This window comes from Gigantopelta aegis, chromosome 4 (genome assembly GCF_016097555.1).
Source record: "Gigantopelta aegis isolate Gae_Host chromosome 4, Gae_host_genome, whole genome shotgun sequence".
NCBI classification, from domain to species: Eukaryota; Metazoa; Mollusca; class Gastropoda; order Neomphalida; family Peltospiridae; genus Gigantopelta; species Gigantopelta aegis.
The window spans coordinates 7,547,065-7,835,422 of record NC_054702.1 but is presented as its reverse complement, the minus strand read 5'-3'; the positions used below and the strand labels follow the sequence as shown (position 1 = coordinate 7,835,422).

At 37.5% G+C, this 288,358-nt stretch overlaps 6 protein-coding genes across 11 annotated transcripts in view; 3 read left to right on the top strand and 3 right to left on the bottom strand.

Annotated features, from left to right (window-relative positions):
• The window catches only part of LOC121369901, a 14,470-nt gene extending 4,429 nt beyond the window's left edge, over window positions 1-10,041 (top strand). The window contains exon 2 of the mRNA XM_041494981.1: window positions 6,058-10,041. Coding sequence (XP_041350915.1) covers window positions 6,234-8,477 — 2,244 coding nt within the window. The 5' untranslated portion in view covers window positions 6,058-6,233 and the 3' untranslated portion in view covers window positions 8,478-10,041. The remainder of the gene's footprint in view (window positions 1-6,057) is intronic.
• A 12,040-nt stretch (window positions 10,042-22,081) lies between these two features.
• LOC121372604 (arrestin domain-containing protein 2-like) lies at window positions 22,082-109,643 on the bottom strand. 3 transcript variants are annotated; one of them, XM_041499016.1, is made up of 8 exons: window positions 109,574-109,643; window positions 87,677-87,813; window positions 52,593-52,703; window positions 45,231-45,457; window positions 43,124-43,306; window positions 42,138-42,320; window positions 41,613-41,873; window positions 22,082-25,856 (listed from the first exon to the last, which is right to left on the bottom strand). In XM_041499016.1, exons 2-7 carry the CDS (start codon window positions 87,795-87,797, stop codon window positions 41,622-41,624), a joined length of 1,077 nt encoding a protein of 358 aa, XP_041354950.1. In that variant the 5' UTR covers window positions 87,798-87,813; window positions 109,574-109,643; the 3' UTR covers window positions 22,082-25,856; window positions 41,613-41,621. The 3 variants fall into 3 exon arrangements, with proteins under 3 accessions (XP_041354950.1, XP_041354951.1, XP_041354953.1); XM_041499017.1 differs by having other exon boundaries at window positions 109,545-109,611; XM_041499019.1 differs by lacking the exon at window positions 109,574-109,643 and adding an exon at window positions 99,930-100,052.
• Window positions 109,644-112,314: 2,671 nt separating this feature from the next.
• LOC121372603 lies at window positions 112,315-128,434 on the bottom strand. 2 transcript variants are annotated; one of them, XR_005957956.1, is made up of 7 exons: window positions 128,332-128,434; window positions 124,689-124,952; window positions 120,664-120,888; window positions 119,566-119,790; window positions 117,833-117,901; window positions 113,311-117,364; window positions 112,315-113,193 (listed from the first exon to the last, which is right to left on the bottom strand). XR_005957956.1 is itself a non-coding variant. In XM_041499015.1 (6 exons), exons 1-6 carry the CDS (start codon window positions 128,390-128,392, stop codon window positions 117,177-117,179), a joined length of 1,032 nt encoding a protein of 343 aa, XP_041354949.1. In that variant the 5' UTR covers window positions 128,393-128,434; the 3' UTR covers window positions 112,315-117,176. The 2 variants fall into 2 exon arrangements, 1 of the variants encoding a protein (XP_041354949.1); XM_041499015.1 differs by having other exon boundaries at window positions 112,315-117,364.
• Window positions 128,435-131,581: 3,147 nt separating this feature from the next.
• Window positions 131,582-146,335, top strand: LOC121371971 (beta-1,4-N-acetylgalactosaminyltransferase bre-4-like). 3 transcript variants are annotated; one of them, XR_005957870.1, is made up of 9 exons: window positions 131,582-131,773; window positions 136,984-137,381; window positions 138,581-138,813; window positions 139,376-139,563; window positions 139,954-140,076; window positions 141,567-141,662; window positions 142,979-143,117; window positions 143,713-143,933; window positions 145,951-146,335. XR_005957870.1 is itself a non-coding variant. In XM_041498200.1 (8 exons), the coding sequence occupies exons 2-8, from the start codon at window positions 137,120-137,122 to the stop codon at window positions 143,746-143,748; spliced, it is 1,077 nt and encodes a 358-aa protein (XP_041354134.1). In that variant the 5' UTR covers window positions 131,582-131,773; window positions 136,984-137,119; the 3' UTR covers window positions 143,749-146,335. The 3 variants fall into 3 exon arrangements, 2 of the variants coding, with proteins under 2 accessions (XP_041354134.1, XP_041354136.1); XM_041498200.1 differs by having other exon boundaries at window positions 143,713-146,335; XM_041498202.1 differs by lacking the exons at window positions 143,713-143,933; window positions 145,951-146,335 and having other exon boundaries at window positions 141,567-141,671; window positions 142,979-143,030.
• A 9,947-nt stretch (window positions 146,336-156,282) lies between these two features.
• On the bottom strand, window positions 156,283-157,289 carry LOC121372262 (extensin-like). The gene is made up of 2 exons (XM_041498553.1): window positions 157,282-157,289; window positions 156,283-156,643 (listed from the first exon to the last, which is right to left on the bottom strand). The coding sequence occupies exons 1-2, from the start codon at window positions 157,287-157,289 to the stop codon at window positions 156,283-156,285; spliced, it is 369 nt and encodes a 122-aa protein (XP_041354487.1).
• Window positions 157,290-165,155: 7,866 nt separating this feature from the next.
• Window positions 165,156-284,963, top strand: LOC121372601 (small subunit processome component 20 homolog). The gene is made up of 64 exons (XM_041499014.1): window positions 165,156-165,287; window positions 168,547-168,627; window positions 168,987-169,053; window positions 172,510-172,571; window positions 172,915-172,985; window positions 173,522-173,716; window positions 175,565-175,649; window positions 180,263-180,322; window positions 187,471-187,548; window positions 189,102-189,263; window positions 190,055-190,210; window positions 190,421-190,555; window positions 190,971-191,048; window positions 192,257-192,432; window positions 192,960-193,091; window positions 194,281-194,369; window positions 195,511-195,616; window positions 196,060-196,210; window positions 196,752-196,817; window positions 199,086-199,235; window positions 202,951-203,107; window positions 203,546-203,789; window positions 204,225-204,401; window positions 204,951-205,041; window positions 206,498-206,583; window positions 206,991-207,116; window positions 208,106-208,272; window positions 208,838-208,916; window positions 209,709-209,904; window positions 211,116-211,193; window positions 211,670-211,749; window positions 212,148-212,380; window positions 213,949-214,096; window positions 215,640-215,730; window positions 216,418-216,491; window positions 217,078-217,147; window positions 217,328-217,381; window positions 218,396-218,551; window positions 219,130-219,285; window positions 219,940-220,077; window positions 224,471-224,742; window positions 226,476-226,582; window positions 226,823-227,043; window positions 227,442-227,581; window positions 228,382-228,538; window positions 230,001-230,099; window positions 230,644-230,811; window positions 231,845-232,011; window positions 232,769-232,913; window positions 233,218-233,334; window positions 234,008-234,178; window positions 234,996-235,127; window positions 235,616-235,726; window positions 249,961-250,110; window positions 251,157-251,276; window positions 251,789-251,851; window positions 261,393-261,530; window positions 262,494-262,626; window positions 262,823-262,989; window positions 266,333-266,404; window positions 267,870-268,055; window positions 275,545-275,665; window positions 282,741-282,886; window positions 284,307-284,963. Exons 1-64 carry the CDS (start codon window positions 165,246-165,248, stop codon window positions 284,457-284,459), a joined length of 8,199 nt encoding a protein of 2,732 aa, XP_041354948.1. The 5' UTR covers window positions 165,156-165,245; the 3' UTR covers window positions 284,460-284,963.
• The last annotated feature ends 3,395 nt before the right edge of the window (window positions 284,964-288,358 follow it).

Here is a 288,358-nt window from a genome sequence, read left to right as displayed (position 1 = left end):
GTTACCGTGGAATTGCCCATCAGCAGAATTAGCCTATATGATGGCAGCAGGTTTCTCCATCTTTCTCTCTTGACAAAGTGTCAAAATTACCATATATATATATATATACATGTTACACACAAAAGAGTCGCAGTTTAAAATGTGCTTAGGTGTTGTTAAATACATATTCTTTTTCTTTCCTTTGTTGTAGAAACTTTATATCAAAAACTGTTTAGTTTATCAGGGGTAGGAAATTAGCTCTGACAGCACAGAGCATATTTGCCTCAGGTACAGTAGGTTGCAGCATCAATTGCTCTAGGTTGTCCCCATCTCAACCTGTTCCATATGACTGGTGCATCAAAGACTGGTATGTACTGTTCCATCTATGGAAAAGTGGATATAAAAGATTCCTTGCTGCTCTATCATTAGCTGTAGTCCAGTGCTTATGATTTGAAAATAGATAGTGAGCAATAAGCTGCTCTCTTGAAATTATGTAGAACTTGTTTTCAGTGTCAAATTCACAGTATTTTTGAGTAAAATACAAAATGTAAATTATCAATGTTAGCATTTGATGAAGAAAGCTATTTTTTTTTTGCTCATGCAGGTTTTGTTTTTCACAAACACATGTGAGAGAACAATTACTGACCTCAAACCATAAGGACTGTATATTTTATAATGTATGGAGTGCCTGTTGACCGATTCATTAACATTATATTTTAATTTAAATAAATATTGACTGCCAGGTAAACCAAACCATAAAGACTGCCTATGTGGCAGGGGGCAGCAGCTAGTTACCTATCTCGTTCTCTCAACAGTGTTGATATAACAATATTTTAGACACCAAATACAGGAATAGCCATAATTCAAAATGTGCTGGGGTGTCATTAAATAAACATACAGGGCATAAAATTATAATTTTTCAGACGACTGATATGTCGTTCATGTGGTTTTAGTGTTTATATGAACAATTTTCTTCACTAGTTCAGATACAAATAAAAAATTTAATGGGCCACCGGCAGGCCTTCTAGAATACGGTGGCCCGATGCCCAAGGTCAGTGTTTTTTGGATTTGGGCCAGTAAAGGTTACTTTGTGCAATCCCGATGGCAAGTGGTAAAAATAAATTTAAAAAAATCTACAACGCTACCTCCTACGATCATACAAAAAGAAAAGAAACATCTACAAGTCGCTTCTTTCGATTTGCAATCACATGCACTATTTCACTAACAGTAATCTCTGACCCATCCATGACATCAGTATACCTACTGATATAACTTTATTAAAGTTATAAAGTGTAAACATTGGAAAACAAAAGTTCATTGTTTTTCAGCCATTTTGTTTTTTACACTGGAATCCAAAGATTTGTTACTCTAATACTAATAACATGCAAAACGGTAACCAGTCTTTTATTAGTTTTAAAGGTTGCATGTCACTATTTATCCAGCAATCACTGTACATACATTGTCAAGATATGATGACTAGATAAATCTCTATATTTTCCGTCACTGACCAAAAATATAGGTCACATGATATAAGCCTGACTCGACTCAAGTATTTCAGAGTAGATTTTCAATAAACATACTCTTTAAATCATTTGTAAAGACAAATAACTTTTAGTTTGCGATAACAGTACAGAACTTGTATATTTATTTATGAATTGGATTTTGAAACATTTTTATTAATGTGACAGAATGTAGCTAGCGTCTTACAAATAATGATGTCATGTATCTTGTATGACGTCATACGGCAAAAGCTTTTCTAGGTTGACAATACTCGATTTGATAAGCCTTAAACTGCAATACATAAAGGTTCTTAATTGGGTTTTTTCTCGTGGTGTTTTTGAGGGGGTGGGTGGGGGGTGAGTTCCCATTCATAAGTAAATAATGCTGTTAATTATAATATCTCATTAAATGGATTATTTTTTTATAACTTAGGTGGTTTTAGTGGAAAAAATTATTTAAAAATTTTAATAGTTATGGTAACTTTATTCTAAACTGATGAAAATTATTTGCATATTTTTCTAAACAAACCATAAAGCATGGCCAATGAGCCTGTCTGTTGTGTAAATTGACAAATTGATTAAACATGATCTCAGTATGAAAAATGGACATTAAAAAGTTAATTATTTGAATTTACATTTTTTTTGTTTTATCAACAGTTAAAATTGGGCAAGTGAATTTTTCACTATGGCCAGTGAATTTTCAAATCCACTGGCCCTGTGGCAAGTGAATTTTAAAAATATTCTAGAACCCCTGCGTCCAACGGTAATCAAACGAGAATCTAATATGAACGATTTTCGTAGCTTTTCTCCATCAAATTTCCTATCATATATACAAAAGAAAAAATGTATGCTAGGACCATCTTGTAAGCTGCCATTTACATTTCAGCACTCTGTCCCATCGGCAGTTTTACAGGGGAGTACTTTTTGGCACCAAACAATAGTCTGAATGAAACAGTAATAGACAGGGATTTCCCGGAACTTAATGGTTGTGCCTACTGTATAACAGCAGTGCCGACTTTGTGTCGACTGCGATGCTGATTTCAAATGGATACATTGTATCTTTCTTACACCGGCAATATTATTTTCTTCCAAAAACAGTGATAAAATTAGCCAACACCTCTTTTTAGATGTTGTGACGAACGATTACAGCTTTTACACAAACAATCCATTGTTTATGTTGATATTGGTGTTGCATAACCGACAGACGAATGACAAAATCACTCATGCCAAATTTTATGAACTGCATATGAATTACTTTCCTTTCTTTTCTGTCAGATGTTGATGATGCGAAATATGACAAACACATCTCACAATCACAGTTGGTTATCATGCCTGCACACAATAACACAGACCTGTTGTTGCCAGAACAATGAGTAAATTAGTATTGCTTGTGCAGCAGTTATAACCTGACAATCGCGGTGGACTTACTGACACCTGATTCACCTTGTATGCTTTGACCTACTGTCTTGTTGTTACACTCCAGCCTGTTGTATTTTGTCATCTGTGATATCATGAACTTACATATGTAACACAAACACGAACATGTGATCATTAAAATATATTAAATACTGACTGGATGACGCTCATAGTTGCAGTTGCAGTGGTCAATTATGCTCAGCTTGTTGTTCACAGCAGATGGGTATGTGTTGACAGAATATTTAACTGTATATCCTGACTAGAGTTGATAATCAATTAGCTTGATAATGTGGACATGAGATGTTTCATGCCCAAGCTCTCGCCAAATTCACCAATTGCATATTTGAAAAAAAATTGGCAAATGTTTAGTTGCTAATACAAATGTAATAATTATAATGAACTTAACAGTGTGGAAAATGGACATGGTAATCTAAAGGCATACTAATCCAGTATTAGGTAGTCGGCGAACAGTTAAACATAAATTTCTCAACTACATGAATAGTACATATATAGGCTTAACAAATTGGGATTTTTGCTGTTTAAAATGTTTATAAATATTAAAATAAATAAATGTATAAGATTTTTATTATTCAGTATACATTTTTGATAGTTTGTAAATAATTGTCTTCATTATTTTTAGCTTAGAACTGTTTACCCCCACTTAGCTGAGATGAGCTTGCATTTGACACCATGGTTATTCGGGGGATGCCTGCCACGTGACTAATATATAATACATCATATATCTGTGCTCCAGATCACTGTTATTTTTTCTGAATTATGGACAGTCTCCATAATTCAATTATTCTTACAAAATATCATTAATAAATGGCTTATGTAGATTTTTGAATAAAGTACTTTTAAGGACAACTCAAATGTAATATATTTGTTCAGATAATACTTAGTTGGGCCATTAAATAGGTCAGTGTGTCTTTTAGTTCACATTAATTAAATATGTTTATGTATTTAAAGCATGATTGAGTCATGTTAACCAGTCACTTAATTTGGAGGTGAGTAGACTACACTGACTGGGTCAAGATGACCAACCACTGGGGTGAGTTACATGTAGTATGGATGAATCATTTTTAGAACAAGTTAACCTGTCTCCTCTGTGCATCGTACAGTTTTGAAACCTCACTAAACAGCTGGATATTGATAGGCAACAACGAAATAACCATGTAATCTTGAATAGTTTGGATACAATAATGCCAAAGACAAATGTGTGAGTTAAATTTAGCAGATAGTTTTGAAGCGAAGGAGTGTGTGCTGTTTGTAGCTACAATAAAATGTTCGCACGGTACATGGTTACATACCTGATGCTGATGTTTTGACAGACTGTTTGCACTGTCACATTTAATAAACATGTTCGCACGGTACATGGTTACATACCCGATGCTGATGTTTTGACAGACTGTTTGAACTGTCACATTTAATAAACATGTTCGCACGGTACATGGTTACATACCCGATGCTGATGTTTTGACAGACTGTTTGCACTGTCACATTTAATAAACATGTTCGCACGGTACATGGTTACATACCCGATGCTGATGTTTTGACAGACTGTTTGCACTGTCACATTTAATAAACATGTGTTATGTGTATATTTCACAGTTCACAATATGACACAGGTATGTGGTTGAAAGATAGTTTGTATGTACTAAAATAAATGGATATATAGTCTATAGGGCATACATGAATACATCAGTGTTCTCCAACCCCAGTAAGCGGCTTGTACACCCGCCAAGCTGAGAATTTGTGCCGCCAAGCTGAAGATTTTCGCAGACGGGTCTGCCAAGCTGATAAAAAATGCCGCCAAGTCGAAAATCAGTCCGCTATGATGAAAAAAACTTCCGTCAGTTCTATTCACCTATCGCTATAATTAGCCTGTACTTGGAGTATATAATAATAATATTCTAATTCAACACATTTGTAAGAACGAATCTGATTGGATCCCTGCTGAAAATTTCAGGCGGTAAAATCACCGATATACCGGTCGCAAAATGTCCACGTGTCGAACAAAATTAAAACCAGGCCTCCCCAATATCCAGCAGTGATGTCATGTCATGTCGTAGGGTTTTACGTGCACATTCAGAACAAGCTGTTGTAGCGCACGCCTGTCGTGGGCACAAGAGCCGGCCTTGGCCGGCTCCTCCGTCCATGACAGGAAACAGCAGTGATAAAGCGGGAGTCGTTAATACAAGCGGCACATCTCAGCGGTGCAACGTAGATTGTCTCTCAACAGCTTGGCTACTCTAATCCAATCAGGAAGCGGTAATTTTTGACAGACAGCCGCCCGTCACTTCATCATTGGCAATTTGCATATTATGATTTTTAGTAAATCTTAGTCCTTGCGAGTAATTGACATGGGTCCGGGCAAATTTCATGCAGAGGAATTGTCTATTGCTGGCTGTTGGCATGTTGAAAACCATAAATCGAGAATAATATTTTATGCAATGAAAGACGGCAAAATACTATCCCCAGATGCCAGAAAATCGCATCTATATGAGCTTTTATTTTTAAAAATTTCCGGGTGAGATTAGCCCACTGGCCGCACACATTTAGGCCTATGATCATCTAGGCCCTACTACTTCAGCGTGACCGGTGCCGGTGCGGCAGATCATGAGATAGATTACGGTTAACTTTATTTAAATCAACTATTAAATGCCAGAAAAAAAACACCTTTTGTGACTTAAGATTTAAAAAATTTTCCAGTGCAAGAGGGGACGAACCCCTCACGAGCTTCGGCCACTCGTTTGTGTAAGGCCTCACATGTCCGCCAACCTGGTAGCATAAAAGTTGGAGAACACTGATACATGTTGCAATTTTAGAATTTACCACTATGCAGAAACAATCTAATATTTTTTTTTTTATAAATGGATGTGTTAAACATATTTTATAGATTAGTATTAATGTGCCCTGGACTAAATATTATAGTTTAATACTTTTGATTTAGAAAGATTTAACAAAGCCTTCAGTTTTACAGTGTTTTAGACAATTTTGTGATTGGTCTGGTTTGTATGATTATTTTGAAATACATATGTTAAGTTGCTCGTTTATTTGTCATTTGAAATAACTATAACCAAAAACGACATCATGATTATAGAATTTGTAGTCTACACTTCCTTGTGCTAATAATAATAATAATTACTTGGTTTTTTTTCAGGTTGTGGTCTGGCTGCCTGTATGATTTGTTGGTGAAACGCAGGAAGTAAATGTCCATTCTGGGATTCCGAATAAAGAAGAGACATGGCTCTCCTAAGCTGCACAGCAGTGAAAGAAGAGACATGGCTCTGATAAGCTGCACAGCAGTGAAAGAAGTGACACTTTTAAGAATGGTACATGTATAAGATAACATACAGAAGGATGAGCTCGTTTTGGGAATTTATCTGCAATTATTGCTACTCCATCTACAAACAAATACAAGGAAAATGGCCCATCAATGCTCTGCGTGGACCACATCTGAAACCAGCATCTGAAGAAACGACAACAGTTCTGAAGAAGATTCTTCAGATCCTGATCAAGGAAGTGTCGGCCACGTCCGATGATGTGTGTTCTCTGCTGGATAGCCTCCCAGACCAGGAGGATCTCCTACAGGTGGTCGATGACATCCAAGGCTACGACATCCTGCAGCTTGCAGTCATCCGGGGCTGGAAGGATGTTGTGTATCTGCTGCTGAAGAAGCAGTGCAGTCCAGACGGTTACCGGTGCAGTCCTCCTGTGCATCTAGCGGCCTTCACAGGCAGGGCAGACATCCTCAAGCTGTTGCTGAGCTCTGGGGCAGGGAACAATTCCTCGTGTGGGATGTGTTTCCCACAGTACCACCTGGCTCTGTCTTACAAGACCTCTCTTCTGGGATTCAATAAATATCCGGTGTTCCGTTGCCATAGTAACTCTCTCAGTCCAGTGAAATGTGCCGTTATTGAAAATAAGGCCGAATGTCTTGATGTGTTACTGGAGTCTTTACCAGACAAGATCAAAGCCAAAGGCAATTTTCTGCCAACTCTACTTCATTATGCCTGTCTAAACGGTGCCACATCTTGTATTGAATATTTCGTGAAGAGGTATCCTGGGTATGTGGACTGGTTTAATGATGAGGGTGAAACTCCTCTCCTTTCGGCTGTTCCTTGGGGTAGAGAGAGTGTCACAATTCTAGTCGACAGTGGTGCTGATGTGCGGATCGTCTCGAAGAAGCTCCACGAGACTGCACTGCACCGTCTGTACAGAAGGAACATTGATGGGCTGTTCTCCATCTTCGACACAACGAAGTACCTTCTCACCACCGGGATTGAACAGCAGATAAACGCTTACACGACTCTTGGAGAGACTCCACTTCACATGATCATCTCCCATGTCTCGTACACAGGGGGCCACTTTGCCGACCCAAACCAGCGTAAGGTCGCGAGGAGTCATCTCCAGGAGGACTACCAGCAGCAAGTGCTGGACACAATGAAGCTGCTGATGGAGTTCAACGCTGACCACACCCTGCTCAATGCGTACGGTCTGCAGCCTCTCAGCAGGATGCTGCACATTGCCCTGAAGGCCTGCAACGTGGACAATCCATGTCCCTGTGTGCAGACGTCCATCTTCACGTACCTCATCAAGGACTACAAGAACGACTACTCTGCCCTCTGTCAGGCCATGGAGGTGCTGCTGTCTCACGGTGCCAACCCAAACTTCCAGTGCCAGCTGGGTCACAGTCCGGTGGTTATTCTACTCCTGTGTCTTATTTATGACGATGTGTACTGTCTCTGTGAGCAATCCATGCATGTTGTGCAGGCCTTTGAGACTCTGCTGAAGCATGGTGCTACATTGAACTTTGTCACAGGCAACCAGGGCACGTGTGCAACTCTTTTGGCCATGATGTGTAAACGGTACTTTAGTATTAATCTCGAAGAAGATGAAGAAGAAGAAGGAAGCCTCTTGAGTCATGGCGGCAGTTTTAAAACCAACATCAAAATGAAGTTTGCCGAGCTGGCAAATGAAGTCGTCACCAAGTTTCTGCAGTATGGCTTGAATGCCAACCACACCAGTTCCAAAACCTGTCAGTACCCTAAAGGCGGTAAAGGGAATGCCTTGATAGACTTTGTCAAACTCACCGAGTTCTGTCAGTCATCGAAAGATCTGAACGTGATTCACCTGTGGCTGAGGACACTGCTTCAGTGGGGGGCGAACCCCAACATCTCGCCGTACCCATCGGAGCCGATCATCTGCCACTGCCAGAGTTCTATCTTCCTGAAGAAGCAGGACACCCAGGCGATGAGCCACTACATCCACGATATCAAGGAGCGGGATTCCTTCTTCAAGGACGGGTGGGCGGGGGAGATGCTCATGCTGTTCTACAACTCCATGGACCACCAGACTCTCTTCGAGTGCCTCAGCGCAGCCAAGACCAGCGCTCAGATCTATCACGGAGACTCAGGCAGCATGGATATCTTGGACCTGATTAATGAGTTATCAGAGAACCCCAGAAGTCTTAAGCAGATTGCACGAGTTGCGATTTATCAGTCAATAGAGCGAAACTGCTCACGGGTACATTCCCTGCCTATTCCAGATTCTCTGAAGAGATACTTGTGTTTTGAGTAACATGCTCAGTCAAAGAAACTCTTGAAAAGAAAACAACTATTTATTTGTGATTTTGTTTCCAGTTTGTGGTTGGTATTTCAGATTCTGTGTGCCATCAGAATTGAATTTTTGGTGTGAAATATTGCATTTGGACACATGACACTATTTAAATACATTTAATTCTCACATTCGACAGTATATATTCATAAAATAAATTTGGTATGGTCTAAATTATGTGTACCAGAAAGTTTTAGAAAGCTTGTTACAACTGTTAAAATATGTCACATATTTTTTTAATTATTCAACATCTATCAGCACAGTGTGCAATCCTGATTGTCACGATTGATAGTCTTTATGATAACATTGTCCTGTTTTACTGTCACATGTCACAGTTGATGGTCTTTATGATAACATTGTACTGTTTTACTGTCACATATCACAATTGATGGTCTTTATGATAGCATTGTACTGTTTTACTGTCACATGTTCACATTCCTTGTGTGTGTGATGTCAACAGTAGTATGATTTGAGTGTTAATGTCCTACATACATTGTGTCAGAAGTATTCTAATCAAGACAAGAATGCCATTCAAAATGTACAATGAATATGCTTAATAATAATCAACTTTAGAAGCAGCTAAATGTGTACTGTCTCTGTGAGCAATCCATGCATGTTGTGCAGGCCTTTGAGACTGCTGAAGCATGGTGCTACATTGAACGTTGTATGTACGGTATGTACGGAATATACGGTATATTGAGATTTATTTATTTTCACGGATAATAGTATAAATGTATCCATGTTTGTCTCAAGTCTTCCACATTATTATTAGTCTAATTAAGAGTGTAATTTTGCTTTTCAATTTCTAATATTTGACAAGCAGAGATTTCTTCCCAACTTCACAAAAATGAATTTCGAGCCCTGCTGATCTAAATGGATTTCATATCGTGTCTTCCAGACATTGAGTTTGGCACTACACTACATGACATAACAAGAAAATTAAGCATCCACCTACAGTTAGGTTTCTTAAAGTGTGTAATTACCTCAGCTAAGCACTAGTACAGTAATAATTAACCACAAGTTCATAGGACACTTAAATTCAATGATCCTAGTTTTTAGGCAGTGTTACATGTGAAATCCTTTATTTTTGTGGGCTTAAATTTTCATGATTTTGCCCCCAAAAAAGAACAACCTCAACCCCACGTTTCATTGGGTACTTAAATCTCATCAAAAAAGGTAGTACAGCTATCATAAATTATATGTATGCATGTGTTATAATACCACTGTGTTCTCAAGATTGATTTTATAAAAAAAAAAAAAAAAGGTATGCACCGTAAAAGCTAGGGTCAGTGACTTTAATTTGTGGTTTATCCAACTGCTTTTACACTGCTCATCACAACATCTTGTCATTCAGTGAAGTAGGACTGAAACCTGGCCTGGTGCTTTTACAGTTGGTACACTCGAGACTCTTAATAGAGTCTGAGACACTAATGTCATGACAACACCATACAAATTGCATGCGTGTGATGTCATTTGAGATTGAGTCTGGACTCTTAAACGTTTTAACCGGCCTCGATGGCGTCATGGTTAGGCCATCGGTCTACAGGCTGGTAAGTACTGGGTTCGGATCCCAGTCGAGGCATGGGATTTGTAATCCAGATGCCGACTCCAAAACCTGAGTGAGTGCTCCGCAAGGCTCAATGGGTAGGTGTTACACTTGCACCGACCAGTGATCCATAACTGGTTCAACAAAGGCCATGGTTTGTGCTATCCTGCCTGTGGGAAGCGAAAATAAAAGATCCCTTGCTGCCTGTCGTAAAAGAGTAGCCTATGTGGTGACAGCGGATTTCCTCTAAAAAAAACCTGTCAGAATGACCATACGTCCAATAGCGGATGATAAGATAAAAAATCTATGTGCTCTAGTGGCGTCATTAAATAAAACTTACTTTACTAAACGTTTTATAAGTACGGGCCCATTAGTTAGTTTGTGTCCTAAGGGAACATGTGAATTGCCGTGTAACTATTGACTCTCGTGCACTGTTTATATTTTATTTTATTTTCAGTCTCGTGCCACTGCTATGTTAACAGAGATAATACAGTGCATTTTTAAGGTTAAAAAAAATGTTCACCTGCAAATGTGAACACATCAAATTTTGAACTTAATTTATTTTTAAATGGGCCATAGCTTTCAGTGCTAATGGTCAACCTACAATGTATGCTGAAAATCTGCTTGTTATTTCATCATATAATGGGATTAGCATAGTTATATATTTCATATTACTCTGCAGGGTATTTTGAAGCATTAATTTTCACCTTTATATCATACATCTTAAAGAAAATTAATTGAGATGTAAGACCTTGAAGTATATTTTGTGTAAGATATTATGGTGTTGACAATCATTACTATGACATTGCACTGCCAGAACTTTACCTGCCTGTTAAATATATTTATATTTTCTTATCTCATATTTATCTGTATGTATTGTCCATTGAGTTAGAGTATGTTTAAATATTAACTAAATCTGGAAATTGTTTTTAGCCCTGCCAGTATTTGAACTTTATAGTGAAATAATCTGGTATACATTTATATTCAAACAGTAATTACATTATTGATTTATTGGTTTTAAAATGAGTTTGTTAATGTGATTCAAAATCATGTACATCACAGTTATAATGTGTTGTGATTACCATCACAATTATGTGTTGTGATTACCATCACAATTATAATGTGTTGTGAGTTTGAAGCCAATTGATTGTTGAACAGCTATTACATGAATGCAATGTATTTTCTTGTTTAGAATATTGGTATCTATATTTTCAGTGTGTTCCTAGTCTTTATAATGTTTGTAGTAATCTAAAATAGAATTTTATCTCCCAATAATTTGGTACGTACACGGGCTTTCTGCCAGAACATAATTTGAGGGTATGTAATAAAAACAAAACAGATCGTAAGTGCCCTACTAGCCCCTAATAGGTAGTTACGGGTTTGAAATGTTTTCAATTTAGACACTGCATTTCATGTACTTAAACAATTTTTTAAAAAGCCGTTCTCTTACCGTACTATTTTTTTAAAGATTAAACAAATATATCCATTAATTTTCAAGATTTTAGGGTACATAGTTCTACCTCTTTTACCTTCTGGCAGAAACATTTGTACAATTTTGTTTTCATTAGGAACTAAAAAGAAGTTTAAGCTATTAGGATAATCAGGAAAAACACTGCATGTAGAGACACGGATGCTCTAACCAAGGAACTAGTGTGATTTTAATTTTTAGTTTTTTTTTTTTATTCTGTTAGTCAGAAACATCTTACATTGGAAACAAACTCAGGAGACTCTTTTTACACATTCATAATCTTGTGGCCAGTATTGGAAATATACTCTTACATTTTACTGCTACACACCAGGGGTGGGGAAAAGCCCTTTTCTCCCGGTCTGGGACCGATTCTCGATCTCTGAGACCGAAATTATTTTGTAAAAACGTGTGTTTGCCGGTCCCACTTTTGTCATTCTTGTCGGTCCGAACCACCTGTCCATTTCAATTATTGGAACAAATTCTTATCCGTCAAGTGGACCGGCCTGCCCAGACATCGGTATCTCATGCATGATTTAAAATAATAAATAAATAGTGGTCAGTATAGCTTGTGTTTCAGACGTCTGTGATTTTAAAGTCTGCCTAAGTATATATCGTCAGTCACTGAAGTTGGACCTACAGTAGTGTCAATCCACAGCCACTAGGCTAGACATTAATTTTGTCAAAGTTGCTGAGCCAGTCAAGAGATAAAACAGATGTTAACAATAACACCATTCTTGGTGAGAGAGCCATCAAGGTATTACACTCCAATTAAAACAAAGGACCCAGAGTTTGCAACTGGTTACAATCAACACCTGTCAACACCGATTGACAATTTTATTTTTCCCCACCCCTGCTACACACCATGAATTGATTTTGTCATTATTTGCACAAATTTGACCACAAACGATTGATTTTATTTGAATATATTTTTTTTCTCGTGAAATACAATGTAGTGTAAATAGTGTTGTTACATTCATGACATGATAATGTGTTCTTCCAGAAATCTGGTCTCTATGCAGATGTTCTCTATTTCCATAGCAGCTAGGTTCAGTTGTGTGTCAGTATGTGTCTTACTTAAAGGCAGGGTCAACTTAAACAAGAGCCTTATGTGTTGGAAAGATGCATACCCGGACCACCAACACATACTGATACTTTAACAAATGAAAAACGCGTAATTTTAGAGTTAATAAAAAAACCATGATTATTCCTGCTAACTGGGGGCAGCCATTTTGTTTTGTTTTTGTGACGTCTGGTGGGATAGCTTGGGGCGAAGTGATGTCTGCTCCTGACCATCTCCTGTATGTACAGTGTAAACAAAAGCAGTAATTTTCGACGAGGCGCTTCTCTTTGATCAACCTGACTTGTAAAACAGCATAAATGACTTAATAATATAATAAACTATTTAACTAAATATATTTCAAGTTGCATTAACGGAACAAAATGGGGTTATAGTATTTTTCTCTACTAAATAATCCAAAGGAAAAACGTACACTATTAGGCCTATTGATATGCTACGTTGGAGCAAAAACGACAACCCACGATACCCAAGTGATAATTTTCTTTTCTTTGGGACTACGTAATTGGTCAGTTCTGTGGTTTTAGATGGAATAGTCTACTTAATCAATAGTTTTACAGAACTATTTACAGTAATAAACCATGTCCATTACAATTTTAGGGGCGACAGGTAATATTCCACAATACCGGTATGTATTTTTGTGTCTAGACAGCATCAATTAATTGGCTCGTCTGGTTACCAATAAAATAGACACCTGCCAATCAGGAATCACAGGTAGAAGTAACTAACAGCATAGACCAATTAACTAAGAAAACACTCCGTGTATCATTTCAGTACGTAGGTTAATGCATGGGCAAAACATTGTTAATTGTTTCGACTTGTTGTGTAGCCACTTTGCCAATGGTATTTTATTTTGTATTGAAAAATAATATATATAGTGCTGGATATACTTATCGCTGGCTTACTGGGATGTGTATTATTACAGAACATTGCAATGCATGACTATTTATTATCCCGCAAAACCCAGGTAGATTGTGTTTCTCTAGTTCTAAGGCTCATTCCTGACGTTACGCGTTAAGTATTACGTAACCAACAGCTCGCCAGAGGGCGTACTCACTGAGATGGTACAAAATGACTGCGCCTGTTATATATAATAGCCGTCACATTTAACCGTTTTATTAATTAACTATACGATTATACGTGTTGATATTAAGCAATAATGTGCATTATATATAGTTTAATATGCATACCAGGCCAAATGCCTTAATTGTCCTCTCCTTTAAAGACTAGATGGTTGACGATGTAAATTAGTTTCATTGTTATATGCCACTAAGGTGTAAACATACTGTCCTGCTTAGCTATCTGGGTCATTAGTGATTATTGAGATATTAAATGAAGTGGTTTACCGGAAATTTTGTTGCTTAGCCTCAAAATGGGTTGTACGTTTCTGTTCTCAAAGGCCTAGGTAGCATATGCTATATCCTTTGAAATACCTGTTGAGCCCAGTGAGTTCGGTGAAATGAATTGAACCTGTGACCTATCACACCTCAGGCATGTGTTCTTACTCCAAATTTGTGACCAGCCATGTTACTGTATGCATGAATCTTCAGACATTTGAAAATATTATTTTCATACAGTGAGTTTAATTAGTGAGTTCCTGAGGTTTATTTTCTGTTTGTTGTTGTGGCTGGAACCAACATGATCATTTTTGAAATTAAAACAGTAAACTGTGAACTAAAGTGGTTTTCTTTGTTGTTTAATTGAGTGATCTAGAACCATAAGAACTTGTCAAACCAGACAAGTCAACTGAAAATTACAAAATGTTTACAAAAGGATAATGCTTTCCTGAATTTAACGGACAGCTCTGACAGTTTTGCTGTCTAATGATAGACTATTTAAATAAACCGACCCTAGGTTTTAAACACTAAGGCATAATTTTCCCCTACTCTAGTTTCAACCCATAATAATGAATATTAAATTTGGTTAATTTAAACAAGAGTCTGTGACATTGAAATACTCTTAAAAAAATAAACTAAAACTCTGTAACAGTTACTTCTCAGACGCATGTGCATTTTTAAAAATATGAAAAATGCTTTTTGTGGTATTAAAAACACCAAGATAACCAAAAACACTTCGGTTGTATGGAAATGGATAATCTAAACAATAAAATATAAGTAATGTTTGATTTCAGTGACCATAAACGGCTCTAATAGAGAAAAATATGCCTTAGTGTTTAAAAACTAGGGTATGTCCCTTTAAGATTTAAATATTGCTGAACTTTTTTTAAAAGTAACATATTTATCATAGGACAAGTAAAAATGGAGAGACAAGAACCTATTGAGAGTAATGAAGGGCCCTGTCAGGCCACACTGCACCATAAAGTACTGTCGGGTGTATGGGGAAATAGCACACACAATATCCTTAGCCGATATGTATAGCATGTTTCTTCTCTATATCTAAAGCAAGTGTTGTAGTTACTAAGAGCAACTGTAGTTTAAAAATGGGTTTAGTGTTGAACTTTCCATTTCATTCTGCAAATTTGTTGATTTGAATTGTAAATGTTTAACCACTTATCTTCTTAAACTCTGGTCCAGCAGTTTACAGACTATTATCTTTAGTGTTAATCTTTGATGTGAATAAAACTGTTTATTGTTTAAGTATGACCTTAACCTAGTTAAATCTGTAGCATATCAGTTGTTGACTCTAAATGTTGGTCCAGTTCGCATTGCCCCTTATCTTACCATAAATATTAGAAGATTAAAGATATCAGTTCATAGGAGCTCTGCACACTAGTTTTGAAGATAGGTAAAGTTTTATCTCATAAGTATATTTAAAACTAGGCAAACAAGATGAAACTAGATTTTCATCCCTATCTGCCATGAGAATAAAGACCTGCCTTTTTTTTTCAAATTGGTAAAACAGGTTTTTTTTTTTTTTTAATCCTTTTTTTCTATGCTTAATGTGCGATACTTCTAATTTGCTAAAAACAAATTTAAATAAAAAATAAAATTTCACACCCCTAGTGTATAATTTAGAAATTTTGTTTTAATCTAGCATTTAATTTATAATGGTCCGAGGTGTCTACTGTACAATTGTTTCATTTTGGTCTAGAAAGGAACCTGCAAGTACTGCTACCACATGCTACTGCTACTAAATTCATGTATGCTGAAACCATATGCTACTCCTACCAAATGTACTGCCACCATAAGGTACACCTACCAGATATACTAACAGTATCAGATATACTGCCACTACCGGTATATGCTACTTGTACTAATTATGCTGCCACCATAATGTTACTTCTAGTGAACAGCGGTAAGGATGTTTCATGTAAAAGTTCCTGTAGACAGGGGTGCACATACCACAATTTTAACGAGTCGATTTGGTGGTATTCTTCACCCTGTAATCATTTTACGGTTTTCACCATGTTGAAGGGAGGATACTGCAATGCATGCACAGTGTGTGCAAGTTACTTCCCTTGCTCTTCACAGTTAAATATTCAGTTACATATTTTTATTTGGGACCTGATGAATATTGTATGCATAATACCCATCTTGGTACATTACAGATACATGATTATGCTAAATGGGCATTTATAAAAGTCAAGGTAAAGTCTCTGCCATCTTTCAGGGGCCTAATTCACAAAGCTCTCGTAATCAACATTGAATTGTCCTTGGAAATTTTTTGCACCGATTTACAAAAAGGGCAAAGTTTAGTGAATCTGGCCCCAAAAGTTAAGAAATAATACCATTAAATATAAGGAAAAGAATGTTTAACAACACTGTATAGTATGAACGATTCTATGGAATGGTTCATATAAAAAGATTCCTTGCTGCCGTTGAAGAGTAGCCCTTGGAGTGGTGTCAGTGTGATCTTTAACTACATCTCCGATATAATATAACCATAAATACAAATGTTGAGTGTCGTTAAAAAACCCATATCTTTTCTTTTTTTTAAACTTGCAATAATGTCTGTAGACCTGGAGTTGTGCAGAGGCCATTTTACAATGTTTAGTGTTGGCCTGACAGTTTTAAAGGTGACTTAACACATTAAATTGCTGAATGAAAACTTTGTTTCATGTGTAAACATGTCTTTCACTTCATTAATGTGTAACCGGACTCGGTGGCGTCGTGGTAGGCCATTGGTCTACAGGCTGGTAGGTACTGGGTTCGGATCCCAGTCGAGGCATGGGATTTTTAATCCAGATACTGACTCCAACCCCAGAGCGAGGGCTCTGCAAGGCTCAATGGGTAGGTGTAAACCACTTGCAATGACCAGTGATCCATAACTGGTTCAACAAAGGCCATGGTTTGTGCTATCCTGCCTGTGGGAAGCGCAAATAAAAGATCCCTTGCTGCTAATCGGAAGAGTAGCCCATGTAGTGGCGACAGCAGGTTTCCTCTCAAAATCTGTGTGGTCCTTAACCATATGTCTGACGCCATATAACCGTAAAAAATAATGTGTTAAGTGCATCGTTAAATAAAACATTTCTTTCATTAATGCGTAAATACATTCTAGGTAGGCTGAATAAATCTAATAAATAATTAGAACACAATATCTATATACTTCTGTGTTTATTGACAATATACCAATAAAATAGGTTTACTATTTTGTTTTATGATAAATGATCACATTGAAAATACATTGTAAACAATGAATACAGACATTTAACAAACTGACAGTCTCAACTTGCTTCTACTGCAACATATTTATACACAGATAACATCAATGTAAGTACACATAGGGCAAAAACGTTTGTCGGGGTAAAATGTAGAGTCAAGTTTTAACAACAAATCTGTGTTGTTTACAAAAGAACAATGCATCTTATGTGGTTATATTCAATACCCTATGCTGCCAGTGAACTTCAAAATGTCTGTTGTTCAAATACTGTCATTTAAGTACACGCCTGTTTTGTTTAAAACTGTAGATTCTAGTTACAAAGCTATGTCCCATATATACCTTTTTTGTTTGACATACAATTAATTTTGAATGTCTACAAAGAATAGGACTTGAAACACGCTGGTCTTGCCAAAAGTAATTTAAGCAAAATGTATGTAATGTGTAAGCTAGTCAGGTGATGGGTGGGTTTTGGGGGTCAAAACCCCTCCATGCTCGAGCAACTTTTCTTTTTCCACAATATATTTTTTGGAGGAACATAACTTTGGTCGCCACAGTGTAAACCCCCTGCTGCAATTCCTGCACACACACCTGGTAGTATATGGTCAGATATCTTAATAACTAAACATATTACTCTCTGCCAAATACATGTAACTAGGATCAGTGACGTTAAAGATTAAAACGTTGATTATATATCCTATACCATCAAAATATTTCCAAATTTGATCAAGATACTGTCGTTACGTTAACTTTCATTCCTGTTGGGTTTTTTGTTTATATAAATATTGAAGATTTGTACTAGACCATTATACTCATATATTAATTATGTAATTTGTCAAACAGAAACTTTAGCCAGTGAAGACCTACCAGGTAACACATGCATATTGACTTCAGCAGGACATATGTATATACTGGCTAGAGTTTCACAAATTAAAATAACCAATATACATATGAAATGGAAAGGAAAAGTTTAAGTTCTCTTAGAAAAACATGTTAGTTGCAGTAATATTGCATATATCCTGCTTGGTCTACTGTCAGGAAAACATATAATAAATATACCCTGATTACATGAATAATACACAAGTTCTGAAATACGCTACATTAAAATGACCATAGAAAATCCTCATGGTTGAAAAATGTACAAGACTGGTCTTATAGTTCTTTTAAAATAAAAATGTCACTCATTTTTACCTTTATTCAAATATCGATTTCTGTTTACAAGTGAAAAATAACGTACATGTACTGGGGCAGCACAGTATGAAAAATAGTAATACAGCTCGAGGTTGCCAGACTCTCCTTTCAAATTCACCTGTGAAGGGCATTTTCACAGATACAAATATATAACTCCCTAAAAAGAAGAAAAAAGTGGTACGGCCATGGTGTACAATCACGTTCATATATTCTACAACAAATTAACCAACATCGTAATACCACACAATGATTCTGCTGAATTAAATGTCTGGTCTTCTGTAAACTGGTTTAATGTTTTTGAAACAATTCAATTAAAAAACCCACCAATGAACAAAAAACAAATATGTGTTGAAAACTTATTTAGTTGTATATAAAAGTGAAATAATAATTAAGTCATTTTACAAAAAGGTAGCTTGATATAACAACCTGACAATGATCTGAGAAGTGGTGAGAAACAGACCTATACATGTATATCTAAAAACCCAAACAAGAGCCAAATGCAAAATTAACATCACTAGAATAATAATGCATATTTCTTTCCTTCCAGCTTGAGAAGATCTAAAACAAAAAATAAAAAAATAAAAAATTACCCCAGGAAAGAAACTTATTGCCCATATATAGTTCTTCTGTCTGTCCTATATAAAATCAATGTCAAAACCTTTACAATTATGTGGTTCTTGATCAGGTCTGCGAGACTGGACTTTATTCCCATGGCATTCACAGGTCTGAACCTTCTGTACAGATCCAATACACACCAACCTAATGAGCATAACTATGCTATTTTTAAATTCTTGTTATATATGCTAATCAATATGGTGGAATCAAACAATATTTAGAGAAGAAAAATCTGATTTATCTATTCATAACAGATTAGAGTCACTTACCCTAGATTCTAAGAAAGTACTTTTTGAATTACTGCAAAACAAGGACAAGCAGAAACACATCGAACTGATAATTTATAAATTATGAATTTATGAATTATCACCAACAGAAAATAATTTTGTAAAAACACCATTGTACTAGCAAGATTTTTGAATTCAGGTGAGAAAACTACATGCCCGATTCCAAACTTTATTCCAACTGTCTAGAATGAAATGTTTAAGCAATAAATCTGTAATTAAGAGCTATTTCCTACTTTCAGATTAAAATATCAGATTCTCAAATCGACATCAACAGAATTATTATACACTAAAATGATGATTGATTTTCCTAAATTGATACCAAAATCTTTAGTCTATGATATTGAATGGTCATCTCCCAAAAACAGTGGTTATAGTAAAATTTCAAACTGGTGCAATATATTAAACAGCCATATTCATACACAGTGGTTTCTGGTTTTTAATTTAAAACTAATATATTAAATAGTCATTTCATAAAAAGTGGTTTTTTGTTTTTAATTTCAAATGGTAGTCTGATGGATCAAATGGTCATCTTTATAAACAGTGGTTCTAAGATTTTAATTTAAATTCCAGCTTTTATACAATCGAGGTACAAACTATCTGGCCCATCTGTCCATGACAAGGTTAATGGTGGTTCAGCGGTTTCTTGGAATAAAGTGATGTTTCAACTGTCCAGTTAATTCATATTTTTCAAACTGAATCAGTGTCTGTGTACCAGATACTGTTGTGATTGAAATGTGTGGGATGCCACTAAACTTAGCATAATTTGGGTGCGCAACTAAAGCATAGTGAAGGCACTTCCTGTTGTATCTGAACTAAAAAACTTTGGCTCCTAATTTCTACAATTAATTCTAATGGTGAGGTATTTATATCTACTGTGTTCATATTGATTGAAATGTTGCATGTAACAACTTTACAGCCATACATCACCATTGTCGTCTATGGTATTTAATTTGGTGGCATGCACCCTATAAGCAAGTTAATAAGGAAGACATGTTTTCAAGAATCACTATACAAGATCTCTAAATAAATGTCTTCATTTGAATATTTACACCACCAACACCAATATGTTATTACCAAAACAGAGCTGTGTTCCCACTGGCAATAATGTGGCTCTTTATTTGTTATTTTGGAATATAAATTGCAATCATATTCCTGATTAATGTCAAGTTTATCTAGTTTTATGCATCTGGAATGAACCAAAATGGGAAGCAATTTTGTGTTACCATGGCAATTAATTCAAGAAAACATAAAAATGTTTCTCTGCTTAAATGAGAAACAGTTATTTGCAACAGGAGTCAAAGAAGTCGCATATCAATTCTATAATAGAAAGAATATGAAAGCAAAACGACATACACAATCTGACTTGACCATACATAACAAACATACTACAATTCTTGTTTTTAATATCATAGTTCAGTTCTTACATCATCATATTTACACAGATATTGTAAACCAAAACTTAGGGCTGTTCCTGATCACATGGGGGTGGGGTGAGGTGGAGCAGCACTATAATTATTATTTATACCTGGTCAGTCTGACATTTTCCATACATGGTTTGTCAAATGCCATGCAAATCGATGCAGTAGATTCGAAACCAGCCAACTAACACTTGAGACCGAATTTATGATTTTTTCTTAGATGCTGATGTATTAAAGGGACATACCCTATTTTTAAGCTGTGAAAATTAACACTACCGGGTAAGTTTAGTTAATCTACAAACCTGTAACACATTTGGATCAAGTTACAAATGAGTGAAACATGAGTCTGTGACTTTGAAATGGTAAAATACTCCCTAAAAATAGACTATAACTCTAACTCCATAACTGTTATTTCTCAGATGCAGGTGCGTTTTTAAAAATATGAGAAATGGATTTTGTGATATTAAAAACCAGGATGACCAAAAACACTTTGAATGTATGGAAATTGATAATGTGAACAATAAAATGTAAGTAAAGTATGATTTATGTTATCAAAAACGGTTATAATAGTAAAAAAATGCGTAATAGTGGTTAAAAACTAGGGTATGTCCCTTTAAGCGTTGTAAATGTATGTAAGACATAAACAAGCTTTTTAAATTCGGCCCTTAGTGTTTTTAAATTTCATAACATTTTATTTTGTGAGTGTATTAAAAAAAACTGCCTCCCCTCCCACCCCCACCCCAATGAGATCCTATTCAGAACAGCCCTTATGATAATTCATATTAGAAACAATATCAGACAAAACATAACAATAACCAAATACGTCACAGGATCAAAAATATTTGTTTTTCTATTGTTCACTACAAACATCAACATTTGCATGCTGGGCATGGATACAACAATGTAATATTGAGTTAGTGTTAGTCTCGGACTTAGCAATGTTGTTCACAACTCCTTCTCTGAAAGACGTATGCATCTTAACCTTGCCTGAAATACTGCCAAGGAGATTAAAATACATAATGGTACAGGGTTATTTATGTACAAGACGAAATACATATCTGCATCAAACAAGAAAAATACATCTAATGTAACAAGTTTTTAAAGTTTAACAACACCACTGGAGCACACTGATTAATTAATCATCGGCTATTGGATGTTAAAGGCATACTGTCACAGATTTAAGGACTTATTTCTCTAAAAATGGATAATAAATAGAAATTACAGTAATTGTTGGAAACTAAATCTAGCTATTGCATCACCTTAACTGAACCATGATGGAGTGAAATCCATGTCAACCCTCTCAGCAATTTTAGTTTTTGAATTATGGACCATTGCCATAATTCAATTATTTTTACAAAATGTCATTAATAAATGGAGTATGGTGGTTATGAAGATGGTTGAATAAAGTACATTTAGGGACAAATCAAATTATTTTTGCTCAGGTAATACTTTGTTAGACCATTAAATAGGTCAGTGGTCTGTAACAATATGCCTTTAAACATTTGGTACATCTGACACACATACAGATACAGATAATCATAGAGTGTGGTTTAACAAAGAGGCAGGCTTTAACGCCCCAAAATGATTAGCACTTTGATGAATTACATATAAAAATCTGTAGTTGAACATATCTAAAAAAAAAAAATTAGGCTCCATAAAAAGTTGTAATTATTTGACTACAATGTTATTCAGGTTGTGAATTTAGAAGGATTCTGTGCTTTTGCAAATCCCAGAATTACGGTTGCAAGTGTAAAGTTATGAGATGGCAACCCAAAATATGTAGATTGTGTACCGCATTTTTATGATTCTGGCAGAATTCTTTAAAAAAACATTCAATGCCTGATACTATTATACTAGTTTTATACTGTCATGAAAATAATTAAAAGTTTGATTTTTATTAATCAGACTTTTTTTTTTTTTAAATGTTATTTTATGTCTACATTTAGAAATTTAAAATAAAAAGTTAAAAGTTAAAGTTTGTTTTGTTTAGCAACACCACTAGAGCACATGATTTATTAATCATCGGCTACTGGATGTCAAACATTTGTGGCTTAATGGATCATAAAACTTGAAACAAGTTTAAGGTACAAAACTTTTGAAGTTAAGTATAACATGTAAGTAAAAAATTCAAAAGGAATATAGTATTTGAGGTAGTTCTATTGGTTTACTTTTAATTGAAGATATCATTCAAATTGATTCAAAACTGTATTATATGTATTTAAAAAACACAAATCTGTTTAAAAGTTTCTATGGTTTTAGTAATGAGTGAAAAAAGTAGTTCCACACACCTACATATATAACAATAATATGTATATATATACACACACGCACACACACAGACACACATACACATATATACACTTACACACACACATATACATATACATATAGGCTAAAACATCTTGCAAATGCATGTACAAATTATATACACAGAAACAACTGAGGTAAAAGGCATGTGTTTAGCAAACGATCAAAGCACTGATTACATGTACAGTTTTTAAGAGAGAGAGAGAGAGAGAGAGAGAGAGAGAGAGAGAGAGAGAGAGAGAGAGAGAGAGAGAGAGAGAGAGAGAGAGAGAGTTTTAGGAGAGAAGGAGAGAGCAAGAGAGTGGGCACTAAAACAATCTCATAAGATGTAAGTACATACATATCTACACATAATACAAGTAATCCTCTTTTATCAATGTTAAATAATCCTCTTTTATCAATGTTTCTCAAATCTGCCAGGAACAGAAACTGGAACAGGTACAGAACCAAGTTACACCACAATTCAAAAGGAAGTTCATTCTACTCACAATATCTTGACAACCATAACAAGTAAGAATATATAGTAAATATTGTAGTCTGTGTCTTTCCATAACAGTAGCAGTGTAATTTTGACAAAACTAAAAGATAACAAGTAATTTAATTTGAATAATTTGGATGAAAATAATAAAATGATAACAAATGGAATGACAATGTATGAAAATGCTAGGATAATAGAAACATAAAATTTTCAGTTGTGTTAAGAAACTAAAAAAAAAGCAAACACAAAAAATGTTTCTGTTAATGTGAAAAATTCTGTTCAATAAAACATTTTGTTCATGGAAGTGCAACAATGACTAGTGCTAGGTCAAGGCAGTACATGTATATGTACTTGATGGTTATAAAATTTGTTCATTCTAAAAATATTTTTTTTAAAGAGCTAAAAAAGAGCAAAAGTGAAGAAAAAAAGGTATTTGTTGAATCCAGTTCAAACACTGACAGACTAGCCATCTTTTGTAGAACCCTTTCTGAAATGAACTGAACAATCTAGCACTCAATGAGGGTCTGCAGTCATGTCAGTCAGGAAATATTTTATTAAAATTGTTCATCCATGTAGCCCAAGTCACCCCAAGACCCAGAATACTGTCTGTCCAATAAGGTCAGAACCCCAATTTCACCATGGACCATATAGACAGTCCACAGATAGATTCCAGAACCACAGTATCACCATGAACCACACAGACAGTCCATTGATAGAGTTCAGAACCCCATTGTCACCATGAACCATATAGACAGTCCATTCATAGACCCCACAAAAAAACCCCATGTCACCGTCAACCAAATAGACAGTCCATTCATAGAGCCAAGAACCCCAATGTCACCATGAACCATGTAGACAGTCCATTGATAGGGCCCAGAACCCCATTGTCACCATGAACCATACAGACAGTCCATTCATAGCGCCCAAAACCCCAATGTCACCGTCAACCAAATAGACAGTTCATTCATAGAGCCCAGAACCCCAATGTCACTGTCAACCAAATAGACAGTCCATTCATAGAGTCCAGAACCCCAATGTCACCATGAACCATATAGACAGTCCATTCATAGAGCCCAGAACCCCAATGTCACTGTCAACCAAATAGACAGTCCATTGATAGAGCCCAGAACCCCCATTTCACCACGAACCACAGAGACAGTCCACTCATGGAGTCCAGAAGTGTAATGTCTCTCTTAACCATATGTTAGTAGATCCATAGAGTTCAAAATCCCAATGTCTCCTTGAAAAACATGGTTAGTCAATCCATGGGGTCCAGAACCCCAATGTTACCGTGAACCACACGGTTAGTCGATCTGTAGAGCCCAGAACCACAAAGTCTTCTTGAACCATTTGTAAGGATAGTCCTTTCATGGGGCCCAATACACTAATGTTACCTTGAAAAACATGGTTAATTGATCTATGGGGTCCAGAACTCCAATATCACATTGAACCATCTACAAGGTTAGTCCATTCATGGGGCCCAAAACACTAATGTTACCTTGAAAAACATGGTTAATTGATCTATGGGGTCCAGAACTCCAATATCACATTGAACCATCTACAAGGTTAGTCCATTCATGGGGCCCAAAACACTAATGTTACCTTGAAAAACATGGTTAATTGATCTATGGGGTCCAGAACTCCAATATCACATTGAACCATCTACAAGGTTAGTCCATTCATGGGGCCCAAAACACTAATGTTACCTTGAAAAACATGGTTAATTGATCTATGGGGTCCAGAACTCCAATATCACATTGAACCATCTACAAGGTTAGTCCATTCATGGGGCCCAAAACACTAATGTTACCTTGAAAAACATGGTTAATTGATCTATGGGGTCCAGAACTCCAATGACTCCTTGAACCATCTATAAGGTTAGTCCATCCATACGACCCAGAACCCCAATGTCACTTTACAGCCTAACCACGGAAGGGATCATTGGGCAGACAGGTGTGGCTGCATTACATGTTCATATAGTTTATACATTTAAAGTAGTTCAGGCTATGGCATGAAAAAGAAAAATATTATATTTCTATTTAAGCCAGCTACCCAAGAACTAAATGAAGATTGATTAAAAGAAACACAAACCGTACACCTAAAATGTGCAGACAAATGAAAGGTCCAACAGCATGTATTAAAAGCGAAGACTAGCACTAAGCTGAAAGTGAAATAAATGTCTTCTTTTTCATGTAACTATTGCTAGCTGCTGATTTAACGATTGTGACAATAATATGAAAGTCTGCAGACTCTTTCAGTAGCAGCTGCCAATGCTCCTGGTAAAATTGTACTGGTGTGAGTAGGTGTGAGCAAATCCGAGAGCCAGTCACCATGGTTGAACCACGTGATGAAACTGTTTGAGGCTGTTAGGTCACAGGAATGGTTTGATTTAATCCACTGACTGAAAAAAAGAAGAAGAAAAGAAGAAGAAAAAAAGAGATTAAAATAGACATATAAACCATGACTAAATTAAAATTTAAAAATAAATCTCAAAGCATACAAACCTTGATGAATATGCAATGATTATCATCAATTTAACAATGATCAAAAACACAATAATAATACAGATGTACACTGTACTACATGCAGGGCTTATTCTTCAATGGGACCGGCCTCGGTGGCATCGTGGCAGGCCATCGGTCTACAGGCTGGTAGGTACTGGGTTCGGATCCCAGTCGAGGCATGGGATTTTTAATCCAGATACCGACTCCAAACCCTGAGTGAGTGCTCCGCAAGGCTCAATGGGTAGGTGTAAACCACTTGCACCGACCAGTGATCCATAACTGGTTCAACAAAGGCCATGGTTTGTGCTATCCTGCTCGTGGGAAGCGCAAATAAAAGATCCCTTGCTGCCTGTCGTAAAGAAGAGTAGCCTATGTGGCGACAGCGGGTTTCCTCTAAAAACAGTGTCAGAATGACCATATGTTTGACGTCCAATAGCCGATGATAAGATTAAAAATCAATGTGCTCTAATGGCGTCGTTAAATAAAACAAACAAACTTTTTCCTTCAATGGGAATCTGTGAATCTGATTCCTGTAAATGAAAATCATGTGAATCAAATTAAGATTCCTGTAACAATAACCTAACACAAAAATCCACCAAGCATTTAATCCAACATTTATTGTAGAAACAATCTACCAAGTATTGAGCACAACATCCATTTAATACGAAACAACATCTATTAGACACTATCATTTTCATGTCCAGATAATTAAAATTCTGAATAAAAAAAAGATCCTGATGTATTTCTGTGATAAAGCTGCTAGAATCCAAATAGATTCTGGCAGAATTAACCCAAAATGAGGTCTTTATACAGATGAATAAATTGCCAAATGGATGAACACACTAAGAATTATGCCCATTATTTTCAGAGTGGAACTTAGTTCTTTCATGCTTAAAATAAATTTTATATTAATATATAAAAAAAAACCCATTAAATTTGTCAGTAAAACTATCTTAAAATCTCAATCTTTTGCTTAAAAACTTTCTTTTGTTTTAATGTGTTGTCTAATTTCCTAAAGAATCCTATTTATCACATTTCCCCAAAGCAAGTCAAGTCAAAATTAGGTAGATGGCCACACATAACAAAGAGATGAGATGATTAAACTTGTTTTCTGTAGTTGACATCTCCTCAAGTCTGCTCTGCTCATGACCGACTTTCTACGAGGAAGAATGTAGCTCAGCGGTACATGCGTGAATGCCTGAGGTGCAAAGGCTGGTGGGATCAATTCCTCTTGGTGAACTCATTGGGGGTTTTTGGTATCTCACATCTCAACCAGTGGTCCATAACTGATCTACCAAGACAATGGTAGGCCTATGTGCTATCCTGTATGCTTGAAAGTGCATATAAAAGATCACCTTCTGCGTTTTGGCAAGAGCAGCCTATAGCTATATAGCAGGAATAGGTTTTCTCTTGTTCTTTAGATCATGTAACGTCAAAATAACAATAATTATGTTAGACACACACCAAAAAGCTGTATAGCCGATTGTTTTTGTGTGCTGGGGTGTCATTAAACATGCCTTCATTCCAAAATGCTGTAGTTAAACCAGTATTCCTTTCATTTCCACTACACAGTATTATTCAATACAAACTTGTAAAGCGAGTTTACCACATTATTCTTGACAAAGGATAAGCTGTTCTAGAATTAATCACATGGGGGGGGGGGGGGGGGGGGGGGCGCCATAATTAAATTATTATTTTATGTCTAGTAGGACAATACATCCATGGTTTAAATAAAATTGTATTTTGTCGTTGGGTGAATATTTAAAAACACTGTACCCGACCCCCACAAGTGTTCAATTTAGAACTGCTCTAAATATTCTTTGGTACCTGGTCTACTATAGTATGTACAGGAATACAATCAAGCATCCCCTGCAACATAGTGTTTTCCACACTTCGCTACACATAGCTACTGTGTCTGTTACTACTGTTCCACTATATATGTGTTATTTCTACTGGCTGGCCTACTTCATGACCTAGTGCTGAAAGAATGACACATTTATACTTTGAGCATATTTGTGTTTAGGCTCAACAGTTGCCAAACCATAACAATATTAGTGAAAACTGGGTTACAAGGTCAACATTAACACCTACTCAGATCACCTTATGGTATAGTGATAACTGGCTATCTCCAAACACTGCAGCTATTAACTAAATCAAATCATTTCACAGATGACAACGTAGTTTATACATAACTGTATGTAAAAATTACTTTCAATATATTAGCCATCATGAAAATTAGCATTAGTTTAACAATAAGGAAGCCTATAAAACATCATTAAAACAACCCTACACTTCATGGACAATTAACATCTTGGAAAATTGAGAAACAAAATTTAAAATAAAAAGTTTAAAACTTTATGAACATTGATGTTTTTAAATCTGTAAGCTGCCATTTATAAAGACTATGTCAATAAAAAGAATGTAAAATGAAGAGAAAAAAAAAAGGAAATAAATATTTAGTTTAATTAATGGCCATTAATCTAGGAATGAATGAATGAATGAATACATAGGCTATTGGGTATCAAAGGTAAATACCTAACTAAAGCACTTGACATTAATCCAGGAGAACAGTTCTATTTATATAACTTTTGATATCGCTCTTTGATTTAAACTCTGGGCAATGACTGTGAAACAATGGTAATTGGAACATACATGTATGATCTAAACAAGAGAGAAGAAACCAGTTTCCACATAGCCTAATTTTATTCAGCAAGAACTCTTTTACAAGCAATCTCAAAGAACACTACACAAGATTTAATAATAAAATGATAAGTAAGAACTAAATTGGATATTATTTTATGCAAACCTATCAATGACTGATTAATATAAATTAAAATGTACATTATGCTTTGAGGTACTAAATCTGCTACTTTATGTTAAAAAGGTTGGCAGTGTATATAGACTGAGTTCTACATTTTAAAACCTTTAATTTTAAATAACTGTAAAAAATAACATTAAGGTTCACACATTTTGGAAACACACCTCAGCTATCTAGGATGGTTGACCAAGACATTGCAGCTTTTAAAGGAGAGTGTGAGACAAGTTGGTGTAATTGCCACACCCCTCCCCAATGAGCCATCAAAACTCATTCTGGGAGTAGATACTGAGATGGGAACCCAGTACCTACTAGTCTTAAGGCCAATGACTTAATTAACAACATGTACTATATACACCACTGAGGTGGCTTGTAAAGCTGTTTTAACGAGAAAGAAGTCTTATAGTGTTCAGAATAAACACATTTACTATAGGGTGTATACTACCAAATCAAATCCCATAGACCACAATAGTAACATATGTGGCTAAAACTCCTATCTGCAGCGTATCAATCAACATATACACCAATGATATAAATACTACCACCCCTCACTCTTAAAGTGTCACGCTGCTCATTTCAGAAATAACGGGTAGCGTCTATGACTACCCTAGTTCCGCACAAAATTTGAGTACTGTTTGGTTTTTTACAGGTACCCCATACATGTTTCAAGCACAAGGCTACTTGACACAGTGGTACTAGATGAAATAAAATTGCAAATTTTTTTTGCCCACATGAAACTATTTCTTTTGTACAGTCAACACACTCACATTTATCACCAATTACATGACTTGTGGTGTTAACTTCTCTATCAAAAGTTGGGTGCACCTCGAACTTTGATCCAGCCGGAAGTTATGTGGTTTATAGTACTACCTATAATGACCGTGACACATATTGGTTTCAAATCAAGAGTTTTCATCAAGTCCTAAGCAGAAACTAGTTTAATGTTCAAAGAAGGTAAACAATTCAATTTGAAAATGTCATGCTTACTTTTATATGTTATTACAATTCAACCAATCAACCATGCATTCAATCTGAGTATCTTTGAACTTTGTACACTTTGAAGTTTTACAACTTTTGATTTACCATAAAAAGAGAGGGAGTAAAGCCACATCTGAAATAATCCAAAAGGAGCTACCCTTTCAAGATTTAATTAAAAATAGAATAAACTGCAGCAAAAGAAGTCAGCTTGAACTGTGTTAAACCACCAGTAATGAAGCAACAGTTATTCCAAGAAAACTTTCTCCAGATCCACAAGTGAATGAACAGTCATGTGATGGATAAGAGTCTAATTAACTGACTGCCATATCAACGTGAAGTAATATGAGTGCAGAACTCCCAACAGAAACTAAATAATCACCCTTCTTGTGTGTCCAGGAGGAGTCAGTAAATGCACTTCTTATTGAGCCATGCTATTACTGATCCTTCTTTAAACTGCTCAAGTAAATTGCTTTAATATTTGTTCTTCAAAATTCTCCTGAAGTAAATTGCTTTAATATTTGTTCTTCACACTTCTGCAGAAGTGAATCAGAATGCTGTGTCTAGTCTCCATGAAACAAATGGAATGCATCATGCAAGTGTCATCAGATTAAGATTGCAGCATCAACACAGTTTTCCTCGACTGTAAACATTATTATAAAGCCTCTCTTTACATATGTATAAAGAAGAAAAGGAAAATCGATTTTTGTCTTAAAAGTTGCATTTGCAAAGTTATAATGAAACTAAAAAGCCTCTTTTAAATAATGTATTAATTGTATTTGTAATATTAAACATAAAAAAGGTCAGAAAGAAAGAAAATTGCAACAAAAAACAATGTTTTAATATCTTTCAAAGATTAATTCTATGAAAATTATAAAATGTGATATGAAAACAAATACCTTAATAAATGTAGGAATATTTTCTTCTATAGTGTGTTTATGTACAATAGCAATCACTCTTTTGTCACATGCCAAAGTCAATTATTTTTTAGAAATAATGCTTACATCAGAATATTGAAATAAGCATTCACCAAAACTGTCAATATTCTGCTACACTATAACATTCAAAAGATAAAAAAGTTGTCACTTATAAAAAGAAAACAATTGCAGGTGCATGTGGCTGTAATTTAGAAACAAGTCTCAAGCTTCAAACCTTAAAAAGACATAAGAATATTTTCTTTCACAGCACGTTTAAGATATTAGCTAATATCTAGAATTGGATCAGAAGGACCAATTACTGAAACATAATACCAATTCATCTGAAGTCCAAAACCATTAATAATCTATTCTATAAATGAACTGATGACATAAGCTGTCAGATTTCAGGGAGCACAATGTGTTTGTGACCACACATTTTCACACTGGTATCCATGCCACTGTATGAAAAAATGCCACTGTAGGCTCAAGACTAAAAACTGAATTGTTCATTAATATTTAAGATTAACCTATTTTAGTAAATTAAATTGATTTCTGAATTGGTTAAACAGTGCATAGGCTGTTTGAAGTTAAATGTTTATTTTTTATTTTACAGTACATGATTGATTCAATGAATGAATGAATGAATGAATAAATGTTCTTCAGGAACCCCAGCACAAAAATACACCAGCAAACATAAATATAAGAATGATTTGATAATCAACTATTCAAAACTTAAAATTAAAACACAGTGTAAAGAGCTTTGCAAAAATACAAATATCACAGTTACACAGTGTGCTTAAAATTATGAATAAAATTCAACATCTTGTTAAAAAATTCAAAATAAGTTCAGGGTGGAATCAAAATGATTCCATGAAATATTGTCTACTAAATATATGGTTACACATACAATTACATGAAATATTTCTGATTTTGTTGTACAAGTCATTAAACTACTATATTATTTTAACACATACAACACTTGTGTAATCCCACTACCAAACACAACACAAACATAATAATATTTATTACCTATGAGGTACAGCATAACGAGGGTCATATTTATCGTACGATTTCCCTCGTATGTCATAACTAAATCGTATGTCCTCCTGACATTGTCGTTTAACGATTGGCTGTTGTAAGAGTACATTTCTTTCTGATTGGCTGACACGACATTCCACAGATACTACTTTCTTCATTAATACATTATTATTTCGAGTATAAGCTGATCACATGCCGTAATGACAAATACGTGTTTTTAATTAATTTAATAAAAATTAATTCATAATAAATGTAGCATATCTTACCGTAATTTCACTTGAAAGCCATATTTAGTAAAAGGTACAACATTTTAATCACAAGATTTTCTTCAAACACATTCAGGTGCGTTTATAATGTTTCAAAAAAAAAAATTCAATAGCAATTTTGCACTGGAATTTTTCCAGCATTCTTAAAACGGAAACATCATGTACCCAATTTATAGTTATTGTAAGGAGATGCAAAGTGACGTCATTGGAATACTGACGTCATTCAAATTCAAAACCAATTATTTCAATTACTGAGTATTTGTTTGCTTTTTAGTATACACATACTTTACAATTTACAGCTGTTGATACATGTGTACTCTTTACTTATGGGCGTATAAATATCACGTAACTTTAGAACAGGTTGTGATTTAGTTTTCAAGACATCAATGAACAAACATTACTCCACCGTTAAGGAAACGTTAGTTTGTAAACAATGACTGGAATGTTCATTTAGCAAGACAGTTCTATGGTAATAAACAGAATATTACATTCGTGTCCATGATAGACGATGTTTATGACACTCGTGCCTAAATTATCGCATTTCCCTCGCTCTCGCTCGGGAAATATGATAATTTAGGCACTCGTGTCGTAAACGTCGTCTGTCATGGACACGAATATAATATCCTCTGTATACTTCTTTGACAGCACAGCTTTGTATTCGAAAGAAACAAATTACACTGCTTGGCTATACAAGTACATGCATCATTGAAGTACAGACAAAAATAAAATGTTCCACCATCATCAAAAGAGAAAAAAAGATAAAAATAATTTAACAACAAAAGGAACAGAATGATCAACGATTCCATTATGTGAACATTTACCTTTGAGATGATGTCAACGTACTTCTTTGATTTGATTTCAGTTGAAATTCTTGGAAATTATAGTATCCTAATTTGTTATTTTAAAGGTCCCACCACACACTTCTGAGTGAGACTTCATTCATCACGGTCCACTATAGTTCCTAATTGTGACATATGCTGTGGTTCACATATTCACCTCTACAAATTGGGTAAGAATTAAAACAATTTGTATGTTTAATTGTAAGCCTTATGGCTGCATTTTGCCCATGTTATTTTGTAATATAATAATAATAATAATAATAATAAATTCTTTATTTAGTGAGGGTTACACAGTTAGCAAAAGCTAATCTTCCCTGAGGCCCTCAGATACAAACAATACAAAATTACAATACATACATTTATGAACAAATAGAAAATACATATATGGCAATAAACATATGTACATTGACATTTCATTGACTTTTTGGGACATGAGTGTATAGCGGAAGAGACTATTGTTAAATCCCTAAAAACCAAACCCTCAGTAAACTGGAATTGCCTCAAAACCAGTCATTTTTCACAGTCCCTTTTTAAATATGAGTAGAGGACAGAACCTCTCTGATAAATAGGGTCCTCCTCAAAAACAGACATTTTTCACAGTCCCTTTTTAAATATGAGTAGAGAACAGAACCTCTCTGATAAACAAAGAAAGAAAGAAATGTTTTATTTAACGATGCACTCAACACATTTTATTTACGGTTATATGGCGTCAGGCATATGGTTAAGGACCACACATATTTTGAGAGGAAACCTGCTGTCGCCACTACATGGGCTACTCTTCTTTCCGATTAACAGCAAGGGATCTTTTATTTGCGCTTCCCACAGGCAGGATAGCACAAACCATGACCTTTGTTGAACCAGTTATGGATCACTGGTCGGTGCAAGTAGTTTACACCTACCGATGGAGCCTTGTGGAGCACTCACTCAGGGTTTGGAGTTGGTATCTGGATTTAAAATCCCATGCCTCAACTGGGATCGGAACCCAGTACCTACCAGCCTGTAGACCGATGGCCTAACCACGACGCCACCGAGGCCGGTCTCTGATAAACAGGATCCTCCTCAAAACCAGACATTTTTCAGTCCCTTTTTAAATATGAGTAGAGAACAGAACCTCTCTGATAAACAGGGTCCTCCTTAAAACCAGACTTTTTCCCTTGAGGGTTCTGTTTAGAGAAGTTTCACTGTATTTGATTTTACCACCAAAGTCGCCAAAGAAACTGATGAAGCCATACAATTCAATTAAAGAATTGGAACTGAATTACAAAAAAAAAAAAGAGAATGTTTATCTGCAATATATCTTGCAAAACAAATCGCATTATTACAAATGAAACATAATTTAATTAACCCTTAATTTAACCTCAGCTGAATATGATGAAAATTCAACTGACCTACAAGTACATAACCTACAGGATATAGAGTTAATAAAGACACTGCAAATCAGCTATGGTAGTGATGTTCACACAACAAAGCTTTCACCATTAGCCGAAGATGATTCGTTACACGCATTAATGTAAGTACAAGTGAAGCATGGCGCTCACAATTACACAACGAGAAGCACCTGTACACAGATGAGAAGCACGTGCTAGACAATAAAAAACTCACTAAACTTCATTAACAATGCACCGAGAATACAGGTCAAACACAAACGGAGAAAACTTGTGTGGACTACTTCTATAATGCAGGGAACATTTTGTTTTCATTGCAATTCAATCGCTATGCACATTTCAAAGATTTCTACACAATTCTAAACTTTTAAAAGTAGTTGCTACCCAATTTTCAACTGATCTCCAAATGACGTTAATAAAAATTTATATACCAAAATCTTCCCAATAATAATGTGCACTAATAACTATAACCTGATGCAATGACCCACATAATATATATATTTACTTAATAAATGTATTACAGACCAGGCATAAAACATCTTTTGGTCTGTTCAATGCATGTCACAACATCAACAAAAAGACCACTTCATTTTCTTGCCAACAGATTTTACATTGTACATTTTGCTTAGTTTATTTATCTTAATCATAACAAAATATATTATTATAATAACATGATATCTATTTGACAGAACAATTGAAACAAATAAACCTTATACATATATTCCCACCATACTATCACAAGATAAGATTATATTCATAACTACAAAATTAGCATCGTTACACATAAAAACCTTGTACACATACACAAATATAAGCTGGAATGTAAAGTGTATAACTAACAAAATGGTGGTACCAACTATATTAACGACTACAAATAAACAACTCTACAGCATTTATACCCCACTAAACACCAATCCTCCAAGCAATTTCATTAAGCTTCTTTTTTTTGGGGTAGTTTTTTACTCTTTTTTTTTTTAGGAATCTCAATTAGCCAAAAATAAGACACTTCCACCCATAGGACTCGATTAAGTATTTTGTCAGACAAAATGAAGTGGCACTGTTAACACACTTGGTATGGAGTGAAATATTAGTCTGTTTTCAAGTATGCTCATGAACGTGATGTCAGACGTGCAAGTCTTCATGGGCAAGTTAAAATGGAAGTAGCTTCACTTAATTTTGTAATCAATAGAAGCACTTGACAAAATGGGATTACGAAGCAGTTAATTCCGTCTCAAGTACCTGATAACCATCAGTGTCATCACTGAATTTAAATGAGAAACTTTTAATCGGCAGACTGAGCTAACAAATTGACTACCATGGCGCAGAATGCAGGTTTGTGCCCCCCCCCCCGCCCCACCCCCCATTGAGGATTAAAATGGATGTGGGTTTTTTTGTCCAACTCTGTATAAATGAAGAACAAAAATCTGGCTTGTGTCCCCCCCAACTACAGATAGTGCCTCCTCTACTCCAGATTTTGTTCCCACAAGCCTAGTTACCGATTTTCAAAGCTATTTTAGTGTTATGATATTTTAAAACCATTGTAAGCTATGACGTCACTATAATACGAACCATGATTGAAAATATGCGCCCTAGAATGGATACCATCCAAATATCTGGCTTGTGCCCCACTAGAGACTGTGCCCCCCTCTTCACTATATATTGTGCACCCCCTTCTTCACTAGATAGTGTGCACCCCCTTCTTCACTAGATAGTGTTCACCCCCTCGTCACTAGATATTGTGCACCCCCTCGTCACTAGATATTGTGCACCCCCTTCTTCACTAGATATTGTGCACCCCCTCTTCACTAGATATTGTGCACCCCCTCTTCACTAGATATTGTGCCGCCAACTCCAAAGTTTGATCCTACAGGCCTGGCTACAGATTTTTGAAGCTATCTTAGTGTTACAATATTATACAACCATGGTAGGCTTTGATGTCATAGTTTCAAAAATATGGGCCCTGGAATGAATACCATCCAAATATCTAATGTCATCAGTTTGATCTTTATAACACTAAAGACTAAAAATTGCAAGCTGCACAGAGAGGAAAGGGTAAAATTAAGTAAAAAAATCTGCAAATCTGGTGATAAATTAGTAAATGTATCTTTGCCAAATCAACATACAGTAATTACAGTACCTCAGATTTTAATATCTTCAGAAAACAGACTTTTAATTTATCATAAAAGGTGCCAACTTTATTCTAATCACAACAAATGCTGGTAGTATTAAACCAAATAACTTCTGGCTGGGTCAAAGTTCGAGGTGCACCAAACTTTTGATAGAGAAGTGAACACCACAAGTCCTGTGATTGGTTATCAATGTGAGTTTGTTGGTTGTAAAAAATAATAGTTTCATCTGGGTAAAAAAAAAATGCAATTTTATTTCATCTAGTACCAATGTGTCGAGTAGCCTTGTGCTTGAAACATGTACGGGGTACCTGTAAAAAAAAAGTACTCAAATTTTGTGCGTAACTAGGGTAGTCATAGACGCTACCCATTATCTCAGAAACGAGCAGCTTGACCCCCATTTTTTTCTGATTCACTTTAAGTGTAAGGGGTGGTAGTATTTATATCCGTGGCGTTTATGTCGGTTGATACGTTGCAGGTAGGAGTTTTAGTCACATATGTTACTATTGTCGTCTATGGGATTTGATTTGGTAGTATACACCCTGCTAGTACAATTACCTTTATTATCAAGTTCCAGGCCCATAGCCAGGATTTTTTTTTTGGGGGGGGGGGGGGGGGGGGTTCGTTTAGGCTTATAGTGAGACACAAAGTGCCTCACACAAGGGCGTCCGAGTTGCTTAGGGGGGTCCGGGGGCATATTGGAGGAAAAAAAAGCCACTGGTAGGGCAGGGGGTCTATGGGCCTGAGCTATGGCTATGGGCCTAAGTCCACAGAAATAAATATGTTCAAAGATGATGAAATATGCATACAAATCAAACTACCTGTATATGTTGAAGGAAACAAGTTTCTAAAAATTAGAACAGGTACCTTTAATTGCCGATAGATTTAAGCAGCATTAACATACACAGTTACCAGTTACCACTGTGCAAAAACATTCAATATTGTATCACCTGCTCAATAGATATATTACCAAAACTACATAACTTAAATTCACTGTAAACTTTAATATTGTCCATCTTACAGTGACATAAAAAAAATAGCTCTGTATTGTATTTTAATTGGAAGCTATATATGAAAAAAACATCTCACTAAAATATATGAGCAAGATTTTATTGACCTTTAGTTCATGAACTTTATGAGTTCCAACTCTTATCATGGATGTAGTTTCAAACTAAACCAGTGCAAACTACTGACCTTTGGGCAATAGGCAGAATCAGCTCCTAACAATACAATACAAACATGACCAATGGCCAGATAATTTGCTGAGAGGATTTACTCAAAGCCCTTCAACAATCAAGCAGTGTAATGAATTTCCTGTTTGAAAATATTTTTATTTTTAAACATATACTGAAAAAAATAGACAATTCTGACTAGTTTTATTTGTTATTACATACCTATTCAATCTTACTATAGTGATAAAGGCCTGTTGTAATAAATTTATTCTGTATCGCACATATGTGCAATCTGGACCGGAACTTTTAAATGGGGAATTCCCTTTTCCTTTTTACAGCAGTTTGTGCCTTTTAGACCCCTATTTACTTACGTCATATATGATTTACAAATGACGTCATATTGTATTTGAAACATTACACAAGGCTGCCGCACAGTATGATTCTTAACGTTAAATGAATCCATGAAAGGAGTTTTGATCATAGATTTAACAAAGTGTTGTTATGGCGTTAAATTAAAAACTGTTTTTGTAAAACATAAAAGAAGGTATGTAATAAATACAGAACTTCACATACGTTGTTTTCGCTTCCTATTTATTGCACTCGTTTATTTTGTGAAAGAACATACCACTCGACCGCTACGCAGTCTCATGGTATATATTCTTGCACAAAATAAACGAGTGCAATAAAAAGGAAGCGAAAACAACGTATGTGAAGTTCTGTATATTTACAGACTAATATTAAAATAGAATCATTAACTACTACAACAGTCCGTTAGCTGATTCATTATCAATGTCACGAAACAATTTGTTATTTGACCATCATAAAGGATGTGTTGTACTGCCCTGTGCTAGTTTTGATTTAGTGAACTAGTCTATGAGTGACAGTCCTCTTTGAGCAGTGCAGGAAGGATGACTTGTAAAGGATTTGCCCAGAAGTAGTTGCTCTAAAAACAAGGCACTAGATAGAGATACGTGGAATCAACCACTAATTTGCCTTGTGCCCATTTGACTCTGCATTTTGCAGAGATACAGTTTTGATCACGGATAACAATTTAGTCATTTAGATTCCTTAAATAAATAATCATATTTTGTCAGATATAGCGCTGCTTTGTTTTTTCATCTCTCTCTAGACTTTTTTCTCTCTGTCTCTACCTCTCTCTGTCTCTTTCTCTGTGTATCTGCTTCAGTCTTTCTGTGTGTCTGTCCCTTCCCTGTTCCCTTTATTTTATATGCAGTTTCACAATAAAATAACAAAGACTAAAAGTTTTACATGGATATCAAAATGAACATCAGCAATGACTTTGAAGCCAGCTCCAAAAAGTCTCATTACTCTTCAACAGGCCGGCAGTTCGAAACAGCCAGCTTTGCTAAATCTGTTTTAATATGGATCCCCAAGAAAGATTGATGTCTAGTTAACTCTCTGGAGGAAAGTTTCATTACAACACTTCGCCAGCTGACTGTGTTTATGACAGTTTAATTCCCCTCTCAAAAGATCACAAAATTAACTCTGGCTCGTATAATAGCCTTGGTGTCACATTGGGGAGATGCTCACGTTTGATGGTAACCTATCAGCAAGACATTTGAAACTATGGGTTGTCAGTGATGAAGGGTAATCACAAACGAAATGTTTATAATTTTATATCAGGCTAACTGGCCCATAGCACATGATTATAGTGGTGTAGAAAAACCCACTTTATTATACAAAAACCATAAACATTGTCAGGAACAATATGAGACTGAAAATTGCTTCATTTAAATTTTGCAAGTTTATAATTTAATATCAGTCTAACTTAAACCATAACAACTGACTGCAGCAGTGTAAATTAATATTTAATTATACAAAAAAGTAGTACAGTTTGTCAGGAAATTGTCAAGACAAAAATTGCTTCAATCATTGCTTTATATTTCTACAGATTTGAAAAATTTAATAACTATCTTAACAACTCTTTTGCCTAAAGTGTCTGCTGCATACCATTGCTATTTTACAAATATGAATGACATGTTTTCATATATCAGGTCGCCTGAAAAAAAGTAAGGGGACTAACTTTTATATTCCACACCCATTGCTATACAGATATATTGTATTTGCCATCTTCAGTTAAAAGTTTATGCCCATAGGTCAAATACTGTTAAAGTAGTAACAAATTCAATATTGTAAGTGAAAAAATATGATGTTAAACAGGAAGGCAACAAGTGCATTTAGCATTGCACTGCTTTTACTTACAATTTAGAATCTGTTGCTGAAGGTGACAAGTATCCATATAGAAATAGGTGTGACATATCAAAGCTACAGACCCCATATTTTTTTAAAAATACAATTCCATATTCAGTAGGGTTATAATTTTTGGGGGCCACCCGATATAATCAGAGACTGACATACATTCCGAAACCCATCTGATGAACACTGTACTAAGAAAATAGCTACTTCATTAGATTACTCAATATTTGCCACACATTATGCCAATAATATTGTTGCCACAGTAAACAGGATGGCCTGGATGAGAAAACCAATGGGTCCACTGAAGGCAATTGATCCTCCGACTCACTGCACCTCTAACACTGAGCTACATGTACACCACACTTTGACAACAAACAGAACAAATACAAACAGTGAGACACATTTGTTTGTAAAGATCCAATTTAAAGAAAAAGCTAACATCCAAATTTGATTTAGGTAAACTTCATCAAACAAATTCATTCCTGTGTTAAGAACAATCTATGGGAGTCTCAAGCTGCGGCCTCTTAATAAAGGTGGTTGTTTAATACAGGTGACCTCTGAACAGAAGGTTGCTTAAAACAAATAGCCTCTTAATACAGATGACTGCTTAATACAGAGGGCCATTTAAGCAGGTTTCATGATTTATAAAGATATGAAACAAGAATTCTGCAAAATTAAATGTCTTGCCAACCATAAAATGTTTAGAGCTCTGTGATGAACATCCATAGGTGCAACTTCAAACCAAGTTTCACTGACCAAGGACTTATGATTTGTGAAAACCTGATCTAAAATTGAAATTTTAATGCACTGTTGAAAAGGTAATAGCTATATCTCGCTTTTTTATTTTGTAAAAGCAAGATAAAAACAACATGAAAATCTCAAATGCAAACAACTATTTATACGGATCACTTAGAAATAAGAGGTGTCTTACACAGAAGACCATTTGCGCCTTTTGAACACTCTATTTGTGTATGACACATGCTGACACCTTCTATACCGGAAACTCCACATTCATACAGAACTGACAAAATTCAATAAATTTCTAGTAGTACACAACCACAATCAGTTGCTCAACCCATCATAACATATAAGGAGAACACCAATCTTTCAAAGAAGAGGTCTTCACCCAGAAGACTGCTGTGACCGTTACTCCATTATCAGAAGTGATTCTCAATTGCTGCTAATACAGTTCAATCAATCAGACAATCACACAGAGTGTGAAAGGAAAACAAGACTATCTTCGAGAACATGTACATAAAATAATCATATGGGATATATGAGTTCAGCCAACAGAGCAAGAAAATGCTTGTTGCCTTGTTTATGTGCTTCACATTATTAAATTGAATGATCACATCGGGAACTCATCAAATCGTTTGGAACCACTAGCCTTGCTCACTGATGCTGAACAGAGGCTTAGGGCAATGAATACAATGTTATCACAGGAACTGCTACTCTAAACTCGACACCAGTGCCACCCCTAAAATACTTGTCACTTTAATTTATTACTATATCCCGATCTTTGGTGCTCTGAAGGCAACTATAATACATTGTGGTGTGAGAAGAAAGATGTTTGCTTTGTTTAACGACACCACTAGAGTACATTGATTAATTAATCAGCAGCTATTGAATGTCAAAGATTTGGTAATTCTGACTCGTAGTCATCAGAGGAAATCACTACATTTTCCGAATGCAGCAAGGGATATTTTATATGCACTTTCCCAGAGACAGGAAAGGACATACTTTGACCAGTTGTGGAGCACTGGTTTGGAATGAGCAAAAACCCCAATCAGGTGAATGGATTCACCGAGGTGGTTCGATCCTGCGATGCAAGCACCTCAGGCAAGCGCTCAACCGACTGAGCTAAATCCTGCCCCCGATATATTTGATAAGAAGATCTACCCACCATTAAATGTCAGGGAATATCATCGTCTTCCTCCCAGGGGGGTGCTGTGGGCAGCATGCTGTGTAGGGACATGTCGGTCAGGCAAAGCTGGTCACTTGATGCACTGTCACTGAAGAACGGGAAGGGGAAGCTACCCTCACAAGGGGAGATAAGTGGGTGGCATGTCACACGGTGCTGACTGTCCTGCAGTGGAACTGTTCCGATGACGATGTCGACAGGAAGTTTGACCTTTCTTGCAATACCAGCTGGCTTTATACACAACTGAAAAATAATAACATACTAGAAATGGTCTGAAAAATACAAAGTCACCTATTACAGTCTTTGATAATGGAGCACTGATAATACCATTTAACTGAAGAAATTTTATCTTATGATCGATTTCACCTCAAATGACATACTTGACTAGTGTAACAATGTAAAGAGACATAACCTCAATAGAATACTGCACGTCTATGATCTTGTAACCTCTCAGATGAGACTGGGGTACAGTGGGAATACTGAGGAATACTAAGGAAGACCACTAACCTCAATAGAATACTGAACGTCTATGATCTTGCATCCTCTCAGATGAGAAGGCGGTACAGTGGGAATACTGAGGAGTTCTCTCTGCCAGGTCTGCTTGGCACACGGAGCAATGCTTCCTTTGTGTATGGTCACGAGGACGGTGGTCTCAGAAAACCTCCCTCGATACGAGTAGTAAGTCACATTCTGAAACAACACAGTCGTATTACACCTGGTTTACAGTACTCTACATTCTAAAACACAACAGTCGTATTACACCTGGCTTACACTTATGGTACTCTACACACAAATTAGAATGACATGGACAATCTGGAACAATTTGCAAGGACTTGTAAAGTAGCGGTTGAATTTATAAAGCTTTGTCTTACAATGCTTAGAAAACTGAGTTTAAGAGAAAAAAAGGCTGCTTATATCGGTCTTAGATGTTTATTGTGACCTTTTCATCAAAGATCAAGGATAGAAACAGTTTTTAGATAGTGCAAGAATAAAATTATAATAAAATCCCAAAACGACTTATGAGTGTCATCTACATAATCATTCACAACTAATGGTTTCTTAGACGAGTAATTTTTAAGATAATATGACCGACATATTTTAAGAGGAGTTGAGATGTTGTCTATTACTTCTGCATTAGTTAAGATGTTCAGTCTAGGTTTTATCCATAAGTCAATGATGATTGTTGCCATATATTGGTAAAATAGTAGCTAACCAATGTGGATGGTTTTTTTGTAATCAAAATTCTTTGACTGAATACTTAAGATGCCATATATCTACAAGTATCTTTACTTTTCAATAATTGGAGTTAATATATTTATGGGTAACAGCATTACAAATTACAAATCTGTCCATGGACCACAAACCATATGTTAAGATCTCATTAAGCTATTACGCACAGTTTAATGTTTAAGTCATGCACATGAAAACTAAAACCATCATTGCTGGACTTTCAAAAGCTTTATTGTGGTAAGGGATACACGTTATGCACATACTTGAATGAGAGAAACCCGTGACCATGCAATCCGTCTGGTGCTAAGGTTCTTGATTTCCGCCCACACTGGTATGGCTTCCTTCAACGCATAGCCCTTTCGGTCCAGTTTCACGATGGCAGTTACTGTGCCTGCCAAACAGCACCAAGACCCAATAGCTTCAAATGTGTCGTTCTCCACAGGAAGCTAAAACAAATCATTCTTAATGTTTATGATGTCTCAGATTAAGAATCTTAGCTGGAGTTGCCAATATCTATAGTTACATGTAGGTAACCACAGAACAGTACTAGCCCAGTACTAGCTGTAGTGGCTAAGCCATCAGACTGAGATTAATAAGTACTGGGGTTTTATTCAAATAATAACTTTTAACAGCTCAATGAGGAAGTTTATAGGACTGTCCTGGACATACAACCCACTAGTTGAAGTGTGTGTATCTAAGACAGCATGCTTTAACCTCATTTGAAGTTATAGTTTGTTTTTGTTTGATGACACCACTAGAGCACATTGATTTATTAATCATAGGCTATTGGATATCAAACATGGTAATTTTGACTCGTAGTCATCAGAGGAAACCTAAATTTTTCCAAAAGAAACAAGGAATCTTTTATATGAACCTTTCCACAGACAGAAAGGCACATACCACAGCCTTTGACCAGTTGTGGTGCACTGGCTGGAACAAGAAAAAATCCAATTAGCTAAATGGATCCATCGAGGTGGTTCGATCCTGCGACGCAGGCACTTCAAGCGAACACTCAACCGACTTGAGCTAAATCCCGTCCCACTAACCTCAGTTGAAGTTACAATGAAATGAAACACACCTGAGACAATTAAGTGCATAGTGTACTATTAAGCTACATCCTGCCACAGTATTATCCTGACATTCGCATCCTAAACGTATAAACATGAATTAGAACAGGATGAGAATGTCACAACAGTACTAGTAATTAATACATTATTAATTAATACAAGAGATACATTGTTATACATATGTATAATCTTTCTATTAAATCAAGATGTGTTTTCTCATATTTATAATTAAAGTCAGGTTCTGTTTTACATCAGTTTTAGTTATTACGGAAAAAGAGGTCGACAAAGTTTTAAACATACGAGTGCTGTAAACAAACTAAATCCAGTAGAATCATTTATTAATGCCAAGTTGTAATTTGTCTCAGAGAGAGAGAGAAAGTGGTACATGAGAGGTTACCTAGTTAACTCATTCTAAAATATATGTGGGGTTACCAAGTTAACTCATTCTAATATATGAGAGGTTACCAAGTTAACTAATTCCAACAAAGTGCTGTTCTAAATTTAAAATTAAAAAATAACTTAAGATGTGAAGACGCATTAGAACTACTTAATATGTGGCCTTGAGAATTAATGAGAGAATGCTTTGCCACAGAGGTTTGTTAAATGTATTGTGTGACAGCTGTAAATCAAAATGATTGATGATGGTCCAGTTTGTTGTTTTTATCAATCTATCACATGTCAACTGATGATAAACATAAATACGGCTTCAGTTAGCATTTTATGCATTATTTCAACATAATATACTCATGTCCAAAAAACCTACTTTACATACATAAAATTTTAATAATTTGATAAATAGTGTTGCTTATCAAAACGAAAGAAGTTAGAAACCACCTTACAAACACTTTGCATGTATCACAAAGTGGATTGTGACATTTAGATGTTGAACTCCATGATACTTTCATATCCTACTGTACTGTTTGTTGGTTTTCTATAACACAATTTCAAGCCTTGTAAAGTTTCTTTTGGTGATTAGTATATACATTGGAATCTTAAATATTGATAGAAAGAAATAAGGGAGCACATGGTATCCCAGACCAAAGTTAATTCACTATTAAAGTAGTTATGACTGTCTACAATACAGAGATGGAAAACATCAGCTGAAACCATGAAACCATACCATAAGTTTGAACAAAGAATATGAATTTTTTATGGCAAACACAGAAAACCCCTAATCATTGTACAGATGATTAAAAATCTGGAATTCCAGATAAATCGGAAAACTTTTCATCTGTGATTGTAGCACATATGAGTCTTTGACAAGTCTATGATGGAGATAAAACAAAATAATGTAACTACTTACTGCAGAGTCTGGTTCCGAGTTCAGATCAAGTGCACCAATCACTGCAAACTTGCTGGCTCGCTCATGATGAGGCCCTCCGGGGGAATATATTGTCATTCGGACAAAGTACCTCAGGCGACCGTGTTTGCCTTTGAAAGATGAAGGTAGTTTTTGTGGAAGAACAAATTCAAATGGAAAGTAGTGAGATCCGGGATGTAGCAAGCCTTCGTCGTTAATCTCCTTCTCACCTGAAAATCAACATCATACATCCATTAAGCTTCATATAGACATGGTGTGGTGCAAGGTGCAGTCCAACTCTTGCATCTGATGTCTGTGCATTTGTATTTTGGACATATATATATATATATATACATATACAATTAAAATCACTGCGGCTGGCTGCATGCGTTTAGTAAACACAGGCATCCAGTCTAGATGTTCTCACTGAAACTAATGGATTTCCACTTTTTGTTTAGCCAGACTGCACGCATGCGCCACATCCAGTCTGTATCAGCCTTTAGACTGCACGCATGCGCCACATCCAGTCTGTACGAGCCTTTAGACTGCACGCACGCGCCACATCCAGTCTGTACGAGCCTTTAGACTGCACGCACGCGCCACATCCAGTCTGTACGAGCCTTTAGACTGCACGCACGCGCCACTTCCAGTCTATACGAGCCTTTAGACTGCATGCATGTGCCACATCCAGTCTATACGAACCGTTACCCTAAAAAGTACGGTATACTATGCTCAGTCAAAGATAAAGTATTTAAAAGTATCAGCCCTAAAAAGGATGGTATACTATGCTCAGTCAAAGATAAAGTATTTAAAAGTATCAGCCCTAAAAAGGATGGTATACTATGCTCAGTCAAAGATAAAGTATTTACAAGTATCAGCCCTAAAAAGGATGGTATACTATGCTCAGTCAAAGATAAAGTATTTAAAAGTATCAGCCCTAAAAAGGATGGTATACTATGCTCAGTCAAAGATAAAGTATTTACAAGTATCAGCCCTAAAAAGGATGGTATACTATGCTCAGTCAAAGATAAAGTATTTAAAAGTATCAGCCCTAAAAAAGATGGTATACTATGCTCAGTCAAAGATAAAGTATTTACAAGTATCAGCCCTAAGAAGGATGGTATACTATGCTCAGTCAAAGATAAAGTATTTACAAGTATCAGCCCTAAAAAGGATGGTATACTATGCTCAGTCAAAGATAAAGTTTGTTTTGTTTAACGACACCACCAGAACATATTGATTAATTAATAATTGGTTATTGGATGTCAAACATTTGGTAATTCTCACATATAGTCTTACAGAGGAAACCCACTATATTTTTCCATTAATAGCAAAGGATTTTTTATATGCAGACAGGACAGCACATACCACAGCCTTTGATATACCAGGTGTGGGGCAAACGTTTGGATGGGCAATGGTTTGGATGGTCAGAGAATAGGTACACTGAGGTGATTCGATCCTACGATGCAAGCACCTCAGTCAAATTAGATCCCGCCCCTACCTAGTCAAACACATGCCTGTCTCAGGGCTGCCACAATAGTCCACCCACACATCTACTCTTCCCTATCTTCCATCCACAACAGTCCATCTACACATCTACTCTTCCCTATCTTCCATCCACAATAGTCCACCTACACATCTACTCTTCCCTATCTTCCATCCACAATAGTCCACCTACACATCTACACTTCCCTATCTTCCATCCACAATAGTCCACCTACACATCTACTCTTCCCTATCTTCCATCCACAATAGTCCATCACATATCTACTCTTCCTTATCTTCCATCCACAATAGTCCACCTACACATCTACTCTTCCCTATCTTCCATCCACAATAGTCCATCACATATCTACTCTTCCCTATCTTCCATCCACAATAGTCCACCTACACATCTACTCTTCCCTATCTTCCATCCACAATAGTCCATCACATATCTACTCTTCCTTATCTTCCATCCACAATAGTCCATCACATATCTACTCTTCCCTATCTTCCATCCACAATAGTCCACCTACACATCTACTCTTCCCTATCTTCCATCCACAATAGTCCACCTACACATCTACTCTTCCCTATCTTCCATCCACAATAGTCCACCTACACATCTACTCTTCCCTATCTTCCATCCACAATAGTCCACCTACACATCTACTCTTCCCTATCTTCCATCCACAATAATCCATCACATATCTACTCTTCCTTATCTTCCATCCACAATAGTCCATCACATATCTACTCTTCCCTATCTTCCATCCACAATAGTCCACCTACACATCTACTCTTCCCTATCTTCCAGCACAATAGTCCACCTACACATCTACTCTTCCCTATCTTCCATCCACAATAGTCCATCACATATCTACTCTTCCTTATCTTCCACCCACAATAGTCCACCTACACATCTACTCTGTCCTATCTTCCATCCACAATAGTCCACCTACACATCTACTCTTCCCTATCTTCCATCCACAATAGTCCACCTACACATCTACTCTTCCCTATCTTCCAGCCAAATAGTCCACCTACATATCTACTCTTCCATATCTTCCATCCACAACAGTCCACCTACACATCTACTCTTCCCTATCTTCCACCCACAATAGTCCACCTACACATCTCCTCCTCCCTATCTTCCACCCACAATGGTCCACCTACACATCTACTCTTCCTATCTTCCATCCACAATAGTCCACCTACACATCTACTCTTCCCTATCTTCCACCCACAATAGTCCACCTACACATCTACTCTTCCCTATCTTCCATCCACAATAATCCACCTACACATCTACTCTTCCCTATCTTCCATCCACAATAATCCACCTACACATCTACTCTTCCCTATCTTCCAGCCACACTAGTCCACCTACACATCTACTCTTCCCTATTTTCCATCCACAATAATCCATCACATATCTACTCTCCACTATCTGCCATCCACAATAGTCCACCTACACATCTACTCTTCCCTATCTTCCATCCACAATAGTCCACCTACACATCTACTCTTCCCTATCTTCCATCCACAATAGTCCATCACATATCTACTCTTCCTTATCTTCCATCCACAATAGTCCACCTACATATCTACCCTTCTCTATCTTCCATCCACAATAGTCCACCTACACATCTACTCTTCCCTATCTTCCATCCACAATAATCCATCACATATCTACTCTTCCCTATCTTCCATCCACAATAGTCCACCTACATATCTACCCTTCTCTATCTTCCATCCACAATAGTCGACCTACACATCTACTCTTCCCTATCTTCCATCCACAATAGTCCATCACATATCTACTCTTCCCTATCTTCCATCCACAATAGTCCACCTACACATCTACTCTTCCCTATCTTCCATCCACAATAATCCATCACATATCTACTCTCCACTATCTTCCACCCACAATAGTCCACCTACACATCTACTCTTCCCTATCTTCCATCCACAATAATCCACCTACACATCTACTCTTCCCTATCTTCCATCCACAATAATCCACCTACACATCTACTCTTCCCTATCTTCCAGCCACACTAGTCCACCTACACATCTACTCTTCCCTATTTTCCATCCACAATAATCCATCACATATCTACTCTCCACTATCTGCCATCCACAATAGTCCACCTACACATCTACTCTTCCCTATCTTTCATCCACAATAGTCCACCTACACATCTGCTCTTCCCTATCTTCCATCCATAATAGTCCACCTACACATCTTTCTCCCCTATCTTCCTGCGACAATAATCCACCACATCTACCTTTTCCTATCTTTCTGCAACAATAGTCCACCACCATATCTACTCTTCCCTATCTTCCATCCACAATAGTCCACCTACATATCTACCCTTCTCTATCTTCCTGCGACAATAATCCACCACCATATCTACCTTTCCCTATCTTTCTGCAACAATAGTCCAACACCATATCTACCCTCCCATATCTTCATGCAACAATAGTCCAACACCATATCTACCCTCCTGTATCTTCATACAACAATAGGCCACCACCATATCTACACTCTCCTATCTTCCTGCAACAACAATCCACCACCATATCTACCCTCCCCTATCTTCCTGCAACAACAGTCCACCACCATATTTACCCTCTCGTATTTTCATGCAACAATAGTCCACCAACATATCTACCCTCCTACCCTCCCCTATCTTCCTTCTTGCATCAAAATTGTATGGAATAGATCTGTCTGCCGCCAGATAAGAAATATATTCGTAAAAGTCCATGAATTTCATCCTAATCTGTAAGTTTCTTTCCAATTGAATCAGTTTGATTTAATGCTCACTGGCTGTTATATGTTCTGTCTTGCTTAATGGACTAAGAAAAAAGATGTCTTGAAGCTTCACGACTGAGAAGCAAAGTTTTCCTCTTCTCCACGATAAATGTCATCTAATAACTGATGATAAGGATTCCATTTACAGTAAACTGTGATTACAAGTCCATTAACTTATTTTATATGCCATTCCAGCCAAGTAATAAAATGAAATCCATTAGAAGTACATCACACCAATGTCATATGGGATGAACCCAAACTGTGCTAAAAAATATATACAGCAAAACCTTCTAAACCAGACACCCACAGGACCAAGAAAAAGGTCTGGTTTTATGGTGTATTCAACCCTTATATTACAGAACTGAAGGAAGGAATGCTTTATTTATAACTGTGTTTCGTTGTTAACTATAAGGATTTATCACCAAATTTTTGTGATAAATCCTTATAGTTAACAACGAAACAGTGATATTATCCCTATTCTAATACTACACCTATTAGGAGTATCTGTAAGACATTTTATTGTGTTTTTATTAAAGAAATCCAACAAATATAAAACAATTAATTATCTATTCTCCATACTTACAATAGTCAATAAAAATGCTTGTAGTAAGTAAAAGAATGACGTAATATGTTTTTTCGTTCTCTTCACATGACGTCACTGACTTAGGAGCGAACCAAATGGCAAATTTATCAGCATTGTAGTCTGTCTTTTGAACATGATTTATTGTAATACAGGGTACACTAAAAGAAATATTTTTGTTGGCTGTTAATTTCTGCTGCAAGACATAAGGACTCTACATTTGTGAGCAGTGTTTCAACCTCATATTGAATTATTTTGAGGAATGTTGATGTTGATGGGGTAGGTCTACAAGTTTATAAATTGCTAACATATTTTCACTAAAAGTTTATATAAATACATAAAATAATATGCATTTACTAAATGGCAAGTATTGTTTTCAAAGGTTTTTCAGAATTGTGTGATATTTTAAAGCAGTTAATGTTTAACATTGCGTTTAAAAAATCAAGTCATTTCTATCTTGTCTTCTTTATCAATTTTATTGTCACAAAAAGTATGTTTTAAACAAAAATAAGGAACTTCAGATTGTGATATAATTATTACTGATGAACCTGCTTGCACTCTTTTGAGAACACAAACTAGAAGAGCAGACCACACGACACATGCTGGTGACTGCTGCGATCGATCAGTGACCGGACCTTACTTGGGGTGGGTAGGTGCACGTTCACTGCTGCTAACGAAGTGTTAAAAGTTACAATGGCACAACATAATAACAAAATAGTAACAATAACATAATTTTCATCTAAAGTTAGTAATTTTTTTGAAAATTATTTATATTGGCGTTTAAATATAATGGAAGACGCAGAATTAATATACCAATGAAAACACCACATATGAGGCTAAGTGACAGTATACTGGACGAGTTCTCGGAATTTTGTTATTGGGATAAATCCTGGTTGCCCATGACAGCGTATTTATCATGGAAATTAACCAATGGAAAAAAGGCTTATATGAAAGTTGTATTAGAATTAATGATGCATTCAAAACATTTTAATTATGTTTGTGTGATATCGGGCATTTGGCTAAGGACCACACAGCTAATTAAAGAGGAAACCTGCTGCCTCCATGCAATGATATATTATAGTGTTTGACACAGACACCAGTGTTACCTAGTTCCTATCACTGGCACTGACTTTGTTGCTGTTAATTATTGTGACATTTACATGCGAACACTGTCCTAATTGTGATTGGTTTTGACAGTCAGTGATTGATGTCTCACCATAGTTTGTTCTTGACTCTTCCATTAATGAATTAGTAGGTGTAAGCATTCTTTGTAGACGTTTGTTTTGTTAGCTTGTTTCTTGCATCATTGAAATATACACCATTACGTTGGTGAGGTATTTCTAATGCCATGGATTTCAGTTATGTATCTAAAGTTTCCTTGTAGTTTTAAATATAATGCTTAGCATCAACATTTACCAAATAATTGGTATTGGGGGAATCAGGTAGCACGGTACTCTACCAAAACTACATAGCTTACACACTGACACTGATTGATTGAGCATGGCGGTGGAGTACGGACACACCAATCCCTCATTCCAGTACAATTCTCAAGTACTGAGGAAGTGAGATTTAAACAAACAGGATTCGGTACGTGTAGGTATCAGCTGCCTCTAGCAGCCGAGATCCCACACACACATGTCCAATCAATGGGTTAACCGTGATAAATGCACATGGTAACAATGATAAATAGTTTTATCAGTGCATCCAGCCAAGATTACGAATCTAGATCTGGCAAGATAACAGCATTTCAAAGGATTTACAAACACACGTGTCTCATCGTATTTTCAAAAAGTCAAGTTGAAACATTCTTGCTGAACAGTGAATTTATACTAACTCTTTAATACTACTCATACAAAATGTTAATTCATATATCATATTTAAGGTTATGAATACAGAAAGATCAATCATATTTCTTTCATGAAGTACAGAACATATATTTTATCTTTGCCAAAAACATATAAATTATTATATCTAATTTAAGCATGAACTATTTTCATTGCAAAAATAATGTTAACATTGTTAGAAGGCATCCAGTATTTAGGCCTTTAAAGATGTATATATACAAATTATTGCAATTAATTAAAATTGCTCATTTTCACTTTGATAAAGAAGCTCCTATATAATCCACAAGATTTGAACCTCTGTCATTTCATACCTATAAAATATATAATCAAGTGAGTTTTTTCTCCACTCTTTGAAATATATTATATAATTCATTAATAAATTCATTACACACGAGATATATGATTATTCATCTTTTATAGGGATAAAATCTATTTTGTGTGAATCATGTATGTGCGTGTATATGAATCATGTGTATGTGTGTGTGTGTACATGCGCGCGCATGCATGTTTGCATGCATGTATTTGAGTATAGTGTAATTATGTAGGGTGAGGTGATGTGCATGTACCACACTACTTGTGTTTTCGCCCTGTAAAAGTTCACAGCACCACGCAAGCCTGGACTACTACTATGTTAAACAGACCTTTTATTGGAAGCACTGTGGTATAATTGAAGACCTCTTCATCAGAAGCTTGGATGTCACTTGAGGTCATCCACTCCACTTTAGCTTCTCCTATGGCTTCCAAACACACACCTAAAACAAAACAGTACTAACAGTTACCAATGATTCAATGAATGAATGAATGAATGTTTAACGACACCCCAGAATGAAAAATACATCGGCTACTGGGTGTTAAACTATGCTAAATGCCAGTTACAAAAAGTCAATTATGGTATTATCGCTATACTAATAAGACTCAAAAGGGAAATATATACATGCATGAGAATAACATATTGCACAAGAGAAAATCCCCTCTCCTTGTTATAAGTTTAAGGCACTCACACATTGCAAGATTCAGGCTTCTAGTTACATACCCCATACTGGAAAAACTTAAAAAGGTTTTTTTGTCAATACTTCCAGTTTGGCTTGCGTAAAAAGAAAAGAAAAACTGCTTTTGAACACATTGGACAAGAATGAATGAACGAATCAATGAATGAATGGGTTTTTAACCACACCCAAGCACAAAAATAGACAAAGGCATTGGACAAGATATTAGTAAAACAGTCTCACCATAGTGAAAAACGTTGTCTGCTCATGGAATTTGAAATAGTTATTTCTGGATTTTTTTATTTTTTTTATCTTACACACATACAAAACACATCAACAACTACCGGTAGTAGAGACACATCAACAAAAGATTAACTGACACTAGAGTAGAATATTGGGGCAGGATGTAGCCAAGTGGTAAAGTGCTTGCCTGATGTGCAGTCGGTTTGGGATCGATCCCTGTCGGCGGGCCCATTGGGCCATTTCTCGTTTCAGCCACTGCACCACAACTGGTATATCAAAAGCTGTGGCATGTGCTATCCTGTCTGTGGGATCGTGTATATAAAAGATCCCTTGCAACTAATGGAAACATGCAGCAGGTTTCCTCTCTAAGACTATATGTCAGAATAACCAAATGTTTGACATCCAATAGCTGATTAATAATCAATGTTTACTTGTGTTGTCGTTAAACAAAACAAATGGGTTTTTTAGTAGAATAAAAAAATATAATTTCAAACTCTATGAGGAGACAACATTCTTCACTAAGGGTTTTATTGACCAATATTTTTACACTTTGCACATAATTTTATTAAAAAATATTTAACTTTTATTATTTCCAAGAGAGATTTCCTTTTCTTTGTTTGTGAAGCCAAACTGGAACAAAAACACTAGAACATCAGCTGTATGTGGTATGGTTAATTTAACAAAATAAGTTAAGTTACATGTTCTCATTTCCATAGGTTTGATTTCAATAACAGCTTTGTGTGAAAAGCATAATAAACTGCCTTTTAAGCAACAAGCCTCTTCATACATGCAGGATACAAACTAAAGTAGTGTCGGAAATAGAATACAAATTGTTTTCGTCAATTATTTCTTTCATATTAAACTGACAAATAAATATTTTGTAAAAATCTATTTAATGATACTCTACCTAATTTAGCATTACCTTATTTGGGTTCTCATTGATGTACAAGGTAGTGTTTACTCTTGTAATTAAAATAAAGATGTCAGTAAACAGGAGATTTGTGACCTTTATTGGAACAGACTATAACACATTTTGGTCGATATGTGTCAATTTCATTTACCATTAAACAAACTTTTAATTGAAAACTGCAAGTTAACTGATTATTTTGAATTGCAGAATAAATGATTAATTATAACCGGCATATTTAGTGAACATAAATTCAATATTAGTACATTAGAAATTTACACAATCTTGCAACCATTTAAAGGTGCTCTATCAGAAGATATGTGTGAGCATCTGTTTGTGATAAAGATTCTCCAATAAAAACATATTTTCTACTAGTAGATCAAATTATTTCCTATAATCATTTATGGGCATATAGTTAAGGGTGTAGTCTTTAAATGTTTAATTTAAGCAAAATTTAATAAAAACATGATTTGCAATAGCTGTCATTATGCAACTTTGAGATAGCATCTTTAATACCAGTATAATAGATCACAAACACAAAATGGTTCTTGACAGTTTTGCTCAAAAGTTACTTATGAATGTCTACATATATTTTTTTTTGGAGAGGAATAGGGTTAAACCATAATCAGAAATGGTCCCTCACATATTGTAACAGCAATGAAATTGACACATATCGACCAAAATGTGTTATAGTCTGTTCCAATAAAGAGCACAAATCACTTGTTTACTGACATCTTTCTTTTAATTTCAAGAGTAAACACCACCTTGTGCATCAATGAGAGCCAAAACAAGTAAATGCTAAATTAGGTAGACTATCCTTAAATAGATATTTACAAAATATTTACTTGTCTATTTAATATGTAAGAAATAATCAACGAAAATCATTTTTATTTTATTTCCGACAGTACTTTAGTTTATGTTATACCTTTTGTTAAATTACATCACTGCTACAGTAACACAAATGGCAAATGAAAAGTTAATAAACACTAAAAGAACAGGGTTTTTATTTTACTTTTTTGTTGTTGTTTTTCTAAATTTATAAAACAATTATTTACCAGAATTTTCGAAATATTTTTCAAAATATAAGAACTTTGATTTTGAAAATCTTTTAATATATATTTTTTTGGGTCCCAATACACGTACATCGAGTTATATATACTGTACATGTATGTCAGTTTTTATGTATATAATATATCAAAATATCAAGTATGAAGATTTATGCAATCAATGCCAGGCAGAAGAATACATATGTACATCAAGTATGTGTATCACAATACAGTCCAACCTGCTCAAACAGACAACTCTACTAAGCAGCCACCTGTCTTAAGCTATTCTTCCAAATTACAAATTAAAAATAATACCAGCTGACCTGTATTTGCCAGGCAGCTTCTAGATGCTGCATATTTTAACAAATCAAATGTAGTACAGTACATTGAAATAAACTAGTTAATGATGTAGGATATCGGCTTTGTCCTATGAAGGTAAGAATGAGAAATTCTGCAAGGCTTGCAGAGTGGAATTTTCTATTTGGCCTGAACAGGATAAAGCTGACATCCTATGACATTAACAAGTTATTATTTTTATCCTGTAATCCAACAAAAATTATGGGGGAAGACTAAAAAAAATTATATTTCACCTACATTGTATAATGAACTTGAAGTCAAATTAATGATTTTGTAATGTATCTATGCATGTGATGACAAGAGTCATAATCTGCTAGTATATGGTTACCATTCTGCTTTAATTGGTCATCATAATCAGCCAAATTAATGATTTTATAATGTATCTATGCATGTGATGACAAGAGTCATAATCTGCTAGTATATGGTTACCATTCTGCTTTAATTGGTCATCATAATCAGCCAAATTAATGATTTTATAATGTATCTATGCATGTGATGACAAGAGTCATAATCTGCTAGTATATGGTTACCATTCTGCTTTAATTGGTCATCATAATCAGCCAAATTAATGATTTTATAATGTATCTATGCATGTGATGACAAGAGTCATAATCTGCTAGTATATGGTTACCATTCTGCTTTAATTGGTCATCATAATCAGCCAAATTAATGATTTTATAATGTATCTATGCATGTGATGACAAGAGTCATAATCTGCTAGTATATGGTTACCATTCTGCTTTAATTGGTCATCATAATCAGCCAAATTAATGATTTTATAATGTATCTATGCATGTGATGACAAGAGTCATAATCTGCTAGTATATGGTTACCATTCTGCTTTAATTGGTCATCATAATCAGCCAAATTAATGATTTTATAATGTATCTATGCATGTGATGACAAGAGTCATAATCTGCTAGTATATGGTTACCATTCTGCTTTAATTGGTCATCATAATCGGCCAAAAGAAACAGGAAGGAAGGAAATGTTTTATTTAATGACACACTTAACACATTTTATTTATGGTTATATGGAGTTGAACATATGGTTAAGGAGCACACAGATATTGAGAGAGGAAACCTGCTGTCACTACTTCATGGGCTACTCTTTTTGACAGAATAGCACATACCATGGCCTTTGATATATGAGTCGTGGCGCACTGGCTGGAACGAAAAATAGCCCAATGGGCCCACCAATGAGGATTGATCCCAAACCGACCACGCATCAAGGGAGCGCTTTACAACTGGGCTATGCCAACAGAAACAGTGATTGCAGGATAAAAACTGATAAACAACTTCTTTTATTTTTGAGGCCACATTACTGTTCTCCAAATAAAATATGTAATGCCAACTGACCTGTCTTACACATGTATTAAGCTGTACCCCATATTAAGAGTCCACTCCAGATCCATATGCTAAAAACCTGATCTGTGGTTAGCTGTTAGTGAGAGAGAAGTTGGTACCAGGATGTGAACCCAGTTACAGTACCAAACAGTTTTTATATGATGGCTTAACCAGTTCACCACCAAAGCTGGAGACCTATATTAGGGGGTGGGGTGTAGCTTAGTAACAGAAAGCTTATCGGAGATGTGATGGATTGATCGCTCTTGCTGGACTTTGCTTGGTTGTAAGGTGTAACTCGTGTGGCAGAAGCAGGGGTAAGTTCAGCCAGTCATTTGTCGCTAACACTTTGCAAACCGGTTTTTATGGTACACATTTAAACCAAGTGACCCCTTCAAGGAACCAGTGAAAATAGTTTGCAACTGTACATCAGGTTTTCTCTCTTTCTATCTCTATATTTGTCAAAATAACCATACAATGGACACCTGTATTGTACATGATTCTGATGGACAGATATGTGTCAGACACTAGATACAATGTAGATGAATTCAAATGGGGAAATATCACTCCGGTTTCACTGTGTTGGGTATTGTACAGGTTTCTGATGGACAGACACTAGATACAATGTAGATGAATTCAAATGGGGAAATATCACTCCGGTTTCACTATGTTGGGTATTGTACATGATTCTGATGGACAGACCTGTGTCAGACACTAGATACAATGTAGATGAATTCAAATGGGGAAATATCACTCCGGTTTCACTGTGTTCACTACTGTACATACATGATTCTGATGGACAAACATGTGTCAGACACTAGATACAATGTAGATGAATTAAAATGGGGAAATATCACTCCGGTTTCACTATGTTGGGTATTGTACATGATTCTGATGGACAGACCTGTGTCAGACACTAGATACAATGTAGATGAATTCAAATGGGGAAATATCACTCCGGTTTCACTGTGTTCACTACTGTACATACATGATTCTGATGGACAAACATGTGTCAGACACTAGATACAATGTAGATGAATTCAAATGGGGAAATATCACTCAGGCAGGTTTCCGTGAAGAATGGCAGGAGAATTCCTCACCAGTCATCACTGAGAGAAAATACAGGAGAATTCAGTTATTCATAGAACTCATGTGTTCACAGTAAGAGCTGGAATGGCATAGCAAAACACAATCACTTTCACAGTGTATATACACAAACACATATAACACTAAAGGTTTTCAAGAAAAGAAAATGTCAGCAGTGTTCTATGATTTCTTCTTTTTTTATTATTATTTTATTTTTTAATCTTTTAATCTACACTGTTGTTGTCAAGACATTAATGTTTTGTCTTCTTTTGGCATTCATTGCAGGAGACACATCAGTTACTCAATCATTATTGATTTTAAAAATATCAATGCAAATGAAGTTGGTATTATCACACAGAACCAAAATAACAAAACTACGAACATCTCCAATTGGATTTTATCCAGTCAAACAAGACAAAGTCCATTTATAGTAAATTAAACAATGTCGTGACATTACTAGATACAAGATCAATACAAACATGTATACCGTACAAGGAAATAAAACATATATGACATTTTTTAAACCTGTAAATTACAAATGTCTTCTCATATTTAGCCTCTGTTTTTCAATTAACAGGTACTAATGAACTACACGAACAGAAGACAATTACGCAGCCCGTGTGGGATTGACAAGATGTATCTATTTACATAGAGAGTAGCACGTTCTTCAGTGTCAGTTATAGACTAACAAATTGATTCACCTATTTACACACATTTCTAGATTGGAGAGATGCTGTAAGTCCACTGTTCATTTTGAGTAAAGCCTGTGTATGAAATCCAGTGAACATTTTGGTTAATGCCTGTTCAATCCACTTTATATTTTAAGTAATGCTTCTACAGTCCACTGTACATGTTGGCTACTAGTAATGCCTATTCAGCCCACTGTACATTTTGAGTAAACCTGTATAATTCAATCAACATTTTTGGTTAATGCCTAAACAGTCTACTGTACATTTTAGGTAATGCCTGTACAGTCCACTGTACATTTAGAGTATGCCTGTTCAATCCACTGTACATTTTGAGTAATGGCTGTACAGTCCATTGTAAATTTTGACTACTAGTAATGCCTGTTCAATCCACTGTACATTTTGAGTAATACCTGTATAATCCACTGTACATTTTGGTTAATGCCTAAACAGTCTATTGTACATTTTAGGTAATGCCTGTACAGTCCACTGTGCATTTTGAGTAATACCTGTACAGTCCACTGTACATTTTGATTAATGCCTAAACAGTCTACTATACATTTTAGGTAATGCTTGTACAGTCAACTGTACATTTTGAGTAATGCCTGTTCAACCCACTGTGAATTTTGAGTAATGCCTGTACAGTCCACTGTACATTTTGACTACTAGTAAGGGCATGTTCAATCATCTGTACATTTTGTGTAATACCTGTATAATCCACTGTACATTTTTAGCAATGCGTGAACAGTCAACTGCAAATTTTGAGTAATGCCTGTTACATTAGTTTTAATTATTCCTGTACAGTTGGTCAACTACATTTTTAGTAAATTAATGCCTATATACTGTCCACTGTACATTTTAGTAATGTCAGAATATTGTTAATTATTCCTGTACATTCCTTTGTACATTAAAGTTTAGTAATGCCTGTACACAACCCACTGTAAATCTTAAATTACCCTGTACAGTCCATGGAACATTCTTACAAACGACTTAAGCATTATTAAAGGGACATTCCTGAGTTTGCTGCACTGACAGAGACTTTTTAACGATTGTAATTACATATCAAATATATTTTAAAGCATAACATATTAGTGGCTTATATTAAACGTGTTTCTGATCGTTCTAATATTTGTACTAGGTTAAATTTCATTTTATTTCCTAAAATATATTTTTTGGGTACATACAAAATTATTTGAAGACAAAATCCAGTTTGGGATTCTTACAAATATTAAGATGACCAGAAACACATTGAATATACAGACACTGGTATTCTAAACAAGAAAATGTATTTAATATGTAACTTTAATTATAAAAATATTTTATTAGTCGGAAACATCTTACAATGCAGCAAACTCAGGAATGTCTCTTTAATGTAAATTATTCACCTCTATATAATGCTCTAAATAAATACAACAAAACAAATCAGAAAGATATTTTTTCTTTTCACCCCACCCATCTTTTTTTCTTCACAATGAAACAGATGATGAATAACAAGGAAATAGGCAGACATTCCAGGACATATTGTAAACACTCACTTGTAACTGTTGATTTCTTTAAATATATTTCATAATAATTAATGTTCTTGACCCACTAGTAATTCATAAACAAGTACCTGGAATAGCTTACATCTCTGTTACACATAAAGCTTGTTATGTGGGTTAATGCAGTTAATATCTAATAAAAAATCTGTATTCCATTTTCAAAATGTTATTCCAGAAAGTTTGAAACACCTGCAAACAATCTTCTATTGCAGTTACTGATACCTGCACTGGTGTAGGAAGTGTGTGTGTGTGTGTGTGTGTGTGTGTGTGTGTGGGGGGGGGGAAACGATGGTTTTTATATATTTATACATGTATTTATATATGTGTAGTGTGCCCCCCCCCCCCCCCCCCCCAAACACACACACACTTTTTAGCACCTTCCTATGCCTGTAACCTGAATCTTCTTCTGGACTCAAATGTTTTTAAAATATGTTTAAATGCAGATATTAAACAGTTATGTACTAACATCTGTAAACTCTTCTTGACCAAAATGTTTTTAAAATATGGTTAAATGCAGATATTAGACAGTTATGTACTAACATCTGTAAACCCTTCTTGACCAAAATGTTTTTAAAATATGGTTAAATGCAGATATTAGACAGTTATGTACTAACATCTGTAAACCCTTCTTGACCAAAATGTTTTTAAAATATGGTTAAATGCAGATATTAGACAGTTATGTACTAACATCTGTAAACTCTTCTTGACCTAAATGTTTTTAAAATATGGTTAAATGCAGATATTAGACAGTTATGTACTAACATCTGTAAACTCTTCTTGACCTAAATGATTTTAAAATATGGTTAAATGCAGATATTAGACAGTTATGTACTAACATCTGTAAACCCTTCTTGACCAAAATGTTTTTAAAATATGGTTAAATGCAGATATTAGACAGTTATGTACTAACATCTGTAAACTCTTCTTGACCTAAATGTTTTTAAAATATGGTTAAATGCAGATATTAGACAGTTATGTACTAACATCTGTAAACTCTTCTTGACCTAAATGTTTTTACCAGACATATTTACTTTTTAATGTACTGATACCTATATATGCTTCTCGACCAAAATGTTTTTAAAATATGGTTAAATGCAGATATTAGACAGTTATGTACTAACATCTGTAAACTCTTCTTGACCTAAATGTTTTTAAAATATAGTTTTGCAGGTAACAGAGACTTTTTATGTATACCTATATATTCTTCTTGACCTAAATGTTTTTACTTATATGTAGGTACCAGACATATTTACTTTTTATGTACTGATACCTATGCATGTGTATATGCTTCTCGACCTAAATGTTTTTAAAATATGTTTGCCGTATGTAGGCACTAGACATATTTACTTTTTAATGTACTAATACCTGTTTATGCTTCTCAACCTAAATGTTTTTAAAATATGGTTATGTAGGTACTAGACATATTTACTTTTTAATGTACTGATACCTGTATATGTTTCTCGACCTAAATGTTTTAAAAATATGGTTATGTAGGTACTAGACATATTTACTTTTTAATGTTCTGACACCTGTATATTCTTCTTGACGTAAATGTTTTTAAAATATGGCACTAGACATACACAATGTTAATATGATTATATATCAATCCACAAAAAGTAAACCATTCTGAAGCCAAGCATAACGAAATCAGCCAAAGATAAAAAGAAAAGGTTAATGGTGTTAGGAAAGGCAATGTGCTTAACGAAGAGGAACCCGATAAATAGGGCAGTGGAAATAGTCGTGGAATGCTTTTCTTGGATCAAAGATCACAGCATCTGGCTGTGGAGGTGCACCATGTTCTACGGTAATGGGAGTTCGGGTAAAGTTAGACGAACCAGACATACTGTGAGGCGATCTTTGAATAGCCATGTTGTGGAAATATTAGCTTAACTAACACTGCTGATTTTCCCCTTGCTACTTTAAAGTAAGCTTCACTTACGTTTCAGGTCGCATCAAGCAACCTTGCAATGTTTTCTCAAGACTAAAAATACCATTTGTGTAACTACATATTATAGGAGATAAAATAATCAAAGATTTGGTTCCCCACAGGAAAGCGAGTATAATCACAGGAGATGTAATGAAAGACAAGTGGGGGTTTTCTTCTTATATATAACTATCAGACAGGAAAATCACTTGATAACTTTTTACCTCTGTAGCAAGACACCCAAAATTAACACAGAAAGAATACTCCCCATAGCTTTGACATTTCGATTATCTCTTTAATGTATAGGTCTTAAGAGTCTTCACAATCTAGCAATATAAACTGCAAGAATGCAGGTCTTAAAAAATACCTGTGTAATTAACACATTAAAAACAAAAGGTACTTTTAAAAAATGTATTCAATCAAAACACTTCTTTACGCAAAATATCACTTACGGTAGTTATCAGTTTCTAGTACTTGCCTGAAGTGTGATGGGCCACAAGATTGATAGCCTTTGGTGGACCTGAGGTGGGTTTTTTTTATGTACACATGATGGCCATGGCATGTGCTGTCTTGTATATTAGATAAAAGGATGCAATACTAATCACTAAGAGTATAGCCTATGTGGCATCAGTGAATTTGTTCTCTATCTAGGTCATGTTTAGCAATAATTAGACAACAAACTTTGTTTTGTTTAACAATATGATTAGAGCACATTGATTAATTAATCATCACCTATTTGATGTTAAGCATTTGTTAATCCTGAAACATAGTCTTCAGATGAAACCCACAGCATTCTTCCATTAGAAAAGCATGGGGTCTTTTATATGTACTTTCCTGGATAGCACATGCTACAGCCTTTGATGTACCAGTTGTGTAGCACTTGTTGGGGCAGGGTAAAACAAAATCAGAAAATGGGTCTACTGTGGGGTTCAATCTTGAGATGAAAGCACTTCAGGCGAGGGCTCTACCGACTGAGCTAGCTCCTGCCTTGGGAGTGGCTGTCCTCCTATTGATGAGGCATGAGACAGAGATTCATGGTTCATGGAATCAACCACTAGTTTGCCAAATACCCATTCGACTCTGCATTGTGCAGAGATACGGTCTTGATCACAGAAAAAGAAAAGAAATGTTTTATTTAATGACGCACTCAACACATTTTATTTTCGGTTATATGGCATCAGACATATGGTTAAAACCCACACAGATATTGAGAAAGGAAACCCGCTGCCGCCACTTCACAGGCTACTCTTTTCGATTAGCAGCAAGGGATCTTTTATATGCACCATCCCACAGAGAGGGTAGTACATACCACAGCCTTCGATATACCAGTCGTGGTGCACTGGCTGGAACGAGAAATAACCAAATGGGCCCACGGACTGGGATCGATCCCACACCGACCGTGCATCGAGCTAGTGGGCTACGTCCCGCCCGTCTTGATCACAACTAACATTTTTGTTTTCAGATCTATTAGACACGAGGAGCCAAATTAATAAAGCTCCCTTAATTAAGCCCAGTTTTTCAACACTCAGGCGTATGTTTTACTATTAGAGCCGTTATTGATAACTGAAATCATAATTTACTTATTGTTTAAATTATCCATTTCTGTACATTCAAAGTGTTTTTGGTCATCCTGGTTTTTAATATCACAAAATGATTTCTCATATTTTTAAAAATGCACATGCGTCTGAGAAGTAACAGTTATGAAGTCGAGGTTTAGTCTATTTTTAGAGGGTATTTCATCATTTCAAAAGTCACAGACTAATGTTTCACTCCATTGTAACTTTATCCAAATGTGTTACAGGTTTGTAGATTAACTAAACTTACCTAGTGTGCATTTTCATGGGCTGAAACAAGGATCTGTCCCTTTAAGGAACATTGTATTGTTCTTGCAATCCTTTCTGTATTGCACTGTTAGATCACAGTTATGAGAGTTTAGTGAATTAGGCTTAGACACACGATTATTAGACATTGAACACATGTAGCTATAGTATAAAATGTGCTGAAGGGTTGTTAAACAAATGCTTCTTCATTTTAAAATCTTGCAAACAAATTAATAATTTTTAGATGTCAGTCACAGAGAGCAAAATTCTAAATTTCAGAAAAATCTGTCAACTAGTAATCAGAATTATATATATATAGTCCACATAATTGTTTTCTCCAGTCTTTAAGTGCACAGTGTAAATTAATATTATTTCTTTTTCTGTTCTAACAAATTAACAATGTTACTAACTGCAGACAACACATTAGAATTGGCAGACAGCTTTAATATTTATTATTTATGTACCGGTACTTGTATCCAAATCTAAGAATGACTTAAGAAAGAGAGAGATAGTGATGGAAGCAAAGGGTTTTGTAAGTACATCTAAAGTTAAAGCTAAACAATAAAATTTAATTAGTGCAATAAACAGACAGGGCAAGAGATTTATTAACTACAAATTATAACATAATATACAAGTTCCTGTCTAAAGTAAAATATTGTTGGTTTAATTAAGTTATGTTTAGAACTTATGAAGTCAAACTAAAAGAAGTACTAACAGCTGTCAGCTTATGGGAATGATCATAGAGCCAATGCTAACATACATTAAGCTAGCTTCAGAAGTAACAATCTGAGGTGCTTTTGCTGACCACACTTTACAGTTTACAGACATTAAACAAGCAGGAATGGTTACCATATTGTTGTCTAAAATTTTCTCATCTTAGCCTTCAGCCATAATTGCCTTGCAATGAAGTAGAAATTGCATGAATAGATGAATTTCATTATTTTAAAATACATGTACTGGTATTCATATAGCCAAGGTTCTGCATACTGTTTTCCCTGTTAAGTCTATTCAATCGCTGCCTATAGGGATTATGTATTATGATTGAAAACCTTGCTGCATTCAGATTGCCGTGAGATGTGTTATCAATTGAAGCTTTGTCAATGCTGCCTATTACGAAAGTTGTTTTAGCATAGAAAACAAACAGCACTTGTCTGTTGTTTGGACAATATTTGCCTGACAAAACTAGTGGGTAATAACAGGCAATTGTCCAATTTCACTGCTGTCAGCCTAAGTCAATACACAAACCTGACAATGTGCTACTAATTGAATTAACAAGCTAAGTGATCTTGGGGATTATATATTGATCTACAGAAGTTAAGAACTTGATGGCTTGTCAAACAAGTTAAATGGCATCAGTGTCTGAAAGACACACACTCCAAATAGCAAAGTTCTTCAAAACAAACAACCAAAGTTCATGTATATGAAACATATAAGTGTATGCAATTCTTCATATCTTGCCAATTAAACCACTATAATCTGATAGATTGCTCAAACTCTTATTAAGATATCTACATTCCACGAACACTGATTGTCAATCTGTTTTAAAACTCAATGATGTCACTACTCTGTCTTTATGTCTTTGACAATCACACTATATACCTTTAAATTTTCAGGATGTTAATGGTGTCAAACGGAGATTGATGAATCGGGATAAAAAAATAAAAGTAACAGTACAAAATATAAGAAACATTTGGATAAGAAACATTCAGATAAATTCATCTAATTGGTTAATACCTTTGACAGATGTGCACAAATTAAGTTTCACTCATGTCTTCTCTCAGAAGTTAACAAGCACAGTGACCTTGAAAATGTCATATTGATTTATACAAACTTAATTAGGCAACAAGGAGGATGGGTTGTCAAATAAGTGATACGGCATCAATGTCTGCAAGACAGAATGCAAAACAGATGTTTTTTTCAAAACAACTAATACAAATAATTTTACTAAAACAACACAATTTACATGAGTGATGTGGAATTCTTGCAGCAATTCTGTTATTAACAATAGATTAAAAAATTATTGCAACAATCATGTTATTAACAACAGATTACAATCTATGTAGGATACATGTTTCAAACACCGACTTTGTACTGCAAGTCATAAACTATTCATAGATCTTGGATGTCATAAGAAGGTATAAACAAATATTGGTTCAAAACTAAATATTTTAACTAACAGTTAAAAAGATTAGCAAAAAATAATTGCGACGATTAAAACAACCTTCAAGTGTAATAAGATATTCACAACTCTCTAGACTTGTGTTGTTGTTTGTTCTATAAATATAACTAAAAATGGTGAGATTAATTACTCGTCTTAAGTTTGACTTAAATCCAAAGCAAGACCTTTTTTGCAGAATATGATCAGGATATTAAAAAATTGTAATTAATCTTAATTGAAGATGCCTGTACAGATTAGTCACTGCTTAGATCATTATGCAGACACTGAAGTAACAGAACTTCCTACTTATTGAAAGTTGTATTTGATTACGGCATGTGAAAAAAATAGCACCATTTTTGACCACCTGCATTCAACAATCCCCTATCTTAAAGGAGACCGGACACCAAACCATATATACGGCGTAATGAATTTGTTTGCCGTCATAAACCACAACAAGCAACTAATGCACTCCCCTTATTGACCAAGTTGAGCGTGCCAATCATGGTTGGGGTTTTTTTCACCGATCTCCGATGTTTGCCAGAAACTGTCGACAATTGATGAGCTAGACCCGTGACGTCATCGATGAGAGGAAAACTAAAGAAAATACCAAGCAGCATGGACAAACTTAGCGATTCCAGTGACAAAGAATTGTGTCCAGCTTGTGCTAATGGCATCAAACTTTGTGAGCTTTTTTTTTTTTATCACATTAATTTTTGCCATTGTAACCAAAATCTGATGCAGAGTTTAGACCCGGTCCGTCAATGCCCCCCCCCCCCCCCCCCACCTCCCACAGTTGTTCCTACGGGCCTGTAAAAACTAAATATATTCAAAGGAGTATATTGGGTGGTTATAGGTTTGAAATGTTTTTTTATTGAACATTTTATTTCATGCACTTTTACAAATTCTAAACAGCAATTATGTTGCTATAATCTATCGAAAAAATAAAACATTATATATATACATTAATTTCTGAGATTTTTTAGTATATACATACATACCTTCTGGCAGAAACACAGGGTAGGTATTAAAATAATTATTTGGTGAAGAGTCTTTTTAATATGACATACACAAAGCATTGAAAAGTACAATTTTATTATGCTTTATTAATCGACATTAGCTTTAAAACTAATTAACCATCATTCTTTATGGCCAGAGTACATATGTTGTTCCTGCCAGTGTTAGCATTTTAATTTTAATGACAATATACTAAATGACGATAAACATTGTTAACTAACATAATAATTCACGTTTTGAAGGTGTTTTGTTACGAGGTTAACATCCCAACTAGATCAAGAGACGTTAGTATGGAGTCGTTATGGGCTGTCGGTGAACATTAATTTGGTAATTATAGGTAAATAAATGTGAAGATTAAATATCCGTATGTGAACAAATTGCAATACCTTTATTTAATGTATATCTTAAGTACATACTTGTTTTAATTTTCACATTGTAAATGTATCATAACCTGCTGTATTTAGTTGGTGTAAAGCCCGTTCGACGACAATAATGCGTCCATGTTTTAAAACAATTTTTTTTTTTTTTAAATCGAAACCATGATGTTGGCCGTTTCTTGGGATGCATTGCTGTTACTGTTGCAGTTAAACACTGCGCAGTTAACCATCATATAATTAAATTTCCGATAAACCTGGAGACAAAAAAAAGAAAAAAAGATGACGACTAAAAGGCACAACCAAAGAGTCAACACGTGCACCGGTATTGCTTGGTAACTCTCACTGATGACCGGCCTCGGTGGCGTCGTGGCAGGCCATCGGTCTACAGGCTGGTTGGTACTGGGTTCAGATCCCAGTCGAGGCATGGGATTTTTAATCCAGATACCGACTCCAGATACTGAGTGAGTGCTCCGCAAGGCTCAATGGGTAGGTGTAAACCATTTGCACTGACCAGTGATCCATAACTGGTTCAACAAAGGCCATGGTTTGTGCTAGCCTGCCTGTGGGAAGCGCAAATAAAAGATCCCTTGCTGCCAATCGGAAGAGTAGCCCATGTAATGGCGACAGCGGGTTTCCTCTCAAAAATCTATGTGGTCCTTAACCATATGTCTGACGCCATATAACCGTAAATAAAATGTGTTGAATGCGTCGTTAAATAAAACATTTCTTTCTTTCTCACCGATGACATATTGCCTCGCTTTCGTTCAGATCTATGCATAATCCCGCCCACTTCTGTTTTTACCCCAAACCTAAGATGGGCAGCTGACCAGTGCCTCGCAGCGAGCCAGGCGTTATAGTAATGCAGTTTTTGACGCTAACTTAATTCATTACACACTACATGCCTTTTGGTGTCCGGTCTCCTTTAAGAGGTTACAATAATACAGTTCCAAATCAACTATACACCATTCCAGCCTATACAAATGTATTTGTTGGCAATATCATTTTAGAAAGAAGTTTAAATTTGCAAATAACAAAAATACACTATCTTCTAGTGGATTTATCAGAATAGAAAAAAAGTTAGCTTTTACTGTATAAATTTTGCTGTTTTATTTATCAATTTTTCGTAAGTAGGGACAAAGACCAAGAACAGACATCAAGTGTCAGGTTTTTGATACTCAAAGTTTAAAAAAAAGTTAATGTGGTTTGTTTAATGACACCCCTAGAGCACATTGATTTATTGGCTATAATTTGGTAATCCTGATATACAGTCATTAGAGGAAACCAGCAACATTTTTTTCATTGGCAGCAAGTGATCTTTCCAAAGAAAGGACAGCAAATACTGTTTATTAGTCATGGGGGACTGGTTGGGATGGGAAAACCCCTAGACAATGGGTCCATTGAACAGGTTTGGTACTGCGATCAAAGCACCTCAGGTGAGGGCACTACCGACTGATGGGAAATGGCAATGATATTTAATAGATTTTAAAACTACAGATCCCTTTGAAGGATGTCAAAAATGTAAAAGTTACTATGAGCTTCTCATCAAACAACGAAGATGGAAATAGTTTTGGGGTAGCACTATAGAAGTTGAATTCTATAAAAAATCGTGAGAATTTTCATCTCTGTGGGTGGTTGTTTAATTAAATATAGGTTTAACCATTCATTCAAATACATCATTTTATTCTGCCTTAATTACATGTAGTTTTAACATATAACCTGTACTAGTATTTTGTTCATAATAAGTTCATGTATAAATGAAAGTCAATGATGGCTAAAATAAAAAATTCCTCATTTGCTTCATAAAATAATATTTTAAAGTAAATGGCACATTATTTTTATTATGCTGTCACTGGGTAATAATAGTTTTCTTTTCTTTTTCAATATATATTCTTCCAGTGTATGATTGTAGTATTAAATGCAACATGATGTATCAGTTTTGCTGCTAGTGTCTAATAGAGACAGCCCATGTAGATTGAACTGACGGAGTATGCAGCACCTATCATGTAACAGGTGTTTGCAGTCAGTTTTTTAACTAAAGAAAATAGTCTAACAGCTTGTTGTTTCAGCTGATTGTAGATTTCCTCAGCAATAGAATGAAGAAAAAATACACACACACTTTAAAAAAATGTTGGTACAAGTATTACAACATAGAAACACTAAATAACACACACAGACACAGACACAGACACACACACACACACACACACACACACACACACACACACACACTTTTTTTCTATATAAAATAAAAATTAACATGCATTTATATGGAAATGTTCTTTATATAAAATAAAAATTAACATGCATTTATATGGAAATGTTCTTTATATTAAGAAATATTAGCCAAATTTACAAAAGGCAAAATAAACGCATCATAAATGGTTAAACAGGCACATCTGTTTAGATTTGTATTTATTGGGTATGAAGCCAAAACAAGGGTGTGAAAAGTGACTGTCATTGATCTTAAGACTTGAATCTTCAATGACATCACACACATACAATTTGTATGACACTGCCATGGAGTTAAAGTATCAGACTCTATTAGAGTCTTGAGTCTAGACCTTAACTTTCATAAGCACCAGGCCAGATAGCTGATGTGTGCCCAGGGCAGCATGCTTGAACCTTATTTGAATATAAGCTGCTTGTTTCTCTGTTATGTTCAATAAACACAAAAATAGTATCAGAAACATGATTTGTATCTTTACCTTTGAAGCATGAAATCAATGTTTGTGTTCTTTATTTAGGAATAATTTGCTGTCGGTGAAGTCAGCTAGTGATCTGACGTGGAGCTGATCTATTGTGTAGAACCAGATTTCACTAATGGGATCACTTTGACATTATCTTTAAATATTTCACTCACAAATCAATAGGTCTCACATTACAGAGGGATGCGATACCCATTGGAAAATAAAAGCTGACACGATCTTTAAAAAGCTGAAATCTCTGTACAATACCTGCGTAAAGATCATTGTTTGAGCATTTTAGATCAAATCCAACCTATTTTTGGAAAATTATTTTATGTAAAAAAGTTTTTATTTTATTTTATTTTAAGCAAACTATGGGTGAAAGTGATGTACATTATATGGAATTGTACAAAAATAAACTTGATTTAATTCAAGCTGAAATCTCTATACAATACCTGAAAAAAGTAATTTTTTAGCATTTTAGATTAAAGCTATTTTGAGACAATAGAGGTATTTCGCATTCCTATTGCGCATGCGCACGAAGAGTAACATCCCTTGACAAAATAGACTGAAACTAGTCTATTTACAAATTGGGGGGCATGACAGACAGGTTGTTATGGGTGACTTGAGTAGCTTCGTAGGAGACTTTTAAACTTTGGCAACTAACATGTACATATTTTGAATTAGATGGTATAATGGCCGTAGAAAACGGTCCGCTGAAATTTACAGCGGAATGGTTCAAATTAAAGGGACATTCCTGAGTTTGCTGCATTGTAAGATGTTTCCGACTAATAAAATATTTCTACGATTAAATTTACATATTAAATATATTTTCTTGTTTAGAATACCAGTGTCTGTATATTCAATGTGTTTCTGATCGTCTTAATATTTGTAAGAAGCCCAGACTGGATTTTGTCTTCAAATAACTTCATACATAAGAAAAAACTATATTTTAGGAAATAAGATGAAATTTAACATAGTACAAATATCAGAAACACGTTTAATATACAGCCACTGATATTTTATGCAGAAAAATATATTTGATATGTAATTACAATCATTAAAAAGTCTCTGTTAGTCGATAACATCTTAAAAATTGCAGCAAACTCGGGAATGTCCCTTTAAAAAGCAGTGCAACAACTTGGACAAAGTCTCTGCGACTCGTACCCGAGGGTTTTGATAACGCCAGATTAAAAGACTATCTCGTAAAAAGTATAAACAAAACAGTTGACAGATTCCATAGGTTATGGCATCGACAGGTTATGGCATCGATCGATATATATACTTGAGAGAGAGAGAGAGAGAGAGAGAGAGAGAGAGAGAGAGAGAGAGAGAGAGAGAGAGTATATACACACACACACACACACACACACATACATATATACACACACATTCAAACCTGTCTTAAGCGGCCACACAAGGGAGTAGATAAACATGGCCGATTAAGACAGGTGGCCGCTGAGTACAGGTTGCCACATATATAGTCTTTAAAACATTTTTTGTTGTTTCTTGTTTTACCGTCTGAAGCACAAATCCGTTAATTAGCAGTACATAGTTGACTATAAATCAACTTTTGACATGTTGTCTCCTTCAGAAATAATGCAAACAGAATATATTAAATTAACCGTTCTCCACAATTTTGTTTTCTTTTTCCATTTAATTATTTAATTCCGACTTCATGCGATGTATTGTTATAGTAAGTGAATCTACAAATGTCAAGCGTAGCCTGCCCAGAGGCAATTAGATGCATGTCAGATTGATACTTCCTTAATTGATACACAGTGGAGATGTCGGGACTGAATGGGTACTAGTATTCCTGAAGGTGTGAAGATCAGTTATTTGCTGCACCTTATCGCTGTTGTTAAAATATCCCTTTTATATAAGAGTAAAACTTTACTGTGGCCGCTTAATGCAGGTATTTTAGCGATTTGGGATCCAATTTAGGTGGCCGCTGGCCGCGTTAGACAGGTGACCGCTTATTACAGGTGCATTTACATTATAAATCTTTTGGGAGGAAAAAAGTGGCCGCTGAAGGCAGGTGACCGCTGAGTACAGGTGGCCGCTAGGACAGGTTTGACTATATATATATATATATATATATATATATATATATATATATATATATATATATATATATATCAGAAGGTGTTTTGTTGCATTTTTCTTAGTGTCTATCTAATTGGGAAAAGTTAAAAAAAGGAATTGATTTTATGCTGTTACATGTATATCCATAAAGTGGGAATTTTAAAAAAGGGGGATTTGAGGGGAGGGGGGGGGGGTTGAAGGTAGGTGCCGTTCTGTTTACCCATACACACATTTTTATACAGTGTCAACATGAACGCATTGGGTATTATACAAAATATATTTATTTTCTTTACTGTTAATGTGTTTTCCACCATATCTAAGTATATAAAATACTAGACGGACCTGTGTAGGAACGTCCTGTACACAGCCGTCATCACTCTATATATATTCATATATCATTATTATTATTATTATTATTATTTAAGGAGTGTCTGTTATTTCTTTTACGTTCATCGGGGTATGAACAAAATAAATCATCCGTAAATTGTGTGAATCGGCGAAGCCGTTCTCACATAAGTTTGCGGATGATTTTTTTGTTCATACCTAGATGAACGTAAAAGTAATAACAGACAATACTTATAATTAAATTTGAAACACACTGAGAAATAATAACATTAAAAGTTCATATATATATATATATTGTTGAGTATTGTCCGAAATATACATATATTTTCTGTATATACAAAATATATATTTATTTATTTTATTTACTGTTTACTACCATATCTAAGTAGAGAATACTAGACCGCCCTGTATAGGAATGTTCTGTACATAGCTGTCCTGACTACATATATTTTTTATATATTTACACACGCCACGTTATATATTTTATTGAGTATAATTCGAAATATACATATATTTTCTTTATATACAAAATATATATTTATTTTCTTTACTGTTAATATGTTTTCCACCATATCTAAGTATACTAGACCGCCCTGTGTAGGAACGTCCTGTACAGAACCGGTAAGGTTTTGGTCCCTTATGCGTTCACTGGCTTCCCTCCTACAAAATATACCGAACAAACCCTCGTACTTAGAGTAACATTAAAATCGTTTTCTACGTGAAACGATTACCCACAAACGTTTCCGATATCCATTGGCTGGATATCGATGGAAGGATAACGAATTTCCCGGACATATGCAATTGGAACAGTTAATAATTGAACAATGGTCGTGGCCTCCCATTGCTTTTGCCCCCCAATTTGCAGATAGGTCTATTTTGGCGAGATCTCGCTAAATCTCGCGGTTTGCGTCCTCGAATAACTCCGCAACGGGCACATGCGCAGTGGAATGAGAAAGAGGTCTATTATTTTATGCCAAAAATAGCTGAAATCAGTTTTTAAAAAGCTGAAAAATAACATCCTTGAGAACACCATGGGTGATGTACATGTATAAAAATAAACAAAACTTTACCGAGAAGAAGAAGAAAGGAAGAAAGAAAGGAATATTTGTTTGGCAACTTCTCAGCACATTTTAAACCAGTTATTTGGTGTCTACACTTGATCAAGAGAGGAAACCTGTCGCTGCCTCACAGGCTTTTCTTCTGCCACATAGGCAGCTCCTACTGAAAAGGCAGCAAGAGGTCTTTCATATACACTTTCCAATACACAGGACATTACATAACATTTGATGTACTAGGGATGGAAAAAACAGGACTCCAGTTGTGACTAATATATTGATCCTGCAAGCCATCACACTTCAGTCGCGTGCTCGACAACTCTGAGAAGAGGTGAGAATGCATCACTTTACAAGGCATGAAAATACATAAACGTTTGTTTTGTTTAGCAAAACCTCTAGAGCTATTGGATATCAAACATTTGATAATGTTGAAATATAATCTTAGAAGAAACCCACTATATTTTTTCATTAATATCAAGAGATTTTTTATATGCACATCCCATAAACAGGACAACACATACCATTGCCTTCGATATACCAGATGTGAAGCATTGGTTGAGATGGTGAGTGGGGAGGAATACAATCAGTTCTATCATACAACCAAAGCACCTCGGGCAGACACTCTACTGATTAAACTAAACACCACCTGTGTGCATGAAGATACGGGTATACTATCTAAAACAAAATGTCTTTGGGCTGGTATGTCAGAGGGTTTCTTCTCTCAATTCTCCATACCAAGTTTAAAAAATAACAAGTACTGAGGTGCTACTAAATGAACTTTTGCTTGCCGTGATGCAAAATATTCTGAATGACACTGTATTTGTCTGATAGTACATCTCACTAGAAACAAGGCTATAACTAACGTCTTTAAATTCAGAGAAAAATCAAAGAAGAATTTTGACTGATGCTGAAACATTTTAATATTCTTATAGTGAAACCCCTCAAAACAATCTCTTTTTAAATATTAGTACAAAACAGAACCTCTTTAACTTGGATACCCCAAAACAGATGTTTTGTTTGGTTCCACAGGTGTCCAGCTTAGAAATGTTTCACTGTAATAAAACATTATAGAAATGTTTTTTTTTTATATATATAATTTCAGTTTGGTTTAATATAACAAAAAAAGTAAAATTGTTTTGGAAATAACAAAAAAATTACCTATTTTTGTGTCTAATTTAGAAAACAATCGGCTCAGAAATAAATAACTTGTAGTAAATTCCACAGTATGAAAAAAGGCACTGCCTGTGGGAAGAATTTTAAGTGTATATTAACAGGATTTGAACATACAATTTGTAACACTGGTATGAATAGGTTACTATGCCCCTTACCACTTATTGCTTATATACCCTGATATATAGTGTCTGCTGGAAACATGTCATTTACAAAATTGTATTTCTCCTGGGACAAATAATTGGCAGTCTGCATTATGCCCCAGGCAATATTCAAAGCATGAAACGTCAATGTTAGTGTACATCCACAGACATATTGCCACTGGCTGTAGAGCTGGTCATACACAGAATACATTAGTTTAAAGAGATTTTAATCAGCTGTATTTCCATTCCAAAAGGCATATACAGTCTGCAGGCAAGAAATTTAGCAGGATTCCTTGCTTCCGTGAATTTCACAATTTGAGACAGAATCCCAAAATATCTGTATTACATAATATTTACAATTTCAGTGAAATTTTAAGGGTTTTTTTCTCGAAAATTCAATGCAACCTAGTCAGTGTATTCAGATTAAAGAAGAGGACAACACTATAACACATATATATTACATAATTTTTACAATTCCAGTGGAATCTTAATTTTCCCCCACCATTTAATAAGTAATATAGTCCATGGAGGATGCAAAATTCTCTGTGTATATTCAAATTAAAAAAAATGACAGGACTAACACTGACCAGTCTCGGTGGCGCAGTGGTTAAGCCATCGGACTACAGGCTACAGGTGTCGCAGCCCGGTACTGGCTCCAAACCAAGAGCGAGTTCTTAAGGGCTCATTGGGTAAGTGTAAGGCCACTACACCCTCTTCTCTCTCACTAACCACTAACCAACTAACAACTAACTCAGTGTCCTGGACAGACAGACCAGATTGCTGAGGTATGTGCCCAGGATGGTGTGCTTGTACCTTAATTGGATATAAGCATGAAAATAAGTTGAAATGAAAGGACTAACACCATATAATGATATATATGTGCCACGTTCACCATTCACAGATTCAGGGGCAGGGACATAAAAACCACATGTAGTCCTGATGGAATGAGTTATATCCACACATACACATTCTAAGCATACTCTTTAGCCAGTGGGAGGAAACATTTTGGTGGGTGACATTTCTGCTAATTATTAGTGTTATTAGTGAGGTATGTTCCCAACACTGTTTAAGGTGGTTCTCCTCCTGCCAGCTGCTTTCTTGGTAAACACAAGACCGGGCATCAATGAACCACCTTGACTAGAACCAGCTGGTGTATTCTGAGTCTGCATCATGGTGCTGCTGGACCGACAGCTGCTGCTGGTGATCTTTAGCCCACATTCTTTTCCTGGGTTAACATCTGAGATATGAGAGAAATGCTTGCTTATAGTGACACCCTAGCACATTTTAAATCGACAGCTATTTAGGAGATAACCATATGAAGTTTTAAGATTTGTGGGTAGTATTATTGTCTATTTGATGCCCACATGTGTTTAATTTTTTACCTCGGGACATTTGCGGACATCACTGTAAACTGAAATATTTTCCCCTGAAACCAACTAAATGTCTTATATATTTTTATTTTTTTTAGAAAAACCCTAATTAAAATCTAATTGTAGACTCTTGAACAGTTAACTTTGCCTGTTCCACTTTCTAAAGTCATCAATTTTTAAGGTGTTGATCCCCGAAAACAATATAATTAAACAACCACATTACAGAACAAAAGATCAGTTAACAATAGGTATCCACAACACAAACATTTATATTTAAAGCATGCATATGCACAGGGGACATTCACAGAAATATTCCCATGTCAAATTTAACTAGTTACTAAGTGGCTGTCTCTGAGAACATTTGTGGGGGAAATATAGAATTGCTGCAAAATACTATCTGTAATGGCATATTATATTAATAAACACAGAGCACCGAAAAAGCACACCCATTCCATAGACGTGCGTGTATTCAGGTGTCCTCAAATAGAGAGGTTTACAAGATAAACTCCTGTAATTTGGTGAAAAGGCAGATATATTGGTTTATCATGCAACCATGCATAGTTCATGTGACCCTGTAACACCTATCTGATAAATTGAAGTGTTATCATGCCACTGTCTGATAACACCTTTGCTAACATGATAACTTTAGCAACCGGCCTTGGTAGCGTCGTGGCAGGCCATCGGTCTACAGGCTGGTAGGTACTGGGTTCGGATCCCAGTCGAGGCATGGGATTTTTAATCCAGATACCGACTCCAGATACTGAGTGAGTGCTCCGCAAGGCTCAATGGGTAGGTGTAAACCATTTGCACTGACCAGTGATCCATAACTGGTTCAACAAAGACCATGGTTTGTGCTAGCCTGCCTGTGAGCACAAATAAAAAATCCCTTGCTGCCAATCGGAAGAGTAGCCCATGTAGTGGCGACAGCGGGTTTCCTCTCAAAATCTGTGTGGTCCGTAACCATATGTCTGACGCCATATAACCGTAAATAAAATGTGTTGAGTGCGTCGTTAAATAAAACACTTCTTTCTTTTTGATAACTTTAGCATTGCTTCATGTATGTGTTATCAGGTCACTGAGGACAATGACAGACACTTGGGTCACCCTTGTTTTGGCTTTTATTTTTGTACATAATAAACATAAGATATCTTACTATAATTTCACTTCGTGGCCATATTTCGTAAATCATACAAATCTTTTAAAATTACATTATTTTTATGATTGCCAGATCAAGTCCATATATAGAATGCCAACTTCTCTGTGAACTGAGATTAAAGAGATGGACAGGACTAACACTATGAATATGCCACCTTCACCATTCTGGGAAAGGGACATAAAAACCACATGTAGTACCAGCAGATGAGTTATACCCACATACAGATCTTTCTAAACATATTATTTAGCCAGTAGAAGGAAACATGGTTAGATACAGTAGTGGTCTTCAAAATAAAAAAATTCAATAGCAATATTGCATTATAAGTTTTTCAGCATTAATTTACATCACATCAGTAATTAGTTACAATTTAAAGGAATTTTAAGACATGAACTTTGTACCTTTAATGCTCGTTCCAGCCAGTGCACCACGACTGGTATATCAAAGGCCGTGGTATGTGCTAACCTGCCTGATCCCTTGCTACTAATGGAAAAATGTAGCAGGTTTCCTCTCTAAGACTATATGTCCAAATTGCCAAATGTTGACATCCAATAGCCGATGATTAATAAATCAATGTACTCTAGTGGTTTTGGTAAACAAAACAAACCTTTTTTTGTACCTTTAATGGGAAAAAGATGTGACCCCCCCCCCCCCCCCCCCCACCCTCCAATAATATTTAGGATGTCTCTCTCATACGATCAATACTGGAACAGCCTTGACTAACACAAAATGCAGTTTGCCAGTTTGAATGTAGACCTAGCAGTAAATCATTTTATTACTGCATTCAAGCAGGGTGAGGTTTAGGCTCATGACTCATCAGGTGTGCATGGCCCAGTATAAAAAATAGAAGAAAAAGAAAGATCTCCAGTGTAAAGAGTATGGAAGCCAGAGAGGTAAGATGACTAGCGAGTGTTCTGTTCCAGAACTCCCAGTCACAAAGAGATAAACAGTTTATGAAGTCTTCCTTCTTCATCAAAGCAAATTGTCTGCTAACTGAAAGCAATGTAAATTTGTGTGATTACTGTCTACTTTTGTTGATTTTTACCGGCTCTCTTAAAGTTTTAGAGCCATTTTTTTTCTTCTATGACAATGATGTGTTTTGTTAATCAGTGATGCAATAAATGTTAGGAAAGAGCTATTAAATGTCAGCGTATTTGAAATTAAAATGTTTAATAGATGAAGACATTAATTGCCCACCCCCTCCCACCAAAAGAACCAATACCTCCACAAAACGAATCAGGAAACATTTTGTTCAGTATTGTGTCATAATTAACAATTTTGGAGATTCTTACATAAATTTGTACGGTTAAATACTGGTAAATCACAATTTAGAAAAATAAAGTTCCCTGAGGTACCAGTAAGGAACATACACATTAGTACATATTAACTGTTCACAGGACACAGATACATACACTCAAAACAGTCGGTGGGCACATTGGGCTATTTCTTGTTCCAGCCAGATGGTGCATATAAAAGATCCCTTGCTACTAATGGAAAATTTTGTGGATTTCCCACCTGAGACTATATGGTATGTCAAAATGACCAAATGTTTGACATCCAATAGCTGATGATTAAAAAATTAATGTGCTCTAGTGATGCCGTTTAATAAAACAAACTTTAAAAAAACAAATTTCATTAGCTACATATAAACTTTACCAGTGAAATTCACAAATAATAATTATATTAAATAAAATAACTGTAGAGACACAATATATATTAACGTAACACTAAAATAAAATCTGAAGAGTAATTAATTAATTGTAGGGTGGGACGCAGCCCAGTAGTAAAGCTCTTGCTTGATGCATGGTCAGTTTTGGATCGATCCCCGTCAGTGGGCCCATTGGGCAATGTCACGTTCCAGCCAGTGCACCACAACTGGCTGTGGTATGTGCTATCCTGTCTGTAGAATGGTGCATATAAAAGATTCCTTGCTACTAATGGGAAAATGTAGCAGGTTTCCTCTTAAGACAATATGTCAAAATTACCAAATGTTTGACATGCCAATTTGCCAATGATTAATAATCAATGTGCTCTAGTGGTGTCATTAAACAAAACAAAACTTTAATTTTTAATTTAATTGCACACGGGCTGAATTGTTTGTAAAAACCCCCAAAGCTAAACGTCTACACCCATATAACCTCCTCTCCCTCCTACCTGAACAATTAAAACCCTATAGATGTTAGTAATATATACCTAATGGAAGCTCAATTTATTTGGAGAGAAAAAAGCTACTGTAAAAGTATGCTATTTGCAAGAGTATTGCTATCAGGGTAACAGTGTTATTAGGAATACCTAGAATAGAACAAATCCATAGTGGTTATGTTAGCGCTGGGTAGTTACATCAATTTCTGTAGCGCCTAGTTTGCTTTGCAACCAACTGCAAATAGAATGGGCAACAAACCATGCATTGCAGCTCACCGACACAAAGAAAAAATACAACTGGATAAATATTTTTAAAATGAACTTGAAGCCAGTGGTCCTAATGGAATTCTTGACTAATTTAATATGATTCCCACTCAAGTCATCATGTGACAATGTGCAGAATCCATAGATAATAAATTCCTGTGGACTAAAAGCATGCACTGCAATAAAATAAGACATCGCCGATGACTTGGAACATCAGTTGTTATCAAGAAAATATCACTCTGCATGGCTAAATTTAAAGCCCAATATCTGGTATAACCGAATTACATGTATGCACATACAATGTATTCATGTTCTTTGTACCATAAGCTTCGTTTCGCTACCAAGATTATCATTATCAATGGATCTTGAACATTTGGCAACATGTAGAAAACAAATAATGTCAGAAGTTCAGAATACTAGCTTCTTAGAAATCTTATTTTTTAAATATTTTTTTTAAAATTACAATATCTTGTATTCTAGCATTATTGTTTTTAAACATTAATTAACAGATGAAATGCTGGGCTTTATGATCAACAAAATAATACTGACAGCTTTTTATGAGAAACTGTAACAAAATGCACCAGTGATGTGTCTGCCTTTAGCATGTGATAAACTCTGGCCAATCAGAAAAATGGTTTCATTGGACCTCTGTAACAAAGCAATGTCTCACTTATGATCTGCAGTTAGCCGAGGATTTTATGTGATAATGGAAAGAAGTCCACAGCATCAGAAAAAGGATTTAAAAATTGTAATTTTATTTACAGACCATTAAGAAATCTGATCTATCCTATAAACCCTGGGTTCCATCACTGGTAAAATTTTTAGGAATGGAAAATTACTCACACACTCCCCTAGACAGAAGACATGTTTTCTTAAGAAATTAAAATATCACAGTTCCAGTATTTCCAAATGGAATGTCACACAACCACATTACTATGACTTGTTTTTCTAAATACAGTCTTTGCCATGAGCAAAATCAAGGAGAACTGAAGATCACTCTTCTGTAATGATGCCAGGCGAGCAGTCACATAAGTCAATCAATTTGCCTCTCTCCTAAAACTTTCCTGGTGAGTATGGAGTGGAGCCAGAGTGATCACTCTCCTTTCCTGGCAAAGACTGAAAATATACATGTTGTGTGCATGGAACTTTCAAACAGATGTTTGGTGGACTTACACAGGCCTCTGTGGTGTAACGATTAAGCCATCAGACTTGAGGCTGATAAGTACTGGGTTTGCCTCCCGGTACCGGCTACCACCCAGAACAAGTTTAATGACTCAGTGGGTAGGTGTAAGGCCTAACAACTAACCACTAACATGCAGACAGTCCAGATAGATGAAGTGTATGCCCAGGACAGTGTGTTTGAACCTTAATTGAACATTAGAATGAAAAGTTGAAATGATATGAAAATGGTGGACTTACTGCTGTGATAACCCACACTACAAATCATTCAAGTATGCTCTCTGTGGGCACCAACACTGGCTTTATTTTATGAATGATTGGCTTATTTACTATTTTAGCTGATTACACCAACTGATCTTATTGACTGAAGCGACCTCTAAATTGCTAATTAGTTCTTTGAAGCAAAAACAACTAAGCAAGTAGGTGAAGACCACTAAGTAATTGCCAACGAAAAGCTACTTTGAACTTTTAATGAACAGCTCTTTCTACAAGTCCTAAACTCATTCACCAGACGAGAATAAACCAGTGTCAAACACCTTGTTTGTATCTTAATAAATACAAATTATTATAGTTATACACAAGCTGAATTATACTCTGATGTACAACAACAGTTGTCAAATCGGTAATACTGAAACTAAGATATCCAACAGTGAAATGCTTCATATGGGACAGATGGAAAATGCGTTAGAACCAGAATGGAAAAACCATGATGGCTCACATATTAATAATCCACATTAAGTACTGGACAGTTGTTTAAAAAGTGGGTAGGAAGTAATATCTTGTTTTCCATAACAATTTGTAACACATTCTTTAACTTGACTCCCTGTAGAGAGTACTGCATGCAAGTAAATAAATACTGAACATATTAATTTCCACAACAGCTTAATTAAGTTTCATTTGTCTAAAATTTGTAGTTTGTGAAAAACTATAAGCTAAATGCAATAGGTCATGGACAATTAACAAAGGTATAAGAAGGAAGGAAGGAATTTCTTTTCTAAATGTATACACGACACATTTTTATTTTTGGTTATATGGCATTAGACATATGGCTAAGGACCACACAGATAATGAGAGGAAACCCACTGCAGCCACACAATGGGCTACTCTTTCCGATTAGCAGCAAGAGATCTTTTATATGCATCATATAAGACAGACAGGATAGGACATCACAAAAAATAGCCCAATGGGTCCGCTAACAGTGATCGATCCTAGACTGACCACACATCAGGAAAGAGCTTTACCACTGGGGTAACTCCCAGATAACACCATTTTCTCTCAGCAAAATGCCATCCGCTAGCCACCCATGGCCCGCCTTTGGCAAGAGCACGGGATTTATTGATCATCATGCGCCATCTACTGACTTCTTTGAGAAACACGTGCATGCCTTCTTGGTGTATTCAAAAGAGGCGGTGGTTTGTTTTGCCATATTATCTTTATTTCACCATTTGTTGCTATCAAGTAAGTATTTTCATGTCACAAATTGTTGAAGAGATTGTTTGTTGTATAAAAATATGTATATAATGATATAAAAACTGTCATAATTGCCACATGATATTCTCCTACCGGCCTCGGTGGCGTCGTGGCAGGCCATCGGTCTACAGGCTGGTAGGTACTGGGTTCGGATCCCAGTCAAGGCATGGGATTTTTAATTCAGATACCGACTCCAAACCCTGAGTGAGTGCTCCGCAAGGCTCAATGGGTAGGTGTAAACAACTTGCACCGACCAGTGATACATAACTGGTTCAACAAAGGCCATGGTTTGTGCTATCCTGCCTGTGGGAAGCGCAAATAAAAGATCCCTTGCTGCTAATCGGAAAGAGTAGCTCATGTAGTGGCGACAGTGGGTTTCCTCTCAAAATCTGTGTGATCCTTAACCAATGATATAACCATAAATAAAATATGTTGAGTGCGTCGATAAATAAAACATTTTTTTCTTTCTGATATTCTCCACAATCATTTTGCTCAAGATTTGTGGCAACTTGTCCACTGTTGGCCTGTCATCAAGCCAATATTGGCAAAGGGTTGACAACGTAATTTGGTTAATAATGATGAAACATTCATATTTCTCCTTTTACAGGCTAATTATTGATAGTCCCTATAAGACTCTGTGTCCTAAAATATAAAACTTTGACACACAAGGCTAACTTTGAAAGTTTCAAATCGGGTCCTTCTTCTTTGTACGATTATTCCACCTGTCTCAGGTGAACCCAGTTTAACATGGTAGTATATACAGTATATTATACTGTTTTGCCACTTATAATGCAAAGGAACAAAGTTATATGGATAATGAATGAGACAAGATATGAAACAGAAATGAGAACATTTTATATATTTTATTGTATGTATTTCATGTACAATATTTCTGAGTTGAGAACATAATGTCGGTTACAATACAACTATTAACATTCTTGAGAAATTTAATAAAAAGAGTTATCTGCTTATGATGTCATGTACTTTATTATATCGAATAGGAATATTAAAATAAATAGAAACAAGGTCCCATTATTTGATTTATATGAAATCTTGGCTGCATAATGACATCATGCTTAATATGAATCACTGTTTTCAGAGAGAAACTGCCAAATGGATGAGGAGACAAGTAGATTTAGTCTGAGAGTTGTTGCAGACTTATTAGAATCTATAGTGACATCAGTGACGAAGAACCATAGCATAAACTATGTGAATAAATCGATTAAATGATGTACAATGTTGTTTAAATTATATGGGGTATATATCATCAGTGGCCTGCTGTTGGCCCACCGTCGGCAGATTACCGATGGTAGGCCGATGGCTATTAGCTGGTCATGCCACTGGTGGGCCACCAGTGGCTTCCGACAGTGGCCCACTGGTGGAGCTGATGGTGGTCATACCATAGGCCAGTGGCCGTGTGCTATTATGGCTATGCCCTGTCCCCCCAAAAAGTTAATGGCCCTTGAAAAGTAACACTGGTGTCTTGCTTTCTGACTACACCCATGCAAGCAAGATAAAAATGGAATAAAAACAATCTGAACAGTGGTATGAAGAAATGGTTGTCCTTCCAGCCCACACTTGTTTCAAGGAGTGTGTGAATGCAGGGTGGCAGGTATGCCTCATCCCAGTCAATACAAGCCATACACTATGTGAATCAGCCAGCATGCACAAAACCACACACCGCTCAGAGAAATAAACAGTTTATCCTGCAATGTGTCCAGCCTGTCTAAATCTACCTGTTACAGGTATACTCAGTTTATTCCAGACTCCGGCCCACAGTCTAACATGGAAGAGATTCTTAGAACATGTGTACCAGACACACATACACTTGTAATCATCAGTACACTATACAGATATGTAAAATATGGATAATTTTAACTAGCATATTCGTGAAATGGCAGTTGGGTAGCTAACATATCTAGACTATTAGACAAAGCATTAACCGTAATATATGTTTTATTTTTTATTTAAAAAAAAAAAAAAAAAATATAGAATCAAACTAAATGCAAAAACTTGTAAGATTCTCTCATAATTATAGTTTGTTTTTGTTTAACAACACCACTAGAGCACACTGATTTATTAACCCTTGGCTACTGGATATGAAACACTTATTAATTCTGACATATATAGTCTTAGAGGAACCCCTCTATATTTTTCCTTTAGCAGCAAGGGTTCTTTTATGTCAACTTCACCACAGATTGGCCAACACATATTATAGCCTTTGATATACCAGTTATGGGGCACTGGCTGGAATGGGAAAAAACCCAGTCAGTGAATGGGCCCACCAAGGGGATCCAATCCTACAACCCTAAGCCCTCAGGTGAGCACTCTAAGTAAATCAATATAATTATTAAAAAAAATTGTATAGACAACTCCTAATGACAATGGTCATAGGGTTTTATATGTACATTCAGAGCACTACTTTGTCAAAACATTTAAATAAATTTGTATCAAAATAAAATAAAATAAAAATAAAACAAATACATTAAACTATTATATGTACACACTTATATCACATTCCATTAAGGGTGTATACCACCAAATCAATCCCATAGACGACAATAGTAAAATATGTGGCTAAAACTCCTACCCTATCAATCGACATATAAATACATAGATATAAATATATTTGTACTACCACCTCTCACCATAAAAGTAAATCAGATTTTTTTTTACGGTTAAGCTGCTCATTTCAGAGATAACGGATAGCCTCTATGACTACCCTAGTTTGACAAAATTTGATTACGTTTTTTTTGTGCAGATATCCCATACATATTTCAAGCACAAGGCTACTTGACACAGTGGTACTAGATGAAATAAAATTGCAAACATTTTTTGTTCATTTTTTTTTTTTACAACACACACACTAACATTTATCACAAATGACAGGTTTAGTACTACTTTAAGAACAACAACAGGCACATCAAAGGCCAAGTGCATATTAAACATGCCTTTCTGCAATATCATTACCGTATTTGACCGGAAATTAGCCCAGGGGGCCAAGACAACTCATTGTAAGCTTAGCATGGGGTGGGCTTATTCCCAGACAAGGGGCCAGTTTTGTTGAAAAAAACAAAAAAACAACTAATAATTAAAATAAATAATAATTAAATGAACTAGGAAGAAAATGAAAAACGTCCAGTAGCACATCTATTAATTAGTGTTCCATTTGTTATTAATAAATAAAAGTTTATTAATAAAAAAAATTTTTTTTACTAGTATCTAATTATCAGAAACGCACCTTCTATGTTACAATTACTTACCAGTGCTGTTTATTTACATTCAAAATTTAATGCTGAGAAGACTTAAAACAACAAACTCAATAGTGTATACACACGTTTCTGACAGGCAGCCAGCTTACACTACAAAGAATTGTCAATCTAGGCCATTGTTCTTAGCCAATCAGAATAAGGTATTTGCCTAATTAGCATTAACTGCGGACACAGTGTGGTGGTAAAAATAGACATTGGTTTTAGTTCAGACTTGGGTTTAGGTACTTCAAAGAAATACTGCAGGCATGAAATTGAAAACAATGTTACATACTGTTATTGTTAGACTGCTAAATCTCACTGGTGGTAAAATATTGTGTTACATTTGTGTGTTTAATTATTTGCAGGAGGTATGACCTTTTAAATGAACTTTGAGCAAACTTGCAGTTTTGTGTTATTTATAAGGTGACGAAGTTGGGGGTGGGCTTATTTACGAATGAGGGCCTAATTTCTTAAATGCTATCAAAATGGAGGGGGGCTTATTCAAAGACATGGGCTAATTTCCGGTCAAATACGGTACTCTCGGCTCAATAAGTTCAAAATCATATGTAGCTCCCTTTTCACATTTCAATGAAACGTTAAAAAATGTGCCAAAATTCATTCATGAAAATTGTGCCATATTTCCTTTTCGACTTAAATCCTACGGGATATTCAAAATTCAATAGCACCACAATTGCCCCTGCCCACTACCGACCCCGGTCGAGCTGCTGGTGCTCCCTTGCACATACCAGCCCAGGCGGTCCCCTCTCCCACCTACCCTAACCCTTTTCCTGTCCTGCACCAATGACAGGCGTGTACTACAACAGCTTAATTGCTCTGAATGTGCACGTAAAACCCAATGACGATTATCATTAGGAGTTGCCTGTAGATGTGGTGGCTGTAGGTCGTGTTTCTTTCTCTTGAAATGTTGAAATAACCATATATTAGACACCAAAGAGTTTAAAATGGGCTGAGGTGAAATTAAACAAATATTCCTTCACTTCCATTACACTAAGAACTGACAATTAAGTTAGTAGACACAATCCATTTTCAGATTTTAATTAATCTCTGCCAGTGGGCTAAAAATGTTGTAACTATCATAACGAAAACTTAAACAAAGTAAATAAATTTATCACCTACCATTTTCTGATTGCTTACAACATACATATTTATAAAATAGAATATCCTGCCCAGTGTTATGTACACAGAATCCATTAACTGTGCTAATTAGTACAAGCACACAAAAATCTATCAGTTCTAATTATAGTTGGTAAGTACCACACATTAACTGCTTAAAATGTCAACCCAGGAAAACATATTTTATGGTGCTAATACTGTATGGCATATTCTGTCAATGCTCAACAGTAGTCAACAAAACTGATAACATTATCCAGCTCATTCACTGCTTAAACAGAAATAATATATAGTTAATGGTGTGTTTTAAAAAAAAACATTTCACTTTTATGGTCTTTTTACAGACTATAAATCTGTCATGCTTTGTTAGTACAGTGAAACTGTTCTAAAGCAGACCAGAATTCCCTCAAAAGTGGATGTTGTTCACAGTCCATTTGAAATATCAGTACAAAATATAACCTCTCTAAACTGGACACCTCTTACTGGACTTTTAACTTGGTCCCATGGAAGTCCAGTTTAGAGGGCTTTCACTGTAATCAGGCTTTCTGCCAGAAAATACTTTGCGGGTATTAATAAATACAATTTAACAGATCCCAACTAGGTTATTGTTATGGGTCTGAAACATTTTGAATAGGGCAGTGCATTCATATACATTTTTGTACTTTTTGTAAACAGCAGTTCTCTTTTTATAATCCATCTAAAAATTAAAAACATATATCCATTAATTTCCACGATTTTAGGGTATGTAATTTGAGTGTTTGTACACTCTGGCAAAAACCCTGGTAATATACTTACTTTGCACGTAGAATGGATCCTTGACGACTACCCAGCCATAGCCATAGACGGTGCTACCAGCACAGTACGTCGCTGTAGCATCATTGAAAACTATCTGGAACTTCTCTAAACGATCCATCATGGCTTATGACTGCTGCCTGCAAAATTAAAGAAAAACAAAACAAAATACAACAAACATGCAAACAAACAATGCAATGAATCCGATTCAGTAGAATAAACCTGTGTTAAACAACTTGAATGAGTATCAGAAAGCTGCCTTAATTTTGTGACAAGTGGTTGTTTAAATTAGCTTTAATTAGGCAGCCAGGGCATTTAAGATGCCTCAGATTTATCTTACCACAAGACTGGATTCTTTTATACTGTTCCCACCCCAACACTCTAGTTATTTAGACTAGGTACCGGTACATCCTTTTTATTTGTCTTGCACACTTCAGTAGAACATATTGATTAAGTCAAGACTGCTTGCTGCATGTCAAACATTTGGTAATTCTGAAATACAATTTTAAGAGGAAACCTGCTACATTTTCCCATTAGTAGCAAGGGACTTTATATGCACTTTCCCATAGACAGAACAGCATATACCATGGTCTTTAATATACCAATTGTGGGATGACATCAAAATCAAAGACAGTAGAATAAATCTAGCCTCTCCTGTGCTCTACTGGTATTGTTAAACAAAATAAAACTTTATAAAAAGTCTAGCTTCTCTGCATATACCATATCACTCTATTCTGCTAAAACCTGCCTCCCTCCCTTCCATGGGGCGGGACGTAGCCCAGTGGTAAAGTGCTCGCTTGATGTGTGGTCTGTAATACCCAACTGGAGAATATCACAGCACACATACATGTACACTGTTATATAGTTGGGGTGGGACGTAGCCCAGTGGTAAAGTGCTCGCTTGATGTGTGGTCTTAATACCCAACTGGAGAATATCACAGCACACATACATGTACACTGTTATATAGTTGGGGTGGGTGGTCTGTAATACCCAACTGGAGAATATCACAGCACACATACATGTACACTGTTATATAGTTGGGGTGGGACGTAGCCCAGTGGTAAAGTGCTAGCTTGATGTGTGGTCTGTAATACCCAACTGGAGAATATCACAGCACACATACATGTACACTGTTATATAGTTGGGGTGGGACGTAACCCAGTGGTAAAGTGCTCGCTTGATGTGTGGTCTGTAATACCCAACTGGAGAATATCACAGCACACATACATGTACACTGTTATATAGTTGGGGTGGGACGTAGCCCAGTGGTAAAGTGCTCGCTTGATGTATGGTCTGTAATACCCAACTGGAGAATATCACAGCACACATACATGTACACTGTTATATAGTTGGGGTGGGACGTAGCCCAGTGGTAAAGTGCTCGCTTGATGTGTCGTCTGTAATACCCAACTGGAGAATATCACAGCACACATACATGTACACTGTTATATAGTTGGGGTGGGTGGTCTGTAATACCCAACTGGAGAATATCACAGCACACATACATGTACACTGTTATATAGTTGGGGTGGGTGGTCTGTAATACCCAACTGGAGAATATCACAGCACACATACATGTACACTGTTATTAGTTGGGGTGGGACGTAGCCCAGTGGTAAAGTGCTCGCTTGATGTGTGGTCTGTAATACCCAACTGGAGAATATCACAGCACACATACATGTACACTGTTATATAGTTGGGGTGGGACGTAACCCAGTGGTAAAGTGCTCGCTTGATGTGTGGTCTGTAATACCCAACTGGAGAATATCACAGCACACATACATGTACACTATTATATAGTTGGGGTGGGACGTAACCCAGTGGTAAAGTGCTCGCTTGATGTGTGGTCTGTAATACCCAACTGGAGAATATCACAGCACACACACATGTACACTATTATATAGTTGGGGTGGGACATAGCCCAGTGGTAAAGTGCTCGCTTGATGTGTGGTCTGTAATACCCAACTGGAGAATATCACAGCACACACACATGTACACTGTTATATAGTTGGGGTGGGACATAGCCCAGTGGTAAAGTGCTCGCTTGATGTGTCGTCTGTAATACCCAACTGGAGAATATCACAGCACACACACATGTACACTGTTATATAGTTGGGGTGGGACGTAACCCAGTGGTAAAGTGCTCGCTTGATGTGTGGTCTGTAATACCCAACTGGAGAATATCACAGCACACACACATGTACACTGTTATATAGTTGGGGTGGGACGTAGCCCAGTGGTAAAGTGCTCGCTTGATGTGTGGTCTGTAATACCCAACTGGAGAATATCACAGCACACATACATGTACACTGTTATATAGTTGGGGTGGGACGTAGCCCAGTGGTAAAGTGCTCGCTTGATGTGCAGTCAGTTTGAAATCGATCCCCATCAGTGGGCCCATTGAGCTATTTCTTGCTCCAGCCAGTGCATCATGACTGGTACATCAAAGGCTGTAGTATGTGCTAAACTGTCTATTAGATAGTGCATATAAAAGATCCCTTGCTGCTAATCAAAAAGATTAGCCCATGAAGTGGCAACAGTGGGTTTCCTTCCTCAATATCTGTGTGGTCCATAACCATATGTCTGATGCCATATAACCTTAAATAAAATGTGTTGAGTGCATCGTTAAATAAACCTTTTCTTTCCTTCCCTTCCATCCTTGAAAATCACAACTCTCTACTTGATGATGACTGCTATTCTCATTCAGTTTTTCACTTTCATAAATCACAGAAAGTTTGGTGTTTTAGTTTTATGTGCACATACATGTATTAGGATTTTCACTTTTGTGGTTTCAAAACCAATTTAAAAACTTGTATGCAGAACAAAACTGTGATTCTGTGGGAGAAAAAGCCAGTGATCAAATAGAGTAAAGATTCATTACATCTGAAGTTCAATGTAATGGTCTTCCAGGACCTGTTAACAAACAAAAATGAGATCAATGGGGTTCTAAATTCCTCTACTCTGAAAATAATGTTTTTGCTCAGAATAATTGACTTATCAATCACTGTCACGTGAAAATTACTTTGTTTCACATCAATTTCAATACATCTTGTCGAACGAGGCTCAAGTCAATTTGACAAAGAATGACCACGGTATTGAATATGTTCTAAAGATCTAAATGAATTACCCTATCACACTTTTTATATTTATCTTACTGACAGGTTTGTGAAAAAAACATTCACACAGAGGAAGCTGTGCTTTACAAAGATAGAAGACACAAAAACAATCTGCGGTATCCACGGACAGAAATCAATTCATGGAATGAATGTGAACATGCAGCTGACAACAGATTGCAAAGTGATCAGTGTCCAATGTTAAGGGACTTTACAAGAGCTGCAGAAAATTGAATCATAACAAATAAAGCTAATGATGTATTGATCATTAAAACTGCTATGCGAATCACATAAACTTGTGGGTTTTTTGACATTATACATATTCAGAGATAAAAATATGCAGAATTTTTTTTACTCATCCACTGGACAAGTACATCTAGTTATCTACTTGTCCACAAACATTTTCACTTTTTCAAATAAGCTCTTTGTTTGTTTTATTAATGTGCAAGGACAAAAAAAATTGTTGTTCAAAATAAATCAGCATTATAAATTTTGACTTGTCGATTGGACAACCACTGAGGTACATTTTGTTTATCTGAGGAGATTTTCACTTGTCAGGTGGTCAAAAACTTATATCTCGTGCCATCGGCCGATCTGTGGTATCGATAGATCGAGATGTTCCATCAATGGATTCGTCATTAGTGAAACAATTGGTAGATCGCACAAGAATTAATCAATTGTGCTGCACCATCAGTGGATCATCGTTAGATCAAGCAAGTATCACAAGCAATGGATTCTCACTTGATCCCGTGCTGCAGACTTACGATGGATCCATTGATAGTGCAGTGCGATCAGTCGATACCTGTGCGATCTAACATCAGATCCATTGATGGTGCAGTGTGATCGACCGATGCTTTCGCAATCTACCAATTATTACACTAATAACGGATCCACTGATCTATCGATAGCACAGATTGGTCAAGGGCCAACAATATTTAAATAAAGTGGGAGTTTTGCGGTATGATGCATAACAAAATGTTTATGTAAAAATGCAGTAGTGGATCAAAGCATTAAGCTAACAACTTGATAAATATCATAATATGCCTAGTGTTTCATTTGTTCTTCGGCAAACTTAAAATAAGCAATGCACATTAAATTGGAAAACATATATTTCAAAATACATTTGACAAATACCTTTGATTTTTGAAACTTATCTGCGAATAAAATACAAAGTTATAGCAATACTCAAAACAGTGTATAAAGTGGTTTACATAATTTCTATATAAATATTTGCATGGATATAAAAAAATAACAGGCTTTTAGAGAAAAAGAAATTATCTGAAGTAATAAATAGAATAACAAATTCAGGACCAGTTATAAGAAAATTTATGATCCTCTTGAAATCATTTTATTTGTTACTTGGTAAAGCTCATGACAAGTGAAAATCAGTTCACTCGGGACATAAATTTGATAATAACTACTAACTTATTTATAAATATTTTATATTTACATATTTCAATTTTTGTTTTTAAAACATCTTGATCAACAGTTACATCTTAAATCCAGGTTCTATAATTCATTCATTCCATCTAATCTTGATTACCATTGAACAGAATACTATTTAAAAATGAAACAAATTCTAATAAATTCTTCACCAAGGATCTTTTAGTAAAATTGCAATATGGCAAGAAAGTAGAGTATCATTTGTATAATGATAAACCAAAAATAAGAAAAAGTAAAGGAATAAAAAGAGAATGAATGAATGAAAATTAATGTTAAGACAGAGAGCGAGAGAGAGAGAGAGAGAGAGAGAGAGAGAGAGAGAGAGAGAGAGAGAGAGAGAATTTGAGGTGAGATGGAGAGAGCAAGAGAGTGGACACTATAACAAAGTACCATTTCATCCCATTAACTAATATAATAATTTGTGCAAATTAATCCTAAATTATCCTTTAAAATGTAGCACAAAACCAGTCACAATTAAATGATTCTTTGTAAAATGTCTATTGGTGACGACTGCACAAATGGCTGGTAAGCACAAATTATTCTTTGTTTGAAATATAAACCATGAAATCAAATCAGATGCACACCTACAGTATCCTTTGTTTGAGTAGAACAACTGAAGATCACATTAGTAGATGGCAAACCTGAAGTAGTTGCATATTCTTTGGGATATCTGCACAGAATTGACTTAAACTCCAAATCTAAACATTTATTTAAGATGAACAGATGTGATGGTAATATTAATAAATATAATGGAGAACTTATAGAAGATAAGACTTTAACACTGCATTGGTATGAATGCCCCCCCCCCCCCCAAAAAAAAAAAACCCAACAAAACAAACAAAAGAAGCCAACAAAACAACAACCCCCCCCCCCCAAAAAAAAAAAAAAAAAATAATAATAATAAAGAAGCCACCCATAAAACAATCATGCTGTGCAATATTGGTATTAAAATATTTCATTATTTGTAATACATATATATATGTTTTTATATACACATCCCACAGAAAAGATAGCACATAACATTGCCTTTAATATACCAGTCATGGTGCACCAGTGGTAATGAGAAATAGCCCAATGAGCCCATCGACAGAGATCAATCCTACATACTGACTGCACATCAAGAGAGAGACAGACAGAGAGAGAGAGAGAGAGAGAGAGAGAGAGAGAGAGAGAGAGAGAGAGAGAGAGAGAGAGAGAGAGAGAGAGAGAGAGAGAGAGAGAGAGAGAGAGAGAGAGAGAGAGAAAAAGAGATACAGAGAGAGAGAGAGAGAGAGAGGAGAGGGAGAGAGAGAAGGAGCGAGATAGGGAGGGAGAGAGACAGAAAGAGGGAGAGAGAGAAAGAGAGAGAGGGATAGGGAGAGAAAGAAAAAAAAGATGAGAGATAGAAAGAAAGAGAGATCTTCTTTAAAAGTGTTTTTCGATACTATAATTTAATTTATAGTAAACATCTTAATTTTTCATACTATAAGTTATTAATAAAAAAATTATTAAAAATATTATTATATATTTACTTTTGTTCAGACAAAAGAATGAAAAGTAAAATCTGACAATGAAGACTGTACTAACCCCATGATGTCATCGCACTGCACAAAGCGGAGAGATTCAATCACTTGTGATTCAATGAGAGCTTGTGTAAGAGTAACACAACCAGCATTTGATCCCAACTCTCTGGTGGTCACACATTACATGAATAATGCCAGCCCAGCTCATCTTCTCCCGGCTCCTGCCAGTTATAAGAAGCCACGAGCCAGCCAGCCACAAGACCGGATGTGATCTGAATGCTAAGCGGCACTGGCGGAGCATATAATGCCTTTTAGATTACAATACTCACAACTTTTTATTGGATACAATATACGGCCAGAATCTATTACAGTACAGACAAACCTATTGTAATGACTGTACAACAGCCACTACATTATTCTCACAGATCATTAATATAGAAGAAATGAACCCGAGTTAAGCAGCTACCTGGGTTAAGCAGCCACCTGTCTTTAACAACCTACTTTTTGTTTCTACCTTATGTAGGGCTCTGTTGAATTACCATTGTACAAAATTAACATATGTTTCCAACTAACTCAAGTAAAATGTTTAGCCAGGACCCAAAGGAACATTATACCAAGTTTTATAACATTCAAGTCAAAACTCTAGAAGGATAGATTTTAAAATTTTCAATGTTAAATTTCTATTTAAAATTTTAATTGAAATTAGAAAAGCTCTACTGACAAATGTCATACCGGAACTAAAACAAATGCTAGTACATATATGTACACTTGTGAAAATGTTAAAAATTGTGAACATTCTCCTAGTAACCTCATGACCATACAATATAAACTTCTACTATAAACAGTGTACCAATAAATTATAGGTCAACATAGATGCTCTATCTTTTCTAGAGGTGCAGTGTAATCCAGTCCTTGGGGAGGAGGGGATATGTGCTCAAATATGAACATAGTAGACCATTTTGTTTACATTTTCTAATAGTCTAATATCACACAACACTGTAAAAAATGGTTTCAACCTTAGCGGGGAAATCGTCCAGACCTCCCTGAACTTCCCCAGCCTACACCTGTCTTCACAATAATGGGTTGCATGGTTTCATACATAAATTTAGCATAGCACATGACTTCTAGATCTATATGCAACAATGTTACATATGTAACTAACAGTGGATTTGTCCTCCAAGCAATACATACCACACTCTATTCAACCTTGGCATAGTATGTGAATACATACATGTACACACAAGTATGCATGTCACTTATCTATCACCCATGCATATTAAAATAGTAACGTTTCGACTACTAGTACATTGCAATTTGATTACAATGCTTAACACGGTTTTTTTTTAAAGCAAACAAAAAAAAAACCCCAAAAAAACCCCTCCACAAACATATATCAGGGACAAGGAATTTTTGTTTAGGACATTATAAACACAAATAGATGAATGGTGAAACCACAGTATTTCCATTTCGGTATGGAACTACCTGACAGGTCTGTGCTCTACACTTGCTGTCATTTGAGCTATCTTGGAATCACCAGAGTCCTGGGTGTACACGGAACCTGCATTGCCTGCTGGGCAATCATCCCCCATGTGGGGTTATATACTCAGGAGACACACCCATCAATGCACCCGTGAAGTAGGTGAAATTTGGTGTATTAATTTGGCCTTACACCTTGAGCCAAGCGGTGCACTCACTCTGGGTTAGAGCTGGAATGAAAAATCCCCCACTGCCTCAAATGGGGCACGAACCCAGTACCTACCAGCCTTAAGTCTGATGGCTTACCGGTATTAACATGGTAGTTTGCTTCGATTAAATTTGAGTTTCTTATTTATGTACAATGTACTTTGAAACTAAATGGGATGGGATCTAGCTCAGTCAGTAGGGTGCTCCCCTGGGGTGCTTAAGCGTCATTTAATTAAAATGTGTTAAGTGTGTTGTTAAATAAAACATTCCTTCCTTAGTTTCAAAGTCTTCAGGGGAAACCCACTACATTTTTCCATTAGTTACAAGGAATCTTTTTTCTTAACCACCCATTGGTGAGAATATCATTTATTTTTTATGATAACACATATCAATAACACACACGTGTGTGTTATTGATTTAAAGACATATGATTGGCTGCTCTCAGGTGAAGAAAAAAGCACAATCAAAATCAATAGCTATGTGACATATAAGTTAACATGAAACTGATTACTCTGTAATACATATGTTAGCTACAAGTGTCAGTTGTTGTCAAAATTGCTGTGGGAGACAAAGTCCGAGCCCTGCGATCCCCGTCAGTATAGGCCCATTGGGATATTTGTCTTTCCAGCCAGTGCACCAAGACTGGTATATAAAAAGGTTGTTGTATGTGCTATCCTGACTGCGATGGTGCATATAAAAGATACCTTGTTACTAATGAAAAAATGTAGCAGGTTTCCTCTCTAAGACTAAATGTTAAAATTACCAAATGTTTGAGATAATATGTCGATAATTAATTAATCAATGTGCTCTTATGGTGTCGTTAAACAAAACAACCTTTCTTTCATTAATTATGTGACTCTGACTTCTCTCTCTCTCACCAACAACTAACAATTAACCCTACGTCCTGAACAGATACAGTTGCAATGTGAACCCAGGAAAGGGTGCATGAACATTAATTGAATATAAACACAAAACTCAAGTTAAAAAAACAATAGAAAATAGGTGTCAGCAAAACAAATTATCCCCAAAAGCAATCATGGGTTTCTTCTTTCTTTCTCATTACTAGATACACTGACTGACCAATATATTGAGTTATCATTAAATAAAATAATTTTATATTCCCTTGAGCACCACTGACCAATCCAAATATTTATGGTCTTGTTATTGTGATAGCTATTGTCTGCCCGGGGCAATATAGGGTAAAGATCACTAATGACGATATATACATGTAGCTATTCACTAACACATTAATCATTATAGCCTTACTGCTTACCGTAACTTGTAAAAAACAACAAAGAAACTTTTACTCACATTTACTGATTTAAAATGTGAGTATTTTAAAGTTGAAGGTACTAGACTAATATCATAGCATCAATGTTGGACAGGAAGGAAGGAAAAGTAAAAAAGTTTGTTTTATTTAACGACGCCGCCAGAGCACATTGATTTTTTATCTTATCATCGGCTATTGGACGTCAAACATATGGTCATTCTGACACTGTTTTTTTTAGAGGAAACCCGCTGTCGCCACATAGGCTACTCTTTTTACGACAGGCAGCAAGGGATCTTTTATTTGCGCTTCCCACAGGCAGGATAGCACAAACCATGGCCTTTGTTGAACCAGTTATGGATCACTGGTCGGTGCAAGTGGTTTACACCTACCCATTGAGCCTTGCGGAGCACTCACTCAGGGTTTGGAGTCGGTATCTCGATTAAAAATCCCATGCCTCGACTGGGATCCGAACCCAGTACCTACCAGCCTGTAGACCGATGGCCTGCCACGACGCCACCGAGGCCGGTAGGAAGGAAGGAAATATTTTATTTAATGACGCACTCAACACATTTTATTTTTGGTTATATGGCGTCAGACATATGGTTAAGGACCACACAGATATTGAGAGAGGAAACCTGCTGTCGCCACTTCATAGGCTACTCTTTTTGATTAGCAGCAAGGGATCTTTTATATGCACCATCCCACAGACAGGGTAGTACATACCACGGCCTTTGATATACAAGTTGTGGTGCACTGGCTGGAACGAGAAATAGCCCAATGGGCCCATCGATGGGGATTGATCCCAGACCGACCACACATCACGCGAGTGCTTTTACCACTGAGCTATGTCCCACCAAAATATACTCTTCAAAAAAAGTAGGGGAACCTGAAATATTAATGTTAATATCAACTATTAGACCGAACATACGTTTTGACCACAGACATCCTAGTAAAGAACGTTCAGGTCTGTTTATCAACACACCGAAACACATTCCATAGTTTGCACATGCATCACACAGTTGCCCCGTACACATGTGTGGGGTGTTATTATCAATTTTGACAATTTCCAAGAAGGTCCATTAATCACTGTGGAACATTATTTCTGTCAATCGTTTTCATTCTGTTGATCATACAGTTGTTATTGTTTTGTTTTTTAGTTATTTTTTATTGTTTGAATTTGCGATTTACTGATAAAAAAACATCAACTTTCAAATTTCACTTCTGACCCCAATCGTCCTTCCAAGATCTTTGGTGGTCATAAAACCTATTGTAATACTGAATTACCGGTTGTAATGCTTGCCCAATTAATTCACTATTATCATATAACCCTTCCACACAGCTAATATACCTAACAATTTTGGCAATTGTAAATTCTTATTAGAGTTCCTCTACTTGTTTTGAAGAGTATAGTACATGAAATGCAGTATCCAGTTTCAAAAGATTTCAAACCCATAGCCACCTAGTAGAGGAATTTATGACCTGTTTTGTTTTTATTATGTACCCTCAAATTATATACTAGCAGAAAGCCTGCAAGCATTTTAATAACAGACATGAATTGATAAAATATTGACCACAATACTGAAAAAAAAAAGTATCTTTGATAATTCGGTTATACTGTACATATTTACCTACAACCATTGTACACATACCTATGCATGTATAATCGATATGCATGTACATATTTACCTACAACCATTGTACACATACACTGGTGGCACCTAAGTCTGCGCACCTAAGCATTTGTGTTATATTTTAAAGTTAAAATATTTCTTTAAAAATATTTGTTTCACCGCCACAGTACAATGGAACAATAAACGTGTTCCAACTAAAGTTATTTTAATTTTAATGTTTTTTAAACTCAAGTAATGGGCACATCTTTAGTATGACCCCCTGCATTTACTGGTCTGCATGACGGCACATAAGTCTGTGCAGCAAACAGTAAAACAACCACTTCTGTCGCTAATGTTTACATAAAACAGCAACAAACAATGGATCCAACTTTTTAAGTTCTAAATATAAATGGTGTTCCATGCTCCTTAGTTTGGACAACACAAAATGACAATATAAAAAAAAGCCTATGTAAACATATTTGATCATTATTCAACAAAAATTGTCTGTTATTAACTGTGTAAATGAGCACAAATAGTGTTCGTTAGACATATAGAACAATCAATAATAATTTTGAAACAGACTATAGCTAAAATAGGCCATGCTGTAAGTACAATCTTCAAAGTCTGTGTGCAGCCATTTTGCATTGTGTCACTCGGAGGGAAATTCAAAGTATTCTTGGATGTTTACGTCAACAGATAAAATAAGACATTCATTTCATTTATGAATTCATTGAAGCTGTATGTAAATTTATGTAAGTTGATATGCAAGGTTGATCATTACAACGTTGACAGACACGTGTTGACAGGTGATAGAAAAACACGTTGATCGAGGCTAGCAAAAGTATACTTTTAGTGCATTAATTCAGAGATTTTTTCAATAAAAGTGTTGTCGACCAGTTTTATACATATATTCACAATCAAGATGTGTTGTTTTAGCAACGGTTTTGTGAATTAAATTAACGTTGTTTGTTTGTTTACAAACATACCCTGACACTTGTTTCAAGACGTAATGTAATGTCATTAACGTGTGCAGACTTTTGTGCCGCGCAGACTAAGGTGACATGAGTGTACCTATGCATGTATAATCGATATGCATGTACATAAGGAATGAATGAATGAATGAATGTTTAACGACACCCCAGCACGAAAAATACATCGGCTATTGGGTGTTAAACTATGGTAATGCAAATAAATAAAGTGATGATCAACATCAATATAAAAATTCAAGACTTAAACAAAAACAGTGTAAAGAACTGTGCAAAAACACAAATATCACAGAATTTTACGGATACTGAATTTTACTCAAAACTTCGATTTTGTGCTGTATTGGCCATTCTCAAAGAGAATGTTACACCCCTGCACCACGGTGAGGTTACAGCACACGCAGGGGTGTACATAAGGAGACTTCTCAATACATTTACAAATACAGTGGAACCTCTCAAAACTGGACCCTCTGTAAACCAGAATTTCCCCTCCCAAACCAGACATTTTCCAGTCACTTTTTAAATATCTGTACAAAACAGAACCTCTCTAAACTGGATACCCCATAAACCTGGACATTTTGCTAGGTCCCATGGGTGTCTTGTTTTGAGTGGTTTCACTGTACGCTGTAACAATGAGACAATTATTCTTACCTATATGACTGTTGAAGTTCTGCACGAGGAAGCCAAGACATAACATAACATCCTTGGTATTTAGAGTCGGTTTATGATACCATATTCACAGAGTAAAACAAATATGTATGTGTGGACTGATCAACAAACACTGGGACAACCTGCACATGTGTACAAATAACCTAGTCCACTGAGCTAATATCTCTGCCCTACTTGTTATATCACAGCCGCTGCCAGTATGGCTTCTCCTAACAATACATCTACAAAAACAGCTGTTGGGAACACTTTTGTCATTAATACAAATTGAACCTAATCAGTCTCAAACAATCTGAAACATTTTACCTTTAACCTTTCAAACTCTACAAAGCCTGAGCTAAATAGAATATCCATGAATGGAAATGACTACATGTGCATGTATATGTGATGGGATCTAACAATGGTGTTATAAATGTAAGAGCTTAACATGTGGTTGCAATTACTGTACAATTGTATATATATACGACTAGCAATAACAAAGAAATAAAATGTTTATTAGACACAAACAATCACTGTTATAGTATTTGCAGACTAAGGCATGCGTTACATTGCACACACATTGTGTATACTGTAGACAAGGGAGCTACTGTAACGTCATTACATGCAGTTCCGGATCAATCATACTATATATGGCTAGCTTACTTGTAAGCTGCTTAGATATACAGTTATATGCTAACAAGTGCATTAGAAGAAAGCAACATTCTGATATCAAAGCTCAATGCTTGCAACATCAAATGCTCAAAAATTTACAAATGTCAGGATTTCTAATTTTATGGAAAACATTTTTGTTTTCCTTTTTGTATATAGTATGAATGTTTTAATAATCTGAACCCAGCAGAAACAGTTGGTTTTTTGTAATCATGGTAATGGTGGATATCAGGGTGGATCGATGCCGCTGGATAAAAATTACTGCTGTTTATAAAACTCCTTAAACAACAGCAAAATGAATATATCTGGGGTACATTATTTTCCAGTATTTAACATTTGTACATTTAAAGTAAAGTTTGTTTTGCTTAATGACACCACTAGAGATTATTGATTAATTAATCATCGGCTATTGGATGTCAAACAATTGGTAATTCTGACATGTAGTCATCAGAGAAAATCCGCTACATATTTCCTAATGCACCAAGGGATCTTTTATATGCCCTTTCCCACAGACACATGTATAAAAGGCCAAATACACCGAGTTTCACCCACTTCACGGGTGAAGTCTCTCAATCTGTTGAATGGTTCTACTGAGGTGGAACTTTAAAATTTAATACAGTAATGTTACTTTGACATCGAACCGTCTTCTAGAACATAAATGAAAGCCTCCTTTACAGTACCATGCATAACTAATCCAACTTTAAAATTTAATACAGTAATGTTACTTTGACATCGAACCGTCTTCTAGAACATAAATGAAAGCCTCCTTTACAGTACCATGCATAACTAATCCAACTTTAAAATTTAATACAGTAATGTTACTTTGACATCGAACCGTCTTCTAGAACATAAATGAAAGCCCCCTTTACAGTACCATGCATAACTAATCCAACTTTAAAATTTAATACAGTAATGTTACTTTGACATCGAACCGTCTTCTAGAACATAAATGAAAGCCTCCTTTACAGTACCATGCATAACTAATCCAACTTTAAAATTTAATACAGTAATGTTACTTTGACATCGAACCGTCTTCTAGAACATAAATGAAAGCCTCCTTTACAGTACCATGCATAACTAATCCAACTTTAAAATTTAATACAGTAATGTTACTTTGACATCAAACCGTCTTCTAGAACATAAATGAAAGCCTCCTTTACAGTACCATGCATAACTAATCCAACTTTACAACATTTAAATATGTTTATATGCTTACATTATCAAGGGAAACCTCAGCTAATGATTATCTATATAATAACACCATTACAAACTGTATGTTTGTTGGGTTACAACAAGTAAGGAGGGCGACACAGCACTTACCATCATGATACTTTGCTTACAGGATTAAACACTTGATGTCATCTGTGAAAAAAGTTAGTTTATTTTGTTTAACGACACCACTAGAGCACAATGATTTATTAATCATCGGCTATTTGATAATTATGACATATAGTCTTAGAAAGGAAACCCGCTACATTTTTACAATAATATTTTATATGTACCATCCCACAGACAGGATAGCACATACCACAGCCTTTGATATACCAATCGTGGTGCACTGGCTGGAATGAGAAATAGCCCAATGGGCTCATCGACGAGGATCGATACAACACTGACTGCATCAGGGATATGTCCTGCCACATTATCTGCGGAAAGTACAGCATAAATTATATACACGTTTTCAGGACAGCATGTACCATGACATTCAATGTACTAAAAATAAACATTCAGGATAAGAAGGGAAATATCCCAATGCTGAGGGCTGATCCTAGAACCCTCTGCACCTCAAGTCATTGTGTTGATGATCTCCAGACACTGGTAACTTGAATTTTAATAACAGGCCCTTACAAACTTACCAAAATAATGGTACCTTTAAACATTTTAACATTCTGTCAAATATCATACATCGAACAAGTCTGTAAATTAACACAAAATAAAAATCCATGAAAAATGGGAGAATATTGTTTAACCCATTAAAACCCTGCCATGACTATATAGGCTGAAAGTTATAATTATTTTGGTCTTGCAAGTTCAGCCGTAATGGAATTTATGGTTTTTGTTGTTCCCATAAGGAACTATTTACCTGATCAACACTGTACTTGAAAGGTTAAGTTGACATTATTCTGAAAACCACTCATCCAGAAGTTATTACTTAAAAGCATTACATTATAAGCAATGAATTTCTTTTTGCGTGACTGCATAGATATCTATCCCACTGGTATCTTTAACTTCAAATAACAATGATCTATATAATAGGCCACTGGGTCTAAATTTGTACATGTATTAAAGGTAGGGTCAACTCAAACAAGAGCCTTATGTGTTGGAAAGATACATACCCGGACCACCAACACATACTGACACTTTAGCAAATGAAAAACGCGTAATTTTAGAGTTAATAAAAAAAACATAATTATTCCTGCTAACTGGGGGCAGCCATTTTGTTTCGTTTTTGTGACGTCCTGTATGTACAGTGTAAACAAAAGCAGTAATTTTTGACAAAGCACTTCTCTTTGACCAACCTGACTTGTAAAACAGCATAAATGACATAATAATATAATAAACTATTTAACTAAATATACTTCAAGTTGCATTAACGCAACAAAATGGGGTTATAGTATTTTTCTCTGTTAAATAATCCAAAGGAAAAATGTACACTATTAGGCCTATTGATATGCTACGTTGGAGCAAAAACGACAACCCACGATACCCAAGTGATAATTTTCTTTTCTTTGGGACTACGTAATTGGTCAGTTCTGTGGTTTTAGATGGAATAGTCTACTTAATCAATAGTTTTACAGAACTATTTACAGTAATAAACCATGTCCATTACAATTTATGGGGCGACAGGTAATATTCCACAATACCGGTATGTATTTTTGTGTCTAAACAGCGTCAATTAATTGGCTCGTCTGGTTACCAATAAAATACACACCTGCCAATTAGGAATCACAGGTAGAAGCGACTAATGGCATAGACCAATTAACTAAGAAAACACTCCGTGTATCATTTCAGTACGTATGTTAATGCATGGGCAAAACATTGTTACTTGTTTTGACTTGTTGTGTAGCCACTTTGACAATGGTATTTTATTTTGTATTGAAAAATAATATATGTATATATTGATATACTTATTGCTGGCTTACTGGGATGTGTATTATTAAAGAACATTGCAATGCATGACTATTTATCATCCCACAAAAACCAGGTAGATTGTGTTTCTCTAGTTCTAAGGCTTATTCCTGACGTTACGAGTTAAGTATTACGTAACCACCAGCTTGCCAGAGGGCCTACTCACTGAGAAGGTACAAAAGGGCTGCGCCCGTTATATATAATAGCCATCACATTTAACCGTTTTATTAATTAACTATACGATTATACGTATTGGTATTAAGCAATAATGTGCATTATATATCGTTGAATATGCATACCAGGCCAAATGCCTTAATTGTCCTCTCCTTTAACAGCTCCAATGTTTGGGGGGGGGGGGGGGGGGGGTGAGAGACTTCAGGGAATGAGAATCCCCTCCCACACTTTCAATTGAAGCACATTTCTGTTTTTTAATTCCAAATTTTTGACTTAGTTAGTACAACTTAACAATACATTTTGAATTACTATAAAGTTTCTGTCAAAACACACAATTTACGACAATTTAACAGGATGGTAAAACCACAGGGTGTTTTTTTTCTTCTCAAAATGACATATATATATATATATACAGTAAAGTACTCTTATAACGAACTGCAAGGGACCAGACACATCGGTTCGTTATAGCAGTTGTTTGTTAGATACATGTGAGGAAGTTAGCCATTTCCATTCAGGAAGTCAACCATTTTGGATTTTTCAAATTTAAACACAAGAATTGGTGGGGGGTTTTAATATTTCATTTATTATTACCAAAATCAGTGCAGTTGTTTTGGATGAATTGCCGTTAATGCTACAGCATGATAAGATACTGATAAAAACAAAGTATGATCGGTTCGCTGTATATACACTAATTTACACTGATATTCACAATTTTGACAAACAAAATGGTTCGTTTTAACAGTTATACATAGACTTTTAGTTTGTTCTATACCTTAAAATTTATTAATACTATATAGGGGAAAAAACTGGACTTTACAATCAGTTCGTTCTAACCGGTAGTTTGTTGTAAGCGTGTTCGTTATAAAAGTACTCTAATGTATATATATATACACATACACACACACACATATACAGTACTTTGGAAATGAACTCTTCATATGTATACATATTATTTAACGTGAACATTTTTGGAAGTATGAAGCACAAAACTACTTTACACACTGTATGAATGGTATCAAGCATTAAAATGAGTTCATACACAAGTGTGTAAAGCACTTCTGTGGTTCATGCTTGTACAGTGGACGATTTTGGTTTTAAAAATTTAAGTCTCATAAGGAAATCTGTTTGCAAATCTTTAGAGCCCACCACCAACCCAGTGAGCCGTGCCGCGTGTCTCCAGTAGAACAGAAGATACACTAAATGTTTTGCATGAAACCATGGAAAATATCGCTATTCAAGACTGGTTTCCCAGGATTTTGAGATACATATTGACTGTGTCATTTCGTAGAATCAATGTAATTTGTACAACTAATTTTAACGAGCCATGCGGGCTTGTATGCTAGCCAAGCTGAGAGTCCTATATGATTTTCACTGGCATCAGGCTCCCAGACTCTCCTCAAAATCGCACACTGTTGTATGAACATAAAAAATATCATGTTCAATCTTTATAATTCCATGTCAATAATAATTTCAGTGATATAAAATACTATGACAGGGCTAGCTCTGGGTGAGCAAAATAATTCACCAAATCATCTTTAAATGTGCAAAATCCACTGTTATTTTTCAACAAAATACCAGTTATTACATGAAATGTTTTTGCCAAATCAAAATAAAATTCGCCAATTGTTCATGAAATTCGCAATTGGCGAATTTGGTGAGTGGCAAAGCTAGCCCTGTATGAAATAACAATCAAGATTATCGTCAGGAAATAAGTATTTGGCTTTTTACATCAATAACCGAATAAGGGATTTTTTACATTTTCAGATATTAATACAAACAATTTTTAAACTATAAATAATTTTTACTAATTCACCATTAAAACGTATAAACTGTCATTTTATTAATATGAAATAATGAAAATACCTGAAACCATTTATTGTTTTTTTAAGCACTGCCTAAATTAGTGCAATACTGAGATTCATGCAGTTGTGAATTTTCGGCTTTGTAAATCACATGACATTATTTGAACCAATCCAAACATTTATAACAAAAGAGAATTTATAGATTGGAATTATGTAACTTTGTCCATTGTGCTCTGATGTTTTGCTATACATTACTATATTGCCCGACTCCACTGCAAATGTTTCTTTACGAATACATACCAGTAAACTGAGAAGAACTGCACTATTGAGTTGTCACGTGTAAGACAACCCTAATGACTTTTACTATTAACCACTATCTGTGTCCTGGTCACATAGCCCAGACAGCTGAGCAATGTGTCCACAACAGCAGGCTTGAGATTTTCAAAACAGCACTGTAACAAGATTTGTGTGTGTCTTAATTTAACAAGCCACTTATAGACTAAAGTTGAAGGAATAATTAATCCTTTAGAAAATAGATGGTACAGCTACAAATAAGCTGATCCAAGAAAAGAACAAAATATTATCAGAGAAAGAGAGAGAACAGCATAAAGCCTGAGGTAATGTGATGGACATGACATAACATTGGGGCAGGTTGTAGCCCAGTGTTTAAGCACTCACTTGATGCACAGTTGGTTTGGAATCGATCCCCGTCGGTGGACCCATTGGGCTCTTTCTTCTTCCAGCCAGTGCATGTGTTTTCCTGTCTGTGGGATGGTGCACATAAAAGGCTCCTTCCGACTAATGGAAAAAATGTGGTGGGTTTCCTCTCTAAGACTATATGTCGCAATTACTGAATGTTTGACATCCAATAACTGGTGATTAATAAATAAATATCCTCTAGTGGTGTCGTTAAACAAAACAAACTTTGACATAACACTGTGGGGGTGGGATGGGTGGGGGGGCTTTTGGACTTAAATTGTCAGTCAATACCAGTGACCAATAACATGGTCAAGGGCAGATCTTGGCAGATTGCAGATCGGGAGTATTCATGCAAGAGTCTTGAGCATCTGATGTTTTACACTAGACCCTATTTTTAGACCAGTTGCACTAATTGATTTTGTCAGTGGAAATCTTAGGGTGACTCCTTTACATGATTATATTAATCTGTTTTTGTAATTAGAGAAACACAAATTCCACCAAGAATACTCTAGCTTTTTGTTTTTGTTTTTTTTCAAGTTTCTGACACATTACTGAAATATCATCATTAATATTTTGCTACTCCAGTAATCACCTCAGCATAAGTATCTTTTAACAGACAAAATTAATTCTGACAGACTTTATCTTCTTGACTTTTTTAATGAGTATTTATAAATGTAGACCTCTGGGGGAAATTGTCATATACCATGGCAGGATTTATGTTAGCGTGTATGTATATACTTGAAGTAGAACAAAATCTTTAAAAAACCCATGTGAATATTATTAAATTTTAAAAAAAGAACAAAAGAGTGTAATCCACATACCTCTCATTAATATTATTAATTCAAGCCTATTTTAAAACACTATGCAGTTGTACTCAAAGCCCACAACACAGGGCACCATTACTTGCTAACATGTTGCAGCATAACCATTCAGCAATGCATTGTGTTATCGAGTAAACATGTTTTGTTGTTGTTATATAATTACGAAAGGTATTTTTTTATTTTGTTCCTTTTTTGAAACTTAAACTTAATATTTTGTCCAAAATTATGAAAAACAAGCATTCTGAGAGTACTACTAAAACAATACATGTCCCCTACCAGGCCCAAAAAATTTTGTATCTCCTAAATTCAAGCGCCATAACTGTGAAAAGTGGGTAAATAACTATGAAAGTTAAACGATCTACAGTAAGAGTACATGATAAAGCTATATACAAAATTTCATCTCAATATCTTCAGACATTGCAAAACAAAAGTCCGGAAAACATATTTTCATATCTCCTAAGTTCAAGGGCTATAATTCTGTCAAAAATTGGTAAATTATCATTAAAGTCAAACTTGATCTGTAAACTACATGATAGAGCTATACCCAAAATTTCAGCTCAATATCTCAAGGCCTTCTAAAAAAAAGTCAAGAAAGCAAATGTTCACATCTTCTAAGTTCAAGGGCCATAACTCCATTAAAAACTGGTAAATCACCAGGAAAGTCAAACTTGATCTGAAACAGGAAAAATGTAGTTGGTTTACTCTAATGATTAAGTGTCAGAATTACCAAATGTTTGACATCCAATAGCTGATGATTAATAAGTCAATGTGTAAACAAAACAAAGTAGCAGTACATGATAAAGCTATACAAAAAATTTCAGCTCAGTATCTCAAGGCCTTCTGAAAAAAAGAATCCAGAAAACTAATTTGCATATATCCCAAGTTCAAGGACCATAACTCCATCAAAAATGGGTAAATGGCCATGAAAGTCAAATCTGATCTGTAACAGTACATGATAAAGCTATACAAAAAATGTCAGCTCAATATATCAAGGCTTTCTGAAAAAAATCATCTGGAAAACTATATGTGGGACAGACGGACGGACATACAAACAGACCGACCGACAGACGGAGATGAAACCTATAGCCCCCTCCAGTTGGACTGGTAGAGGACTAATAAAAACATACCGACCTGTAATTAAAATGTAAAATTTGAATGAATCAGTGGAGGTGAATGTCGTTGTATTTGAAATGGACTTAAATAATATCACCTGTTTTGAATGCGCACATTTTAACAAAATTCTACTTTGTAAATAGAACTGGAAGACGCCACTGGCTTACATCGCAATGTGTTCTCAGATGCATTCGGAACTACTCAGAACTTGTGAATCGGCTAAATGGCTCTCAATATTGGAAGCTTTTCATTCGGAACTTCTCTGAAGTTAAAGATTATATGTAAAATCGCACAAAGTAACGAGATCCGAGTCAGCTGGTAACAAGATCTTGGACTGACAGATCTCATGGCATCTCTCTGCAGTTGTTTTTATAGTCGACAAACATTAGGATTAATTTTAATGGATTATTAAATAAAACTGGTAAAAAAAAAGAAGAGGAAAAAAGGTAAAAAAAATGTTTCGGGTCAGCACCAAAAATCTAGGGACGGTCGGGTAACTGGAACCAAACAACTTTTTTTTACTACGCCTTACAATAACAATAAACTGGGTACATGAAAATGTTTTGTTTGCACCTGAATGTGTTTGAAGAAAAGCTTGTAATTTATTTATTTTACCATTTATGAAATATGGATTTCAAGTGAGATATGCTATATTTACTGTGTATGAAGCCAAAATAAGGGTGCGAAAAGTGACCGTCGTCGACCTTAATTGACAGTCAATAATCTTAAATTCTGGCACCTGTCAAAGGGTCACACTGGGACTATGAAGAAGTCATCAGATTCAATAATGTAAATATTTTAAGCTAAAAATTATAAGTTTCAAACTCTGGTACCGTACACTATGTTTTTAAGACTATGCACCTTTAATACTGTTTAGGACACCTCCCCCTATTCATGCACAAAGTCCACTTTGTAAATATTGATCAACATTTTAATGCTCTTCTAATTCATTTTATAATAAATACAAACGGTTATAATCTGCGTGATAAACAATGACAGTCCTCGGACACAAACTAGCGACGCAAGACTGTCATGACTGATCGTTTTTGTCACAGGTGGTTGAAAAAAAAGTTGTGAATTGCTAGCGCCGTGTGCAGTGTTTACCTCTGAATATATCGGGAGCAGACGATTTCTTTCATCGGCCAAAACAAACAACAACATTAAGTCTAACTCAGCTACAAGTTTATCACTAGTTCTTAAGTAACAAATCTTACATTATGAAAACAAAAAAACTTGGTGTTACCTTCACTCAAGAAGGCGTCGAATATCACAACAACGAAAATGGTGCACTTCCGAGCATCCTTTCAACTTTGACCCAGAATTTATGGTCAAAGGGGAGATAACAGCCATAACTCAAGGAGACGTTTAAAAAAACAAAATGTTTTTTTAAAACATTTAACACTGTCATTGTTATCATGTCAAGGTAATGAAGGGTTTTCCTCAGATAGACAAACTGCATTTGTAAATTAAATGGGCAGGTGCAAAAATCCTGACTCCCCACTAGTTTTGATCTTAATCATGTCCGATGTGCCAGTGGCATACAGCAGATATGTTATCACCTCCAGGTGCATTACCAGGGAAAGATCAGGGAGGGGGTGCGATCAAACCACCTATTGGAAATTGTTTTTCTCTTTTTGCAGTTCTTTGCTTTGAAAAATTAAATATAATAAAATGTATGAAAACAAAACCCATTAAAAAATGCTCGGTGATGCCCAGGAGCTAAGGGTTGTGGTAACTGGGATTATTATAACAATGGGTTTTTTTTGGCAATAAAACGAGCCCGATGATTGGGGTGGGGAGAGGGGAGAGTGAGAGATATGGTCCAGTTTGTTGTACTTATTGGCCACTGTGGTGGGGGGGGGGGGGGGGGGGGGAGAAAGAGCACCATGGTGGGGGATGGGGACGGGGAAAGATAGCCCAGTTTGTTGTACTTATTGATCACTGTGGTAGGTGGGGCAAGAAAGAGCCCCATGGAGGATGGGGAAGATAACCCAGTTTGTTGTACCTATTGACCACTGTGGTGGGGGAGGGGAACGGGGATGGGGAAAGATAGCCCAGTTTGTTATACCTATTGGTCACCATGGTGGAGGGAATGGGGATGGGTAAAGAGAGCCCCATGGTGGAGGAGGGGGATGGGAAAGTTGTTGTAGCTATTGGTCACCATAATCTGGGAGGAGAATGGGGATGGTGAAAGAGAGAGCCCAATGGTGGAGGCAGGGGATGGGGAAAGATAGCCCAGTTTGTTGTAGCTATTGCCCAGACAGGTCGGCACATAGCTGTGACATACCAGTCATGAGGCATTAGTTTGGATGGTTAAAAACCCAACCAGAGAATTTTACACAGACTTTGATGTGCCATTGAGCTATTTCTTATTCCAGCCAGTGCACCACGACTGGTATATCAAAGGCTGTGGTATGTGCTATCCTGTCTATGGGATGGTGCATATAAAAGATCCCTTGCTACTAATGGGAAAATGTACCTGGGTTTCCTCTCCAAGACTATATGTCAAAATTACCAAATGTATGACATCCATTAGACAATTGATTAATATATCAATGTGCTCCAATTGTGTCGTTAAACAAAAAAACAAACTAACATTTTGATGTGCTACATGTTGGTATGAGAAAATTGCTCCACCCTCACACTCATCTGGAAAATTTCAGATGAGCTGCAAATTGATTATCTTGAATAAATTTAGTTTTAATGAATTTTTAATGATCTTCAACCTACCTCGATTTTGTTCATGTCGAAGTCTGGGCATACACAGGCATATCACCAGGGGAGGTTCATGGGATCCCAACGAACCCCCTTTTGACTTTCTTGTTTGCAGTTCTTTACTTTGAGAAATTAAATATTAGCCATAAAAAGTACTAGTTCTATGTAAGAACAAATCCCTATCAAAATGTCCTGGTAACACACTTGAATCATTGGGCCTGGACGTAGCTCAGTGGTCAAGTGCTCGCCTGAGGTATGGTTGGTCTAGGATCGATCCCTGTCGGTGGGCCCATTGGGATATTTGTCGCTCTACCCAGTGCACCATGATTGGTATATCCTGTCTGTTGGATGGTGCATATAAAATATCCCTTGCTAATAATGGAAAACTAGCAGGTTTCTATTTAATAGCATATGTCAAAATTACCAAATGTTTGACATCCAATAGCCGATGATTAATAAATCAAAGTGGTCTAGTGATGTCATTAAAGAAAGCAAACAAACTTTAAACACTTGAATCAAAGCAGTAACAACAGAGTCTATAAATTTACAGGTTTTTATTTTTATTTTATTTACCAAGATCTAAATAATTAATATTTTACTTTTTCTATACAGGGTTAATTAACACTGAACTGGTTAATAAACTGTGTATGTTACAGCAAATTTATAATACAAAACTAAATCAATTAAACTGAAACATCATCTTTAAAACAATAGGACATTGTATTGATCTGAACTGTATGTCAAAGAATGTAAGTCATTACCAGGTACATTCCAAAGTATAAGAACTAAATCTGTGGCAAATTCAGGAAGCAACCGGCCACGGTGGTGTCGTGGTTAAGCCATCGGACATAAGGCTGGTAGGTAAATGATTTGCAGCCTGGTACCAGCTCCCATCAAGAGCGAGTTTTAACGACTCAATGGGTAGGTGCAAGACCACTACACCCTTTTCTCTCTCATTAACCACTAACAACTAACCCACTGTCCTTGACAGACAGCCCAGACAGCTGAAGTGTGTGCCCAGGATAGCATGCTTGAACCTTAATTGGATATAAGCATGAAAATAAGTTGAAATGAAATGAAATTCAGGAGGCCATACTGCTTGAAAACTATTTGACTGGTACCTTTATTCTTCTATCAAATCACATTCAACCTATGTTAGATTTAAAAACTAGTCTAGCAAGTGACTGCAATTGTTTGCCCTCCTGAACATGCCTCAGAGCAAATTGAAAGTATAAGATCAGCATTTTTAAAATTGATGGATATTTGTGATTTAATGCACAATTTATTTATTTTTTAAATTGAAACCTAATTAAATTACAAGTTGCTTAAATTAGGATTACTTTTTTTTTTTTTAAACACGCTAAAAAAACACCTCATACAATCTTTGAAAACAAAATAAGACTTAAAAGAAATGACACTGGAATGTAAAATAGCTGGGGAAAAGATTCCATAAACTGTTACTATTTTGGTTTGGGACACATGATTAGCTATGAAGTACATGTGCTAGTTAGTAAGAAATTCAGAAACAGTGGAATGTACACATTGTCTTGCCACTGGATACATAAAAAGACATGCACCAATTACTATGTAATAATGTTACTAAAGGTTATGACTGGAATGCAAAATCAGGGTACACACTTGCCATTGATACCACACATTATATTAATATACAATAATGATATGTCCATTTATTTTCACGCTGATATTCAATTACAGTTTAAGCATGTTGTCCTAGGCACACACCTCAGCTATCTGGACTATCTGTTCAGTTAAAGGTTATTGGTTAGCTGCAGGTGAGAGAGAAATTTGTGTGGTGGGCTTTATCTGTTCAAACTCACTGGTTATATCAGGACTTAGCAGTACTGGTATGCCAACCCAAAATCTACCAGCCCTTGAGTGGAAGGCTTAACCACTTGGCCATTAGTATTATGTGACAGTGGAATGTAAAGATAAAGTCATATCATGTACACATTGATGAAAATATAATGTGAAACTAAAGGTAAAATGAAAACCACTTATATAAATAGCCACTTCCTCTTTATGTCTGTGTCAAAATGACCATATGTTTGACATCCAATAACCAATGATTAATAGATCAATGTGCTCTGGTGGTGTTGTTAAACAAAATAAGCTACTGTCACTAAATACCTGCAAGTACTAGGCATAATACATGGAGTGAACTGAAACCAAGCTACTGTCACTAAATACCTGCAAGTACTAGGCATAATACATGGAGTGAACTGAAAACAAGCTGTCACTAAATACCTGCAAGTACTAGGCATAATACATGGAGTGAACTGAATGTGCACTCACCTTTTTTTTTTTACAAACACTGTATATCCATATATTTTATTTCAGCATGCTAACATTACATGCCTCTCAACTTTCTCAAATACAGTAACATTATACACCCACCCTGCTAAATAATGTGAAAGAATTTGACAGTGCATATAAGCCGTTGAGTAGGGGAGGCCGCAGGGGCCCCATGTCCTGTACATGGGGGGGGGAGGGGGAGAGAGGGGTGTACACCGGGTATATACGCACCTCCCCAAATTACCAAAGGTTCACATTTTTTCCCCATCACCTGGAATTCCCTATTACTCTCTTCAGAAGGCTGGAAATGCTGTATTTTAACACCTGAAATTCAAAGTTAACTTGGTGAGCATGTCCCCTACCCCCCCCCCCCCCCAACAGATTCAGGCCCTACTATACATATATTGTCATTCCCCAAGCCATCAATCTGACAGTGGATGGGACCTGATGGAATATAAAATAAAGCACATGGTAAAACAGTGAATACATTACCCCAAAAAAGCTGACAAAGACCAGATTGTCTGTATAATATTTAGCACACTAACATTTCATGCCTACCCCCTTTTTTAAATACACATGTATCTTAAGATTTTGCACCCCCTTTTTCAAAATCTTGTACCCATGCTGGCTTAGATACTACATAGTAATGTCAATGGAATGTAAAACAAAGAGTACACTGTATAACAAAACTAAGTGTTACAATATAAAACAAGCTGACAATGACATGTCCACTTTGTGAACCTGTTTCCATGGAAATCAATGCTATATACAGAGGCACATCAGTGAATGTCACACATACACATCACAAATCGTCCTTTGTTAACATGTACAAGTGAATACAGAAACAACTAGTGCCAAGTACGGAGATCGTTAAAAACAAGATTTACAACAAAACGTCTGATCAATTACTGACATGTCTGCACACAGCTAGCACAATTAAATTACAGTCAAACCTGCTCTAGTGGCCACCATGTAATCTAGTATAAACTGATGTGTGTTCAGCAACCACCTGTTATTAAAAGGTCACTTTATACAGGTAGCTCTAGTGGCCACCATGTAATCTAGTACAAACTGATGTGTGTTCAGCAACCACCTATTATTAAAAGGTCACTTTATACAGGTGGCTCTAGTGGCCACCATGTAATCTAGTACAAACTGATGTACAAACTAATGTGTGTTCAGCAACCACCTATTATTAAAAGGTCACTTTATACAGGTAGCTCTAGTGGCCACCATGTAATCTAGTACAAACTGATGTACAAACTGATGTGTGTTCAGCAACCACCTATTATTAAAAGGTCACTTTATACAGGTAGCTCTAGTGGCCACCATGTAATCTAGTACAAACTGATGTACAAACTAATGTGTTCAGCAACCACCTGTTATTAAAAGGTCACTTTATACAGGTGGCTCTAGTGGCCACCATGTAATCTAGTACAAACTGATGTGTGTTCAGCAACCACCTATTATTAAAAGGTCACTTTATACAGGTGGCTCTAGTGGCCACCATGTAATCTAGTACAAACTAATGTGTGTTCAGCAACCACCTATTATTAAAAGGTCACTTTATACAGGTGGCTCTAGTGGCCACCATGTAATCTAGTACAAACTGATGTACAAACTAATGTGTTCAGCAACCACCTGTTATTAAAAGGTCACTTTATACAGGTGGCTCTAGTGGCCACCATGTAATCTAGTACAAACTAATGTGTGTTCAGCAACCACCTATTATTAAAAGGTCACTTTATACAGGTGGCTCTAGTGGCCACCATGTAATCTAGTACAAACTGATGTACAAACTAATGTGTTCAGCAACCACCTGTTATTAAAAGGTCACTTTATACAGGTGGCTCTAGTGGCCACCATGTAATCTAGTACAAACTGATGTGTGTTCAGCAACCACCTATTATTAAAAGGTCACTTTATACAGGTGGCTCCAGTGGCCACCTGTACAAAGCAGCCATTTGTGTTAAGAGCCCACATATTGATACTCCCAAATCATGTAATCTAGTACAAACTGACCTGTGTTAAACAACAACCTGTCTTAAAAGGTCACTTTTGATACTCCCTTTGGTGTCTGCTTAACACTGGTTTGACTGTATTCCAATTATTGAAAACAAGACAGACATTGTTTTCATACTGGACAATGTGTTACTGAATCATATTATTTTACAATGAAGTATGCTAATGACAGCACAATTATCAATTTCTAAAAAATGCAGCATAGGTAGAACAATATAAGCTATAACAGATATACATGTACATAATATACATCACTGTTGTAACAAACTAAAAAAAATCATCTTTCTGTAACATTTATTTTCCTGTTTATTTTTGGGTTTTTTAAGTGTGCTGAAGGCTCGCTGTAGCAAATCTTTTTCTATTATATAAGGTACCGTACAAATGATTATATATTTTTAAAAATCAATCTTAAAAACAGTATAAAAATGATTGGATGTTTATAAACAATATGATTATGACAAATTGAAACAAATTATTATAATGAGTTTGCTAAGGCCTAAAACAAAATTATGTTTCCAGGAACCCAATACTACCTATAAAAAGGGGCCGACCTCAAGTATTTTGTTTTGTTTTTTTGACATATTTAGGTTTTCTTCATATTTCTTATTATCAATATGTAGTTGAAACAAAAAAGAAAAAGAGTACATACATAATATTTATCTGGACTCCTACGGATGAATGTAGTAAAACAATGAAAAAAAGGAGAAAAACCCCAAAACAATTACTAATGTCTAATTTGTTTTTGACATGCAGGCCTACCCCTGAAACACACAATTTTTTTTAGGTCTAAAGCAAACTGCTACAAAGCACACACATCACCAGCATTCTTCCTAAAGATGACGAAGGAAGGATGTATTATTCTCGAGAATGGCCGTCCTATAGACCAAGCACCTGCCAGTATTTCATGGGATCATACTGTTAACTTGTCAAAATATCATTTAGACTCTGTCATGTGCAGAGATATGAACTAAGTCAGTGACTGAATAAGCAGAATTTTTCACTAGTCCACCGGACAAAGACATCAAAGGATCTACATTTCTAGTCCAATCAACCAGTAGAAAGGTGCCAGAAAGCCTTCCTAGAAAAACCGTCTAGCACACGTCCCCAAGATGGTAATGCACCATTTTCATTGATTAATTGGCCTCCTCATTTAGGAGGTAGGCAGCCGTTTGTACCTGTTGAATACGTAATTCTCTAAGCTAACGTCGTAGCTAACGTTGTACCTAACATCACATAATATGCAACGCTGCATGCATTCCTTTTAGTGATGTAATATAGCTGAGAGAATGAGTGACATCACGGTACAAAACTAAAATGCAGTGAATTTTATAATCATTATACTAAAATTATAAGAATCATTGAACTACAAAATATTTTTGGCACTCGTCCTTTTGTAGATGTTTTTTCTGAAGCTAAAGCTCGCTCCAAGGATTGATTTTCTTTAGATATCTATAAAAGGACGGGTGCCAGAAACTATTAATCCATCAATGTTTTTACTTGTCCAAAAACATTTACAATTGCTTAAAATTAAACAATGTGTAATTTTCATCTTGTCCATGGGATAACCAGTGACAGGCATTTTGCGAGTAGATCTTCATTGTCAGGACAAATGCTTATTTCTGATCCTGAATTTGAATATATTAATGGCTTTATCATTCATATTAGCATGTTATTTATATTTATCTAAAACAATCGTTTCTGATATATGCTTCATTAATGTTAGCCCAACACAATAGCTTGTTCATTAATATAATGATTTGACAGACATATGACAGGTGTTGTGTGTTTAAATCTGATTACAAGCTGTAGGACAAGATAAGAGCAGTGAAGAAACACAACAGGGATAATCCACTCAGTCTAAGGCTCTTAGCACTGTTGCATAAGTTGCCATCACAGAAACAGTAGTTGAGGAATACACCATATGCATCGAGAAAACGTCGACATCCACGGAATTCTGTTACCTTTCCACCACCGACTGACGGATCTGAAACAATGTGGGAAACAATTACCAAAAGGATCAAAATATACCAATCCAATATCACCCAAAATCTCATTAACAAGGGAATCAATCTAACAATGAACTTACAATGTAGTCTTTAATAGGACAAAACAAGTGGACTCAGTCTTTACAGGTATTTTGACTCAGGGTGAGACTAATTAAGTACAAACATTTAACAGTACTGTGCACTACTTCGGTGGCTTTTAGTTATTGAGCCATCAGCCTTAAGGCTCTGTTCTGTGTTCAGAGATCACTGCATTCTAAAACATTAAGCAATAGTTGTTAATGAATTTTCAAACTGATCAGCACCGAGGCTGTTCAGAATGTTTAAAACAAGTTTGCAGTAAGCATCCCAATCTCTATAGCATTGAACATACATGTGCCGTATATTAGCTAGAAGATACGAGATTGGGTCGATTGTATCCATTTAATGAGAAGTAAAAAGTGTGAAACCTGAGAGAGTGAGCAGCAAGTTGGTGTACTGTATTTTTGTGAAACATCGTCTCTGGGCTGAGGCAAACTCTGTAAAAAACCAACAACAAAAAACACATCATTTGTAAGTTTTCAGCTGATGCTAAATAATAATAATAATAATAATATTCATCATAATCATCAATAATAATAATAACTAATAATAATATTAATAATTAATAGTGATTAATTTTTTTTTTAAATTAACACAAAAGAACCTAATATTCCCCACAAAAGAAAGAAAGAAATGTTTTATTTAACGACGCACTCAACACATTTTATTTACGGTTATATGGCGTCAGACATATGGTTAAGGACCACACAGATTTTGAGAGGAAACCCGCTGTCGCCACTACATGGGCTACTCTTCCGATTAACAGCAAGGGATCTTTTATTTGCGCTTCCCACAGGCAGGATATCACAAACCATGGCCTTTGTTGAACCAGTTATGGATCACTGGTCGGTGCAAGTGGTTTACACCGACACTCACTCAGGGTTTGGAGTCGGTATCTGGATTAAAAATCCCATGCCTCGACTGGGATCCGAACCCAGTACCTACCAGTCTGTAAACCGATGGCCTGCCACGATGCCACCGAGGCCGGTTATTCCCCACCAAGTAAAAACTTGACGAGCAACAAAAATTATAATACATGCTCTCTAAAAATATTAATGCAACATAAAACTATTAAAATCCAAGATTTTGGGAAACTGAAGACACTGTCCTCAGTTAGCTGTCATTGTGAAATATTTCCAATGTTTTTTTAATGAATAAAATTAGTTGTTAAACTATTTTCTTGCTTAGAATATCAGTGTCTCTATTTCCAGTGTGTTTCGGTCATCCTTATGTTTGTGGGGTGTCGTTAAACATTCATTCCTTCATTCATTCCTTCCTTCCTTCCTTCCTTATGTTTGTATTAGCCATTTGCTCAATTTTACCTCCCAGTATTTTTGTGTATTACATATTTTATGTAGAATTGTTGGGTGGTTTTTTTTTAGGAACTACAAACATTAGTGTTATTTAACGACGCACTCAACACATTTTATTTATGGTTATATGGCATCGGACATATGGTTAAGGACCACACATATATTGAGAGAGGAAACCTGCTGTTGCCACTTCAAGAACTACTCTTTTCGATTAGCAGCAAGGGATCTTTTATATGCATCATCCCATAGAAAGATAGTACATACCATGGCCTTTGTTACACCAGTTGTGGAGCACTGGCTGGAACGAGAAATAGCCCAATGGGTCCACTGACAGGAATCGATCCTAGTCCCAACATTAGAATAACAAGAAATGCCTTGTATGTACAGAGAAACTAATATCCTGAAAAAAGACCTCATGATATGATTTGATATGTAATTTGAGTTGTTAATAAGGCTCTCTTACTTGGAAACATATAACAAAGGCAGCAAACTCAGGACTAGCTAAAGTGATTATCTATTTCTCACTCCAGCCAGTGCACCACGACTGGTACATCAAAGGCTGTGGTATGTGCTATTCTGTCTATGGGATGGTGCTTATAAAAGATCCCTTGCTGCTAATCGAAAAGAGTAGCTCATGAAGTGGCGACAGCGGATTTTCTCCCTCAATATCTGTGTGGTCCTTAACCATATGTTGGATGCCATATAACCCTAAATAAAATGTGTTGAGTGTGTTGTTAAATAAACCAGTTCTTTCCTTCCTAAAGTGATTATATTTTTTAAAAACTCACGATCTCTCCACGTCTTTGAGCATGTGTAGCACCCCGCCTGCACGGATGCGAACTCACTGTCAGGGTCAAAGTAGTCAACATCACATCCCTGACACTCGTAACACTGGATCCCACTGCTGCCCCCATCATAGTCCCCATCCCCTCCAGGGGGCACAAAATCTCCGGGAATCTGACTCTGGTCGCTCCAATCCACCTGTAGCTCCTTCTTGCTGCCATCATTCCACCCTGACAAACAAAACACACAACTACAAGTAGTGAACAGTAAGTTAACACCAAACCTCAAAACTGATTCTTTAAACAATCCATAACAAAAGCTCAAAACATTAATTTTGTCTTAAGTGGAAACAAACAATATAGGTGCTTTCTGACAACTACCATTTTAACCTTATTTGATCTTTAGAAGAACGGTTTAGCAAGCATCCTGAGAGTACTGCTAAAGCAATACATGTCCACTACCGGCCCCAATTATTTTTCATATATCCTAAGTTCAAGGGCCAAAACTCTGTCAAAAATGGGAAAATCGCCATGATGGTCAAACTTTATTTATAACATGACAAAGCTATACACAAAATTTCACCTCAATATATTGAGAAAAAAAGTCCAAAAAAGTAAACATGTATGTAGGATAGATGGAGAGACAGAAAGACAGAGATAGAAGGATGGAGAGACAGACAAATAGAAGGATGGAGATAAATCCTATAGAACCCTCCAAGTAAACATGTATGTGGGAGAGATGGAAAGACAGACACACAGAAGGATGGAGAGACAGACAAATAGAAGGATGGAGATAAATCCTATAGAACCCTCCGGTATGACTGGCAGGGGACTAATAATAAAACAAACAAGAATTCTGCAGATGTCTAGTCTACCATAAATATTTTCAATGCACTGTGATGAACATCCATAGGTGCAACTGTAAACCAAGTTTCACTGACCTACAACTTACTGTTTGTAAGAAACTGATCTAAACGTGAAACTACGCAAAAGCTGATACCACCACTGTTGCCATTGGAAACGCAATACCTATATCTTGCCGTTTTACTTCGTAAAGGCAAGACAATAAATCTGTTTTATAAATGACAAGTTTTCTCTACAAACCTCCGAAATAACCGCCATCAGGGAAAACATTGCCCGGGTTTCTCCAGGGATACTGCTTGAACCTCATTGTGAATCCACGCTTGTAGTCTGTACGTTCATCAGTGCGAAACTGGATCGTCACGAAGTTGTTAGTCGTTTGCCAAATAGTTCTTTTTGGAAGTTCGTTGCCACACATACCCCATTGTGACATGCCGGGCAAGAGACGGGCATTGTCTACTCGATAACCTGTAACAACATGGAAAAAAGAAAGATAGTTGTACATGAATGAAAGAATACATATAACATCATTAGCCAATATTTGGACATGATGGCTTATGTGTGACATCATCGTCATCATCACAGACAAAACAAATTAAGATCTAACTGAATGTTGCAAAGAACAGTCCACTTTTTATTTGTTACAAGAAAGCTCTGTATGTACCAGAACTTACTGACAGGGGCCGATCCTAGACTGACAGTGCATCAGACGAGTATAAGTTAAAGATTGCTGTATATACTTGCTGAATATCTTGAGGTAGTCTGTGGTATAAGTTAAAGGTTGCGCTATATACTTACTGTTAAATATCTTGAGGTTGTCCATGATATAAGCTAAAGGAGGTTACTGTATATATTTACTGTTAAATATATTGAGGTTGTCGATGATATAAACTAAAGGAGGTTACTGTATATATTTACTGTTAAATATCTTGAGGTTGTTGATAATATAAGCTAAAGGAGGTTACTGTATATATTTACTGTTAAATATATTGAGGTAGTCTGTGGTATAAATTAAAGGATGTTGTATATACTTACTGTTGAATATATTGAGGTAGTCTGTGGTATAAATTGAAGGTTGTTGTATATACTTACTGTTGAATATAGTGAGGTAGTCTGTGGTATAAATTAAAGGTTGTTGTATATACTTACTGTTGAATATCTTACCGCATTTGACCAGAAATAAGCCCAAAGGGCCAAGACAACTCACATGATGAGTTTAGCATGGGGCAGGCTTATTCCCAGACAAGGGGCCAGAGGGCCAAGACAACTCACATGATGAGTTTAGCATGGGGCAGGCTTATTCCCAGACAAAGGGCCAGAGGGCCAAGACAACTCACATGATGAGTTTAGCATGGGGCAAGCTTATTCCCAGACAAGGGGCCAGAGGGCCAAGACAACTCACATGATGAGTTTAGCATGGGGAAGGCTTATTCCCAGACAAGGGGCCAGAGGGCCAAGACAACTCACATGATGAGTTTAGCATGGGGCAGGCTTATTCCCAGACAAGGGGCCAGAGGGCCAAGACAACTCACATCATGAGTTTAGCATGGGGCAGGCTTATTCCCAGACAGAGGGCCAGAGGGCCAAGACAACTCACATAATGAGTTTAGCATGGGGCAGGCTTATTCCCAGACACGTGGCCAGAGGGCCAAGACAACTCACATGATGAGTTTAGCATGGGGCAGGCTTATTCCCAGACAAAGGGCCAGAGGGCCAAGACAACTCACATGATGAGTTTAGCATGGGGCAGGCTTATTCCCAGACAAGGGGCCAGAGGGCCAAGACAACTCACATGATGAGTTTAGCATGGGGCAGGCTTATTCCCAGACAAGGGGCCAGAGGGCCAAGACAACTCACATGATGAGTTTAGCATGGGGCAGGCTTATTCCCAGACAAGGGGCCAGAGGGCCAAGACAACTCACATGATGAGTTTAGCATGGGGCAGGCTTATTCCCAGACAAGGGGCCAGAGGGCCAAGACAACTCACATGATGAGTTTAGCATGGGGCAGGCTTATTCCCAGACAAGGGGCCAGAGGGTCAAGACAACTCACATGATGAGTTTAGCATGGGGCAGGCTTATTCCCAGACAAAGGGCCAGAGGGCCAAGACAACTCACATGATGAGTTTAGCATGGGGCAGGCTTATTCCCAGACAAGGGGCCAGAGGGCCAAGACAACTAACATGACGAGTTTAGCATGGGGCAGGCTTATTCCCAGACAAAGGGCCAGTGGGCCAAGACTACTCACATGATGAGTTTAGCATGGGGCAGGCTTATTCTCAGACACATTCTATATCACATCTATTAATTACAGTGTTCCATTTGTTATTAACAAATAATAAAAAAATAAATAAAAATGTTTATATCTAATTATCAGACATATATCTTCTATGTTACTTACTGTACCACTGCTGCTTATTTACATCCAAAATTTAATGCTTAGAAGACTACAGCAATTAACAAAAGAATGGCATTTGTGTATACACATTTTCCCTCGACACAGACGTCTGTGTGTGTGGGGTGGAGGTAATTTATTTTCGTGCTTATATCCAATTAAGGTTCAAACCTGCTGTCCTGGGCACACACCTCAGCTATCTGGACTGTCTGTCCAGGACAGTGGATTAGTTGTTAGTGATTAGTGAGAGAGAAGAGGAAGTAGTGGCCTTACACCTACCCACTGAGTCGTTAAAACTCACTCTGGGTGGGAGCCGGTACCGGGCTGTGAACCCAGTAGCTACCAGTTTTATGTCCGATGGCTTAAAGGGACACACCCTAGTTACGGCTAGTTGTTAACCATTACGGCATTGTTTTTCGCTATTAAACCCATTTTTTCACAAATAAAATTGCACTTTATTTACTTTTTATTATTTAGAATACACATTTCCATTCACCTGAAGTGCTTTTTGGTAATCCTGGTAATCCTGATGTTTGTAAAACCACAAAATGCATTTTTTTGTATTTCTTAAAATGCTGCGCGCACTCGAGAAAAAACCGTTAAGCAAGCGAGGTCCAATCGATTTTTAGACAATAAAGTTCAGACAAGTAAGTGTCTCAATACAAAACATTACAAACCCTTAAAACCAATAATTTTGCTAAGTCTTACGATATCTGGAGAGGGGATACAACCAGGACAGAACAGTTGGAACATGTCCAGGAGAGGTGAAAGGAACGCACTCCAAGTCTGTGAAATTTGTCGTGACGTAGGCATTGTTGTGCTTCGAGCGACATCTACCAGTGACATCAGAATACTAACTTTCAAAATTATTTCAAGCAATTGGGACATGGGGATTCCCATGGTATTTATCGATATAAAACCTGCTTTTTCATTCCATTTGATAAAAACGTGATCTAAGTGTGTTACAGGGGCTTATTTACAAATAAGAGCCTAGTTTCTTAAATACCATCAAATAAGAGGGGGGCTTATTCAAAGACATGGGCTAATTTCTGGTCAAATACTGTAAGGTAGTCAGTGGTATAAATTAAAGGCTGCAATATGTGCTTATTATTAAATATATTGAGGTAGTCAGTGGTATAAGTTAAAGGGAGTTACTGTATATATCTACTGTTAAATATCTTGAGGTAGTCGGTGGTATAAATTAACATTTACTGTCTATACTTACTTTTGAATATACTAAGGTAGTTGGTGATATAAGTTAAAGGAGGTTATTTTATGTACTTACTGTTGAATATCTTGAGTTAGTCAGTAATATAAGTTAAAGGAGATTACTGTATATACTAACTGTTGAATATCTTAAGGTAGTCGGAGACATAAGTTAAAGTTTACTATATATACTTACTGTCGAATATCTTGTGGTAGTCAGTGGTATAAGTTAAAGTTTACTATATATACTGTTGAATCTCTTGAGGTAGTCAGTGGTATAAGTTAAAGGAGTTTGCTGTATGTACTTACTGTTGAATATACTGAGGTAGTCAGTCATATAAGTTAAAGGAGGTTACTGTATATACTTAACTATTGAATATATTATAGGAGTCAGTGGTATAAACTAACATTTGCGGTATGTGCTTACTGTTAAATATCTTGAAGTAGTCAATAGTATAAGTTAAAGGGAGTTACTGTTTATACTTACTGTTTAAATATCTTGAGGTAGTTGGTGATATAACTTACAGTAAGTTACTGCATGTACTTACTGTTGAATATCTTGAGGTAGTCTGTGATATAAGTTATATAAAGTTGCTGTATGTACTTACTGTTGAATATCTTGAAGTAGTCTGTGATATAAGTTATATAAATTTACTGTATGTACTTACTGTTGAATATCTTGAGGTAGTCTGTACAACACAAGCCTCCACAGTGCTCGGTAGTGAACGCGTACTGATCGATGTCAATGGAGGTGAGTTCGAGCTGCAGCTGATAGTTGCGTTTGCCAATGATGGTGAGGATGCAATCCCGGCGAGAGTCATAGTACTGGTTTGTCTGAGAGAAAATTGTCTCCTCGTTACGGTCTGTGATGCGCACCTCCTTCGGATACTGGGATGACCCACAGCCATGCGTTCCCTGCACAACCAGGTCACCTGTAAAGTAGGAGGGCATATCAAAAACCATTTATCTCAGCATAAGCGTATGAGAGAGGGGGAAGTTAGTTCTGGAGCAAATCATAGAGATATTCGGGCAAAATGTGTTAATCTGAGACCTTTTTACCATGTATTTTCATCATTCTACCCTCAAAATTAGTTGTAATCAATGTAAAAATGTGTAGTGATTTGTTTGTATCCCAATATAGCTGTTTGGCAGTAATGCTAATATGAATAAATGTTGTTATCCAGATTCTGTTGGGTTTTTTTAATTCGGGCAAAAACCAGCCTTGCCCTATAAAAATGGAAGCTGGCTGTACGCCTATGTATTTCATTGTCATGTCACGATTCACTGTGCAAGATTCAGAGATTGTTACACAATTTTAAACATTAAATAGTAGTTAATCATTTTTCAGTCAATAACCAACTGTTGCTAATCAAAACTTTGAAAACAAAATATTCCCAGCATAAATAGAAGAAGTTGTTGTAATGGCTTAAAGGAGGGGACAATTAAGGCATGCCTTGTATGCATATTCAACGATATATAATGCACATTATTGCTTAATATCAACAAGTATAATCGTATAGTTAATTAATAAAACGGGTAAATGTGACGGCTATTATATATAACGGGCGCAGCCATTTTGTACCATCCCAGTGAATATGCCCTCTGTCGAGCTGGTGGTTACGTAATACCAAACGTGTCACGTCAGGAATTAGTCTTCGAACTGAAGAAACAAAACATACCTGATTTTTTCGGATGCATCGCAATGTTCTGTAATAATAGCCATTCCATTAAGCCAACAACAATTATATATAATTTTTCAATACAAAATAAACCAACATTGTCAAAGTGTTGAAATAACACTATTATTTTTTTTTACATAAATTAACCCATGTACTGAAATAATAATCGGAGTGTTTTCTTGGTTAATTGGTCTTTTCTTTCCGTGGCCTGTACCTGTGGTTCCTAACTGGCAGGTGTATATTTAGACGGTCGCCCAGACACCGTGTCTAGACACACTAAAAAGACATGCCTCTTTACACGGTATTGTCTGACAGCAGGGCACAATTTTTCATGCGAACCGCCGTTCTGTTCGCGTGTCGGTTACGCAAAATTTAATTTACGCGAACCGCAAATCGGTTATGTCGTGACCTGTAGACGTTCAGTAATTAAAACTTGCAGACTTCATGATTACAGTAAGTTGATTCATGCAGACATACTACTAGTATTCCGACAAATGTTTTAGACTGATTTTTAGATACTTGATGTGCAGCAAACCAGTAACCAATGGTATATTGCAACGGTTGTAACTTGTGACCGAAGATTCAGTATAGAGTCGAGCCAAAAGTTTTAAAGAAATGTGCACGGATCGCTAAGGCGCCTAAATTAACTGCTGCTATTCTATCTCTAAAGGAATATATGTAGACATAATATTGGATTGCCTATAATTTTAGAAAGGTTGAAAACAGTTTTAACATAAACAAAAATGAAAAAATGTCACAAAAGCTGAACAATACTAACATCGCATAATGAGCTTTAAATAACAAACATTTGGAACGTCACTGTAGTATAGAAGTACCAGCGATAAAGTGAAAGTAGCATCACCACCGCAAAATATCGGTGTCAAATTGTGGTCTTTCTTGTTATGTTATTATAAGATTTATGTTTATTAATCTAATCATGCACCAATGAGTAGCCTGTTTTATAGTTCAGAGGAACTGGACATTTGTTGCTTGGGTTTTTTTCAGTCTGCTGTATACTAAATTTTACATATCAGTGACAAATGGTAGCCTTTATTTGTTATTTATAAAAGAAAATTATTAGTCTAATCATACACCAGGGAATGGGCATTTTTTCTCCAAATATATCTACATGTATTTTGTTTCAGTACTGGGCTGATATTTAGTCATTTTACAATAGCGTTAACTTCCGCCAGCTGCACAGAGGTAATAGAATATGGTGGCCCGATGCCCGAGGACAGTGGTGTTTAGATTCGGGCAACTAAAAATTACTTTTTGCGATCCCGATGGCAAATGGTGAATAATAATAATATAATTATAATAGTAATAATAAATCTACAACGCTACGATCGTACGAAAACAAAAGAAACATCTAGTCACTTCTTTCGATTTGCAAGCATTAAAGAAACTGTTTTATAAAACGTTTTCTTTTGTATTTTGTTTTAACTTTATGTTTGAGCTAAAAATTATGTTTTTAAATATAATTTCAACGTAACTTTGAGGTAACTGATCAGGTAATCCACAGGTTACGCAAATATAATTCACGTAACCGAACAATTGGTTACCTAGGTAAAAACCACGTGAACCGACTTCCGGTTACCTCAGATTTCGAAATATTGTCCCCTGTGACAGCCACGCAGACGCCCCTCAAATCGGAATGGTCATTATCACTTTATTACTGTAAGTAATTCTGTAAAACCCTTGATTAAGTAGACTTTCCCATCTAAAATCACAAAACTGACCAATTACGTCGTCCCAAAGAAAAGAAAAGTATCACTTGGGTATCGGGAGTGGTCGTTTTTGCTCGAACGTACCCTACCAATAGGCCTAAGACCACTAGAGTGCATTGATTAATTAATCATCAGCTGCACAAAGCTCAAACTTAAGTTTTTACCCATGGCAATTTTTAACATAATTCCCATGGGTGAAACAGTCCACCGATGGCAATTGTGAGTCTGACTGTGGCAATTTTTTTTTAAAGTGACATTTGCAGCATTCGAAAGGCTATCTTGTTGTATGTAGACATCTTTTAAATGTGCAAATTTTAAATATTGGCAGATAATGTACACCAATTGCCGTCGAGCCCTGGCTACATGATGTCAAACATTAAATTAGTAATTCTGACAGACTTCATAGAAAACTTGCTACATTTATTATTAGCAGCAATGTATATTTGGCAAGAGTTCCAAAGGTTCCAGCATTCAGTTCATTCAGGCTTAAGCTTAGGGTTAGGGTTAGTGATAGTATTAGCATGCATGCTGGAACGTTTGGAACTCTTTCTGTGTATTTTATATATATCATATGCACTTTCAGACAGACAAAACAGCACACAGTGACAGTATGCATGACCTTTTGTATATCAGTTGTACAGCACTTGTTGACAGTTAAGACAGAGGAAAACAGTCAGAGAATAGATCCAGCGAGGGTATTCGATCCTGAGACCCAGTATATTGTTTTTAACTACCAGTATCTACTATTTAACAGAAGTTGTGCTTTGTTTCCTGTAATTTTGCATGATATATGATAAAATTTCAATATGTGTTATTTTATTTAACAATATTTCTAACCAGGCTCATTACGTCAGCTGTCAGTAACTCTACTTATCTGAAACAGCAGTCACATAAATGAGTGTTACCTTGCACTGTAGTCAACAGTGTATATAATGTAAACAGCACAATCCTCACTGGCGCCTCCATCTTGAAACACCTGGATGACGTCACAGGTAGACAGGTAAAGACACACCTGTGCTGTAAAGTATGTCAACCGTAGTTTCGACTTTTGCCAGTCTCGTTTGTATTCAAACTGCGTTTATCTACGTTGTACAAGTAAAAGTTAAAAAAAATAGCCGATCAATATAATGATTAAATATGAGTATAAATATTTATAAAAACAGAATGAAACTTTTTAAAAACTTCCTTGTGACACGCATGCATGAGCACATGTATATGCGTTGGACGCGAGTAAGGGGAGATGATAGTGGTACTGCCCTCATCCAATTCTAAAGATATAATGCATCCCCCGGCCAGTTTGCAGGATATTGTGCAGACGGGAAGTGTGTGTGTTGGGAGGGTTTAAACTGTGGCGAGTGAATTTTTTTTAGGTCGTATCATGCCGATCCGGAAAATACATTAAAAAAGAAAAGTTGCTGGGGGGGGGGGGGGGGGGGGGTGTGTGTCTTTGTTATTGTTTGACCGACTATACGTATAACAATGAATTATTTATTATTTATAGCATATAGTTTTAGGGGCAGGTCAAAATTGGTCGAAAGTATTTCTTAATTTTTGTTGTGAAATGTATACAGATTATATCTGAATTACAACCAATATAATTTCATTCACTGCAAGGGCATAGGTCGGACCCCCCCCCCCCCCCCGAAGCAAATGGTCCCTTTTCCTATGTTCCTTATCACGTGCAACGTAACGTTTTTAAACAAATTCACTTTTAATATATAAATGTTCACCAATTTAAATACAAATAGTTTAGAAAATACCAAAACCAAGACGACAATTAATTACAAATACAATGGGGGGGGGGGGAATAAAATACCCCCCCCCCAAAAAAAAAAAAAAACCCAAACAAACACCAACAACATAGGAAAAGGGTCTAATTAAGTTATTTCCGTGGGTCAAGCCTCATTTCCTTTACCTATATACCAAGTGCCACATTGAGTGTCAAACTAAATCATTAATGGAATTCTGTCCACCAGCTACTGAGTTGATCTGGTCAGCAAGCTAATTATGAATGGATTTAGTCCAAGTATTCAGTCCCACTGGTCGGCCAACCAATTACTGGAAACTGTGTCAAGTACTTGGCGATCTTTAAGGCAAGGAAGGCTAGATTTCATTTCAACTTATTTTCGTGCTTATATCCAATTAAGGTTCAAACACGCTGTCCTGGGCACACACCTCAGCTATCTGGGCTGTCTGTCCACTACAGTGGGTTAGTTGTTATCTGGTTAATAGTGAGAGAGAAGAGGCCTTACATCTACCCACTAAGCCGTTCAGAATTCACTCTGAACTGGAGCCGGTGCCGGGCTGCGAATGCTGTACCTACCAGCCTGTAGTCCGATGGCTTAACCACTGCGCCACCAAGGACGGTTGGCGATCTTTAAGGCAAGGACTGCTAGAAAAGGACTGTATGGTAAAAAGGTTTCGGATTAGCACATTTTGACCGAATATATATATATATACACACACACACACACACACACACACACACACACACACACACAGACACACAATCTGATTAAAATTAGCTCTACTGATCTCATCAGTAGATCTAACAGCATTGCGTGGACTCCCATGTCCAGGTGACATTTCATCTATATATAACAATTTAAATATCGACCAATTACACTTCGCCTTTTATAACGTTATTCGGGAGCGTACAAATTCTAAAAATATCTGTCGAGACTATTTATGCAATAGGCGAACTTGTTGGTCTATTTCAACATTGAAGAAACAGGGGAAAAAGTGCAGTTATAAACTCTGGATTGTATACTAGTATAAACAGATTTTATGGCTATACCATCACGGTTTTTTTCGTCTTGAAACGAAATTTATATAAAATTTTATATTGAAATTAGTTTCCTGCATACTTCATAATTTCCCAAATCATTTCGTATACCCTCGGCATAAACCCGAATGTTTTCAAATTCTTTTCAAATCACTGGCATGATTTTGCAAGTAAGGTTTTGATTGGTCGAATGAAAGGTCAACTGGACATGAGCTTCAGCGGGCTGCTGTTAGATCCCACATGTAAATGATACAGATATATATATATATATATATATATATATATATATATATATATATATATATATATATATATATGTTATTACCAGAGTGTTTTTCGGTATCGTCAATATCATATATTAGGAATACATTTTTTATTATGCGAGCCTCTGGCGAGCATAATACAGTATTTTTATTCCTAATATATGATATTGACGATACCGAAATACACGAGGGTAATAATCTCTTTATCATATAAGCTCAAGCTTAATACAACGTGTTTTTGTGAAATGTACACGCAACTTTAATTCCAGTCCGTCATTACTAGATATTCAAATGACGTAAGAATATGTGGATGTCCTTACATCAAAATAAAGTTTAACGTGTTTTGTTTTCTGAACGCTGGACAGCTTTCAGTGTCAAATTACCATTGAAATGTTTTTATTTGATGACTATGAATGCATACGTCAATCATGGAGTGTCACCCATGTACGTTTGATTAAATGTCAATAAACCTAGTGCCGAGACCTCGACTAATTTACATCTAATTTGCAAAGTTATCAAATTCTTAAAGTATGTGATCTGAAAAATATCACATACTTTGATTGCACTGAAAATGTAAGATATTATATGATAAATAGTTAATACCACGTGAGGCAGTCAAGTTAGAATATATACAAAAACATAAACTGTACCCCCCCCCCCACCCCCACCCCCAAACAAACTAAACAAGAATAAATAGCTTTGGGTCAAAGACTAAAACTATTCTAACTTAATCTTCAAGGGCGGATCACTCATGGCTATCAGAGATATTTGCGCACCTCAGTATTAAAATTATTATATTAAAATGATTTTAAACATGCACTCCACTTAAAACATTACTGAATTCTCTTATATTATGACTATTTAGCATTAACATTCAAACGCATATAGGATTATGCCCCTCCCTGCAATCTTCTGTTCCATCTGAAGTATTTGGCGTCATATTCAAAGAACATCTACATTTTTTATTCAACGCAGATAATACCTCACATATATTACATAATACTATTTCTTATGTAGAATTTACATGGTGAAATGGTATGTTACTCGTCTGAATTCTCTTTGAATCAACCAGTAGGCCTACTACGCAGTCTTCAGAAAATCTCAGAAAGTTGCCAAGAGCTAAGACACCACCGCCTGTGCCCCCACTGAGCGCTGCAATGGATCCCGCCTGTTCCTATCTCGAAACAGTTACAGCAGCAGGAACCGCTGGCCTCGTTTTGGATTCACCTTTTCACCCGCTATGGCATTGGTAAACTCATGAAAGTTAGCAAATAGAGGCGGCACACCGAAAACTGGAACGTAAGCAAATTATTTATATTTTACTGCAGCAAGTTTTTATTTATAAGTCGTTTTAGTTCATATTTTTCTTAACATCAATATTTCTTTTCATTTTAGTTAAGTTTAAACATAATTTTACAATCTTATAAACTACGACTGAAGTAGAAAAATCTTCATAAGAGATTAAGACAGGCTGATGGAATCTGTGCTAGACTTGCTTCAAGGCAATTTTAATATTTTACTGACGTTAAAATATAAAATGGTTTAATCAAAATTGAATATCGATTTTATTTAATGAATACATTTAAACGTGGAAATCTATGTAATATACTTTAATTTTTTAAAATGTTTATTATTATTATTATTATTATTATTATTATATATAAAACTCTGTACTATATTAAATGCTTTTAATTTTCAGTACCTGTACATGTAACGTGGCCTTTTGCCATCTTGTTTTAAAAAGTTTTATTAAGGTGGTCTAGTTAGACTGGTGCTGCATTACAGTTGTCTGCTGGAACAAGCTACCCGCATTCACTGTATTTTCCATCAGTCATTGGCATCACCTCATCAACTTTTGATTAAATCATCCATCAGAAGTATTATTTATGAACTTAAGAAAGATTAGAATTGTTAGAATCATGCATCTATTGTCATGTTGGGGCAGGTTTTAGCTCAGTTCAATGCTCATTTAAAGGTAGAGTAAACTCAAACAAGAGATTTGTGTGTTGAAAACATGCATACCTGGACCACCAACACATACTGACACTTTAACAAATGAAAAACACGTAATTTTAGAGTTAATAAGAAAACATGATTATTCCTGCTAACTGGGGGCAGCCATTTTGTTTCGTTTTTTGTGACGTCCGGTGGTATAGCTTGGGGTGAAGTGACGTCAGCTCCGTCCATCTGCTCTATGCACAGTGTAAATAAACGCACTAATTTACGACAAGTCGCTTCACTTTCATCATCCTGACTTGTAAAACAACATAAATGACTTGATAATATAATAAACTATTTAACTAAATATATTTCAGTTTGCATCAATAGAACAAAATGGAGTTATAGCATTTTTCTTTTTTTTAAAAATCCAAAGAAACAAAAGCATATTATTAAGCCTATTGGTATGCTACGTTCAAGCAAAAATGACCACTCACCAAAGTGATAATTTTTTTTTCTTTGGGACTACGTAATTGGTCAGTTTTGTGAGTTTAGATGGGAAAGTCTACTTAAACAAAGGTTTTACAGAATTACTTACAATAATAAAGCAAGACGGCTGATCGATTACGATTAAAGGGGTGTCCGTGCTATTAACACACAATACCCTGTGATCTTAATAAAAGAGGCACATCTTTTTAGTGTCTAGACACACTGTCTGGGGACTGTCTAAATATACACCTGCCAATCAGTTACCACAGGTACAGGCCATGGAAAGAAATGACCAATTAACTAAGAAAACACTCCGATTATTATTTCAGTATGTGGGTTAATTTATGTACAAACCATAATACAGTTAATTCAACACTTTGACAATGGTGGTTTATTTTGTATTTAAATATAATATATAATTGTTGCTGGCTTACTGGGATGACTATTATTACTTAATATTGCGATGCATCCACAAAAATCAGGTATGTTTTGTTTCTTCAGTTCGAAGACTAATTCCTGACGTGACATGTTAGGTATTACATAACCACCAGCTCGCCAGAGGGCATATTCACTGGGATGGTACAAAATGGCTGCACCCGTTATATATAATAGCCGTAACATTTAACCGTTTTATTAATTAACTATACGATTATACTTGTTGATATTAAGCAATAATGTGCATTATATATCGTTGAATACACATACCAGGTCAAATGCCTTGATTGTCCCCTCCTTTAAGGTGGATCAAGGGATCGAACCACCTTGGTGGATCCATTCAATTGATTGGGTTTTTCTCATTCCAACCAGTGCACCACAACTGGCCATGGTATGTGCTTTCCTGTATGTGGGCCCCTGCGCATGCTATAACCTCACCGTGGTGCAGGGGTGTACCATTCTCTTTGAGAATGGCCAATACAGCACAAATATAATTGAAATTTTGAGTAAAAGTCAGTATCTATCTGTGATATTTGTGTTTTTGCATAGTTCTTTACACTGTTTTTATTTAAATTTTGAATTTTTATATTGATGTTGATCATCACTTTATTTGTTTGCATTACCATAGTTTGACACCCAATAGCTGGGGTGTTGTTAAACATTCATTCATTCATTCCTGTATGTGGGAAAGTGCATATAAAAGATCCCTTGCTGCTAATGGAAAAATGTAGCACTTGTGTTTTCTCTGATGACTACATACAGGATTGAAAATTAACATGAAAATCAAGGTCGCCAGCAGGGCCAGTTGAAGAAAAATCTTACTGGCCCTTCTCAAATTTAACTAGCCCTCCAATTATTACATTGAAAATTAACTGCACAGGTAAAATTAAAATTATAGTGTTGAACAATAACCGTTTGCATTAAAGAAAATCGATGAATTGACATTTAACTTCATAATGAATAAAATAAAAATTTATATAAAAACATGTTTTTAAGTTAAACCCATATCAACTCTAATTTAGAAAAAAAAAAAAAGAAAAAAAAAAAGTCCAGTATAAATAAACATGTTTCTTTACAAAGTACCATTAAATTAAACATATTAAATCTCATCCTCAAAACAGGGTAAAAGATAATGCAGTAGAAATAGACTAAATGTAGAACTGCATGTGCTTTAGTAAACTAGTCTGGGAGTGGCAGTCCTCTTTGTGGCAATGCAAGAGGGATGGAATAAACTTTGTGGTGATACAAGAGGGGTGAAATTCCCAGCAAATGATTTCCTCAGGAGTGGCTGTTCTCCTAGATAGAGATCCATGGAATCATCCACTGTTTTGCCAAATGTCCATTGGACTCTGCTTTGTGCAGGGATACGGTTGTGTCATTCAGATCACCTTGGATGTTCCATCAATTGCCTTAAAACTTGTATCACCAAAAAAAAGAAGTCAACCTATGTAGTTTGATGGTAATTTGTAAAGAATTTTTGTTTTAATTTACACTGCACTTTTAACTCCAATAAAATGTTATTTGAGATGATATGGGTTTAAAACTTTATCTTTATTCATTATGTTGGTGCTTTCAAAATATAGAACATGTTCTAGGTCTTCTGCTGCCAGATCTGTAGTTCGTGCCAACATAGATGCGGTGTCTTTTATCGCATTCGATTCAGTATCAATGTGTTTCTTTTTTCAACTAGTACCATATTCGCCAGACACTAAAATCGATGTTCTCCCAACGGACTACCTTTGTAAGATTCTTAGTCGCCCTTAGCCAATAAAGGTCGCCACGGGTGACCGGGCGACTGCTAATTTTCAACCCTGTACATATCAGAATTACCAAATGTTTGACATCCAACAACCAATGATTAATTAATGTGCTCTAGTGGTGTCATTAAACAAAACAAACTTTATTGTCATGTTAACCATGATTGACACATCTTACCTTTAATACCTATCCAGTATTTGTTTTCTTTATGTATACATACATATCAATGAAGTAAATGTTTTATTTAATGATGGGTCCCAGTAGATGCACATGGTAAAATTACGAAACACCAGTTGTGAGCAAACAACTGGTCCTTTGTTAAGTATTTAGGAAGTGTTTTATCTATCATAGTGATTAGGTGCGCTTGATATACTGGTCAGGGAACATATTTCACTAGCCCACCGGACCAGAACCAACTAAAATTTACTAGCCTGCAATAATTTCTACTAGTCCGCCAGTCTATAGGATGATATATTATTAATAATATTATAATAAACAGTGTCTTCACTTTAAATGATATATATATATATATATATATATATATATATATATATATATATATATTGACAAAACATTATTAAGAACACCTCACGTGGCAAACAAAATAAAAAAGACGGATTGCCCGTCGGACTGGTAGTTACATTTTTTAACTCGTCCGTCAGAATGTTTACTCGCATTTGGCAAGTGGGTGAGTACTTTCTTCACCCCTGCTGGTACACAAGATATTTGCAAGACGTAATTGACTGCCATGCTTGTACTTGTGGTACCAGTAATTGTCTTTCTAAAGCATTTCAAATCAAGGCGCTTACTTTACGGACCAAGGCGTGTCGGGCCGCTACGCCAAATGGCCCTGAGGAAATCCCTCATATGGTGGTGGACTACACAGATATTGAGAGAGGAAACCCGTTGTTGCCACTTCATGGGATACTCGTTTTGATTAGCAGCAAGGGATCTTTTATATGCACCATCCCACAGACAGAATAGTACATACCAAGGCCTTTTTTACACCAGTTGTGGAGCACTGACTGGAACGAGAAATAGCCCAATGAGGCTACTGATGGGGATCGATTCTAAACCGACCATGCATCAAGCGACATATCAATGAAAGCAAACATCAACCTGTAGCATATTTACAGCAAGTCCCTCACCTACAATGTACATGTAGGAAACAAAGTAAAGTTTGTTTTTTATTTAACGACGCCACTAGAGCACATTGATTTTTTATCTTATCATTGGCTATTGGACGTCAAACATATGGTCATTCTGACACTGTTGCCACATAGGCTACTCTTTTATGATGGGCAGCAAGGGATCTTTTATTTGCGCTTTCCACAGGCAGGATAGCACAAACCATGGCCTTTGTTGAACCAGTTATGAATCACTGGTCGGTGCAAGTGGTTTACACTTACCCACTGAGTCTTGCGGAACACTCACTCAGGGTTTGGAGTCGGTATCTGGATTTAAAATCCCATGCCTCAACTGGGATCCGAACCCAGTACCTACCAGCCTGTAGACCGATGGCCTAACCACGATGCCACCAGGGCCGGTCATGTAGGAAACAATCCATGGTTAACATTTTCTGTGACAATCGAATATGAAATTTTATAACTGATCATCATATGGGTAGAAAGTTAAAATTTGGTAAGTTTGACATACAGTCTTAGAGATGAAACCTGCTATGTTTTCTTTTATTAGTATTAAGGGATCTTGTATATGCACCATCCCACAGACATGATAGCACATAACACAGTCTTTGCTATACCAGTTGTGGTGCACTGGCTGAAACGAGTAATGACCCAATGGGCCCACCGACGGATCACATAGGTAGAGCCTAATTAATCAAGTTTAAATTATAATCGATCATTGGAACAACACTGTATATTTTCCAGGACCCAGCTACTTGATGACATTCCAAAATGGATATATCACATCATGATCTTGATGGTGATGTGGCTTACACTAGGTGTCATCAATTCTGCAATCCTCACAGTCTCGGATGACCGGTCGTCATAGCAACGCATCGACATGGTGACCACCGTTGTTATACTAAAGCCTGGTCACTTCTTCAAGTACTGCTGTCTGCTGCTGGCTCTGCTCGTCACCCTGGAGTTTGTCTTCAACTTCGCCGCTCACTACAACGTCTCTGCAGGGCTGTCACTGTTTATCAATGCCGTCGTGCCCATTTCCTGGAAGAAGATGAGGTCTGGTCGCCATGGCGTTGTACACGACGACTTCACTCAGTGTGTCAGTCACAAACCACTGTGTCCAGAAGTTCCTCCTCACTTAGGTGTGTACAAACTGGTTGGCTGTTTTCAACATTAAAATGAAAGATCCATATAATATAGGGTTTGTCGTCAGGAGCACTTAGGTCTGTGCAAAATGTTTTCAATGTTAAAATGAAAGATCTATACAGCATTTTAAATTTACATCATTTATGTGTGTGTACAAAAGAATGTATTGTTTTTATCATTAAAATAAAAGATCTATACAGTGTTTACTTCACTTAGGTATGTGCAAAATGGTGGATTGTTTTCAATGTAAAATAAAAGATCTATTATACAATGTCTACCTGAGCACTTAGGTATGTGCAAAATGGTGGATTGTTTTCAATGTAAAATAAAAGATCTATTATACAATGTCTACCTGAGCACTTAGGTATGTGCAAAATGATGGATTGTGTTTAACTTTAAAATATAAGATCTATACAGTGTTTACTTCACTTAGGTATGTGCAAAATGATGGACTGTGTTTAACTTTAAAATAATATATCTATGCACTGAAGTATGTGCAAAATGATGGACTGTGTTTAACTTTAAAATAATATATTACTTCACTTAGGTATGTGCAAAATGATGGACTGTGTTTAACTTTAAAATAATATATCTATGCACTGAAGTATGTGCAAAATGATGGACTGTGTTTAACTTTAAAATAATATATCTATGCACTTAGGTATGTGCAAAATGATGGACTGTGTTTAACTTTAAAATAATATATCTATGCACTTAGGTATGTGCAAAATAAAATATCTATACAGCGTTTAAGGTACCTCAGTTAGGTATGTTCAAGATGTAGGGAAGACATTATAATAGTGTCTGAAATTTAATCTTCAGTACCAAGTGTTCTCTTATTTCTTTCTCATATTATGTATGTCTAAACTGTAAAGCAAGTAACAGCAAGTAACAGCCACATCTTTGAACCACTTGACTAACCAGACCTGTCAACCCTCCCGGATTCCGCTTGAGTCTCCCGGTATTTGATAAAACTTCCCGCTATACCCTGCGCAGGAGAAAACAATCTTGTGTTAAATAACATTTTTGTAAGCATCTACTTTTGCTAAAATAACATATTAAAGAAAGCAACTCCACCTTTTTTTTATTCGGACTAACCTATAATTTCTATGTATTAAGAATCTTAAAAAAAAGAAAAAGTTCTAGTTTTAAAAATCGTTCTTCAGCATCATCTGATTACCAGCTTGTTTTACAGATGGCTCTATAAAAGTGAAGAAGAAGGCACTGAGTTTTCGTCTGCTGGACAACATGAACTCTGACCTCCGACCTGGAGGTCGCTGGTGTCCGCCCGGCTGTGTGTCGCGACACCACGTCGCCGTCATCATTCCGTATCGAGATCGACCGTCACACCTGAAGGTTTTTCTTCGGAATATTCACCCCTTTCTACAGAAACAGCAGCTCGATTATACAGTCTACGTTATTGAACTGGTGAGCTTTTCAATAGATTGTTGTTGCTCTAAAGTTTGTTTTGTTTAATGTCATCTTTAGAGCACATTGATTTATTAATCAAAGGCTATTGGATGTTAAACATTTGGTAATTTTTGACACATATAGCCTTAGAGAAAATCCACAAAATTTTTTCATTAGTAGCAAGGGATCTTTTACATGTATATACACTTTTCCCCAGACAGGACAGCACATACCATGGTGTTTGATATACCAGTTGTGAGGCACTGGTTAAGACCAGATGAAACCCAGTCAGAGAATGAATCTACCGAATGGTTAGATCCTATGATGTGAGCACACCAGGCGAGCACTCTACCCACTGAGCTAGATCCCACCCCTCATGTTTATCTTGTGCACATTTTATTCCAAATATGAACAAGTTAAATTTTCAAGTTGGGTAAAATTGTTACAAAGTATTTTAAATTTGTTTGATGAAGATTTATTTATGTGTTGAATAATACAAGCCTGTAAAAATAATAGTTTGTATGTTTGTGAGATAGACAGATATAATCAGTATATATTAGTTTCTTTATATATGACACAGGTGCCAAACATTCCGTTCAACCGAGCACTGCTGTTCAACATTGGATTTGTGGAGTCTGTCAAACAACACAACTATTCCTGCTTCATTTTCCACGATGTCGACCTCATTCCCGAGAATGACAGGAATCTCTACATCTGTAGTGGAGAGCCTCGACATCTGTCTGTCGCCATTGACAAACACAAATACAGGTAAAGCAGTTATTAACATGAGGACCACAGGAATCTTGGCTTTTGACCATAGTCTTGAGAACCTGAGTGTGTATTTTTTAAAGACCATCCAAAGATAAAAATGTTTACTGGCGAGTGTGCCCCCCAAAATATGTTGTGACCCCAAAGTTTCAAAATCATTCCTGCAGGCTGACTGTGAATAATAATGGGATTATGGTTCCCCTCAGTAACAAGCTTTTTAAGCGCACTTTAAGTTATTTAAAAATTTTAATAGGATGCAAAATGTTTTATAAGCATGTGCCATTATTATTTGACACTTTTGCTTTTTAAACATTCCATCTGTTTCAATTTAAAAATCATGAAAACATTTAATATTGATGAGACTCTAAAACATTGCATCCTTGTTTTCAGATTGCTGTATTCCACTATATTTGGTGGTGCCATTGCCTTGTCGAGAGAACATTTCATCAAAGTTAACGGTTTCTCCAACAAGTATTTCGGCTGGGGAGGGGAGGATGACGACATGTTTAAGAGGTGAACACTTGGTTTTATCATGTTCATTTATATTCTGTTGATGTTATAGATCCCAGTCTGTTGTTTGCATAATGTCTGGGAACCCAAGTACAGGTTACCAAAGTATTACAATTTTACAGTTCTTATTATTGTTTCTATTAAATCTGTTCATAAACAGCTGAATTAAATTGAACAGAATATTTAAACGACACCCCAGCATTAAAAATACAGTGACTATTAGGTATTAAGCAAAGCTAACTGACAATCAACACAAAAATACTAAAACCACCTATGAAACACAGTGCGAAGTTGCGAACTGCCACGAAAGAGTCGACCACAATATAACACAATGATACACATCAACAGAAAACATCAAAATAAAACACAAAAACAGAAGTAAAGTTTGTTTTGTTTAACGACACCACTAGAGATTATTGATTTATTAACCATCAGCTATTGGATGTCAAACATTTGGAAATGCTGACATATAGTCTTAGAGAAAACCAGCTACATACTTTCCATAGCAACAACAGGTCTTTTATACATGCACTTTCTCATAAACAGGACATATCATGGCCTTTAGGTGCACCAGTTGGATTTGATCCTTTGACCCAAGAACCTCCGGTGAGTGCTCTACCAATTGAGCTAAATACACTGAACAATTAATAAAATGACATTTCATTTCATTTCAACTCATTTTCATGCTTATATCCAGTTAGGGTTCAAGCACGCTGTCCTGGGCATACACCTCAGTTATCTGGGCTGTCTGTCCAGGACAGTGGGTTAGTTATTAGTTGGTTAGTGGTTAGTGAAAGAGATGAGTGTGTAGTGGCCTTACACCTACCCATTGAGCCCTTAAGAACTTGCTCTGGGTTGGAGCCGGTACCCGGCTGCGAACCCTGTACCTACCAGCCTGTAGTCCAGTGGCTTAACTACTGCACCACCGAGGCCGGTAAAAAATGACAAACATATTTGAAAACATCACGGATGCTTACAGATCTCATTTGAACATTTTTAAGAAGCACAGATGATTGTCTTGTATTTGTAAATTTCAAGGAAAGCCATTTGACAGTGGTAAAGCGCTTGCATGGTACGCAGTCAGTCTAGGATCGATCCCCATCAGGCTGTTTCTCGCTCCAGCCAGTATCCTTCGACTGGTATATCAAAGGTATGTGCTATCTTGGTTGTGGGATGGTGCATATTAAAGATCCCTTTCTACTAATTGAAATATTTAGCGGGTTTCCTATCTAAGACTATATGTCAGAATCACCAAATGTTTTATATTCAATAGCCGATGATCAATAAATCAGTGTGCTCTAGTGGTGTAGTTAAACAAAACAAACTTTAACATTGAATGTTGCCCCCACCCCTGGTACACCACTGCGAGAAACAGCAAACAGCTGGTGTCTGTTTTGTCTGTTATTCACTTGTAGCATTACCTAGCATTCTCACTATACAAGCAAGGCTGAAAACAAATTATGTTAATGTTGAAAGTAATATTTTTTTAACAGATTACAGCGTCAGAACATGTCCATTATTCGATATTCGTCTGATGTCGCAAGATACAAGATGCTTGCTCACCCTAAAGATGTTCCAAACCCCAACAGGTAGGGGAGGTAACCATGTTTATAGTGTTTGAAATCCTGGAGAGCTTCTTTCATTAATTACATACAGCCCAACTGTTCTTAATAATCTCAATTTATTTATGAATAATCTTTATGCATTACCTTTAACTGTACTTGTTTCACAAATTACATACTGAATGCTTTCTCTACTAATGTACATACAGTATATAAACTCTCGCTATTAAGAATATAGTGGTTATCCATGTATATGTTTCTTTGTGAATTAACAACTGTGTTAAATCCCACATTTGTGCTTCCATCAATTAATTCATCTATTCATCGAAAACCCACTCATCCAGTTGCCCATGGTTTATGTGTTTGGTGTTAAGCAGGTGATGGGAATCAAATTATTGTATGAGGGTCCCACCGGCCTCAGTGGCGTAGTGATTAAGCCATCCGACTACAGGCTGGTAGGTACAGGGTTTGTAGCCCAGTACTGGCTTCAACTCAGAGCGAGTTCTTAAGGGTTCAATGGGTAGGTGTAAGGCCACTACACTCTCTTCTCTCTCGGTAACCACTAACCAACTAACAACTAACTCACTGTCCTGGACAGACAGCCCAGATAGCTGAGATGTGTGCCCAGGACAGTGTGCTTGAATCTTAATTGGATATAAGCATGAAAGTAAGTTGAAATGAAATGAGGGTCCCCATCCATTCATTATCTATCCCATTAACTGTTCATCCACCCATTCATCAATACTGTCTTCTATCCATCCATAAACCCACCCACCCATCTTTCTATCCATCCATCCACCCTGCCATCTATCCATCCATTGATCTATCTATAAACACACATCCGATTCATCCATTCATCCATCTTTCTATTCATCTATAAACTCCAAAACCCACCCTTCCCTCTATACTCATTCCATCCGTCCATCCATCCATTCCACCCACCCATTTATTCATACATCCAACCATCTTCTCGCCCATCCATCCATCCATCCATCCATCTATACATCCATCCAATCCATGTATTGATCCATCCACTAATCCTAAATCCAGTTACACAGTTACCCGTGTTTTTCTGTATCTACTGTTAAGCCAGTGAGACTATCTTGCAGCCTGTAAAGGGATCAAAGTATATTCATAGAAATCCATCCATCCATCCATGTATCTGTCCACCCATCCATCCATCCAATCCACCCACCCACTCATCCATCCATCCATCCACCAACCAACTCCTCTATCCATCTGTCCATCTATTCATCCGTCCATCCATTTATTCATAGCCCACTCACCCAGTTACTGGTTATGCTCTGTGTTTACTGTTAAAGAGATGTTAATTTGTCTCTCAGATTAAAGCTGCTGTATGAAGGGCTGAAACGATTCCACCGAGATGGCATCAACAGTCTGCGGTACACTGTCGTAAAGACGGAATTCAGAAGACTCTTCACGTGGATCCTCGTTAGCGTCAACCCAGACGATGTCATGAAGGTATGGACTACCCTAACAATATTATCAACATAATGTAGTCAGCCTTAATGATGTTACATGTACTTGTATTATGGCCATAGTCAACCCAAATAATGTTATATGTATAAACGTAATATAGACAGCTTTAATTATGATCCATGTACTTATATAGAGGGAATATAGTCAGCATTAAATTAATACATCTGTTTAATAAAACCTATAAAAGTTTGAAATAATATAAAACATTATATTGTTAAATGTATTTGAATTTTTTCCCCACACAATTATTTCAAATTTTGTTTAACAGTTGAATTAAAAAATAATAAGAACAAAATTACTGTAGACAAAATCCATTTTGAACTATAATTAACATTAGGATGACTAAAATACATTGAACATACAGATTTTCATATTCTGTGCAAAGAAATATCAATATATTGTCATTACATAATTTTTGAAAACATATTACAATGGCTACATAGTACTTTTGAAAACCAATTTAATGGAGGTGAAATGAGGAGATCCACTTTTGGACCACCCCAAATTGCCTTATTTCTAGGCTTATAATAATGCTGGTAATATTAAAGTTAATGTGTTGCTATCTATTGGTTTTCAGGAAGAGAACACTACAGAGGCCACACATAATACCTGACAACATGTAACCACCCACTCGATCCGTGATTTTACAAGCGGAATTGCTGTGAACAACAGCTGTTGAGTTAGAATATTTCAGCTCAGAGCTTGATATTGTAACAAGCACTGACAACACCAGGACTTACCTTTCCCATAGGCATAGGCTGGGGAGGGTGTGTGTGTTCAAATGACTTCCCAGATAAGGTGAAAACTGGTTTTTTAAAACTGCTATATTAGGCTATCATTTAAGTGTTCAGGGACAATGAAAACAAAATGGTCGACTAGGTTCATACTGGAACCCACCTAGGGTCAGACCATGCTACACCTTTGCTTCCTGCATACCTACAACCAGGGGTCTAATTCACTAACTTCTTGCAACTTTGCAATCTCATAGTGCAATGCTAAACGACTTGCAAGAACATTACAATGTTGTTCAAGGGAGCGTAAGGGAGCTTAAGAAAGCTATGTGAATTAAGCCTGAGGGATGTACCTTGTCTAATGTAAGTGAGGTGGGAGGAAAAAATGAATCAAGGCACAGCAAAGGAAGCCCATTTTCATGTAGAGAACACTGACACTTAAAAAAAGGAACTTTTAAATATTTTTAGTATTTTCTTTGGGCGCAACTGCTCCCCTTGTACCTCTGTAATGTGTGACTGCTGACATCGTCTGGACATACCTTGCTGGTAACTGTGGTCATTTCCTGAATGATCTGGTGGTTAAGAAAAAAGTTAATAATGGATTTGTGTTGTTTGAAACGTACCTTGATAAGCCATGAAAAAAAAGAATTGCTCAATGTTTTATGTTTTATCCAATATTTAAAAGATTATTCCAAGTTGTTTGCAGATTTTAAAAATATCTTATCAGATAGTATTATTTAAACTAAATACATGTAGATACACAAGACGCTTAATAATCATATGATATGACTTGTCCCCACTTCAGTATTATTTAAACTAAATACATGTAGATACACAAGACGCTTAATAATCATATGATATGACTTGTCCCCACTTCAGTATTATTTAAACTAAATACATGTAGATACACAAGACACTTAATAATCATATGATATGACTTGTCCCCACTTGACGGGATTTGACCCACTGTCATCAGCTTGATTATCCAGCAGGTTATCCACTAGACCACGGAGCTCACTAATTTAATATTTCTGTTAGTCTTTAGTAACCACACCAATAAAAATAAAATGGTTAATAGAGTGCCAAACAATCATTTCATGTATTTAAAAAAATGCTACTAACAAAAAATAGATTGAAGTTCTTTTGTTGTCAAGAAAAAAGAATTATAAAATTTTAACCCTTTTTTGTGTCTGTCTTTTGGTAAACCTAGCGTAGATATTCCATTTGGCAGACACGTAAATTGCGTGTGTAACACCTGTTTGCTTGAATGGATGGATGGATCGATGGATAAATGGACTGATGGATGGATGAATAGATAGATACATGGATGGATGGATGGATGGACGGAATATATATATATATATATATATATATATATATATAATGTGGTAGATGGTTTATTATGGGGGAGTGTTACGTATGTACATAGTTTTATGTTTAATGTTTTAGTAATATGTTGACCGCAATTGAAGTATAATGTAAATTTAGAAAATACGATTTGTTGATTGCACTATCGGGTAAAAACTCGATATACAGCGTACAGCATAGATAACACTAACTGCACGAACACGTAGCACTGCAGCTTATTGCACGCGCGCGCACGATTTGTCCGTCGTGTAGCTACATAAATAGACAGTGTGTTGGGGAAACGTTGTCACTTATCACTGGGTGTTGGGAGGATCGGGTTGTTGTCAGGTTAGTAAGTTTTTATTTAATAGTAATTTAATATTTTATGGTAAGGAGTTCTTGTATAATATATTTAGATTTAGTATTGGTATGAACGTATTAACGTTTACTGTAGATTATCTTTAACGATCAACTAAAACAGGGTTATAATTACTATTTATGGTATGCGCTATTTTCATTGTTTACCTGTATGTATTTTAATAACATTTTTGGGGCTTTATATTGTTAGGAAATGTGTTTTCATTTAGACGACATTAAATTACGATGGTTTGAATTACCATGGTTTTGTAAATTACCATGGTTTTGTAACTAAACGTATTGTAGTATGGTTTTGTAACTAAACGTATTGTAGCATGGTTTTGATATTTTATTTTAAGATACGTAATTTTTATATGCAGGTGAAAGGATATTGATAGACGGAATGGACGGTTTTACTTGTTGGAAACCCAGGTCCATATACCTGGTAGGTAGAGCATTATCACCAAGATTACTATAAAGGATATGTATGTTCTATCATGGATGTTAATATTGTGTATGCCATTATATATGTATACATGTGTTGGTATATATTAATATATATAATGTATATTGGTATGTGTTAATGTAATATGTATGACATATTATATATGTGAAATAAGGATTATGTACTCTTTATTGTTAAACTTCAAAATGTAATTATGTTAATATTTCTGTAACTAATATTTATATATTTTATATTTATAGGGCTTATATTTTTATTTTTATGATGAACTTCGAACCCTATGAATAAACCATCAAGAACGACTACCGTGTTTGTTGATGGTGTGTATGTATGTATGTATGTATGTGTGTATGTGTATATATATATATATATATATATATATATATACTCTTAAAAAAAAAAAAGAAACGCAAAAGGGTACAAATGGGTTATAACTCCGATTTTATGTTTCCTACCGGTTCATGCTTTGTGAATATAAGGTCATTGCATGTCCCAAACACATTCCCACGGTTACATTCGATAAAACGCAGCTACTGTACAATAAAGTTCCAAAATGTGAATATTCGCAAAAACGCAGCCACGTGCAAACCATGTCACCACTGCACGTGCGTTGTCTGCACGTGCAACATGAACACCGACAGTATAAAAGTGCAGGGTGTTCGCTTGCCTGGCCTCTGTATCTGGCCGACAGTTGACAATCCAGGACATGCCACGTCTCAGTAAACCGCAGAGAAACAATGCCATCGGCCGACTAGACGCAGGCGAATCCAGAACAGCCGTTGCCAGGGCATTCCATGTGTCCCCAAGCACCATCTCCAGACTGTGGGAGCGTTACCAGCAACATGGATCAACACGTGACCTCCCTAGATCCGGTCGACCACGGGTCACTACCCCCGGGCAGGACCGCTACATCCGGGTACGCCACCTTCGGGAACGATTGACTACTGCCACCTCCACAGCCGCAGCAATACCAGGTTTGCGCAGGATATCCGACCAGACCAGACCGTACGGAACCGCCTACGTGAGGTAGGAATTCGTGCCAGACGTCCAGTTCGAGGTGTCATCTTAACACCACAACACCGTCGACTCCGACTGCAGTGGTGCCAGATTCATCGACAATGGCCTCAACTGCGATGGAGACAGGTGTGGTTCAGTGACGAGTCCCGATTTCTGCTCCGATGGAAGATGTCGCGTGTATAGGCGTCGTGGTGAACGTTATGCGGCAAACTGCGTGCAGGAAGTGGACAGATTCGGTGGGGGTAGTGTCATGGTGTGGGCAGCCATCTCACACACTAGCAGAACTGACCTGGTCCACGTGCAGGGCAACCTGAATGCACAGGGCTACATTGACCAGATCCTCCGGCCACACATCGTTCCAGTTATGGCCAACGCCAACGCAGTGTTCCAACATGACAATGCCAGGCCTCGCACAGCACGTCTCACAACGGCTTTCCTACAGAACAACAACATTAATGTCCTTCCTTGGCCATCGATATCACCGGATTTGAAGCCAATTGAGCATCTATGGGACGAGTTGGACCGACGCCTCCGACAGCGACAACCACAGCCCCAGACCCTGCCCGAGCTGGCAGCAGCCTTGCAGGCCGAGTGGGCCACCATCCCCCGGGACGTCATCCGTACTCTGGTTGCTTCAATGGGCAGGCGGTGCCAGGCAGTTGTCAACACACGCGGAGGCCACACCCGGTATTGACTCCAGATGACCTTGACCTTGACCTTGGTGGTGTGTCCTATCACTTACTCACAATGGACTAGAGTGAATTGTGAACAATCCTGCAACATTTGGTAATTATCGGACTCACCATTCAATAATTAAATCAATTCTCCAAATGTTACGACAATGTGGTTTTGCGTTTCTTCTTTTGAAGAGTATATATATATATATATATAATATATATATATATATATATTACTACTCAAAAGAATTTAAGGGTCAGACGATATTTTCGACATTATTTTCTGAATGTCAATTATATTAGCTAGACCATAATGTCACGCATGGTATTGTTCCATTTTGACGAAAGTGGGTCTAAGCAACCCATAAATGAATTAAAATCCACTGTCATTGACACTGTCGACTAGTTCTAATGGCGAAAACATGCTTACATTTGCACGTAAATTAGGGCGAAAGCGAAAGGTCTGCTAAGTGCCCATAACTTGCTTTTTCACAAAGCGCTTCATTTGCACGCTTTGCATGTGTATTCCATGTTCCCAATGCTGAATTTCCGTATAATTGGAGCTTGCGTTCGTGTACGGTGCACACTCCAAATTCGATAATGGTACGACGTCAACTGACTTATCGAAGATCGAGGAAGGGCTATTGCTTGGCTTCAGGATGGCAATACGCAAAGAAATGTTGCTCTGAGACTTGGTGTCAGTCAGTGTCGTTGGCCGACTGTGGCAACGGTACCAAGCAACGAATTCTGTTCGAAATCGTCCACGTTCGGGAAGACCCCGAAACACTACAAATAGAGAGGACCGCTACATCACCAATATGGCTCTACGTCAACGCACAGCCACTGCACGCCGATTACGTGACAATCTGCGGACTGCGACTGGAACTCGAGTGTCTGATCAAACCATACGCAATCGTCTGAGAGCCAATAATTTACGCTGCCGTCGCCAGGCTGTTCGACCACCACTCCTACCACGTCACAGAACGGCCAGACGTCACTGGTGCACACTTCATCTGCGGTGGCAACGTGTTCAGTGGGGTCGAGTGTATGTTCACTGATGAGTACAGGTTTAGTCTCCAGTTCAACGACGGTCGGGTTCGTGTCTACTTTCGTCCTGGGGAGCGCTTCGCTGACGTTAACGTTAGACGACGTCACCGGTTCGGTGGTGGCAGCGTCATGGTGAGGGGCGGCATCTCTATCCACCACAGGACCCCCCTCTATGTGGTGGATGGCAATCTGAATGGAATCCGCTATCTGAATGAGATTATCCGGCCGTTGGTTCTCCCAAGCCTTCAGCAGATTGGCGGCGGGGCAGTTCTGCAGGATGACAATGCCAGACCCCACCGCGCCAGGGTGGTAACGGACTTTCTCAGACAACAAAGTATCGCCAGGATGGATTGGCCAGCATATTCGCCTGACTTGGCCCCAATAGAGCACGCCTGGGACGAATTAGGCAGGAGAGTTCGGGATAACCATGCCCCTCCGACCAACCTTCATGATCTGGGTCAACTTCTTATGGCAGAGTGGCAGGCCATTCCCCAAGAGTTCTTCAGACGTCTGATCAACAGCATGAGGCAACGATGTGTCGAGTGTATTCGCGCCAGGGGTGGATTCACACACTATTAAACGAATGTTCTAATGTGTAAAATCCATGTTTGACAACCTTCAACTTTGACAGCATGTCATGTGACTTTCTTGTATAGTGACGTTTATTTGTGTGTTTTTTTGTAAATATGGAACAATAAATTAAATTGTTGGTGTAGTTTACATCATCAATCTAATACACTCTGAAACTTATTTGGTTATAAATTTTTGACCCTTAAATTCTTTTGAGTAGTATATATAATATTTACTGTGTGAATTTTATTATTTTTGTTACTTATAGGTGTACGTTGAGAACTGTGTTTTGATGAAGAAGTGCAGACAGCATTCTGACAAGTAGAGATCAAAATTCATTATATTAAACGCAGTTGCATAAATCCATGTTTTTACTTTTTAATTATTGCGCTTACAATTGAATGGCATTGTCATCACGGACCATGCAGTTATATCGTATTTCAAAGTGTTTTATATTATTAAGACGTGGGTTTTTTGGTCATATTTCAGCATGTAAACAAATTTAATTTACCAACAATATTTTGGAGGCATATGTTACTCTGTCGCCAAGTTTCATGTCAGTACCGTAACGCGAAGTTAACTGAAGCAACATTAATACAACCTATGTTGATTTAAATAAAGTTATTGTGTGATCATTTGGAAGTTGTCATTACCACTATTTTACAAGCACCGCAGGCAAAATCGCTTTTATGACTACAAACTTTTGGTGAATTTGCTACTAAAGGTGGAATTGGTATGTTTATTCAACGTCAGTACCGTAACGCAGATTCGCAATGGATTCTGTGAATTAGGCAGTTAATGACCATATAACTATACAAAAAGGAATGGCGTGTTGGCTATGGCACCATAAAACATTGCATACAGTTATGCATGTAAAATATAGTCATTACCGTAACGTCAGTACTGTAACATATTTTTTCGTTATGGTACTGACAGTGTTACGGTATTGACACATTATTACATAATGGGTACCATAAATTGCAAAATAGACATTAATATTTGTAATTTAATATAATAGTATACTAAATAAGACCAAAATAAATAAAAACTACCAAATAAAGTATTTCAAACAAATCTCACAAAACATCCAGAAAAAAACCCCACTCCAAGAAAGAAAAAAACCCCACTCCAAGAAAGAAAAAACCAAAAAGAAAAACGAAAAAAAGAAATTAAGAAAGATTACGCGGTGCAAATTTAGGCGGAAAGTGGATGACAACTGCAAAGTAAATTTAGGCGGAAAGTGGATGACAACTGCAAAGTAAAGTCCTGAATCTGAGGATTGGATAGGTATAGAATAGCAGGTTATTACGATTTGATATTGTGGTTATTTGGCGAGGTTTAGATAACGGTGTAACAGGCTCGCTGAACCTCGCCAAATAAACCACAATATCGAAATGTAGTAACCTGATAAAAATCTTTTTATCATGCAACCCCATTCAAGTTATATTTTTGTAATATGTTTCAGTCAAAAGCGGTGTAGAAACTATTAGTTTTATCGTGTAGAAACTACTTCCGGATGTCGGACAATAGCAGGTGCCCGAAAGCATCTTGGGAATGGAATAGCCAGCCTAAAAGTTATGTGTTTCCAAATTTTAAATAAAATTTAATACATTGATTATATTTCAAAGTCTGTTGTGTCACATTACAATTTTGTACCTTTTTCTGTGAAAATAAACTCAAGCTTATGTGTGACATGAAGAAGATATACATCACTGACCGCTAGTGACTGTCAGACGCTGTTCCAATGTAAACATCATTTGCAGGAAGGTACTTGCTTTTTTGTTTCAAAATGTTTAATTCAAAACGCTGGCTAGTTCCAAATGGGAGCGAATAATGGAGAATTGAAAATAAAAGGTAATTTGATGTTAGAGGAAGTGTAAATGTTATATTTATTTATGCAGTTCAACAGTTATTGCTGTAAATGGTTGTTTGAAAAATGAGAAAACGATCTACCTGAAATTTGAGCATACATCCGTCATGCGCACAACTCATTTCCAAGTGACATGATAACACTTTGAATTATCAAGTAGGGGTTATCAGGTCAATAGGAAGTATGGTTATTAACGTGTATATATCCAATTAAGGTTGAAACGTATCTCTCCCGGGGGCACAATCTCTGACTTCGACAGTGACTAGGTCCTGGACAGAAACGCGCGGGGGGGGGGGGGGGGGGGGGAGGAGGTAAAGCTGGATATAGGCAGATTTTTAATATAGCAGTTAGTGAAAAAGTTGATAGAATTTTTTATTTTTTTTTACATAAAAACTTAAAAAGCCAAAAATAAAAAGGAATTGACTGCTCGGCCGAATATGTATATAATTTGGAGCATTTTAGAAGGACGAAAAACAATTACAGTGACGCAGAATAATGTCAATATCTTACACACCCGTTGGTGAGAACATCATTCGTTATTTTTGATAACTAATACTTGTTAACACATGTACGTTTGTTAACGATTTTAATACATACGACTGGCTGCTCCTAGGCGATGACCAATGCCATACATCCAATGAAAACACAGCACGATCGAAATCGATTACACTGTGACGTATCTGCCAATTATTTGTCTGTGACACGTAAGTTAGCTTCCAATCTGATTAAAATTAGCTCTACTGGTCTATCAGTAGCTCTAACAGCATTGCGTGGACTCCCATGACGACACTATTCAAAGAGGTCCCAACGAAGCGTTAAGTCAACTTGAAATCAGAAAGGAAGACACCGTCCTCAGTGGTGTAGTGGTTAAGCCATGGTACTTAGGACTGGCAGGTAATGTGTTCGTATCCCGATACCGGCTCCCACCGAGAGAGAGTTTAATGAATCAATGGGTGTCTGCACTGACTGGAACGAGAAATAGCCCAATGAGCCCACTGACGGGGATCGATCCCAGGCCGACTGCGCATCAAGCAACAGGATAGTAAATAACACGGTTCCTATTACACTAGTTGTGTAGCACTGGCTGGAACGAAAGTACTGGCTGGAGCACATTGATTGATTAATCATCGGCTATGGTAATTTTGACATATAGTCTTAGAGAGGAAACTCGCTACATTTTCCCATTAGTAGCAAGGGATCTTTTATATGCGCCATCCCACAGACAGAATAGCACATATCACGACCGTTGATATACCAGTCGTGGTGCATTGCCGACGGGGACCGATCCCAAACCGTGCATGAAGAGAATCCTTTACCACTGGGCTACGAACAAAACATTTGCTTTATTTTGACGTATACTCTGAAAGGAAACCAGCCACAGTTTTCCGTTAATAGCAAGGGATCACACAATAACCGTATGCAAATCAGATAATTTGGCTATGTTGGGTTGGGGTAAGTTTATTAACGTGGCTTTAGCCAATAAAGGTTCAGGCACGTCCACCCTGGGCTCAACCTATGGGTAGGCCAGTGACTGAGTCCAGGGCAGAACGGGGATGTTAAGTTGGCCGGAATTTGGAAAATCATGTTATAACCTAAAACCAATAGTCTACTCGTATCTTAAAATTAAATACAAAAATAAACTTTGACTGCTCGGCCGAAAAGACTTCAGATGATTGAGTAATTTTGACGGGCTGCCAAAGTAAAATGTGTTGGACTATTTACAAAAAAATAAAATAATAATAAATAAAAATAAATAAACAATCAAGAATTTTTAGTTGAAGCCAAAAAAATTTAAGATTCTACAGATGGTGATGTTGTTCATCGCTCTTCCCAGGATCGACTGCCGATAGACAGCATTCCGTTCTGATTATAAATAAATTATAATTTGGTTAATCTACAAACCTGTAACACACTTAGATCACGTTTTTATCAAATGGAGTGAAAAAGCAGGTTTTATATCAATAAATACCATGGGAATCCCCATGTCCCAATTGCTTGAAATAATTTTTAACAAATGAACAACCACCAATCGGATGTTGATTGCGCGAACCGTGCACGAGAAAACAAACCGAACCAAAATGATAACGGTCACGTGGTATACCAACGTCTGTGACATTGAAATGGGATTATCCCGTCTAAAAATAGATTAGACCTTGTCTGCTCAACGGTTTTTTCTCAAACGTGCGTCCGTTTTTCAGAAATACGAAAAATTCATTTTGTGGTATTACAAACACCAGGATTACCAGGATTACCAAAAAACACTTCAGGTGAATGGAAATGTATATTCTAAATAATAAACGGTAAGTAAAGTGCAATTTTATTTGTGAAAAAATGGGTTTAATAGCGAAAAACAACGCCGTAATGGTTAACAACTAGCCGTAACTAGGGTGTGTCCGTTTAAATGTGAACGCTTTATTGTGTTTTAACTAAGGCGTTTGCATCTTGGAATCAAATATGACGTAATGCTAACAACGTATTAAGTGTGAACGTATTATATTTATATAATTTGGAGCATTTTAGGACAGTCCAAAATTAAATAAGAGAAAGAAGAGAAGATCGGACTATTTAATAAAGGGGCACACCCTAGTCACGGTTATTTGTTAACCATTACGGCGTTGTTTTTCGCTATTAAACCCCATTTTTCACAAATAAAATTGCACTTTACTTACATTTTATTATTTAGAATACACATTTCCATTCACCTGAAGTGCTTTTTGGTAATCCTGTTTGTAAAACCACGAAATGCATTTTTTTTGCATTTTTTCATAAGGCGTGCTATTGAGAAAAAACCGTTAAGCAAGCGAGGTCCAATCTATTTTTAGAGGGAATCGTCCTGTGTAAACGTCACAGATGTTGGTATACCACGTGACCGTTATCATTTTGGTTCGGTTTGTTTTCTCGTGCACGGTTCGCGCAATCAACATCCGATTTGTTGTTGTTCATTTGTGAGATTTTTCTTCACAGTTCGTGAATATTTTCAGTAACAATAAAGTTCAGACAAGCAAGTGTCTCAATACAAAACGTTACAAACCCTTAAAACCAATAATTTTGCTAAGTCTTACAATATCTGGAGAGGGGATACAACCAGGACAGAACAGTTGGAACATGTCCAGGTGAGGTGAAACGAACGCACCCCAAGTCTGTGAAATTTGTCGTGACGTAGGCATTGTGCTTCGAGCGACATCTACCGGTGACATCAGAATACTAACTTTCAAAATTATTTCAAGCAATTGGGACATGGGGATTCCCATGGTATTTATCGATATAAAACCTGCTTTTTCACTCCATTTGATAAAAACGTGATCTAAGTGTGTTACAGGTTTGTAGATTAACCAAATTATAATTTATTTTCGCTGGATGGAACTAGGGTGTGCGGCTTTAAGGCCGTTTGGCAATCTAATTAAAATTAGCTCCACTATTACATGCGGATCTAACACCAGCCAGTTGGAGCTCATGTCCACCAATCAAAACCTTACTTGCAGAATCCTGCCAGTGATTTAAAAATAATTTGAAAACATTCCGAATTATCCTGAGTGTATACGACATGTTTCGTGTGAATTACGAATGCCTTAAAACATGTTTTATTTTATATAATGTAAAACTGAAGACTGATTTAGTTTTTTTTTTTTAATAAATAAATAAATAATTTTTAATGTAAAATTGAAGACTGATAACCCACCCCGTACGTATTGGTATGGTTCGCTGTACTGCGGCCACTAAAATAGACGCCCGATATTTTTAGAATTTGTATGCTCGCAAATAACGTTATAAAAGGCGAAGTGTGATTGGTCAATATTTAAATTATTATTTACAGACGAAATGTTAATTGGACATTGGGGTCTACGCAGTGTTGTTAGTTTTAAATCACTGGCAGGATTCTGCAAGTAAGGTTTAAATTGGTGGACATGAGCTCCAACTGGCTGGTGTTAGATCCACATGTAATAGTGGAGCTAATTTTAATTACATTGGGCCGTTTGGGTGCACAGCTTAAAAGGACGAGATGGGTTGCATCCCGTCAAGAAAACGCCTAGATTGACAGTCGATAGACTTTGAAGGTGTACATCCCAGTAGAAAACTCATTTTGCTGACAAAAACAACGAAATGAAGGACCCCCAAGTCGAGCACACGAAAGCACGTGCAGTGTGCACAAGCGAAACAAACACGTCTTACCGCGTGGAGCTCGAGACTGGGAATCCAGCGGGCAACGGGCAACTCTTTTTACGTGCCCCTATCCACGAAGGTTCAGGCACGCCCACCACGGATTTAGCCTCTGACTTCGCCAGTGACTAACTCCGGAGCAGGAGGGGGGGGGGGGGGGTAAGTTTGAGGTGGGCGGAATTTGGAATAAAGCCATTTAGTAAGGTCAACGCGAGCGCGGACCAAATAGCAGACACTTCGTAAACTTGAAGTACACCGAGTGGGAGCCGTGCTCTGATTGGCTGAATTTCGATTCCTCGGTGAAGCCTGTATTTTACCTAAGTCTACAAAGAGTAACTGCATCCAAAACATGTCCGGACTCTAAAATTTAACCCAAAATAGTTAAGACTGCTCAGCCAAAAGGTTTTTAAGGTGATTTTGAGCAATTGAACGGGCGCCAAAATAAAATGCGTTAGACTACTTATAAAAAATTAAACAAAAGAATTGTGAACTGCTTTCGAAACGTTTAAAGTCTAACTAGCCCAATAAAAGAGGTTAGTACTCACGGAGGTAAAGGTTGGTATCTAGGGGGATCCGATGTAGTCGTTGATGTCAAGGTGCGGGAGGAACTGCCGGTAATCGGAGTCTGCTAGCGACTTAGTGATTGGACGGTAATGCGGACCCGCGACGGTTTTTAGGACACGATGTAATGTCGGGTTGTCCATCTCCGATAGTAGCAGACCTTGATTAAATCTTCCGTTCCGGCGGATGGTTACGCACACTGCGTTTTGTCCCTCCCGCATCTTGAGCCGGTGCACCGCGAATTCCCCCTCGTTAGTCCGTCGGGTAGAGGTTGATAGGACTGCTCCTTAGGGCGGCTAATCAGGAGGCGTACATCTGTGAGATTGGTCTTCACCAGCTGTTGGTAACGCTATTGGAGACGGCCGGCCTGCAGTGGCCACCACCCCTCTGGTTCTGTCTCCGGCTGCGGCGGTTCAGAGGGGCGAGTTGGCTTGGGTGGAGTTGCACTCGGGGGAGTGTTCGCCTTCCTCCTCTTCACAACTGGCTCCTTCCGGGCCTGCGCCTCAACGGGTGTCGTTGACAGGATCGGCGACACGTCCAGAAGCGCTTGAGTAGGAGTAGGTGCAGGAGGCCGATTGGACGGGGTGACACAGATGGCTGTGTCAGGCTCGTCCAATTCGTCTTCTTCCAAGGGGACGGTAGCCGAGACAGCCGGGGCCGGAACCTCTTCTATCTGGGTCGTCTTCCTCTGGTGAGCGGTGTTCGGCGGTCTAACAGAAGGAGTCGCCGCCGGCGGTTTAGCCACCGGTTTTGACCCCCCCTGCTCCGCCGCTGGCACACGTCTCCTCTTCCTCCACCTTCCTTTCTTCTGAATCCGGTCTCCGTACACCAAGGTCACGGTTGCCCGTGACCCGGTGTACGAGACCCGGTATTCTAGCATCATTCCATACGTCTTCATCAGTCCCCCCAGGTGGGGGGGGGGGGGGGGGGGGGGCAGATCGAGAGAGCAAGGGCTAACGTCCGTCATCATCGCGAAAATAGATTGGAATGCAAGAATCGAATGAATGCAAGAATCGAATGGGGAATCCAGTGATTTGAAAAGAAGAGACAAGTTGTTTTATTCCCTGATGGGCTTGGGAGAAGAGTTTGAGAACAATAGTTAACATGCAAGGCAAGTAACGTGCGTTAGTACAGTGTAAGCTGAAAGAAACGATTACCACAATTACAAGTTACCAGCCTATTGTTTGACATAACCTGACTAAGGATAAAATAAAACATTAGTTACCCAATAGGCTGACAGCAGGCAAGCTGTAAATAAAAACATACATTAATTACAAAAGCTGATAGCAGGCAATATCTGCAAATAAAACATTAAATACAAATCCTAACTAAAACAAATACCACATACTTCCACATAGCCATAAAATCTGTTTATACCGGTATACAATCCAGAGTTTATTACTGCACTTTCCCCCCTGTTTTTTTAATGTTGAAATAGACCAACAAGTTCGCCTATTGCATAAATAGTCTCTCCCGATATTTTTAGAATTTATAAGCGCTCGAATAACGCAATAAAAGGCGAAGTGCAATTGGTCCAATCTAATTAAAATTAGCTCCACTGATTACTATTACATGTGGATCTAACAGCACCCCGTTGAAGCTCATGTCCAGTTGACCTTTCATTCGACCAATCAAAACCTTACTTGCAAAATCATGCCAGTGATTTGAAAAGAATTTGAAAACATTCGGGATTATACCGATGGTAGGCCTATACGAAATGATTCGGATGAATTACGACGTATGCCGGAAACTAATTTCAATATAACATTTTATATAAAATTCGTTTCAAGACGGAAAAAAATAAAAATAAATCCGTGATGGTATACCCATAAAATCTGTTTATAGGCCTACTAATATACAATCCAGAGTTTATTACTGCACTTTTCTCCCTGTTTTTTTAATGTTGAAATAGACCAACTAGTTCGCCTATTGCATAAATAGTCTCTCCCGATATTTTTAGAATTTGCAAGCTCCCGAATAACGTAATAAAAGGCGAAGTGCAATTGGTCCAATCTAATTAAAATTAGCTCCACTGATTATTATTACATGTAGATCTAACAGCACCTCGTTGGAGCTCATGTCCAGTTGACCTTTCATTCGACCAATCAAAACCTTACTTGCAAAATCATGCTAGTGATTTGAAAAGAATTTAAAAACATTCGAGATTTTACAGATGGTAGGCCTATTCTCGGAACCGAACATACGGGTACTTCGACCCCTGGCCGCCATCGTTTATCACGTGACGCGGTGAAGCTTCTCCTTAGTTACGTATGGTTTGATAGTGAAATGAGGCAACTTTGGTCGATCATTTACAACAGTTAACGATCACGATGCCTAACACATGTTGTGCAGTTGGCTGCATAAACTATAAGATGACGTTATGGGTAGGGTCATTAAAACAACAAACCTGATGGAATTCCATGGCTTCCCTCATAGAATGTGACTACGTTGACTTTAATGTTGTTGCTTGTTGACACCAACAGTTATTAATTTAGCAAACAAAATGGTTAAAGCATGTGCAGTGATAAAAATCCCACATTATACTGTAAATAAAATACACAATTCCATCATCTTCCATGAAAACCCCCCAACAAAACGATGCATCCAGTTCTTGAATAGAGTATATTCCTTTATCATTAAATTTGTGTAGTCTTTAATTTTCATTTAATCTTAGTTGCTTGGATATTATCTATACTTGTATTTATTTTGCCATACCACAGCTACTACATCTTATTTATTTATTTTTTAATTTTAAAATAAAAGTTTATACTACTAAATTACACATATAATAATTATAATATAGGCCTAAATTCTTGTTTAAAACTTTATTATTTGTTTTTTTACAAATGTGTCTGTAGCAGGCCTGCAGTAAGAAAATATAGGTCGTCCCCCCCCCCCCCACCCCGTGTGTTTAGTATTTACTTTGGTGCGGAGGGTAAATAATGTGTGTGTGCCTTTGTTTCAGTATATATATATATATATGCCAAATTTCTAGGGAAATCACTAATGTGTGTGTGTGTGTGTATATATACTACTCAAAAGAATTTAAGGGTCAAAAATTTATAACCAAATAAGTTTCAGAGTGTATTAGATTGATGATGTAAACTACACCAAATTTTTTATTTATTGTTCCATATTTACAAAAAACCACAAATAAACGTCACTGTATACAAGAAAGTCACATGACATGCTGTCAAAGTTGAAGGTTGTCAAACATGGATTTTACACATTAGAACATTCGTTTAATAGTGTGTGAATCCACCCCTGGCGCGAATACACTCGACACATCGTTGCCTCATGCTGTTGATCAGACGTCTGAAGAACTCTTGGGGAATGGCCTGCCACTCTGCCATAAGAAGTTGACCCAGATCATGAAGGTTGGCCGGAGGGGCATGGTTATCCCGAACTCTCCTGCCTAATTCGTCCCAGGCGTGCTCTACTGGGGCCAAGTCAGGCGAATATGCTGGCCAATCCATCCTGGCGATACCTTGTTGTCTGAGAAAGTCCGTTACCACCCTGGCGCGGTGGGGTCTGGCATTGTCATCCTGCAGAACTGCCCCGCCGCCAATCTGCTGAAGGCCTGGGAGAACCAACGGCCGGATAATCTCATTCAGATAGCGGATTCCATTCAGATTGCCATCCACCACATATGGGGGGGGGGGGGGGGGGGGGGTGTCCTGTGGTGGATAGAGATGCCGCCCCACACCATGACGCTGCCACCACCGAACCGGTGACGTTGTCTAACGTTAACGTCAGCGAAGCGCTCCCCAGGACGTCTGTAGACACGAACCCGACCCTCGTTGAACTGGAGACTAAACCTGTACTCATCAGTGAACATCACTCGACCCCACTGAACACGTTGCCACCGCAGATGAAGCGTGCACTAGTGACGTCTGGCCGTTCTGTGACGTGGTAGGAGTGGTGGTCGAACAGCCTGACGACGGCAGCGTAGATTATTGGCTCTCAGACGATTGCGTATGGTTTGATCAGACACTCGAGTTCCAGTCGCAGTCCGCAGATTGTCACGTAATCGGCGTGCAGTGGTTGTGCGTTGACGTAGAGCCATATTGGTGATGTAGCGGTCCTCTATTTGTAGTGCTTCGGGGTCTTCCCGAACATGGACGATTTCGAACAGAATTCGTTGCTTGGTACCGTTGCCACAGTCGGCCAACGACACTCTGACTGACACCAAGTCTCAGAGCAACATTTCTTTGCTTATTGCCATCCTGAAGCCAAGCAATAGCCCTTCCTCGATCTTCGATAGTCAGTTGAAGTCGTACCCTTGTCGAATTTGGAGTGTGCACCGTACACGAACGCAAGCTCCAATTATACGGAAATTCAGCATTGGGAACATGGAATACACGTGCAAAGCGTGCAAATGAAGCGCTTTGTAAAAAAGCAAGTTATGGGCACTTAAGAGACCTTTCGCTTTCGCCCTAATTTACGTGCAAATGTAAGCATGTTTTCGCCATTAGAACTAGTCGACAGTGTCAATGACAGTGGATTTTAATTCATTTATGGGTTGCTTAGACCCACTTTCGTCAAAATGGAACAATACCATGCGTGACATTATGGTCTAGCTAATATAATTGACATTCAGAAAATAATGTCGAAAATATCGTCTGACCCTTAAATTCTTTTGAGTAGTATATATATATACATACATACATACATACAATATATATATATATATATATATATACACACACACATATATATATATATATATATATATATATATATATATATATATATATATATACTCTTCAAAAAAAGAAACGCAAAAGGGTACAAATGGGTTATAACTCCGATTTTATGTTTCCTACCGGTTCATGCTTTGTGAATATAAGGTCATTGCATGTCCCAAACACATTCCCACGGTTACATTCGATAAAACGCAGCTACTGTACAATAAAGTTCCAAAATGTGAATATTCGCAAAAACGCAGCCACGTGCAAACCATCTCACCACTGCACGTGCGTTGTCTGCACGTGTAACATGAACACCGACAGTATAAAAGTGCAGGGTGTTCGCTTGCCTGGCCTCTGTATCTGGCCGACAGTTGACAATCCAGGACATGCCACGTCTCAGTGAACCGCAGAGAAACAATGCCATCGGCCGACTAGATGCAGGCGAATCCAGAACAGCCGTTGCCAGGGCATTCCATGTGTCCCCAAGCACCATCTCCAGACTGTGGGACCATTACCAGCAACATGGATCAACACGTGACCTCCCTAGATCCGGTCGACCACGGGTCACTACCCCCTTGCAGGACCGCTACATCCGGGAACGCCACCTTCGGGAACGATTGATTACTGCCACCTCCACAGCCGCAGCAATACCAGGTTTGCGCAGGATATCCGACCAGACCGTACGGAACCGCCTACGTGAGGTAGGAATTCGTGCCAGACGTCCAGTTCGAGGTGTCATCTTAACACCACAACACCGTCGACTCCGACTGCAGTGGTGCCAGATTCATCGACAATGGCCTCAACTGCAATGGAGACAGGTGTGGTTCAGTGACGAGTCCCGATTTCTGCTCCGACGTCATGATGGAAGATGTCGCGTGTATAGGCGTCGTGGTGAACGTTATGCGGCAAACTGCGTGCAGGAAGTGGACAGATTCGGCGGGAGTAGTGTCATGGTGTGGGCAGCCATCTCACACACTGGCAGAACTGACCTGGTCCACGTGCAGGGCAACCTGAATGCACAGGGCTACATTGACCAGATCCTCCGGCCACACATCGTTCCAGTTATGGCCAACGCCAACGCATTGTTCCAACATGACAACGCCAGGCCTCACACAGCACGTCTCACAACGGCTTTCCTACAGAACAACAACATTAATGTCCTTCCTTGGCCATCGATATCACCGGATTTGAACCCAATTGAAAATCTATGGGACGAGTTGGACCGACGCCTCCGACAGCGACAACCACAGCCCCAGACCCTGCCCGAGCTGGCAGCAGCCTTGCAGGCCGAGTGGGCCACCATCCCCCGGGACGTCATCCGTACTCTGGTTGCTTCAATGGGCAGGCGGTGCCAGGCAGTTGTCAACACACGCGGAGGCCACACCCAGTATTGACTCCAGATAACCTTGACCTTGGTGGTGTGTCCTATCACTTACAATGGACTAGAGTGAATTGTGAACAATCCTGCAACATTTGGTAATTATCGGACTCGCCATTCAATAATTAAATCAATTCTCCAAATGTTACGACAATGTGGTTTTGCGTTTCTTCTTTTGAAGAGTATATATATATATATACATATACACACACACACATTAGTGATTTCCCTAGAAATTTGTCAAGGCATGGTAAACCAAACACTTTTGGGACATTTTCACCATTTTTGGGGCACTTTTTTTCATTAAAAATACACAAAAATTAATTGAAATAAACATTAATGTAATTTATGTGCTTGCTTTAATAAATGAATGGCAAAAGATGTAAAAGGCATATTTTATTAATTAATAATACCTTTTTGGGTGTTTTATAAAGGCAATTTTAGAATTAATTAGTGAAAAAGGCTCATTTAATCTCAGGGCAGCATGGTGCCGATTAAGGCAAGATGGTGCAAGACTATTGAGGCATGGTGCTGCACCATGCTAAAACAAGCTAGGGAAAACACTACACATACATATACATAAATCTAAAAATACATTAAAAATCTATTTTATTGTGGATCAATGTAATTTGGTGGTTGTGGTACATTTGTAAATTTTGCTTGTTCAAGTTAGAGGACTTACCTTTTTACATATATATGTAGTTTCATGGTATTCTACAGTTCAGTGTGTGTTTGTGTGTGTAATCTGCTTTAGAAATTACCTGCAATAAAATGAATGGTCAACTGCCATATCTGATATTTGTTTTCCATTTTGAAAACACTGTTCGACATGGAGAATATAGCATTTAACTATCTCATTCATATATTTTCCTTGAATATGCTACATAAGTGTATCTACATGAGGTAATTTAACCCGGGTTAAAAGCACTTAGGTTAAATATGTGTAGTCTAGTAGAAGGCATACCAATATAGATCAGTTTATTAACAACCATATTTGCCTCCTTTCTCCAGCTGTATACTATTAAAAATTAGTTTTGTAGATATTACTTAAATTGAACTGCAATAACAATTCCAATACAGCACAAGACTGAACAAGAAAATATCTGCAATATCCATTGTGACTAGATGTAAAACAACACCAATATTATACATATATATATTAACCATTATTTACTCAGGTAAGTTTTTGTGTTTTATTACTAAATATACCAGGTTAAACCCTATTATTAAAACATTTGCATGTTTGTTCAACGAGGTAACACTTATGTTTTATTAGGTTGTAGACCTCAACATGAAAATAACTGAGGGAACTGATTATTTGCTCCCTAATGTAGTTTATGGGGGACAATTTAAAATATTACCATATTGATACTACATGTATATAAATTCACATGCCAAAGGGAACTATATATTATTCTCCTGGAACTAATCTCAGGTGTGATGGGCAAGTAGAGAGAGATATTGCTCCCTCTAGATGTCAAGGTCTGAGGATGGCTATATTTTATTATTGCTTTTTTTTTTTTGCCTGCATTCAACCGGTAAGGAAGGGCAACATCATGTGGTAATTTTGCAATCTGTAAAAACAAAAGCATTTCATTATTTCAAAAAACTATTTTGTTTTAAGAATAAAAGAATGTATTCAGTGGAACATTATAACTGTTGCCATTACATCTATATAAGATATGACAATAATACTATTGCAATTTTGAAGTTGTAAAGTAACAACTTTGCCATTGTTTAATTATTACATATTATTTGGAAATAAAATAATTATTAAATCATAAAAATAATTAACTGAATCATGCATACAAATTTTATTATAAATACAAATTATATATTTTGTAGCCCTCATCATAATTATTATATTAATAATTATCTTATCATTTCAAAATTGTAAAATTTTTTAATTAACATTACCTGAAAATTGCATCAACAAAAATTATATTCTGCCCAACCTACCCTGTGCCCTCGACATTCAAAGTACACGGAAACACATCGGTACTAAATATAGATTATACTAATTCAGATTCCCGTTGTTCGTTTCTCTTATATGGCAACCCAAGCTGTTATAATACACATAAGACGTATTGCAACTATGTGTTAGTTACAGAAAATAAATGACAATATGGAAGGCATGTAAAAAGTTAATATGATAACTTTATTCTATGTAAACCAGTAATCACTAAGGCTTTGCTTCACCCCCAATGACCGGATGATCGGTAACTAGGCCGTGTGACGTCACGCCGGTTCCGAGAATACAAAACGATTCGGGTGAATTACGACGTATGCCGGAAACTAATTTCAATATAACATTTTATATAAAACTCGTTTCAAGACGGAAAAAAAAATCCGTCATGGTATAACCATAAAATCTGTTTATAGGCCTACTAGTATACAATCCAGAGTTTATTACTGCACTTTTCCGCCTGTTTTTTTAATGTTGAAATAGATCAACAAGTTCGCCTATTGCATAAATAGTCTCGCCCGATATTTTTAGAATTTGTATGCTCCCGAAAGGCGAAATGTAATTGGTCGATATTTAAATTGTTATTCTCTCCCTCCCCCCCCACACCTTTCCTGTTCTGGACGGAGGAACCGGCCGAGGCCGGCTCTTGTGCCCAGGACAGGCGTGCGCTACAACAGCTTGTTCTGAATGTGCACGTAAAACCCTATGACATGACCTGATGCAATATCACTTGGACGTGAGAGTCCACGCAATGCTGTTAGATCTACTGGTAGACCAGTAGAGCGAATTTTAATCAGATTGTGAAAGTACAAACCTGAATTTAGGACTTTATTTGATAATAACCCATATATAAAATTTATGTACAAATTTATTTCAATAAGAACAAAATTGACGAAAAGAGGAATTTGAAAGAAACTAGAGATATACTTCTGTATGTTTATTTTAAGGGACACATATAAACCGTATGGACTTAATTTCAGGGACAAAACGCCCCAACTTCAATATCCAAATCCAAACGCGTTTTACGTACCCACATCCATTAGGTTCAGGCATGTTCACTCTGAGTCCCGTCTCTGGTATGACCAGTCGCTTGACCCAGGGTAACCAATTTCAAAGAGGAAATGACCCAACTTCAGGGACGAAACAACCCGGGTCGAGATCACTCGGGCGGACAGACAGCGAGGACAAAACGATTCCAGTACGCACGTGGAGGAAACATATTTATTTACATCTCACTTTTTCAACATTAGGCGAGTTTGACAGTAAGAAAAGTGAAAATGGGGAAATCGTCGAAACACAAGTCAGAAAATACATATAGAGTAAGAAATATTTGTTGATGTATAATCGTTTTGTGTGATTTGAGTGTGTTTTAGTATCATTTGTGAAATTGTGGTAATTCCACTCAGAACCGAATTTCGTGGCCATCAACACAGACACTTGCAACGATCTTCTCTTTATCAAGTCGGTCAAAAGCACAACAATATATGGCAAGAAAAGGGGTCCAACAAAATGTTATGATCCCACTGTTATTTTTATCATATATGATACAAATTGGTTATAAACAACTGTATTATGTATACATTTTAATAGCCGAGTGCTCTGACTGTAAGAGAGCTAGACGGACATTTGGACATAAATACGCTCTCATTACAACTCTTTGACAACTTTTTGGTTGTCGGCAATTGCCAAAAAAATACATAGCTTGGTCTCTGACTGTAATGAGAGCGTGTTTATGTCCTATTGTCCATCTAGCTCTCTTACAGTCAGAGTACTCGGGCATGTCCAAATGTCTGTCTAACTCTCTTACAGTCGGAGTACTCGGGCTAACATTTTAATGATCAATTTTGACATTTTTGTAGGATCAATAATACATACAATGATACGTAATACAGTATGATACATACAATGATATGTATGATACATACAGTGATATGTATAATACATACAGTGATATGTATGATACATACAATGATATGTACATGTATGATACATACAGTGATATGTATTAGTGTTTTCCCTAGATTGTTTTAGCATGGTGCAGCACCATACCTCAGTAATCTAGCACCATCTTGCCTTAATCAGCACCATGCTGCCCTGAGATTAAACAAGCCTTTTTCAGTAATTAATTCTAAAATTGCCTTTCATAAAACACCCAAGAATGTATTATTAGTTAATAAAATATGTCTTTTATATCTATTGCCATTCATTTATTAAAGCAAACACATAAATTACTTTAATGTTTATTTTAATTAATTTTTGTGTATTTTTAATGAAAAGAAAGTGCCCCGAAAATGGTGACAATGCCCCAAAAGTGCCTTGCCTAATTTCTAGGGAAATCGCTATGTATGATAGATATAATGATATGTAATACAGTATGATACATACAATGATATGTATGATAGATATAATGATATGTAATACAGTATAATACATACAATGATATGTATGATACATACAATGATATGTATGATAGATATAATGATATGTAATACAGTATAATACATACAATGATATGTATGATACATACAATGATGTGTAATACAGTATGATACATACAGTGATATGTATAATACATACAGTGATATGTATGATACATACAGTGATTATGTATGATACATACAGTGATATGTATGATACATACAGTGATATGTATGATACATACAGTGATAGTATCATACATACAGTGATATGTATCATACATAATGCTTAATGGAGTGGGTAGTTCTAAAGGAAGGAAATGTTTTATTTAACGACACACTCGACACATTTTAAATTTTATTTACGGTTATATGGCGTCAGACATATGGTTACGGACCACTCAAATATTGAAGGAAGTTGTTTGGCGTCATGTAAGGGCCTTAAATCAATTGCCTCTATGCTTTAATTGGCTATATGTGACAATCAACTATCAGGGTTTCTGCCAAAGGGTAAAACAGGTATAGCACCATACCCAAATGTTTTTGCAGATTTAATTAATTACTCTTATCATTACTGTATGATTTTCTTAACCCTAACCGTAAACTTAACCCATTTTCTTTCTAGGGGAGGCCCCCATAGCCCCTGTTGACTGTGCTTGCATTCAGTTCCATAGCGCCATACCCCAAAATTTCTTTCTGGCAGAAACACTGACTGTTGGTTGTAGCAACTTCTAAAACTTTACAGTACACACTTCTAATAGGTAAACATGTCCTTCATACCTAATTAGGAAGGAAGGAAATGTTTTATTTAATGATGCACTGAACACATTTTTTATTTATGGTTATATGGTTAAGGACCACATATATATTGAGAGAGGAAACCCGCTGTCGCTACTTCATGGGCTACTCTTTTCGATTAGCAGCAAGGGATCTTTTATATATACCCAGTATATAGACCATCCCATAGACAGGATAGCTCATACCACAACCTTTGATGTACCAGTCGTAGTGCACTGGCTGGAGTGAGAAATAGCCCAATGGGCCCACTGACGGAGATATATCCCAAACTGACCATGCATCAAGCGAGCGCTTTACCACTGGGCTACGTCTCGCCTTGGGTGGGTGAAGGTCCAAATGTTATGTAAAGGGGCTGTGTATTTACCAGCGTTATGTAATGCTCGTTATATATTACTAAACTTCTTTTCTTAAATACTCTGTCACAGCGACAATGTTACGTATGTAGTTATAGCTAGACATATACATACAATGAGGATTATCAATCAAGTTGAAAGTGTGTATCTGTGCTTTCCAAAATCGCAAAACAGTATGTTAAAATTATAGTATAGGGGTGTGTGTGTCTCCCAAGCAGTATGTAATATTTAGGGGTGTATATGGTCTAGTGTTATGAAGCATTTTGGGTAGAGGTGGGGTGTCTAATTTTGACAAAAATAACTTTGCGTAATATTTGAACGGCCCCTTTCAATGATTAGGCGAATCTGCCCTACATGCTCATGACCCCCACCCCAAGCCCCCAAAAATGAGGTTAACAGGGGACAATATTTTCAAATCTTTGGTAACAGGAGTCTGTTACATGAATATAATTCTCGTAACCGTTGAGTTAGGCCTGCCTAATCCTAACACTTTTGAACTACGGTTCTGTGCTACATTGATGGTTCAAATGTATTTAAAAACAACTGATTTTGACTTTCATTACTGATGTATGATACTTTTAATGTTAGACTGTAATTGTTCGCGTAACCGACACGCAAACAGAACAAGGGTTATCGTGAAATATTGTGCCCTGGGTTTTTTTTAGCATGGATGATAAAAATTGTTGTTTTAATTCATCTTTCAACATTTTACTAATTCTGGTTTCAATTATACATCCTGGTTCTGTTTAGTCCAATTTGATGCCGTTTCACTTGAGGTAATTTTCATATAGTTTGTTTTAAATGGTTTTTACTATAAGCTGAGGAGGATTTACGTTATGGCTTTTTGCACTTCAGTTATAGACCCCTACAATTTGCTTCATTATTATATTGTATTTATTATTTTAGAAAAATTGTGATTACGTAATAGTTTAGTTTTGTTGCAACTTTTTAGTAGAAAACCATAAAATGTGTCGGCATTTATTTTATTTGTTTTTGTTTATGTATTTCAGTTTCAATCCTTTACAGAAAGGATATCTGCTGTGAATATTGATGTGATTCACAAAATACGCCACTATGATGACACTCAAGGGGTGAGAACACAATTTTATTATCCACATTGTTCAATATCTAACAGAGTTAATAAAAGCATATGAATCACACATGTAATATTTGTTTTAATACGCTTTTACCATAAGAAAAAACCACGGCTCACACTAGAAAGAATATGTTTTGGCCAAGTTTTTGATATGTAAATAATGTCCTCATGGTCTCTTTTTAAATAGTAGTACAGAAGAGAACCTCTCTAAACTGACCCCCCCTTAAAACCAGACTTTTTACTTGGTCCTGTGAGTGTCCAATTTGGAGGGGTTCCACTGTACTTGTACCTTTGTAATATTACACATGTATGTACCTTTAGTTGTAATTTACATCTGTGTTTGTTTATTTGTAGGAACAAGAGACATATTTTGGAGAAGCACTCACTTTGTGGTCAGAACTTAACTGTACAGAGCACTTCAGTAAGAAAGTACAGAGCATTTCGACAAGGATTTCACTGGTTTTATACAATCATTATAACAAGTCATCACAACAAGGATTTCACTGGTTTTATAACAAGTCATCCACAACACAGATTTCACTGGTTTTACACCACCATCATTACAACAAGCCATTACAACACAGATTTCACTGGTTTTACACCACCATCATTACAACACAGATTTCACTGGTTTTACACCACCATCATTACAACAAGCCATTACAACACAGATTTCACTGGTTTTACACCACCATCATTACAACAAGCCATTACAACACAGATTTCACTGGTTTTACACCACCATCATTACAACACAGATTTCACTGGCTTTACACCACCATCATTACAACAAGCCATTACAACACAGATTTCACTGGCTTTACACCACCATCATTACAACAAGCCATTACAACACAGATTTCACTGGTTTTACACCACCATCATTACAACACAGATTTCACTGGTTTTACACCACCATCATTACAACAAGCCATTACAACACAGATTTCACTGGTTTTACACCACCATCATTACAACAAGCCATTACAACACAGATTTCACTGGTTTTACACCACCATCATTACAACACAGATTTCACTGGCTTTACACCACCATCATTACAACAAGCCATTACAACACAGATTTCACTGGCTTTACACCACCATCATTACAACAAGCCATTACAACACAGATTTCACTGGTTTTACACCACCATCATTACAACACAGATTTCACTGGTTTTACACCACCATCATTACAACAAGCCATTACAACACAGATTTCACTGGCTTTACACCACCATCATTACAACAAGCCATTACAACACAGATTTCACTGGTTTTACACCACCATCATTACAACAAGCCATTACAACACAGATTTCACTGGTTTTACACCACCATCATTACAACACAGATTTCACTGGTTTTACACCACCATCATTACAACAAGCCATTACAACACAGATTTCACTGATTTTATACAATCATCATTATAACAAGCCATTACAACACAGATTTCACTGATTTTATACCATCATTCTTATAACGAGCCAGTATAAGACCAATTTCACTGCTTTTACCACTTAATCATCTGACATGGCCATTTTGGAAATACAGAGCAGAATATTGTAGAAATTTATTATATACTCTTCAAAAGAAGAAACGCAAAACCACATTGTCGTAACATTTGGATAATTGATTTAATTATTGAATGGTGAGTCCGATAATTACCAAATGTTGCAGGATTGTTCACAATTCACTCTAGTCCATTGTGAGCAAGTGATAGGACACACCACCAAGGTCAAGGTCATCTGGAGTCAATACCGGGTGTGGCCTCTGCGTGTGTTGACAACTGCCTGGCACCGCCTGCCCATTGAAGCAACCAGAGTACGGATGACGTCCCGGGGGATGGTGGCCCACTCGGCCTGCAAGGCTGCTGCCAGCTCCGGCAGGGTCTGGGGCTGTGGTTGTCGCTGTCGGAGGTGTCTGCCCAACTTGTCCCATAGATGCTCAATTGGGTTCAAATCCGGTGATATCGATGGCCAAGGAAGGACATTAATGTTGTTGTTCTGTAGGAAAGCTGTTGTGAGACGTGCTGTGTGAGGCCTGGCGTTGTCATGTTGGAACACTGCGTTGGCGTTGGCCATAACTGGAACGATGTGTGGCCGGAGGATCTGGTCAATGTAGCCCTGTGCATTCAGGTTGCCCTGCACGTGGACCAGGTCAGTTCTGCCAGTGTGTGAGATGGCTGCCCACACCATGACACTACCCCCGCCGAATCTGTCCACTTCCTGCACGCAGTTTGCTGCATAACGTTCACCACGACGCCTATACACGCGACATCTTCCATCATGACGTCGGAGCAGAAATCGGGACTCGTCACTGAACCACACCTGTCTCCATCGCAGTTGAGGTCATTGTCGATGAATCTGGCACCACTGCAGTCGGAGTCGACGGTGTTGTGGTGTTAAGATGACACCTCGAACTGGACGTCTGGCACGAATTCCTACCTCACGTAGGCGGTTCCGTACGGTCTAGTCGGATATCCTGCGCAAACCTGGTATTGCTGCGGCTGTGGAGGTGGCAGTAGTCAATCGTTCCCGAAGGTGGCGTACCCGGATGTAGCGGTCCTGCCCGGGGGTAGTGACCCGTGGTCGACCGGATCTAGGGAGGTCACGTGTTGATCCATGTTGCTGGTAACGGTCCCACAGTCTGGAGATGGTGCTTGGGGACACATGGAATGCCCTGGCAACGGCTGTTCTGGATTCGCCTGCGTCTAGTCGGCCGATGGCATTGTTTCTCTGCGGTTCACTGAGACGTGGCATGTCCTGGATTGTCAACTGTCGGCCAGATACAGAGGCCAGGCAAGCGAACACCCTGCACTTTTATACTGTCGGTGTTCATGTTGCACATGCAGACAACGCACGTGCAGTGGTGACATGGTTTGCACGTGGCTGCGTTTTTACGAATATTCACATTTTGGAACTTTATTGTACAGTAGCTGCGTTTTATTGAATGTAACCGTGGGAATGTGTTTGGGACATGCAATGACCTTATATTCACAAAGCATGAACCGGTAGGAAACATAAAATCGGAGTTATAACCCATTTGTACCCTTTTGCGTTTCTTTTTTTGAAGAGTATATATCAAAAGTTGTGATGGATGTTATTAGTAATTAATTAAAATTTGTCATGTGCAAATTGTTCTTTTGTCAAACTTTAACATTTAAGATCGTCATGCATTGTTTGATAATGATTCTTCTGTACAAATGAACTAGTCTGGTCAAGTGTTTGTGTGTCAGAATCTTTACTAGTGATTGTGTCTGGGCCAGTATCTCATCTGATAGCGATTGTCATCAAATGTACAGGTCTCTGACCCTCAAGTTGCAGTGGCAGTGTTTGTTGCTGGACTCATCTTACTGACCGTCAAGTTGCAGTGGCAGTGTTTGTTGCTGGACTCATCCTACTGACCGTCAAGTTGCAGTGGCAGTGTTTGTTGCTGGACTCATCTTACTGATCACCTTAGGAACAGGACATAGCCCAGTGGTAACATGCTCACATAATATGCAATCAGCCTAGGATAGATTCCTGTCGGTGGGCCCATTGGGCTATTTCTTGTTCCAGTCAGTGCACCACAACTGGTATATCAAAGGCTGTGGTATATAATATCCTGCCTATGGGATAGTGCAAATAAAAGATCCTTTGCTACTAGTGGAAAAATGTAGCAGGTTTCTCCTCTATATATGTGTGTGTGTGTGTGTGTTAGAATTACCAAATGTTTGTCATCCAATGGCCGATGATTAGTAAATCCATGTGCTCTAGCTTTTTGATAACCTGATGGAAACTTAAGTTGTTTTATTCACTTATTTATCACTTTGTTTAGTTTCGTCCAAACACACATTTAAATTGAGTAACATAATGCGATTTTGTTTTCAGAATTGTTTCAGCAGGAGATAAGTGGACAAGTGAATACATTTACTCAGCTCGTTCATCATGAGGTGTGTAATACTTCAACTTTTTATCTCGCCCTAAGTTGAAAAGCGATATAAAGGTATCATGTTTATAATGATGGTGCCAACTTTTGTGTTTAGCTCAGTGTTAAATTTAGAATTTAGCTTTGTTCCTACTACAGTGAAACTTGGTTCATAGTTGCACCAATGGATGTTCATCTCCATGCCTGTTTAAAAAAAAACATGTTGTTAAATTGAATTTAAAAAACCCAATTCCAACTAGTAATAAATAAATCATGAATTTTACATTACTACATGAACTAATTGTAGTGTAATAAAGATATAATAAAATGTTACCTGGCCCTTACAAATTGTTGTGTATTCATTACAGGATGAGATTGTAGCAGCATTGAAGAAACATCTTCAGGTAGCCAGAACACTGGCCTACGAGCCACTTCTTGAGTAAGTCAGAGGTCTTTCAGTTTAACTGTATGACACACCTTTCTAGATGAACACAATTAACTCTGGAATATTTGTTCTTAATTAAGTCATAGCATAAGTAGAGGTTAAATTTTTTATAAAACAAGAAGTACTGTTGGCAAGAAGCACAGATTAAAATAAGGTATCAGTCAAATTTATAATATTTAATTATTCATGTAGTGTTCATTAAGTTTAATTGTTATTAAAAAATATGTTGGCATTCACCTAAATAATTTTCTTTACAAGTTTTAAATATCTGTAATGTTTAGAAAATTTGTTAAAGTCACAGAGACGTTTTCAAGAGTTTGTACTCGTGCCCTTCCCCTATAAAATACATTTGGAGCTACTACAAATGACAAGACATTCATAAACTTATATGATGATTTACCAGAATTGATAATTTTAACAAAGTAATTGTAAATAATGTGTGAAAAAGTTGGCATAATTTACACTGTCTTAGCATTATAGTCTACCTTTAACAAATGCTGTACACGTACAATGTTTGTTTTTTCTTGCAGTCTTCTGGTGCAGCTGGCGCGAGATCTACAGACTGATTTCTACCGACATTTTGAGGATTTCTTTGTCATCCTTGTCAAGTTGCTTAATGCAAACTCTCACGACACGGACATCCTGGAGAAGATGTTTTCCAGTCTGGCCTACATTTTCAAGTTCTTGTGGAGATATCTCGTTAAGGACATTCAGAGTGTCTTTGGGTGAGAATAATTATTCAGTTGAGTCGCAGGATTGAACCACCTTGAAAGATCCATTCAACTACATTTTTCTCATTTCAGTCAACTGGTCAAAGATGTACTTTCCTGTCAGTGGGAAAGTTCATAAAAAAAGATCCCTTGCTGCATTAGGAAAGATGTAGCGGGCTTCCTCTGATGACCAAATGTTTGCCATCCAATAGCTGATGATTAATTAATCAATATGCTCTAGTGGTGTTGTTAAACAAAAACTTTAAACTTTACTCATTTTTCGACGGTTTATTCAGTTCCAAATTTACACTGATATAATGTTCATTTAGACAGGTTCCACCAGGACATGAAAAACCTGGAAAGTTGTGGAATTTGCAGGTGTCATTTTCAGACCTAACAGTCATGGAATTTTCACTGGGTCATCGACGATCAATGAAAGAGAAAATTTGCTGATAATTATTCTTTCTTTATTTAATATAACACAAGTAGAGATTGGCAATTGAAAACACTGTTGTATTATTAGATTTTACTACCCATATTGCTTCTACAGTCACTGATTGGCTTGTGTTAAAAAGACGATGCTTGTTCATTATGGCCAGAACTTCACTTTCGTTCCTTTATAATGTTTACATTCATGAATTTGATAACACATATATTAAATGATTATTTTCCAATGCAATCGTAGTTTTATTGTATTGTATTGTAAACATTTGACTGCATAAAACCTGCCATTATGCGATGACATCACTTGTGTTGTGTCATTGTGTGGTCGGATGTGATGATATCACTTGTGTTGTGTCGTTGTGTGGTCGGATGTGACATGATGGCTGAAGGAATTGCTTTAGACGGCAGAGGGATTTTTTTTTAGAAAACAGTTAAAAGTGACAATGGGTAATAAAGAGAACAACTAATTCACTATGAGGAGTTAAGATTATCTGTTTTCCCTATAAATTTGGCAAGGCAAGGTGAACTGAACACTTTTGGATTCAACATTTTGAGGGCACTTTTTTTTCTCCATTAAACATAAACAAAATTAATTGAAATAAAAATAAATGTAATTTATCTGCTTGCTTTAATAAATGAATGGCAAAATATATAACAGGCATATTTTATTAATTAATGATACCTTTCTGGGTGTTTTATAAAGGCAATTTTAGAACGAATTACTGAAAAAAGCTTGTGTAATCTCAGGGAAGCTGATTAAAGTTAAAGTTTGTTTTGTTTAACACAGCGCTAGCTCTGGGTCAGCAAAATGTTTCGCCAAATTGTCTATTAAACTTCAAAACTTGCAGAAATCGCCGGTTACTTTGTAAAAAATGTCAATTTTTACATGAAATTATTTCGCCAAATGAAAATAAAATTCGCCAACTACTTTCAAAATTCACAATTGGCAAATTTGGTGAGTGCCAGAGCTAGCCCTGGTTTAATGTCACCACTAGAGCACTGATTAACTAATCATCGGCTATTGGATGTCAAACATTTGGTAATTCTGACACATAGTCATCAGAGGAAACCCGTTACATTTCATTAATGCAGAAAGACATCTTTTATATGCACTTTCCCAGAGACAGGAAAGCACATACCACAGCCTTTGACCAGTTGTGGTGCACTGGCTGGAACGAGGAAAAAACATCAATCAGTTGAGGGGATCCACCAAGGTGATTTGATCCTGTGACACAAGCACCTCAGGCGAGCACTCAACAGACTGAGCTAAATCCTGCCCTGGCACTGATTAAGGCAAGATGGTGCTAGACTATTGATGCATGATGCCACACCATGCTAAAGCAAGCTAGGAGTCTCAGGTATACATCTATTTGGTTTAATGAAAGCAGAAATCTAAACAGATAATTTGTATTGTTTCAGATATTTCTCTTCTCTTCTTGGTGGTCAGTATAAAGACTACATTCAGAAGTTTGCAGCTGAAAGTTTCGCCTTTTTGATGAGAAAGGTGAGGTTTTTAATACACCCTAGTGTATAGTTTTATTGTGAATAATAGTATTTTTATTTTTATAATATTAAACAATTTTTTTTTAATTATATACTCTTCCAAAAAAGTAGGGGACCTCTAATAAAAATGTACAATTGCCAAAATTGTACGGTATATTAGCTGTGAGGAATTGTTATATGATACTAGTGAATTAACTGGGAAAACATTACAACAGGTAGTTCAGTATTACAGTAGGTTTTATGACCACCAAAGATCTTGAAGAACGATTGGGGTCAGAAGTGAAATTTGAAAGTTGACGGGTTTTTTAACAGTAGTGGGTGATACCGCCATGATGTGTCAGACATTCATTCAGTTGATGAGGCATACTCCATTTGAGGGAGTCTGTTCCACTCCTCTTGCATCACCTGCCCAAGTTCCGCTAACGCGGTCTTTGACGTTGACGCACACATCTCCCTATCATGTCCCAGGAGTGTTCAATGGGGGAAAGGTCTGGGCTCATTGCTGGCCATGCCATTCGATAGATGTTGTGCTGCTGGAGGTGAGCATTGATGATATGGAGGGGGGTTCTGTCAGTCATAGTGATATCACCCCACACCATAACTGATCTACAACCAAAACTGTCATGAAATCGCATTGTGACATTGGCGTGCCGTTCATTTAGTCGTCACCAGACCTGACCACGCCTGTCAAGGAAGTCCAAAGTGAATAGGGACTCATCTGAAAACATGACACGTGACCAGCGACGAATACCCCAGTTCTGACGCTCCCTACATCATTCATGTCTGTGAGCAATGTAACGATTTGTCGAGCATGAAGATGGGCGGCATGAAGACGATTTCTAATCGTCTGACTGGTAACTCTGACACCAGTAGCCTGATGAAGGTTTGCAACAATTTGATTTGCCTTTTGAGCTCGATTTCTTAGAGCCTGGTTACGGGTGAATCGATCCTGTGCTCCTGTCGTTGCCCTCGGACGACCTGAACGGGGTCGATCGTCAACATTTTGGGTTTGTTGGTACCTGTTCCATAGTCTGCTAATCACTGATTTCAAAACATTGAAGGTGTTGGCCGCTTCACGTTGACTTCTACCTGTTTGCAGCATGCCAATAGCCCGTAGACGCTCATTGCGTTGCATATGCCACATCGCAAATTCAAACAATAAAAAATACTGAAAACAAAACAATAACAACTGTATGAACAACAGAATGAAAAAGATTGACAGAAATAATGTTCCACAGTGATTAATCGACCTTCCTTGAAATGGTCAAAATGGAGAATGACACCTCACACGTGTACGGGACAACTGCGTGATGCACATGCAAACTATGAAATGTGTTTTGGTGTGTTGATAAGCAGACTTGAACGTTCTTTACTAGGATGTCTGTGGTCAAAGCGTATGTTCGGTCTAATAGTTGATATTAACATTAATATTTCAGGTTCCCCTACTTTTTGTGAAGAGTATATAATGATGTTTTATACTATTATTTATCATATTTTTATTTTGTTTATGGTAGAATAATAATATTTTTAACACAATATTTGCATATGATAGCTTGTCTTTGTTTAATTTTATAAGTGAGGTTTACTGTGTGTAATAAGCTATTATAATGCACCAAGTTTCTGCTCCAATGTTTCCTCTAGGGGCCGGAAGGACCCCGCACTGACCCTGTGAATTTCTTTACCGCGACCGTAAAAATTCACTTCTGTGATTAATTCGCCGATATTATTTAAAAAATGCAAATGCTAGTAGTCATAAATATACTAGTATTCCACAAATATGTACACTGTTAGAGCCCGATGGCCAGTGAGGGGAAAACAAATAAACCATCATGATGATGATCGAATGAAAGAAAAATAAACAAAAACTCAACCAACATCGATCATATGTAAAAAGGAAAACGGATCTACAAGTTAATACTTTCGATTTCTTTTCACATGCAACAGTTCACTAATGAATATGTGGTCACCAGTAATTTATGCCCCATCCCTGAAATGAATATACCTACAGATGTAATTTTATTAAAGTACAAGTTAACAAAATGTTGCAGTCATTTTGGTGTAATTGACTGGTACCCAAACAGTTGTTACTCTAACACAGTGCAGGCATAACAAAATAAACAGTGACCAGTCTCGTCAGATCAGGGTTTTTTATTTAAGGGTTGCACATAAACATATTGTTTCACGAACTTCCAAATGTTTTTGGGTTTTTTGGTGTGTTTTTGATTTTGTGTTGTTTTTTAAATTATATTTAAACATTACAGAATTAAATTTGCAAGACTTGAAAGAAATTATTTTTAAGTGCATTATATGATGAATTAACACAAATTTAAAAATGTACCTACATATATAAAAAAATCTTTACTTTCTTTTATTTGTTTTATCAGTCACTGAGTGGTTACAATTTAGCAGGTGAATTTTTTTATCATGACCAGTAAAAAAAATTATCTACTGATCAGTATGGCAGAGTTCGACAAATCCGCTAGCCCGACGCCCATGGCTAGTGGTTTTTAAGTTCGGGCTAGTGAGAAACGCAAAACCACTAGCCCCTGCGGGCTAGTGGTTTCCCCCCTCCTCTCGTCATCGCTCGATCGTGGGGTGTGTTTTTTTCTTTCTTTCTTTTTCTCTCGGCTGAAATTTCGTTTAATAAATTTGATTGTGACGTTTGTCATCGAATAATATCAACAACGCAATCAGTATATAATAATAATCCACTTGAGCTAGGTCTGCAAACTGCAGTAACATGCTATCTCTACATTCATTCATTTCAACTTATTTTCGTGCTTATATCCAATTAAGGTTCAAGCACGCTGTCCTGGGCACACACCTCAGCTATTTGGGCTGTCTGTCCAGGACAGTAGGTTAATTGTTAGTTGGTTAGTAGTTAGTGAGAGAGAAGAGGGTGTAGTGGCCTTACACCTACCCATTAAGTCCTTAAGAACTCGCTCTGGGTTGGAGCCGGTACCGGGCTGCGAACCTGTACCTACCAGCCTGTAGTCCGATGGCTTAACCACTACGCCACCGAGGCCGGTCTATCTCTACATCGTCACAGTTACAGCATGCATTGTTTACCTTTCCCTTTCAAGTTTCTGGCACAGGAAATAAAGTCTAATGACATGCGTGTTTTGATTGGTTAGACACGTCACGTGGTAGTTAATCTCGCACATATGTTTTAGGCTAAGCACTTGGAAATCACCAATCGCGACGACAGGTTAATCTCAATCAAGTAAACCCCAGCCATGCTTTGAATTTCAGTGTTTGTTTTATTTACCTATTGTTTTCTAATTTAACACTTTGCTAACATGTGGTTATCGGCAATCAGGAAAACAATTTACTTTAATAGTAACCGCATATGCAATGACTCGGTTTGGCCTATTACGTGTAGCGGTTTGGATAATACGTCACAGTTGCCGATACAAGATAATACCTTTTTTGTTCATCAATTAACAACGGATTAGATGTCGCCGTTATATTCTTTTGACATCGGTCTGACATGGGATAATGCCCTGTATTTGGCATCACCGTTCCTATCGACATAAATAGTAGGCCCTAAATATATAACCAACTACCAAATACACTGAACCATCTATTACCGTGTGTCACACTGTCGTACCCTCATTTAAATTTAATTATTTTGATAGTGTGTTTAGATACCAACCAAGAGTTTGCTCAATTATTTTTCCCCGGGGGGAGGGCAAAAACGAAAATGGGACAATGACGATGGATCACACTTGACAAAAGACAAAACGTACGACACGACAAAAAACTGAAAGTTACAACATGATTTAAGTGTTTGTTTTATTTTACTGTTATACTCGTAAATGTGTAATGTTACAAAAATTATATAAAAATCCAGTTATAATTGATCAGGGATTTGGGCTAGTGCTTTATCTTGGTGGGCTAGTGGTTTTCACAAACCCACTAGCCCTGTGGCTAGTGACTTTTCAAAATATTTGTCATACTCTGAGTATGGGAAGTAATTTTTTTTTTAATTCTAGAACCCCTGATATACATACAGAAGTAAGGCTAATGAATATTCAATCATGGATAATTAATTTTTAAAATCACCAATCCCATGGTTAATGGATTTTTTTTTAAATTCTAGAAGACCTGGGTTTTACTTTTAGATAAATAGATAGATAAAGATAATACATATTACAATCAGTAATTCAGTAATATGTATTATCTGTTTGTGCTTAGTCTAATACTTTTATACTTCTTTTTCAAATTATTGTTTTGACATTATGCACATATTTAATAATAATAAACATTATTATTAAAATCTATCTTAAAATATCTCCTTCTGTGGCAGAGCTATCCCTACACCTAATGAGTAATTAGCTGTGTACCACAGTTGAAGTTATAGTTAGGGGGTGGGACATAGCACTCGCCGTGGTATCTACTATCCTGTCTGTGGGATACTGCATATAAAAGATCCCTTGATGCTAAATGGAGTTAATAGCCCATTGCGTGGCGGCAGCGGGTTTCCTCTCATTATCTGTGTGGTCCTTAACCATAATTCCTATGCCATTTAACCGTAATTAAACTGTGTTGAATGTATTGTTAAATAAAAACCCATTCATTCATTCTTTATCATTAAGTTTTGTTTGTCGACAGGTGAAGGACCATCATGATCTGTTTGACTTTCTTTTCTCCTGTCTCGAACAAGACTCTGATGTAAGTAATCACTAACATTTACCATATTTTATTATTTAGTTATAATAAAAACACACGTTCTCTCCTACCCAGCTTAAATCTTGCTTTCACATCTTGTAACATTGTTTATTAAAATGCAAAATATGAACACAGTTACAGTTTTAATAAACTAACAATCTTATTATATTCTTTATCAATGCAAAACAATACTACTGTTTGAATAAACTCATGTGTTTTTGCTAAAGCTGGGCAGTATTAAAATTTCAGGTTAGATGGCAGTATCTGTATATTTGGGGTAATTTACCTCGGTATTGGTACAGTATTCGATATTGATACAATACCGATACCGATCAGTATTTTTTGTGTTCTTGGCTTTAAATGCATGCCTGATTAATGCTCACTTGCTAATTTCATCTATATAAATAAAATTAAGTTCCATACACAAGGTCCTCATTTCTCTCTTCTCAGTTATTTTCCCTTTGTCAGATATATATTGTTAGTGCTAAATGGCAGGAAACATTTTTCGATACCGACATTTCAGTATTTTGATATTTGCTCAGTATAGTAAATCGGTATTGACATGATAACGATACCGGATGGTATATACAGTATACCGCCCAGCTCTAGTTTTTGCCCTTAACAGATATCATTTGCTTTACTTGAACACCCAAGTCTATTAAAATTCTTTCCCCACTCATGCTGGAACTAAAAATGTACTTTAAATAAGAGATGGAATTAAACATATAATTATTTCATTGCATTTTAAACATATTTAATTTTAAATGTTTCATTGATAATAATTCTTTGGGTTTTTTGTGTGTGTTTTTTCTAACCTGTTTTTACCCCAGATCATTGACAGTGCCAAAGTTAGTTTGCCTTCAGTTGAGTTACAGTGTACAACAATAATAAAGTTATGCATAATTCTCTGGTTTGATACCATGCCCATCCCATTTTGGTTTCTGATCGATTTCCATTTACCACAAATTTGCAAACAGAAGCTGTCATTAACATAATTAACATAAAATCTGTTACGTCTACAATTGGTTGTGGTGAATGGTAATGATGCATAACATGGCGATTCAAGCCAGTTAACATGATCAAAGTACGGTTTTCAATACAGAAACACTTTGATAAAGTATTCCCGCAGAGTTGGGAAATGAGATGGTGTATTCTCCTGATCATAGATTGTAATAATGCACAATAAACAGGTTCAAGCCAGCTATTATGATCAAAGGATGGTTTTTAATACAGAAACACTTTGATACACAATTCTTGCTGAGACGATGTATTCTCCTGATCGTTGATTGTAATATAACATGACTAAATGACAGGTTTGTGCCCCTGATTACATCAAAAGCAATCAAATCGGTGTTGTGAGACTAAACTGGAGACTGCAAAAAAGATTACATCAAAAGAAATGGAATAGGTGTTGCATTTTGTATAGTTAGTATTACATACGTGTATTTGTGTATTCAGTTCAGCTAGTGACGAAAACAGCTGTTGAAAATGTTACCTTTAATACATGTTTAATATCACTTTTCTCTACATATACATGTACATGAAACCAACCCAAACCCTAGCAAAGTTACATCAATTCTATCATGTAAACTATAGGACCAACTACAGTGTCTATTTCCCGGGACATTCAATTATGAATATTTATAACTGATGGAGCACACATGATCACTTTTTGATTATAATCGATCATTGAAACATCTCTATTGATCGGCTCACTGAATATTGGAGTATGGTATATTGTTACACCACCATTCATCATCTTGGTCATGACAGAGTAGTCAATAAAACAGTGATGTGGTTGAATTAAATCCGATATTTCACCGTTAACTAATGCAACATATTGGTAAGCACATTATCCAGTGATATGGTTGAATTAAATCTGTTATTTCAAGGGCTCACCATGGATAAAAAATACCTGTAGCCAAAATATTAGCCAAATGAAATTTTTATTAGCCATATTGAAAATGCTTTAGCCAAAATTGTTTTATGAAGTATTGTATAGAGTATTTTTATATGAATATAAAAATGCATTTTTTTCAGCTAATTGTGTACAAACTGGAATAAATCTGAATAACAAAACCGTATTACCGTATCAAAATCAAAGACAGCAATGGTGTTAGGGACAGTTAATGTATTACTTCTATTTTTTAGTGATGGTGGGGGGTGATGCATTATCTTCAGAGTTGGAAGCCAGTACCCCGTACACCCACCCCCACTTCTAAGGCCTGTGACATTAAATTAACAAAAATATGGGGGTGAGAGCTTTTTTAAAATATAGAACTCATTATTTCTTTAAATAGCAATCTTTATGTTGGTTTGAATTGCTTTTTTCCTTTTTTTTAATTATTATTATTTTTTTACTTTTGTTTTACTTTTTTTAAGTAACCCACCAATTCCCCACCCCCAACAATTTGATAATTTGCGCCATGTTGTTGCTGTTTATTTCAGCGTTGTGTTAAATGCTTGTGATTTCTGCTTGTGAAATACCTAGGCTAGGAATGCTGACTTCACAGTATATTCCATTTATAAAACAAAACAAAAAACATTAATAAATTTTAAATTTACGGTCTTTTTAAAATCCAGCTAACTTATTAAATGTCACCTCACAGTCTTACAAATTTATATCTAACATTATCTAACAAATATGATTATTGTAAACTAATTTTATTCAGTGTATGTTTAACATAATTTGTAAATACTGCATGTTCAATTCCCACGATCACGATCTGCATGCGTGCTCGACCATGGGTACCAACTTAACAAAGACAAAGAAATAAATGAAACTGCAATTAGGTATTCATTGATGCGAATAACTATTGTTTTTCTACAAATTTATATCAAGATTTACTCCTGTGTAATTGTATTGTTTAATGTCCGCAACGATGTCTCTTGACACATGGGTGTCAGCTGACTCTGAAGCATGACGTAATTCGTGCTGAGAGCTGTTCCCAGTTCAGCCAGTGAACGTTCTTCCTAACGTTCGCGAACTATTTGATTGGTGTCCGTAATGTATATTTGGTTTAACGCGAAGTGCACGAACCAGTCTAACGAACGTTTTGTTTTCGTTCGGTCTGGCTGAACTCTGCCCTTAGGATAGCCTACATGTCTTTTGGCCCTGAACTGGCATGTGTATTCAAATCGACACGCGTTGTCGGTCTGTTTTTATTACTTTGGTTCAAAGACTTTACAAAGTTAAAATAACAACTTGCAGATCTTCCAGAATTTGATTTCATACATGTTAAATGCATGCCGTTAAAATTAATAAACGTGATTATTAAAGATCATTAAGCCTGCGCTGTATTCTGCATGACCCTGCACATTTTCCAATGATATGGTTGAATTTAATCTGTTATTTTACAGTTAACTAATAAAACATATTGGTAACCACATTATCCAGTGATATGGTTGAATTAAATCTGTTATTTCAAGGGCTCACCATGGATAAAAAATAGGCTGGTAGGTACTGGGTTCGAATCCCAGTCGAGGCATGGGATTTTTAATCCAGATACCGACTCCAAACCCTGAGTGAGTGCTCCGCAAGTCTCAATGGGTAGGTGTACCACTTGAACCGACCAGTGATCCATAACTGGTTCAACAAAGGCCATGGTTTGTGCTATCCTGCCTGTGGGAAGCGCAAATAAAAGATCCCTTGCTGCTAATCAGAAAGAGTAGCCCATGTAGTGGCAACAGCGGGTTTCCTCTCAAAATCTGTGTGTGGTCCATAACCATATGTCTGATGCCATATAACCGTTAATAAAATGTGTTGGAGTGCATCGTTAAATAAAACATTTCTTTCTTTCTGTTATTTCACAGTTAACTAATACAGCATATTGGTAAGCACATGATCCATATGGTTCCAATGAACACTGCCATCTGTGTTAAAAGGTCAAATGTGCCAAAGAATGTTTAGTAAAATACACAAGTCTTATGATCACTGTAATACTTAGAGAATACCCAACTCACTACTCGGCAATACCGTTTATCTTGCATGAGTGAATTTGTTTATGGACAACATAAATTCATGAGTGCAAGATTAACGGTATTGCCGAGTAGCGAGTTGGGTATTCTATCTATTACCCATTATCAATCTTTATCATTTTATGGAAGATTTTCAAATGAAACGTTTATTGCAAGTTGAGAACAAGAGACAGCGCTGCGTCATACCTGTGACATACGTATCACTGATGACGTAAGTTGGCCTCAGACCACAATTAATTTCACTATGTATTCTCATGTAGCCCTTTTATTAATTTCACCAGGCCATTAGCATTTCACGGGAAACATTACCTGCCTGGGCCCATTGAACACTCGAAAGGACGACATCTGTTGTCCAGCTCTTTTCCGCGTTATATCAATGTAAACAAACACACGTGGGCTAAGGGACCGAATCACACCCATTTCTCTGCATTTTACACAAATTTTGCATGACTTCAATGTGCTCTGGGGGACATTATGCAGTATCCAGAGTAAACCAAGTGCACATATTCACTAACTGCATTCTCTTACCTGTCAAACCCAGTGTAACAATCCAGTATACTAAGCAGCTCCCCAGCCATTAATCACATCACAAGAAAACTATATTTTCTCGCATTAACTTCCGTATTTTGGACAACCAAATGGGTGGATAACTCTAGTCTGAGGCCAGTTAGTTGTTGACATGGATAAAAATAGTTAGGTTGTTTGTTGTTGCCTAACAGTTGTGACGTCAAAGACTAAGTGAAGCACTGTTTATGACGTCAAAGACTATAGTGAAGCACTGTTTATGACGTCAAAGACTATAGTGAAGCACTGTTTATGACGTCAAAGACTACAGTGAAGCACTGTTTATGATGTCAAAGACTACAGTGAAGCACTGTTTATGACATCAAAGACTATAGTGAAGCACTGTTTATGACGTCAAAGACTATAGTGAAGCACTGTTTATGACGTCAAAGACTACAGTGAAGCACTGTTTATGACGTCAAAGACTACAGTGAAGCACTGTTTATGACGTCAAAGACTACAGTGAAGCACTGTTTATGACGTCAAAGACTACAGTGAAGCACTGTTTATGACATCAGAGTCTATAGTGAAGCACTGTTTATGACGTCAAAGACTACAGTGAAGCACTGTTTATGACATCAAAGACTACAGTGAAGCACTGTTTATGACATCAAAGACTACAGTGAAGCACTGTTTATGACGTCAAAGACTACAGTGAAGCACTGTTTATGACGTCAAAGACTATAGTGAAGCACTGTTTATGACATCAAAGACTATAGTGAAGCACTGTTTATGACATCAGAGTCTATAGTGAAGCACTGTTTATGACGTCAAAGACTACAGTGAAGCACTGTTTATGACATCGAAGACTACAGTGAAGCACTGTTTATGACATCGAAGACTACAGTGAAGCACTGTTTATGACATCAGTCTATAGTGAAGCACTGTTTATGACGTCAAAGACTACAGTGAAGCACTGTTTATAACGTCAAAGACTACAGTGAAGCACTGTTTATGACGTCAAAGACTACAGTGAAGCACTGTTTATGACGCCAAAGACTACAGTGAAGCACTGTTTATGACGTCAAAGACTACAGTGAAGCACTGTTTATGATGTCAAAGACTACAGTGAAGCACTGTTTATGACATCAAAGTCTATAGTGAAGCACTGTTTATGATGTCAAAGACTATAGTGAAGCACTGTTTATGACGTCAAAGACTACAGTGAAGCACTGTTTATGACATCAGAGTCTATAGTGAAGCACTGTTTATGACGTCAAAGACTATAGTGAAGCACTGTTTATGATGTCAAAGACTACAGTGAAGCACTGTTTATGACATCAGAGTCTATAGTGAAGCACTGTTTATGACGTCAAAGACTATAGTGAAGCACTGTTTATGACGTCAAAGACTATAGTGAAGCACTGTTTATGACGTCAAAGACTATAGTGAAGCACTGTTTATGACATCAGAGACTATAGTGAAGCACTGTTTATGACGTCAAAGACTATAGTGAAGCACTGTTTATGACATCAGAGACTATAGTGAAGCACTGTTTATGACGTCAAAGACTATAGTGAAGCACTGTTTATGATGTCAAAGACTACAGTGAAGCACTGTTTATGACGTCAGAGTCTATAGTGAAGCACTGTTTATGATGTCAAAGACTACAGTGAAGCACTGTTTATGACGTCAAAGACTATAGTGAAGCACTGTTTATGACGTCAAAGACTATAGTGAAGCACTGTTTATGACGTCAAAGACTATAGTGAAGCACTGTTTATGATGTCAAAGACTACAGTGAAGCACTGTTTATGACGTCAAAGACTATAGTGAAGCACTGTTTATGATGTCAAAGACTACAGTGAAGCACTGTTTATGACGTCAAAGACTACAGTGAAGCACTGTTTATGACGTCAAAGACTACAGTGAAGCACTGTTTATGACGTCAAAGACTACAGTGAAGCACTGTTTATGACGTCAAAGACTACAGTGAAGCACTGTTTATGATGTCAAAGACTATAGTGAAGCACTGTTTATGACGTCAAAGACTACAGTGAAGCACTGTTTATGACGTCAAAGACTACAGTGAAGCACTGTTTATGACGTCAAAGACTACAGTGAAGCACTGTTTATGACGTCAAAGACTACAGTGAAGCACTGTTTATGACGTCAAAGACTACAGTGAAGCACTGTTTATGACGCCAAAGACTACAGTGAAGCACTGTTTATGACGTCAAAGACTATAGTGAAGCACTGTTTATGACGTCAAAGACTACAGTGAAGCACTGTTTATGACGTCAAAGACTACAGTGAAGCACTGTTTATGACGTCAAAGACTACAGTGAAGCACTGTTTATGACGTCAAAGACTACAGTGAAGCACTGTTTATGACGTCAAAGACTACAGTGAAGCACTGTTTATGACGCCAAAGACTACAGTGAAGCACTGTTTATGACGTCAAAGACTATAGTGAAGCACTGTTTATGACGTCAAAACATATCTAAGGGAAGAAAAAAAATTTCTATCCCTAGAGAAAGATCATTTTTCTTTCCCCACTTCTCTCTGCCCATATTGGTAATAAAATTATTTCCTCTGCTAGATGCACATCCACTTTCTAACAATAAATTCATGGTGACATGTAACAGTCTGCATATCTTCTTTTTCAGAAAGCTCATGGGATAGGTCAGCTTTTGTTTGAAATGATGAAAGGAGTCAAGCACCAGTTTCACAGTATCACAGACAAGGTGAGATCTTGTTGTTAAAAACAATGTTTTATTTCTTTAACAAATTAATTGTGGTTGTATGTGAATTACGGGTGGGATGTAGCCCAGTGGTAAAGCGTTTGCTTGATGCGTGGTCGGTCTGGGATCGATCTCCATCGGTGGGCCCATTGGACTATTTCTCGTTCCAGACAGTGCACCACGACTGGTATATCAAAGACCGTGGTATGTACTACCCTGTCTGTGGGATAGTGCATATAAAAGAACCCTTGCTGCTAATCGAAAAGAGTAGCCCATAAAGTGACGGCAGTGGTCTTTAACCATATGTCTGACGCCATATAACCATAAATAAAATGTGTTGAGTGCGCAGTTAAATAAAACAGCAGTGACAATCGCCGTACTTTTGACTTATTGAACAGTTTTAATGAACTAACAAATAGTTTGCCAGAAAACCTTTTCGTCACTAAGCAGGTTAAACATTTATTTTTGTTTCGATATTAAAACTTGCCGTATCACTAAGTGTATCCTCCCCAATCTTTCCATGAATCTCTGTCATCTCTGAAAGTGAAGGGGAAAAAAAGAGGTAGTCATGTGACCAGAATCCAAGTACTTATTGTGCGTCCCACAGGGAATGCCTTTTTTCATGCTATGGAATTTACTACAAGTTGTTTATTTCTGAGACGTTTGTTATTTAAAGGCGTACATCCTAGTTTTAACCTGTAAAAAATGGACGCTAAGTTTAGTTAAATTTACAAATCTGTAACTCATTTGGATAAAGTTATAATAGCGTGAAAGAAGAGTCTGTGACGTTAAAACAGGAAATATCCTTAAAAATAGACTAGAACTCGAAACAATAAACCGCTACTTCTCAGACACATGTGCATTTTTAAAAATGTAAAAAATTCAATTTTTGGTACTATAAACACCAGGATGACCAGAAATACTTTGGTTCTACGGAAATGGATAATCTAAAGAGTGAAATATACGAAATGTTTGAGTTCAGTGAACATAAACAGCTCTAATGGTGAAAAATATGCTGTAATTGTTAAAAACTAATGGTCTGTCCCTTTAAATTGGTCACACAAATTGTATTGTTTGGTTCTTTCCCAAACACTCTTTCTTTTTACGTCAAACCAAACTGAAATTATTTACAAATTTTCTTTTTTTAGATGATGGTACAATAAACATTTTTTTAGATGATGGTACTATAAACATTGAGTGTTGTGATGTTCCTACTAATCCACTGAAAAGAGAGCAAAATACATTTTCTTCAATTTTCTTATTAATGATTAATCTTCTTTCTTTCCGCAGGGAAATAATAAACTGTACATCTTAAAAAGTTATGCATTGACTGTTACTGGCATAGTTAGTTCTCATGCTGTTTTCATAGATAGTTATTTTCCCATGACCAACCAAGACATGCAGAATAAAAAGGTTAATAAACTTACTACACAGGGCTATCTAGTTAATTATCACATTAACAGACAATGCAGTAACTGGTTATCATCATTAATGAATAATTTAAGACACTTTTAATTTGTAAAAATATTTTTATTTTGTTTTCCTCTTGTTTACAGGTATTGCCTCTGTTGTTGTATAAAACTGGCCCATGGAATCCAGAAGGTAGAAAGTGCAAGTTGCCGTGGTCACAAGTGGAGGGAGCGTTGCGTCATTTCATGGGGAGCTGTGCCGATTACACCTCAAAGGAACACGCTGCCCAACTGTGGTCAGTTTTGTTGGTGAGTGTCATTGGTAGAAATTTGAATTTAATAAAATAAGAGCAGGTATAATTCTTGAAAATCCATGATTTGTTATTTTTTGTTTTAAATATGTGATATATTTATGACACCACATTGATAATAAGAAGAGATATGTACACAAGGAAGATAGTCACTTGTTGAATTGATCTCTGAATTCTTACTTCATCAACACATATATATTATAAACACAGGATGTTTGTCTTTAATAAACAAATAACAAGGTAACTATAACTATATTAGCATTATGACCATTTGAAATAAGAAATAATTAAATCAGAAATTTAAGATAATTTAGATATCATAGATTGGTAACTGATATACAAAATGAATAAATAGAGAATAACTAGTTAATGACATTGGATATCTGCTTTATCCTGTGATGATAAGAATGGGAAATTCTGCAAAGGTTGCCGAGCAGAGTTTCTCATTTAGCCTGAAAAGGATAAAGCCGATACCCTACATCATTAACTAGTTATTATCTTTATCCTGTAGACAGTAAAAATTAAGGGAAAAACTATTATTTCTGTTATTTCAGATACATTGTACAATGACCTAGAGGTCAAATGAGCAATTCTGTAATGTAGGCATGTGTCATCACAAGTGACATCAAAAGTCATAATCTGCTAGTATACATTTATGACTGCTTTAATCGATCATAAAAACAATGGTTGCTGGATAAATGTCATATGTGTCTTCCAAAATGTTTGATAAATTAATATTTTACTGTTAAGTGTAAAGGTACAACAGGGACTACCATTTTTGTATTTCAGAACTGTACAACAAGCGTCCTCAGTTCATGCAAGAAGTGTACCAAGAAGCAGCAGAAAGAGTGGGAAGATCAGGTTTGCCGTCTGCTCCGTTTGATGTGTGTGTGGCTGGAACACCACCACGGAGCCATTATCACAGACCCAAAACAAGTGGCAAATGTACGTTGATTATTTCATGAAGACAAGAACACAATTGAATAATGTTTTTGTAGATTTAATAAGCATCATTTAAAACATGTTTATGGAACACACAATTGATTAATGTTTCTGTGGATTTAATAATCATCATTTAAAACATGTTTATTGTATTAACATAAAAAATAGCACCGTCCCTGGACATTGAAAAGTTTTTTTCTTTTTTTCTTTTAGACTCTAATTCAGATTGTGAAGGAAGCTCCAAATCCAGAACATATTGGGGAATCACTGCTGGATGCAATTTCATTGGTTCTCATCATGTCACATGACCATCTACCCATGGATGTAACTGTCAGACTAGTGTCACAGGTTAGTACAAGTGTTTTGTTATTTGCGGGATTTGTGTTACGGGTTAATTTGCTTATAGGAGACATTCAACAATTATTTAACACTAGCAATGGGGTGCGAGGGTGTGATATGGGATGTGTTGCAAAACTTCTTTTTTTTTACGTAAATACAGATAATTTTTATCTAATATTTATTATCAAAGAAAAAACCCAAATTAAAAATACAAACAGAAAATCCAATAATGTTTGTCAATTTAAATCACAGTGATAGGATAAATGGAAGGAGGTTGGTGTTAGAGAGCACTGATTATTTTTGGGAGCGAAGGATTACAAATGAAATGTAGTGGAGAGAATTGTGAAGTAGCCTGTAGAATAATTAATAAATCTAAAAGATTTTATGTCTTCTTTCTATACTTGTTTTGTACATTTCTTTTCAGGTTTATCAAAAGGGGTACAAAGTTACTGATCTGGCAGAATTCACCAAAAAATTGTTTGACTTGCCAATCTTTGAAAAGGTAATATTTAAAATAATCAATAGTAAATTATTATATTTTAGTATCAGAAACATTAAGAATCTGATGTAATTTCTAACATGTCATTTAAATAGGTACGTCCTCATTGAAGACACTGAATTCTGAAAATCATTAAACTATCATGCATATGTATGATTTCTGAGTTCTTTTTTTGTCTTGCAGTTCTGGAATTATTTGACAACAATCAGATGTTTAATTATTGTAATTGACTGCAGTATGTTGATTTTTGAAGCACATCCTAGTGCAGAATATTTTGATGTTTTATTAATGTTTGACTTATGATTGCAGTAATAACACAGAACGAAAAGCAAATTGTTTTCTCCAATTTCGACACATGGTCTAGAAAAGTGGGCAGGATCTAGCTCAGTTGGTAGAGCACTCACCTGAGGTGCTAGGGTCAGAGGATCGAACCTCCTCAGTGGACCCATTCTCTATGTTGTTTTCCTGTCCCAACTGGTACACTATGACTGGTATATCAAAGACCATGGTATGTGCCATCCTGTCTATGGAGAGTGCATATGAAAGATCTCTTGCTGCTAATGGAAAAATGTATTGGGCTTCCTCTAACACTATATGTGCTGTAATGGTGTCATTAACAAAACAAATTTTGGTTTTATGAGTGGAAAAATAAACTTGCTGTTGCTACATATTTATCTATTTATTATGTATATATGCTTATTTCTGTGTTTATACCCATGTAACGTTAGAGCATGCTGTCCTAGGCACACACCTCGGCTATCTAGGATCTTTTGCTTGGCATCCATCGTAGTACTCGCAGGCCAGATTTGTTGCCTCTCTCTCTGTTATAGAGTGGACAGGACTGCAGGAAGTGTTGTGGTGTTTGGTCATCTTTTCCACAATCATAGAGAGCCGAGGGCTGAATACCAATCTTTTTAAGATGTTCTTTCAGTCCGCAGTGACAAAAATTGTTGTTTGCTCGTGGCGAGACAGTTCGTGGAAAGGATCTTGATGTAGATTGTATCTGCCATTTGAAGCAAGGAAGGTGGATTTTTGCCTGTTGTGGATCAAAGTTCTGGTTTCTCTGTAAGATAAATCTTGCAGTTCTGGTAGAGCACCTGAGGGTGTGTTCAGTAGTTCCTTCTGGCATTGTTAAGAGGCACTTATAACCACCTACTATACTTCCCTACTACCGGCGGTCATTAGTTAATCTTGCTATTCTTGGTTTGCAGGACATACTGCCCAATCTTCTGGGCTGGCTGCACTGTGTGCCTCTCGATGACACAGCGTCTGACGTTTGTCTCGGCCTGGTCACCAGACTCCTCCTACACAAAGTCAAACAGCCCAATGATGGGTCAGATTTACAACAGATCCGCTCTTACAACCTCGATTTCTCAACTGTTTTACGGTGAGAGTGCAAGTCAATGTAGAACCTTGTAGTTGTAGAAAGCTTACACCTTTGATGTTCAATCTAGGTGTTAAAGAAACACATTGCATCATACAAATTACATGGCTAAATATGTTATTACTCTACCATTAATGCTTAAAGTAAAAATAAAATTTGTGGGGTGAAACACAGCATTTCACAATGACTGACTTCAAAGACTTTGAGACAAAGATTTTGGTCAACTTTTTTTATGCTATTAGATTCATATAATATGACCTTAAGTTACTTAAATCTGAATCCTTGATATCAGTCTACAATATTCATTCATTAGCTGAGTGAGTTTATGTCTTAGATATAAAAAAAATAAACCTTCACATATTTACACAATTCTAAATTTTAGTGCTACCCCCAAAATCCTTGTTCTTTGACAAAAACCTCATTGCAATGTCCTTTTCATCCCTGTTATGTTTGTATTATTAGTAATTAAAATTATCTATTAAGCTATTGAAGGACTTAAAGGTCATTAAGATAAATAAATTTAATTGCAGCAGCAGAAAACAAGCTGGCAGATTCCAGAAGTTGATTTTATCACTGCTGACGACGGAATGTGAAGATATTCGACAAGAACCAGGCTATCTCAGTCAGATGTGGGCAGCTCTGGTTTGTGTTCCTCATATCAGGTACTTCAAGTTGGTTTATTTTCCTCTTCTCATAACAGGTACTGCAATTTGGCTTGTATTCTTCAACTTGACCGCTTTGGTTTGTGTTTCTCATATCAGGTACTGCAATTTGGTTTGTGTTTGTCATATCATGTACTGCATATTGGTTTGTGTTTGTCATATCAAGTACTGCAATTTGGTTTGTTTTCCTATGATTGTGTATCATAACTTGGTCTGTGTTCCACATATCAAGTACTGCAACTTAATTGTGTTTCTCATATCGGGTACTGCTACTTGGTTTTATTCAATCTTACTATAGTGATAAAGACATATTCTAACCATATGATATATTTATATTATAAACCATATATGTGCGATCTGGACCGGAACTTGTAAATGAAGAATTCCATTTTTAATTTTACTGGAGTTGGCACCTTTTTATTACTGACATCATGTCTGATTTAAAAATTATGTTGCATCGTATTTGAAACAACATACAATATTGCCACAGAGTATGATTCTTAATGTTAGGTAAAGTCATAAAAGAAAGATTGATTAATAGATTTAAGAAAATATAGTTATGATGTTAAATTAAAAATAGTTTTTGTAAAAAATAAAAGAAGGTATGTAATAAATACAGAACTTCACATACGTTGTTTTTGCTTCCTATTTATTGCACTTGTTTATTATGCGTGAGAATATACCATTCTGCCACTATGCGGTCTTGTGGTATATACTCTTGCGCAAAATAAACTTGCATATTGTATGTATATTGCACTCCTCATATCATATCTGAACTAAAGTTGTACAGGTGGGGATGGGGGTGCAAGAAAAGAAAATATTGGGTAACACAGTTATAAACTGTGTTATAAATTTTCTTCCTTTGGGTGGAATCTAGCATTTTTTCCTGTCTCATAGTTTTTAGTTTTTCTGCTGGTAATTGTAGTTGTGTATGTCAAATTGCTTGCTGTTGTGACCTTTATTTGATCTGATGGATCTGATACATGCATTATATATATTGATCTATTTATCCCATAAAATAGTATTAGGCATTTGTCTTGTCTAATACCAGTCATGAGTTTATGTGGGAAAAGTGTACACTAGTCGTTTGTATACAGCAACAAAAACCTAACAGTTGCATCAGTATCTACAATGAAGATACTTTTTAGGATATTTATTTCCTAACTGTTTATATTGACACTGATTTCAGCCCGGTTGTAAAGTCGGATGTCATGGATGGTATCAAGAAAGCCTGGAGCACACTTAAAAGTTTGTTATCATCTAGTGAAGAAAAACAGAGTGAGTCTATTGTATATTAAGAGAGGGTGGGACGTAACCTAGTGGTACAGCACTTGCCTGATGTGTGATAGGACTAGGATTGATTCCCGGCAGTGGGCCCATTGGACTATTTCTTGTTGTATGTGCCATCGTGTCTGTGGGATGGTGCATATAAAAGATGCCTTGCTACTAATGAAAAAAATATAGCAAGTTTCCTATCTAAAATGACCAAATATTTAACATCCAATAGCCGATGATTAATAAATCTGTGTTCTCTAATGGTGTTGTTAAACAAAACAAACTTTTTTAATGTTACATTTATGTTTTATTTCTATAAAAAGTATTTAAATTATGTCTGAAGGGCATGGAGAGTTACAAAGGTATTGCTCTACTTAAAATACCTCAGTAAATAATTAGAGATGTCATCTAATGCAAGTAATGCTTTACAGTGTTTGATCATTACATCCAAAGTGTATTGATTACGGAAAAGTAATGGGCAGATTTGTAATGGTTTCTCAGTACAGGCGTATTTTTAGTGTTTCTCGCTGTCTGTATTGTTTCTTTGACACATGGAATATGTGGTGTCAGTATAGACCATACTTATACTGTAAATATTTATTTCCTTTGTGAAGTCTATAATATAAAAATATGTGTAACACTGAATGTTAGAAAAAGCTATGAGAACTATATTGTTGTGACAGTACATTAGAAAAGCTACCCAGATCTATCAATTTTTAAGGTGTTACTATCATTCACTTGTTAAATAAACACAACACCATTTTCCCAACAATGTTTTCTTTTCTTTTTGAATAGACTCAGTCTGTTATGAAATTGTGTCTTTACTCTAAAAGCTCACCTATAGTAAATAACAAGAGGTTATAGCTGCTAAAACATCTTTCACTTTTGTTTAATCAGGTTTCTGATGATTGAAAATCTGTGTGACTCATTTATCGGTAACACAGAAATAAATCTAAGTAACCCATTTACTTTTTGCATAATCCGTTATACCCAAGTAAATGATGCTCCAAATTTCGTGAGAGCAAAAAATAGGTTATGCAAAATTAGATTTGCAAGAGCAATGCGTGAACGAAATGATCATTCTTACAATTTTTTGAGGCCTGTTTAATGTAATCATTATTACAATATCTTATTTTCTCTGTAGATGTTCTCTTTGTGATGGAACAAGCAGTTGTCTCCCTTCTGTCACTCACTGACGATTCACTTCTGTATCTGTGTTTGCCGTGGAACGACATCAAACAACTTTTACAGTGAGTCTGTGATGAGCTATGCTGTTACACAGTAGGGAAAGTTTACATGTAAATAACATTAATAATACTACATTCACTGTTATTTCTGTCTCCGGCAGTAACTGTGTTACTTTAATCTGTTAAACATAATGCAGTGGTATTATAATTATGTTAATATTATTATAACACGGTGACTGTACTGGGTGTCGTTAAACAATTCATTCAATCGTTCATTCGTTCATTCATTCATTGTGTGCATGCCTGCTATCAATATCATATACTATTGTGGTGTCATTAAACAAAGCAAACTGTACATTTTAAACTCTGTATATCTGTATAATATCTGTACATAGATTGTTGCTTTTGTTACAGACGGTATCCCTATAACTACTGTGTGTTCTAGTGGTGTTGTTAAATAAAAACTGCCCATGATAACTTCACACTATTTCATGTTTCTGTTACAGACAGTTTCCCAGTAACTACCATGTACTGAAGATGGCCGATCTCTACCTCAGCCAAGCTCTGATTGACGAAGTTTCTGATATGCTGCTCGAACATTGTCTTCTTGACATATTTGGTTTCCTGGAAAAGAACTTGGCATCTTGGTCACATCCAGTAAGTTCTGTTTTAAATATTTCCTGGAAAAGAACTTGGCATCTTGGTCACATCCAGTATATTCTATTTTAAATGTTTCCTGGAAAACAACTTGACATCTTGGTCACTTATGCTGAGTTGTCATTAAACAAATATTGTTTTCCTTTTTAATAAAGAGGTGATCATTTAGGGTAGAATTTAAAATCCAAGATATGCTCACTGAATGGTTGGAATATTTCCGATTATTTCTCTGGAACATAATTATGTTGAAATATGAAACATGATATAAAATCCTCACCAGGGGTTATTATTTTGCTGACCACTAAGCTTGTAGTCCGACTAGCTCAGATATTATTCTGTATACCTTTTAAAAGTCGTGGGATGAAGTTCAAATCACTTATATTAATGATGGATAGTTTGTTATAAGTTTAATAGACATTCCAGTTAAAATTTGGTTAAAAGATTTCTACATTTAATTTAATGTTTTTGTTACTGCAATTTATGTGTGTTGTGCCGACATTAACTTCACATAACTGATAGTTTGTGTTTTGTTTGTGTTTAGGTGCGTCTACTGTCTCTTCACATTCTGTCTCTGTTTCCAGTGAAGCTGCCACAGGTTGAAGATGTAGTAAGTCCTTACTCATAATGAACCTGATTTCAGTGGGTCTACCATTTATTATCATATATGAATCATATGAAAAATACATATTAAATATATAAATATACACTCTGTGTAACAATGATCATTAATACTATTCATAACTGAGTTGCGTTTATCCATATTTACTCAGAGCCCATGAACATAGTTACGGTGCAAACGTTTTGAAAGCCATTAGACTAGACTAAAATGTTAAAAGCATGGGGTCAGATAGGCCAGTGGTTAAGTGGTCTTCTTGTGATACGACATAGGATGTTTGTCATGTGATGTGTTGTGTATACCACAATCATAGTCGCTCATACGGGTACAGGAATTTATGCAGGGGCAGTTCAGGGCCCAATTTCACTAAACATCGTAAGTTATATTTTGCACGTAAACGTAAATCTACAACTGAAGAGTATTTCACAAAGAAGTGTTAACGTAAGTTAAGTTAGACGTAAATCTAAGAGTGCCCTCGGCGACAACTAGTGGCACACATAAATTGCTATATCCACTTCAATAATTCATAAAATGGTAACACTTTTGATGTTTGTAAAGTGTTTAACAAATTAACTCCCTTTATTAATCCAGTGATAGTCAGTTTAGTTACCTGTGTCATTTGATCCACTCGGGGCGGGATTTAGCTCAGTCGGTTAAGTGCTCGCTTGAGGTGGCAGCGTGGCAGGATTGAACCACCTCGGTGGATACATTCAACTGATTTGGGTTTTTTTAGGTTCCAACCAGTGCATCACAGCTTGTCAAAGGCCGTAGTATGTGCTTTCCTGTCTGTGGGAAAGCTGATATAAAAGATCCCTTGCTGCATTAGGAATTTTTTTTTGCAGGTTTCCTCTAATAACTACTTGTCAAAATTACCAAATGTTTGACATCGAATAGCCGATGAATAATAAATCAATGTGTTTTAGTTAAACAAAAACTACTTTTTTTTAATCCACTCATTTTTTTTTTTTTTCAAATAGGCTGATAGCATTCAATTAAGACGAGTCTGCATATTTTCTGATATATGCAAATGTATTCAGCAACAAACCAGACGATACTTTTCCCCAGTACCTATTTCGTCTACCAGCTCCCATTAAACGCAGGGCCGTACCGTCATCTGGACATGGGGGTGTGGTAAACTGTCCTGAAAATGCGTCTCTTCTCGTCTTTATTACGAATATATGTGGATCCCTTTTGGACCTCGGCTCATTTGCCTTGCACAAACTCAACTTGCTCCTTTTACAGTTCTGTGACACCCCTCTCCCTTTTACAAATGTCTAGATCTGCATCTGCTATCAAACGTATTATTTTAAAACATATATTTGACTGCCGTGCAATGTTTTACTTTTATATTTTTCAAATTCAACGTAATATTTTCTCTACAATTTAGAACTAATATATATCCATACACAAATGACTGCCTGCTCAACTGATTATTATTTTGATAGGGGTGAAAAAAAAAGAAGAAAACCCTCTCCCCCCACAAAATACACCCAAACAGTGGCGTAGCGTGGGCGGGGCCACTGGGGCGGTTGCCCTGGGCGCAAAATTCTTTACTGGTGGAAGGGGAAGTGCTAGAGCACATTGATTTATTAATAATCGGCTTTAGATGTCAAATTTCTGCAAAGTAAGTTAGTAGTATTTCTACGACTGGCTTCGTGAAATGGAGTAAACGTACACGTAGAGGTAGACGTACGACAGGTGTAAGTTTTACACGTAAACGTAAATTTACGATGTTTAGTGAAATAGACTCCAGAGTGCGAAGTTTCTAGAATGGGTCTAGTCATGCTTTCTCAGAAACTGCATTAAAAGAGAAAAATTAGCTTCTTGTAGTTCAGCCGGTTATTTTACGGTATCCACTTTACAATTACAGTGTACTACACTAGTATTACATCTCTTCAGAATTCAGATCGTCTCAGTGTGTTTGAGATATGTCTGGCTGCAGAGCGCTGCCCACTCAGTGTGTACTACACTAGTATTACATCTCTTTCAGACTTCAGATCGTCTCAGTGTGTTTGAGATATGTCTGGCTGCAGAGCGCTGCCCACTCAGTGTGTACAACCTAGTATTACATCTCTTTCAGACTTCAGATCGTCTCAGTGTGTTTGAGATATGTCTGGCTGCAGAGCGCTGCCACTCAGTGTGTACAACCTAGTATTACATCTCTTTCAGACTTCAGATCGTCTCAGTGTGTTTGAGATATGTCTGGCTGCAGAGCGTTGCCCACTCAGTGTGTACAACCTAGTATTACATCTCTTTCAGACTTCAGATCGTCTCAGTGTGTTTGAGATATGTCTGGCTGCAGAGCGTTGCCCACTCAGTGTGTACAACTACCGTGACCGACTGATGCATCTCCAGAAACTCGACCACGGCCTTGTACAGTCGTGTATTCCGGCCGGACCGTTCAGCAAGGTGGGTTTCTTAACGTGGTTTCTCTGGACATTCCTAATATTACTGGATCTACTTAGTATTGTTTCCTTTAAATATCCTGAATGTAATTGTAAAATACTTTTAAAGAGTCTTAATTTTATTATTTTTGTTTGTCTAATTGTATATAGAGAGATAAGTCATGTAATGAAATGGCACTTTTCAAATACTTAGTATATTCAAGGTTTGAAACAGAATATTTTGCCGCATTAGAACAGCCTAATAGAAGAGGAAAATTCTTGAAACACTGGTGCTTCGAAGGGGTCGTTGCCTCGTGCAATAATGCCTTCGACATTACATATTAGCTGTGATAAAGCACAAAATGTAGAAAAAATAGGCCTGGACCTCCCGGCTTGTAGCTTTAGAGGCCAGGCCCGCAAACCAGGTTAGAATTTTGTAAATAATTTTTAAGCAACATACACTAAAGAAATTAAAAGAAAACAAAAACACAAGCACACACTAAATAATTTATTTTAATACAAGCACAAACACTATGTACATATATATTTTTTAACATTGAATGATCACCTGGTTAATTGTATATAGGTAGGGGTTTTTAACATTCAACAATCACCTGGTTAATTGTATATAGGTAGGGTTTTTAACATTCAACGATCACCTGGTTAATTGTATATAGGTAGGGTTTTTTAACATTGAACGATCACCTGGTTAATTGTATATATGTAGGGTTTTTAACATTGAACGATCACCTGGTTGATTGTATATAGGTAGGGTTTTTAACATTGAACGATCACCTGGTTAATTGTATATAGGTAGGGTTTTTAACATTGAACGATCACCTGGTTAATTGTATATAGGTAGGGTTTTTAACATTGAACGATCACCTGGTTAATTGTATATAGGTAGGGTTTTTTAACATTGAACGATCACCTGGTTAATTGTATATAGGTAGGGTTTTTAACATTGAACGATCACCTGGTTAATTATATATAGGTAGGGATTTTAACATTGAACGATCACCTGGTTAATTGTATATAGGTAGGGTTTTTTAACATTGAACGATCACCTGGTTAATTGTATATAGGTAGGGATTTTAACATTGAACGATCACCTGGTTAATTGTATATAGGTAGGGATTTTAACATTGAACGATCACCTGGTTAATTGTATATAGGTAGGGATTTTAACATTGAACGATCACCTGGTTAATTGTATATAGGTAGGGATTTTAACATTGAACGATCACCTTGTCAATTGTATATAGGTAGGGATTTTGATGAATAAATGGGGCACCCGGCTTGTCCGGTGATGCCTGAATAGAGAAGGAAAAAAAAAAGTTGTATATATTGAAGTTCTTTGTGCAGATTTAAATGTGTATTTTAGAGAACATTGAATATCTGTGATTTAAGAGCATGCCATTATATTATATGGCAGATTAAAATTGTGTGTGTAAGTTTCATTGTTATGTGATCATGTTTTAAGTGTAATAAACATCATACTGAAATTCGGTGTGCAGGTTCCGTTGTATCTGGTAGGCAGCGTAATAAACACTATACTGACGTTCTGTGTGCAGGTTCCGTTGTTGTATCTGGTAGGCAGTGTAATAAACACCATATTGACGTTCAATGTGCAGATTCTGTTGTATCTGTTAAGTGTAATAAACACCATACTGACGTTCTGTGTGCAGGTTCCGTTGTATCTGTGTTGTGTAATAAACACCATACTGATGTTCTGTGTGCAGGTTGTTGTATCTGGTACGCAGTGTAATAAACACCATACTGACGTTCTGTGTGCAGGTTGTTGTATCTGGTAGGCAGTGTAATAAACACCATACTAACATTCTGCGTTCAGGGTCCGTTGTTGTATCTGTGTTAACTGTAATAAACACCATACTGACGTTCTGTGTGCCGGGTCCGTTGTTGTATCTGTGTTAAGTGTAATAAACACCATACTGACGTTCTGTTTGCAGGTTCCGTTGTTGTATCTGTGTTAAGTGTAATAAACACCATACTGACGTTCTGTGTGCCGGGTCCGTTGTTGTATCTGTGTTAAGTGTAATAAACACCATACTGACGTTCTGTGTGCCGGGTCCGTTGTTGTATCTGTGTTAACTGTAATAAACACTATACTGATGTTCTGTGTGCCGGGTCCGCTGTTGTATCTGTGTTAAGTGTAATAAACACTATACTGACGTTCTGTGTGCCGGGTCCGTTGTTGTATCTGTGTTAAGTGTAATAAACACCATACTGACGTTCTGTTTGCAGGTTCCGTTGTTGTATCTGTGTTAAGTGTAATAAACACCATACTGACATTCTGTGTGCCGGGTCCGCTGTTGTATCTGTGTTAAGTGTAATAAACACCATACTGACGTTCTGTGTGCCGGGTCCGTTGTTGTATCTGTGTTAACTGTAATAAACACTATACTGACGTTCTGTGTGCCGGGTCCGCTGTTGTATCTGTGTTAACTGTAATAAACACTATACTGACGTTCTGTGTGCCGGGTCCGTTGTTGTATCTGTGTTAAGTGTAATAAACACCATACTGACGTTCTGTTTGCAGGTTCCGTTGTTGTATCTGTGTTAAGTGTAATAAACACCATACTGACGTTCTGTGTGCCGGGTCCGTTGTTGTATCTGTGTTAAGTGTAATAAACACCATACTGACGTTCTGTGTGCCGGGTCCGTTGTTGTATCTGTGTTAACTGTAATAAACACTATACTGACGTTCTGTGTGCCGGGTCCGCTGTTGTATCTGTGTTAAGTGTAATAAACACCATACTGACGTTCTGTGTGCCGGGTCCGTTGTTGTAACTGTGTTAAGTGTAATAAACACCATACTGACGTTCTGTGTGCCGGGTCCGTTGTTGTATCTGTGTTAAGTGTAATAAACACCATACTGACGTTCTGTGTGCCGGGTCCGTTGTTGTATCTGTGTTAACTGTAATAAACACTATACTGACGTTCTGTGTGCCGGGTCCGCTGTTGTATCTGTGTTAAGTGTAATAAACACCATACTGACGTTCTGTGTGCCGCGTCCGTTGTTGTATCTGTGTTAAGTGTAATAAACACCATACTGACGTTCTGTTTGCAGGTTCCGTTGTTGTATCTGTGTTAAGTGTAATAAACACCATACTGACGTTCTGTGTGCCGGGTCCGTTGTTGTATCTGTGTTAAGTGTAATAAACACCATACTGACGTTCTGTGTGCCGGGTCCGTTGTTGTATCTGTGTTAACTGTAATAAACACTATACTGACGTTCTGTGTGCCGGGTCCGCTGTTGTATCTGTGTTAAGTGTAATAAACACCATACTGACGTTCTGTGTGCATGTTCCGCTGTTGTATCTGTGTTAAGTGTAATACACACCATACTGACGTTCTGTTTGCAGGTTCCGCTGTTGTATCTGTGTTAAGTGTAATAAACACCATACTGACGTTCTGTTTGCAGGTTCCGCTGTTGTATCTGTGTTAAGTGTAATAAACACCATACTGACGTTCTGTTTGCAGGTTCCGCTGTTGTATCTGTGTTAAGTGTAATAAACACCATACTGACGTTCTGTGTGCAGGTTCCGGTGTTGTATCTGTGTTAAGTGTAATAAACACCATACTGACGTTCTGTGTGCAGGTTCCGTTGTTGTATCTGTGTTAAGTGTAATAAACACCATACTGACGTTCTGTTTGCAGGTTCCGTTGTTGTATCTGTGTTAAGTGTAATAAACACCATACTGACGTTCTGTTTGCAGGTTCCATTGCTGTATCTGATAGGCAGTGTCTTCCTCAACTTCAAACTGCTGTGGGACCCACTGAGAGTTCTGATCTCCAGTCATGCTCAGGGGCTGGAGAAAAGTGCATTCTGGGAGGTCTATTGTGAACATCTCGTCAACGGTGCTAGCATGGCAGGTAGGGTGTAGTGTTTTGTCCATCTTGACAAATTGGGTTAATTTGAAAAGGATAAATCTATACTGCTAGCATGGCAGGTAGGGTGTAGTGTTTTGTTTATCTTGACAAATTGGGTTAATTTGAAAAGGATAAATCAAGAGTGTGTTTTTGAAAATTCAAAAAAAATTCAAACCCCGATGAATGTAAACGAAATAACATACTTACTAATGATAATACGAAAAGTGCATAATTTATTTTGAATTATTTTTGGTCCATAAATAACACTCGTTAATACAAAGTACCAATATAAAATGACTACCTGACAACGTAATTTTTATGTTCATCGAGAAATGAACAAACTCTCATTGCTATGGCTGGACCAATGGGATGATGTTTTATTGTAATGAATGTAACAGAAATTGAATTATTAACTTTTGATCATGGTATCATATTTTATAGAAAAGAGTTATGAAGGCAGTCGATTACAGACAGTGTCAGACTCCAACAAGTCAGTGTGTAGTGACTCAAACCACACGTGTGTGTCCGGCTTGTTCAACCAGCAGACGGCAGGGAGTGTCGACACAGACAGTCGCCCGGACTTCACAAACTTCCGTCTGCAGCTGTGGAAGTCCATGCATCTCTTCTCAGACAAGTGCGAGCCCAAATCAAGAGAGATCTCTCCTTTGTTCATTCGCTTCCTCAGGTTTGTGGCTTTCAGATAGATTCATGTATGACTTGTGGAATTGTTTTGAATATTGAAATAGATTCGTGCAGAAATGAAGTATATCTTGACTTGTGGAATTGTTTTGAATAGTGGGATAGATTCGTGCAGAAATGAAGTATATCCTGACTTGTGGAATTGTTTTGATTATTGAGATAGATTTGTGCTAGACTGAGGTATATTGGACTTGTGGAATTTTTTTGAATATTGAGATAGACTTAGGTATAACTTATGTATGGTTATAGAGTGAATGTTACAAAACATCTCTGTTCAAATAGGCACTGACTATTAATTTACTCCAAATATATGTATACAATTTTTTTTAAAGTGATGATATATTACCATCATAATATATTGTATACAACTGTCACATAATGAACTGTTTAATGTAAAACAGCCAAATGTTTTTTTTTTTAGCAATGAGTATTTTCCATCAGATTTAAGTGTTGCTCCAACACAGAATATTTCTGATCGTGGATTGGACGAATCACAGGAAGTTGAAGAAGACGTGGATGGAGATCAGTCAGAAGAGGATGTGACATCACATCCTGTCAAGTCTGGTGACAGGACCACAAAGAGAAAAGGAGTTACAAAGTAAGACTGTAATTGGTTGTACATTAAATCTTCATAGTTTTGAGGGTTTTTTCTTCAGAATATAGCAATCCTCCAAATTCACTTTTCTATGAGTCATAATTGCATATTTATCTTTCAATCCAATCAGAGGGAACTATAGGTTTTTGTCTGTCTGTGTCTGTTTGTCCGTCTGTCCATCTATCTGTCTATCCCACATATAGTTTTCTGAACTTTTTTCGCAATACCTCAAGACATTGAGCTGACATTTTGTGAATAGCTTTATCATGTAGAATTACACATCAAAGTTTCATGGGGTTTTACCCAGTTTTGGACAGAGTTATGGCCCTTGAACTTAGGAAATATGAAAATTTGTTGGGCCTTAAAGGGGACATTTATTGCTGTAGCAGTACTCTCAAAATGCTAGTATACTTTATATGGCCTTATGTGTAACAATATTTTATTAAAAACATTTGTTGTGGGTTCTTCTCTGCATAATTGTATTATTTTAAAGATTTATTTCACTTACATTATATGTATTTATTTATGTTATGATTATTGTGTATTTTTCAGATCTCTGCTTGTACATCTTGAATTATTCTCCAAGTTTAAAAATCCCAAATCTTTGTACCTGGAACCAGAGCTAAACAAATATTACTTTGAGGTAAATTGATTTATTACCATTCATTTATTTATTTATTTATTTATTTAAGGCACATAAATGTTTCAACCTGTCAGTTACTTATTAGTGCCATCAGAAATTAGTGAGGACTGCTGCATTATAATACTGGATGATACATTACAGAGGATATATTTCAGAGACTTGATCACCATATTAATGGATATATTAAATTTAAGATAAACTTACTTGGCCGAATTTACGAAGCCTGTTTTTCTTAACCGCAGGTGTTTAGGCACAATGAATCTATGTAGTTACACGTGTGTAAGTCAGGTGTTTAGGCACAATGAATGTATGTAGTTACACGCGTGTAAGACAGGTGTTTAGGCACAATGAATGTATGTAGTTACACGCGTGTACGTCAGGTGTTTAGGCACAATGAATGTATGTAGTTACACGCGTGTAAGTCAGGTGTTTAGGCACAATGAATGTATGAAGTTACACGCGTGTAAGTCAGGTGTTTAGGCACAGTGAATGTATGAAATTACACGCGTGTAAGATAGGTGTTTAGGCACAGTGAATGTATGTAGTTACACGCGTGTAACACAGGTGTTTAGGCACAATGAATGTATGTAGTTACACGCGTGTAACAGGTGTTTAGGCACAATGAATGTATGTAGTTACACGCGTGTAACACAAGTGTTTAGGCACAATGAATGTATGTAGTTACACGCGTGTAAGACAGGTGTTTAGGCACAATGAATGTATGTAGTTACACGCGTGTAACACAGGTGTTTAGGCACAATGAATGTATGTAGTTACACGCGTGTAACAGGTGTTTAGGCACAATGAATGTACGTAGTTACACTCGTGTAAGACAGGTGTTTAGGCACAATGAATGTACGTAGTTACACGCGTGTAAGACAGGTGTTTAGGCACAGTGAATGTACGTAGTTACACGCGTGTAAGACAGGTGTTTAGGCACAATGAATGTACGTAGTTACACGCGTGTAAGACAGGTGTTTAGGCACAATGAATGTACGTAGTTACACGCGTGTAAGACAGGTGTTTAGGCACAATGAATGTACGTAGTTACACGCGTGTAAGACAGGTGTTTAGGCACAATGAATGTACGTAGTTACATGTGTAAGTAAAAAACAGGCTTTGTAAATTTGGCCCACTTTGATTTTAATGTCATAAAATGTCAGTGTTTTGGTCACATAAAACAATGTGATAAATGTTCTCCAATTTTAATCTGGAATAGTATGTTATAAAAATTAACAACATTTCCAAGAATAATAAACTAAAGACATAAGAGCTAATGAAAGTCGTAAGCATTTTTCCAGAATTTCCTGTTTCAACACTACTTAAAAACTGTTCCTGATTTTGTCCTTGATAGAAATGTTTGCAATAAGCCCATATTTTTAAAGACGTTTAGTTCAAGGTTGAATTTTTGTGTTCAGCTCCATTTCTCACAAACTGTAAATCGATTTTATTTCAGTTTGTGCAGCACAAGAACAATGATGTACAAAAGATGGCATTCCAGTGTTTAATGACATACAAGCCTGCATATCTTGTGCCATACCGGTTAGTTTGTCTACCAATAACATATTCACTTCCTAAGAAAACGAAATTCCTAAATTTAACATTCATTTATTTGGTATAAAGCATATTGTCATTGTGTGTGTCCATTTGTACAGAATTCCTTATTCTACCCAAATATGCAAATGATTGAGATAATTAGATGAAGTTTTATATTATTAATAAGTTTTTTTACTTTTTAATCTCAATGCCCCTTTTTGTCTCTCCTTTGAATTTAGTCTAATTTTTTCATCTGGCAGATCCTTTCTACTTCCTTTACAGTCCACCTCTGTATTTCTGATTTCTCATCTGTTCATCACTATGTTTATAATTCATCTTTTCACTGTAACATTGGAATAAATGATTCATTTATGTACTAAAAGTAAAGGTATATTATTCGTTGCTTGTTGCAGTGAGAACTTCCTGCGCATTCTTGATGATAAGACGTTTAAAGAAGAGATTGTCTTGTTCAGCATTGATGAAGAGTCCAGCATTATCAAAACTGAACACCGAAACGAATTACTCACAGTTCTTATGGGGTATGTATTATCAAGACTGAACATGAAAAGAATTACTAACAGTTCTTATGGGGTATGTATTAATAAGACTGAACATGAAAAGAATTACTCACCGTTCTTATGGGGTATGTATTATCAAGACTGAACACGAAAGAATTACTCACTTTTCTTATGGGTATGTATTATCAAGACTGAACACGAAAAGAATTACTCACAGTTCTTATGGGTATGTATTATCAAGACTGAACATGAAAAGAATTATTCAAGTTCTTATGGGATATGTATTAATAAGACTGAACAGGAATTACTCACAGTTCTGTTGGGGTATGTATGCTTTTGCGTCCTGGATTTCATTACTTAAGTTTGATTCATGTCTCAATTTAATTCAGTTACCTAAATTTCTTTGTTACCCAAGTTTGATTCAGTAACTCGTGTTTGATTCAGTTACTTGAGTTACCCGAGTTTGATTCAGTTACTTGACTGATTCAGTTATCCAAGTTTGATCCAATTATTTAAGTTTGATTCAATTGTTTAAGTTTGATTGAGTTACTTATGTTTGATTCAGTTACCCAGGTTTAAATCAGGGCTAGTTCTGGGTGAGCAGAACATTTCACCATACAATCTATTTAAACTTAAAACATTACTCAAATCCAATTATTTTCTAAAAATTAACAATTATTACATGAAATATATCCTCAAATTAAAATCAAATTCACCAATTGTTTGGTGAATTTAGCAAGTGCCAGAGCTAGGCCTGGACTCTAATACAGCTTTAGCAGAATAGGTACAGTGGAATTAACATTTCAGACACTTTCAAGTAAATACAACATAAAAATTAAATATGTTTAATATCATAACTTTCAAGTGTTATGTTTTGGGTTTGCCTGTAGTTTAGGATTCTATTTACCTGTAGTTTAGGATTCTGTTTGCCTGTATTTTAGGATTCTGTTTGCCTGCATTTTAGGATTCTGTTTGCCTGCATTTTAGGATTCTGTTTGCCTGTATTTTAGGATTCTGTTTGGGCGGATGCAGAGCAAGGCTGGGAAGGACACGACTGGCCGTGCGAAGAGCAGCGTGCGCCAGTCTATTGTGTTCCGCTTCCTTGCTGGCTGCTCCATGGACGAACTTCACACGTTTCTCGACCTCGTCTTCAAGCCATGTCAACAGTTGATTACAGGTATTTCAACACTTTCTCTATATAGTGAGAGAAGAAACCTGTTCGTGCCACATATCCTACTATAGAATAGCAGCAAGTGATCTTTCATACACAGTTTACCAAAGAGAGACATGCAGGGTTTAAGCTGAACCTAACAGGATAAAAATCTTACTGATAGGTCCACTAAGGGTGTTTGATCCTAGGACCCGTCATGCTTCAGATAATAATAAGGGGCATGAGGTACAGTTCAGTAATACTGTCAAACTGCTAGTTTCATTGTACTAGAACTGTAGAGGTGTAGAGGTATAGTACCCAAACAGTTCCTTTGGTTGTTTTCTGCAGGATCAAACTCCTCACTGGATCCATCTTTTGATTGTTTTTTTCCCTATCCCATCTCAGTGCACCACAACTAGTTTATCCAAGGCCATGGTATGTGAGGTCCTGTTGAAAAATGCATGTAAAAGATCTCTTACTGCTTTTGGGAAAAGACCACATGTCAGGATTATACATTGAGTAGCCAGTTATTAATTAATGTGGATGCTCTAGTTGAGTTGTTAAAAACACACTATGTTTGGGTTGTTTTCAGCTGATCCTTGTACCATGATTGACGACATTAAGAACACGCTGAACCTTCAGGAGGTGATGCCGCTACGCAGGATGAAAGGGTGAGAGTTGATGAGATTGTCACAGTTTATCATCATCATTTAAATTGCCAGAATCCTAAAAAGACTTCTTTCAAATTCATAATCCCATGTTGCACAATGTAAAACATGAACTTTGTTAATTAATCTTGGCAGTTACTTATATTTCTGTATTTTTTGCAAGAAAAGTATTAAATTCAAACCTTGTAAATATGTATTTCACATATTAGTTCGCGTCTCTCTGTCTGTCTGTCTGTCTGTCTGTCTGTCCGTCCATCTGTATCTCTATTGACTGTCTGTCTGTCTTGTCTCTCTTTGTCTGTCCAGCTGACCCACATATAGTTTACTGAACTTTTGTTGTTGTTGCAATGTCTCAAGATCCTGAGCTTTATCATGTACTGTTACAATTTGACCTTCATAGTGATTTACCAATTTCTTTTATATGACCCTTAAACTTAAAGATAATTGTTTTTATTAGGCATGGTAGGGAACATTTATTGCCTTGGCAGTCCTCTCCGAATTCTTGTTTATAATTGTGTATTATTCATTTTCTATACTAGGGAAGTGGGTTGCAGCTGAGGGTATTTCTCTTATAATGATTTTGCATCAGTATATTTATTTGCACAAGTTTGTGAATGACTTTTTCTTAGACAGTCTGCTAGAACTTGTTTGATAGTCAATACCACTTCTATAAAAATGTATATATCCTTCAAAGATATGTGATTTGTATAGGCCTAATTTGCAAAGTTAAATAATTTAGATTGTATGTGAGCTGAAAAATATATACAATAAATGTGTTTATTATTTTGTTTTCAGAATATTGAACACAATGGCTGTGATAACCAACAAACTGGGTCATATGATCGAGAGTTATCTCCCGTCTCTGTTGCGCATCATCGTTGGTCTGGCATCAACCTGTGCATTATGCCTGGAGAAACGGGAAGAGGTTAAATCCAGTGCTGTTATTTCACTGAAGATTGTTCGACGTCTCGCTTCTGCAAGGATTATAAGTGTAAGTTTTATTATACTGTTGTTCTACTCATTTGTCTTCTCTTATTCCTAACAAACTATTGGAAAAGTTATGTTCCATATGTGTACACAGACATTTTCATTTATGGCAGAGGTTAAGACAAAAATATTACGAATACATTTTTACAGTTATGTATGTGTATTTGTGTGTGTGTGTCACCCTCGTGTTCGTTCCTTCAGTTCCGTAATATAAATATAAACTTGAAACAGAAAAATGATAACAGGTTGCTGATAGTTGACGACACAATACATTGGTTTAGTGTTTATGAGGTTCACTAGGTCATTACGAATAGTTTAGTAGTCTTGTATGCTTATTAGACCCCTACTGGTCCATTTGGTGGGTACTAAAGGTTTCATCTGGTGGGTACTAAAGGTTTCATCTGGTGGGTTCTAAAGGTTTCATTTGGTGGGTACTAAAGGTTTCATTTGGTGGGTACTAAAGGTTTCATTTGGTGGGTACTAAAGGTTTCATTTGGTGGGTACTAAAGGTTTCATCTCCATCAAACTGTCCGTCCGTTCATCCATCCGCCATCTATCTGTCTGTCCGTTCATCCATCCGTCATCTGTCTGTCCGTCCGTTCATCCATCCGCCATCTATCTGTCCGTTCATCCATCCGTCATCTGTCTGTCGTCCGTTCATCCATCCGCCATCTGTCTGTCCGTCCGTTCATCCATCCGCCATCTGTCTGTCCGTCCGTTCATCCATCCGTCATCTGTCTGTCCGTCCGTTCATCCATCCCTCATCTGTCTGTCCGTCCGTTCATCCATCCACCATCTGTCTGTCCGTCCGTTCATCCATCCACCATCTGTCTGTCTGTCCGTTCATCCATCCACCATCTGTCTGTCTGTCCGTTCATCCATCCGCCATCTGTCTGTCTGTCCGTTCATCCATCCGCCATCTGTCTGTCTGTCCGTTCATCCATCCGCCATCTGTCTGTCTGTCCGTTCATCCATCCGCCATCTGTCTGTCTGTCCGTTCATCCATCCGCCATCTGTCTGTCTGTCCGTTCATCCATCCGCCATCTGTCTGTCTGTCCGTTCATCCATCCGCCATCTGTCTGTCTGTCCATTCATCCATCCGCCATCTATCTGTCTGTCCGTCTGTCCCATATATATTTTGCAGCCATAGTTTTTCAATGCCTCAAGATATTGAACTGAAATTGTATGATGTTTTACAAATATTTGTGTTTTCAGTTTTTTGATGAGTTTGATAACTATCCGTTCAGCAGTGAAGAGATAGATGCAGTCTTTCAAGCCTTCGTTTGGCCTCAGGTAAAACAAAACTTAATACATGTTCTGTCAGTAACATCCTGCAGTAATTAACATGTTATTAATTTCGGTAAATCAGAACATTTGAGGTTAAGATGGCACCAGGTGTTAAGTATGTAACTAAGTCATTAGACCTTAGTTATTAACAAGTGTTAACAAATTTTCATTTATTAAAGTTTTTTTATTATTAAATTACACATTATTTACAACTTTTTGCTTTAATTATCTATTTTGGAAAATCCATTATGTTTCTGATCATCCTGTTTATGCAAAATACAAAAGGTACATACCCTACAGTTAGTGACTTCACCTGATTAATTTAAATATTATCCGTTATTAATATTTTTCTTAAAAATATATATTTCTTACATTACTTTTATTCAATTATTTGAGGATTTTGTTGTCTTAAAAGATACAGTAATTTATTTTGGATGAGATCCCTATAAGAATTGTTTTGATGTGTCTTTTAAAATTTCCAGTTGTCAAAACTTCCCTTTGAGGGCGTGTACAGTCCCACACCACTGATGAAACTGTTTGAAGTTTGGAGCAAGAACTCAAAGTAAGTTCCTGTTCATAAGAAACTCATTCATGTAGTTCTACATGAAATTTAAGTACAGTAATTTTTCATTCACATCCAATAATGTTTTATTATTTCACCATAAAATTATACAGTAGACAATATACAATATAGAATTGATACATATTGATAAAATAAATATATAAGATTAAAATAGATGATGCATTATAAAAGTGTCTCATATGTATTAATATAATTATAAATATTAACATGATAATTAATATTGATTTTTGATGGTTTCATGGCATATTGTTGTTGCAAAGATTTTTTTGCATTCTTCATTAGTGTTGAGGTTTACATCATTAATGTAGGCTACTATTTTAAAGAAAATGTAGTTAACAAAATAACATAAAGTTCGTAAGTAGATAAATGTCTTGCAGATTCCAGCCACTTTTAGCCATGTGCGACCCTGCAAATCCAGAGTTGTCCCCCTTGTCGAGTGTTCTGGTATTGCTGAACTCGAAGGACACTTCACACAGTGTGACAGAGTTCATCCTGACACTTGTAGAAAATCTCCTACACGAGGATGATGCCGTGGAAAACTCCGCTCCTTCACCCTGGACCGACAAGTTACCTAGCAAAGTTTTGAAAGATCTCGACTTCAGTCAATCAGGTTTTGTATGGTCAAAGTATAATTCAGAGATTAAATAGAAGATTGTAATTGAGTTACCAGTTATTATCAAATTTACATACCAAGTGTAATAATGTTCATTTGTCATAAGCTTTAGCAAGTGACAAGTGAATATTATTTCATGAGGGACATAAATTTAATAATAACATGTATCGAGTTTGTTATTCTATTAATTAACACAGTTTTTTCTTTTTTTAAAAGCCTTTATTTTCTATATACGTACACATACGTATAGGCCTATGTATATAGAAACGATGTAAACCACTTTATATGCTGTTCTGAGTATTCCAATAACTTTGTATTTCAATCTCATTCACAGATACTTTTTAATAACCAAAGTTCTATTTATTCTGTTAAAAAATCTGAAATGATTTGCATTAAACTAACATTTTATTACAATTTAAACAATAAAACTATATGATGTCATTGTGTGTTTGCCAAACCGTGATGACGTATTGTAAATTCAAAATTGTTTTCAAGTATCATATTAGTTTGTTTTGTTTTTCCTTCAATTTTAAGATATCTAGTACTTAAATAAGACAAAATCATAGATGTTTTATAAAACAATTTATCCTATAACTTACCCATGATATCCATGTGATAAACCCATGTAATAATTTACTTTATTAACCCGGTTAATAATGGTATGCAAATCTGCAAGATCTCTAGGTAATTTGTTGCTGTGGATGGGTCATTTGCTTACAAGCCAACAAGACCTGTGTACCTGAGGGCAATGTTTTCAAAGATTTGTTTAAAATGCATCAAACTAATCTATGCTAATCGTGATGACGTCATATTATCGATGGCGGCAACTTTAGTACTGTGATTTACTAAAAAAGTAATTAGAATGTTATGTTAGAAGTGTTACAGGATAAATAGAATTTGCTACAAATACCGATTAACATCGGTTGATGTTTTCCATATTAAAAAATACTTGTGACGAATCCTCTATTTATTATATACCTATTCCATCTTATAATAATAAAGACATTTTAAAACTGTAATAAATTTATTTTGTATCACACATGTGCGATCTGGACTGGAACTTTTAAATTGAGAATTTCCTTTTTATTTTTACTGGCGTTAGCGCCTTTTATTTACTGACATCATATATGATTTAAAAATTAAGTCACATCATATTTGAAACATTACACAAAGCTGCCACAGGGTAAGATTCTTAACGTTAAGTAAATCTATGAAAGGAGTTTTGATCATAGATTTAACAAAGTGTTACGACGTTAAATTAAAAGCCATTTTTGTAAAACATAAAAAAAGATATGTAATAAATACAGAACTTCACATATGTTTTCACTTCCTATTTATTGCACAAATTTATTTTGTGAAAGAACATACCACTTGACTGCTATATGGTCTCATGGTATATATTCTTGTGCAAAATAAACTCGTGCAATAAATAGGAAGTGCAAACAACGTATGTGAAGTTCTGTATATATATTCTTTACATTATGCTCATGCAATGTGTGTACGTAAAATAGTGATGAGATTTTAAGATAAAACATTAAAATAGTTCAAACTGTTTTTGACTTCAGACAATGACAGGAAGTCGGTCGGTGCTTGTCTCGTCCTGCCTCACGTTCCTGTCATCCTGACCTACTTGAAGAAAGCCGTCTCCTCGCTCAAGTCAAAGGCCAAGGACCAAAAACAAGGATCCTACACGGGGCTCAAAATTCTGGCCAAGTATGTTTGCTTATGTATTATTTTAGCATCGGATCTATCAGGTTTTCTTTCTTTTTAATTAAAAAAACCCACTTTAAAGTAGAGTTTCCACCCCTGCAATTAAGAAAATGTCCACGGCAAAAAAACATGCCATTGAAAAAAATATATACATAGTCCCAAGCAAGGGTGGGGAAAAGCCCTTTTTTTCTGGTCTGGGACCGATTCTCGATCTCCGAGACCGAAATTATTTTTTTAAAACGCGCGTTTGCCGGTCCCACTTTTGTCATTCTTGTCGATCCGAAGCACCTGTCCATTTCTATTACTGAAACAAATTCCTATCAGTCAAGCGGACCGGCCAGCCCAGACATCGGTATCTCGTGCATGATTTAAAATAATAAATAAATAGTGGTCAATAGTGGTCTGGTGTTTCAGACGTTTGTGATTTTAAAGTCTGCCTAAGTATATCGCCAGTCACTGAAGTCGGACCTACAGTAGGCTACACATTTGTCAAAGTCGCTGAGTCGGTCAAGAGATTACACAGACATTAACGATAGCACCATTCTTGGTTTAGAGAGCCATCAATGTATTACACTCCAATTAAAACAAAGGACCCAAAATTTGCAACTGGTTACAATCAACATCTGTCAACACCTGTGTACGGAGCTCTGTCGGGTCGAGTGTCCTAGTCCGAAGCAAGAGGCTTTTGTGCAATACAAACTGCTTAAAATAACATGAAATAAAATGAAATAATCTATAAATGTATTTATTGTTGACTGTTCAATGTAGTGTATCCAATAATTATAAAGGATTTTAAAATTAACAAAAGGTTTCCACCTTTTTTTTAACAAGTGGGAGTAAGCAGAACAGCTACATGTACTGTTATGTCAAGAGCCAGTCGAGGTTAAATTTCATCCAATCAGTGATGACATTATTACTCTCTTTGTCTAAACGTGCTAGGTTAGGCTGTCAAATGCTTCAACGGTGCCATCTTTTATTAATTTTCACGATACAGTACTGAATACTCGTACTTTTTATACATACTTTTATTCCTTTTTTATATTATTTATTTTATTATGTAAAATATATACAATTTGTGGGGGTTTTCACTGATCATATGTGATTAATATATATATTTTTTAATCCCCCCCCCCGGTTGTGACGACATCAAGTAGGACCGATTGACAATTTTATTTTTCCCCACCCCTGGTCCCAAGATAAAAAAGTGCCACGGAGAATTAAAATTTCCACTGCATTGCCGATTGCCATATAAAGCTGTTTTGGTGAAAACGTTTACTCTTAATTTACATGGTTATTATACATATTCTGGCATTATTGAGCTTGTATTTTGATTGACACTAGGGCTTCTAGAATTTTTTTAAAATCCATTAACCGTGGGATCACTGAATTTCAAAATCCACTTTTAAAACTTTTTACTAGCTCCACCGTAAAAAACACTCGCCACGGGCGTCGAGGTACTGTATTCTAGAAGCCCTGTGACACTTATTTTTTATGTCTATTTTTCATGTATTATTAAGACATGGTGTCACTGATTATTTTATTTCAGAGTGAGCCAGTTTGCCACTGATGATGAACAGTGTTCCACACTTTGTTCACTTCTATTCCCATTTCTTGATGTAAAAATTAAAAAAGGACAAGTAAGTATTTCACTTTTTTTATAGGCATTAAAAATTTTAACATTTTCCAGAGTTTCAGATTATATACAGAACTACCTGATAACTAGTCTTAAGTTTTACTTTGATGAAAGGTTCACTGTAACCATTTATTTTCTAAAAATCCTACAAAGTTTTCAGATTCTTATTTTTATATGGGAGCAGTGATTCTTCTTTCAGTCTCGTGTGTCAAAAATATGTGGTGACAGTGGGTATCTTGTTTCAGTTATAAAAATTAACATAAATAGTGGAAGTGTGTTTCTTGTCAGCCAAGTGTCATGAGTTACTTTACATATATACTCAACAATGAAAGTTTAGCAAATATCTTTTATGACGTCTAAATTAGCCATGGTTGAATAAACTTAAAAGAAAACCAGGTCCTCCTGTTGTGTTAAGGCAAAGGTTGATGAGTTTATGTTGTTTGTAAATGGTAAACATTTCAGATGTGAATACTAATTAATAAAAATAGGTTCATTTATAAATGTTATGCCATTTCTTTTGACATTAGCTAAACTTTTGTTTTCTTTAATTCACTAAACCGTTTTAAAATCAAGTTAAATGTATATAAGTGAGTCAGTTTAAAGGATTAAAATTTAATCTTGATAATAATGGCGTAATAGTAAAAATAACCGTACAATTTTTATTAAGTGATGTTTTTTAAAACTATTTCAGAAGGTTGAGGAAAACATCTTGCAGAGCATTTTAAATCTAGTTAGTTCTGTCCTGAAGCCTGAGCAGTTTTACAGGTAGGTTTGGGTTATCCCCCTTTGATGAGTAGCTGTTTTCATTTGGTGCTCGTGAATATCGTGAATTCACAAGTTCCAAATAGTGAACACAACTTCACCAAGTTGGAGAGCGTTCAGGCGATTTATAGACAATCTGCATTGTAACTCTAGTCTGATACATCCCAACTCATAATTGCACGAATGATTTGTGCTTGTTCCGCTATTTCTTTCACAAGTTGTGAAGATTGCGACAAAAAATCCTACCCCAGTTCAGAGGTTGTGTTTACAGGTTATTTTGCCAAATGAATGCTCTTCCCAACTTGTGATTTGGGAAATATTATATTCACCACTTATAATGAACGCAGCATTAATTGTAGTTTTACACAAAAGTTTGAATTATCTCCCTGTTCATTATTACAGTTTTAAGTAACAAGTTTCTTCCATCAATCACAAGATTAACTAATGTCTCGGTTACTGTATGTTGAGTACCAACCATGGGTTTTCAAATTTCATTAGTTTGTTTTTGTTCCAGTTAACTGCTATGCGTTTATGATGAGCTAAATTATTACACATTGTAATTGAAACTATTACGTTAAATTTTTTTCAGGCCAGTAGCAAAGCTGTTTTCAGTGATTACTGTTCGTCAGTCAAGGATTTTAGTCTGTGACATTTTCAAGGTAGGAATATCCATAAATATACTATGTTTTTTTAATCCGATATTGTCAAATAATTCACGACAACATATTAAACATAAAATGTTTATCATAAATTTCAAATTAATATGTCTGTATTTGAAATACAATAGACATTTTTAATTCTTATATTATTTGTTTATTTACTTTTGTATTTGTTTTTAGACTATTGGCAGAAGAGTTGAGAAATATGAACAAGTTGCTGATTGGGTGGAAAAGGTAATCATATTTTTAAGTTTACGGTGATGGTTTTGTTGATATTAAGTCATGGATGTAGGAAAGTGCCAAAAAGTAGGGGGTGGGTGGGGTGGGGGTCAAACACACACACATATATGTATAAATATATAAAATCCATTGCTGTGCTACAAATGTTTATTTTTTTTATCATCCAGTAAAGGCTGGCACTATAATTTGGGATATCTCCTGCAATATTTTTTGCAGGAGATATCTCTTCTTTTGTTATGTTACTGTATGTTTCAGTGCTAAACCTATCATTAGAGATGTCACGCCTCTGTCGTTAAACTAGTAAAAGAATCTACCGCTGCCAAATATAGTGACATTCAACACAAAATTACTGACATTGTTTACAGTTGTCGCAAATGAAAAGAATGATAATGGATGATAAAAACAATACCCCCTCATGTCTTGTGATTTCATACTTTTATCAACTCATGCTGATAAATTATGATATCACAAGACACTCGGGGAGTAACCTGTATTAAACTGCCAAATAAAGTCACTTGTGGAATAGATGTTAAGCCATTGTCTTTAGACTGGTAGTTGTTGTGTTTTTATCCCAGTACTGACCATTGCATAGCAGCAGCAGGTTTCCTCTCTCATTATCTGTGTGGTTATTAACAATATGTCTAACAACATAAAATCATTTTTTAAATGTGTGGAGTGCATCATTAAATAAAACATTCCTTCCTTCCTTCGCAGTACTGACTCCCATGGACATTAACTTTTAACAGCTCATTAGGGAGGTGTAAGACCACTATATCAACTTCTGACTAATAGCTAACAGTCCAAATAGCTGAGGTGTCTGCCCAAGAAAGCGTGCTTGAACTTTAATTGGTTATATGCACTAAAATGAAGTCACTTGTGTAAATATTGTTTATATATAATAGCTCTTTATGCTATTAACCCTTTCACCCGTATATCTCATAGTGTTCATTCTCTTGAGGTGATCTGCTTCACAGAGTTGTATGATAATAAAGATGTGTTGTTTTCCAGTTAAATGCGTGGGACAAACGTCGCACCGAGGAGCCCGACTACACCGTGCGATTAGAGACGTTCCGGGCCATCAACCAGTTCATGGGTCAGATGGAGGCTCTCGACATCGAGTTCTTCCTTCCCATCATGCACAACTGCTGCCATTTTATTCTGACAGTAATAATTTCTTTATTGTGTCAGATCATTTAGTTTGAACTTGTAAAAAAAAATATATAAATGAGGTTTTTTTTTTAAACTGAGCAGTCTTATAGTCTCAAGTAATTTGAGGCAGATTAGGTTAATTTTTTCAACTTGATTAAGTTTCTTAGCTTTTCATTTGGGTTTTCATATACAAATTTGATTAATTTTGATTCTATACTATCATGTGTATGAGGAAATGGATATACATATATTCTTTGCTGCTTTTTGTTGTAAGTAGGCTAAATGTCTGCAGTAGGTTTTCTTTCACATTCTCTAAATAACCATATTTTAAACTGGGAAATTGTTTTTTTGCGTTATTCGCTCTCAACCTCAGGTTGTGAAATTTATATGCCAGCATTATTTTCTATGTTTAATTAGAATAGGCTTAAGGTGATGTCAGTCATTTGCAAAATTTACACATTGCTAACGTGCGTATTCATGAATAAAACATTTCACAATATTAATGTGGTTTACAGTATATTAGACTGCAGATAGCCATTGTTTCAATATGTCGAGGTATCGTTAAACATACCTTCTCTTCCTTTATTTGCCAGGTTGATGACCTGTCACTGCGTGACAACTCGACATACAGCCTGACGACGATCCTGTCACAGTTCACGCGACTTGGATATGATCAGAACGTCTTCCGGGAACTCGTCTCCCAGGGCCTGCTGGTCCAGGTGAAGTCCGGACTTCACAGCAAGAACGAGGTCAGAATTACACCAGTTCCGCTACAAGTCACAGAACACTAGACCAGTGAATATGAGGCTTATTTTAATTCACTTGTATTTAACTTTACAGAGCTTAAGTGTTTTTACTTTGAAGTTATAATGAACTAATTTGAACATGGATCCATCCTTATAAGTTTGTTTTGTGTAATGACACCACTAGAGCACATTGATTTATTAAGCATCAGCTATTGAATGTCAAACATTTAGTAATTCTGACATAGTCTTAGACCAAAAACCCGCTACATTTTTTTTCATTAGTAGCAAAGGGTCTTTTATATACACTATCCCACAGACAGGAAAGCACCATCCTTATAAGTGACTTTAGAAAAATCTCCATACTTAAAATGCACACTATTTGTTTGAGTGAGACTTTATTAAAACACTGAATCTTGTTTTGAATAGCTAACTCTTTCTAATACATGCAGCTTATGGCAGCCATCTTCAATACTATAATTTATGTTATTTTTAGCTAGCTAGTATTTTGGTGTATTTTGATGAACTATACAGTAGCACATAATTTTCACACTAAAAAAAGTCTTTGTTCAAGATATACAATCAAATATATTTCATCAAGAAGCATTGTTGAAGTTGAGAAAGTATATTTTACACTTGATGTGTTTCTTTTATTTTCAGAGTGTTCGTCATGAGTTTTTCACTCTGTTGGGAACTCTTGTGAAGACATTTGCAGACAACTCAACATTTGAGGGTTTGATAGTTTTACGTGATGTCGACCCTGACACAGATTTCTTTGAAAATATCCGACACATACAGGTGAGTTTTCATTCAGGTTATTATTATTGCTGTAGCTTTCAGTGAATAATTTTTCAAAAATGACTGCAATTAATGCTGCAGGGATTATTTTGACCGAGTAAATGTTTTGTGTGTATATTCTTCAGTGACTTAATTTCTTGTGTTTTAAAGGGACAGACCCTAGTTTTTAAACACTAAGGTATATTGTTTCACCTAGACCCTAGTTTTTAAACACTAAGGCATATTGTTTCACCTAGACCCTAGTTTTTAAACACTAAGGTATATTGTTTCACCTAGACCCTAGTTTTTAAACACTAAGGCATATTGTTTCACCTAGACCCTAGTTTTTAAACACTAAGGTATATTGTTTCACCTAGACCCTAGTTTTTAAACACTAAGGTATATTGTTTCACCTAGACCCTAGTTTTTAAACACTAAGGTATATTTTTCACACAGACCCTAGTTTTTAAACACTAAGGTATATTTTTCACACAGACCCTAGTTTTTAAACACTAAGGTATATTGTTTCACCTAGACCCTAGTTTTTAAACACTAAGGTATATTGTTTCACCTAGACCCTAGTTTTTAAACACTAAGGTATATTGTTTCACCTAGACCCTAGTTTTTAAACACTAAGGTATATTGTTTCACAGACCCTAGTTTTTAAACACTAAGGTATATTGTTTCACCTAGACCCTAGTTTTTAAACACTAAGGTATATTGTTTCACCTAGACCCTAGTTTTTAAACACTAAGGTATATTTTTCACACAGACCCTAGTTTTTAAACACTAAGGTATATTTTTCACACAGACCCTAGTTTTTAAACACTAAGGTATATTTTTCACCTAGACCCTAGTTTTTAAACACTAAGGTATATTTTTCACACAGACCCTAGTTTTTAAACACTAAGGTATATTTTTCACACAGACCCTAGTTTTTAAACACTAAGGTATATTTTTCACACAGACCCTAGTTTTTAAACACTAAGGTATATTGTTTCACACAGACCCTAGTTTTTAAACACTAAGGTATATTGTTTCACACAGACCCTAGTTTTTAAACACTAAGGTATATTGTTTCACCTAGACCCTAGTTTTTAAACACTAAGGTATATTTTTCACCTAGACCCTAGTTTTTAAACACTAAGGTATATTGTTTCACCTAGACCCTAGTTTTTAAACACTAAGGTATATTTTTCACCTAGACCCTAGTTTTTAAACACTAAGGTATATTGTTTCACCTAGACCCTAGTTTTTAAACACTAAGGTATATTTTTCACCTAGACCCTAGTTTTTAAACACTAAGGTATATTGTTTCACCTAGACCCTAGTTTTTAAACACTAAGGTATATTGTTTCACAGACCCTAGTTTTTAAACACTAAGGTATATTGTTTCACCTAGACCCTAGTTTTTAAACACTAAGGTATATTTTTCACACAGACCCTAGTTTTTAAACACTAAGGTATATTTTTCACCTAGACCCTAGTTTTTAAACACTAAGGTATATTTTTCACACAGACCCTAGTTTTTAAACACTAAGGTATATTTTTCACACAGACCCTAGTTTTTAAACACTAAGGTATATTTTTCACACAGACCCTAGTTTTTAAACACTAAGGTATATTGTTTCACACAGACCCTAGTTTTTAAACACTAAGGTATATTATTTCACCTAGACCCTAGTTTTTAAACACTAAGGTATATTTTTCACCTAGACCCTAGTTTTTAAACACTAAGGTATATTGTTTCACCTAGACCCTAGTTTTTAAACACTAAGGTATATTTTTCACCTAGACCCTAGTTTTTAAACACTAAGGTATATTGTTTCACCTAGACCCTAGTTTTTAAACACTAAGGTATATTTTTCACCTAGACCCTAGTTTTTAAACACTAAGGTATATTTTTCACACAGACCCTAGTTTTTAAACACTAAGGTATATTGTTTCACCTAGACCCTAGTTTTTAAACACTAAGGTATATTTTTCACCTAGACCCTAGTTTTTAAACACTAAGGTATATTTTTCACACAGACCCTAGTTTTTAAACACTAAGGTATATTGTTTCACCTAGACCCTAGTTTTTAAACACTAAGGTATATTGTTTCACCTAGACCCTAGTTTTTAAACACTAAGGTATATTGTTTCACCTAGACCCTAGTTTTTAAACACTAAGGTATATTTTTCACCTAGACCCTAGTTTTTAAACACTAAGGTATATTGTTTCACCTAGACCCTAGTTTTTAAACACTAAGGTATATTTTTCACACAGACCCTAGTTTTTAAACACTAAGGTATATTGTTTCACCTAGACCCTAGTTTTTAAACACTAAGGTATATTGGTTCACCTAGACCCTAGTTTTTAAACACTAAGGTATATTGTTTCACCTAGACCCTAGTTTTTAAACACTAAGGTATATTTTTCACCTAGACCCTAGTTTTTAAACACTAAGGTATATTTTTCACCTAGACCCTAGTTTTTAAACACTAAGGTATATTGTTTCACCTAGACCCTAGTTTTTAAACACTAAGGTATATTTTTCACCTAGACCCTAGTTTTTAAACACTAAGGTATATTTTTCACACAGACCCTAGTTTTTAAACACTAAGGTATATTTTTCACCTAGACCCTAGTTTTTAAACACTAAGGTATATTTTTCACCTAGACCCTAGTTTTTAAACACTAAGGTATATTGTTTCACCTAGACCCTAGTTTTTAAACACTAAGGTATATTTTTCACACAGACCCTAGTTTTTAAACACTAAGGTATATTGTTTCACCTAGACCCTAGTTTTTAAACACTAAGGCATATTGTTTCACCTAGACCCTAGTTTTTAAACACTAAGGTATATTGTTTCACCTAGACCCTAGTTTTTAAACACTAAGGTATATTGTTTTACCTAGACCCTAGTTTTTAAACACTAAGGTATATTGTTTCACCTAGACCCTAGTTTTTAAACACTAAGGTATATTTTTCACACAGACCCTAGTTTTTAAACACTAAGGTATATTTTTCACCTAGACCCTAGTTTTTAAACACTAAGGTATATTGTTTCACCTAATCCCTAGTTTTTAAACACTAAGGTATATTTTTCACCTAGACCCTAGTTTTTAAACACTAAGGTATATTGTTTCACCTAGACCCTAGTTTTTAAACACTAAGGTATATTTTTCACCTAGACCCTAGTTTTTAAACACTAAGGTATATTGTTTCACCTAGACCCTAGTTTTTAAACACTAAGGTATATTTTTTACACAGACCCTAGTTTTTAAACACTAAGGTATATTGTTTCACCTAGACCCTAGTTTTTAAACACTAAGGTATATTTTTCACACAGACCCTAGTTTTTAAACACTAAGGTATATTTTTCACACAGACCCTAGTTTTTAAACACTAAGGTATATTTTTCACCTAGACCCTAGTTTTTAAACACTAAGGTATATTTTTCACCTAGACCCTAGTTTTTAAACACTAAGGTATATTTTTCACACAGACCCTAGTTTTTAAACACTAAGGTATATTTTTCACCTAGACCCTAGTTTTTAAACACTAAGGTATATTTTTCACACAGACCCTAGTTTTTAAACACTAAGGTATATTTTTCACACAGACCCTAGTTTTTAAACACTAAGGTATATTTTTCACCTAGACCCTAGTTTTTAAACACTAAGGTATATTGTTTCACCTAATCCCTAGTTTTTAAACACTAAGGTATATTTTTCACCTAGACCCTAGTTTTTAAACACTAAGGTATATTGTTTCACCTAGACCCTAGTTTTTAAACACTAAGGTATATTTTTCACCTAGACCCTAGTTTTTAAACACTAAGGTATATTGTTTCACCTAGACCCTAGTTTTTAAACACTAAGGTATATTTTTCACCTAGACCCTAATTTTTAAACACTAAGGTATATTTTTCACCTAGACCCTAGTTTTTAAACACTAAGGTATATTTTTCACACAGACCCTAGTTTTTAAACGCTAAGGTATATTTTTCACCTAGACCCTAGTTTCAACCCTTAAAAATGGTTTGGTTAATTTCCCAACATGTAACAAATTTGGATACAACAGAATGAAATGAGTCTGTGATGTTGAAATACCTTTTAAAATAGTCTAAAACACGACTACATAACCGTAACTTCTCGGACGCACCTGCGTTTTTAAAAATATGAAAAAATGCAGTTTGTGGTATTAGACACACCAGGATGACCAGAAACACTTCAGTTGTACGGAAATGAATAATCTAAACAATAAAATATAAGTAATGTTTGATTTCAGTTATCATAAACGGCTCTAATTGTGAAAAATATGCTGTAGTGTTTAAAAACTAGGGTCTGTCCCTTTAAGGAAACTGTTTGATTTAAATAATTTTGAAGATTGTCTGTATTCTATTTGCTTGACTTGTCATGTTAAAGGTCCACCGGCGGGCGAGAGCGCTGAGGAAACTGATGATGCTGTTAGAACACCACAGCTTCCGCCGAGAGATGATCATGTCGTACTTCTGGCCGATCGCCACGACTTTCATTCTTGACCCGATCTACGCAAAACTCTCCGTCCTCCATGACGCCGCGGTCCCACTCATTGGAGTCCTCTGTAGGCTGTTGCCATGGCAACTGTATTCCAGTCACCTCAAGTTTTTTCTTGGCTTGTTGCCAAAGAGGCTGGAAAGTCAGAAGCTGCTTGTAAGGTAAATGTCTACAGGACTACTGTTCATTCATTATTATGTCTAAGGGGTACAGCACTCGCTCGATGTGCGGTCAAGATGGGATCGATCCCCGTCGGTGGGCCCATTGGGCTATTTCTCGTTCCAGCCAGTGCACCACGACTGGTATGTCAAAGGCTGTGGTATGTACTACCCTGTCTGTGGGATGGTGCATATAAAACATCCCTTGCTGCTAATCAAAAAGAGTAGCCCATGAAGTGGCGACAACGGGTTTCCTCTCAATATCTGTGTGGTCCTTAACACCGTAAATACAATGTTGAGTGCGTCGTTAAATAAAACATTTCTTTTTTTTTCTCTCTTTTTATCATTACATCTAATTTTTCATTAACTTTTTAAAGTAGTGTAGATTATTGTCTCACTTTGATGAAGTAGAAAGGTGAGATATAGGTATTGCTTTTCTGGTGGCATTAAAGTTTAACATAAAAGTTTTATGTTTAGATCAGTTTTTCACAAAATATAAGTCCAATATCATTGAAACGTGGTTTATAGTTGTATAAGTTCGTTATAGTTAATGAAATGTTTTTTGATAGGTGAGCCATTTAATTCTTCAGAATTATTGTTATATACTGGGTAAGTTGTTTGATGTCGATAAAAAAATTAATATTATAACTTATTTTTCAAAAAATATTCTAATTTAAAAGTATTTTTATTGTTTCATTAAATGAACCTGTAATTATTTTCATAATTAAGATGGATTCAGAAAGTGAATGATTTAGATTTAATCTATACAAAGTCAGGTCTTGTAGGAAAAGAAAAGGAAAGGAATATAACAACACCTCAGCACATTTTAAACTATGGCTAATTGGTGTCTGAACATGACTATTTTAATGTTGGATAATTAAAGAGGAAACCTGCATCTGCCCCGGGTTGGGCCCCTGGCCTCTCAGAGGTCGAACTCCAGGGCAGACATGCTTGAAACCTCTGTGGTATAGGAACATGTTAAAAAGTTAGGGAATGGAAACCTGCTGCCACAACTCGACATACTCATGAATAGCAGCATGACCTTTTCCACACATGGCCTTTAATTTAGCGTTTGTGGGATACTGGCTGGGGTTGGGAAAACAAAACCCAATAGGTCCTCTGGGGTGATGAATTCTACAAGCCATCACACCTCATTTGAGTGCTTTACCACTGGACTACATCAGGACCCAGTCTTATCCACATATTGACTGTCAAGTGTGTGTGCAGTTTGTCTCTGATACAGCTGAAGGTGAAGGTTACGAATGTAGGTCAGTTGGTAGAGTATTCTCCTGAGGTGAAAGGGTTCAAGGCTCAAACCCCTTCGGTGGACTCTTTCTCTAATTATTTTCTTTTTTTTTAGATTAAACCAGTGCCCCATGATTGGTATGTATCAAAGGCCTTTGTATGTGCTGTCCTGTCTGTGAGGAAAGTTCATATAAAAGATTGTTTGCTACTAATGGAAACATACAGAGTTTTCCCTAAAGACTGTGGCCCGAATTTATGAAGCCTATTTTGTGTAAACCCAGGTGTTTAAGCATTGTATATGCATTTAGTTACATGCGTGTAAGTCATAAACCAGCTTTGTAAATTCAGCCCTTTGTGTCAGAATTACCAAATGTTTGCCACCCAATAGCAGATGATTAATTAATCAATCTGTTGTAGTGGTAGTGTTAAACAGAAAAATAAAAGAGTAAAAAGAATCTCAACTTGGTTATTTAATTATTGTGTGTTTTTAGAGTGATTGTCTCGATCCTGGATGCGTTTCACTTCGACCTGACTCAGTCTGGACATCACATGAGCAAGGCTCCTGCTGCTGTGCAGGACAAGATGGCTGAAGATCCAGGTTTGTCAGCTTTACACTGGACGTTTGTCAAGTTTTACAGTTAGAAACAACTCTTGTTCAATCAGGTCTAACAGAGAGGGCCTTGTATGTTGAATAATGTGTACACGGTCCTTTTGTAGATGATATATTTGTATGAAAGTAATTTATTCACAAATATTCAGTAATTTTAGTTTTAGTTCAGTATTTTATCACCTATTGATTTTGTATGATTATAAATTTTGCAAAACAAATTTATTGTAGAAGTTACACCAGATGAGATACCTGCAGACACTTCCACAATGGACGCTGCAGTCAAGGCTGATGAAGATGAAACGGACAGCAAAGACGAAGGAGGAAACACCACACAGAAATCTCTAACAGCGGGTGGAAAGCAGCTCTGTTCTAGTAACCTAGCAACGAAAATCCACGTCCAGATTCTTCATGTTATTATTCCACAACTTCACAAAGTCCTCACTCAGAAGGTAAGTAGTAAAGTCTATAGACCGAACCCATCTGTCAATTGCTGTTTGTATAAGATTTACACCTGGACATTAATTAAGCACCTACTGTATGGTATTGCAGCCACAAAGGCTCCTAGATGTGTTGTTAGTTGGAGTTTTTTTCATACGATAAATGTCACATGTCAGATGGACAAATAATGGATGACGTACGATGGATAACAGATGATGTACGTATAGAAAGTCAGTTTAAAAAATTGCCTCAATTATGTGTGTTCTTAAATAAGGTGAAGTTCAGTTTATTTCACCCGAGTTGCCCCTTAGTAAGATATTGAAAAATACAAAGTGTAAAATATAATATTAGGATTACAAGTAATAAAAAGCAAATTACTCTCAATTATTACTATTTCTGTGTTGACCAGGCGCGCAGTGACAGTGAGCACAAGTCCGTGAGATCGAAGTATGTTGAAGATGAGGAGATTCTACGAGTGCCACTCGCGCTGGCCATGGTGAAACTCCTCCAGAATCTACCGCACGGCTCGCTTGAGAGGAACCTGCCCGGGTAAGGCGTTCTGCTGTAAAATTATACTGTGGTCCTCAAATGGAACAAACTTTGAGTGTTTTGTCTGCAGCACCTTTGAATTTTTTACCATAATAAAGCAATGAATGAATGCTTAAGCATTGCTAAAACTAAATAAAATTAAAGTATAAATTTTATTTGATCTTCTGGAGAGAAGATGTCATGCTTTACAAATATACTTTGTTAATCAAAATGAACAAAAAGAGCAAGTTCTGCAGTACCTTTTAATTTTTGTCAACAATAAAATAGTGAATGAATGCTTACTAGGCATTACTCAAGCTAAATAAAATTTAAGTGTAGGTTTTGCAATACCTTTGAATGTTTATCAATATTAAAACAATCATTGGATGTTTAAGCACAACAAATTATACAGTGTTGCAGAAAAGAAATGTGTGATTGAATGTCGGTACTGTGGGACTAACTGCCAGTAACACAGTTAACTTCCTGACACTGGCTGGTGGTTTGCTTCCAGTCAGTTACTACCTGTTCTCTTAATTCTTTCCATCAGTATATGAATGTATCGTCTGCTGTACCTTTGATTTTCATTTGTATCTAGTAAAACATTTTTTATTATTATTAATTTGTGGGATTAACAGTTTACAACCCTGGAATATGACAAACTCAAAAAAAGTACAGAATCAATTTTCACAACATTAAAAAGCATTATCCTCTTACACTCCTGACTATCTCGAGGGTTGAAAAATTATTGACTTATTATTGATCTTGTTCAATAATTAATGCCATCACAATGAATAATAGTGCAACTCTCCTATTAATTTTAGCATCCTTTTGAAAGTGTGTCACTTCCTGAAGTCTCGTGCGAGAGATATTCGACAGACGGCTAGGGACACCCTGTTGAAAATGAGTCTGACCCTCGGTCCTCGCTACTTACCCTACATCCTGTCCGAGATGAAGGGAATACTCAAGAGGGGGTATCAGGTGAGTTATGTTTGAGATGAAGGGAAACTCAAGAGGGTATCAGGTGAGTTATGTTTGAGATAAAGGGAATACTCAAGAGGGGGTATCAGGTGAGTTAGGTTTGGGATGAAGGGAATACTCAAGAGGGGGTATCAGGTGAGTTATGTTTGGGATGAAGGGAATACTCAAGAGGGGGGTATTAGGTGAGTTATGTTTGGGATGAAGGGAGTACTCAAGAGGGGGTATCGGGTGAGTTAAGTTTGGGATGAAGGGAATACTCAAGAGGGGGTATTAGGTGAGTTATGTTTGGGATGAAGGGAAACTCAAGAAGAGGTATGAGGTGAGTTATGTTTGAGATAAAGGGAATTCTCAAGAGGGGGTATTGGGTGAGTTATGTTTGAGATGAAGGGAAACTCAAGAGGGGGTATGAGGTGAGATATGTTTGAGATAAAGGGAATTCTCAAGAGGGGGTATCAGGTGAGTTATGTTTGAGATGAAGGGAAACTCAAGAGGGGGTATCAGATGAGTTATGTTTGAGATAAAGGGAATATTCAAGAGGGGGTATCAGGTGAGTTATGTTTGAGATGAAGGGAAACACAAGAGGGGGTATGAGGTGAGTTATGTTTGAGATGAAGGGAAACTCAAGAGGGGGTATCAGGTGAGTTATGTTTGAGATGAAGGGAAACTCAAGAGGGGGTATGAGCTGAGTTATGTTTGAGATGAAGGGAAACTCAAGAGGGGGTATCAGGTGAGTTATGTTTGAGATGAAGGGAAACTCCAGAGGGGGTATCAGGTGACCAGAGGGGGTATCAGGTGAGTTATGTTTGAGATGAAGGGAAACTCCAGAGGGGGTATCAGGTGAGTTATGTTTGAGATAAAGGGAATACTCAAGAGGGGGTATCAGGTGAGTTATGTTTGAGATGAAGGGAAACTCAAGAGGGGGTATCAGGTGAGTTATGTTTGAGATGAAGGGAAACTCCAGAGGGGGTATCAGGTGAGTTATGTTTGAGATGAAGGGAAACTCAAGATGGGGTATCAGGTCCACACTACTTACCCTACATCCTGTCCGAGATGAAGGGAATACTCAAGAGGTGAGTTATGTCCGACTCCTGAAAATTATTTAAAGTTTAATATAATGATATTTATACTATGTATGTCACATTTCTGATTTTTGTTAATTTAGAATTGATAATTCTATTTAATTGTTATTGTTCATTATCATATATGTTTTTTTTTACATTAGTAAACTAAGTAATGTGTATATCCTCTCACTTGACAAGATATCAGAATATGTCTATTATTCAGCAATAATTCATATTCTTTCATGGTTTATAATCATTTCAGTGGTATCATTTATGAATGTTTTCAGGATTATTAATTATTATTAATACTATTATCTAATTTTAAAAACAATTGCTAGGTTCATGTTTTGTGTTTAATTGTTGTAGTGTTTTTATTCTGTATTATCTGTTATTTTTAATAGGTTCACGTTCTTGGCTACACAGTGCACTTTCTGTTGAAACACATGTCTCCAATAATCGAGGCGGGTGACCTGGACGCAGCTCTTCACAACCTGCTGGAGGTAAGCTGAGATATAGTGCTAAAACTGCCGCACACAACAAACAGCATTTCAACTTGTGGTCATTCATTTGATGTGTGTGTATTTAGAACTGAATATTACTGTATCACTTGTAAACCATGAGAGATGAGCAATTAATAGTGCTCGCTTCATAATCTCCCAAAGATGGAAAGTGGTGAATGTAGTATGTGTCATTATTTGAAATTTATCACCTGATGTAATTATTAGGAGTGCAGTAGATTTATCTCCTAATATTGTCAAATGGAGAGGCCTGAAGCAAATGAGTAAAACACCCACATTTACTTCAAAAATACTCTGTTGATGCTGAACTAACTTTATTGTTGACAGTTTTGCAAATTTATTTTCAAAAGGGTATGGCCTTTAATTAACAAAATGCAACAAACTATTGGAATCGTAGAAACATTTGTTGCTATTTTAAAAGTATATTATGAAATATAGTTATAAAATAACTTTATTTTATAATTAATAGTAGACTTACTCTGTAAAGTAACATGATTAATTGTGTTTATTAATGTCTGCGTTTCAGATTTTCACCGAGGAGTTGTTTGGCACTGCGTCTGAGGAGAAGGATGTCCAGGAGATCGCCGCGAAGACGTTTGAGGCGCGCACGACCAAGAGTTACGACTCCTACCAGATCGTCGCGCAGTACATCGGACACGGCTGTCTGATGCGCCTAATAGCACCGGTGAAAGACGTGAGTAGATTCTGTTAGTAACACCACCAATAGAAACAACTTTGATCCATAGTATCATTGTTTTGTTTAAAGACACCTCTAGAGCACATTGATTTATTTTAATCATTGGCTATTGGATGTCTTAGAGGAAACTCAGTATATTTTTCCATTAACTATTATGTACATTTTTCCAGACTTATATGGTCTTTGATAATATCACATGTGAGGCACTGGTTGGTTTAGGAAAAAAACTATCAAAGTATTAATTGAAATGAATATTTATAGTAGTGTTGTGTTTTATCATATTTTTTTAATTTAGCAAAAACTGAACGTCACATCATTTGTCCCTTAATTAATTTTCATACTGCCAGTAGTAGGTGAGCATAGTAGGTGGTTACAAGTGCAACTTTAATGGCAAAAGTAACTGCTGAACACTCTTCAAAGTGGTCAGACTACTCTGACAGCTAAAAGCAGATGAGGAATGACAGGTGTGTGGCATGGATAGCCACAAGAGACAAATACCTGTCGTGGTTGGAGAGACAAGAACTGGGATGTGGAGGTGGACAGCAAAAGAAGTTGAAAGATAGGAGGAGTTGCCAGATCAGGAAGAAATGAGATGGAATTGAAAGGAGTAAAAGGAAAAGGGACAGAGGGATAAAAAACCCAACCGATAAAACCCCCTGACCGTCACATCAACTGTCCCTTAAAGGCATAGTGTCACAGATTTAAGGACCTTATTTCTCTTTTAATGAATAATCAATAAAAATTACATTAATTTTTACAGACCTAATCTAACTATTGCATCACTTTAACTACATCATGATGGAGTAAAATCCATGTCAATCCTCTCAGCAATGTTAGTTTTTTAATTGTGGACCATTGCCATAATTCAATTATTTTTACAAAATATCATTAATAAGTGGAGTATGGTGGTTACGTAGATGGTTGAATAAAGTACATTTAGGGACAAATCAAATATATATTTTTAAGTAATACTTTGTTAGGCCATGTAACAGGTCAGTGGTCTGTGACAGTATGGTGTCTTGTGTTACAGATCCTGGAGAGCACACACAGTCACAAGGTAGCTCAGAAGGTTCAGGACATCCTACGTAAGATCTCGCACGGCCTGATGGAAAACAAGTCTATACCCATCGAGACGCTCATGCTCTTCATTCACACACTGACCTTTGACACCGTTCACACGCTGCAAGACCAAACCAAGTGAGAAACTTTTAATATGATTATAGTTGATTTCATTCACACACTGACCTTTGACACCCTTTACATGCTGCAAGACCAAACCAGGTGAGAAGCTTTAGTAATATTTGTAGTTAATGATTTCATTCACACCCTGACCTTTGATACAGTTCACACACTGCAAGACCAAACCAAGTGAGAAATGTCAATAATATGATTTGTAGTTAATAATTTCATTGACACTGACCTTTGACACCGTTCAAGATCAAACCATAATAAGAAACTTAATTATTAATTTTATAATTTAAAATTTATAGTTAATAATTTCATTCACACCTTGACCTTTGACCCCGTTCACACTCTGCAAGATCAAACAATGTGAGAAATATTCCTAGTAATATAGTGGTAATCTGTTGGTCATAATGCAAGCCTGTCTGTTTGGAAATAGCAGGTGAGCAATGGAAATTAATTTCAGATGATAAATTTAAACAAATCTACATAGCAGTTCTAGAAATCTGAAAAATAAATTTTCTTTTAAAGTGAAAAAATTAATTGGAAAACACTCCACACACTCAACATTTTCTCTTGTTTCTCAAGGGATTATAAGGTGAGAGAAAGAAACGTTTTATCTGTCTTTGAGAGATCTATAGAACACATCCTCATCTATGTCTCAAACTCGAGTGTTTTCATTGTTAACTAATAATCTCATTTTGTCTAATGTGATATAATATATATAGATTTTGTATATACTAGTTGTGTATTTTTGTTGTTGTTTGTTTAGAGAAAAACCCAGAAAGAAGGCCCTTGACCCCAGAATTCAACCTCCAAGCTGTTTACTGCTACAGCCAGCTCTTCCCCGCGGAGGTGATAAACCGAAGACAGCAAAGAAGACAAACATCCATGTGATTGTCGAGTTTGGACTCCAGGTTAGTGTCAGCTCAATATCAAACTACAATTTGGTGTACCAAATATTTAAAATTTTAAACGGTCAGTTAATAAAATTTAAATAAAAATGTTCTATTTTTTGTTCAATAAAAATTTGAAAGTCAGAGGCAAAAGTAAATTAGTAGTAAATGAATAATTTGTTTTAAATGCAATTATGTATATACAACCATTGAGAATACAAAGATGACTTCAAATAATTGTTTGTGTTTTTTGTTCAGTAACAAGTTAGAAGTCAGATGATATATTATTGTATGATGACCGTTAAAAAATGTCTTGATATTTCAGCTTCTTTACTTGTGCTTGAAGAGATCATCTCTGGTTGCCAGTGACAACCAGCATCTGCAGCTTCTGGATCCACTGATTGGTCCTCTGGCTGACTGTCTGGAATCCAAACACATAAAAGTAAATGACCTGCATTTAACTTGGATGTAAAAAACTTAATTTGAAATCAGTAATGCAGCTATCTGTCGACCGTGGATCAGAGGGTGGGACATAGTTTAATGGTACAGCTGTGATGGGTCTACATATTTTTCCAATCCCAGCCAGTGCTCCATGACTAATGCCTCAGATGGTGTGGTATGTGTTGTCCTGTCCTGAGTAACGTGTGTGGTATAGCAGGACATAGGCCAGTGGTAAAGCGCTCGCCTGATGCACGGTCGGTTTAGGATCGATCCCCGCTGGTGGGGCCATTGCACTATGTTTTATTCAAGCCAGTGCACCACGACTGGTATATCAAAGGCTGTGGTATGTGTTATCCTGTCTGTGGGATTGTGCGTATAAAAGGTCCCTTGCTACTAATGGAAAATTGTAGCTGGTTTCTTTTTAAGACTATATGTCAAAATTACCAATTGTTTGACATTCAACAGCCAATGATTAATAAATCAATGTGCTCTAGTGGTGTTGTTAAACAAAAAGCATGTAACTGCAATATTTACACGGTTATGTTTTACTTCAGATCAACAGTATTTATAATTTAAGTATATTAGCTAGACAACATAATAGATGTATGTGTGATGGGTGTATTTTGAACAAATGATATATACCCTGTATGTTAAAATATTATATTTTTATTTAGATCAACACCTACAGTATGCGCTGTTTGTTGTGGTTACTGAAGTTTCCCCTTCCGTCATTGAAAATCCACATTGAGAAGATTGTCAATGGATTGTTTGTCTTGCTCAAGAATTACGCAACTGCAGGGGCTGCCAAGGGAGACAACTTGGAGCTGGTGTTCACCTGTTTTAAGGTAAGAGGTTATGTTTTGAGAAACATATATGATAAGATTTTCAACATCATGTGCATGACTTAATTGCTGATAGCTGAGGATTACATTGTCTTTGCAGTGAGTGCTTAATGGCACTGATGTGATCTTTGATTAATTGAGCTTTCATTCCTGTGCATATTGTGGATAACCCTGAGTGAGTGCTCCGCAAGGCTCAATGGGTAGGTGTAAACCACTTGCACCGACCAGTGATCCATAACTGGTTCAACAAAGGCCATGGTTTGTGCTATCCTGCCTGTGGGAAGCGCAAATAAAAGATCCCTTGTTGCCTGTCGTAAAAAGAGTAGCCTATGTGGCGACAGCGGGTTTCCTCTAAAAACAGTGTCAGAATGACCATATGTTTGACGTCTAATAGCCGATGATAAGATAAAAAAATCAATGTGCTCTAGTGGCGTCGTTAAATAAAACAAACTTTACTTTATATTGTGGATGGTCAGGATGCCGTGTGAATTGATACAGTAGATTTGATTATTAGTGGGTTTTTTAGGAAGCACCCATGAACAGTCCATTCTGAATTTGTACCTGTATGTTATTGGTGTTTTGACTTGCATCCCTGTGTTAAATGTTTGATATTATATAATAGTAAATGATATAACACATTCCAGTTTATTACTATTAATTTTACAATGTATTACCATTCTAAGAACCTATTAATCCTAAACTCTCAATTTCTTTTTATTGAAATTACTCACTCTGTTAATTCTAAAGTGTGGAAGATACAAATGTAAGCAAATCTCTGTGTTCAGCAATATAGTTTATTGATTGACACAATCTGTTTTAGTGTGTCACTGTGTTGCTGAGAGAGGTAAAGTTTTATAAGATCGACACGTCAAAACTGCACGTTCTGTTGACATTTTGTGAAGAGGATCTGTACGACTACACCCGACAGAGCTCTGCATTCGTACTTCTTAAGGTATTTTATATTTTACACTTACTTTACTAATGCTTGTTAAATAAGTACTGAAGTCATCAACCTACAACAATACAGAATGTTAATTCATTTAAAGGAACATGTACTAAATTTCAAAGGTTATCTGCACATTATGGTCAGTCTAGGATCGATTCCAGTTGGTGGGCCCATTTAGCTATTTCTTGTCCCAGCCAGTTCACCACAACTGGTATATCAAAGGCCATGGTATGTGCTATCCTGTCTGTGGGATGGTGCATATAAAAGATCCCTTGCTACTAATGAAAAAAGACTATATGTCAGAATTACCAAATGTTTGACATCCAATAGCCGATGATTAATAAATCAATGAGCTCTAGTGATGTCGTTAAACAAAACAACATTAAACTTGAGTGTTTATGTTTGTCTGTATATTTTATCTGTTCAAAAGGCTACAGTTAATGAACTACTAAATACAGTAAGAGTTGTATACCACACGATGTTATGTCTTGCAGGCCATATTGTCGAGGAAGCTTGATGTTCCAGAACTTCATAGTCTCATGGACAAAGTGGAGAAGGAAGCTATAGTTGCTGATAATGCACACATGCGGTTACAATGTCGACAGGTTGGTTACACTATTAGACTTGTGTATTTGCACACATGCGGTTACAATGTTGACAGATTGGTTACACTATTAGACTTGTGTATTTGCACACATGCGGTTACAATGTCGACAGGTTGGTTACACTTTTGGACTAGTGCATTTGCACACATGCAGTTACAGTGTCGACAGGTTGGTTACACTATTAAACTTGTGTATTCACTCATATGCCTAACACTGAAATCCAAACTGGGCCCTCGGACAATATATATATATATATATATATATATATATACTGAACAGGTTTAATGAAACGAGTAGAGAGTTTTTGTGGGTTTTTTGTATTGAATTCAGCATCCCCTATTAGAGCCCCACCCTGTAAAGAGTCCCCATCTACCCTGGTCATCATTTTCCAGTTACCCCATCCTGAAAGCTAACTTGCCCTCTGAACATGTCCTGGCTGTCACACACACTTCGTATGTCCAGCTTAACCCACCTCTCGACATGTACTGGCTGTCACACACACAGCTTACCCCACCTCTCGACATGTACTGGCTGTCACACACACTCGGTATGTCCAGCTTACCCCACCTCTCGACATGTCCTGGCTGTCACACACACTCCGTATGTCCAGCTTACCCCACCTCTCGACATGTACTGACTGTCACACACACTCGGTATGTCCAGCTTACCCCACCTCTCGACATGTACTGGCTGTAACACACACTCGGTATGTCCAGCTTACCCCACCTCTCGACATGTACTGGCTGTCACACACACTCGGTATGTCCAGCTTACCCCACCTCTCGACATGTACTGGCTGTCACACACACTCGGTATGTCCAGCTTACCCCATCTCTCGACATGTACTGGCTGTCACACACACTCGGTATGTCCAGCTTACCCCATCTCTCGACATGTCCTGGCTGTCACACACACTTGGTATGTCCAGCTTACCCCACCTCTCGACATGTACTGGCTGTCACACACACTCGGTATGTCCAGCTTACCCCATCTCTCGACATGTCCTGGCTGTCACACACACTCGGTATGTCCAGCTTACCCCACCTCTCGACATGTACTGGCTGTCACACACACTCGGTATGTCCAGCTTACCCCACCTCTCGACATGTCCTGGCTGTCACACACACTCGTATGTCCAGCTTATCCCACTACCCCACCTCTCGACATGTACTGGCTGTCACACACACTCGGTATGTCCAGCTTACCCCACCTCTCGACATGTACTGGCTGTCACACACACTCGGTATGTCCAGCTTACCCCACCTCTCGACATGTACTGGCTGTCACACACACTCGGTATGTCCAGCTTACCCCACCTCTCGACATGTACTGGCTGTCACACACACACTCGGTATGTCCAGCTTACCCCACCTCTCGACATGTCCTGGCTGTCACACACACTCGTATGTCCAGCTTATCCCACTACCCCACCTCTCGACATGTACTGGCTGTCACACACACTCGGTATGTCCAGCTTACCCCACCTCTCGACATGTACTGGCTGTCACACACACTCGGTATGTCCAGCTTACCCCACCTCTCGACATGTACTGGCTGTCACACACACACTCGGTATGTCCAGCTTACCCCACCTCTCGACATGTCCTGGCTGTCACACACACTCGTATGTCCAGCTTATCCCACTACCCCACCTCTCGACATGTACTGGCTGTCACACACACTCGGTATGTCCAGCTTACCCCACCTCTCGACATGTACTGGCTGTCACACACTCGGTATGTCCAGCTTACCCCACCTCTCGACATGACACTGTACTGGCTGTCACACACACTCGGTATGTCCAGCTTACCCCACCTCTCGACATGTACTGGCTGTCACACACACACTCGGTATGTCCAGCTTACCCCACCTCTCGACATGTCCTGGCTGTCACACACACTCGTATGTCCAGCTTATCCCACTACCCCACCTCTCGACATGTACTGGCTGTCACACACACTCGGTATGTCCAGCTTACCCCACCTCTCGACATGTACTGGCTGTCACACACACTCGGTATGTCCAGCTTACCCCACCTCTCGACATGTACTGGCTGTCACACACACTCGGTATGTCCAGCTTACCCCACCTCTCGACATGTACTGGCTGTCACACACACACTCGGTATGTCTAGCTTACCCCACCTCTCGACATGTACTGGCTGTCAAACACACTCGGTATGTCCAGCTTACCCCACCTCTCGACATGTCCTGGCTGTCACACACACTCGGTATGTCCAGCTTACCCCACCTCTCGACATGTCCTGGCTGTCATACACACTCGGTATGTCCAGCTTACCCCACCTCTCGACATGTCCTGGCTGTCACACACACAGCTTACCCCACCTCTCGACACGTACTGGCTGTCACACACACTCGATGTGTCCAGCTTACCCCACCTCTCGACATGTACTGGCTGTCACACACACTCGGTATGTCCAGCTTACCCCACCTCTCGACATGTCCTGGCTGTCACACACACTCGGTATGTCCAGCTTACCCCACCTCTCGACATGTACTGGCTGTCACACACACTCGGTATGTCCAGCTTACCCCACCTCTCCATGTACTGGCTGTCACACACACTCGGTATGTCCAGCTTACCCCACCTCTCGACATGTACTGGCTGTCACACACACTCGGTATGTCCAGCTTACCCCACCTCTCGACATGTCCTGGCTGTCACACACACTCGGTATGTCCAGCTTACCCCACCTCTCGATATGTACTGGCTGTCACACACACACGGTATGTCCAGCTTACCCCATCTCTCGACATGTCCTGGCTGTCACACACACTCGGTATGTCCAGCTTACCCCACCTCTCGACATGTACTGGCTGTCACACACACTCGGTATGTCCAGCTTACCCCACCTCTCGACATGTCCTGGCTGTCACACACACTCCGTATGTCCAGCTTATCCCACTACCCCACCTCTCGACATGTACTGGCTGTCACACACACTCGGTATGTCCAGCTTACCCCACCTCTCGACATGTACTGGCTGTCACACACACTCGGTATGTCCAGCTTACCCCACCTCTCGACATGTACTGGCTGTCACACACACTCGGTATGTCCAGCTTACCCCATCTCTCGACATGTCCTGGCTGTCACACACACTTGGTATGTCCAGCTTACCCCACCTCTCGACATGTACTGGCTGTCACACACACTCGGTATGTCCAGCTTACCCCATCTCTCGACATGTCCTGGCTGTCACACACACTCGGTATGTCCAGCTTACCCCACCTCTCGACATGTACTGGCTGTCACACACACTCGGTATGTCCAGCTTACCCCACATCTCGACATGTCCTGGCTGTCACACACACTCGTATGTCCAGCTTATCCCACTACCCCACCTCTCGACATGTACTGGCTGTCACACACACTCGGTATGTCCAGCTTACCCCACCTCTCGACATGTACTGGCTGTCACACACACTCGGTATGTCCAGCTTACCCCACCTCTCGACATGTACTGGCTGTCACACACACTCGGTATGTCCAGCTTACCCCACCTCTCGACATGTACTGGCTGTCACACACACACTCGGTATGTCTAGCTTACCCCACCTCTCGACATGTACTGGCTGTCACACACACTCGGTATGTCCAGCTTACCCCACCTCTCGACATGTCCTGGCTGTCACACACACTCGGTATGTCCAGCTTACCCCACCTCTCGACATGTCCTGGCTGTCATACACACTCGGTATGTCCAGCTTACCCCACCTCTCGACATGTCCTGGCTGTCACACACACAGCTTACCCCACCTCTCGACACGTACTGGCTGTCACACACACTCGATGTGTCCAGCTTACCCCACCTCTCGACATGTACTGGCTGTCACACACACTCGGTATGTCCAGCTTACCCCACCTCTCGACATGTCCTGGCTGTCACACACACTCGGTATGTCCAGCTTACCCCACCTCTCGACATGTACTGACTGTCACACACACTCGGTATGTCCAGCTTACCCCACCTCTCGACATGTACTGGCTGTCACACACACTCGGTATGTCCAGCTTACCCCACCTCTCGACATGTACTGGCTGTCACACACACTCGGTATGTCCAGCTTACCCCACCTCTCGACATGTCCTGGCTGTCACACACACTCGGTATGTCCAGCTTACCCCACCTCTCGACATGTACTGGCTGTCACACACACACGGTATGTCCAGCTTACCCCATCTCTCGACATGTCCTGGCTGTCACACACACTCGGTATGTCCAGCTTACCCCACCTCTCGACATGTACTGGCTGTCACACACACTCGGTATGTCCAGCTTACCCCACCTCTCGACATGTCCTGGCTGTCACACACACTCCGTATGTCCAGCTTATCCCACTACCCCACCTCTCGACATGTACTGGCTGTCACACACACTCGGTATGTCCAGCTTACCCCACCTCTCGACATGTACTGGCTGTCACACACACTCGGTATGTCCAGCTTACCCCACCTCTTGACATGTACTGGCTGTCACACACACTCGGTATGTCCAGCTTACCCCACCTCTCGACATGTACTGGCTGTCACACACACACTCGGTATGTCCAGCTTACCCCACCTCTCGACATGTCCTGGCTGTCACACACACTCGTATGTCCAGCTTATCCCACTACCCCACCTCTCGACATGTACTGGCTGTCACAGACACTCGGTATGTCCAGCTTACCCCACCTCTCGACATGTACTGGCTGTCACACACACTCGGTATGTCCAGCTTACCCCACCTCTCGACATGTACTGGCTGTCACACACACTCGGTATGTCCAGCTTACCCCACCTCTCGACATGTACTGGCTGTCACACACACACTCGGTATGTCCAGCTTACCCCACCTCTCGACATGTCCTGGCTGTCACACACACTCGTATGTCCAGCTTATCCCACTACCCCACCTCTCGACATGTACTGGCTGTCACACACACTCGGTATGTCCAGCTTACCCCACCTCTCGACATGTACTGGCTGTCACACACACTCGGTATGTCCAGCTTACCCCACCTCTCGACATGTACTGGCTGTCACACACACTCGGTATGTCCAGCTTACCCCACCTCTCGACATGTACTGGCTGTCACACACACACTCGGTATGTCTAGCTTACCCCACCTCTCGACATGTACTGGCTGTCAAACACACTCGGTATGTCCAGCTTACCCCACCTCTCGACATGTCCTGGCTGTCACACACACTCGGTATGTCCAGCTTACCCCACCTCTCGACATGTCCTGGCTGTCATACACACTCGGTATGTCCAGCTTACCCCACCTCTCGACATGTCCTGGCTGTCACACACACAGCTTACCCCACCTCTCGACACGTACTGGCTGTCACACACACTCGATGTGTCCAGCTTACCCCACCTCTCGACATGTACTGGCTGTCACACACACTCGGTATGTCCAGCTTACCCCACCTCTCGACGTCCTGGCTGTCACACACACTCGGTATGTCCAGCTTACCCCACCTCTCGACATGTACTGGCTGTCACACACACTCGGTATGTCCAGCTTACCCCACCTCTCCATGTACTGGCTGTCACACACACTCGGTATGTCCAGCTTACCCCACCTCTCGACATGTACTGGCTGTCACACACACTCGGTATGTCCAGCTTACCCCACCTCTCGACATGTCCTGGCTGTCACACACACTCGGTATGTCCAGCTTACCCCACCTCTCGACATGTACTGGCTGTCACACACACACGGTATGTCCAGCTTACCCCATCTCTCGACATGTCCTGGCTGTCACACACACTCGGTATGTCCAGCTTACCCCACCTCTCGACATGTCCTGGCTGTCACACACACTCCGTATGTCCAGCTTATCCCACTACCCCACCTCTCGACATGTACTGGCTGTCACACACACTCGGTATGTCCAGCTTACCCCACCTCTCGACATGTACTGGCTGTCACACACACTCGGTATGTCCAGCTTACCCCATCTCTCGACATGTCCTGGCTGTCACACACACTTGGTATGTCCAGCTTACCCCACCTCTCGACATGTACTGGCTGTCACACACACTCGGTATGTCCAGCTTACCCCATCTCTCGACATGTCCTGGCTGTCACACACACTCGGTATGTCCAGCTTACCCCACCTCTCGACATGTACTGGCTGTCACACACACTCGGTATGTCCAGCTTACCCCACCTCTCGACATGTCCTGGCTGTCACACACACTCGTATGTCCAGCTTATCCCACTACCCCACCTCTCGACATGTACTGGCTGTCACACACACTCGGTATGTCCAGCTTACCCCACCTCTCGACATGTACTGGCTGTCACACACACTCGGTATGTCCAGCTTACCCCACCTCTCGACATGTACTGGCTGTCACACACACTCGGTATGTCCAGCTTACCCCACCTCTCGACATGTACTGGCTGTCACACACACACTCGGTATGTCTAGCTTACCCCACCTCTCGACATGTACTGGCTGTCACACACACTCGGTATGTCCAGCTTACCCCACCTCTCGACATGTCCTGGCTGTCACACACACTCGGTATGTCCAGCTTACCCCACCTCTCGACATGTCCTGGCTGTCACACACACTCGGTATGTCCAGCTTACCCCACCTCTCGACATGTCCTGGCTGTCACACACACAGCTTACCCCACCTCTCGACACGTACTGGCTGTCACACACACTCGATGTGTCCAGCTTACCCCACCTCTCGACATGTACTGGCTGTCACACACACTCGGTATGTCCAGCTTACCCCACCTCTCGACATGTCCTGGCTGTCACACACACTCGGTATGTCCAGCTTACCCCACCTCTCGACATGTACTGGCTGTCACACACACTCGGTATGTCCAGCTTACCCCACCTCTCGACATGTACTGGCTGTCACACACACTCGGTATGTCCAGCTTACCCCACCTCTCGACATGTACTGGCTGTCACACACACTCGGTATGTCCAGCTTACCCCATCTCTCGACATGTCCTGGCTGTCACACACACTCGGTATGTCCAGCTTACCCCACCTCTCGACATGTACTGGCTGTCACACACACACGGTATGTCCAGCTTACCCCATCTCTCGACATGTCCTGGCTGTCACACACACTCGGTATGTCCAGCTTACCCCACCTCTCGACATGTACTGGCTGTCACACACACTCGGTATGTCCAGCTTACCCCACCTCTCGACATGTCCTGGCTGTCACACACACTCCGTATGTCCAGCTTATCCCACTACCCCACCTCTCGACATGTACTGGCTGTCACACACACTCGGTATGTCCAGCTTACCCCACCTCTCGACATGTACTGGCTGTCACACACACTCGGTATGTCCAGCTTACCCCACCTCTTGACATGTACTGGCTGTCACACACACTCGGTATGTCCAGCTTACCCCACCTCTCGACATGTACTGGCTGTCACACACACACTCGGTATGTCTAGCTTACCCCACCTCTCGACATGTACTGGCTGTCACACACACTCGGTATGTCCAGCTTACCCCACCTCTCGACATGTCCTGGCTGTCACACACAGTCGGTATGTCCAGCTTACCCCACCTCTCGACATGTCCTGGCTGTCACACACACAGCTTACCCCACCTCTCGACATGTACTGGCTGTCACACACACTCGGTATGTCCAGCTTACCCCACCTCTCGACATGTCCTGGCTGTCACACACACTCGGTATGTCCAGCTTACCCCATCTCTCGACATGTACTGACTGTCACACACACTCGGTATGTCCAGCTTACCCCACCTCTCGACATGTACTGGCTGTCACACACACTCGGTATGTCCAGCTTACCCCACCTCTCGACATGTACTGGCTGTCACACACACACGGTATGTCCAGCTTACCCCACCTCTCGACATGTACTGGCTGTCACACACACTCGGTATGTCCAGCTTACCCCACCTCTCGACATGTCCTGGCTGTCACACACACAGCTTACCCCACCTCTCGACATGTACTGGCTATCACACACACTCGATGTGTCCAGCTTACCCCACCTCTCGACATGTACTGGTTGTCACACACACTCGGTATGTCCAGCTTATCCCACCTCTCGACATGTCCTGGCTGTCACTCACACTCGGTATGTCCAGCTTACCCCACCTCTCGGCATGTCCTGGCTGTCACACACACTCGGTATGTCCAACTTACCCCACCTCTCGACATGTACTGGCTGTCACACACACTCGGTATGTCCAGCTTACCCCACCTCTCGACATGTTCTAGCTGTCACACACACTCAGTATGTCCAGCTTACCCCACCTCTCGACATGTCCTGGCTGTCACACACACAGCTTACCCCACCTCTCGACATGTACTGGCTGTCACACACACTCGGTATGTCCAGCTTACCCCACCTCTCGACATGTCCTGGCTGTCACACACACTCGGTATGTCCAGCTTACCCCACCTCTCGACATGTACTGACTGTCACACACACTCGGTATGTCCAGCTTACCCCACCTCTCGACATGTACTGGCTGTCACACACACTCGGTATGTCCAGCTTACCCCACCTCTCGACATGTACTGGCTGTCACACACACTCGGTATGTCCAGCTTACCCCATCTCTCGACATGTCCTGGCTGTCACACACACTCGGTATGTCCAGCTTACCCCACCTCTCAACATGTACTGGCTGTCACACACACACGGTATGTCCAGCTTACCCCATCTCTCGCCATGTCCTGGCTGTCACACACACTCGGTATGTCCAGCTTACCCCACCTCTCGGCATGTCCTGGCTGTCACACACACTCGGTATGTCCAACTTACCCCACCTCTCGACATGTACTGGCTGTCACACACACTCGGTATGTCCAGCTTACCCCACCTCTCGACATGTCCTGGCTGTCACACACACAGCTTACCCCACCTCTCGACATGTACTGGCTGTCACACACACTCGGTATGTCCAGCTTACCCCACCTCTCGACATGTCCTGGCTGTCACACACACTCGGTATGTCCAGCTTACCCCACCTCTCGACATTTCCTGGCTGTCACACACACAGCTTACCCCACCTCTCGACATGTACTGGCTGTCACACACACTCGGTGTGTCCAGCTTACCCCACCTCTCGACATGTCCTGGCTGTCACACACACAGCTTACCCCACCTCTCGACATGTACTGGCTGTCACACACACTCGGTATGTCCAGCTTACCCCACCTCTCGACATGTACTGGTTGTCACACACACTCGGTATGTCCAGCTTATCCCACCTCTCGACATGTCCTGGCTGTCACACACACTCGGTATGTCCAGCTTACACCACCTCTCGACATGTCCTGGCTGTCACACACACTCGGTATGTCCAGGTTACCCCACCTCTCGACATGTACTGGCTGTCACACACACTCGGTATGTCCAGCTTACCCCACCTCTCGACATGTACTGGCTGTCACACACACTCGGTATGTCCAGCTTACCCCACCTCTCGACATGTACTGGCTGTCACACACACTCGGTATGTCCAGCTTACCCCACCTCTCGACATGTCCTGGCTGTCACACACACTCGGTATGTCCAGCTTACCCCACCTCTCGACATGTACTGACTGTCACACACACTCGGTATGTCCAGCTTACCCCACCTCTCGACATGTACTGGCTGTCACACACACTCGGTATGTCCAGCTTACCCCACCTCTCGACATGTACTGGCTGTCACACACACTCGGTATGTCCAGCTTACCCCATCTCTCGACATGTCCTGGCTGTCACACACACTCGGTATGTCCAGTTTACCCCACCTCTCGACATGTACTGGCTGTCACACACACACGGTATGTCCAGCTTACCCCATCTCTCGACATGTCCTGGCTGTCACACACACTCGGTATGTCCAGCTTACCCCACCTCTCGACATGTACTGGCTGTCACACACACTCGGTATGTCCAGCTTACCCCACCTCTCGACATGTCCTGGCTGTCACACACACTCCGTATGTCCAGCTTATCCCACTACCCCACCTCTCGACATGTACTGGCTGTCACACACACTCGGTATGTCCAGCTTACCCCACCTCTTGACATGTACTGGCTGTCACACACACTAGGTATGTCCAGCTTACCCCACCTCTTGACATGTACTGGCTGTCACACACACTCGGTATGTCCAGCTTACCCCACCTCTCGACATTTCCTGGCTGTCACACACACAGCTTACCCCACCTCTCGACATGTACTGGCTGTCACACACACTCGGTGTGTCCAGCTTACCCCACCTCTCGACATGTCCTGGCTGTCACACACACAGCTTACCCCACCTCTCGACATGTACTGGCTGTCACACACACTCGGTATGTCCAGCTTACCCCACCTCTCGACATGTACTGGTTGTCACACACACTCGGTATGTCCAGCTTATCCCACCTCTCGACATGTCCTGGCTGTCACACACACTCGGTATGTCCAGCTTACACCACCTCTCGACATGTCCTGGCTGTCACACACACTCGGTATGTCCAGGTTACCCCACCTCTCGACATGTACTGGCTGTCACACACACTCGGTATGTCCAGCTTACCCCACCTCTCGACATGTACTGGCTGTCACACACACTCGGTATGTCCAGCTTACCCCACCTCTCGACATGTACTGGCTGTCACACACACTCGGTATGTCCAGCTTACCCCACCTCTCGACATGTCCTGGCTGTCACACACACTCGGTATGTCCAGCTTACCCCACCTCTCGACATGTACTGACTGTCACACACACTCGGTATGTCCAGCTTACCCCACCTCTCGACATGTACTGGCTGTCACACACACTCGGTATGTCCAGCTTACCCCACCTCTCGACATGTACTGGCTGTCACACACACTCGGTATGTCCAGCTTACCCCATCTCTCGACATGTCCTGGCTGTCACACACACTCGGTATGTCCAGCTTACCCCATCTCTCGACATGTCCTGGCTGTCACACACACTCGGTATGTCCAGCTTACCCCACCTCTCGACATGTACTGGCTGTCACACACACTCGGTATGTCCAGCTTACCCCACCTCTCGACATGTCCTGGCTGTCACACACACTCCGTATGTCCAGCTTATCCCACTACCCCACCTCTCGACATGTACTGGCTGTCACACACACTCGGTATGTCCAGCTTACCCCACCTCTTGACATGTACTGGCTGTCACACACACTCGGTATGTCCAGCTTACCCCACCTCTTGACATGTACTGGCTGTCACACACACTCGGTATGTCCAGCTTACCCCACCTCTCGACATGTACTGGCTGTCACACACACACTCGGTATGTCTAGCTTACCCCACCTCTCGACATGTACTGGCTGTCACACACACTCGGTATGTCCAGCTTACCCCACCTCTCGACATGTCCTGGCTGTCACACACAGTCGGTATGTCCAGCTTACCCCACCTCTCGACATGTCCTGGCTGTCACACACAGTCGGTATGTCCAGCTTACCCCACCTCTCGACATGTCCTGGCTGTCACACACACAGCTTACCCCACCTCTCGACATGTACTGGCTGTCACACACACTCGGTATGTCCAGCTTACCCCACCTCTCGACATGTCCTGGCTGTCACACACACTCGGTATGTCCAGCTTACCCCATCTCTCGACATGTACTGACTGTCACACACACTCGGTATGTCCAGCTTACCCCACCTCTCGACATGTACTGGCTGTCACACACACTCGGTATGTCCAGCTTACCCCACCTCTCGACATGTACTGGCTGTCACACACACACGGTATGTCCAGCTTACCCCACCTCTCGACATGTACTGGCTGTCACACACACTCGGTATGTCCAGCTTACCCCACCTCTCGACATGTCCTGGCTGTCACACACACAGCTTACCCCACCTCTCGACATGTACTGGCTATCACACACACTCGATGTGTCCAGCTTACCCCACCTCTCGACATGTACTGGTTGTCACACACACTCGGTATGTCCAGCTTATCCCACCTCTCGACATGTCCTGGCTGTCACTCACACTCGGTATGTCCAGCTTACCCCACCTCTCGGCATGTCCTGGCTGTCACACACACTCGGTATGTCCAACTTACCCCACCTCTCGACATGTACTGGCTGTCACACACACTCGGTATGTCCAGCTTACCCCACCTCTCGACATGTTCTAGCTGTCACACACACAGCTTACCCCACCTCTCGACATGTACTGGCTGTCACACACACTCGGTATGTCCAGCTTACCCCACCTCTCGACATGTCCTGGCTGTCACACACACTCGGTATGTCCAGCTTACCCCACCTCTCGACATGTACTGACTGTCACACACACTCGGTATGTCCAGCTTACCCCACCTCTCGACATGTACTGGCTGTCACACACGCTCGGTATGTCCAGCTTACCCCACCTCTCGACATGTACTGGCTGTCACACACGCTCGGTATGTCCAGCTTACCCCATCTCTCGACATGTCCTGGCTGTCACACACACTCGGTATGTCCAGCTTACCCCACCTCTCAACATGTACTGGCTGTCACACACACACGGTATGTCCAGCTTACCCCATCTCTCGCCATGTCCTGGCTGTCACACACACTCGGTATGTCCAGCTTACCCCACCTCTCGGCATGTCCTGGCTGTCACACACACTCGGTATGTCCAACTTACCCCACCTCTCGACATGTACTGGCTGTCACACACACTCGGTATGTCCAGCTTACCCCACCTCTCGACATGTACTAGCTGTCACACACACTCAGTATGTCCAGCTTACCCCACCTCTCGACATGTCCTGGCTGTCACACACACAGCTTACCCCACCTCTCGACATGTACTGGCTGTCACACACACTCGGTATGTCCAGCTTACCCCACCTCTCGACATGTCCTGGCTGTCACACACACTCGGTATGTCCAGCTTACCCCACCTCTCGACATTTCCTGGCTGTCACACACACAGCTTACCCCACCTCTCGACATGTACTGGCTGTCACACACACTCGGTGTGTCCAGCTTACCCCACCTCTCGACATGTCCTGGCTGTCACACACACAGCTTACCCCACCTCTCGACATGTACTGGCTGTCACACACACTCGGTATGTCCAGCTTACCCCACCTCTCGACATGTACTGGTTGTCACACACACTCGGTATGTCCAGCTTATCCCACCTCTCGACATGTCCTGGCTGTCACACACACTCGGTATGTCCAGCTTACACCACCTCTCGACATGTCCTGGCTGTCACACACACTCGGTATGTCCAGGTTACCCCACCTCTCGACATGTACTGGCTGTCACACACACTCGGTATGTCCAGCTTACCCCACCTCTCGACATGTACTGGCTGTCACACACACTCGGTATGTCCAGCTTACCCCACCTCTCGACATGTACTGGCTGACACACACACTCGGTATGTCCAGCTTACCCCACCTCTCGACATGTCCTGGCTGTCACACACACTCGGTATGTCCAGCTTACCCCACCTCTCGACATGTCCTAGCTACTGTTGGTTGATAAAAGATCACATGCTGTTTTTGGTAAAAGGCCTATATAGCAGCAGTGGGTTTTCTCTCTCACTCAACCAAGTGTCAAAATAACCAAAGAACAGTAGTTTAAAATGATTTTATTTGTCGTTAATAAAATATTCTGTCCTTTCCTTTACTACTACTATTTTCTATACCATTGTTATTTTCCTAGTTCTATTTTCTCTAGCATTTTTTTTTTTCTTGTACTATTTTCTATACTGCTGTTTTCCTAGCACTATTTTTTATACCACTGTTTTTCTACTATCATTTTCTATACCATTGTTATTTTCGTAGCACTATTTTTTATACCATTGTTTTTTTAGGACTATTTCTATACCACTGTTGTTTTCCTAGTACAGTTTCCAATACCACTGTTGTTTTTCTAGTACTATTTTTTATACCACTGTTGTTTTCCTAGTACAGTTTCCAATACCACTGTTGTTTTTCTAGTACTATTTTTTATACCACTGTTGTTTTCCTAGTAGTTTCCAATACCACTGTTGGTTTTCTAGTACTATTTTTTATACCACTGTTGGTTTTCTAGTACTATTTTTTATACCACTGTTGTTTTCCTAGTACAGTTTCCAATACCACTGTTGGTTTTCTAGTACTATTTTTTATACCACTGTTGTTTTCCTAGTACAGTTTCCAATACCACTGTTGGTTTTCTAGTACTATTTTTTATACCACTGTAACTGTTGTTTCTTGTGACAGATCATTCAGCAGTATTTGCTGGATTATCTGCTAGGAAGGAAGTTAATAAAGCACCTTGAGTACTTTGTTGCCCAACTCTCCTACAGCGTGGAGTCGGGCCGCGAGTCCACACTTGAGATGATGGCCACCATGTTCTCAACATTCCCAGAGGTAAGTTTTTACCTGCCATTGTTATACTTTGTTTGCTTATTTCTTTTCAACTTCAACCTCAAACTAATGACATTTTCACACTGCTGTAATAGACTGGTACCATCATTCAAACAGCCAATGAGACGGCCCAAAATCTTCCAATGAACAGGAAGCAGAAGACTTGATGGAAGATTTTGAGCCATCCCATTGGCTGTTTCGATGTTCGGACCAGTCTACTACAGTATGGGGGAAATGCCATTAGTTTCAGGTCAGGTTAAGTATTCATAAAACAAGAAAACTATTGATCCAAGTTTTCTACTGTTTATTTTGTATTATTTTAAGCATGTACTTTATCATTATAAAAAAAAGAAAGCCTTTTTTTATTGATTTGTATGAAATTTAAAAAACATTTTCACTCATTAGCAAACCTGAATATATAACATTCAAGCTTTTATTTCTGCACAAGGCGGAGATCTTTTTTTTTTTACATGATATGCTCCTATAATTACTGTCCGGCATTTTGTCTAGGACAGTTTAGGTTATCATGAATTATTGGTGTAGCCAGGATTTTATATTAGGGAGGCCCACCCACATTGGGTGAGGGGAGCAGCTTTACTGTCTATAAGTTGTGCTGTAGAGCGACAAACAATATAAAAGGGGATGGTGGGGGGGGGGGGGGGGAGGGATAGGTGAGATGGGTGAGGAGGGCATGTTAGTATTTTACATTAGTAAAAGATGCAGGATTGGGAGGCATGATTGGATCTTTAAATTAGTTTTATTTATTTTACTAATTCATTTTATGAGATTATTTTAAAGTAAATTATATATTAACAGTGGATTATACAGTAATAATGCAAATTGGCATCTGTGTAGTCTGAATGTCTGTGCAGTCTGAATGTGTGTAGTCTGAATGTCTGTGCAGTCTGAATATCTGTGTAATCTTGAATTTGTGTCAATCAAAATCCTTTGTCCACTGTGTCTACTAGTTCATTTCCTCAGAGCTGGTTGGATCCAGTTTAGACAGAGTGCACTGTATGATATTTTAAAGATATTATTTCTGATTACAGAAACTGCTGATTAAGCATGCTGGGATGTTCTTTGTGCCGATGGCTGTAGCTCTAGTCAATGATAACTCCACAAGATGTCGCAAGTTGACAGCTCTCGCAATAAAGCTACTTCTAGAAAAGGTGTGATGCGAGGTTATATGGAACTAAATGAGTATTTAATGACATCCTAGCATGAAAACATTTATCAGCTATTAGACAATATATTTTTTATGTTGGTATGAAAAGAACTTTCTGAACATAACTGATAGGTTTAGCACTGAAAAATACATTTAATTTAGTAATATAATCAATTCAAATGACTGAACTGTTTTAAATGAATCCTTAAGTAAAGATTCAATGGAAAAAAGGACTAAGAATTGTTAGATTTGTTGTACAGAGAATACTCTTATCCAAGATGGACTGTACATACATTTATAGTTTGTTCTTCCTAATGAACAATTTTGTCATCATCAACAAATGTTTTTAGTCAACATTTTTTTATGATGTTTTAGAAATAACAAATATTTTTATGCAAGTCGATTTTATTAGAAAACCATGTATTTCAAAAATAAACAATAAAAATGAATTGTAATTAATTTTAAAACTGATTTTATTTTATAAAATTGAACAATTTGTTTATTTGTTTGTTCCAGATTGATGCTGGAACGCGTGACGGTCTGTTTAACATCACACTAGAGTGGTTTAAAGACAACAAGGTAAGTCTTGTGAACTGTGATCTCTGGTGTAGTTTGAATAATACTTGAACATCAAGAATAGATCACGATTTTGTTTTTGTAATCAGATTTGGTCAGAAATATTATGGTGACTTCGACTTGTCAATACTGTTAATGGTGAAAAGGCCACGTCATTTTGCAGGCTACATTAATGCCCGATATGTTGGATTTGTACATTTCCAGGACTAATTTTGTAAAAGTAACTTCATCAGTTTAGCACATTGTAATAGAATTGTAATAAATAGAATACTAAACAAGTTACTTGAAGGACTACGGTATATTACAACTTGTGTTTTTGATCATACATCACTCACTTTTACGATGAGATAATGATTGAAAAACACTCGTAATGTAATCAGTCTTCTGTGGAAAGGTGTGTAATATCCTCTATATAAATAATACACGAAGTTTGATATCTTCCTGGGTTGGGATTTAACTTCATTGGTGAGTTGTTTTGGTCATATCATTGAACCACCTTGGTGCACCCATTGTGTTTTTGCCTTCCCGAGCAGTTCGCTCTCACTGATATATCAAAGGTTGTGGTATGTGCTATCCTTTCTGTGGAAAATGCTCAAAAAAGATCCATTGCTGCTAATTGAAAAAGCTAGCAGGTTTCCTCAGAAGAGAGAGTGTCAGCATATCAATAATGTTTAACATCTAGTAGCCGATGATTAATTAATCAATATGCTCTGGTGGAATCATTAAACAAATGTTGTGTTTTACATTCTCCTGTATTCAGGTACAGCATTCTGGACCCTGACTGCCCAGCTGTGTGGGTTGTTAAATGTTGTGTTTTACATTCGCTTGTATTCAGGTGCAGCCCCAGACCCTGACTGCCCAGCTGTGTGGGTTGTTAAACAAATGTTGTGTTTTACATTTGCTTGTATTCATGTACAGCACCGGACCCTGGCCGCCCAGCTGTGTGGGTTGTTAAATGTTGTGTTTTACATTCTCCTGTATTAGGTACAGCACCGGACCCTGACCGCCCAGCTGTGTGGGTTGTTAAATGTTGTGTTTTACATTCTCCTGTATTAGGTACAGCACCGGACCCTGACCGCCCAGCTGTGTGGGTTGTTAAATGTTGTGTTTTACATTCTCCTGTATTCGGATACAGCACGGGACCCTGACACCCAGCGTTGTGTTGTACATTCTCCTGTATTCGGATACAGCACTGGACCCTGGCCACCCAGCTGTGTGGGTTGTTAAATGTTGTGTTGTACATTCTCCTGTATTCGGATACAGCACTGGACCCTGACACCCAGCTGTGTGGGTTGTTAAATGTTGTGTTGTACATTCTCCTGTATTCGGATACAGCACTGGACCCGGGCCACCCAGCTGTGTGGGTTGTTAAATGTTGTATTTTACATTCTCCTGTATTAGGTACAGCACCGGACCCTGACGCCCAGCTGTGTGGGTTATTAAATGTTGTGTTTTACATTCTCCTGTATTCGGATACAGCACCGGACCCTGACACCCAGCTGTGTGGGTTGTTAAATGTTGTGTTTTACATTCTACTGTATTCAGGTGCAGCACCGGACCCTGACGCCCAGCTGTGTGGGTTGTTAAATGTTGTGTTTTACATTCTCCTGTATTCGGATACAGCACAGGACCCTGGCACCCAGCTGTGTGGGTTGTTAAATGTTGTGTTGTACATTCTCCTGTATTAGGTACAGCACCGGACCCTGACGCCCAGCTGTGTGGGTTATTAAATGTTGTGTCCGGACCCTGGCTGCCCAGCTGTGTGGGTTGTTAAATGTTGTGTTTTACATTCTCCTGTATTAGGTACAGCACCGGACCCTGACGCCCAGCTGTGTGGGTTATTAAATGTTGTGTCCGGACCCTGGCTGCCCAGCTGTGTGGGTTGTTAAATGTTGTGTTTTACATTCTCCTGTATTAGGTACAGTACCGGACCCTGGCACCCAGCTGTGTGGGTTATTAAATGTTGTGTATTACAGTGCTTATGGTTTGAAAATTGATGGCGAGCAATAAACTGCTCTCCTGAAATGATGATGGAGAGCAATTGCTCTCTGTATGTATATTATATAAAAAAACAAAAAGATATATGCCCTGTTGTTAGATTTATCTATAATTAAAAGAAATATCAAGTTACTAAAGGTATGTGATTTATAGCAAAATAAAAGTAAAACAGAGGTGAAATAATTGTACTTACTTAAGATCCAAGATATCTAGATTGAGGAGAAGTTCCTTTTATAATACATTTAATACTAACACAGTCATTGAAATAAAGAAAATATGTTTTCACTGCATATTTTATTGTTAGTTTTTTTTAAATTTATTCTGCAGTTTCAACCTCAAAACATTCCTCTGGCTCACTCTCAGAAAAATAGTCTAGCTCACAGTCTTCAGTGTTATCAATGAACATGTCATCATCTTCCAATTGTTCAACTTCGACTCCAATATCATCATCAATGTCGAGATCCATGCAAGGTTGTTTTGCTTGATGGGTGTTGTCAAGCTTCAACTTTCGTTTTTTGGTTGAAAGAAATGAATCCAAGGCTGAAATGATTATCTTCTCCTGTTCGGTGTCAGTGAAGATATGATGGTTCACTTTAAGCAGTAGCAGGTCTTCCATCGTTTTGTGGCTAAGAGAGAGACGTCTGTCCGATAGCATGGCAGTGAGGTGGCTGAATCCAGCCTCCACAGTGCTGTTGCTGGGGCCAATGCAGAAAACTATTTCTACCAATCTACAGATGTTGGGGAAATCAGTTCTTCTGTAGGTCATAATTTTCTGCCACAACTGTTTCATCTGCAGATTACTGTAAAAATGTTTCACAGCATTTCTCAAATCCTTCCATTCCCTCTTGACAGCAAAGTAATCGATTTCATGCATTTTTCTTTCCTGGAAATGTGATGCCAACTGGAGAAGAGGTTTGACTTCTGCAGTCACATCATCTTCATCCCAATTTGCAGGATCTAACCATTGCATATGTCTATAGATATCTTTGTCAAAGCTTGAAAATCTGGTAACCATACATTTCAACAGTTCTGGCAAGACTTTTTCCTTGATGCTTTTTACAGCTTCAATGGCCCCAGTTGGTTTGAACATGTTTGTGTATGATACCTTGTTGTATTCTCTGTTAACAATGTTCCTCCTTATATGTCCCTGTTTTGGCAAACTTTGGCTAATTGTCGATTCTGTTTCATCATATTCAATGCCAACGGATGATAAGATTCCTTTTACAGATATGTCCTCCTCATCAATCAGATCTTGTATTCTTGATTGCGTTCTTTGCACTTGGTACAGAACTTCATAAGCCATGATGTCCCCTCTTTGAAAGGACAAAGACAGTGGTGTGATGGCATCTAGGACATTCTTAAAGTAGCAACATGTTACAAGAAAGGTGACATTCCTCAACTTCTTCAGGATACCAGGTAATTGTGTTGTTGTTTTGTTTTTCGATGCCAAGGAGTTCTCCACAGATAGAGCAAGCACAACCCAATCATTTATCAGAGACTGTAGTCCTAGTAACTGATGGCAGACAAATCTGGTACTGTGGACTTTTTTCACCTTGTACACTTGTACATCCAATGCTTCTGCTGTTGAATGTAAATGTCGGCTGACCTTCGGAGATTTCTTGAACAGGTAGTACAAAGTTATCATGAATTGCTGAACATCAGAGAATGTTTTGCTTCTTTTGGTATCAAGCATGGCATCTTTTACTGCTAATTCAATCCTGTGGGAAATGCAGTGAATATTCACCATCCATGGTCGTGTTTGTGACAATCGTGCAAGAAGTCCTGAGTAAACCCCTGCAAGTACAATTGTTTGAAATAATTAGATTTTTATATGCAACAAAAAACCAAACCCAACATACATACACACATGATCTTAAAGTTTTCATAAAGAGTTAAAGTTCCTGATGTCAAACTATACTTGTGGAAACCATAATAATTTTCCATTCTACAATGTTTCTGTGGTTATGTCTAATATAGTTTGCAGGGTACATTTTGTTTATAAAATTTTGATTAGCAAAAGTTGTAACGCATAGAAAATTGATTAGCAACTAGTATTAAATCATTCAGAATTTCATAGCAATTTCTGAAATTTGTGTAGCAAATTGCAATGAAATACCAAACAAATTGCACCCTGGTTTGTTTCACATCTAATAACTAGTGACCATCTAATCAATTTGCTCCAATTCTGTTGTTGTTGTTGTTGTTGTTGTTGAACTTTCAACAAAGATACTTCAAGTATCTCTTTTAATCAATTTATTTTAATAATAACATAACTAAATTTAAATACCAGTATTTACAGAGGCACCATCTGCAGCTGCTGAGATTAGAGCATTTGAGTATTGTTCTTCAGAGAGCTTGATAGCCTTGATGAAAACATCATCTATTGCCTGCTTCAGGTTTTCCGCATTAGCTGCACCATATGTATCCATATCTTGCAGTCCAATGCAGAAGTATACAGGTTTGCCTTTGTGAACAACTCGAACGAAAACCAACTCCTTCTCACATCCTGTCTTCCTGGCCTGACTACCATCACTCAAAACAGAGAAGCAGGTGTTTATTAATGGCAATTCTCTGTTGATTGGCAATATAGTTTATAAATTCAACAGCCTTCTGAGGGGAATCACAGCCTAAAACGAAACCATGTCCAAAACTTAGTGTACATATAAATCAAGTATTTGATGATATTAATAAATTTATTTGCTTGTTTGTTGTGGTGTGTTGTTTATTTTTTTCTATCTTTTGTTTTGTTTTACTTTATTTTTTTTAAATATCAGAATGTTAACAAATATTTTTGTAGCCTTGCTTGTTTTTTCTTTAATTTGTTTTACTAATATAGAAAAATATATATAAATATTAAGGAACATGAATAAAATGGGGTGGGGGGGGGGGGCTTTCAATAAATTCAACACATGAGGAAAGGGTAGGCCTACATGTAATATTTAAATTTTATTATGTATAATAATATTAGTGATTCGCCAGGACCATCCCAGCCTTCATTAAGGGTGTTTTTAAAAAATCAGTTTGGCATGAGTTAAAAAGAAAAGTAAATTAAAAGTGTTCGTGGGGGATGGGATTAAATTTAATGGGAGGTTGTTTAAATATCCAAGAAAAAAAATATTTGTAAAACATAGTGGAATTAATAATTTATCAGTAGAACTACATGTGATATAACGTGTCATCAACGCACCATAACTGTTGTAAAGCAAAACACATCAAATCTATCCATGTAATTCGGCTGTTTCTATTATTAAAAAAATTGTCCGAACCGAATTGTTAACAACTACAAAAAATGACTCTCCTACCTTTAATTGCCGTTAGATTTCCTCCAAAGTTTGTCCAGACACAAATCGTAAAAAACCCACTACAAATATACAGATTCCACACACGAGACTGCAACGATGTCGCCGATATCGCCTTTGCTGAGATTGCATAGGGAAAAATACATGCAGTTTTCTGCCGTCTGCCATGTTGCTTGTTTATGGAATACTCTTCAAGAGGGGTGAAAGCCTCCAAAGTATGTGACACAATTAATATGAAATCAATGATCTCTTGTGGTATCATTAAACATTTTTTAATAATAATAATTAATAATATGACGTCATCACATCTGCTTTTATATCATAACATGTTATGACGTTGTTAGATTAAGTCCTATCCTTTCACCCCTCTTGGAGAATATTCCATAAAAAGTCAAAATGGCAGCTAGCACAAAATTACATGCTTTTTGCCCTATGTGCTCTCAGCGAAGTCGATATAGGTGACATAGTTATCATCTGGTATGTGGAAACTGTGTCATTGTAGTGGTTTTTTCAAGATTTCTGTCTGGACAAACTTTGTAGGAAATCTAACAGCAATTATTTAACCGGCCTCGGTGGCGTCGTGGCAGGCCATCGGTCTACAGGCTGGTAGGTACTGGGTTCAGATCCCAGTCGAGGCATGGGATTTTTAATCCAGATACCGACTCCAAACCCTGAGTGAGTGCTCCGCAAGGCTCAATGGGTAGGTGTAAACCACTTGCACCGACCAGTGATCCATAACTGGTTCAACAAAGGCCATGGTTTGTGCTATCCTGCCTGTGGGAAGCGCAAATAAAAGATCCCTTGCTGCATGTCGTAAAAAGAGTAGCCTATGTGGCGACAGCGGGTTTCCTCTAAAAACAGTGTCAGAATGACCATATGTTTGACGTCCAATAGCCGATGATAAGATAAAAAATCAATGTGCTCTAGCGGCGTCGTTAAATAAAACAAACTTTACTTTATAACAGCAATTAAAGGTAGGAGAGTAATTTTTCGTAGTTGTTAACAATTTGGTTCTTTTAATAGACTTACAGTAGTATTACATTACCAATAAAATAAATTCCTTTGGACCAATGTGATTATATATATTATAATTTAAAAAACTAAATAATAATAATAATGCAAAAAAAAAAAATTGCAAAAAAAAGAAGAAAGAACACCACCTCATTTAATTATTAATAATTTATGATATAATAATAATAACAATAATAATATGGTCGAAGGTCCACTTCTCGTGCATGTTGTTTTCTCGTGCCCTTTTCCACAATTAACTCTTTTTTTTTTCATGAACATGACATTTTGTTAATTAGTTATAATTTTTTCTTCATTTTATCAGTTGGTAGAATTTTTTTTAATGAAATTAAATCCAAGATCGGTTGTTATTATTCAGTTGGATATTAAAATGACAGTTCTTCTACAGTGTTAAATAACTTTAAAAACATATTTATAAATCCTACTTTAAAAGTTCATTATCCTGCTGTAAATAAATGATAAATGGTCATCTTGTAAGGTTAGTAAACATGTCTTATTTAGTGTTGTATTGTTTTGTAGAAATTGTTGATGAATGCGTAGGGGCATGAAAAGTGGACACCTCACTTTAATATTGCAGGCTGACTTACCCGAAATTAACTGTACACCATTTTCTTTTTGAACTTGAATAAATGACGTAAACGTACGGAGTGGCAAGCCATCAACTGCCATTTGGTATGCAGTTTTTAATAATTTCTTGTATGCGTCTCTGGATGCTTGGTTTAATGAAATGTCAATTGCCAGTTGGCTTCGTGGTGTAGATGCTAACGGTATAGGAGTATCGCCCACTATACAATCTTCATCACCCAATAAATGTTCGTAATCTATAGCCACATGATGTGCTGCACTGCCCAAATGCCTGTCAATAGCATGCTTCTTCACATTTGTCGTTCCTGTGGCAAACACTAATACCTCTTTTTGAATTTGGCCACGGATTTTCAAGTCCTTTTTTATTTTATCCATGTGTTTTCCGCACAACTTGCACGAAATCCTGACGACCAATTCCCGTCCGCGTTTGGTTTCGCTGTTCCAAGAAATCACATCACCTACGGACCACTTCAGAAAAGTACTTAGTTGCACAGAATTACCTTGGATTTCTTTAGACATATGGATTCGAAAATTGTAAATCGAAATATATTCGCGTATACAACTTTTCGACACTGACGTTATCCAATACTCAGTCGTCAATGTCCTATATTAACAATTTCCGACAATACCCGAGAATCGAACGCGACCAACGGGCGGATCTTGGCTGACAACGGAATCGCGCGAGACATTCTGAATGACAGCATATGGGCCATTCGTAAAATCTAGCAAATCAGGAAACAAATCCTTGACCTTTATACTCAGTCCAATTATGGACATTCTCCCATTCTCGGGTCTCGCTGACCAATCAATAAACAGCTTGCAAAACATAGAAATAAGTAAAAAAATTCTATAGACCGGTAGCTATTTTCAATTTTCCGTGGTGCCAGTTCACAGTATTTTTGGAGTAAATAGATTAGCGATGTCTACGTGTGATAACACGAGCAGTTTTTCGACCACGCAGAAATTGTTTTGCGCAAGCACACGCGAGCGAGAGCAATTGCTCGCGTCAAACCATAAGCACTGGTTTTACATTCTCCTGTATTTAGGTGCAGCACCGAACCCTGGCCGCCCAGCTGTGTGGGTTGTTAAATGTTGTGTTTTACATTCTCCTGTATTTAGTACAGTACCGGACCCTGACCGCCCAGCTGTGTGGGTTATTAAATGTTGTGTTTTACATTCTCCTGTATTAGGTACAGCACCGGACCCTGACGCCCAGCTGTGTGGGTTGTTAAATGTTGTGTTTTACATTCTCCTGTATTAGGTACAGCACCGGACCCTGACGCCCAGCTGTGTGGGTTGTTAAATGTTGTGTTTTACATTCTCCCGTATTCAAGTACAGCACGGGACCCTGACTGCCCAGCTGTGTGGGTTGTTAAATGTTGTTTTACATTCTCCTGTATTAGGTACAGCACCGGACCCTGGCACCCAGCTGTGTGGGTTGTTAAATGTTGTGTTTTACATTCTCCTGTATTAGGTACAGCACCGGACCCTGACGCCCAGCTGTGTGGGTTGTTAAATGTTGTGTTTTACATTCTCCTGTATTAGGTACAGCACCGGACCCTGGCACCCAGCTGTGTGGGTTGTTAAATGTTGTGTTTTACATTCTCCTGTATTAGGTACAGCACCGGACCCTGGCACCCAGCTGTGTGGGTTGTTAAATGTTGTGTTTTACATTCTCCTGTATTAGGTACAGCACCGGACCCTGACGCCCAGCTGTGTGGGTTGTTAAATGTTGTGTTTTACATTCTCCCGTATTCAAGTACAGCACGGGACCCTGACTGCCCAGCTGTGTGGGTTGTTAAATGTTGTTTTACATTCTCCTGTATTAGGTGCAGCACCGGACCCTGGCACCCAGCTGTGTGGGTTGTTAAATGTTGTGTTTTACATTCTCCTGTATTAGGTACAGCACCGGACCCTGACGCCCAGCTGTGTGGGTTGTTAAATGTTGTGTTTTACATTCTCCTGTATTAGGTACAGCACCGGACCCTGGCACCCAGCTGTGTGGGTTGTTAAATGTTGTGTTTTACATTCTCCTGTATTAGGTACAGCACCGGACCCTGGCACCCAGCTGTGTGGGTTGTTAAATGTTGTGTTTTACATTCTCCTGTATTAGGTACAGCACCGGACCCTGACGCCCAGCTGTGTGGGTTGTTAAATGTTGTGTTTTACATTCTCCCGTATTCAAGTACAGCACGGGACCCTGACTGCCCAGCTGTGTGGGTTGTTAAATGTTGTTTTACATTCTCCTGTATTAGGTGCAGCACCGGACCCTGGCACCCAGCTGTGTGGGTTGTTAAATGTTGTGTTTTACATTCTCCTGTATTAGGTACAGCACTGGACCCTGGCCGCCCAGCTGTGTGGGTTATTAAATGTTGTGGGTTATTAAATGTTGTGTTTTACATTCTTCTGTATTCAGGTGCAGCACCGGACCCTGACACCCAGCTGTGTGGGTTATTAAATGTTGTGTTTTACATTCTCCTGTATTCAGGTGCAGCACCGGACCCTGGCCGCCCAGCTGTGTGGGTTGTTAAATGTTGTGTTTTACATTCTCCTGTATTCAGGTGCAGCACCGGACCCTGACACCCAGCTGTGTGGGTTGTTAAATGTTGTGTTTTACATTCTCCTGTATTCAGGTGCAGCACCGGACCCTGGCCGCCCAGCTGTGTGGGTTGTTTGTGGAAGTGGAGGCGGCGGGCTTCAACCACCGGCTGGACAACGTGCTGCCTCTCGTAGAGCAGCAGATCAACCCCAGCAGATACCACGACCTCCAGGTGAGTACGAACCTTACAACAAAAACAAGGCACAATAGTTCAAAATCTTACTGAACTGGGCCAAATTTCACAAAACATTGTAAGCCTAGTTTTTCACATAAATCTATGACTAAACCGCAATTCTTATTACTATTTTAGTAGAACAAATATAGTTAGAAATACACATATTTCATTCTCTTTTGTTCTTAAAATGCTCCATTTTCCTTAATGATGTAATTTTCTTCGTCAAATAGATGTCAAACACTTGTAAGTGTATGCCCAGTATAACTGCTAGTTGCAGGCGTAAACTTACATCGTTTTCGTGAAATTGGTCCCTGGTTCACATAATTTGTAGCTAGGTAACTAATTCTTTGGTTATGTTACATCAGAGTTGTCATGGCGGGACATTTTGTAGCTAGGTAACTAATTCTTTGGTTATGTTACATCAGAGTTATCATGGCGGGACATAATTTGTAGCTAGGTAACTAATTCTTTGGTTATGTTACATCAGAGTTATCATGGCGGGACATTTTGGAGATGTATATCACAACCTTGTCAAAACACTCTTTGTGAATAGATAGGAGCTTGAATATATTAAATTAACTGTAGTTCAGATTAGTGAAGGCCTTGTCATACCTGATAGTATTTTATGATAAGGTATAAAATTGAAGACCTGATTTCTCATTGTCTGTTCAGCCATGATCTGTGATTTAAATGTATAAACTAACCACAGATTTTTACACTTATACATAGCTGAGTGACAAGAAAGTGTGCACAGTATAGGGAAAACCCCTACTTTTGCATGTAAAGCGATCGTGTAAGATATAAATATCCCCAACATCGCCATACTTTTCAAATGGCCTTTTAAAATGTTCTGGTGTGGTTCTATGGTTCATATCTGTATGAACAAGAAAATCTGTGCCATGGCTGAACCCATTAACAAGAAAGCGGCCAAAGTGTCTGATTGTTTTTTGTTGTTTTTAGACGCAGCAGCCTGAGTCTGACCAGTCGGCTGACCATTTCCTGTACAACACACTCAACACCCTGGCCAAGATCCTGCAGCACTGCGACGTCATCGCCAAACCACAGTGGACCGAACAACTTAACACCATATGGGGTACGCAGGTTTACTGGTTCTTTATGGAGGTTTAATGGGGGTTTTTTAAGGATGGTTTATAATCCTACATTTGTGGCAAATTAAAAAAAAAAATTGCATGCAGAAAATTATCAAAAAAAGAAGAAGGTCAAGTAATATGAGTTTTGGATTAATTAAATGATCCAAAATGTTATATTCATGTTGTTTTTCATTTCAGAACACATTTATGCTCATCTCCAGTACGCACATGCCTGGGTGCGACTGGTTTCTGCTCAGCTGTTTGGCCTACTGTTTGCCTCATGGACTCCAGAAGATCTTTGTCAAACTGAAAACCAGTCTAGTGACAAGCTCTCCCAGTACCTACAGATTGATCTTACTGAAAAGGTACAATGTTTTATGATATTTTGTTAACCATTTCATTCATACTGGCCTGTAAAATGTTATGTTTCTTTTTTTTACGTTATTGCAATTTTTGTTGTCCTGAACTAAAAAGGCTTTATATAGGTTTTACTTGCCATGTTGGTGGCAGCGACAACAACATCAACTTTTGTGTTTAGCCCAATGTTAAAGTTTCCATTTTTAATAAAACATATGTCCTAGATCAATGAAACTTGGTTTATAGTTGCACCTATGGATGTTCATCACAAACATGTAAAAAAACAACCAAATAATAATAATAAAAAAATTAATATAATTAAAATTTTAAGTGAATTTTTTTTAATTAGATTTTTAAAAACATGCATTAAGATGAACATCTTGTGGATGCAGCTATAAGTGACATCGAATAAGGTTTGGGTAGATGAGAATTCTTCTTCTTTTTTCTTATGTGTCCACACACCACATACACCACATACACCACATACACCACATACCCACATACACCACATACCCCACATACACCACATACACCACACACCCCACATACCCCACATACAACACATACAACACATACAACACATACCCCACATACCCCACATACCCCACATACCCCACATACTCCACATACACCACATACATGAGCTGAGAATTGTCTTGAGATATAGCCAATACTTTTGCAGCAGCAGCAGCGGGATGTAGCCCAGTGGAAAAGTGCTCATCTGAGGTGCGGTCAGTCTGGGATCGATCCCCGTCGGTGGCCTATTGAGCTATTTCTCGTCCCAGCCAGTGCATATAAAAGATTCTGTGATACTAATGGAAAAATGTAGCGGGTTTCCTCTCTAAGACTACATGTCAGAATTATCAAATGTTTGACATCCAATAGCTGATGATTTATAAATCAATGTGCTCTAGTGGTGTCATTAAAACGAACTTTAACTTTACCTCTAGCTTCATGAAGTTATTATGTTATCTTCATTTCTAAAAAAGTAACTTCTAGATCGACCTGTAAGATCCAGGTCAATGAGATATAGGCTATACTCATAGTTGTACCTGTTGATGTCCATCTCCCTGTATGTTAAACACAATTGTAGCATAAATTGGTTTTGGGCCGGGACGTAAAGTGGTAAATACAGATCGTTTTTTGCGGTCTTGTTCCAGCCCGTGCACCACGACTAGTATATCAAAGGCTGTGGTATGTACTATCCTGTTTGTGGTATGATGCATATAAAAGATCCCTTCTGTTTGTGGTATGATGCATATAAAAGATCCCATGCTACTAATGGAAAAATGTAGCGGGTTTCCTCTCTAAGACTATTATTTCAAAAATATCAAACAAAACAAACTTTATAAATTTGTTTTAATAAATTTTTGTTGTTTTGTTAATTATTTTATTCTTGTTACATTTATAAAAGGATAAATTCTGTAATTCCCAGAAATGTTCAGGCTGTTGATAGTAGAAGTAGAATGCAAGACAGACTAAACACAATACAGGGGTCAAATTGTAATTGTTGACTTTGGTTTAATAACGAAAAATAGGATTTTTAAATGAATGAATGATTTTAATGTTATTTTCAGAAACGATTCATTAAAATGTCTTTAAACGACCCCCAAAAATTGCAAGAATTTATGCTAAATTAATTGTCTCATCTACCAAAACTGATTTGATGGTTTGTAGTGTGTTGTTGTCTTTTATCAGTCCCCTATGTCCAACTGGAGTGGACGATGGGTTTTGTTTCCAATCTTCTGTACGTCTGTCTGTTTGTCTGTCTGTACGTCTGTCTGTCTGTCTGTCTGTTTGTCTCAGACTTTATTTTGCACAATGCCTTGAGATACTGAGTGAAAATTTATCATGCAGTTACAGATCAAGTTTGATTTTCATGGTGATTTACATGTATTTCACAGAGTTAGTGCCCTTGAACTTGGGTAATACAGATAGTTTTTTGCGGTCCTGGCAGGGAACATGTATTGCTTTAGCCATACTCTGTGACTTGGGTAATACAGATAGTTTTTTGTGGTCCTGGAAGGGAACATGTATTGCTTTAGTTAGCCATACTCTGTGACTTGGGTAATACAGATAGTTTTTTGCGGTCCTGGCAGGGAACATGTATTGCTTTAGTTAGCCATACTCTGTGACTTGGGTAATACAGATAGTTTTTTGCGGTCCTGGCAGGGAACATGTATTGCTTTAGTTAGCCATACTCTGTGACTTGGGTAATACAGATAGTTTTTTGCGGTCCTGGCAGGGAACATGTATTGCTTTAGTTAGCCATACTCTGTGACTTGGGTAATACAGATAGTTTTTTGCGGTCCTGGCAGGGAACATGTATTGCTTTAGTTAGCCATACTCTGTGACTTGGGTAATACAGATAGTTTTTTGCGGTCCTGGCAGGGAACATGTATTGCTTTAGTTAGCCATACTCTGTGACTTGGGTAATACAGATAGTTTTTTGCGGTCCTGGCAGGGGAACATGTATTGCTTTAGTTAGCCATACTCTGTGACTTGGGTAATACAGATAGTTTTTTGCGGTCCTGGCAGGGAACATGTATTGCTTTAGTTAGCCATACTCTGTGACTTGGGTAATACAGATAGTTTTTTGTGGTCCTGGCAGGGGAACATGTATTGCTTTAGTTAGCCATACTCTGTGACTTGGGTAATACAGATAGTTTTTTGTGGTCCTGGCAGGGAACATGTATTGCTTTAGTTAGCCATACTCTGTGACTTGGGTAATACAGATAGTTTTTTGTGGTCCTGGCAGGGGAACATGTATTGCTTTAGTTAGCCATACTCTGTGACTTGGGTAATACAGATAGTTTTTTGCGGTCCTGGCAGGGAACATGTATTGCTTTAGTTAGCCATACTCTGTGACTTGGGTAATACAGATAGTTTTTTATGGTCCTGGCAGGGGAACATGTATTGCTTTAGTTAGCCATACTCTGTGACTTGGGTAATACAGATAGTTTTTTGTGGTCCTGGCAGGGAACATGTATTGCTTTAGTTAGCCATACTCTGTGATTTGGGTAATACAGATAGTTTTTTGTGGTCCTGGCAGGGGAACATGTATTGCTTTAGCCATACTCTGTGACTTGGGTGATACAGATAGTTTTTTGTGGTCCTGGCAGGGAACATGTATTGCTTTAGTTAGCCATACTCTGTGACTTCGGTAATACAGATAGTTTTTTGCGGTCCTGGGTGGGAACATGTATTGCTTTAGCCATACTCTGTGACTTGGGTAATACAGATAGTTTTTTGCGGTCCTGGCAGGGAACATGTATTGCTTTAGCCATACTCCGAGAAGGCTTGTTTAATTGGTGTTGTAAAATTAGTCCTGTAATTTATCATCAATTTCAGGTCAAGCAGCTGATTTATGCATTTGTCTCTCAACTCCAGTCTCCAATACTGGATCAGGACCTGGCTGATCAGGTACATCTGTTTATCATAATTTAATCAGCAGCCAGTCAGTTGGATACATCTGTTTATGATAATTTAATCAGCAGCCAGTCAGTTGGATACATCTGTTTATCATAATTTAATCAGCAGCCAGTCAACTGGATACATCTGTTTATCATAATTTAATCAGCAGCCAGTCAACTGGATACATCTGTTTATCATAATTTAATCAGCAGCTAGTCAATTGGATACATCTGTTTATCATAATTTAATCAGCAGCCAGTCAGTTGGATACATCTGTTTATCATAATTTAATCAGCAGCCAGTCAGTTGGACACATCTGTTTATCATAATTTAATCAGCAGCCAGTCAACTGGATACATCTGTTTATCATAATTTAATCAGCAGCTAGTCAATTGGATACATCTGTTTATCATAATTTAATCAGCAGCCAGTCAGTTGGATACATCTGTTTATCATAATTTAATCAGCAGCCAGTCAGTTGGACACATCTGTTTATCGTAATTTAATCAGCAGCCAGTCAACTAGATACATCTGTTTATCATAATTTAATCAGCAGCCAGTCAACTGGATACATCTGTTTATCATAATTTAATCAGCAGCCAATTGGATACATCTGTTTATCATAATTTAATCAGCAGCTAGTCAATTGGATACATCTGTTTATCATAATTTAATCAGCAGCCAGTCAGTTGGATACATATGTTTATCATAATTTAATCAGCAGCCAGTCAGTTGGATACATCTGTTTATCATAATTTAATCAGCAGCCAATCAGTTGGATACATCTGTTTATCATAATTTAATCAGCAGCCAGTCAGTTGCATACATCTGTTTATCATAATTTAATCAGCAGCCAGTCAGTTGGATACATCTGTTTATCATAATTTAATCAACAGCCAATTGGATACATCTGTTTATCATAATTTAATCAGCAGCCAGTCAGTTGCATACATCTGTTTATCATAATTTAATCAGCAGCCAGTCAGTTGGATACATCTGTTTATCATAATTTAATAAGCAGCCAGTCAGGCAGATACATCTGTTTATCATAATTTAATCAGCAGCCAGTCAGTTGGATACATCTGTTTATCATAATTTAATCAGAAGTGAAAGGAGAAAACCAACTGAATATCTTTATCATAATTTAATCCTATTAGATACATGTTTTATAATTATAACTTAATCAGGATTAAAGTATATACCATGGATATGTATGTTTAAATAATTAGTTGCCAGTTGTTTTGTCATGAAGTAATCAAGAGTGTCAGATTTTAAATTATATTTTAATAATATTGCAAAAGGGTGTAGCGAATACACATAGTGGCGAATACGATATGTCAAAATGACCAAATGTTTGACATCCAATAGCTGATGATTAATAAATCAATGTGCTCTAGTGGTGTCGTTAAACAAAGCAAACTTTAAACAGAACTAATCCCCAAAACAGTAAGAAACTGCGACTATATTTGAGCAGGTTGTGAAGAACATGCTGTTCCTGGGAAGTGTGGTGATACTGCTGTCACAACATGACGTGGATGTCAAGCCGTCTGACGATGCGGAAACCTCACCTCAACAACCGCTGTCAGTGAGATGGATAACGAGGAAAATGGTGCGAGAAGCCAACCACGAAGCTGTCATCTCCCCGAGGAAAACAATCAAGGTCAGGGGCTGTAGTTGGCGCAGTTGTCAGCGATGCTAAATTAAATGATTTTAACTTGTTTAGTTTCCATGTATTTTGATTTTGAAGTATTATTATGTACTCTTGTATGTAGTCAACGTCATGGACGACAAGGATGAATCTTCAGGGCTCAAACTTAACGATGGCACCAATGGAAATTGCCGTCATTGAGATATAAATTGCTGTGGGTTGGGAGCATCACTAAAGACACTTTTGTGCCGCTCGATAAAAATTAATGCCGTCGGTAAAACTCCTCAACAGTAGAAAAATGAATATATCAGGTGTACATTATCTGCCAATATTTAACGTTTGTACATTTGAAATATGTCTACATGCAACAAAAAAACCTTTCAGTCATATTTATTTGCTGTAAAAGTCACCTTTTAAAAAATGTACACAGGCAGGCTCCAAATTGCTGTCGGTGGGCTGTTTCACCCACAGCAATTTAAAAAATATGCTGTGGGTGATAAATTCTTAATTTCGAGCCCTGAATCTGGCCCTGTGATTGGTTTGGGAAACTAATTTGGTGTGTAGTTGGGCGATTGGTGTGTGTGTGGTGTAAGATTTGTGTTTTGGGGTGAATTGTGTGTTATGGTATGGTGTGTGGTATTGTGTTGTGTGATAATGTAGTACTATATGTGGTATGGTGTATGATAGTATGATGTGGTATTGTGTTGTGTGATAATGTAGTACTATATGTGGTATGGTGTATGATAGTATGATGTGGTATTGTGTTGTGTGATAATGTAGTACTATATGTCGTATGGTGTATGATAGTATGATGTAGTAATGTGTTAGTGCTGTATATGTGTGTGTGCAGTTTGGTGTTTGTGGTGTGATGTGATGTTATGTGCTTTGTGTGGTTTGGTGTGTGCACTATGATGTCGTAATATATGTGTATAATAGTGCTGGTGGGTGGTGTGTACAGTTTAGTGTGAGGAGTAGTGTGGTGTGTACAATTTAGTTGAGGAGTGGAGTGGTGTAGTATAATATGTTCTCAGTGTGGTTTAATGGTGTAATAGTGCTGTATGTGAGCGTGGTGTGTACAGTCAGTTTAGTTTGAGGAGTGGTGTGATATAGTGTAATATGTGCTGTGTGTGGTTTAATGGTATAATAGTGCTGTATGTGAGTGTGGTGTGTACAGTTTAGTATGAGGAGTGGTGTGATATAGTGTAATATGTGCTGTGTGTGGTTTAAAGTTGTAATGGTGTAATAGTGCTGTATGTGAGTGTGGTGTGTACAGTTTAGTGTGAGGAGTGGTGTGATATAGTATAATATGTGCTGTGTGTGGTTTAACGTGGTAATGGTGTAATAGTGCTGTATGCGAGTGTGGTGTGTACAGTTTAGTGTGAGGAGTGGTGTGATATAGTATAATATGTGCTGTGTGTGGTTTAACGTGGTAATGGTGTAATAGTGCTGTATGTGAGTGTGGTGTGTACAGTTTAGTGTGAGGAGTGGTGTGATATAGTATAATATGTGCTGTGTGTGGTTTAACGTGGTAATGGTGTAATAGTGCTGTATGTGAGTGTGGTGTGTACAGTTTAGTGTGAGGAGTGGTGTGATATAGTGTAATATGTGCTGTGTGTGGTTTAACGTGGTAATGGTGTAATAGTGCTGTATGTGAGTGTGGTGTGTACAGTTTAGTGTGAGGAGTGGTGTGATATAGTGTAATATGTGCTGTGTGTGGTTTAACTTGGTAATGGTGTAATAGTGCTGTATGTGAGCGGTGTGTACAGTTTAGTGTGAGGAGTGGTGTGATATAGTGTAATATGTGCTGTGTGTGGTTTAACGTGGTAATGGTGTAATAGTGCTGTATGTGAGTGTGGGGTGTACAGTTTAGTATCAGGAGTGGTGTGTAGTATTACACAGTGATTATTATGAGCAGTATAAATCAACATGCCAATCGATAGAACTATTAATGTCACTTACTGACGACAACAAGATCACAGTTACTGTAATAACATGTCCGTGTCTGGAGATTGGCTTTCTTTTCATAACAATTGGCTTAGTAATGAACAATTACCATACGTCTATTAACATTGCATATGAATGCCAGGATATAACCTTGAGCACATACAAATAGAAATGCAAATTATTGTGTAGCTCACAGAAAGACAGTATGTGCAATTAATTACTTCTTTTTACTTTGATGAATACTCCTTAGGCACATGAGAAGAAATATGTGAATGCAATTAGTAAATGTTTAAATTTTTTAAAAGAAAACCTAACAAATTACTTTTACTTTTGTCATAAATAATTTTTGTTACAATTCCTATGTTTCCGAGGCAACCCTAAGCATTCATCAGGGGTTAAATGTGTTGAGTGCATTGTTAAATATACCATTTCCTTCATCCAGGGTTTGTCATTCTCTTTGCTATTTACATTATGTCTATTTTACTAGTTTAAAAGAATGAATATTTATTATATTAAATGGCTACTAGTAAAACTAGACATAACGTAAATAGTGGAGAGAATTGTTATTTATGTAAGTTTTTTTCCCATATTGATCTAAATTAAATGTAACTATATAAAAAAAAAATCACAAATAATTTCGAATTAGTGAAGTATAGATATAATTCTGGCTATATGTAAATCTAAATAAAAACAAAAGACACACTAAATCAGTACTTATTGTAGTGAGGCTTTGTATAGGAACAATTACCAGTGTTAGACATCTTTCCAGTAAAGTTTTCCAATTTAATAATTTTTAGAAAAGTAAAGTAATTTTACACATTGCACAAAAATCCCAAAATGTATTTTATTTTAAAATTATTTTAAATATGAAAGAATTTCTAGGTTTTAAAAAATCTATATTTATTAATAAAAATTAAATTAATGAAATAAAGGAATAATAAAGATTTTGTAGCCTCTGTACAGTATATTTTATTTAAATTTATTTATTTATTTATTTATTTACTGACTTACTTACTTTACTTATATTTATTTATTTATCTGTCTGTCTATCTATTTTATTTATTTATTTATTTATTTATTTATTTATTTTACTTACTTACTTTACTTATTTATTTAACTGTCTATTTTATTTATTTAATTATTTATTTTATTTTATTTATTATTACTTTTTTGTATTTATTTATTTATTTAAAATTGATTTGAAAAAGTAAAACCACAGATTGGTAAATGCTGATCAAGTGTCAACAATATTCCAGTTCATCTCGGTGAATTATTACAGTAACTACGGTTATTTGTTGATGTATTGCTTGTTAATCCCCGTGTTAAAACAGCTTCATAATACTTGTTGATGTATTGCGTGTTAATCCCCGTGTTCAAACAGCTTCATAATACTTGTTGATGTATTGTGTGTTAATCCCCGTGTTCAAACAACTTCATAATACTTGTTGATGTATTGCGTTTTAATCCCCGTGTTCAAACAACTTCATAATACTTGTTGATGTATTGCAAGTTGATCCCCGTGTTCAAACAGCTTCATCATACTTGTTGATGTATTGCGTGTTAATCCCTGTGTTTAAACAGCTTCATAATACTTGTTGATGTATTGCGTGTTAATCCCCGTGTTCAAACAGCTTCATAATACTTGTTGATGTATTGCAAGTTGATCACCGTGTTCAAACAGCTTCATAATACTTGTTGATGTATTGCGTGTTAATCCCCGTGTTCAAACAGCTTCATCATACTTGTTGATGTATTGCGTGTTAATCCCTGTGTTTAAACAGCTTCATAATACTTGTTGATGTATTGCGTGTTAATCCCCGTATTCAAACAGCTTCATAATACTTATTGATGTATTGCAAGTTGATCCCCGTGTTCAAACATCTTCATAATACTTGTTGATGTATTGCGTGTTAATCCCCGTGTTCAAACAGCTTCATAATACTTGTTGATGTATTGCGAGTTGATTCCCATGTTCAAACAGCTTCATCATACTTGTTGATGTATTGCGTGTTAATCCCCGTGTTCAAACAGCTTCATAATACTTGTTGATGTATTGCGAGTTGATCCCCATGTTCAAACAGCTTCATAATACTTGTTGATGTATTGTGTGTTAATCCCCGTGTTCAAACAGCTTCATAATACTTGTTGATGTATTGCGTGTTAATCCCCGTATACTTGTTGATGTATTGCGAGTTGATCCCCATGTTCAAACAGCTTCATAATACTTGTTGATGTATTGCGTGTTGATTCCCGTGTTCAAACAGCTTCATAATACTTGTTGATGTATTGTGTGTTAATCCCCATGTTCAAACAGCTTCATAATACATGTTGATGTATTGTGTGTTAATCCCTGTGTTCAAACAGCTTCATAATACTTGTTGATGTATTGCGTGTTAATCCGTGTGTTCAAACAGCTTCATAATACTTGTTGATGTATTGCGTGTTAATCCGCGTGTTCAAACAGCTTCATAATACTTGTTGATGTATTGCGTGTTGATCCCTGTGTTCAAACAGCTTCATAATACTTGTTGATGTATTGCGTGTTGATCCCTGTGTTCAAACAGCTTCATAATACTTGTTGATGTATTGCTTGTTGATCCCTGTGTTCAAACAGCTTCATAATACTTGTTGATGTATTGCGTGTTGATCCCCGTGTTCAAACAGGTTCATAATACATGTTGATGTATTGCGAGTTGATCCCCGTGTTCAAACAGCTTCATAATACATGTTGATGTATTGTGTGTTAATCCCCGTGTTCAAACAGCTTCATAATACTTGTTGATGTATTGCGTGTTAATCCGCGTGTTCAAACAGCTTCATAATACTTGTTGATGTATTGCATGTTAATCCGCGTGTTCAAACAGCTTCATAATACTTGTTGATGTATTGCGTGTTAATCCCTGTGTTCAAACAGCTTCATAATACTTGTTGATGTATTGCCAGTTAATCCCAGTATTCAAACAACTTCATAATACTTGTTGATGTATTGTGTGTTAATCCCCGTGTTCAAACAGCTTCATCATACTTGTTGCAGGAAGAGACAAATTAAGCACATGTCAGCTGTTCTCCTTTGAGAGGTTTTAATATATTATCTCACAATGCACAATAACTGATAGACTGTAGTTTTTAATGGGTTTTTTGTGTGTATCATAATTGCAATTTACTTGTCCGTAATTCAGGCTGTTTCATCCCTAATTCACTGAGAAATTATTACCAAATTTACGTAATAATTTTAGCCTAATTTACTGAATTGATTTCCCCCCTCAATTCACTGAATTGATTTTCCCCCTCAATTCACTATACCATTATTACCAAATTCACCGTATCATTATTCCCAAATTCACTGTATCAGTATTACCAAATTCACTGTATCATTATTACCAAATTCAGTGTATCATTATTACCAGATTCAATGTACCATTATTACCAAATTCACTGTATCATTATTACCAAATTCACTGTATCAGTATTCCCAAATTCACTGTATCAGTATTACCAAATTCACTGTATCAGTATTCCCAAATTCACTGTATCATTATTCCCAAATTCACTGTATCAGTATTCCCAAATTCACTGTATCAGTATTTCCAAATTCACTATACCATTATTCCCAAATTCACTGTATCATTATTACCAAATTCACTGTATCAGTATTACCAAATTCACTGTATCATTATTACCAAATTCACTATCATTATTACCAAATTCACTGTATCATTATTACCAAATTCACTGTATCATTATTACCAAATTCACTGTATCAGTATTACCAAATTCACTGTATCAGTATTTTCAAATTCACTGTATCAGTATTTCCAAATTCACTGTATCAGTATTTCCAAATTCATTGTATCAGTATTCCCAAATTCACTGTATCAGTATTCCCAAATTCACTGTATCGGTATTCCCAAATTCACTATACCATTATTCCCAAATTCACTGTATCATTATTACCAAATTCACTGTATCAGTATTTCCAAATTCACTGTATCAGTATTCCCAAATTCACTGTATCGGTATTCCCAAATTCACTATACCATTATTCCCAAATTCACTGTATCAGTATTCCCAAATTCACTGTATCGGTATTCCCAAATTCACTATACTATTATTCCCAAATTCACTGTATCAGTATTCCCAAATTCACTGTATCAGTATTTCCAAATTCACTATACCATTATTCCCAAATTCACTGTATCATTATTACCAGATTCAATGTACCATTATTCCCAAATTCACTGTATCAGTATTACCAAATTCACTGTATCAGTATTACCAAATTCACTGTATCAGTATTCCCAAATTCACTGTATCATTATTACCAAATTCACTGTATCATTATTACCAAATTCACTATCATTATTACCAAATTCACTATCATTATTCCCAAATTCACTGTATCAGTATTCCCAAATTCACTGTATCAGTATTACCAGATTGAATGTACCATTATTCCCAAATTCGCTGTATCAGTATTACTAAATTCACTATACCATTATTCCCAAATTCACTATCAGTATTCCCAAATTCACTGTATCAGTATTACCAAATTCACTATACCATTATTCCCAAATTCACTGTATCAGTATTCCCAAATTCACTGTATCAGTATTATCAAATTCACTATACCATTATTCCCAAATTCACTATCAGTATTTCCAAATTCACTGTATCAGTATTCCCAAATTCACTGTATCAGTATTACCCAATACATTGTACCGTTATCATGTCATGCACTGTACCATTATTGTTTAATACACTGTACCGTGAATAACGTTCTGTACTGTTATTCTCCCCATGCACTGTACCATTATTCCCTAAAGCTCTCTGCTGTTATTATCTAATACACTGTACCATTGTTCCCTAAAGCTCTCTGCTATTATTATCTAATACACTGTACCATTATTCCCTGAAGCTCTCTGCTATTATTATCTAATACACTGTACCATTATTCCCTGAAGCTCTCTGCTATTATTATCTAATACACTGTACCATTATTCCCTAAAGCTCTCTGCTATTATTATCTAATACACTGTACCATTATTCCCTAAAGCTCTCTGCTATTATTATCTAATACACTGTACCATTATTCCCTAAAGCTCTCTGCTATTATTATCTAATACACTGTACCATTATTCCCTAAAGCTCTCTGCTATTATTATCTAATACACTGTACCATTATTCCCTAAAGCTCTTTGCTTTTATCTAATACACTGTACCATTATCCCCTATTATTTGCCAGTGCCCTGTATCATTATTCCTTAATACATAGTATCGTTCTTTAATAAATATACTAATACATTTTCCCCTCGATCAACTTACTGTTATTCCCTAATTGACTGTACCAGCATTCCCTAGTTAACTGGGCCCCGTTCCACAAAGCAATCATAGCGCTAAGATCTACTTAATGCATAACAACCTAATGCACTTAAGGTGATCTTAGCGCTAAGATCGTTTTGTGGAATGGACCGCTGAAACGCTTATTACTTTACAGTGTATTGAACAATTGTAGATGTATTCACTGATACTAATTACCATTATTCCATCTGCATTGCAGAGATCCAGTGTTTTCAAGTGGCTGGCCGCGTACAGTCTAAAGCTGGACTCGGAGTGTCTGACAGACATTCTCCACATAATTCTGCCTCCTCTACAGAGAGAGATCACCAGACTCACTGAAGGTAAGATTATCAACTTGGTGTGGGTGTGTTCTACCGTAACGAGAGAGTTCACCAGACTCACTGAAGGTAAGATCATCAACTTGGTGTGGGTGTGTTCTGCCTCCTCTACAGAGAGAGATCACCGTACTCACTGGAGGTAAGATCATCAACTTGGTGTGGGTGTGTTCTGCCTCCTCTACAGAGAGAGATCACCAGACTCACTGAAGGTAAGATTATCAACTTGGTGTGGGTGTGTTCTACCTTACCGAGAGAGATCACCAGACTCACTGAAGGTAAGATTATCAACTTGGTGTGGGTGTGTTCTGCCTCCTCTACAGAGAGAGATCACCAGACTCACTGGAGGTAAGATTATCAACTTGGTGTGGGTGTGTTCTGCCTCCTCTACAGAGAGAGATCACCAGACTCACTGGAGGTAAGATTATCAACTTGGTGTGGGTGTGTTCTGCCTCCTCTACAGAGAGAAATCACCTGACTCACTGGAGGTAAGATCATCAACTTGGTGTGGGTGGGTTCTGCCTCCTCTACAGAGAGAGATCACCTGACTCACTGGAGGTAAGATCATCAACTTGGTGTGGGTGGGTTCTGCCTCCTCTACAGAGAGAAATCACCAGACTCACTGAAGGTAAAATCATCAACTTGGTGTGGGTGTGTTCTACCTTAATGAGAGAGATCACCAGACTCACTGAAGGTAAGATCATCAACTTGTTGTGGGTGTGTTCTGCCTCCTCTACAGAGAGAAATCACCAGACTCACTGGAGGTAAGATCATCAACTTGGTGTGGGTGTGTTCTACCTTACCGAGAGAGATCACCAGACTCACTGAAGGTAAGATCATCAACTTGGTGTGGGTGTGTTCTGCCTCCTCTACAGAGAGAGATCACCAGACTCACTGGAGGTAAGATCATCAACTTGGTGTGGGTGGGTTCTACCTCCTCTACAGAGAGCGATCACCAGATTCACTGGAGGTAAGATTATCAACTTGGTGTGGGTGTGTTCTACCTTAACGAGAGAGATCACCAGACTCACTGAAGGTAATATCATCAACTTGGTGTGGGTGTGTTCTACCATACCGAGAGAGATCACCAGACTCACTGAAGGTAAGATTATCAACTTGGTGTGGGTGTGTTCTACCTTAACGAGAGAGGTCACCAGACTCACTGAAGGTAATATCATCAACTTGGTGTGGGTGTGTTCTACCTTACCGAGAGAGATCACCAGACTCACTGAAGGTAAGATCATCAACATGGTGTGGGTGGGTTCTACCTTAACGAGAGAGTTCACCAGACTCACTGAAGGTAATATCATCAACTTGGTGTGGGTGTGTTCTACCTCCTCTACAGAGAGATATCACCAGACTCACTGAAGGTAAGATCATCAACTTGGTGTGGGTGTGTTCTACCTCCTCTACAGAGAGAGATCACCAGACTCACTGAAGGTAAGATCATCAACTTGGTGTGGGTGTGTTCTGCCTCCTCTACAGAGAGATATCACCAGACTTACTGGAGGTAAGATCATCAACTTGGTGTGGGTGGGTTCTACCTTAATGAGAGAGATCACCAGACTCACTGGAGGTAAGATCATCAACTTGGTGTGGGTGTGTTCTACCTTAACGAGAGAGATCACCAGACTCACTGGAGGTAAGATCATCAACTTGGTGTGGGTGGGTTCTGCCTCTTCTACAGAGAGAGATCACCAGACTCACTGAAGGTAAGATCATCAACTTGTTGTGGGTGTGTTCTGCCTCCTCTACAGAGAGATATCACCAGACTCACTGAAGGTAAGATTATCAACTTGTTGTGGGTGTGTTCTGCCTCCTCTACAGAGAGAGATCACCAGACTCACTGAAGGTAAGATCATCAACTTGGTGTGGGTGGGTTCTACCTCCTCTACAGAGAGAGATCACCAGACTCACTGGATGTAAGATTATCAACTTGGTGTGGGTGTGTTCTACCTTACCGAGAGAGATCACCAGACTCACTGAAGGTAAGATTATCAACTTGGTGTGGGTGTGTTCTACCTTACCGAGAGAGATCACCAGACTCACTGAAGGTAAGATCATCAACTTGTTGTGGGTGTGTTCTGCCTCCTCTACAGAGAGAAATCACCAGACTCACTGAAGGTAAGATCATCAACTTGGTGTGGGTGGGTTCTACCTTAATGAGAGAGATCACCAGACTGACTGAAGGTAATATCATCAACTTGTTGTGGGTGTGTTCTGCCTCCTCTACAGAGAGAGATCACCAGACTCGCTGGAGGTAAATGTTAAAGTTTGTTTTGTTTAATAACACAACTAGAACCCATTGATTAATTAGTCATCGGCTATTGGATCTCAAACATTTGGTAATCATCAGAGGAAAGCCGCTAAGTTTTAGCTCGGTGCACTGGTGTAAAGTGTGTTTGTTTGATTTAACGACACCACTAGAGCACATTGATTTTTAATCTTATCATCGGCTATTGGACATCAAACATATGGTCATTCTGACACTGTTTTTAGAGGAAACCCACTGTCGCCACATAGGCTAATCTTTTTTACGACAGGTAGCAAGGGATCTTTTATTTGCGCTTCCCACAGGCAGGATAGCACAAACCATGGCCTTTGTTGAACCAGTTATGGATCACTGGTCGGTGCAAGTGGCAAGCCTTGCGGAGCACTCACTCAGGGTTTGGAGTCGGTATCTGGATTAAAAATCCCATGCCTCGACTGGGATCCGAACCCAGTACCTACCAGCCTGTAGACCGATGGCCTGCCACGACGCCACCGAGGCCGGTAATGCACTGGTGTAGTCAGGGTGGGATCTAGCTCAGTCTGAGATTTTTGGTGCACTGGTGTAGTCAGGGTGTGATCTAGTGTAGTCGGGATGTGATCTAGCTCAGTCTGAGAGTTTTAGCTTGGTGCACTGGTGTAGTCAGGGTGTGATCTAGCTCAGTCTGAGAGTTTTAGCTTGGTGCACTGGTGTAGTCAGGGTGTGATCTAGCTCAGTCTGAGAGTTTTAGCTTGGTGCACTGGTGTAGTCAGGGTGTGATCTAGCTCAGTCTGAGAGTTTTAGCTCGGTGCACTGGTGTAGTCAGGGTGGGATCTAGCTCAGTCTGAGAGTTTTAGCTCGGTGCACTGGTGTAGTCAGGGTGTGATCTAGCTCAGTCTGAGAGTTTTAGCTTGGTGCACTGGTGTAGTCAGGGTGTGATCTAGCTCAGTCTGAGAGTTTTAGCTTGGTGCACTGGTGTAGTCAGGGTGGGATCTAGCTCAGTCTGAGAGTTTTAGCTTGGTGCACTGGTGTAGTCATGATGGGATCTAGCTCAGTCTGAGAGTTTTAGCTCGGTGCACTGGTGTAGTCAGGGTGGGATCTAGCTCAGTCTGAGAGTTTTAGCTTGGTGCACTGGTGTAGTCAGGGTGTGATCTAGCTCAGTCTGAGAGTTTTAGCTTGGTGCACTGGTGTAGTCAGGGTGTGATCTAGTGTAGTCGGGATGTGATCTAGCTCAGTCTGAGAGTTTTAGCTGGGTGCACTGGTGTAGTCAGGGTGTGATCTAGCTCAGTCTGAGAGTTTTAGCTCGGTGCACTGGTGTAGTCATGATGGGATCTAGCTCAGTCTGAGAGTTTTAGCTCGGTGCACTGGTGTAGTCAGGGTGGGATCTAGCTCAGTCTGAGAGTTTTAGCTTGGTGCACTGGTGTAGTCAGGGTGTGATCTAGCTCAGTCTGAGAGTTTTAGCTTGGTGCACTGGTGTAGTCAGGGTGTGATCTAGCTCAGTCTGAGAGTTTTAGCTCGGTGCACTGGTGTAGTCAGGGTGTGATCTAGCTCAGTCTGAGAGTTTTAGCTTGGTGCACTGGTGTAGTCAGGGTGTGATCTAGCTCAGTCTGAGAGTTTTAGCTCGGTGCACTGGTGTAGTCAGGGTGTGATCTAGGTCGGTCTGAGAGTTTTAGCTCGGTGCACTGGTGTAGTCAGGGTGTGATCTAGCTCAGTCTGAGAGTTTTAGCTTGGTGCACTGGTGTAGTCAGGGTGGGATCTAGGTCGGTCTGAGAGTTTTAGCTTGGTGCACTGGTGTAGTCAGGGTGTGATCTAGCTCAGTCTGAGAGTTTTAGCTCGGTGCACTGGTGTAGTCAGGGTGTGATCTAGCTCAGTCTGAGAGTTTTAGCTCGGTGCACTGGTGTAGTCAGGGTGTGATCTAGTGTAGTCGGGATGTGATCTAGTGTAGTCAGGGTGTGATCTAGTGTAGTCGGGATGTGATCTAGCTCAGTCTGAGAGTTTTAGCTTGGTGCACTGGTGTAGTCAGGGTGGGATCTAGCTCAGTCTGAGAGTTTTAGCTTGGTGCACTGGTGTAGTCAGGGTGGGATCTAGCTCAGTCTGAGAGTTTTAGCTTGGTGCACTGGTGTAGTCAGGGTGGGATCTAGCTCAGTCTGAGAGTTTTAGCTCCGTGCCCCCCAAAATAAAATCTTGTCTACACCAATGGTTCATTGATTGCATGTTCACATTAGATGTGATGGGTCATTTTCTCTCTCATCATCAGTCGAGGTGGGTGGGTTTTTTTTCTCACGTCAAAACCAGTGCACCATGACTGGTAAATAACAAATACTTTGATATGTACTGTCCTGACTCTAGGGGCTAGCTCTTGGTGAAAATTTTGTCAATTTATCTATGAAACTTCAAAATGTGTGAAAAGACTTTTTTTTTGTGTGTGTTCCAATAACCAACCCTTGCAATGAACAAAATTGCCATGGCTAAAATTCTGCTATGCAAAAATGGTTCTCAATTATTTTACCAAATTAAAATAAAATTTGTGTTTAAAATTCACAATTATTGGCAAATTTTATTGAACAATAACCCTGTAAAAGATTTCTTGCTGCTTTTAGGAAGGAGTAGCCTATGTGATAACAACCCCCTCCCCCTATTCAAAAGTCATTGTTTACACATAAACACCTGTAAGTTACTGATCATGCCCTGCACTGATATCAAGCACTTGGCTTGTGACATCCACACCACTTGAGCATTGATCTGGTTGTCTGTTGTTTGTCGTCGATACGAGACCGGATTAGCCAGTTGCTGATTGCCTGACTTTGCCTGGCAGTGACGGGTCACTCATAACATGATTATGTTGTTATTGTGTGGTCCGTGCACAGCTAATTGAAATATGGACATCTCATGTACACGCTTAACACAGCATAATCATAGGTGGTAGGGCAGATTACGGAATAATATTCTTTAAATGACCTGACGCGGCCTAGCTTGTTGTGATATCAGACCATGGCATTGTGCTTGAACTTCTATTGAATAAAACCGGCCTCTGTGGTATCGTGGTTAAGCCATCGGACATAACGCTGGTAGGTACAGGGTTCGTAACCTGGTACCAGCTCCCACCCAAAGCGAATTTTAATGACTCAGTGGGTAGGTGTAAAACTGCCACACCCTCTTCTCTCTCACTAATCATTAACAACTAACAGTTAATCCACTGTCCTGGACAGACAGCCCAGATTGCTAAGGTGTGTGCCCAGGACAGTGTGCTTGAACCTTACTTGGATATAAACATGGAAATAAGTTGAAATGAAAAATGAAAGGATAAAACCTGAGAAATAAATTTAAATGGTATTATTCTAGTCTGTAGACAGATCAGATAGCCAAGGTGTGGTCCCAAGATAACATGCTTTAATCTTAATTGGATAAAAGCTGAAAAATATATTTAAATGAAATTAAGTTTTCTGCAGATGGCTGGTCTGTGGTCCCAGAGCGTACTTGAAATGTAATTGAATAAAATCAGGGAAATATGTTTACTATAAAATTCAGCTTGTCTGCCATTTTCAGATTCTAGTTGGGGTTTTTTTATATCGGTCAAAATACTTCTTTAATGGGGTTTTTTTTTTTTTTTTGCCAGACATCTGGAACTATAAATAAGACATAATGAGGTGATATATAAAACATAATATGGTGCTTTAAATGAGATGCATTGTGCTATAAATGAGATGCATTGTGCTATAAATGAGATGCATTGTGCTTTAAATTAGATATAATGTTATATAAATGAGACTTAATGTTGTGCCATAAGACATTTTGCTATAAATGAGACATTCTGGTGCTATAAATAAAACATAAATGAAACAGTGATGTGTCATAAATTGAACAAGACATGATGCTATCAAGAAGACAAAATGTGGTGCTATAAAAGAGCAGTGCAGTGCTATATAAATTAGACAATGCTGTATAATGTTAAAGGATTAGTTTGAGACAGACAACCACATAGACTAATGATATCTCGTTTTTAAGTATTTTAGTTTGAGACAGACAACCACATAGACAAATGATATCTCGTTTTTAAGTATTTTAGTTTGAGACAGACAACCACATAGACAAATGATATCTTGTTTTTAAGTATTTTACATATTAGCAATTTGAAAACTCCAAGACAGGCTTTGTATCTTGTCAATGAAATTTATATTTGTGATGAATTTAGCACAGACGTTTTTATACACCCATCTATAATGGGTCGTATTATGGTATGGCGTTGTCCGTCCGTCCATCCATCTGTATGTATGTCCGTCTGTTACGTTTTTCTTGTCCGAACCATATCTTGCATACAGATGCATTCAGGACCATCAAACCTCACATGTAGGAAGAACTTGAGATGGTGGTGTGTCGTGTACTATTACTAGGTCACTGTGACCTACTTTTCACGGTCTACTGCACATAACAATAAATCCTTGTCCGTAACATATCTTGCATACAGATGCATACAGAACCATCAAACCTAACATGTAGGAACAACTTGGGATGGCAGTGTATCGCATACTATTACTAAGTCACTGTGACCTACTTTTCATGGTCTACTGCACATAACAGTAAATCCTTGTCTGGATCATATTTTGCATACAGGACCATCAGACCTCACATGTAGGAACAACTTGGGATGGTGGTGTGTTACATACAATTACTAGGTCACTGTGATACAAATAAATCAAATAATTTGTCTATATTGACTTACCCATAACATATTCATTAATATCTATGGTTTTCCCAAAAAATCCTGACGGGTGTATCATGTACCTCACCAGTACTCTTGTTCTTATTACTATAATAGATATTGTCTCATTTCAGACAGCTGCTTGAAAACTCTAGCCCAGGAAGTGATAAACCTTCTGAAGAAGACGGTTGGTGTCGAAGACTTCACCAAGGTTTTCATCAGTGTCCAGCAGTCACGATCAGCTAGAAAGGAAACCCGCAAGAGGCATCGGGCTATTGAGGTAACTCTCTTATCTTTTCTAAATCAGTTGTTCTTAGTATTTGGCAGTGTTATACTGGGCTGGTAAAACTCTCACCTGATGCATGGTCATTCTAGCATTGATCCCTGTTGGCGGGGCCCATTGCGCTATTTTTTATTCCAGCCAGTGCACCGCGACTGATATATCAAAGGCCGTGGTATATGCTGTCTTGTATGTAGAAAAGTGCACTTAAGAGATCCCTTTCTACTAATGGAAAAATGTAGCCGGCTTTCTCACTACAGCTATATGTTAAAATTACCAAATGTTTGACATCCAGTAGCTGATGATTGCTAAATCATGTGCTCTAGTGATGTTCTTAAACAAAACAAATTGTGTTATACAGGGTTTTATTGCATTCCCATTTAATCTTACTATAGTAATAAAGACCATTCTGATAATCTTTTATTGAACATGTGTGATACGAAATATGGCATGCATAGTTCAAGTGCTCACTTTGCTAGCCAGGTTGCTGACAATTCAGTCAAAGAAAGTTGTGTTATTTGATTAAGCTTTTGTTAATCCTAATATACAACGGTGATATGTAATAAATATTGATGCACATACTAATTTTTTCCCCATGTTATTTATTGCACTCATTTATAGACATACTTGTGTCATGCTTGCATCGGTCATACCTACTTGACCCATTCATTTATCTCGAAGAAAGATCCTCCACCTCAGTGTGAGCACTGTCAGTGTACTCTGACGGTACGCCACATTTTGGTGGAGTGTATTCAGCTCAAGGAAATTAGAAAAGATATACAGTTTTTATGTGATACTGACTTCTATTCTAAATTTTAATTTTATCTATCTGTGATATTTGTATTTTTACACAGTTCTTTAAACTGTGTTTTTACTTAACTCTTTAATTTTAATATTGATGTTGTTCATCATTTACTGTTTGCATTTCCCATAGTTCGACACCCAATAGCCGATGTATTTTTTGTGCTAGTGTCTTTAAACAGTCTTTCATTCATTTATAGACATAGTGCACATGATTTATACCACTTGACCTCTACACAGTCTCGTGGTGTAATATTCTTGCACACTTTAAACTTGTACAATGGACAGCATGGAAAACAGTTGGCATGTGTAAATCTTCCTACCATGCAAAGCAGTCGCAGTATATACATGGCATTTGTATTTTTGTATTCTGTCCACAATTCCAACCAGAATTGGTTTCAACTTAATATTATGAGAAATGATAAATTTCAATAAAATAACTGATATTACCTGTAACTACACTATTTTTATTTATGACGACTCTTTATAATGTTTCAATAGTTAACCAGAGACTTCTTATATTACATTTATTACCAATTATTGGTAGAGAGACATGGGCATACTGAGAAGCAGTGTTGGATTTAATGGTGTTTACTAAAGATACTGCTTAATTTTACAGGCTGTGTCCAATCCTGAAATTGCTGCGAGGAAAAGACTCAAAAAGAATCTACAGAAGAAGGAAGCAAAAAAGAGAAAAATTGATCGCAAAAACCCGTCAAAGAAAATTAAAAGGAAAAGGTTGCTTGATATGGCAATTGTTCAAGATGACTGAAATGGTTATAGTTAGTGACATTTATTTCAATGACGATACGGGAATTGTTATATATAAAAAATTAATAAACTGTAACATATTTTATTGTGAAAGAAATACTGGTTATATATAAAATACTAGTAAACTGTGACTTGTTTTATTGTGAAAACGATTCTACTTTAAAGTTTTTTCAATATTAATAAATATTGTTTATGAAATTGTGAAAATTATTTTATTTATAGTGACAAGCACACTGAAATGGTTACCTTATAAAACAACCATTTTGGGGATTTTCAACCATTTTTCACAATCATGCTAAATTGTGAAGCATATGTACCAAATGCCATAGACATGAACAATTAGTACATGGGTATTTTTTGACATAACATTATAAATTGGTATTGTGGTATTGTGATGGACATGATGTCATATAATGTTTTATGATGTATTTGTGTAATATTGTTCCCTTCTCTAGGTAATAATCCTGTAAATACATGGCTTCTGTAAATACAGTTTCTATCTTTATATGTCTGGTTTGGTGTTCAGTATTTGTTTTCTTTGTTTACGTGATACACACAGAAAAATACCATGCTGCAGGCCACTCCAATTAGAAACTCAACAGTTGTTAATAATTCCAGGATAGAAATTTCAAATAAGGCAAACTCGTCTAAAATATAAGCATCAAAACAACAAATAATACAGCAAGAATATGAAAAGTTTGTTTTGTTTAACGACACCACTGGAGCACATTGATTTATTAATCATTGGCTATTTGATGTCAAAAGTGGTAATTTTGACATTTTAGTCTTAGAGAGGAAACCTGCTACATTTCCCATTAGCAGCAAGGAATCTTGTATAAGCACCATCACACAGACAGGATATCATATACCATGGCCTTTGATATACCAATGAGCCCACCGATGGGGATTGATCCTAGACCGACTGCGAATCAAGCGAGCACTTTACCGCTGGGCTGTGTCCCACTGCTACACAAATAAGAAAGACTAGTGCAGAAACAACCTCCACATTGCATCTTTGGTGAGCATTTTACCGCTGGGCTGTGTCCCACTGCTACACAAATAAGAAAGACTAGTGCAGAAACAACCTCCACATTGCATCTTTGGTGAGCACTTTACCGCTGGGCTGTGTCCCACTGCTACACAAATAAGAAAGACTAGTGCAGAAACAACCTCCACATTGCATCTTTGGTGAGCACTTTACCGCTGGGCTGTGTCCCACTGCTACACAAATAAGAAAGACTAGTGCAGAAACAACCTCCACATTGCATCTTTGGTGAGCACTTTACCACTGGGCTGTGTCCCACTGCTACACAAATAAGAAAGACTAGTGCAGAAACAACCTCCACATTGCATCTTTGGTGAGCACTTTACCACTGGGCTGTGTCCCACTGCTACACAAATAAGAAAGACTAGTGCAGAAACAACCTCCACATTGCAGTTTTGGCGAGCACTTTACCGCTGGGCTGTGTCCCACTGCTACACAAATAAGAAAGACTAGTGCAGAAACAACCTCCACATTGCAGTTTTGGCGAGCACTTTACCGCTGGGCTGTGTCCCACTGCTACACAAATAAGAAAGACTAGTGCAGAAACAACCTCCACATTGCATCTTTGGCGAGCACTTTACCACTGGGCTGTGTCCCACTGCTACACAAATAAGAAAGACTAGTGCAGAAACAACCTCCACATTGCAGTTTTGGCGAGCACTTTACCACTGGGCTGTGTCCCACTGCTACACAAATAAGAAATACTAGTGCAGAAACAACCTCCACATTGCAGTTTTGGCGAGCACTTTACCGCTGGGCTGTGTCCCACTGCTACACAAATAAGAAAGACTAGTGCAGAAACAACCTCCACATTGCAGTTTTGGCGAGCACTTTACCACTGGGCTGTGTCCCACTGCTACACAAATAAGAAAGACTAGTGCAGAAACAACCTCCACATTGCATCTTTGGCGAGCACTTTACCGCTGGGCTGTGTCCCACTGCTACACAAATAAGAAAGACTAGTGCAGAAACAACCTCCACATTGCATCTTTGGCGAGCACTTTACCACTGGGCTGTGTCCCACTGCTACACAAATAAGAAAGACTAGTGCAGAAACAACCTCCACATTGCAGTTTTGGCGAGCACTTTACCGCTGGGCTGTGTCCCACTGCTACACAAATAAGAAAGACTAGTGCAGAAACAACCTCCACATTGCATCTTTGGTGAGCATTTTACCACTGGGCTGTGTCCCACTGCTACACAAATAAGAAAGACTAGTGCAGAAACAACCTCCACATTGCAGTTTTGGCGAGCACTTTACCACTGGGCTGTGTCCCACTGCTACACAAATAAGAAAGACTAGTGCAGAAACAACCTCCACATTGCATCTTTGGTGAGCATTTTACCACTGGGCTGTGTCCCACTGCTACACAAATAAGAAAGACTAGTGCAGAAACAACCTCCACATTGCAGTTTTGGTGAGCATTTTACCACTGGGCTGTGTCCCACTGCTACACAAATAAGAAAGACTAGTGCAGAAACAACCTCCACATTGCATCTTTGGTGAGCACTTTACCGCTGGGCTGTGTCCCACTGCTACACAAATAAGAAAGACTAGTGCAGAAACAACCTCCACATTGCATCTTTGGTGAGCACTTTACCACTGGGCTGTGTCCCACTGCTACACAAATAAGAAAGACTAGTGCAGAAACAACCTCCACATTGCATCTTTGGTGAGCACTTTACCACTGGGCTGTGTCCCACTGCTACACAAATAAGAAAGACTAGTGCAGAAACAACCTCCACATTGCATCTTTGGTGAGCACTTTACCGCTGGGCTGTGTCCCACTGCTACACAAATAAGAAAGACTAGTGCAGAAACAACCTCCACATTGCATCTTTGGTGAGCACTTTACCACTGGGCTGTGTCCCACTGCTACACAAATAAGAAAAAACTAGTGCAGAAACAACCTCCACATTGCATCTTTGCTGAGCACAAGGCATCATTGAGCCATTGAGCATTGAGCCATTGCTCACCTGTCATGGCGTGTTCAGGAGCCTACTGACAGCTTGTGAACAGTTTGAGTGTCGAATGACATTCATCTGACAGTAGGTGCAAAAAAACAATCTAGAGAGTGACTGTGATATCTCACCATATTGAACATGCCTCCGATATGTGCAAAGATTTGCTGTTTACAAAAGACCGTATTTATATTGGAAAATTCTTGATTTATATGTAAAACAGGACCAAAAGAAATTACTGTAGGAGTGTTAAAAGAAAGGAAAAACCCATGAAGAAGTGGTCATGTGACTGGAAATAAGTATTCTTGACAACCAAATTTTGATATTTAATAGGTGGTTAGGATATTTGGACCAAACCATTGCTTTAGATATTAGGGGGTGGGGTGGGTGGAATGCAAGAGGTTGGGTCAAGTCTGAAAAGAGAAAACCAACAAAACATCCTTTATCCTGCTTGATTCACCCTCACTGTTCTCTTTTTAACCAAATGCCATAATAACCATATGCTATGCTATATTAGGTAAAAAATAGCCATAGCTTAAAATGTTCTATGTTGTTAAGCACAGACAGGGTACTGTTAAGCACAGACAGGGCAATATGTACCATGGCTTGTTGTTGAGTATTGGTTGTAAGTGGTAGAGCGAACTCATGAGATATGGTGTGTGATTGATCATCGTCAATGAGTCAAATATGTCTCCACCCTAACCAACCAGGGCGGGATGTAGCCCAGTGGTAAAGCGTTCGCTTGATGCACGGTCGGTCTAGGATCGATCCCTGTCTGTGGACCTATTTGGCTATTTCTCATTCCAGTCAGTGCTCCACAACTGGTGTAACAAAGGCAGTGGTATGTACTATCCTGTTTGTGGGATGGTGCATATAAAATATCCCTTGCTGCT

What these genes read in the sequence shown, in the direction of transcription:
- LOC121372604 (XM_041499016.1), bottom strand. Translation starts at nt 87,797, where the DNA reads ATGATGGATCGTTTAGAGAAGTTCCAGATAGTTTTCAATGATGCTACA. An exon ending in CACGGGTTTCTCTCATTCAA is followed by an intron (nt 42,321 to 43,123) that starts GTATGTGCATAA and finishes GTGTTGTTTCAG; the next exon opens with AATGTGACTTACTACTCGTA. An exon ending in ACGTTCAGTATTCTATTGAG is followed by an intron (nt 41,874 to 42,137) that starts GTTAGTGGTCTT and finishes ATTATTTTTCAG; the next exon opens with TTGTGTATAAAGCCAGCTGG.
- LOC121372603 (XM_041499015.1), bottom strand. Translation starts at nt 128,392, where the DNA reads ATGGAGGCGCCAGTGAGGATTGTGCTGTTTACATTATATACACTGTTG. An exon ending in CTCAAAGACGTGGAGAGATC is followed by an intron (nt 117,902 to 119,565) that starts GTGAGTTTTTAA and finishes GGTTTTTTACAG; the next exon opens with AGTTTGCCTCAGCCCAGAGA. An exon ending in CTTGCTGCTCACTCTCTCAG is followed by an intron (nt 117,365 to 117,832) that starts GTTTCACACTTT and finishes ACATTGTTTCAG; the next exon opens with ATCCGTCAGTCGGTGGTGGA.
- LOC121371971 (XM_041498200.1), top strand. Translation starts at nt 137,120, where the DNA reads ATGGTGACCACCGTTGTTATACTAAAGCCTGGTCACTTCTTCAAGTAC. An exon ending in CAGTCTACGTTATTGAACTG is followed by an intron (nt 138,814 to 139,375) that starts GTGAGCTTTTCA and finishes TATATGACACAG; the next exon opens with GTGCCAAACATTCCGTTCAA. An exon ending in GATGTTCCAAACCCCAACAG is followed by an intron (nt 141,663 to 142,978) that starts GTAGGGGAGGTA and finishes TTTGTCTCTCAG; the next exon opens with ATTAAAGCTGCTGTATGAAG.
- LOC121372601 (XM_041499014.1), top strand. Translation starts at nt 165,246, where the DNA reads ATGGGGAAATCGTCGAAACACAAGTCAGAAAATACATATAGA. An exon ending in AACTGTGGTCAGTTTTGTTG is followed by an intron (nt 189,264 to 190,054) that starts GTGAGTGTCATT and finishes TTTGTATTTCAG; the next exon opens with AACTGTACAACAAGCGTCCT. An exon ending in AGATTGATCTTACTGAAAAG is followed by an intron (nt 262,990 to 266,332) that starts GTACAATGTTTT and finishes CATCAATTTCAG; the next exon opens with GTCAAGCAGCTGATTTATGC.